Source organism: Lagenorhynchus albirostris, chromosome 12 (assembly GCF_949774975.1).
Source record: "Lagenorhynchus albirostris chromosome 12, mLagAlb1.1, whole genome shotgun sequence".
In the NCBI taxonomy this organism is placed as follows: domain Eukaryota; kingdom Metazoa; phylum Chordata; class Mammalia; order Artiodactyla; family Delphinidae; genus Lagenorhynchus; species Lagenorhynchus albirostris.
In genome coordinates this window covers 2,541,915-2,819,089 of record NC_083106.1, presented here as the reverse complement: position 1 = coordinate 2,819,089, position 277,175 = coordinate 2,541,915, and the positions used below count along the sequence as shown (strand labels likewise).

The 277,175-nt window shown below is 50.0% G+C and overlaps 2 protein-coding genes across 8 annotated transcripts; both read right to left on the bottom strand.

Moving 5' to 3' along the window:
• Positions 1 to 5,932: 5,932 nt before the first annotated feature.
• On the bottom strand, positions 5,933 to 17,519 carry MPC1 (mitochondrial pyruvate carrier 1). Of its 4 annotated transcripts, XM_060167763.1 has the most exons (5): positions 17,324 to 17,519; positions 16,070 to 16,073; positions 7,731 to 7,827; positions 6,793 to 6,925; positions 5,933 to 6,470 (listed from the first exon to the last, which is right to left on the bottom strand). In XM_060167763.1, the coding sequence occupies exons 1-5, from the start codon at positions 17,392 to 17,394 to the stop codon at positions 6,446 to 6,448; spliced, it is 330 nt and encodes a 109-aa protein (XP_060023746.1). In that variant the 5' UTR covers positions 17,395 to 17,519; the 3' UTR covers positions 5,933 to 6,445. The 4 variants fall into 4 exon arrangements, with proteins under 4 accessions (XP_060023746.1, XP_060023745.1, XP_060023743.1 ...); XM_060167762.1 differs by lacking the exons at positions 16,070 to 16,073; positions 17,324 to 17,519 and adding an exon at positions 10,744 to 11,036; XM_060167760.1 differs by lacking the exons at positions 16,070 to 16,073; positions 17,324 to 17,519 and adding an exon at positions 10,512 to 10,610.
• A 17,297-nt stretch (positions 17,520 to 34,816) lies between these two features.
• RPS6KA2 (ribosomal protein S6 kinase A2) lies at positions 34,817 to 256,256 on the bottom strand. Of its 4 annotated transcripts, none has more exons than XM_060168304.1 (21): positions 256,191 to 256,256; positions 120,942 to 121,058; positions 115,239 to 115,320; positions 100,938 to 101,018; positions 98,388 to 98,467; positions 95,633 to 95,739; positions 92,387 to 92,424; positions 90,691 to 90,833; positions 86,765 to 86,835; positions 85,007 to 85,095; positions 73,413 to 73,477; positions 65,583 to 65,685; positions 58,671 to 58,801; positions 57,543 to 57,668; positions 47,795 to 47,884; positions 45,917 to 46,075; positions 44,267 to 44,428; positions 41,666 to 41,742; positions 40,320 to 40,437; positions 36,614 to 36,751; positions 34,817 to 35,954 (listed from the first exon to the last, which is right to left on the bottom strand). In XM_060168304.1, exons 1-21 carry the CDS (start codon positions 256,239 to 256,241, stop codon positions 35,829 to 35,831), a joined length of 2,154 nt encoding a protein of 717 aa, XP_060024287.1. In that variant the 5' UTR covers positions 256,242 to 256,256; the 3' UTR covers positions 34,817 to 35,828. The 4 variants fall into 4 exon arrangements, with proteins under 4 accessions (XP_060024287.1, XP_060024286.1, XP_060024289.1 ...); XM_060168303.1 differs by lacking the exon at positions 256,191 to 256,256 and adding an exon at positions 193,554 to 193,840; XM_060168306.1 differs by lacking the exon at positions 256,191 to 256,256 and adding an exon at positions 124,933 to 125,135.
• Positions 256,257 to 277,175: the final 20,919 nt, after the last annotated feature.

Below are 277,175 nucleotides of genomic sequence, written 5' to 3'. Positions count from 1 at the left end.
GTAAAGCAAGTAAGTAATGAAACGTTTGTGTTAGAAATAATGCAATTCAGTATAAAAGATTCAATTACGAAAGTGAAAGAAATTAAGTAGAGGTACTATAGTAGAATTGACAGGGAAGTATCAGTATGAATGCATGATTTCTTTTTAAAGTCCTTTTGAGTACTGTGCGCTGAACTGGCCAAGAAGCCCTGTACCTCTAGCAGCAAGTGGGTACGGAGAGCCCGTGTGTAGGGCGCAAACCCCACTTCCCATATACATGGAGCCCGCGCTCCCCATACACGTAGAAATGTCTTCGTGGTGGGGAAGCGAACATTCAGAGTGGGCAGGAGGCATCGTGCCAGGAAACGTGGAGGCTTAACGGGATCAAAGCCCAAGAGACCTGGAGCGGGGTTCCCAGTGGCCAAAGTTACGACAATTGAGCCAAAAAATGATAATAAACACTGCTGATAAAAACACTTTCAATCTATGAAAATTCGTGAGTCTGTTATGCTCAAAAGGGAAAACGCCAGAAAAATTAATTCAAAATAATGTGTTACAACTGAAACAGCTATTGAACCAATTATACTTTAAAAATTGGGCAGAAAAGGAAAGAATTGAGTATTTATCCTGCCTTTTCAGTAGGGCCCATGTCCAGGTTAGGGTATAGTCTTAGTTAATGGAGTAAAGCCCTAGTTTATAAAAGGCCCTCTGATAACTGGACATAGAACACCACTGTCTAGTGGCCCTCATGAATGATTAGGTGAGAAATACTAGTTGGGGCTGAAATATTGTCTCGATGGCCTCAGCTGGACCTTCAGAGCAACTGAGAGGAATCAGAGCCGGGCTCCATCAGGAATATAGACCAACAGCCCGTTTTGTGCCCGCCGCCTAAGGAACGTTTGCCCGAGGTGCCTGCCAGCAAGCAGGTCTTGGCTTTGAGATCAGCTTTTGTAGTAAAGCTCTCAGGGAGGGTAGCTGATTCTCACGCAGCTTTTCTGTGGAGCTGGGAGCTCCATCACAATCCTGGGAGCCCCGTGGCCACCCCTTGGCCGGCACCTCCCCCCAGGCCATCCTCCGCCCTCCTCCCATCCCCCATGGCTCCAAGGCAACGGCCCTGCCTGGGGCTACCGCCCCCCAGTCACCAAGCTTTGCTCTTGTTGGCTCTCTCCTGGGCCTGAAAAAACAAATTATTTTGAGACAATGAAATTGATCTCAGAGACGCAGCAGTGCCTCGGGGCTTGAAGCGCAATCTTAGTTCCCTGACCAGGAACTGAACCTGGGTAGCCTGGATGGAAACCAGGAATCCTAGCTGCTAGACCAGCAAGCCACCAGACAAGCAAATTTTCCCTGGCTCTTTTCCCCACCGAAAAATGCATTTCTCCCATAATTCAAAAAGACACATGCACGCCAATGTTCACTGCAGCACTATTCACTATAGCCAGGACATGGAAGCAGCCTAAGTGTCCATCGTCAGACGAATGGATAAAGAAGATGTGGCACATATATACAATGGAATATTACTCAGCCATTAAAAGGAACTGGGTCATTTGTAGAGACGTGGATGGACCTAGAGAGTGTCATGAAGTAAGTCAGAAAGAGAAAAATAAATATTGTATATTGCATACATGTGGAATCTAGAAAAATGGTACAGATGATCTTATTCGCAAAGCAGAAGTAGAGACACAGACGTAGAGAACAAATGTACGGATACCAAGGGGGAAGGAGGGGTGGGAGGAATTGGGAGATTGGGATTGACATATATATTATTGATACTGTGTATGAAATAGATAACTGAGGAGAACATGCTGTATAGCACAGGAAGTCTACTTAATGCACTGTGGTGACCTAAATGGGAATGAAATCCAAAAAAAGGGGATATATTTATACGTATAGCTGATTCATTTTGCTGTACAGTAGAAACTAACACAACATTGTAAAGCAACTATACTCCAATAAAAATTAATTAAAAAAATAAACAATGCTGATGGGAAAAATAAAGAAAGAAAAATGCATTTCTCAAGGAGGCAAAAACTGTAAAAACAGGCACAAGTTTATTATTAGAGACACGGCACAACAACAAGTGGGAGAGCACACAGAGAAGCAGTTTGTTTAGTTAAGACAGAAGCAGGGCAGAGATGCACCCCTGGAGGGAAAGGGTGTGGGTGTCCCCCACCAACGAGGAGGAGCTCGGGAAAGAGGCTGTTAAGTCATTGACAGGACACTCCTTCCAGGTCTTTGTTTGCCTTAGGCCAATTATCTGGTATCTTGCTCCACACCTGACCTCCCCTAGGACCCTCCCCACCCTGCGTGTGCAACTTTTTTCCAAGATGGATTCCAGCCCAGAGGCCTATGGGGGGCCTTGGCGTCACATATTATGGGGTGGTGCCCCCTCCTTTTTGACCCCCAAGGAGCCTTTCTGCACATGCGCAATGTCTCCCTTGCCCCAAGGATGGGAGTTACCTGACCTGTGGATCTGTTACTCAAACAAGGGTTAGCTCCTCTCTGTTCCTGCCGAGACTGTTATCTTAAAGTGTCCTCAGGAGGCAAAATCCAACCATTTACCCTGGTCCTGTTGTTATTTCTATCTCAAAGTACAAACAGAGGGCTGGTTGTAAATATCTAGCCTGGAGCCCACTTGCCTCCTGCCTCAGGAAATGTAACCAGGAGGCTGGCTGTAAATGCCCAGCCTGGAGCCCATGTATCTCCAGCCTCAAAATGACTGGGAAGAACTCTGATGTAATGTGGGTGTCAGGACCTCAGATGTTGTAACAACTCTTGCTGCTTTCCCGCTACTGTCTGCAAACCTTCCCTACACATGCACCTGAGAAAACGACTAAGAAATCCTGGATGAAAATGTAGAAAGACAAAAGGAGTCACTGAGCTCTGCAGGGAGGCGTGTGGCAACTGTCACCACCGACGCTTATCACCCTTTGCTCCCGGGGAGGTACACGTCCCAGCCCAGGACCCACGCTGTGGGTGGGAAAGATGGGGCAGTGCAGGACGTACTTCACGATGGTCACCTCTGTCCCGTGACTTGTCAGAGAAAGGAAATGCTCCTTGGCTGAAGCCCTCGTGGCACTTTGGCCCTGACAGTCAGTGTCCCTTATCATGGAGGTGGCATAGTGCATTCGTAGCTTCAAATTCTCTCTGTATTTTATTATTTGAAATGAAAAATATTTTGAGATCTTGAGTATTTTTAGAGACAACGTTATATGTGGTAATTTAAAAATCCGGAAATGTATTTTTACCAACCCAAACTTGGGTCCACTCGCCAGAGCGGTAAAGCCAAGCCACTGGCCCCGGGCTGTGGGGAAGGAAAGTGCAGCGTTCACTGCAGGCGCCGAGCAAGGAGTCCAGACAGCTGGTGCTCAAAACACCCGAACTCCCCGATGCATTTCAGGAAAGCATTTTCAAAGGCCAGCTGAGGGAGCAGGGGGCTCCCAGGGTGTGTGATCCGCTCGCGCACAGTTCTGATTGGTTGATGGTGAGGTCACAGGGCGGGGTCACAGGGGTCCACATGATCAATCCTTACGTGCCCATGGTCGTCAAGTAGTTAATTTCTTCCATTTGGTGGCGGTTTTAGCATCTGTAAAACAACTCGGGAAAGGTGCATCAGGTACTATGATCTGGGTACTTCAGAGCAGAGCTGATGAAGAGGACCTGGGGGAGGGGCCTGTTCCAGGAAGGCCCCATCGGGTCCTGCTCGGTTACAGGATCATTGGGCCTTTAGAGTAATTACATTTTGCATCAACCCAGTCCTTGTGTTTTCATGTTTTAGCTGTGCAGCTGTTGTTACTGTAAATGTGAACTCCTGTTCATTGTTAACGTATTTACGTATTGACATTGCTGGCAGTGTTCTCTACTAATACACCCCCAATGCCCAGGTATGATGCCCTGAGGACACCCTGAAGGGAGCAGGCACTGCTCTCACAGTGTAGACCAAAGAGCCACATTTTTTCTTTTAACTTTATTGGATATAGTTGATGTACAGTGTTGACCACCATGCTGTGATGACACACTTCAGATGTCTCCACAAGACAGAGCTCTTTAAGTTCCCAGGAAGAGCACCGAGCTTGCCCAGGCCCTGGAGTCGGTGCTCCCAGGAGGGCTCCTGTCAAGTCCCCACGGCAACGAAGTTTTCATGTCGTTCGGTCAGTCTGCTTGAAGAGGGTTTCACTTATAAATGGAACGCCCACTTGTTTTAAGTGTCCTGTTTGCTAATGAGACACTGGTCACTTTAAAGGAACCAAGAACCTTTACAAAATCTTGTTCCAGAGCACAGTTTTTCCTGTTGGTGTCGACGCTGTAGGAAATTAGGGGTCAGATGCCAGCCGTGGAACACTGCACACCCTGCCCCACCTTTTCTCATTGTTCACTTGGAATCCTTGCCTCTGTCCTTGCCAGTACTCGGGACACTGTGCTCAGAGAAAGAGGACAGCTGGGGGCTTCCCGAGACCCCATCAGGGAGCTGCCAGGGTACGAGACCCGCGTCCTCTGTCTGGGCCCCTCAGGACCCTCTCTGATGTGGGCCGTCCACCTTGCAGCTCCCACGGGACCCCTTCCCCGCACACCTTCTGCCCGCGCACACGCCCTGCTCATCCGTGTTCATTCAGAGCACTAGTGACCTTGCTGGCCTCTGCCCCATTTCCTCACCAGGTGTGAGAGCAGCTCAGGGAAGCAGACCGTTGACTGACGTTATCGGGCCCTCCCCTGCTCCCATCTCTGCAGCATCTGTCCCGGGCCTGGGGTGGCATCTGTCCCGGGCCTGGGGCGGCATCTCGGTTTCCAGCCCGGCTGACCCCCGCGGGCTATCCCTGCTCCTCACTTAGCACTAGAGACAGGTAGGTAGGACGAGTTTCCCAAGGTGAAAAGGGAAGCGGAAGATCCAAAACCACAAAAGCTAACAGTGGTGACTCCGGACAGACGGGACAGGAAGAAAGGCACGAGCCTGCGGTGGCTCCTTTATATGCATCTGTATAGTTTGAATTTCTTACCAGTTATATTACTTGTATGTCAGATTAAGCAGGACGCACGGTTTTAACTGAATTAAACCCATCTGGGCTCTTATCGCCAGCTGCTTTCAACCACCCTCAACTCCAGTGAGCTGTGGAGGAATGAGCCTGAGGGCCCCCAGCCCCAGGTGGCGGGACAGACGCAGCCGCGTGTCAGGAGGCCCCGCCACGCACACCCCCTTGTACCCCGTGTGGAAGCGCACCAGTCCGGCTTCACAGGGCTGCGTGTGGCTCAAAGAACGCATCCGAAAGCGCTTTGAAAGCGGTGTAACGCCTCTGAAGGAAAGAAAAAGTGACAGAAATGATTCAGAGGGGACAGGCTAGCTGAGGAGGTGCTGGGACACAGACCCGCCGACGTCAGCCCTGCGCCTGCCGCTCTCGTCCACTATTGCCAGGAGATGGGAAACCGTGCTCACGTTCACGGTGAAGGTTGAAAAACTCCAACTAAGTGCGTGATGTGACCTGAGGCGTGAGGACTGTGCTCTCAGGACGCTCTCGGGCCGCGGGTCCACCCCTGCCCCGCAGAGCTGGCTCCCTGCCCAGAGGTCAGCCTCCACTCCCGGGGCCCAGCGCGGCGCTGGCCACCAGGCCGTCGACACGTGCTGTGGGCCTGCAAGCCCCACGGCTTCCCTGGAAACAGCACAGACGTTAGCTGACCTGCCTCGGGGGGAAACTCAAGCCCAGGATGCTTCCGGGCAGCCTGCAGTCAGCTAGTGCGGGGCAGTTTTAGGCGCAGTGCTTGGGTGCCTTTTCTAATATCTGCCCATTGCAAGAGCGCATTATGAATAGCTGGGAATGTGGACGCTTTCCCGAAACTGGCCCCCAGCTTGTCACTTCCCTAGCCATCTGAATCATTTTCAAGGAGTTCCACTTTTCACCTGTAATTGACCTTTTAGGGATATAGTTCTTCAGTTTCTTAATAAGGCATTTAATCATGCTCATTTGACAAATATTTAAATCATTTATTGCCATTAATTTACAGCATTTCAATATACACACGGCATGGAAATACAAATACCTTTTCAAACACTGGCAATGTGATTTTAGCTATGTGGCCAGCTGCCAGCTGTCTCATGGTCATTAAACGAAAGGTCAGGATTTCTGAGTACTTAAATGCTGATGGTTACAAATTTTGTTCTCTTCGGTTTTTCATAAGGTAACTTCTAACAGATAACATACATATTACTGCAGATAAAACCATCACTGGGAATCATTACATTGATCGCATATTTGAGCTACGTTTTCTGAAGAGAAGTAAAACATTCAGTACTTGTAAGGCAGCCGAGAGTGGGTTTGGGAACTCCCTGCTATTTCTAGAAGAATCGTCTGGTTAGTAAAAATAGCATTCTGCATATTTCTCTTAGCAAGACTATTCACTAGGGTGGAATGTGTGACTCAGCAGCAGCAGCTGGCAATGCCACCCCTTCAAGAAGCCGGTTCTTCATTTTCCATTGTTATGCTGAGGCATTTTTAGACATCCTGGGAAGGAGCACAAAGACAAACGCAATGAGAAACAAAACTTCACCGCCAGCCTCGAAGGCCTTGGAGGGCTTTAAGAAGACACCTTTACGTTAACACGTATTTCAACTCACGATGTCATAAGAACAGTAATACCCTATTTCATGCTAATTTTCATGTTTGATAAGTGAATTCTCATCGCACTGTCTCAACGGCGCAGTCGCTTCTCAGCGTATTTCTGCTCTGCATCGAGTCTCCCCAGCCGCACAGTCACAGCCCGCCCCACGACAGACACAGGCCTCCCCAGCTCCTCAGAACACAAAGCTCAGTGGGACCTACTTACTCGTGCCGGAGCAGCCGTCCGCCCTGGGTGAGCTGGGCTACCTCGTTGGTGGCGTGGCAGGCGAACAGCAGCCAGTTGCGAGGCTGCACCTTGTAGGCGAATCTCATGAACGCCAGCGAGTAACAGCAGAGGGCTGCGGGGACACGCAGGACAGTGACCTGCAGCCTCCAGCTGAGGGCTGCCGGGGACACGCAGGACAGTGACCTGCAGCCTCCAGCTGAGGGCTGCCGGGGACACGCAGGACAGTGACCTGCAGCCTCCAGCTGAGGGCTGCCGGGGACACGCAGGACAGTGACCTGCAGCCTCCAGCTGAGGGCTGCGGGGACACGCAGGACAGTGACCTACAGCCTCCAGCTGAGGGCTGACAGGGCTCAACTGCCTCAAAAAAAGAACCTTTTCTGCTAAAACCTTTACAGATGATAAAAGCTATTGCTTAGATGCTTCCATGAATGGGAAACTCATCAGATGGTTTGCTCCCGTTACGTATTGTTACTTATTACTTAAACAGTTAAAGAACATAATGTCAGTAAACTGACATCAGTTCTAGCCTCCTTTTCTGTCCCCTAGAGTGGTTTATAGTCCCTTATCTGAAAGAGCTGCTATTTAATCCCCTCAACGAGTTTTATGTTCAAATATCAGGACTTCAAGTAAACTTTAAGATCCTTTTTCCACATAAAGTTCAAGAGGACACACTCCTTAACTAGGGGGACTACATCTGAAAGGCAAACGGGACCTTAACAAATACTTCCAACTACAGTAACCCTTTTCCTTCCTTACCATGAGGAGTAACACCCATCAATGACGTCAGGCGCTTTACGTTACTTTCTAATAGTGACTGTAGTGTCTGGTGCTACGAACTTGAAATGTAAGCAGGAGCTGTATTATGCTATAATTTTATATGTAAAGAGCCTCCCAGTTATTCCAATCTGCATCCTTACCAAATGTCATCCGCCCACTGATAATCTCCGGAGACTTCTTCATGTCATTGATGGCGGCAATGGGAAGACCCCAGTTGGCTACTGGGCCCCAAAAGTGCTGTTAAAAAATGAGGGGAGAAAGAAGAGGAAAAGTGAAGACAGAGCGTGAACAGCTACAACTTCTCTTAAACAGTGACGTGAAGTGTGCGGTTAACTGGGGAAGGTTACCGTGCAGGCGTTCAGTGTGCAAGCATGTGCCTATGAATCAGCAGTTCTCACAAGGTGAGAGCCCCAAACCAGAAGGAATCGGGCACTTTACCAAGGTCCCTACCAGCTTCCAGATCACAACTAAGTAATCTCAGACTGTCCCGTTTAGAGAATTTTCAAATGAGATTAAATTCTTACACAAGTCACTCTTGCTACAACTTAAACCTGTTACAACCATTCTCGTAATGTAACGTTTAAATCTATCAAACTTTTTTCAAATTTTCATTAAGGTATTTATTTGTCAACATCTCTTAAAATGCAGACCCTAAGTTGGATACTTTTTCTGAAGAAAGTAACTTAATAAGGGAAGAAATTGCTTTTCAGCTCATACGAGCTATATGAAGATCAGAGAACCTAAAAATCTACACTCAGACCCCCAGATAATGAGAAATTAAACTGAAAATTAATTTTGAAGTAATAAGAACAGCCTATATTTAAGAAATGGATCAGGAGTTTCTCATGTACGACCATGGCCATCCCAGGGTACCGAAATGAAGTTGTCCACGTTGAACAGTAGCAACATGCAATTTAATTTAACTTCTGAGGTTGAAATAAGTCCAGGGGCTTTCCCCATTAAATTAAAAATTGTTTTATTTATGTACGATTTGCAAATAATGCTTTAAAATATGAAGGAGGGAGTTCCCTGGCGGTCCAACGGTTAGGACTTGGTGCTTTCACTGCCCTGGCCCGGGTTCCATCCCTGGATGGGGAACTAAGATCCCGAAAGCAGTGCAGCACGGCCCCAAAAAAGTGAAAAACAAAAAATAAAATAAAATATGAAGGAAACCACACACTGTTGGGTAAAGACAGTTATCAGAACATTAAGCAGTGCTTTATTTCTGCCTATCAGAGCATTTAAGATAAACGCAGACTGCAAAATACCTTTCTAGACCTGCATTTCTAATACTGACCAAGAGTCATTAAAATCCAAAAACTTCGTAAGAATGAGAAACAAGGAAATGCAAGAAAAATAAGTGAGAATTACCTTCGTCATGATTTAAGAATATTTTGAAACATTTACATAACGTGTTTAATGTAAGCACGAGGCCTCTGCCTTAAATAGCTATAAAACTGTCAGAGCTGTTCTACTGCCAGCATGGTGAGTACTGCACAATCTCACACCTGAGTTATGGACGCCGCACCTCAGGCACAGTTGGTATAAAGAATCTTTGAGGTTCTGGGGAAGGCTATTTAGTCCTCCTGCTTTCAGACTGGATTTTCTCTCAGCTACTCATTGCTGACACTTTAATGCTTCTTGTGCCTAGATGAAGCCTGGCCATTTTCCTCCTTCCTCGTCCTCCAGACCTCTGGTGATGGAGTATCTATCCCTCCTCACCTACCCGCCTGTTTCCCTTCCTGTCCTTCCCTTTGTGTCCCTTCACTTTTAACTCTCTGTTACTCCAGTGATGTTTCTCTCCTCCTTTTTTTGACGTCAGTCTATTCCCATCGCTTGCCTGTTTAATCACTTTCCACCGCTCTGCTCTACTCTGCACGGTGGCCCCCAGATCCCCGCATTATGCACACACTCAGGGCTGCCCTGAGGGGCTCAGCCAGGCCAGGCATCTGCGCTCACAGCTGCGGCCAGGTAGTAAGAGGCCACGGCATAAATCTGAAACCTGAGGCAGCCCGGGGGACTTCTGGTCACAAGACAGTATTCAAAGTTTTACTGTGGTGAGTGTAGGGTTATATGAAGCAGCGTTCTGCAAGTTAAGGGCTATATATACACTTGTGATTATAAGCATTGAGATATACTTGAGATATTTCATAAAAAGAACATAAAAGGTAAAGATAATTTCAACACTAGTTACTAAAATAGCTAACCACAGAAAGTTAATAATACATCTTTTCTATCGAGTACAAGACTCTAGTTCTCACTTCCCTTTCCTGGAATACATGTTTGGTCTGTGCTCTGTCAGATATTCATCAGTCAATGCACTGGTCCTGCAGAGAAGTTAGTGTCCAGAGTGGAACCGGAGGACCAAGGGGTCACTGGAGGTGCCCTTAGCCCGGGACCCACAAGGTCCCAGGATGTGGCATGATAGCTGTCTCCTGTCCATACTCTGTTAATGCAGAAAGTCTGCAGAAGCCTGATATGAAGTAGCGACAGGTTCTTACCGTACTATTTTGTGAGGAGTCACCGAGGTTCAGACAGGAGAGACATGAGGGGAAAAAAAAAAAAGATCAGATGCTTTGTAAGATTTCGGTTACTTTAACCTCATACATGTGTTCAAGTTTCAGTAACAGAACTACAACACTAGGAGCACATATTCTTTTTTTTTTCTTGAGAAGATCTAGTGATATTAGGTCAATAACTTTGACCTAATGAAAGTAAACCTTAATTTTATGAAACGTAAACTTAATCCTTAGAGTGGAGCTATCCAACAGGAATATAATGCAAGTCACGAACAGGAGTCACATGAAATTTAAAAATTTCTAGAAGTTATGTTAACAAAAGTGAAAAACAACAGGAGTTAATTTTATTATTTATTCCAACATTTCTAAATATTTTAATTTGAACACGTAATCAATAACAACCTATTGATGACGTATTTTACATTCTTTTTTGGCACTGAGCCTCCGAGATCCGGTGGGTGTCGACACAGCTCAGCTTGGACTGGCCACCCTCCACGAGCTCCCCTGCCACCTGGGGCTTGTGGCTCTCAGACTGGACAGCACGGGCTTATAGGGGGCATTTCTTTGAAAATGACAAGTTGGAGAGAAGCACAATGCTGCAGAATTCTACCAGCAACGGACTTTCCGTTTTTACTTACCAACAGCCTCTCACCAGAACATAAGCTCCTAAAAATAGGCGTGTAATTCCATATTCTGTTCACAGCTGAAACTCTGGCCCAAGTGTGCCCAGAATTCACAAGGCACTCAGAAAATGTTTGCTGAACGAATGAAGAGAAAGGTCTTCTAATGTTAAGTGAATTGTTTTCCTGAATGCTAAAATTAATACCATTCAGAAATACGTCGAATTACTTTTACTTCTGAGATGGCATTTCTTCTTTTCAGGATATAGCTTAATTGTTCTGACAAGGCAAACTCTTGAAAGTGTAGCTCCTGAAAGAATTACTGAAATAAAATGATAAAATCCTCTATACACACTGTCTCGTCCAAACAGCTCCGCTAGTTGTTTTGATGCAGAGGTCAAGGAGGTTCTAATCTCCAGCATGAGAGTAGTTGTTGACGATGCTAATAATATACTTCAAATAGCTTCTGTTATGAAATACGAACAGCCTAGAAAGAGTCCGTCTTTCAATGTTAAGTGCACTGTTTTAATAGATAATGTTTCAGCTGCGGTAACAAATTACGTTGCCAAGATTGTATTTCACAGCAAGTCCAAGCTGAGCACAGTGTTTGGACGGCAGAGAGGGTGAGTCCCTTATCAGGTCAGAGGGCAGGATCCAGTAGTTTATGGACTATAGTCACCTGTGGTGTCACTCTCCTTTGTTCAGGATCTGAACACAGGCCTTTTATTTATCTGTAAATTACCAACGGCACATTTTTTTCCTACAAAAATATTTTAAAAGATGTGTTTCTTAAAATCTAAATTGTCAGCTCGGAGATAATTGAGTTTTCAATTCAGGACTCTTTCCTTGAGTTGTGCAATAGTTCAAATTCTACCCTATTTTACAACAGGCAGGTTATAAAGGAGTGTGAAGGAGGAATAACTTCTGCCATCATACTCTGCTCAATCCCAAAGTCCTACGTGAAAGTGACCACAAAAATAAAGTTGATCACATCACTTTAATAGTGGTTTAATGACGATAAGCCAATCTGAGAATAAATTTATTCTAAACATCCCTGGGAAATACAAAAAGCCACAACTCAGCATCCCTTAATTCTATGTCAGAACTGTCCAAAACATGCATCAAGTACTCAGGCAAAAAATCTGAGAAGCATATTTGCGCAGAGCCAAACTGGACAAGAAAAGCTTCCTAGTATGTATTAGCTTCTGTTCCAAAGAAAGGTAAACTTATAAGCAACACAAACTGCAGTTGGCGGACAATAATGTTAAAACTGTGTGGAAAATACCCTTGACTTTCTCTTTATTCGGTATGTTGCCTGTATTTTGTTTCAGTGAAGGTTAAAACAACCTCAAAATGCATAAGGGTTTTCTTGGTTCACTTACGACCTTGAATTCTTGCGGAGGAAAAACCGATCTCCCCCGTTAAGAATGATGATGGAGGTGACAGAGGATGACTACCCTGCATAAACTTTATCCTCTGTTTCTCCTTAATTTGGAATACTGTTTGTTTGGCTCCAGGTTTCTTCTAAGCTCATTTTTATTTTCTTAATGTCTTCTCGGCATTGCCAATCTGTTTCTTCCTTTCCTAAAATTACTGACAGTAACTGTTAGCTTTCTCTGAAAGTATTGTGAGTAATTTATAACTTGCTTACACAGTACTAAAAGGATCTAGGTGGCAGCCTAGCATAGTCTGTTTATGTCATCACTGAGAGCGGGGTAAGGCTTGGAGACGTTCGAGCCTGCAGTTCTCCTACAGGCTGAAAACGCTCACTGCCATTTCAGTTATGCTCAGCAACTTGTACCTCATTTTCTAGTCCAAGTTAAAATGAGAGGGAGTTTTAACAATCAGAATGTGTGATATTCAACTGTATTTAGATGGTCAAAACTAAACTGGACGGCAGAAAAGAGATTCCTGTGGCCAGTTCTGCTTCAACACTTTCAGCCTCAGTAACTTTCTGAAGGTCATTTACATGGCAGGGAAGTAAGGCCAGGGGCGGGTATGCAAGCAGCATGGCAGAGAAGGGAGGCAGACACAGGAAAAGTAGGTGCAAAGAAAGTACCTGAAACCTTCTTTTCAAAACTGTTTTTGTGCATAACCATTTCCCTTTAAATCTTAATGTCATCTTAATGACATTCCTGTTTTGGTTTCACAGGTTTGGTGTCCAGAGGGTCTCAACTTTTCCGCCTGGTTTGGATCTGTTTTTCCATATGGCAGGTGAAGTGTTGGACTACCTGATGTCTGAAGTCCATTCCAGCTCTAATATCCTATAACTTGTGAAAGACTCCCTGTTTTCCACTGCAACTTCTCACTTGGGTAGTAAATATAAATTCTTAAAGCTCTCCTGGAAACTAAGAAGTTAAAATAACTTAGAATAGATAACCTCATTAACTGGAGAATATTCACTGCCAACAGCCAACTCACTTCAGATTTACAAGAGCATGCTGACTGATTAACTGATTTTCAAATACTCGTGATCTAGGTTCTACCTAAGAAAGCATTCTTTGCACATATATCCAAATACATATGTGCACGTATACCTCTGTTCACTTCTCTGAGGGAGGGGAGTAAATCTCTAGGATAAATATACACAGACCTTGACCGACTCAGTCACTAAAACACACATCCTACCTCAAAACTTAGTTGCTCATCTAATTTATTTTTCTTAACCAAAATTCAGGAGGGAGAATAAGAGCAAAAAAGAGACAGCTATCTTCTTTTACTCCACCAATAACGTATGTGAGGAAATAGTTTATTTAAAAAAACAAAACAAAACAATAATAGAGATCCAGGAAGTTCTTGATTCAAGATTTTCATTAAAGTAAGTAAGAAGAAATCAGTGAAAGGAAGGATGGAAGGCATCAGAAGGAGCACTGGGAGCCCAGGGATTAAACATGGAATACTGATAACAATAACAAGAGAACATTTACTTTTGTAATATACACAGCACTGTGCTGTGTTGTCAAACAGCTACCAAAGCCCCAACACCAAGCAATTTGTCCAAGACTACACAGCTGGAAAGCAAACGGGCTGGGTTGCAAACCCATCATCAAACCCATCACCTATAGGTGTAATACTACTGCCATCGCTTCCAACAAAAACTGTCAGGAATTACTTAACAGTTTAATACTAAGACCCAAGTTAAATGCCCCAGTTGTCCCAGTAATGCCGTTTATAGCTGTTTTTTCCCATATCAGATCCAATCAAAGTCCACACACTGCCTTTGGTTACAGCCTGTTCTAACTCCTGTTCCTCAATGAAAAAAAAAAAATCAACATTTTAAAATACACTTGGAAATTCACTTTAGTAAGAAAGACATTTCAGTCTTATCCATAAAATGTAATTGACAGGAGGTTATAATCTATGTAAAATATGACTTTAAATTTTTGCTAAAAACTTCAACTATGTTGTTAATAAAATGACTTTAAAAATTCTAGAGCAGCTTTAGTTTGGAAAACCTCTACACCCCTTCGGCAGGCCGTAAAAACAACGCTAGAGAGCTTGAGTTGTTCAGGAGTGCAAATGATTGACAAGGCAAGAAGGCACAGGGCCCCGTCTCTGATTGGAAGAGAATATGAAATTGTCTCCTTATGGCTTTATTTATTTGCCAAAGCAAAGCAGGGGCCGTAAGCAAGAAGACTAGAGGACAAACAGGGGAAACGTTCCTCTAATAAATGCTGGGGAGAAGTGACTCCTTTCTGGAGAAAAAGCTAATAAATGAGCTGCTGCTGAGCGTTTTGATATCAGCCCAATCACTGCTCTGCAGGCTGGCATGAAATCCTACTGCTGCCAGGAGCAGCAGGGAAGACAAGGCCAGTGGACATCTCACTTCACCTGTTCAGTCCACAGAAGGATTTCCAAGTCAAAATCGCAGAGCTTTACGCCTCATGAAACTGAGCAGGACCCTGCAGGGCCTTCCTGAGTGCAAATGCCCCTCTGTGTCCCCCGTTTCTTGTTGTAGAAAAAGGCTTTAGTCTTCCAGGCCTTCCCCAAGTTCCCAAGGGCGGACTCAAGCAGTTGCTAAGGAGGGAAGTGAGGGAATGCAGGAAGAAGGAAAAGCAGTTAAGCAAGAAAAGTAATGATAGCTTAAACAATAGTTCAGCGATAAAACAGAGCCCTAGTTCCTCCTGAAGGGATACACATATCAATCTAACACATATCTTTGAGTTGTTCTGCAGGAACTAAGGCTCCCACCCAGGTGGAGGATGGTCACTACATTCCCACCACAAGAGGTAGCCTTCAGACTAGTTGGAACTAGAAGGTTGACATAAAGATTCCCAAAATATCACCCTGTTACCTCACCACCTACCAGTCAGAAGAAAGTCCACAAACTGATCACGCACCCTGCAACCCTCACTCCTAATGTGTCTTTAAAAACCCCTCCCTGAAAGCCATCTGGGAGTTTGCGTCTCTTGAGCATGAGTTGCCCCTTCTCCTTGGTTGGCAGGCGCCCTGCAGTAAACGCTGCACTTCCCTTCCCCACAACCAGTGTCAGGAGACCGGCTTTGCTGTGCGTCGGGTGCACAGACTCAAGTTCTGTTCAGTAACACTCACACTTAAGATTTTAACTTTTCCCATATCAGTACACTTTTTAAAATGTTTCTGCTACAAAAATAGCAAGATATAATAGAAATACGTAGTGATTTGGGGTTTCCAAGTATTTTCACATCCCTCATCTGGTTTAATTTTCTCAACAACCCAACCAGATAGGGCACTGTCATTAAACCCATCTCACAGACAGGGTAACAAAAGTCCACTGGGATTGACTGCTGGGGATCCCTTGGCTAGAAGTCATTCTTCAGAATCCTAGCTGGATGTCCTACCAGGCAGCACTTTCCTGGACACTGCAATTCTCTTTTTTTCCTCATTTAGTCAGAGCTTGATACAATTAAAGCAATACTAGAAAAGGCATGTAAACATTAAAGCTACATGAACTTAATCTTTGAAAAAAGGTTAGACCATATATCAAAGTATTCAATTGAAATACCTGGCTCACAGACCCGTCTAGTAAAAAAAAAAACCATACATTTAGAAAAGCAGGGCTAACTCTCTTCATTGAAAATACATATATTTTACAAATTCTTCTTGTGTAATAGAATGTTAGGTAATCATCAGCATATTTCTAATATGGATAAGACTTTATTCTTAATTACATCATACAGTTTTACCCTTAGCTGTACTTAACTATTAGGAAGGCTCATACAAAGGAGAAACATTAGTGAAACCTAAGGTAATATTTGAAGTCACAGAGAAACCTGACTGCAGGGACTAATAACACAGCCTCCCATGACTACTTTCCTCCGATCTCCCCAGCACATTACTCTGATAAATACTCTGCTCCACAGTACTAAACATCTGTCCTAATTAATCATGGTCCTATGCAAGTACACAAAGTTCATTTTTGGAAAGTCAAGAGTGAAGCTTCTGTTTCCAAATTTACCACGTGGCAATTATTTTTCTTACCCTACTGCCCTTAAAATTACAAGCAAACAGTATTTGCAATAAAATTCAGAATTAAAAAAAAATAATCCTTTTTTTTTCTTTTACTGGTAAAATGAAGCTGCCTTCATACTGTACCCTATGGATACTTATTTCTCCTCAGCTGTCATCACTTCACCTCTTTACTACACTAACCTGTTGAAAAATACTGCAGCCCTACACTTACCTAGGTTTAAAAAAAAATCACAAAGAAAAACTAAAATGTATACACCTAAATAAACTATATCAAACGGTTTTAAAGTTATATTAAATAAATGAAATAAAAAGCAAGCATCTCAAGATTACAGGCGAAAATAAAATACAGAAAGTGGGACTTCCCTGGAGGTCCAGTGGTTAAGACTAGCGCTTCCAAAGCAGGAGGCGCAGGTGGCCCCTGTGGGGGGGCGGGATTAGGACCCCGCCTGACGAGCGGTGGAGCCAAAAAATAAAATAAAACATAGGAAGTAGGCTTTTCATCCCGCCACTGCCCTTTCTTTCTCATTGAAAATAAAGACTTAATGGAAAGCAGAATATTAAAAAGTATGCCCTTGGTTGGCAGAATATTCGTATGTTAGATTTGATTCCGTCCCACGCTTGACGTCCTGAAGCTGCGAAATCCGAAGGGCGAGGTCGACCGGGCAGGCTCAGTGCCCCTGTCGCGGAAAAGGAGCACCTGCGGCTCACCTTCCACCGAGCGATGCCGGGACGCGCCCTCCCAGCCCGCGCCCGGGGCAGGTCCGCCGCACACCTGGGCACACACCTGCCGAGCAGGTGCAGCGAGCCGGAGCCCCGGCCCCACTCGCCGGACCGGGCCCGCTCTCGGCGCCCGCCCGCGCCGGGGTGGGGGTCCCCCCGCCGGGGCTCCGGCCCGCCCCGCTGCCCCACTGTCCGGAGCCCCAGGCGCCACTACCCCGGGACCCTGCCCGGCTGCCTGAACTCCCGCCCCGCGGCCGGGAGCCCCAACCCCGCTGTCCGCAACCCACCGCCCCGCCGCCCCGGAATCCCCGCCCCGCTGCGCGGAGCCCACCCCGCTGCCCGCACCCTCGCGGCCCCTCGTCCCGGCGGCGTCGGTTCCGCACCCTGGACCCCTCGGTGGGTCCGGCCCCGGGGACTCGTCACCTCATGAGGTAGTCCCGGAAGTCCTTGCTCCGGACATAGTCCGCCGCCTTCCGCACCAGCGCGCCCGCCATGGCCGTGCCAGACACCAGGCCGCCCGCGGTGCCCTCGGCGCCGCTCCTCGGAGCCCAATGACACCCGGCGGAGCGGACAGCGCGGACACCGCAACCGCTCGCCGGCGTGCCTCACGACAGCTCGGCCCCACCGTACGGTCGCGGCCCGCCACCTGACTCTGGGCCAATGGGAGGGCGCAGGGCGGGAGGCGGCGGCACGGATTGGCTCGCGCTCACCGCACACCTCCTCCCCGCCCCTCGGCAGCGCGTGGGGGCGAGGCTTGCTGCCGTAAAACGGCCGGGGTCCGGCGGCGATTGGCTGGCGGTTGCCAGGCACCCGCGCTGGCGCGCTCCGGGCGGGCAGATGATTGTCCGAGGGCGCGCGGGACTACCCGCCGCCCGCACCTCGTGGGCCTTTGCAGCGTCCGCGAGCCCCCGCGGCCGCCCGGGCCTGCAGGCTCCAGACTGCAGGTGGGCGCCGGGAGGAGCGCAGCAGCGGCGCGCGGGCTGCGTCCGCAGTTGCCGCTACACGTGCCGGAGAGCAGGTCCGCTAGCTCTGGACCAGCGCGGGAACCGCAGCGCCACGTGTGGGGCGCACCGCGTGGAGAGGGAGACGTGGGAGGCTCCGGCTGTTAAGGGCTTTGTTTTGTTTTTGTTTATTGTAAATGTTTTACCCTGGCCAAAACTGTAGACGGCCGCGTCATCTAAAATGCCCCGGATGAGAGCATGGGGGCAGAGACCCTTGGGCATCTCTAGCAAGGACTTCATTTGGAATGTAAACACCATTATTTTTGATATGGAAGGATTGGAAATTAGTTACATATCCACCAAAGGGACAGAGTCAAATAAATCGTGGTGCATCCATTCCATCATCGAATACTATACGGTAGTTTAAAAGAATAAGGGAACTATGTGTGCTGATATGGAAAGATCTTTAAAATTTATAGGGAAAAAAATCAAGGTGCAGAATCCTGTGTGAAGTATGCCAGTCATTTGTACATAGGGACAAAGAAAGTATAAATTTGTCTCCAAAGATAGAGGAGAAATGTTAGTGTCTACCTGTAGGGAGGGCTAAGGGGGTGAGGGAGGGAGGGAAACTTCACTGTATACCCTTGTTCCTTTTGAAGCGTGTAAAATGAACATATGCTGTCTATTCAAAATAAAAAGCATTAAAGAAGAAACAAAATGCCTTTGAGAGTTAAAATAGCAATCGTTTCATTGAATCAGATTTATTTTCTGTTAGGCTGTCTATGGGTCACACCTAACCTTGATCTTCTGTGAAGGTATATCTTAATACACAATGTTGCAATCCCATAATAACACCAGGAAGGCTGTTAGATTCCACTGGTGCTTTATGATGGAGAGAGGAATGTACGACCTAGAAGGACCAAAGCGGTCTTTATTATTCATAATATTATTAATACCTCCCATTTGTTGACCAAGAGGCACTTTGTTTATTTATTTTTGGCTGTGTTGGGTCTTTGTTGCTGCGTGTGGGCTTTCTCTAGTTCTGTCAAGCGGGGGCTACTCTTCGTTGCGGTGCGCGGGCTTCTCATTGGGCTGGCTTCTCGTTGCGGAGCACAGGCTCTAGGCACGCGGGCTGCAGTAGTTGTGGCACGCGGGCTCAGTAGTTGTGGCGCACGGGCTTAATTGCTCTGCAGCATGTGGGATCTTCCCGGACCAGGGCTCGAACCCATGTCCCCTGCTTTGGCAGGCGGATTCTTAACCACTGCGCCACCAGGGAGGTCCCAAGAGGCACTTTTCAAATGTAATTTCTCCTCCTCACATCAACCCAGAAGGTGGGTGTAAGGAAACTGAAGGGCTTTTTAAATAAAACCAAACTGTGTCTGCCCCCTGCCATGTGAGAAGGGGCTCCTGGATCTCAGTGGTTCAGTCTTATCCCCTAATATTTTTCTTTCCCTCATGAGCAGTGGTTCTGAAACTTGAGCTGCCAGAAGACCCCCCCAACCTCAAAGCCTCAGGAGGTCCAGAGTGGAGCCCTGAGCCTCACTGTCAAGTGACAGCACTTGGAGAAAGGCTGCTGAGGTCATCTGTCCCAATTCCTGCTGTCCTCTCTCGGCCGGCCTCGAAGACTCAGCTTTCCCATTTGGGCCTCAGCTGGGCCTTTGAGCTTTCCATTGGTTTCCCATTGTGTGGAGGAATGTCAACTGGAGTATTTAAGTATAGGAATATACTGGATAAAGGAATATATAAATGTCCTACTAAGTAGCTAACCTGGGATCTGAACCCAGTTCTCTTACTCTGAGAGCCATACTTTCTCCACTATTTCAGATGTTGGGACAAAGAGGATTTCATGTAATAGTATCTTTGCTGCTTTAAATATGGAGCAGGCAGTGTGGGCTAATGTATAAGAAAACATAACAGTAGATAAGAAACCCAGCTACATTATTTCCTAAATCTTCAGAAAGGCCCAACCCTCCGTGGTCCCTGCACGGACAGAGTATGGGAGGTGAAGATGCAGACATCACTGGCTACTTTGAATCCCAGGTTTGCGAAAGTGACTGCAAAGGCCTAGCAGTGAGTGGGAACCCGCATGCCCATCCGAGTCCAGGAAAGGCAGTCACCGCCGAGGCTGCGCTCAGAGCTTCCCTGCTGGCTGAGGACAGACTGTGAGCTTTGACAGATTGCTGAAGCCAGAGGTTGGAGGGAGGCTGGCCCCGGGTTCAGAGCACTCTCATGGCCAGCTCTGTTAGTACGGACTGTGTTTACATACGGTGTGTGCAACGGCAGTGCTTGTGCTGTAGAAGGGCGGGGATGTCCAGTTCTCCTTCCCTGCGTCCCCCTTGGGAAGGGCTCCCGCCTGCCCTCCTGTCTTTTGCTACTGGGTTGTTTGTTTTTTTATTATTATTATTAGGGAGAGGTTGTACCTTGCACCACCCTTTAATCCTCTGAGCATTATCTACTGTCCTGAAGGACAAAGGTGGCGAGAGGTTATCTGTGTGGATTTCTGTCCTTGGAGGAAGGTCGGAGGGGTCAGAGCTCGCCTGTGGGGGTGGGGTGGAGGGTGGGGGGGTGGGGGGGTGCTCATCTCTGCTTCTCCTGCACGATCATTTGGTTCCGTATATGCGGAAAATCAGGTTAGGGGAAAACCAGGTCCACCCAAAGGGTAGCTCCCAGCTCCGACCCAGGCTTAGCTGGTGGTAGGAGCCTGCAGGGGGAGCTGGCCCTGAGCCCTGTGAGGGAGTCTGGGGTAGTGGTTACAGGGGCCTGGGAAGTCCTCTCTCATCTCCAGCTAACACTGACCTGAAATTCTACCTCTGTGAGGACGCTCTTGAAGACAGTCGGTGTTGTATTGACAGAACAGGAAGCCGTCCTTGGAGGGTCTCCCCCTGGCTAAACACAGACAGGCTGAGTATTGAAAAGAATGACTACAGACAATGGAAACATGCATGCGATTTTGTGAGTTCACGATTGTCAAGGAAAAACAAAAAGATAGATACACCACAGAATGGGAGATTTTTGTAAATCATACACCTGACAAGCGACTTGTATCTAAAATATTTAAAGAACTTTTAGAACTCAATAATACAAAGACAAAGAACCCCATTAAATAATAAGCAAAGGATCAGAATAGACATTTCTCTGAAGAAGATGGAAAAATGCTCAATAAACGCATGAAAAGATATTCAACATCATTAGCAATCACGGAAATGATAATCAAAACCATAATGAGATACCACTTCACACTCTCCAGTATAGCTACAATCAAAAAAATGGAAAATGGTAAGGATATAGAGAAATACCCTTGTGCACAGCTGGTGGGAAAGGAAAATGGTGCATCTGCTTTGAAAAACAGTCTAGCAGTTCTTCGAATGATTAAACACAGAGTTACCATGTGACCCAGCAATTCCACTCCTAGGTATACACCCAAGAGAAGTGAAGACATACATCCTCATAAAAACTTGTGTACGAATGCTCATAGCAGCCCTGTAAATAATAGCAAAAAAGTGAAAACGACTCAGATGTCTAATCAGCTGTGAGTAGGTAAATATGGAATATCCATAAGATGGAATATTGTCCAGCAATAAAAAGAAATGAAGTTCTGACAGGTGCTACAACATGGACAGATCTTGCAAACACTGCTAAAGTACAAGAAGCCAGACACAAAGGAACACATGTCCTGTGATTCCACTTACGTGAAGAGTAGGCAAATCTGTAGAGACAGTAAGTTGCCTGGTGGCTGCCTCCGGCTGGGAGGGTTGGGGAAACAGAGATGCTAATGGGTCTACGCTCTCCTCTTGGGGTGATGAAAATGGTCCAACATTGGTTGTAGTGATGGTTGCACATCTGTGACTATGCTAGAAACCATGGACTTGTACACTTTTAAGGGATGAATTGTAGGATATGTGAATTATATCCCAATAAAGTTATTTTTAAAAACTTAACAGAAAAAAAATCTTTCAAAAGATGCACAGAAAAGCAAACAGCAAAAATCCTGAAACCCCTTTGTCATAATCAGTACACCAACTCTTGGTAATTAAAGGGGAAGAAGCATTTATCTGTATGAACTATTTCAGACAGCCCTAGTCATGAAGGAAAGCTCTTCTTTTCAGAATGAGTCCAGCTAATAAATATGAAGGAATGGCAGAATTAAAAGAACATCAGTCTGTAATCCCACGTGAAATATTGATTCAGACAAAGATCATCAAGGACGCTAACCCTGTTCAGTAAAGGAACGGGAACTGGGGCTCGCAGGGCAGCAGTGTTATCCCAGGGATTATTTGCTGGTCTGAAAGGGGAAAATGCAAATTTGCAAGGAGGGATGCAGCTGGACCTACTCAGCATCACAGCTGACCCTTAAGTGCTTCCCGGCAGCACCTGGCCTACAGTACCCCCACCCCCCCACCCCGCATCTTGAACCTGAATCTGATTAGGCATGTGGGTCCATCTTCGAGTTCCCAGGAAATGAAGGTGCTAGAAGAACTAGTCAAGGGAAACTAGTGAGGGAGTGACCCAGCTTCTCCAGTAAGTGGAACATTTTAATAGGACAACAGGACAACGGAAGCCCTCTCTTCCCTGGCCTGAGGAAGGAGGACGGTCCAGATCAGCAGTGCCCCGTAGAAGTGTAACAGGAACCACAACCCAAGCTCTGAGTATTTCAGTAGGCACATTAAAAACGTAAAAAGAAACAGAGAAAGTTAGTTTTGATAATGCATCTATTTAGCCCAATATATCCAAAATATTATTTCAAAAATAATCAATAACATATATCACTGAAATATTTTATTTTCTTCTTTTGTACTGTCTTCAACATCTGGTGTGTATTTTACACTTATAATTAATCTTAATTCAGATGCTAAATTTTCATTGGCAATATTTGATCTGTATTTAAATTTCATAGCATTTACAGTTTAAAAAAGTATATTTACACACCCAAGTTGTTCCAAACATACTGAAAAAATTTCCAAAACTGAACCCAAAAAGAAAAGAAATCATTTTCCTTTAACATTTGCATTTGCATTGACAATTCAAAATTACATCAGTTCAATTTAAATTCACCTACTCTTGTTTCAGCTCAGTCGTGTTAACCTTAATGTCAAAGGTTAGTTATTGCCCGACTTCCCTGGTGGCGCAGTGGTTAAGAATCCGCCTGCCAATGCAGGGGGCACGGGTTCGAGCCCTGGTCCGCGAAGATCGCACATGCCATGGAGCAACTAAGCCCATGCGCCACAGCTACTGAGCCTGTGCTCAGGAGCCTGCGAGCCACAACTACTGAACCTATGTGCTGCAACTACTGAAGCCTGCGCCTATATCCCGTGCTCTGCAACAAGAGAAGCCACCACAATGAGAAGCCCGTGCACCACAACTAGAGAAAGCCTGCGTGCAGCAGCAAAGACCCAACACAGCCAAAAATAAAATGTAAATAAATTAATTTTTAAAAAAAAGGTTAGTTATTGCCTAAATGGAAAAGCATCTCTTTAGTTTGAGGGTAGTTTTTGCAGTTAATTTACATAATGCTGTTTATTACTATTAAAATGTTCTGCCTATGTATTCATGTTAGGAAAGCTTTGTAAAATCATTATTATTGATCTGTAGTCCAAAAATTTCAATTGCAAATAAATTCTCATACCTGTCTAGCTAGGACACAAATGTGAAAAAGTTCACTTTTTTTTTAAGAAATATTTTTTTATTTATTTGGTTGTGCTGGGTCTTCGTTGCAGCATGCAAACTCTTAGTTGCAGCATGCAAACTCTTAGTTGCACCATGCATGTGGGATCGAACCCGGGCCCCCTGCATTGGGAGCGCGGAGTCTTAACCACTGCACCACCAGGGAAGTCCCCCCTAAATTCACGTTTTAAGTGAAGTTTTTAAGCTTCAGGTTTAGCTCATTCATATGCAGTGTGATGCTGGGGAGAAAACCCAAATCACACAGCTGTTTGTTGCCTTTGATTACTGAATATTTGGCAAATAGTCCCTTTATTTCAAGAAATCCTTGAACTGGAGGTAAAGTAGGAGTAAAACTCTGCCAGTGAGCATTGGCACACATCATTACATTCCTCGTCCTTAATGGGTTCTTTCAACAAATCCATTAAACTGAGGATGAGTCATAGCATTGGCACACATTTAAGGAACAATTAAAAGAAAAACTATTTATGACACTCTTTGCAGTGTTTGCTTCAGAAAACCGGATGCAAATATTTTCAATACGCATCACGCAACGGAACAAAGCAATAAGAGAAACATCAGTGTCATGTTTTAAAATTCCAGGGCCTTCCCTGGGGGCACAGTGGTTGAGAATCCGCCTGCCAATTCAGGGGACACAGGTTCAAGCCCTGGTCTGGGAAGATCCCGCATGCTGTGGAGCAACTAAGCCCGTGTGCCACAACTACTGAGCCCACGTGCCACAACTACTGAAGCCCGTGGGCCTAGAGCCCGTGCTCCGCAACAAGAGAAGCCACTGCAATAAGAAGGCTACACATCGCAACGAAGAGTAGCCCCCGCTCGCTGCAACTAGAGAAAGTCCACACTCAGCAACGAAGACCCAGTGCAGCTGAAATAAATAAATAAACAATTCCCCAAAATTCCTGATTTCCGCTAACATAGTTGGAGCGCCATCCATTGTGTTAGAAATTACACCCGTTTTTTTCACCTGTAGCTGACGCTCTAAAAGACCCCAAAATGCCCGCCTTGGGCTCTATTTTCCAGGCCACGAATTGGCAATATTTCTTTCTACCTTTGCAAGTCAGCTGCTGGCCTGGTACGTGGCTTCAGCCTTGGACCAGCCCATGCCATCTTCCTTCATTTCATATCTCGTTCCATATTCGACATGTTTAGGTGCGTTTTAGATCCGTTTATTATTATTACCTTTTGAAAACCTAAATGATGTTTCGAGCAATTGAAAGATGGGTGTATTCTGAATACATAATATTGGCAACTTGTCACCAATTTTTCATGAATATGAATTTTCTTTATCATAACATGCAGCGCCCACCCTGCTGTGTCGGTTGCTAGTTTCTTCAAGACACATTACAGATCATTTCCTCTGATGCCCCATCCTGGTTTCTCCTTGTTTTACCTGCAGAACACCCCACAAACTTTGCCAGCTTTCCACAGCGGTGCCTCATCTCAGCCTGAAGCCAGTGGGCTGGGAGCTTGGATTCTAACGGCTCCAACTAGGCCTCAGTTAACACATCTTCAAAATGGGAAAAAGGACAGAGATGAAAGTAGCTGGTGGCCTTGGGGCATAGTTGAAGTGCACACCCTATCAGTGTAATGTGGTTACACAGACTAGTCACAAACACTGAAACCCAGGATAGGATCGATCAATTTCTTCAGAAATCTTTCACCCACAAAATGGGTTAAAGTTTGACTGGGTTAAGTCTATTGACTTGACCTCAAAGACACTTCCACATGGGCCATGCCCTGTGGTCTGGATTGCAGTTCTGAGTGGCGAATCTAAAAGCTAATATTTGCTCTGTCCTCGCCTGTTATCCTCGGCCTAGGTCTACACTTCAAAAGAGAAGATGCAGCCTTACAGGAGTCTATGCTATCAAGCAAGCGCCAGTGTCCTCGGGTCATTTAGCTGAAGGAGGCGTTGCCTGCAACAGCAATAAGAGTTACTCTGGACGTTTCCACCAAGAGAGAGAGAGGGAACCCGTGAGGCACCTCCCGTGGTCCCCACGTGTCACGCAGCTCCCCTCCTGGGGGGAGAAACAGGACGGCCCCAGCTTCACTCCACATTCCCTTCACCGAAGCCCCTGGGACAGGACAGGTCCTCGCGCAGCTCAGAATAGCCCAGGGTTTGAGCCTGTGGCTTCCAGGTACCAGAGGGAACGTGCTTTTCTGTTTTCACACACGGCTGGTACCGGCTGTGGACATGAAGCCTTCCAGTGACCTTGGGTGCGGTGGGGAGTGGAAGGGGGAGGTTTTCTCTATCTAGTGACCCCAGATCTTACATGGCGCCCCCCCCCCCGCCACCGTCTCTGCGCTGCTCCCATGCTGGTCTCCCTCCAGTCTCCATCCGTACCACGGGTGCTGCCTGACAGCCCGGGAGATGCCAGGTGGCGCACCTGAGGTTCAGGGAAACTCAGACAGATGAGGACTCTGCTCACATTCCAGCAGAGAGACAGACAGACAGACAGACACGGAGACAGAGAGAACGAGTTAATGCGCTTCTGCCAAGCGCCAGGAGGGGAGGCAGGGTGATGAGATAGAGCAGGCCGTGGACAGGGCGGGCTAGACGGCCACTGCTGCTTTGGGTGGGATCATGGGAGAAAGCCTCTCTGGGAAGCTGAGGCCTGAGTCCCCAGCAGGAGCCTCTGGGGAAGGGTGTCGGGGCAGAGGAGATGGCAGAGAGGACCAAAACTCCTTTTGTTAGAGAAACAGCTGGGAGTCGGGGTGAGGGACAGGGCGGGTCACCCAGCACAGGTGTGTCCTGTCAGCTGGTGTCTCCGCCCCCTGGCACCTTCCGCATGGCCTCCAGGGAGGCCCCCCGGACTGGCTGAGTGAGCCCAGCCCCTAGACAGCCCTGTGCGATCAGACGGCCCCCATCAGGCTTCTTCACACAACAGCCGTGGGCTCACCGAGCGCCCGTCACCATGGACCCACCCAGTGTCGTTTCTGCCCAAGGGGCTCAGAGCAAAGGGGGCGCGGGGAGCTGAATGCCGCATTCCCTCCCATCCATATGGTGAACCCTAACCCCCGTGTGATGGCCTGTGCAGGGGGGCCTCTGGAAGGGGCTTAGGGTTAGACGGGATCATGCGGGGAGGGGCTCTTACAAGATGAAGGGACCAGAGCCTTCTCTGAACCAGGAAGCGGGTCCCCACCAGACACCGAGGGGGCGGGCGCCCCGACCTTAGACCCCCGGCCCCCTGAACTGTCTGCTGCTTCAGCCCCCAGCCTGAGGAACTCTGCCTGAAGGCTGATGCCTCCGGGATTCAGGGTCCTGCCCAGCTTCCTTAAGGCCTGTGGCGGTGTCAGGGTAGGACAGCGCCGGGGCCGCCCGCGGAGAGGTCACCGTGCAGGGACTGGGGTGTGGTCCCGGCCCAGGCGGTGGGCACTGAGACACCGCAGTTCTGGGGCTTTTCTCTGTCGGGCCCCGGGGGCTGGAGAAGGAGGGGCGCAGGTGCTGGTGGGACCCAGTGGGCCATGAGCAACCGGTGTCTTGGCTTTGCCTGTGTCTTTGGGTGCTGCAAGTGGGGAGCGAGGGGAGAGTGTTTCCCCGGGGACACAAATGCGGCTCTATCAAGCCGGTCTGTCAGATGCCGCCAGGCTGCGTCGCAGGCCAAGAGCTGTCGCCGCGTGGTGACCTCTCCTGAGGAGGCAGCGGTGGACGAGGGCTCCTGCTACAGTGGGGAGGGAGGAGGCCCCCACGCACAGCTCGCGCAGTGGGGAATATTGATGGGGGACCGGGGACCACACAGTGAGAGCTGCCAGAGGCAGAGAACGCCAGACACAGGCCCGGACGAAAAGGAAGACAGAGTCCCAGCCAGTTCGGATGCTGGTGAGGGAGGGCGTTGGCCGCAGCAGGTGGCCAGGGAGCCACCAGGGCTCTGCCAGCAGCCTTGGGGCGAGGGGGTAGAGTGCGCTGTCTCTGGCCATGCGGCTTCCAGGCCTGCTCTCCGGAAAGTTCTGCAAGGCACTCACTCCTCTATAGTAATTCCCTTTCTGCTTAAACTTGCTAAAGTGGATCCTCTTGTTTGTAACTAAGACTCCTGACGAATGTACTAGAACAGTGCCATCCAGTGGAACCTTCTGCCTTCATGGAAATGTTCTAGAATCTGGGCTGTCCAACCCGGGAGCCCTGGCCTCCTGCGGCCGTGGAGCACCTGAAATGTGGCCGGTGAGGCCACAGAACCGAATTTTGACTTTTATTTAATTTTAAGCAATTTAAACTTAAATAGACAGCATGATGGGAGCGCACCCTGCTGGACGGCACGGAATTATCAACTTAAGGTAGGGTGCGCCTCGAGATTAGCTGAGAACACACTGGCCAAGGTCATGGGGGTCAAATATCAGATAAATAGGCTGGACTTTCTCCAGAAGAACCAGAGCTGCTGAAGCTTTTCCTTTAACACAGTGAAGGGTTACGGGCGCCACTGTCTGTTGATAGAATTTTAAGCCTCAGCGTGGACAATGGGCTTGGGGGGCAGTGCTGCAGCAGGGAGCCCAGTCAGTAGGTCAGTGCGGCTGCCCAGGTGAGCAGAGAGAAGCGGGGATAACGGGAATGAAAGGAAGCCCCGGCTCAGGAGACGAACCAGCGGGATCTGAAGGTTGATGCGGGAGGGGCTGGGGGAGAGGCTCTGGACCAAAGGATGGGTCCATCTCTGGATGGATCCTCTGGAAATGGTGTGAGTCAAAGTGTCTCCACTGAGTTCGGGGATCAGGAAGGAGCGGCAAGTGTTGGGAGGCTGGGGTGAAGACGCAGGTTCAGGATTGATGAACCAGGAGGAAGTGCTTGGCAAATGTCCGCGTGGCGACGAGCAGCCTGTAGTGGCCAGCAGCTTGGGTGTCCAGCCAGGGTAGGACCTGGTTGGTTTTGGAACTTAGAGCCACGCATGGTGTTCTGCTTCTCCAACAGGGCCGATCCGTGAAATCACAGGGTTGCTTTAAAGCTACAGGTGTGTCCAAATCCATTGTCTGAGCGTCTCTCCTTGGTGGTTACCAGAGTCACTGATTCACAGCCATTTTCACCATCAAAGACCTTTTTAGAAATTGTTTTTCCTATAGACCTGTTTTAAGAAAGACTGTCTAATAAAGATATATTTGTTAAGTAACTTTTCTGCTCCTCTCCAGGAGCATTTTAAAAGTGAAATTGTAAAATTTCCCCTATGTGTGAGATAATTAAAGTTAATGTAAAACCAACCAAGGCCCAGAGGAGCCTGACGTGTTGCCGTGTAGGTTCCTGGTGTGTAAACCTGTGCTTCTCACACAGCTTTTGGCAACGTTGACATAGATCTCAGACGCCCAGATCTGCCGAGAGCTCAGGCTGGCAGTCCCTGACCGGGTATAAGGAACCAGGGGCAGGACTGGGGACAGCTGCCATCCCCGCACCGCACCGTCCCAGGGAAGCTGCGATCTGGGAGGGGTGCCGGGGAGGGAGGGGACACTTTCAACACTGCGCTCTAGTGGCACATTGTGACAATTGCAAACTCACAGAAAGCCCTTGCTCTGTGCCCGAGGCCGAGGCCATAGTGAAGCTTTGGGGGGAGGAAATGAACTCATGTGACCCTCCCTGCCCTGCAGTACCTGCCCCCCACTGCCGCGTGCTGACCCACCGGTGACGCCTTCTCTGACCCTGTTTGAATTTGCCCAGCGCTGCCCACCTTGTCCTCTGTTTCTCCCACAATGCTCAGTACCGTTTGAGAGCCACATCCTCTGTGTGATTTGTTTCCTCTGTTTCCCCTCACTAGGAAAAAGGCTGATGGAGGGCAGAGAGATTTGTCTGCTTCCCTGGTGCCTGGCGAAGAGCTGGTGTCAGGAAATGTTTGTGTGAATGAACCAGTAGATCGAGAGCCGTCCGACGGAGAACCTCCCGGACAGTGGCTCAGGGCTCTGCCCTTCCTGGACAGCACTGGACACCCCGTGCAGTGGGCCCTCCCCTTTCAGCGCCTCCATCAGCCGTCAGGAGGCTGAGACCCCCGCCCAGGGGTCACTGCCTTCTCCCATTTCTGCAGGGGGTCCTGGAAGGTTTTGTTGGAGGAAACGGAAGTCTGGAGTCACTAGAACGTTCGGGGGATGTGGGAGCCTGAGTCCCAGCCTGTGAACTGTAGTCTGGGAGGCGTACTGACCTCTGGCTTCCTTTTGTCTAAAATGTCAGGGACAGTCGCTTGTCCGGTTCCTGTGAGGCCAATGTTTATTATTTTATCATTAATCTTCTCAAGGGCTTAGACATTAAACTTTCACTACTGTTCATACCAAAGGCTTTTAGATCGAGTTCTATGTGAGTCTGGGTTTCCTTGGACGCTTTCCAGGTTTCACTGGGGATATTTTGTAACTAGGCGAGAGTTTACGTTGTTAGCAAAACCTTAGGCTCTAAAAATGTGTTTTAAAGTTATGTGAAGAGCTTAACTCTGCTCTCAATTTCTCTTAAGAAAATCTTTTCTTTAGTCTGAACACTTACTTATTCAACTGTTATTTAGGACTAAAAACAAACCTGATCGATCCAGTTTCCAAGTCCATGAAGAAGCAGGGTTTGAAAGTCTGTGGGTTTTGACGTGTCTCCGCGTGATCAAAGTTTCCAATTTCACAATCTGTCCCTCAGCCCAAAGCAGAACCCAGGAGAGCTGAGGTCAGGGGCCAAACTGGCTTCCTATTCCCTCAGGAGAGAAAACCCCATGTGATACAATTGGGGGAAAACACCGAAATAAATGGAACTTGCTGCCAACAATGACGTCTCGGAGCTGAAACCACAGCTGCGGTTTGGAAATCGTGGCTCTCTCGCCCAAGCTCAGGTGTGATGAAAACAGCATAGTGAAGGTGGTTCCTCTGCCAAACATTTATTTGATGTCTCTCCTCACCACGGTAAAGGACACACACGTGCCCACACTGGACGTATGTCGTAAACGAGTGTTCTTGATTTTGGATCCTGAATTGTAGCCATTATCAGGGAATCAATTAAATAAAATTCAGAAGTCATGGGCTCAACATTGAAAGGTTGGTAACATCTGTTGCTGAGGAGAACCAGCAAATCTTAAGGATTAGTGCATGTTCTGAATTCCCTTCCTGAATAAAACGGCAAGTCCCCTTGGTCCGCTCTGCTTTTCCCTCAGAGCGCTCGCCACCTTGGCATCTACTGTTTACGTGCTGTTACTGGTTTGCTTTTCCTCCCCTGCTGGAAGCTTAGCGTCACCAGAGGAGGGCCCTGCCCTGTGGCTGAGGAACCTCTTAGGACAGCGATGGGAGTGTGGTCCAAGCTCAGGAAATGTGTTCTGATTGAGCGAATCTCTGCTGTGAGGGATCATCTGTTTAGTCTGAGTTTCCACATGCCAGGGATGAAATGACTGTCACTATGTGAAAGCACTGACAAGCTGAAACAGCTGGGGCGGTTGTCTTCCCGTCAGTGGAGGTGCCCCGACCCTTGTGCGGCCAAGGAATCCGAGCCCTGGGATGGGGACGTGTCCACACCACACTGGCAGCAGAGCCCGACCCCATGCCCAGCCTCTGACTCGGGATCCTGAGTCACAAGCTGCCCTGCCATCTGCCCTCGTACACGAGATTTACTCATTTTACCTAGGAGGTCACAGACCGGATAAAACACCAGGGATTTGGTGGGCGGCATAACTGGGTGACCCGGGGGCTGCCTTGGAAACCAGAAGCCCAGGCTCGAGGCTCCCTTACCCGCCCCATGTTTCCAGCATCTTGGGAAGCAAATACGGCCAATGGTCTGGGATGGCATTACCTAGGACAAGTGGCAAGCTGGATTTGCAAGTATAGATACAACTCTCTGCATGAAAGGCACCTGGAGGACTAGGTTACATCCTACAAAAGACGGATGTGTGCGCTTGCGGTTGAGTTAGCAGGACGTCCCTCGAGACACTGCACAGCCGGGGAGACAGGACTGCGTCCCCGTCCCGGGCAAAGGATGGCTGTTTGCCTGCAGCCCTTTATAAATGACTGGTGTTTCCCAAGTCGGGCCCCGGCTGTCACACAGCCCTCTGGGTAACCCTCGGCCTGGGCCACACTCCACCACCCCCGTGAGACCGGGGGGCCAGGGGACTGACACACACGGGGTCTCGCTGTTTGCTATGGGGGTGGCTGGGCTCTGACCTGGAGTCTCGTGTCTCGGTCCGGCATCCACGAGACTGTGGCAGGTAACTTGTCAGCTTCTGAGAAAGCAAAGCCCCAAAGTGACACAGTTCCTGAATCTCGTCCCCCTGTGAACCACACACAGGCTGAAACGTGTGGCCAGATCTTCGCTGGCCCGGCAGACAGAGTGACGGGCCCCGCAAAGATGTCACGTGCTGGTGCCGGGGCAAAGGGGAGCTGAGGTGGCAGGGGGAATTCAGGCTGCTAACCAGCTGGCCTTACAGAAGGGAGCGTGTCCTGGGTGCTCCAGGTGGGTGACAGATGTGAGGACCGTAGCTTCGGCCCCTGCGGCTGGCTCTGAGGCTGGAGGGACACTGGGAAAGGGCTGGAAAGGTCTCCCCTGGAGCCCCCAGAAGGAATGCAGCCCTGCCCACTCCCTGATTTCACCCCATGGGACCCATCTCGGACTTGTGACCTCCAGAACTACCACATAACGAATTGCTCAGCGCCACCAGGTTAAGGGAATTTATCACAGCGGCAACAGAGGACACACGTCGGATGCAAGGGATGCTTTCTCCAGTTCAGTCTCTTCCACTTGGCGTTTTCTGAGCACGCTCTGGGGCAGCAGGAGAAAGAATTCCTTGGGCGTTATCGTTGGCCCTGAAATTCAGCGCTCCACCTGCACCGTGAGGCTGTAGGATCTCGGGAAGATCCCTCACCTGCTGGGGAAGCAGCCCCAAAACGATGGCAGAGATGTGTGCGTGGGGGGGTCCCACCGGCTGACACACGCAGGTTAGGAACTGACCAAGAGGGAAGAAGAAATTAGGTTGCAGAGCTCACGACCGACAGCATAGCTTCGTTTTATTACTGTACGAAGAAAAGCTGGGCGTGAGGTGGCAGGTGGTACACCCGCGAGAGACCGCAGGGCTGGCGCCCAGCAGCCCACCCGGCCCACCTGCTTCGTTACCAACATGACCACCCCGTCTCCTGCCGAGTTGCACGGGGAGTGGACGCACACACACGTGCTCACATGTGCTCACACGTGCAAACGCACACACACGCGCATCGCACAATGCACTTGGGCACGCGCTTACACACCCACACGTGCACGCACGCGCGGCCCCGTGCACGCACAGCTCTCAGGGTGGGGGACGGCCGTGCCGCCTGCCCCCACGAAGAGGCCAGCTGATGGCAGCAGAGGCTGGGGCGGCCGGAAGGCGGTGCAAGGGGAGGGGGAGGGCCTGGTAAGCAGCTCACCTGCAGACTGTTATTCGGGACGGTATAGAAAGTCCAATATCACAGTTATGCTAGAAAAATAGTACACTTCATAAAACCCATGTTTATTAAAAAAATCTATTCAGAAAGTCTGGAAAGCGTAATAAATATCGTAGAGTGGCTGCCCATCTCCAACATAAAATATAAAGCGTGAACACGAGAGTCCCCTGTAAACGCGGACGCGGGCAGGGACACAAAGTGCTGGCGGCGTCCTCGGGGGAGCGCGGGCTCGGCTGCAGCTGGCGGGTCCCTTCCCGGGGACGCCCTGAGCCTGCGGGTGGCTTCTCCTCGTCACTCAGGGCCTGCGGCGTCCTTTCCATTCTAGAATCCCACGGCTCTCGGAGCGGTGAGGGCCACCAAACCACGTGGGAGAGGACGAGTGCGGATCAGATCCCTCCCGTGCTGGAAGCGCCCAGTGAAGCAAGGCCACCACCCCAGAGCGGCGCTGGGTCACGCCACTAGTGAGCAGGGCCGGCTCGCATCGGAGCCGTGGCCACTCGAGCCCTGACAGCCGTCCGCGCAGTAACACACACGCGGGTAGTCTGAAATCACGCCCCACGGCCCCTGGGGAACAAGTGAAACCTCACTCTTGCCCAGTGTGACGTGGGGGGCAGCACTGGGCGAAGCTCTCCCTCCGGGGGGCGTCAGGTGTTTCTCTTAAAGTGGGCAGGCGCCGCGGTGGATGGGACCACAGTGGGTACCACGGAGGGGGACCGGCAGGGCCAAAGGCCTGAGACCCCGGGCTCGGGTTTATCACAACCAAGTCTGGTTCTGGTGATCCAGAGGGGGTCTGACTCTACAGGAGGGCAGGGCAGCCAGTTAACCTGCTGGGCTGTCACACCACGTGTGCAAATCCCGCAAGGCCTTGCGTGAATGGTGGAGGTGCCCCGTTCAGGTGAATAACGCGGTGATCGCACCTTCATTCACATACCGACTGCCGGTTAGGAAGCCCAGCCACTGGCTACTTGAGACTTAAGCCAGTTCAATTAAACACAGGCTCTCAGCTTCTCTAGGCTGCCTCTCTGCAGAAGGGTTTCAAGTACCACTTTTTTTTGCAGAAGGGCGAGGGAGTGGAGGTATCTCAGGGCATTCGAGTTGGTTCAGGAGAGAGTGGGGAAGAGCCGGGGTGCCCCTGCCACGGGCGGGGTCCGGTGCGGGGTGAGTCCCGGGGTCCCCGCGGGGCTCTGAACGGTCAGAACTAAGGCTGCACACTTAAGGGGGCTGGTGTGACGCACAGAAAACACGCGCTAGCCGCTCTCCCAGCCGTGCTGCATCTCTGTCTCTCCTTTCTGTCCCCTTCCATCACAACACACGGACTTCAAGCAAACCAGCAACGTGCCGACGAGCCCAGGACAGAGGCCCAGGCGGCTGACGGACCGGCCGTTGCCTGTGCGGCAAACACAAGAGACAAGGACCACTGTCGATTTCTGGGAGGGCAAAATCTGTGAGCTGGGGCCCCCCAGGTGTTCCTAAGTTTCTAATAACAGACGAAATAGTTCTGACCTAAAACAAAACTCTTGTGGGTGGACGTCTTTTGAGCCTGGGGAAAAGAATTGAGAAATATGCCAAGTGCCCAAGAGGGCTTTGTGGGAAAACAGGTCCATGAACCTGTCCCCATCTTTTTATTCCTTGTGGTTCTGAGGAAAAGAAAAAAAAAAAAAGGCTCACGGGATAATTAAAGCTTCTGCGATACGTTTACATTTTCAGGTCTGAAAACCATTAGACCGAGCTAGGGAGCTAATTTTTAGAAGGCGGCATTGTTTTTGTTTTTGTCGGTCGAGTTGGGTACCAGAGTGAGTTAAAATGGAGGGACTTTCAGAAATTGTCTTCTTGGTGAAAACCCGGCTGAGACCAACAGGTGCCCCCCCTCCCCCCGAGGGCAGGGGGTGCCCAGTGATGCTGGCCAGTCACAGCACGGTGGGCAAGGGCCCTCCAGTCAGCCGGCTGGTGGCCCCCTGGTTTGGGGCCAGCTGGGAGGACACAGGCCTCTGTCCTCCAGGCCCCGGCGGTGGCTCGCCCTGCATCACACCCACTCCTGTGTTCACACGCCCCGGGGGAAACATTAAGTATCCCTGACATGTCAGGTGAGGACAGACCTGTGCAACAGAAACACAAAGCACGACACAAAAGCACAGCTTCCACAAAGGGCACCCCTGCTCTCAGCAACACATCCTCTGCTCCCCTCTGGCCCCGGGCGGGGGCAGGGGTCTCCAGGGGAACCGAGAAGGGACTGACGAGAGGCAACCCAACTGAGGGTTCCCACGGGCCACAGGGTTTCCATGAAAGGGGAAAGCCAGCACTCAGGGAAGCCCAGGCCCTCTCGGAAGCTCGGGGCGGCCGCGGCGACCCTTGAGCCGCTCCTGCAGACCCCGGTCCTCAGGAGAACGCGAAAACATGGGCACAGGTTGGGCTGGCTCCCTCCCGGGGACGCGAGCGATTCTTGGGAAGCGTGGCCACCGAGGCGAAGTTGCTGCTCCCGGGGCCGGGGTGGCCTCGCCCCATCAGATCTGCAACGGGAGAGAACACGGGGGCCTCAGTCCCAAGTGGGGGGCAATGAGACGAGGGCTCTTTGGATCATATGGAGGGACCAGGCATCTGCTCCTAGGTGCCCTGTGCCCGCCGGTCACTCAGCCGTGGGCAAGGGCAGAGGCACAGAAGCCAGGCCCCCAGGGCTCTGCCGTTAACTGTCACCTTCGCACCGTGACACCTGGGCTGTGTGTGCCGGAAATCAGACCAGGGCACTGACTTTATAACTGGGAAACACACGTCTCCACGGAAACACAGGCCACGACTGCGCAAGACCCACGGGCTGGGGGACCCTCCAGGCACTCGGCAGGTCCGCAGTGGAAGGGCCCCGGCTGGTCGGCTGGGGGCGGAGATGGCAAGGTCAGCACAGCCAGGCGTCGGGAGGTCCCGCCTGGATCCCCTCCGGCTGCCCGAGAAGGTGCAGGATGAGCGGGCGCCAGGCTCGGCTACAGCCGCGTAGACGTGAGTCTCTTCATGCCCCGGCGCTGCGCCAGGCTGGAGGACAACACGGGCTCCAGCCGCGGGGCCTGGGGGGCTCTGTTCAGAGCGAAGTAGGTGGCAGCCATCGCTCCCTGCAACACAAGGGAGCGGCGGTGACGCTGTGCCGGCCCCCGACCCGGCCTGGGCCTTGCCGAGCCTGGGCTACTGGAGGCCTTCCTTCAGGGCCACGGAGCACCGGCTCTCAAACATCAGGGTGTTGCTCGGATTGCCGTGTCCACCCGCCCCCCGGACCCCATCTGTGAACCGTGTGGTGACTGGGGGTAGACGCTCTGGGCTCCCGGGGAGCCCCGGGGTGAGGTTCTCCCGGCCCCCGATCCGCTCTGCGGCTGCGGGGTCCCTGGGGTGCCCTCCTGGCAACGGCACCCCAGCTCTGCCAATCTTGAGGATCCGGGACCAACCTGGGTGACTGGGCCCCTCCTGGAGCAGCTCTAAACCCTCGGGGGGTCTTGAACGGGCGGCTCCCAGCAGGAGAACCCCAGCCGTGCACCCCTCCCAGAAGAGGGGCCGCCCCTTCTGTGTTAACAGAAGTTTTCACTTGCTCAGAGTCCGGCATGTGACTGCACGCATGGGATGAACCAAGTAGCCGTAAATACATCCGGGATGCCTATCTGGGCTGTTGCAGGTTCCCTGCCGGCACCCCGTGACCCCTGGGGTTAGCCGTGCGGGTATCGGGGCAGCTCTCCGGAGTCCCCGCTCCCACCGTTCTGCCGTGGGGACCAGTGGTCGGTACCTTCACCAAGTGGACGTCCTGTCTGCGGAGCTGGTTTGGGGACAGGTACTCTCTATTCACGATCCACGGGTGTCTGAGGACCTGGACAGCTGTCAGGCGCTGCTGAGGGTCCACGTGGAGCATCTTGGACACGACATCCTGTGGGGGGAGGGCAGTGGGTGCCGCTGCTTCTCAGGGCTCCCAGCCACAGTCCTCCCCTGCTCACGGCGACACCCGGCCGCCGTGCTGACAGTGAGGCTCCGCGCCTGGGGCCGAACGTTTACCCCCAGGTTTATACACATGTGAATTTTTTTAAAAGTTTTAACCGTCGTCAACTTGGTGGATCACCCCAGGTTCATACAGTATTAAGGATTTTATGTCTGAAGAGAAATCAAATGTGGAAACGTTCAATAGCGGGTGTAAGTTACTGAAATATCATTTGAGTAAAAACGATAATCTTCCAAAGGGAGAAGCTGAAATAATGACTATCCCACAGATATAAACCAATCATAACAATGTCCTCAGTTACATTTTATCACATATAATAAATATTACTATCCTCAAATCCACAAGTGTTTGCTGCAAATAATCACCAACTGTGGAATTAGTAATCTGCTGCTGTTACTTGTGTCCAAAGGGGCTCATGTTCCATAGAGGTGATTTTCTTATTTGAGTTTGTTCGTTTTTTGTTTTTTTTTTTTTTTTTGCGGTATGCGGGCCTCTCACCACCGTGGCCTCTCCCGTTGCGGAGCACAGGCTCCGGACGTGCAGGCTCAGCGGCCATGGCTCACGGGCCCAGCGGCTCCGCGGCATGTGGGATCTTCCTGGACCGGGGCACGAACCCGTGTCCTCTGCATCGGCAGGCGGACTCCCAACCACTGCGCCACCAGGGAAGCCCTGATTTTCTTATTTGATTGTAATGTAATAGCAACAAAAACTCCTACAATGGGTTTAAAGACTGAGCTCCACTTCAGATTTACATGTGGCAATACATGCAAATGTGTGTACCTACGTCTACACACACGTACAATTAGAACTGTGAGCTGCATCTGCATGGAATTCATGAGACTGTCTGCACACGCTTGAGGCACCTGCTCTTGTGGTCATCAGGGCTGTCCTTGGGGGAAAGAGGGTGAATATTACATCCCTGTTTTGTAGGTGAAGACGTGATGTGTATAGTTCTTCACCAAGTGCCCAAGGAAGAGCCTCGGCGAGAATCCGTGCTTTTCTGCCAGCCTCCTCTCCTCCTTTCACTGTTCCCATCACATTCCAAAATGAAATGAAATCAGTTAGAGTATCTGTTTAATGTGAAGTTGCATCACTCGACAGAATTTGTGGTCATCAACCGCAACAAAGAAATATTATACACTAATAAAATATCCTTCTTCTACAGAGAAATACAATGCCTTTTGATATTTGATAACATTAATCTTGGTAACTTCTTGAAACAAATATCTCCTGGAAGGACGGTTCTCCCCATTTCTACGTGTGGAAAATGAAAGCAGGGAGACCTTTATTGACTTGATCAAGACCTCACAGTAGGGAATTCCCTGGCGGTCCAGTGGTTAGGACTCTGCACTGTCACTGCCGAGGGCAGGGGTTCAGTCTTTGTTTGGGGAACTAAGATCCTGCAAGCTGCGTGGCGAGGCCAAAAAAAAAAAATAATAACTCACAGTAAAGCAGTGTGTTTTTACACAGTGCATGCAGGAGGCAGATAAAGTATCATAACATACAAATCCGTAGGCTTTGCCTGTTTTCGGAGGATTGGAGGTTTTGTTGTGTGGCGAGCACAGAGGGGGGAAGGCACAGGGGAACGAGCGAGGGGAAGATATGGCAGGGAAGGAGCAGGGAGAAGCCGGCAAAAGGTCCTGGGAGGCAGCGAAGCCCTCTTCCCTGCAGCTGTGACCTTGGTAACGTGTCCTGTACCTGACGAACTCCTTTCCTGCCACCTTTTCCCTGCCCCTCACTCCTGCTTGAAATCACCTCTCAAAGAAACCACCAGCACCCAAGTCCTGGGCTGTGGCTCTACTGTGGGAACCGGAACTAAGACAATTCCCCATACTCATTCAAAACAGAGTGGATGGAAGGAGCAATGTGGGTGTCAGGGTGCGACACAGGGGAGGTGCTCACTAAATGCCAGCTGCCATTACCTCCACCATGACCTCCACCATCTCCTCCACCATGACCTCCACCATCTCCTCCACCATGACCTTCACATCACCTCCACCATGACCTTCACAACACCTCCACCACTTCTTCCATCATGACCTTCACCACTACATCCACCATCTCCTCCACCATGACCTTCACCACCAGCTCCACCACTTCCTCCACCATGACCTTCACCATTCCCATCATCTCCACCATGACCTTCACCACCACATCCACCATCTTCTCCACCATGACCTCCACCATCTCCTCCACCATGACCTTCACCATCACATCCACCATCACCTCCATCGTCTCCTCTGCCATCTCCACCATCCTCTTCACCACTTTCATCACCTCCATCATCTCCTCCACCATCACTGTATGAGGTCACAGAGAGACGGTAATGGCAGAGCTGGAATCAGAACCCCAGAATTTCTCCTCCTCTGGTCATTTTATAGAAACACAGGAAATAGACTGTTGATGCTGTTTCTTACTGTGGTTGGACTATAATTTACTATTTGATTAGAGAGGAATTCCAAGTCTGATGGACAGAGAAACAGGGCTGGTCACAAATGGTGCAGATGCAGAGAAGCCCCAATTCAAAGTATTTTTTAATAACAGAAATACACCCCTGTACCAGAGTTTTACTTGATCAGTCTGTGAACACTCAGGGCTATCATTTTGCAACATCCCTAAAAGTGTGACGGTTAATTTTCTGTGTCAACTTGGTTAGGCCATGGTACCCAGTGTTTGGTCAAACACCTGTCTGTTTTATAATAATTATAAATGGAGTACAATCTTTAAAACTCGTGAATCACTATGTTGTACACCTGCAACTTACATAATGAACCATACTTCAATGAAAAAAAAGAAAAACAAAACAAAAGACACTCGTCTAGAGAACTCCCTGGTGGTCCAGTGGTTAGGACTCTGCCCTTTCACTGCCGAGGGTGCAGGTTCAATTCCTGGTTGGGGAAGTAAGATCCCACAGGCCGTGTGGTGAGGCCAACCCCCCCCATCCAAAAAAAAAAGAACCAATAGTGATCTAGATGTTTCTGTGAAGGTGACGTTAACAATTAAATCTGTCAACTTCTCCATAATGTGCGTGGGCCTCATCCAATCAGTTGAAGGTCTTAAGTGAAAAAAGACTGAAGTCCCCGAGGAAAAGGGAATTCTGCCAGAAGACGGCCTTTGGACTAGAGCCACAGCATCTACTCTTTCCTGAGTCTCCAGGCTTCTGGCCTGACCTATAGATTTTGGACTTGCCTCCACAATTCCATAAAAATAAATAGCTCATCCTCTGTCTTAGTCTCTCTCTGCCTCTGTCTCTATACATACACATCCTATTGGTTCTGTATCTCTGGAGAACCCTAATACACCAAGGCTGTAGAAAATGTGAAAAGTGCGCTGAAATATTTTTGCAAAATTTCTTTTTTTTAGCTGTGTTTCTTAAAAAAATCTATGAGCATAAAATATCTATATGATTTACACGAAAAGTATCCTCTAGTATTCTCAAAGATAAAATGCTTACTGCAGAATCTCCATACCTGAGAAGAGCACTGGGCAATGTACTCACCTTTGCCGCATCAGATATGGAATCCCAGTTTCCCCCGGAAAGGGCGTACTTCCCGCTGCCAATCCTTGCCAAGATATCCTCAGGGGTATCATCTGGTCCGTTTGCAAAAGGGGTAAATCTGTGTGATGAGAGAATTTGTGGTAATGAGCTTCCATTTTATAATCTAAGATAAAGTTCATTTCGCCTCTTTGTTGTAAAAAGAATAATATTTTCTTTCCCATCATGCCCCAAATCCAGGATTCATGGTAAAGTGTAATTTATTTCTTACTGCTGTGTCTCTTTTCCTTACTCAGCCAGTGAAGAAAGTTCTGTGGACCCAAGGATGAGCCTTTCTGGACCGTTTCTGGCTTCCCTGGTGACAGTGTGGTACAGTGGTTTGCCCGGTGATGCGGTTTCCATGGTGACAGTGTGGTATATAGTGGATGGGAGACTGGGATTTGAAGTCTGAGAGACCCATGGTCGATCTATTACCAACTCTGGCTTCTCTGACAAATGAATTTTTTGAACCTCAATTGCAAAATGGGCAGAATAATACACTCGCAGGTACGCACAAACACACACAAAATGCAAACGGTTCTTGCCCTACTGTAAGTGTGTGATAGATGTTTACTGTCACCCCTTCACATAAACCAGGGTGGGTCAGTGTAGCCTCCCCAGAAAGAGAATTATATGTAATCCTAACGCACTTCCTTCAGTGGCAGGGTTTGTACTCCTAGTTTATGTATTGGCAAAGTAAGCACCAGAAGAATCACAAAGCGTGGCATTGGGAAGAAACTGCAGGGCCTCCTTTGCTATTGCAGCCCTCAGGGCACGGCCCCAGGCTCACCGGGGCTCCCCCCTCCACTGCGACACTAGTCACTGATTGACTAGGAAATACCTCACTGAGGCCACGCAAAAAGCAGGGCATCCTCAGTCACTCCTGTGATTCACCCGGGAGCAGAGCTAGTGAGGGTGAATCTATGACCCGGAGCCTGGGCTGCCTGCCTCTTCGAGACGTGGCTGCTTCCTGGCTCGAGAAGATGTCTGTAAGGAAAGATGCTGTGACCTCTGCGCAGAGGATGCGTGGTGCAGAGGCGAGAACGTGGACCCGCGGTCAGAGGCTTGGGTTTTTGTTGATGAGCTGGGCTGAGCTGTGGAGCCCCAGTTCCCTAATTCCAGAGACACACTTGAACGACAAGGCATGACTTTCTGCCCTTGCTCTCTGGTCGTCCTGCAGGGGCCTCAGGAGACTGAACTCAAGGTCTGTAGGTATGGGCCCACACCGTGCACAGGGACAGGCCCACAAGGGCCAGCAGCCCCGGCAGGGGCGCCCTGAGCGCCGACACCCACGTGAGGGTTTGCGTTACCCCGCCAGCATGGTGTACAGCAGGATCCCCAGACTCCAGATGTCACAAGCCGCGTCATAGCCTTGCCGCTTCAGGACCTGCCAGGGGAAAAGCAGACGACGGATAAGCACTTGGCAGGGAAAATTCAAGCTGTGATGGGTCATAACCCCGGCGGGGGTCGGGGGGATGGCTGGGGACGCGGGGTGACTTCAGTGGAACTGTCGCTTATCGCCGCAAAGCCAACCCTAATTCCTTGCAGTAGGATTCCCCAAAGACCCTCGCACACAGGGAGCCCTGGCTCTTGCCAGATACACGACAGACTGAAGAGGAAACAGTTAATTTTTAAGGCAGAAGAATTTTGGGAGTTCCCTGGTGGCCTAGTGGTTAGGATTCCAGGCTTTCACTGCAGTGGCCCAGGTTCAATCCTTGGTCGGGGAACTGAGATCCCGCAAGCCGTGCGGTGTGGCAAAAACCAAAACCAAACAAAAGCAAAACCAAAACAAAACAGAATTTTTTTACTCTGGTAAAATATACTTAGCATAACATTTCCCATCTTTGCCGTTTTTAGGCGTACGGTTGAGTGATACTAGGTACATTCATATTGCTGGGCAGCTGTCAGCATCACCCATCCCCACAACTCTTTTCCTTTTGCAAAACTGAAGCTCTGTCCCCATGAAACAACAACTCCCCCTCCTCTCGCCCCAGCCCCTGGGAACTACCATTTAACTTTCTGTCTCTATGAATTTGCCAACTGTAGGTCCCTCATGTAAGAGGAATCACAAAATTGTCCTTTTCTTCCTGGCGTATCACACTCAACACAGTGTCCTCAAGGTTCGTCCATGTTGTGGTGTAGGACAGGATTTCCCTCTTTCTTAAGGCTAATATTCCACTGTACCGTCCATCCGTCGATGGACACGTGGGTTGTTTCCACCTTTTCGCTGCTGTGAACACGGGTGGACAGATATCTGTTCTTGCCTCTGCTTTGAACTCTTCTGGGTTTGTACCCAGAGGTGGAGTTGCTTGGTCACCTGGTAGTTCTGTGTTTGAGTTTCTGAGGACTAGTTAACACGGGAGAGTGTTCGTGTCCCGGGGTTACACACTTCAGGGGAGGGCGATCCTCTGATACGTCTACAGTTGAATAACAATAAAGAAAAGCAGCGCGAGTACTCCGGGCGACTGCAGGTCACTGGACTGACATTGAACGTGAAGTCAGGAGAGCTGTGTTCAATTTCCTTAGACACGAGGGCCGGGATCTTTGCACCTCAGGCGTGGTGTCTGCAGCATGGCAGGTCACCGAGGCGTGTGAACACACCAAGCGTTCGGGGTTCAAGCCCTTGCCCATGTTCACTAGCTGAGTGATCTTCAGTCCCTTCAACACATGGGGTCTGTTTTTTTTTTAATCTGTGAGCTGTTTGTGGCTAACAGTATCTACCCTGCCCACTCCATGTGGCATAGGAGGATAAAAGCAAAAAATACAGGTAAAAGTACTCAGTAAATGGTAAAGTAATACACCAACGTAAGGTAGTCTCTAATCACTAAAACCAATACTATTAACATTAGTAGCGATCAAATAAGGCAATAATATTGCTCAAATAGAACCAGATTGTTCTTAAAGGGGCTACAGGTAGCATCTGGACAGCCTAATGATGGCCCCAGCTGCGTATCCATCCATATCCTGGCAGGCACGTGGACATCTTCCACGTGGACCACTGGCTGTGGTCACCTCGTGGACCCCACCTGGGTCACCTCTCAGCTCACAGACTGGCCACTAGGGGCCAGCATGCCTCTCTCTTAGGACTTTCTGTACTTGTCACTGCACCCACCAGGGCCACCCTGGAGCGGCTTCACCAACCACCAGAGGGATCCACGCAGAACCTAATGTCTGTTTTCATTCCTGACCTGCCCCCACCCCGCCCCCATCAGCAACGTCAGCCTCTTCTGTTTCCAGCTCTGCTCTCACCAGCATCTTGGGTTTGGTTGCTTTTCTAAAAAGCAAGAAACTGGATTCGTCTCCACAAACACATCAGTGACTTCAGGACCTACCGGAAATGATCCCCAGAGCCCGAAAAGGGCGCAGCACACACGAGATGTGCTGCCGAGGCCTCTGGTGCCCTGAGACGAGGGGGCGGGAGGGGGGCCGCAGGATTCACGTGCGTTCTCATCCGCAAGTCTCGGCGGAACCCCAGCGTTCGGTCCCACAGCACCTGACTCGCTCCTGGAGCTCTGGGAAACAACCCAGATCAAGAGCTCTGGTACCAAGCCCACGCACGCGCCCTCCCTCCTGGTGCAGCTGCTGGTAGAGTGCTGATCCCAGGTGACCCACTGGCTCCCTGCCCGGTTGTAGGACAGACCGACGCATTATTTCTCACCGCAACTCCTAACAGACAGGCAGGTTTGATCGAAATCGTGTAGAGCACAATGACAATTCCACATGCAAACCTCACCATTACAAATTTTACGAATAGGAAATAAAATGATAAAATAGCTGTGTTTGAGCAAAAAGAGACCAAAGCTCCTCACTTCTGCCCTCTAGAGTTACTGCCGACGCCAGTACACCGAACCGCGCAGTGACTCTGGAAGTCGGAAAGGGCCGTCGTCCCGCCGGCTCAGCGGCCCTCTCACCTCCGGGGCAACGAAGTTGGCTGTGTAGCAGGGGGTCATCAGCAGCCCGTTCTCGGCTCGCAGCTGCTTGGCGAACCCGAAGTCACAGATCCGGATGGACTCGGGGTTTCCAGACTCGTCCATGTACAGAATATTGCTCGGCTTCAGGTCTCGATGAACGACCTAGAGAGGCAGGAGGAAGTGCGCCTGAGCTGGGGCCCAGGCTGGAGCAGGGGACAGAAGCGGGGACGCACTCAGGAGATAAGGGCTTATTTGGAGTCGTTTATTCTGGGCGGGTCCTGAGGCAGGAAGCAATCGGCTGGGATGCTCCGATCTCTGTAGGTCCTCCCCCCTCCCCTTCTCTCACACTGACACTCAAAAATCGAGGACCCCACCTAAGCCCCTCGGATGGTGAGTATTTGGATGAAGAGATAAGTAAGCCTGTGCCCAAGATCAGGGAGGCCCGCGGGGGCCATCACACAGAGAGACACTGGTGGTGAGCTCCGTAACACGGGTGGAAGATTTCTAAAGATAAACATCTGCTGTGTGATGCCACGTTCCAGCGGGCAGGTGTCGGGCACCCAGCGGGTGATGCAGACAAGGAGCCTCTGTCATGTGCACGTGGCCAGTGGACAGAAATCCGAGAGCCGCATCTGTGCGGAGGGAGCCGCACGGCGCTCTGAGCACCGAGAACGGGGCCGGCGGCGCCTCAAAGCACAGCGGCCATGTAGCTATTTAGGGCACAAAGCGGCTTCTTCTGAAGGGGACAGAGGCCGATTGTAAGAACATGTGGTGTGTCTGCATGTGGCTTGGGGCCCACGTGTCTCATTGTCCTGCTAATACCCAGGGAGAGGACAGAGAAGGGAGATTAAAGGGCCACGGCCGGCAGCCGGCTTACAGGGGCTCCGATGGCCGGGAAACAAAAGACTTCGGTTCCAGGTCTGTTGCCCCCCCTCGTGTAACAGAAGCCAATCTGCAAAACCATCATCTGCAGGGCTGCTTCTACAGTCTGACCGTCCTGGGAGATGACCATCGTGTAGCCCTGGAGGAATGTCCTGGTCAGACGGGGCTGCATTTTAAAAGCTGACAGCCACACGTGCACGGCTGGCCAGGGAAGCACTGCTGCTTCCTGGGAGGTGCTGAGAAGGTGGGGGTCTGGGGCTGAGGGCAAGGGGTCTAGAAGCATGGTGCTGGGTTAGAACCCGGCTGCGTGTGCAGCTTTGGGCGCGATACTCAACCCTTCTGCGCTCTGGTCTCCTCATCTGTGAAATGGGTGTGATCCAGAGTCTAGAACTGCCCAGACGAAGAGCTCAGAGCAGCACCTGGAACCCTCAGCGGTCGCTGTCATTTTACCACCATATTCCTTGGCATTGGTGGAGGAATTCAATTCTAAATAGGGCAACTGATGAACATTCCAAATTTCCCTTTATCAAGCCCAAACTACTGTTTTGCTGGTCTCGGTGAATTTAATTTCTTGACCTAGCTCCTGGACACACAGCGTGTGTGTCTAAAATCATTTAGACCCAAGAGGGACGGTTGTGATTCACAAGGAAGACGAGGACACCTGAGTTCCCAGCTCTTGAGCCCGTGGCCTCTGAGCGCCCCCGGGTCCCGCTCTTCCTCTGTCCTCCCCGCGGGGCTGCCCAGGGTGGGGGTGGGGCGTGGCCTTACCCCCTGGGAGTGGAGGTAGTCCATGGTCTTGGTGATGGTGCACAGCACATCGCTGGCCTCCCGCTCCGAGAAGTACCTCTGCCGCAGGATACGGTCCAGCAGCTCCCCACCCCGCATCAGCTCCATCACCAGGTACACGAACTTCCCGTCGTCGTAGACCTGGGGGTGGGGCGGGAGAGCACACAGGCCTCAGGGACCTCGCGGTCACCCTCGCGGGCCTGCTGGCCACTGGGAAGGAGGGGCCACCCCGGCAGGGGTAGGGGGTGCGTCAGTGTACAGAGCCTGGAGTCCCAGTACTCCCCTGGGAGCAGACACAAGACTTCTGTAGAAAATGAGTGAGGATTTTCTAGTCATGCCAGACGAGGCTCTTCTTGGGAAAAAAACAGCTTTAATGATCTGCTGCTGGGCAGGGCATGGGTCAGCAGTGCTGAGAGCTGCATGGATGGATTTAGCTGCAGTGAACCCTGGTACTGCCCCGCCTCCGGGAGAGCGATGTTCGGAGACGGACAACGCGATGCTGGCCCAGCCCCAGGTGGCGGCGTTCTCCAGGGCCGCGCTTTTCAAACCTTACCGAGCAGGTGGTTGGTGGGGAGCCTGACCCCGGGGGCCCTCTACGCTGCCGTGCCCTGTGTGGGGGACAAGCCCTGGGAGTCCAGGAGGAGAGGAGATAGGAGGGCTGGTCAGCTTTTATTTCAGAAAAGCAGTAGAGGAAGAGAGCTTTAGTCGTACTAGCGTTAATCTCCTGAACGTAAAAGACAAACCAAACCAACAAGCTCTGGGTCTCTGTCAGGCCGATGGCCCAGCAGAGGGGCCGCCCAAGTACTGAGAAGAGCCAGAGAGAGACGGAGCAAAGCACCTGAATACGGTGACTTTCTAGCTCCCGAGCCAGTGATTTCAGAACAAATCACTAAAACAATCTGGCTGGCACGGAGCTCAGTAAAGGACGTAAAGTTCATCTTGCTGTATTTACTTCTGAGTTTATGAGCAAACGCTCTGCTTTCGCGAATGTGCCCAGGGTGACGTCACTCACCCCAAACACAGTCAGGGCTCTTCGGGACTTTTCAAACTCGCTGATTTCTGTTTGTGGATCTCCGCACACACACGACAAAGGCAAGAGCAAGGGGACTGATCTCGTGCAGGGGAGCTGACCGTGACCCGCAGGGACGCAGCTGGGCTGCACTTTAAGCTTTGCTCACACAAGGCCTGTTCCACGCTTTCCTCAGAACTGAATTGGCATTTGGAAGGCCTCTTACTCCAGGCATTCATGGGGCCCAAAGGAAACTGAGGTGGCCCCAGTATTTTGAGGTTTTGGGTTCGCGACGCTGGGATCGCTCTGGAGTTGGGGAGGAAGACAAGGCTCTCTCCCCTGCCTGACCCCAGAGGCCCAGCCCTAGGCCGCCAGGTGCACCCAACTGGCCCCAGTGTGACTGGGCCCTGCTCCCTTCCCCTCTTTCAGGGACAAGGGCCACAGATCGCTCAATCGGGAAAGCGAAGGGAGCTGGGAGGGGCTCCGGGTCTGGAGTCTCAGAGCTGGAGCCCATCTCATGGGCCCCACGCTCTCCATGACGGCGAAGTGAAACACACCTGGATTAGAATCCACACCAGCTCTCTCTCCTTTACGCACGTGCGCATTCTGTGATTTGGGAGGAGTGGGGTGCCGTCAATGGGGTGTGAATAAACGGCCCGGCAGGCCGGGCTACCCAGCTGCCGGGTGTCCCCGAGCTGTCCGGGCAGCAGCCCCTCCGGCTCCGAGCTCCTGGGCGCCAGGAACAGCTGGTGAGCCGAGCAGCCGGCTTGCACCAGATCAACGGTGGCTTCTGGCGCCGGCCGGAGGGACACAGAGCGCAAGCGACACCACTGTTGCACGAAGGCGCTTACGTCTTTGAGGGTGATGATGTTGGGGTGCTGGCCGTACCGCAGGAGGATCTCAATCTCTTCCGAGGGGTCCCTTTTACTCTTATCGATGATCTGAAACAAACAGAGGTGGACGTGAGGCTTCCAGCTGGCGCCTGCGGCTGCGACCCTTTCTGCCCCTCCTCCCCTCCGGCTCAAGCTCAACCAAGACAGCCCGCAACTGCCTAGGAATTCACGGCAATCCTTGCTTCCCACTGGGCAGAAGAGACTGACGTGAAAAAAAGAGAGCACCTGCCTGCACACGCTAATGTTAAGCTATGACAGGGCTGGATGGAGAAGGGCGGGTTCGGGGCGCTCACACAGGCACCACCGAAAACAGAAGGCGCTCTTCCACCACTCGCAGCGCAGGCTCTGGGTTGGCGGCCTGTGCCCCCTGCCCCATCCAAAGTGGGCCTCCGGCTGCCGTGCATCTCTCTCCCTGTTTGGTGGTCACACGCCGGCAACAAAGTGAGACCCAGTGTGGTTCTCACCAAGAGACGCCACGGCGGCGTGCGTGCCGAGGCTGCGCTGTGACTTACACATACGGACGCTCCTTCTGGCTCCTATCTCCTCCTCCTGGTCTTAGGATGGCAGATAAAATCCTCTTACCCCATGAAAACAGATGGCTTCCAATCACAGGGTGTCATGAAGGAAAGCCCAGCTGGAAACAAGGGGTCACCTGTTGGTGGACAGTCACTCAAACCTCTGGGGACAGCTTCCTGGGCCCCAGCTCCTGCTTCTTACGGGGATGCAGCTGGCTGGGGAGGGGACCCCACTCAGGCGAAGGCTACAGCCCGTGTGTGGGAAACGACACTCAGAAGAGGAGGATGGTTTTTGTGCATTAGCTTCACCCAAGTTCAAAACATTCGCCATGTGGACGACGTGCAGTCATTTCGCTGCTAGAGTGTGAGGGAAGTTCACTTCCACTCTCTATCACGTCCGAGGCTCTGAGCGGAGGCTTGCGTGAAACTCACTTTCTTCTTTAGATGAACTAAATGCTCAGGTGGCACAGGACCCAGCGTTGGAGCTCTGCCCGCCCGACGCCCTGCCGCCCCTTCACTGCAGTGGAAGACGGTCATGGTGCCCGCGCTTCTCTCAGTTTTAAACCCACTGCCAGGCTCTGACGACATTGGCGCCCAGGACCATGAGCCCCATGACACACGTTGTTCAACAAGGAAAAACCCAAGCTTCTTTTTTTAAAAAAAATAATAAATTTATTTACTTTTTGTTTATTTTTGGCTGCATTGGGTGTTCGTTGCTGCGCATGGGCTTTCTCTAGTTGCGGCGAGCGGGGCTACTCTTCACTGCGGTGCGCGGGTTTCTCATGGCAGTGGCTTCTCTTGATGCGGAGCACGGGCTCTAGGCGCACGGCTTCAGTAGTTGTGGCACGTGGGCTCAGTAGTTGTCGCTCGTGAGCTCAGTAGTTGCGGCACGCGGGCTCTAAAGCGCAGGCTCAGTAGCTGTGGCACACGGGCTTAGTTGCTCCGCAGGATGTGGGATCTTCCCGGACCAGGGCTCGAACCCGTGCCCCCTGCATCGGCAGGTGGACTCTCAACCGCTGTGCCACCAGGGAAGCCCAGCTTCCTTTCCTGACACAGCTTCCCTCCTTTTGTTCCTAAAGTTCTAGCTAGGACACTGGGATCACTTCTGTTATTGGCAGAAGCCAACACACAATGCATCCTTCTAGAGGAGATCTTTTTAAAGGCTCGTTCAGTGGGTGATGGAGGGGATGCCCTAACATGTGGGGGCCCAGGCAGCCACGGGGCAGACCCTTACACTGCCTGGATCACATGTTGACCAACAGGATTCTAGGAGCGTCTCTGCCCCAGCTGCCTGCCGGGCCATTCAATCCCTGGGCTGCGATCCCTTTGCAATTTGAGAAGGTTAAAATCACTAGTGGTTTTTTTAAAAAGTTAGTGGGAGATTCATAGTTTTTCAAATGAAATTTCATGATAAAGGAAATGTATTTTTAGCACAAATCACAATAGAATAGGATGCAAGATAAACAAGAAAGAGGAAGGCTTTTCTCTATGCCGATGGCCCAGAGCAGGGGGAGGAGGGAGCAGTTATGGGACCAGAGGGGCGGCTGCACGAACAGGGCACCCACAGGGGCTGGGGGCTCTACCCTCCTCCCTCCTGTGGCGTCCACCCCGGCAGAACCGACTGGAAGGCAGAGGGCAGGCAGGGTGGGGTGATGGGGTCCCCAGCGGGCACGGAGGAGAGGGTGGGTGCCTGCCTGGAAGGGAGGCCCCCGGGGAGTGGAGGCAAGCACGGGCTCCTGCACCTGCCCAGCCGGCTGCTGCCTCTCCTATAGTCTGGGCAACGTGGGACCGACACACGGCAGCAAGTTCTGTTCAGACCCAGCGCTGTCATCCTGATCGCTGTCAGCAAAGGCTGGCAGCTTCGTCCACAAATCTTTTTCCGGGATGTTTTTGGGAGAAAGGTCAGGAAGAAGAGACACAGAGCAGTGAGGTGTGATGACTGGTCCCTGAGCACAAAGCCCAGGTCTGTGGGGTACAGCGGAGCCTGGGGGAGGGGGGCGGTTTGAGCACATTGTTCAGACGCACCCAGGAAGGAATTTCTTCTCCGTGGGGTCCATTTCTCGGGATTGCTATTGTGGGACTGGCTTCTAGTTCAAGCGAGCCCTGGTTAATCGAGGCCTGTATCTTGAGAACAGTATTGTTTTATAATCTTGCTTATGCAGCAAAACCGAGGGAGGCGTTCTCAGCAAACATGTTCACCCGCAAGGCCTCCTCTCTCCATGCCGATGCTCAAATGATGCTGACGGACCACGAGCGGGGAGGAACGGTGGATCTGTCCTCACCCGCAGCAGGAGGCCACCCACAGGTCAGCACCCAACGGGCCTGGCAAACCAGACTCTCACGGGGCCGCTGTTTGACAAGCTGTATATTTCCACAGTCCGTGAAGCGAGGCTGGCCCCAACAAAGGATGGCAGACAACGTGATTCTCCTCAGCAGGTGGGTATCGGTACATCCTTATTCCTGGTGGCTGAAGGCGGGGGCAGGACTGGTCCAGGCTTCACTACCATCCACGCACTCTCCCCTCTGCCTTTTGGTCTCTGCGTTTCCCCATCTCCCTCTTGCCCATCTCTCTCCAGCACAGGCTCCCCTCCTGGACACTGAGTGGCGTGGGGCTTCGAGGTGGACAAGAGGCGGCCTGAGCTCACAGGCCGGCCGAACACCCTCCGGAGGTGGACGTTCCTGCTGACGTGTCGAGAGGATCCACACATTTGACGCGGGAGGAGTAGAGCACGGAACCCCTTGTAAAATTCAACAGATACCCTCTCCTGTTCAACTACTTTAAACAAATGACACAGAGAAAGGACTCCAAGTTTTCCTGCCGGAAAAAATTAAAATTTCCATGCCAATCAGTTTTCCTTCTAAAAATAAGCTCTATTCACGTCAGGCATCTGTCAATTCCATTGCTTTTTCTGGCTGACAAATTACATACACAGTAGGAAAATGAGCCCAGAAACGCGATGTAATTGTCAACGGTCTGCTGTGAATACCAATTGGGGCTCCTTCTGGAGAGAGGCAGCCCAGCTTCAGCCCTGAGTGTGTCAGCCACACTTCACTAGAATTAAGGACTGCATGACACAGGCTCCTGTACAATTTCAAGGATCGCACTTTATTTTTACCTGACTCTATTGCTACTTTAATAACAAAAATCTGCTCCTGAAAGGACATGCAGCTGTGCTTCCCTCCAGGAAAACGTGGCCATGGCTGGTGACATCCATCCATCCCTGAGTGAGCCTCTCAGACAAAGAAGGGGGCAAATGCGCAAGTGGAGCTTTGAATGAAGAGAAGCGTGTGTCTGCATGTTGGAAGATAAAACAGGCCAACAGGAAAGGCTACAGCGACAGAAAAGCTCCCTTAGCTTCTGATTCTTCAGTGACATTCCCCTTTTTGCTATGGCTTCTGGTTCTGTGATCAGTAAAATCCCTCCATGGCTTGATTGTGAATTCCCTGAGAACAGGTTTGTTTTTGCCTGGAACCTAGCACTGTGTCTGCCTTGGAAAAAGCGTTAATAAAAAATTTGTAAAAACGAATGAAAGGAACTGGTTACTGAACAGGGGAGTCCCTGCAGAGTGAAATGCGTTCTAGAGACAAGAAATGTTCTTTGGAGCAGTCGTACTGCCCACTCGACAATAAAAAAGCCAAAGAAGGGGATGAGGTGATTTCGAATTTGAAGAAAAGCTCCTGATTTATATTTCTCTCTCTCTCTCTCTCTCTTTTCTTTTTTCTTTTTGGCTGCACTACTCAACTTGTGGGATCTTAGCTCCTCGAGCAGGCACTGAACCCAGGTCCCGGCAGTGAAAGCGCGGGGTCCTAACCACCGGACCACCAGGGAACTTCCGGTATCTTTCTCTCTTAAATAACATTGGTCCTCGACACCACCAAGCACCATGACGGGGGTGTGGAGACAGGAAATGAGCTGCGAAGCATGTCAGGGGTTACAAAAGCCCTAAAGAAGGTACGGAAGGCGAGGACGATGGGGGAGGACCACATCAGGGTCAGAGGTCAGCACCCAGGCTGGGGAGGAAACCGCTGGGCTCAGGGAAGAGTGTGTCGCCCTTGCGGGAGAGGGCTGGGGACAGAGGAGGGGCCTGAGGAGCTCCAGGAACGGGGCTGTGAGGCCCTGCTGGCCACTGCAAGGATCTGGGCTCCATGTGAGTGAGACGGAAACCACTGGAGAGGGGGGTTTGTGCAAATGGCAGTGTGCAGATCCTGGGTCATGTCAAGCCACAAAGATCTAAAACCGAAGTAAAAATGAAACCTTGCGCAATTTTTGTAAAGTGAGTACAGAACCTTTCATGAAATAAGAATATTATCTTTTCCTTCCCAATACACCTCTCCCCTTTGAATCCTACCCTGTCACAGTTACTTTCTGCAGTTCATCGCTGATTCCATTTCAGTCTTATTTTAAATGACAGGTGCATTAATGTCTTGGCATCTATGCAGTATTATGTCATGCTTATTTCGAAGTCCTATACACTTTCACCTCCTAACACTAGCCTCTGGGGCTGGCTATGAAGACAAAGGTGGACCTGGGTTTCACATCAGACTCCTGAGCTATTTTGTCCCATGGAAATAGCTCCGAGAGCTTGTTTGGAGGTTCTAGCAGGGGAGCGCAGCTACTCGTATACCCTTGACCGAAGAACGGTCCTCCTCTATCGGGGGAGGTCGTCCTCTTCGACCGAGCGCACAGCTTCGGGAGGGACGCACGTGGAGTGGTGAGGGAGGAAGGGGACACCCGCCTAGCCAGCCAGGTCAGCTGAAACAACCCTGGCAATCAACGGGGTGACAGATGTCGCAGCCAGACGGACTTGAGGATATGGGGAGGGGGAAGGGTGAGCTGTGACAAAGCGAGAGAGAGGCATGGACATGTATACACTACCAAACGTAAGGTAGATAGCTAGTGGGAAGCAGCCGCACAGCACAGGGAGATCAGCTCGGTGCTCTGTGACCGCCTGGAGGGGTGGGATAGGGAGGGTGGGAGGGAGGGAGACGCAAGAGGGAAGCGATATGGGAACATATGTATAACTGATTCACTTTGTTATAAAGCAGAAACCGACACACCATTGTAAAGCAATTATACTCCAATAAAGATGTAAAAAAAAATTAAAAAAAAAAGAAATAGCTCCGAGATCTTAGAAAGTAGGGCACATCTGTTCACTGGGATGTGTCTGAGAGGACGTCACGGTTTTTCTCACTCAGCCATCCTAGCCCAAGGCAGGTGCACTGGGAGGACACCCCCAGCAGGTGGAGGGCGTCAGCACCCTGTCCTCTGAGGCCAGATTCTCCCGGTGGAGGATCCCGGGCAGCCTGATGGTGTTTGGCCACAGCAGAAGGGAGGGACCAAGCCTAGGGACCCAGACTCTGAGTGAACCCACTGAGTCGCTATTCCATGTAGGCACTGCCCTAAAGGTTTTGTTAAGTGGGAGCTAGAATTGGTCTCACTAATTTAGGGCCTGTGCACAAGTATGCAGCTGAGAGCAAATGCAAAACCAGCGATCTTGTTGCCTGGGGTACACTGGGGCAGGTTGCTTGTTGCCTGGGGTACACTGGGGCAGGTTGCTTGTTGCCTGGGGTACACTGGGGCAGGTTGCTTGTTGCCTGGGGTACACTGGGGCAGGTTGCTTGTTGCCTGGGGTACACTGGGGCAGGTTGCTTGTTGCCTGGGGTACACTGGGGCAGGTTGCTTTACGTGTATCGGTTAAGTTTAACTCAAATGCGGTTAATATGATGACAGAATAATTATTGTGCAAAATTAGGTACTTATAATACAGACATAAACTTAAAGCAAGACACAATGGTATTTCCAAGGATGTGAGACCCGCTGTATCCCACTCTTGAGTTTGGAGGCTGACCGTTCAGGGCTAGCACTGCCGTCCCCTCAGGACCGCACTTGGTTCCCGCCCCTGCAGAGGGTGGGAGCCGCTGTGCTCTTGGTCCATCACCTTCCTGCTGCCAGAACAGTGAGTGGAGGCTCAGCAGAGGGAAAACCCTCCCTCGTCTCCGGATACCAGCTGCTGGAACGTATCTACATAAGACACCCCTTTAACTCTATGCTTTCGGCTGGGGTTCCCAGCCTCGGCACCCAGACATTTTGGCTGGGTGAGTCTCTGGGGTATGTGGGCGGGTGTCCTAGGCAGGAGGCAGGGCAGCACCCTGGCCTCTGTACACCACATACCAGGAGCGACTCCCGCCCCAGGTGTGACAGTCAGAGGTATCCAGACACTGCCAGCGTCCCCGGGGTGGGGGGCAGAATCACCCCGATACGACGGCCTCAGGCAAAGCCCGTGTACTCGGGCCACAGGGCTATAGTCCCCTGGGGACCTGCTCTCTTCCCGGTGCTCTGTACTCAGTGGGGAAGTTCCCGAACCCTCCCCGTAGCTGGATGGAGGCCCCGACGGGATTGTCTCTCAAAATGAAACGGACACCGTTTTCCATCCAAGCATCTGCAGAGCTGGGTTTGCAAACTGTGGTGGCCCAGAGAGGTGACGCTAAACTCTAGCGGCTGAATCTCAACGGGGCTTTTGCGGGTCCAAGTCACTGAATGGCACCCCTGGTTCCATGTCATATTCGAGAACACGCTGAGCCGTGCGGTTTCTTAGTTCCTCCAGCAGTAAGTGGGGTACTGCTGCCCATCAAGATACAGAGAAGAAAAAAGCCCGAACACATTTCAGCTACGTTCTACCTGGAAAATGCTGGAAAGGGAACAGAATAGTGACCCTAGGTGGGTTACAGCAGTTTGGGTCGCAAACGGGCTCATTCTAAACACTCTTTGCCATGGCACTCCTGCCAGCTCTTCCATCTTTGAAGGAAATCTGCCCTCGGATGGAGGAACCGACCTGCAGCGCGCGGCTTAAAACGTGCCCCGAAACAGCCCTGGGTCCCGGGCACTCATCTCACTGGAAAGTCTCTGCTTCTTCCTGTGCTCGGGTAGTTCAAGCATCTTCCAGACAATGAATTATGACCCACCAGAGTCTCGGAGAGGATGAGGGAAAGTCTTGTAACGTCCACCTGCCCAGTTCACCCCGGGAACTTCAAGGCTTGTAAAACAGAAACAGGACGCCTGGCTCTTTCTTTCTCCATCAGTTGCAGCCTCAGCTCCTGGTTTTGCTGCCAGAGAGGCCGGGGCTGAAATTCCCCAGAAATTCCCATCGCGGGGTCTGATCTTCGGGGATCGAGCTATAAGCCACTTGTTGCCAAAGCTGATTCGGATGGTGTCTTTTTGTGAGAGCTGGGTATGGGGACATAAGACACTATTGCCTTTGTCTGGGGATTTATTTTCAGACACGTCCCAGCATCAGGCTGTTTTCTAGAAAGGCATCAGGGTCAGCGAGCTTGCCAAACACTAGACGGGTTTCTTTGCACTCAATGGAAGCCGCCATTGTTTCTAGGACTGCTGCTGGTCACCTGATAAACTGTCTAAAGAAATTCTGCGAGAAATGACACACGCAGAAAGAATTTTAAGATGCCTATGCACGCTTACGAAGTATGTGAAATATATTTAAAGTAAGAATGAAATTCTCTCATCTGAGGTAGGACTAGGGTCTCCTCTCCATCACTGGCTCGTCTGGATACGGGAACGGCATCACCCGAGCTCCCCTACAAACTCTCCCAAGGATGGGGAAAAATAAAATTCCTCAACGATCCAAATCCCGAAATACATGCCAGTGGCTCCCGTGCAGTCTCAAGCCCCCTCTCCCAGGAATTTTAAGTCGTGCGATGTTTCCTCCCGTCACCCACTCCTCAGCATGTTCAAGACACTGGGCAGGCTGATGACCATGGACCCAAAGGACCCACACACTGAGCCTTCCTCCAATGTAAACATTCTTTTTTGTTTGAGGAATTCAAGATAAACTTGCCAAAAAGCCACAAATTCCCAACCCCAAAGTAAACCAACGGGCCTGCGTTTTTTGGGGGCTGGTGACTTTTTGGACAGGGCAGAGCATTTCCTCTGGGCCAGAAGCACTGTGCAGACATCCCAGCAGATACGAGGGTGTATCTGCTTCCACAGAGCGGCCGTGAGCCATGGGTGAGGTGGAACGAGGCCATCGCTTCATCGTCACTGTTTTGAACAATTTTCTCAGAGCTTAGGAAAATCACAACGGACGGAATGACTCCTCTTACATGGCTGCCTGCTGGACAGGCTCCATCTGTCCCCAAATGTTCTTTGAAGAGCAGGGTAGTGTCACGTGCTCCAGATGAGTTTGGGATAAGCCAGGATGGTCTGGTCACCATGACACCGGCTGGACCTGGGTCCTCAAGTGCCTCCAGGTCAGCTGAGTGGGTGAGTGGTGGACAGACCAGCTCTTGCTCCCTTGGAGGGAGAATGTACAATTTATGCTTTTTACAAAAATTAGATTATGACTTTAGCAGAATGCTTCAGCTTTCACACACCAGGAAACGCAAGAAACTGGTAACTTGGATTTCCAGATCAAATATTTAATTTAGCAACGATTATAGAAGCCAAAGGCAGGATGGAGAGAGTGCCGAACTGGGCTGTAGTTGTTATTCTTTTCCTATGTATTTACTTATTTATTTAGGCTGCACTAGGTCTTAGTTGCGGCATGTGGGATCCTTTAGTTGTGGCATGTGGGATCCTTTAGTTGTGGCATGCGGGCTTCTTTGTTGCGGCACGCATGTGGGATCTAGTTCCCCGACCAGGGATCAAACTCCGGCCCCCTGCATTGGGAGCGCAGAGTCTTACCCACTGGACCACCAGAGAAGTTCCCTGTTACTGTTTTCTGTTCTTGATGATTCAGGGTAAAACTACCAGCTCTCTCCTTAAGGTTTTGCAAATATTACAAAAGATTTGATTCTATTTATTTCTTTAAGTTTTGGTGACTGTAGCTTCCTTTCCCTTCTCCTTTCCTCCTTCCCCCCCTCCCTCCTTCCCCAAATATTCTGCCTGGCCCCCAACTCTATATTTTCCAAAATGCTGAGTGCCCAGAGCTTTTGTTCCAGTGTTTTATGTAGAAAGTTACTAAAGGTGGTCAGTACCTACACGTCGGCTGGAGCAGAACATATTCATGATTTGCAAAATAGTTTTTTAACAGGTGACCTAATATCAAAGTCAACGGAACGGCCCCGCATCAGCGCTTAGAAGAGGCCGAGGGAGAGTGTCTGCGAGGCTGGGCAGGCCCGCCGGGGCCTGGGACCCGGGCAGCTGCAGACGCGGCCGCCGCGTGCCCCACTCTTACCTTCACGGCGTACTCGGCGTCTGTGGCCATGTGCACACAGCGCTTGCATACGGAGTAGGCGCCCACCCCGATGTCCTCCTTGACCTCATAGCCATCGGTGAAGCGGGTGTTGTTCCCGTGTAACTGCTGCAGAGAGAGCGGGCGGGCAGAGAGCGCGATCAGGGGCCTCTCGTGCAAGGGCACCGAATGTGGTGCAAAGGAGGCTTCAGCCCTTGCACGTGGGGACACGGAGGCCAGGAGGTGGTGGCGTCCTCGGACCACAGTCACGGAGCTAGCTGGCCGTGGTTCCAGATCTCAGCCCAGCTTCCCCATCTGTCGGGTCAGGACCCTGTTCTCAGACACCCAGCACCCTGTGTCGCTGACCTGCCTGCTTCCCCACAAAGGTCCGAGAGGGGTGAGAGGTCAGACGTCCCCGAGACCGGGTGCAGCTCTGACGCTGGTGTCCAGAGCGGTGTCCGGACGCTGACGTCTGATTGGGAATCTGACCCCCTGACGCCCCCTCGCCACCCTCACCCTACTGACTAAGGGCGCAGAGAGCGTCACCCATTACAGTGGACGCTGCCACAGCAAGTGTCCACTCTAGACACGCCGTGTCTCCCCAGAGGCCCTTGGGGAGAGAAGCATGGAAGCCCAACGCCATCTGCTGTGCCCTGCCTCGGCTCTTCAAGGAAACGTGGTCATGATCCCTTCTAAAATTCTCTACCTCTGCTCGTATTAATACGGTGGGAAACTCCTTATAAAAACAGCACCTTCACTGAGCCCCGAAGACTACATTTCGCGATGGGGATTGGTGCCCACAAACCACTCTCTCGCGGTGCTGGCTCGACTCTGCACAGCAGAGACCCCCAAGCGTGAGCCCTGCTGGGGCTCCAGCCACAGCCACACCACGATGACATCCTTCTCAGGACTCTTTCTGTCTTGAGGACGAACGTGAAGCACGGCTCAGATCACCATCTCAATGACCCCGGGGAGGCGGGGGGAGGAGTTCGTGAAGGAAGTGCACCCCAACTCGGCTGAGACAGCTCAGTCCACGGGTCGCCTCCGTGCGGCCACCTCCTTGCCCCAACCCGCTGGGGGCGAGCGGAGCCGGGCTGTACGGGGTGCCCTGCACCACGGGGGGCTGATTACCTGCACGATGGGGTGAACCGCGGCTTTGTGCAGATCCTGCTGCGAGGGCTCCTGCGCCAAGCTGGAGGCCACAAAACTGAATCCTCTAAACAGATGGTGAGCGTTGGCACTGGGGGGGACGCCAGGTGAGTCTGCAGGTAACAACCAGAGAGTCAACAGCCACGACGTGGTGAGGTAACCCTGTGGGTGTGTGGCGTGTGTGTGCATGTGTGCACACGCACATGTGCATCTCTGTGATGTGTGTGTGTCAGGTGTGTGAGGTGTGCAGGTGTGTTAGGTGTGTGCATGTGTGCGTGGTGTGTGTTCGGTGCGTGTGGTGTGTGTGCATGTGTCAGGTGTGAGGTATGTGCATGTGTGTGCATGTGTGTTAGGTGTGTGTGCATGTGTGTGTGTCGGATGTATGTGTCAGGTGTGAGGTGTGTATGTGTCAGGTTGTGCACGTGTGTGTTCGGTGTGTGTGTCAGGTGTGTGTGAGGTGTGTGTGTGTTAGGTGTGTGCATGTGTGCGTGGTGTGTTTGGTGTGTGTGCACATGTGCATCTGTGTGATGTGTGTGCATGTGTGTGTAAGGTGTGAGGTGTGTGTGTGCCAGGTGTGTGCGTGTGTGCATCTATGTGATGTGTGTGTGCATGTGTGTGTCAGGTGTGAGGTGTGTGTGCCAGGTGTGTGCACACATGTGCATCTGTGTGATGTGTGCGTGTGTGTGCATGTGTCAAGTGTATGTGTCAGGTGTGAGGTGTGTGTGTGTCAGGTTGTGCATGCGTGTGTTCGGTGTGTGTGTGTCGGGTGCATGCGCACGTGTTTGTCAGGTGTGAGGTGTGTGTGTGTCAGGTGTGAGGTGTGTGTCAGATGTGTGTCAGGTGTGAGGTGTGTGTCAGGTGTGAGGTGTATGTGTGTCAGATGTGTGTATGTGTCAGGTGTGTGTCAGGTTGTGCACGTGTGTGTTCGGTGTGTCAGGTGTGTACACACGTGTGTGTGTGTGTCAGGTGTGAGGTGTGTGTATGTGGTGAGTGTGTGTGTTGGAGAATGGGGTGAAACAGAGATCAGACAGGCTGAACCATATGAAACCACACTTTATTCTGGGCGGTGCCGGTGGTTTGATACCCGGCAAAAATACCCAGAGCAAAAACTCGAGGGTAATCGTTGATCATCACTTACTAGATATTCTTTCTCAGTGGCAACCCTCTGCCCTGCGCACTCCAGACCGAGCCCAGAGCCACCAGCAGCCTCGGGGTGAGCTGTCACTCCTGGGCCAGGGCAGAGGAGGCCACCCTCTGAGTTTCTCAGGTCAGCAGGAACCGGGCACAGGGACGCAGGCCCGGGCATTGGTGACTCTTCTGTCCCCCCTGCCCCAGGCCTGAGGAGCTCGAGGGCAGCACGCAGGGTGCTCTGCTCCCAGGGAGCCTCAGGGAGCCCTTCAATCGTGACCCTCTAAGCTCTGTCCATTTGTTTGAAGGCCTGACTGCTGTTGAGATGGGTCCCAGTTCAAGTTTGTCATTAAGGAAAACAAAAGGATAACAGATTGGTGGAGAGAAAATATTTGCATCATATACAACAGACAAGGGACCAAACTCTCTACTATGCAAAGAGCTCCCAGAGGTCAATGAGAAAAAAGGAACATGCCCAGAAGAAAAATGGGGGCAGGACTCAGATACCGACTGCTCTCCTACCTGAGAAGGTGCTCAGTCCCTCTAATGGGGGCACGTACACATTTAACCGGGGTAACACTTTGCCTAACAAATTAGCAAAATGTAAAGTAACCAGTTGCATGTAGGTTTGGCTGGGGCTGGACATTGCGGTGGTAGGTGGGAGCCTAAGCTGGCATAATCTTTGCAAGGTAGAAGTGGAGTTATCTACCAAAGTATAAAATACACCTGTCTTTTGAAGAGCAACTAGACTTTTATGAATTTATCTGACAGAATTACTTTCAAAAATGCTTAGAAATAAATGTAGAAAATGTTTGTCTTGGTGTAGATATATACTGATACAATGGCATATTACTCAGCCTTTAAAAAGAATAAAATAGTGCCATTTGCAGCTACATGGTGGACCTAGAGATTATTATACTAAGCGAAGTAAGTCAGAAAGAGAAAGACAAATACCATATGATATCACCTATATGTGGAATCTAAAATACGACACAAATGAACCTATCTACGCAACAGAAACAGACTCACAGACACAGAGAACAGACTTATGGTGGCCAAGGGGAAGGCGGGGTGGGGAACAGAATTACTGGGAGTTTGGGGTCGGCAGATGCAAACTATAGTACGTAGAATGGATAAACAACAAGGTCCTACTGTATAGCACAGGGAACTATATTCAATATCCTGTGATAAACCATGATGGAAAAGAACATGATAAATAATATATACATATGTATAGCTGAGTAACTTTGCTGTACAGCAGAAATTAACACAACACTGTAAATCAACTACATGTCAATAAAATTTAAAAACAAACAAAATGTGATCTTTAAAAACTCTAAAAAAAGAGAAAAAAAGAAAATGTTTGTCTTAGCAATATTTGTAATAGCAAAACAAACAAACAAACAAAAACTGGAGACAACCTAAATATTCACCACTGAGGAAACCATGCACAAGACCAACAACGTTCATGCGTGCAGGTAACACTAGTTAAGACTACGATACCCGGGATGAGACACGGCTGTGTGAACTGACACAATAGTCTGTCAAGTCAAAAAAGAGAAAACAAGCTGTAGAACGTACACACTGTAGGAAAAAATTTTTTTTTAATTTTCTAAAAACTTTTTTTTACATCTTCATTGGAGTATAATTGCTTTACAATGGTGTGTTAGTTTCTGCTGTATAACAAGGTGAAATCAGCTATATATGTACTAAAACACATTACAATAAACTCATAAGCAATATATAACAATATGATAACATAAATTCTATCACTTAGGCATTATATATATATATATATACAAATCTATAATAATACATAAAGCATATAATGTGGATTTAAACGTTTCTTACAATGTACATATGTAACATTTAAATCCATATTATATAGAAAACTCCAGCGAGTGCGACTAGAAAGGCCATAGGGGTGGGTGTTTGCTTTTCTACTACCTTTTTACTTGGTCTCGATACTTCACTTTGATGTGGAAACCGTACACTAAAGCTTCCATGGTGGGGCAGGTGGCTGGGGGCTTGGAGGGGTGAGCTGTTGCAGAGAATGTGGGTTTTATTCCTGAGCATTTTATTTTGAGGGAAAGGCGACTGGGGCGCTCCTTCCACACCTGGGAGCTACACCACGAGCTGCGTGATGTGGGATCTCTCCCTGCAGATAAGCGGCCGACCCGGTGGCCCACACGGCTCTTCCAGGAAGACCTTGCCAGGTGACAGGGGCCTTCTCGTGCCTGGCCCACCGCACCTTCAGCATCTTGGACCACGAGGGAGAGGACTCGGGTCTCAGCCCCGTACCTGTTACCTCAGCAAAGAGCTCCAGAGTCACCCCGGAGTTAATGAGATCAGAGCTGACTGTGTTTGGAAATAAGCTGCGCGGCTAGAGAAGCTTAATTAAAAAGCACAAGGCTCGGCTGACTCGTTTTTAGAATCTGGAAATGATGCACCGCAGGACAGCAGAGGCAGCAAGTGTCCTCCGAAGATGCTGGGCTTTGCTCCCGGACTGGCTTTGCGCTTTGCCTTGCTTCGCCCTGCAGAGAACCCTGGCTTTGAGGTCTGCCTGCTCTTAAAAATCCCCCAGACTACCGTGTCCTGCCCTAGGTCTGCATCAAGCACAGGGATATAGCATCGATTCAGCCACCGTCAAGCCCCGAGGCGCAGGTTTTAGATGCAAGAACTGGAGCCCGTCCCAGGAACTAGTGTGAGCTGTGCAAAGGTTGAGGGCCGAGGGCATGGAGGCTCAGTTACAGCACCTGGGAGTGTGCGCGTGGTGGGGAGGTACTGTCCGTTGAACTTGAACTGATACACCTTCCCTAGTGAATGGAAAGTCTTTAGATCAAATAAGGAAGGACTTTCAACCACCAAGGAGGCGTGAAGCCCAGGGCCATGCCTGCTGTGCCCGGGCTGCCTCTCCCTGCTCAGACCAAGAGATCAGCTGAGGTTCACACGTACTTCACGAGAGGTTGTCACAGCCAACACTGGGTCCGTGTAGCTAGATGGTGACCACGTGGCAGGTGGTATCAACGGCATTTAACACGCTTTATAAGTGGCTAGGGAACGCCGATTCTTAACTCGGTACTAAGAGAAGAGCAAAGATGTGAGTTGGATGAAAGGAAATTTAAAGCTGAGTACAGTCAACCTTCGTTGATCCTAGGAGTGAGTTCTGACTTGTGCAATACGTTTCTGGGTCTTTAAATCTTAGAGTGGCATCTCCCATCGGTCAGCAGGCTCTGATGGGCAGCTGGGGTGTCTTCAGGGAACATCCACCAGCTTCAGCATCGGTTGAAGTTAAAAAGGAAAGACTTTAAGGCCACTACAAAAACTTCCGACAGGCAGCATCCGAGTCTCACGCAGGATGTGGATTACCCGCTGTTTCAGAATCACGTCACCTCTGCTGCCCTTTAAGAGCCGTGCGCTCAGCTCATGTGCTTAGAAAATTCTACTCTCTTATAAATATAGAGAGAGAATGACTACCTCCTCAAAGGCAAACTGTGTCCTGCAATAAGTTGACTTTAAGTACAACTGATTGGAGAAATCCAAATAGTAAGGAGTAAAAAAGCCATTTCTGGACGTCATTAAAATGCATGGTGTCTAATTACGTTTTCCTTCGGCTAATAATAAAATAAATTTGAATTCTCTGTGCACAAAACGTTCATGAGGTGCTAAAAAAAAAGCCTGCTAATCTCACAGGCCGACTAGGTCGGAGTTTAAATTCTTCACGGATAACACAGAAAGCAGGTAAAGGCGAATAATTTCGAGTTGGCTGTATGAGCATTTTCTTGCTAGGCAGCACAAACATGGTCTTTATTTCAGTATTTTAAGCACAGAGTCCGAATGACGGAAACCCTCGGTGAAACAGTGCACGTTTCATTAAGGACCGGGAGGTCGTGTGGGTGGCGGTCACAGGCAGTGACCTTTGTCAGGGTTAATCGTTTGTGTTCCTTTACATTCAGGTAAACCACAGGAGGAGAAAGAAAGCGACCTGCTCAGGTGAGCTGCGGGCACACCCGGGATGGAGTCCCCAATCCTTCCCCATCTTTCCAAACTCTGAAGCTAAAAAGTAATCTGATTCTGTGAAGTGGTCAATTTTGTCAACAGGAAGGACTGACCCCAACACCCAAGAACCTTCTGAGGCCGTTGAGAACTGGAGAAACATTGGACCGTCTCTACTAGAGAGGACAGACCTAGATCTCCTCCACCTCCTAGGCAGCCACGGTACCTCTAGCAGCAGCGACTACCCCAGACTGTGACAGCAGGCATCACCCTAGCTCTGTCCCTGAGGACAGTCTTAGTTCTACCTGGGGGCTGCAGGAGGACCCGAAAGAAATGAGTGAGCGTCTGCGTCCTGACTCCCTCATTGATAGCCCCCAGAATTTGCTTCTTTCTCGGTCCTGGAGCCCCTGCTGCGTGGGTCAGGAGATGCCCTGGGACCACCAGCGGCCCCATGGATGCCCCCAACCCTCTGTGTTTGCACAGAGCTCACACCCCTAATGTGCCCGCCCCCGGCGTGTGGGACACAGGCTCTCACCAGCAGCTTAAACCAGAGGGGGCCCAGTGGATTCTCTGTTGCAACTTTATCTACTTGATGTTTTCTATCTGACCATCTATTTGTTTCATGATCCTTTTTTAATCACAGAAGATTTTAGATGCAATAACAGTGAGAAAAGCATGGGAACCCCCCATGGGCACATCACACAGCCCCAAGAGCTACCAACTGGCTGAACTTTTCCCACCCACATCTCCAGAAGGGGCATGTTGATTTGTTTTTTAGACAAAATCACCATACCTTCACTGGGATGAACTGAACCGTGCCCCACAAAATTCACGTGTTGAAGCCCAATGTGGCAGTATTTGGAGAAGGAGTCTTGCGGAGGGTAGTTAAGGTTAAATGAGGTGATGAGGGTGGGACTCTGATTCAGCAAGACTGATGTCTTTATAAGAAGAAGGGACACCAGGGACTTCTCTCTCCTTCTCCTCGAGCACAAAGTAAGGCCATGTGAAGACACAGAGAGGAGGCCGTCTGCAAGCCCAGAAGAGAGCTCTCACGGGAAACCAAGATAAATTTCTCTAGTTGAAGCCGTCCAGTCTGTGGTATTTTGTTATGGCCGCCTGGGTAGACTAGGACAATTACCGTATCTAAAAAAGGTTAGTATTAATTTATCCATATCACAAAATGACAAATTTTAAAGGGAGCTGACCTGTTCTGATTGAATTTGGTAGACCTTAGGAGTAATTTAAGACGTATCATAGAGGCTAAGTACACAAGTCCATCTGCCGTGCCGAGATACAGTAGCTGATGCAACTTTTCAAACAGGTGTTTGTTTTTGTACGAATAAGAACAATAGTCCACACATTAACAGACTTAACAGACAGGCTCCCTCCTCCCATAAAACCTCCCTAATTAAACAAGAGATTTTCATTGTCTTGAGGTTCTTTTCTGGAGCTTGCCCGGGTGTGTCCCTCTGACAGGTAGTCACTGGATTGACAACTTAGGTCAAGAGGCAGCATGAGGTGGGTGGGGGATACAGACACCTGGGAAATTTCCCAGCTGGGTGTTACCTGGGCGCTAACTGATAAGTGTTTCTGTCACGTAAGCCTTTACTACGAGCAGAGGAACAAGAGGACTGAGGACTGTATCCCATGGAAGCGCCCTTGAACATGGCGCTCTCTGGCTCCTGGATGCCTGTCCCTACCTGGCCAGGCTGGAGGACCCGCCATGGGAAAGACACACAGGCCCGCCCCCCTCTCCCTGCCTGCACGCACCTGTGGGCGTCCTCGCCGTGAACTCGGGGTCGAAGTGGAAGGTGTCCTCTGGCCTGCCCACCGCCGGCTTGAAGGGCGGCTTGATCTCCTTCCTGTACAGCTTCTGCGTGGACAGCAAGACAGGGCGCTGAGGGCCAGCAGGGAGAATGCGGGCGGGAAACCCATCTGTGCCACCTGCCAATCAGGTGCTAGCACACGGCAGCCCCTCCCAGAGCTCTGACACGTTCAGTAACGCACATAAAATACGATATCTATTGTATACGACACAGAATACAGTTACATAGTTTACAAAGAGGCATAAAAGCCACAGTTCGAGGGAAAAGGGTCTGGGGACATCTAAGTGTTCTTGATTTTAGGGCAATGGCTTTCAACCTCTTTCGGGCAGCAGAATCTTCTTCTTCAAGTAAAATCTGACAGGACAGCTACGCCCTGCCCCACCCCCAGGTAACAGCAGGAAGAGCCCTGCTCCTTGGCAAGTGCTTCCCGCCCCGGCGACCTCGGAGCCAGCACCCAGGACCCTGCTCTGCGGGGACACAGACCCCATCCAGGTCCTTCCTCACCCACACCCCAATGCCTGTGCACCTCCCTGGGGCACCTACTCCGGCTGCCACCAAATTTGGGCGTCCAGACCCCTCTGCTCAAGTCGAGGGGCTGCGTCGGGCTCTTGGGTTTAGTTACACATTTTTGTGCACTTTAAGGGCCTGACGGGCACCAGCCAGAGAACTGGCCACGTGTGGCGCTGCCTTCGGTGGGATGCGGAGGCCACACCCTCACGGGCACTGTTCCAAGCCTCGCAGGCCCAGCAAGGACCCCTTCTGCTGGAAGGGGTCCTGATCCAGGACTGTGTCCCGGCTGGAAACACCAGGCTCAGGCACTTTTCGGAGCTCCTGTTTCACCAGGTCTGGACTCAGGACCCCCCCGCCGCCCCCCGCGGGGGAGTCTGGAAATGGAGCCAGTGACTTGTGGAGATCCGCTCTCAACCTTTCAATAACACAGTAAAGCAGATTTTGTCACCCGAGTTTCCAGACGAGGAAATAGGCTAAGATTAGGTAAGACCCCCTCCAGGGTCAAGGGCGACGAAGGGGCAGACGGGAGGAGGGCCTGGGTCTCCGACTCTTCCCATCCCAGGGGAGACCCCACCCAGAGCACAGCCTTCCAGAAGGCGCCGTCAAACAGCTGCACTGACCGGTGGCCGCTGGGCTCCCTCCCAGGGCTCAGAGCAGCCGGGGCTGCAGGTGCGCATGTGGAGCTGGGGGGGGGGGGGGCGCCGTGCACTTGGGAGCCACCGGAGGAGAAAAAACGAGTTAATTCAGTGGAGCATTATTCGGTCGTTTCCTGCCCTGGGTGAAGAGATGTCATTACGAATTGAGTTACTCTATAAACCCTTTCCAGATAGAAAGAGGATGCCTTCCACGCGGACACACCAGTAGGGTGGGAATGCACCTCCCTGATGCATGCACTTGTCAGGGGAAGTCTAATAAGCAGGGGCGAGCTCGACACCCCGATTCAAACGCTGCCCAGCCTGGCCTGCGGGGCTCGGCTCTCCCCTCCCACCAGCGATATTTGAGCTGGGTTATTAAATAAATATTTGTCCTGATCCAGTAAAAATCACATCCTCTCCCTCTGCCTTCACGAGTCCTCCTGTAACTTCCCAGAGAAGGGGGAGGGACGGGAATCTCCACCGCAGCAGGACTCCCGCTTCTATGACGAGGGGTGTTTTCTTTACAGGAGAGATTTCCATTATAAAAACACACGTGTGGCTGCCAGAGGTGGGGTGGGGCTTGGGAGAGTTTGAGGAGGAGGGTTGGAGCAGTTGAAATGGGCCCAATGAAAGGAAGAGGATCGAAAGGTGCAAATTTTCGGTTATAAAATAAATAAGTCCTGGGGATGCACGGGACAGCCTGGTGGCTACGGTTCGTAAGACCATGCTGCAAGTTCACAGGAAAAAACCTCTCATAACTGTGTGGTGATAGATTTTAAGTAGACTTATTGGAGTGATCACTTCACAATGCAAAGATCAAATCATTACGTTGTACACCTGAACCTAACATGATGGTTTTTTAATTTTAATTTATTTTTTTACTTTTTATTTTTCTTTTTCAAACAGTTTATTTGTTGTTTAGCTTACAAATGACCAAGTTTTTTTGGGGGGGGGTTGTTTTTTGTTTTTTACAGCCCATGCTGTCTCTTTTTCTAAAATTTAATTAATTTATTTATACAGCAGGTTCTTATTAGTTATCTATTTTATACCTATTAGTGTATATATGTCAATCCCAATCTCCCAGTTCATCCCACCACCCGCTTTCCCCCCTTGATGTCCATATGTTTGTTCTCTACATCTGTGTCTCTATTTCTGCCTTGCAAACCGTGACCCTAACATAATGTTATATGTCAACTGTATCTCAATACACACACACACACACACACGCACACACACACACACACACACACACACAGAGAACTGGTTGTCATTTCATGCAAATGAGAGACATTTTGCATCTGAAGGCTGAAGCTCATACATTTCAGTTCCTCTCCCCACCCCAACTCCCAGGCCGATCCTTCTGCTTGCCTCCATTGACTGCAGCTCACTGGTCCTGGCTGGGAGGCTGACCCCTTGGGAGAAGACGCAGCCCCTGACTTCCAAGTCCTCAGCCATAAGGAGAAGAGTTCGTCGGAATCAGACTGTCCCCTGGCCGTGAGCTGCTGTGGACTTGGTTTGGGTGGAGAGCATCGCACCCTTCTAACTGAGGTATCTAGTGATGACTCGGGAAGCAAGAGAGGACGTGGTACCCGGGGTTCCCCGCCCAGGACGGTGCTCGGCTCACGCTTGCCCCCCCCTGCCCTGTGCAGAATCCCAACTCCAGACGCCCACCAAGCCAGTCCCAGAACCCGGTGTGCAGCGGGTACAACCTCTGGCTTCACGTGGCAACGTGTGCAAGCACATGTCTGTGTTTCCTTGCATTTTCCAAACCGCCTCTGTAAGCCTGTGCCTCAGCTACGGAGAGCCTGACTGGCCCGAGGCACAGCGTGGAAGAAAGCTTCCCAAGGCTTGCAGGAGGGCAGCAGGAAGTCCTCTCGAAGACCCCTCTTCACCCCGACACTGGTGCCTGCAGAGACAGAGCCTGTGAGCGTCACCTGCCCACCGGCCCCCAGACCTCCACCCTCTCTGTCTCCGGAGGTTGTTGCGGTTTCATCCTGGTTTGAAGTGGGCAGCAAAGAGCTGTGTAGGCCACCTGGGGTGTTTGGTCACCCTGCCCTTCGGATACACCCTTGTGTTTGCTGCAGTCTTAAAGGCCTGCCAATGTCTTCCTGTTACTGGATAAACATTTTGGAAAGTGCTAATATGTGTTATTCTTATACATGTTTTTTCTTTCTTTCCAGGTGTCCAAACCTAGGAGTGGGTTTGAGGATTTAGGGAAAAGGTGACCTTGCTTCTCATTCTGTAATGTCCGCTGCTGTGCACGGGGTCAAATGGAGAATGAACAGGCAGATGTATTCTGTGGACTTTGAGCTTGATGAGACGCAGGCATAGTTCTGACCTAGATTCCCCTTTCTGAGCCTCTGGAACAATTTACCCCACACTGATGGAAAGAAAGTGGGATCTCATGACCAAATGCACCAGGCAGCACTTTAAATCGTGGCATTTGTCCCAGGATCTCAGGATGATGATCTCAAGTTGCAAGTTGTAGCAACGCTGGAACGGATTTCACATCGCACGTGTACAGGCTGGGATGCTCTTTGCAGGTGCGTTCGAATTCTACTTATACCTAAAAGACCTTCAGGTGACTCGGGAAGGACAGGGGAAGCAAAATAAAAATAGCAACTGAAGAGATAATGAAGAGAAGACTGATTCTAGTTCAGGGTCACAGACCTAACGTCTGTTTTCTGCCGGCACTTTTGGCTCCGGGCATTTCAAAATCAACACGCTCCAATTAGGCAAAGGGCACCGTTAGAGATGATTCCTGAAATAGCAACGCAGAAATGATGCAGATCCAGATGCAGAGCGACGGCAGGACAGGAGGAGGAACAGGAAGAATTTCAATGACTGCAGCATGCCGTGGGCAGATCTGGGGCGTCTGGTCCACGAGGTGCAGAGCTCTGCTTCCACTGGTGACCCCACCGTGAGCTGCTCCAACCCCAGTATCTGGATTTACAAAACCCCCGAGCCAAAGGGCGATTAAGTCTTTGAACAGACACCTGTTGGCTCCTTGGAAGGGTGAGTTCTCCTGGTGTACTTAACATGGAAGTAGATCGACAGCAATCTTCCAGTGGGCCATGGAAGGGGCCCACGCACGGTGAGATGCCAAGCAGCAGCGGGTAGCTCCCGGGACCCAAACCGGAGGGGTCCCCCCTCTGCGGCCCGGAGCCCCACTCTCCTCCTGCCAGCCCACACGGCCGGCGATCTGGGGGCTCTGCACATGATGCCAGGTCGCCCAGGGACGGGGTGCACTCCTCTCACTGCCTTGGGTTCAGTTCCCCCCGGGGAATCCCTCCCATCTCACACCCACCAACCGGTGATGTGCTTGGAAGGGTTTCAGAAAGTAAAAAGAACAGTACAAGCACACTCCCAGCGTTAATAAAAGTGACTGGAAGAAAGAGTCATCATAGTTCCAGGGCGGGCCTTGGCTGTGGAAGCGTTATTCCCACTGTGAGGGGAGCCCGGCTCACGGGGCCCGGGGTGATTAACTTGGACGAAGCTTATTTGGGGTCTGTGCTCATTTTTGTGTTCTCGGCACCGCTCCAGCCACAGGGGAAAAGTAAACGCAGCTTCTGTGCCTGACTCTCCCATCACCGGCTGCAGAGGCTTTCAGTCTATAATTAACTTGTAATTTTTCATTTCTCTTATCACAGGGAGCGAGCTTTCAGGGAGGATGCCTCCTGGGCAGGTGCTAATTGCTAGGCTCTGAGGACAAGGTGATGGCAGAGCAGGACAAACGGGGCAGTGCCCCCCTCTGCCCCAGCAGGAAACCCGAACACCCCAGGGAGAAGCGCTGGACGACAGGTATTTACTTAAAAAAACCAGAAACTTCTGCTGGCAGTTCTGGGTCACAGAAGGAAGCAGAGGTGAAGTCACATCCTTATATGTCCCAGGCTGGATCCTGAGGCCGGCTCTGGGGTAGAGTCGGATAGTCAAGGAGATGCCTTGTCACTGTCCCTCTGAGCATCTGCCTGGCAGTGGGAAGGCCCGTTGGTACTAACGGTTTTTGCAAATGCGTCTCCCTCCCCTGTGGTTTCCAGTTATCTAAGCTGCCGAAAGCAGAACAAGCACATCTGGACAAATCTACCCCGTGCACGTCCTTCTAAAGCCGGGGCCGGTCACTGGCCAGGACCCAGCGGCCCCTACGGGGCTGACCAGCTCGTGTCGGGGCTGGAGAGGACGACAGCTCATCATCCCGGGAAGGGCCCGAGCGGCTGGAGCGAGGCTGCGGTCCCAGGAGATCTTTGCTGGGAGAACTCCCTCCCCCCCTTGACAATCCTCCTCAAATCTCTGCGGCGTCACCCCCTCCCAGACGGGACAGCCCCACCGCATGCGTCTTCCGCGGCTGGATGACGGCATGCCTGCACCCCCGGGACCTGAAGCAGCTTGAGGACAGCTGTGTCTTTGCATCGTTATGTCCCGGACACCTGCTCACCTTGACACGGGCGAGCCCCAAGTAGTCATTAAATACACCAACGCGCACAAAAGTGGTCTCAGTCCTCCCTATCTCTGGCTGCTTCATCCAGAGCGAGGGATGCAATGGGATCCTCGCACGCCTCTGGCCCTGCCTGGTCATCCTCGGGGAATGGAAATGACAGGAGGTAAGGCTGTCTTGAGTGCGTCAGAAGGGTCTCTCTCAAAAACCAAACCAAACCAACAAGAAATGAAACGAAACGCTAAAAGCAACGGAAGAAACTTCCCAACCTAACTCCAGCCTGATTGCTCTGACATGACGCAGAAGTACCACCTTCTTGGTACAGGAAGCCAGGGGCTTTGCGCCAACCACAGAGCCAGGCCCAGCCGTGCACCAGGGCTGCTCTAAATGGCCGGGCGCCTCAGCTCGTGCTCAGAGCTCACGCAGACCTGGGCTTTCTGGAACACACGGGAACCCGGCCTGCAGCGTTCCAGGGCCACTGCGCTGTGAAAATCCCACGCACCTCACGAAGCTAACTTGGATCCCCCCGTGACAAGCCCCTTCTTTGGCGCCGTCCTGGGGTGAGCATCTCCCCAGCACCTGCCCACGGCCCCCCTTCCAGCCAGGCTCTAGTGTTGAGCGGTGTGGCCGCCGGGACCCCCTCCTTCCCCTTCTGTGCTGGTCCCTTCCCACTGCAGCCCCTGCCCCAGCGATGCTGTCCCTATTTCCCAGGCGCCTCACATCACCAGGTTTCTCTCTACTCTTACCTCTGACACCGAGTCTAAGTGTGTGCACATATTCTACCACCGGCATCTAACAGTAGGTTAGCAAACTGCTGCCAGTCGGAGTGCTTCCTGGGCCGAGGTGGGGAGCGGAGGAGAGGCTGCAGGGGTGAGGCTGGGAAGCTCGGCGAGCAGCGGGTTTTACGTGCCGTTTGTGCGAAAATGTCCCCAGAGGTGAGACCTGGGGCGGGGCCTGCCCACCCACCGGAGCCGAGGCGCCACCCCTTCCCGAGGCCGCGGACACCCCACACTCCGCGGGGAGGGGGGCGGGCAGACACGGGCACTGCCCTCTGCAGCATAGAGAGACTTTCCCTTTGTAAACATTCTGGTCCAATCTTAGCTCAGGAAAAGAAAACCCCACAGCTAAGAGCTGTGCTTACCCAGTGGGAAAGGACCAAGGACCTGCTCCCAGAGGAGGCCTGCCGCCTCCAGACGGGGAGCCTGGCCCGGTGGTCGGCTGGCGCGCCGGGAGTCGCCCGCCCTGACCCTCCCCTGCAGAGCCAGCAGCCGGGCGCCGGGGAGGTGAGAGTCGGGAACTTCTGAGCCGGCGTCCAGCTCCACGCCGCGTCCAGTCGGGCGGCTGGGAGCGCTGGACCCGGGGTCCTCCTTGGTGGGGGCGGGGGGGCGCAGTCCACATCCATCCGGCAGTGCGGAGCCGGCGACGTCCCCTGGCTCTGACCCGACCTGCCCGGGCCCCTGAGCTCTCCCCAGCAGGCCTGACCCTGACCCGGCTCAGCAAGAATCCTGGTCGGCGGGTTTAGCCGGAGGCCCCTTACCCTGGTGCTTCCTCTCAGTCCCTTTCTGGCCCCTGACACGCCCCCTCCTTCCTTGTTGTATTCGGAGTTGAGCCCCATCTCTCTCCCGACGGCTGGACCCCCTACCCGCCTGCAGTGGTCCCCACGCCATCTCGACAGCCCCCCGAGCGAAGTCTTCTTTGTGTCTTTAACAAGCGTCCCGAACGGCTTTGTCTTTTCTGGTCGGGACAATGCTTTTCTGCAGCAGCATCTACGGGACTGCTGACTGCGGCGTGATCCCGTTAGAGGCAGGGAGCAGCACCGAATCTGGGCGCCCAGAGGCCCCAAACTGAAAGCTCTGTGCAGCCCGGGAGCGGCCGAGGGGCCCCTTCAGCCTTCTGCTGGGCCCAGGGTGGCCTCTGCTCTGCCCTCAGGGAGGTGGCCCGGCTGCAGGGCCCCTTAGGCCGGCCGGTCTCTGACAGGGAAAGTGTGGAAGGGGCTCCAGGCCTGGAGCCGCAGGGAAGGGGTGGCGGTCCCTGGTCTGCGCCGGGGAAATGCCTGCGCGTTCAGAACCCCCGAGGGAGCGTGCTCCCCCAGGTGACGGGTCTATACTGACCTCGGGTTTGCACCCAGCAGCTGTCGACTCCCCCGCCCCACCTCCCTGTGCTTTCTGTGCAGTCGGGACCCTGGCCTGCAACTTACGTTCCAGTCGATGGTGACAAAGAAAGGGTGGCGCTTGATCTCCTCCACGCCGTCCAGGCCAGCACCTGCCGTGACCACAGAGCAGAGATGAGCATCAGAGCAAACCCGTGACTGCAGTTCTGACGCAGCAGGGAGGGGGCTGGGGTCCTGACGCCCTCCAGGGGGAAGGAACCCCCAGCTGCGACCTCTCCTGCCAGCTGCCCCCTCACAGCCCATAGAGGCCACCACTCAGCCCTGCATAGCTGTGACCAGGTGAGGTGGCAGAGAGGGGGGCGGGCAGGCTAGAACCTCCTGCTGCAAGTGTGGGGACGCCCGGGCATCTGGGCAAGGAAGCGGAGGCCCATCCCAGCCTCCATCAGACCCAGCATCAGGCCGGGCCTTCCAGAGGATGAGAAAACGCCGGTGAGGGCAGGGTGGAGACTACAGTGCAGAGAGCCTTGTACGGCTGCTCTGGGGCTTACAGGGAAGGGGAAGGAAGCCAGGGCCTGGAGAGGCCGTTTCTAGCAGGACGGGAACCTGGAGAGAGACGGAGGTGGCCTGTGTCCACCTGGGCCTGCGCGAGACAGAGGTTTCTTGTCACCTGGACACTGTGTACAAACAGTGCTGCTTCGCCGGCTCCTTCTGCCTAATCTCTCCCTGGCTTGTTGCTTATGTGAAATCCTGAGCCCCAAGGGAGGAGGGATGGGTGAGGGCATGCAGAGGACTTCGGACACCTAATGGTAGACACATGTCGTCATGCACTTGCTGAAGCCCGCAGCTGCCCCTCCCAGAGTGAACCCTGATGTGAACCGCGGGTTTCAGGTAGTAACGACGTGCCGATACTGCTTCACCACTTCTAACAAGCGCATCAAATCAGCAAAAGCTGACGCCAGGGGACACTGCGTGCAGGGGGTGACGGAGCATGTGGGACTCGCTGTACCTTCTCTTCCATTTTTTCTGCAAACTTAAAATGGCTCTAAAAATAACTCTATTAATTAAAAAAAAAAACCCAAACCAAAAATCAAACAGCCAAGCCCTAAGGCCCCACGAGGTCTGCGTTTTCTCCAGGATGGGAAGGTGAGTCAGGGAGGGGCTGGGGAGCAGCGCAGATGCAGGAAGGGGTGGCAGGCAGCCTCGTGCCAGGCGACTCCTGCTCCGGCTTTGTCTGGGGAAACAGGTCCTGCGTCTCAATCGACCAGGTCGTGCGTGAGGCCCACACAGGCTTCCCGGTTCTGCACCCCGAGCGCTGGGGCCCAGCCCCGCCCCGTTCAGAGGCTCGGCCCGCGTCTGCCCCACTAGGCTGAGCCGCCCCCCTCATCCCCGGGAGGGAGGCAGGCAGCTGGGAGGCCGGAAGCAGGAAGGCGTGGAGGACAGTGCGAGGCCCCCCGAGCCGCCGTGGTCACCGCGGAGCCCCCTGCCCGGCCTCGCCGTCCAGCCTGAGAAGCGGGAGGACCCTCTCCCCGGACGCCAGGGGTCCCGGGAGACACAGCCCGCTGTGGGCTCATGGTTCCTGTTGTCATCTCCAGCCCTGTTTCCTGGTCAAAGCCGTGACATGGGCAGAAAAGGAGGCACGAAGCTGCCCGTGGCATCGGGGTCACCTCTAGGTGGACGAGGGCCCAGCTAGCTCCCACTCCCTGGGGAAGCCTGGCCAGGCCAGCACCCTGGGAAAGAGGAGCCCCTGGCCTTGTCACCACGCTGGACTCGGTGACCTGGTGATTGTCACTTTGGTACGCAAATGGACGAACAAGGGGAGGAAGCTGTCAGCCCCGGAATTTCCCCCTCTAGGGACACGGGGAAGTGCTGCGGGGCTGACACACCACAGGCGTTTCCCCCGCTAAATGCCGCCAACACCCAGTGCCCTGGGCACCATCCCTACTCTCTAGATAAGGAACCAGCCTGAAGGAGGCTGGGTAACGTGCCCAGGACCAAACCGGAGTTTAGGAGCAGAACCGGAAGACAGATTCCGCTCCCCGTCCCAGAACCCCACCCCGACGTGTGTATCCAATTTGGCCTTTCTCCTGAGACATTAGGATATAATAAGAAATACATATTTTGGTCTTTGTCTCGGGCTCCTGGCCAGAGCTCCTAAGACGCTCGTAATTTCCTGAGTGGTAAGAATGATGGAAGCATCTCCTGTTTTTTTTTTTTTTTGGCGGTACGCAGGCCACTCACTGCTGTGGCCTCTCCTGTTGCGGAGCACAGGCTCCGGATGCGCAGGCTCAGCGGCCATGGCTCACGGGCCCAGCCGCTCCGCGGCATGTGGGATCCTCCTGGACCGGGGCACGAACCCGCGTCCCCTGCGTCGGCAGGCGGACTCTCAACCACTGCGCCACCAGGGAAGCCCGCATCTCCTGTTTTGATGTCTGGCTTTGGTCACTGGCTCCTGGAATGGCTCCAGGCACGAAAGAGGCATCTCTTGTTATTCATAATAAGCCCCTCTCAAGCACACCTGAATTTGTCTTAATGCGGTGACTTGTGGAAAGACCCTACAGATGGAGCCAACCCCGTGACGAGGCCTGGAACTTTCATCCACGTCTGATGAACTCGCCCACACGCCCCAACCGCAGGGAGCAGAGAAGGGCCGAGACTGAGTCCAGTCGCCAACGGCCAGGGATTGAATCAATCACACCTACATAATGGAACCTCCAACAAAACCCGAACACCAGGGTTAGGGGAGTTTCTGGGCTGGTGAACAACCAGGAGGGTGGCTCCCCCCAAACCCCAAAGGGACAGAAGCGGCTGGGCTGGGGACCCTTCTGGACCTCGCCCTATGCACCTCTTCATCTGGCAGTTCATCTGATCTTGTAGAACATCCTCTGTAATACATTGGTAACAGTAACTCACTAAAGCACTTTCCTGAGTTCTGTGGTCTGTTCTCGTGAATTCTCACAGCTGAGGAGGGGGTCTTGGGAACCCTGGGTTTACAGCTGGTGGGCCGGAAGCACATGGACAACCTGGCACTTGGCACTGGCATCGGAGATGGGGTGTCTGGTGGGAGTGACCTTGACCCTGGGGTCCGAGATAACTCTGGGTGGTCAGTGCCGGAACTGAGCTGAACCGTAGGACACACAGTTGGTGTCTGCAGAGAAGTGGAGGATCAGTTGGTGTGGAAAACCCCACACGTCTGGTGTCAGGAGTGTTGTTATGAGTAGAGAGAAACAGTTTTATTGAGGACCTCACGCTGAGGACCCTCCAGATGTCCGTGTCCATCCCTTGCTGTGTAAACCCCTGACCTGAGTCCGGAGATCTGGTCTCAGCCTGGGCATCCCCAGCTAGAGGCCCTCCACAGGTGCCCAAGCAGCTGCTGGAACAAGATGTCGAGAATGAACAGTCTGGCTTCGCGCCCACCAGCGTGCAGCCCTCCTTTGATGGAGACCAGAGCTCGGGACTGAAAAAGCCTTCTGGCCACGACGATTAAAGAGAAACGAAAAACCGCCTCTGATTTGTACCTCTTCCCGCTCTTTTTGGTGAACGCGGGTTGCGTTGCCAGAAGCTCTGTGGGTTAGTCGAAGGTGGCAGGCTGGTGCTCACACGCTGAGCCCAGGGAGAGGCACCTGTACAGCGACTCACTGACTGTGTGACTTTGAAACATCTACTTTGCATTTTGTACCCACTGCATTTCATGCTCATTCGTCATTTGCAAGAATGCTCTGCAAGAATCAAAATGAAGTAAAACAGAAAGGAAATACGGGTGTTGGTGTAGCTACAGTTGTTTGCTGGTTCCAGCTGGGCTGTCTCGGGCGCCTACTCAAAACATTTTTGTCTGCATCTTCGTTCTTCCACTGCAGTGAGATTTTGCACCACGTTCGTGCTTCGAGGCCTCAACAAACACTCGAGAGCGAATTAACACTTTGGTTATTACTCAAAAATTCCAGGTGTTCCAAAGAGTGGAAAACGTAAAAGAGAAAGAATTTCTGCACAGAGTTCTCTAGAGCCTCTGTCAACCTTCCTAGGGCACATGGGGTCATTATTGGATTCTAGTTCTATTTATCCTCTCCTGAAACATGTTAAAAGAGTCTACTTTGTGCTGGACAATTCCTTTTTGTTTAATAGATTTGACAAACGGCAGCGAGCAGAGGTCCGAGTTGGGACAGTCCAGAGATTGTGTCTGTGTCTGTCTCTGAGTCTCGGCTGACTTGCTGTGGGATCATCACCAAATGCACTCAAGTCTCACTCTGTCCCCAAGAGGAGGGCTCACGAAGAATTGACAAGAACAGGTACTTATGGACAGAAACGTGGAGAACGAAGAGCAGCATTCTCTCCATGCAGTTTGGCAAGTCTCGATTAAGATCCCCGATGCCTGGCAAATACGCAGAAAGAGTTCACTGGGGCAGCAGATTCAAGAGTTCATGCTTATTCTCTGGTGTAGGAACATTTAATTACTTTTGTTCCAAACGCTTTTGGGCTGTCTTTCTGAACCTCTGTATCTGGACCCCCGTCTCGATTTCTCCGCGTTGGTCGAGGGGTAGCTTTGCATCCCACTGGAACTGTCTTCCACCGGCACGTGGCTGGAAAACGCAGCGCTGTGCCTGAGGCTGGGACCTGTTCTACGGCCCTGGGTACCTGCAGCCCTTCCACCTCACATTTTTAACGAGGCGACCCCGTTCCTTTCCTCCTGGGCTTAATCATCAACGGGCTTCCACTTTCACAGTAAATCATCCCCAAAAGGTTTGGGGATTGGTCAAAAATGTTTTCCTTGAATCTTCCTGTCCACAGATAGCTTTGGGAAATGTTTAATCCCTGGACCCTTTGTGACTCTGTTGAAATATTTGTTTTTGTCGTTTGAGAGTCACACAGAGTCCCTCTCTAATTCTTTTGGGCATGTTCAGAATAAACTCACGTCTGGCTCTTTTCCTTGCATACTTTGTGTGGGTCTGGTCTACCGGACCCGTACACTCCTAAAGGCCAGTCCATAACCACCCAGTATTTGAACACCAGGTCTGCTTTTCCACTTCTCAATCACTTATAGATCATCTACACATTTTTAGTCTTAAAGTATTGTCGGTCAGCTTGAAATTTCATTTACTGTTTAAAATCTTCGCTTGGCGTAGCTTGTGTCTTCTGGGACCTGCTGGCTGAGGCGGGGCCCCGGCAGCACCCTCAGGGCTGGCTTGGGACCAGCAGCTCCAAGCCAGGGGCTGGGGCGTTCGCTCAGCCTTGACCAAGCCGTCAAAGGCTGGCCCTTTACAAGAGGTCACAGCGATGCCCACGGGACTGGAATGAGATGGTTGGAGCCCAGAGCGGACTGTGTTTGAAGTCAGATCAGGAGAGCACACCCTCTGGAGATCGAGTCTGGAACGGAAAATGGAAACACGAGAAACAGAAGCCCTGGGCGGGTGGACGGGCCCTGCCCACACGTGTTCTCCAGTCACCAGCAGTAGTTTACCGGCTGTGCTGTTTTATGCTCACGGGCACGTCTAACGCCTTTCTAACCGCTGCCCCGTGTGCCCCCAGGAGTCCATCATGTCCAGGACTTAAGTTACAGATGCTCACAGGGGTGAGCTAGAGACGCCCCAAGAGGGTCTTTCTCTAATTCACGACTAGAACGATCGATCCTCTGAGAAACAAGACTGCCGCGCTCCGCCTGCCGTGTCCTTCCGAGGGTCCCGACCGGGGGACGTCGCAGCCCCGGCCTGGCCCAGGCCGCTCCGCCTGCCCTGCCCTCCCAGCCCCCCACCCAGGCCGCCTGGGGGGAACGCATGCTCTCACGTGCTAATCTTCTCCGCTTCTGCAACTGCGCCTGTGACGTTTCTCGGGCCCAGATCTCACGCCCCCCACTGCCCCCTCCCCAGCACACGCACAAGCCTGCCGATGCCGCCCAAGGGTCCCAGGCAGCCCTGCCGGGCGGGCATTTTGCACCTGCTTCCATCAAGTGCGAAACCCAAATAATCCAGTTTTCCAGCTGTCGGGTCCACACGCCACCGTGGTGGAAATAAACTCAAATTTGACTCCATTTTTGACAAGAGTAAAATCTCTCCACTCACGGCATGGAACACCACCCGTTCCCTCCCTGCCCTCCACTGACCGCCCGGCCCTGCCAGGCCCGGCCTGGGTGGGGGCCTGTCTGTCTTCCCCATCTGTCTGTCCCTCCAGCACCGCCCTGGCCCTGCCCCCGCCCCTCAGCCCCGGCGTCCTGCCCAGAGGAGGGGCCTCCCTCTGGCTGGCTCCTCAGGTGTCTCAGGTCTGCAGGGGAAAGGCGGGGGGATCTCTACCCGAGATTTCTGGACTTTTTGCCCACACGGCTGTGTTTCCCACGCGGCAGCATCCTCTACCTGTGTGTCACCAGCACCTGCCACAGGTGCGTGGGGCACCTCACTGAGCAGTGCACACTGCAGTCAGCGGTGGGCTGGAGACCTAGACTCGGACGCTTTGGGTGAGAGCAACGCATCTTAAGGGGACAACGGGGGGGAAAGGCCAGCTCTAGCCTCGGCAGCCATGCCGCCTTGGGCAGGTGATCTGGGGCGAGGACCTCGGTCTCGTCACCTGCCGAGCGTGTGACATCAAGCAGAAGAACCTCTGCCATTTCTTCCACTGCAGATGCTATGGACACCCTCTCGGAGGCACTGAACTGGGATCCTCCAAATTCAGACGGTGAAGTCCTAACCCCAGAACCTCAGCACGTGACCTTACTTGGAAATGAGGTCGTCGCAGATGTGATTAGTGAGAACCTCTGCCGTTTCTTCCACTGCAGATGCTGTGGACACCCTCTCGGAGGCGCTGAACTGTGATCCTCCAAATTCAGACAGTGAAGTCCTAACCCCAGAACCTCAGCACGTGACCTTACTTGGAAACGAGGTCGTCGCAGATGTGATTAGAGAGGATGAGGCCACACTGGGGCAGGGTGGCCCCGGATCCAGTATGACCGCTGTCCTGATCAAGAGGGGAAATCTGGACAGACAGGTCTCTTCCACAGTTCAAGTGTCAAGAGACAGAGATCTGGGCTGATTTGAAGGTAACGTGGTTAAACCACAGATCTACGTGAGGAACCGGGGTTTGGGTGAGGCCTTCTGATACTGACGAACTCCCCAAATGGCCTGTGGACTTTTCGGGGGGGAGTCAAGAACAAGGCTCAAGGCGATCAGAAGGGGAAGAGTCCCAGCCTCCCAGTCTAGCTCCCTGTGCAGACCAAGATTAATCTATTCGACATAATTTCCCCACCTTAAGGCTAAAGATTTTCAGGCAATTAAATTTAGTGGCTGACCCGGGTCAAGTTGGGTGAGCAATAATTCCGACTATAATTTCTTCTTATGTGAGTCTGGACATCTTGGATATGAAATACTGCTGCAGGATGGTCCATAACTCCTGGAAAGCTTTATGATAATTCACTTTAGAAATTATCTGAAGGGCAATCTTTGGTCGTGGATGGGCCATTTTCCATGCTTCTGTGGGCTCCACTGGGCTAGTATCTTTTTTTTTTTTTTTTTTTTGCGGTACGCGGGCCTCTCACTGTTGTGGCCTCTCCCGCTGCGGAGCACAGGCTCCGGACGCACAGGCTCAGCGGCCATGGCTCACGGGCCCAGCCGCTCCGCGGCATGTGGGATCTTCCCGGACCGGGGCACGAACCCGCGTCCCCTGCATCGGCAGGCGGACTCTCAACCACTGCACCACCAGGGAAGCCCTATCTCTGCTTTTTTATGCATTTATTTGTCAAACACACTAGAGTGTTTCCTACGTGTCAGGCACTGGTCCAGCTCTTTACGTCTTCCTAACAACCCTCTGAAGAGGTTCTGCTATCACCCTCAGTTCACAGGGCGGGAAAGCAGGCACAGAGAGGGGCAGCCATCTGCTCAAGGTCGCCCAGCAAGTACCTGCTGGGGGTGGATCCCCCCCCTCTGCTTGGTGCTGCCACTCAGGGCTGCTCGCTAGCTCCCACCCCCGCTCACATCTGTGCTCCCTCCACGTTCCAGCAGCCCCCCGGCTCCTGTCCCTTGAGGTCTTCCCCCGCTCTTTCTCATGGCCGCCGAGGGGTGTTTGTGTGCCCCATCTTTTACCATCCTAGAGGCCCCATGAGAACGAGGGCCACAGTTTTGCTCCACTGTTTCCCCAGCGCCAGAGCCTGGAAAGTATCAGGGAACCGGTGAAGGTGCGTGTGTTTCTGGGTCACATATACATCGTCCCTCTCCTTCCTAATTAAAGGGCCCTTAGTATCTGCCGACAGGAAGGCAGGCCAGGCCCCAAGTCCCCGACGAGTCCACACTCTTGCCATCTGCCCGTCTGGGCAGCTCCGAGGCCAAGGATGGGTTCCTGCACCACACAGGGGTCTCTGAATATCCCGTGTTTCTCTCAAAACCAAATTTTACAAAACTAGGCTTTTCATCATAAAACGAGTGTGTGTTATTGATTAAAGAATCAGACTATTGACGTGTCTGGGGTGAAAGGAAAAGCTCACCTCCCCACCCGGCCCTCCACACTCGCTGCTAACAGCTACTTGTGTGTTTCCAGAAATTTTCTTTGCTCACCTCCCTCCCTCTCTTCTAAAAATAGGATCATTCTGGACATTTGCTATTTTTCCTTAACTCTTCGTTTCTGGCTGAGACGCATCTCCGAGCCAGTGGTGCAGACCTGCCTCACCTCCCGGGCAGATGGACCCCGCTTCCCTGAACCGTCCGTCGGTGGTGGGAACGTGGGCTCCTTTCTTCCTCTCCTTCCTGCACTAACAACATCCCGTATGTCTCTGGGTACTTGTGCGACTACGTCCTAGGAAACATCCCAGAAGTGGAATTACTTGGATGAAGAGTATGTGCTTTGCTTTGACAGACATTTTCAACTGATGTATGGAAAGATCGGGGCAAAAGCACCTCCTGCCGAGGCTTCCTCTGTCCTCACACTTCACCACAGTGGATGGTTCCAGACATGGGCCGCCATGCCGGATCGAGAGGCTAAAATGGTCCAGAACGTTTCTACAGTTAGGAAGAGGGCACAGCCCCTGCGGAAGATGGTCAGGTGGATCCTCAATAAATTAAGAATAGAATTACCACAGGATCCAGGAACTCCCACTTCTGGAACTCCGGGTCTTGAAGAGCTATTTGCACACCCATGTTCGTAGCAGCGTTATTTACAACAGCCAAAATGTGGGTCAACCCAAATGTCCACGGGTGGAGGACGAATGAGCACAGTGCGGTACACCCGTTCCATGGGATATTATTCAACTTAAAAATTAGGGAAATTCTGACCTCTGCTACAATACGGATAAATCTTGTGGACATTATGCTAAGTGAAATAAGCCAGACACGAAAAACCAAATTCTGTACGCTTCCACCGACATGAGGCCCCAAGGGGAGTCAAAACACAGAGACAGAAAGCAGAAGGGTGGGGGCCAGGGGCTGGGGGAGTGCGAATGGGGGTTTCTTGTTTCATGGGGACAGAGCTTCAGTTCTGCAAGATGAAAAGAGTTCTGTGGCTGCATGGTGTTGACGCTGCCCAACACTGCAAATGTACTTGACTACTGACCTGTGCCCCTAAAAAATGGTTAAGATGATACACTTTTTGCCATGTGCATTTTACCACAATTGGAAAAGACAGGAGGGGGATAAGATATCACAAAGAGCTGTACAGGCACTCACTGGTTAAAAAGTACAGCAATTAGGAAAAGCAAGAAAAAGATTGCTCTGGCTATAGCCGCTTTACGACATAGGGAGGTCTTTAGGTAAAAACTGAAACCCTCACCTCATGCTTGGGTCTGATAAATACACCATTTTATTCCTCAAGACTGTGATTTTATGTATTATCTTACTTGTGTTTTTCTAAATCTTGATACTTTTTGTCCAATTTTTCCGCAGAAAGAAAATTCCATATAAAATGAAAACAAGTTGAGATTTTCACACAATTCATTAAATCCAATTACAGTGAAATTTCAGGGAGTTCGCTACAGGCGAAGGGAGAAGAATTATATCCTCAGCTCAAATTAAAGTAAAAAAGAATCAAGTTGTGAGCTAAAGATAGTTCGAGGGAGGGTGAGGGTTGAGACTTGGAGAGAAAAGGAGGGTGGAGGGCGAGAGACCCCCATATCCTATTTTACACGAAACATCGAGCCATTCTCCATCACTCCCACTCCCACTCAGTCAAACTGGGGGGGACTATCTTTAATTAGTTACCTCCCAAAGGTGGACGGTCAGCCTGAGACCATCAGTACGGAGCCCCAGTATTCCCCCAGTTGCCTAAAAAGCAGGCATTTCTGAAACACCAGAGGGACGTGGTGCCCCAGACCTGCACAGTCCGTCAACCACAGGGACCAGAAGATGAGTTATGATGGGGCCGGTTTCCTAGGATGCATGATGAGGTGAGGGGGGCCCCGGGATCCCGGGGGTATGGGGGGCACACGTGGGACCCTGTGCCCACAGAGCTGGGAGGCTCTGGTCAGGAGCCACCTCGTGCTCCCTTCAACATCAATGTGATGCCTGGAGCTGCAGCAGCTATTTTGTGATCGTAAGGCACCATGTGTGAGGATGAAAAGGCAATACACTAAGGATGGTAAACGAAGAAGACAGACCTATCCGGGCTTTTGAGAGCAATAGTTCAGCTGCCCAGCCAACGCTTACAACCCTCTACTGCAACACGGCTTGTAATGTGAGAAGAATAATTGCAGTTTGAAACATTAAATTAGCTGGGTTAAATAATTTTAAATTATTTAAGAGTTCTTTACTTTGCAGCTAAAAGCAATTCTTAGGGATATACCTCTTTTCATAAGTGAATCTAACATTTCTCCTTTTATCTACTTTGTAGTATTGTGAGGATCTGAATGAGATAATAATTTTATTAGTGCAGAATTCCATGTGTATCATTGTCATCCCGAGAGGAACCAGAGGCTCAGGAAGAGAAATGACTTATTTACCTGGTTTGTGAAAGAACCAATCGGCGGAGGAATGTGAGAGGCTGTGTGCCTGCCTTGCCCAGCACCCCGGCCTCTCAGTGCTGTATGGAGAGCCCGTGTCTACACTGGATGGGGCAGAGCACCAGGAAGGAGTCACAGAGTCAAAATAAAGGGGTAATTAACCCAAAGTTAATTGTTGGGATCAAACATTAAAAGACTGATGATCCCAGACTGGGGCGGGGCGCTAGACTGGGCAGGCTCAGGGGTTCAGACAGGAGCAGAAATGATGTGCAAAGATGTTTACGTGCACTTTGATGTTTCACAGCTCTGCAAACCGGATTCTGAGGCAGGTGTGTTCTAAATCGGGTTCAGATCTGCTGAGCTGAACGACAAGTTGGCCTTAGACTAGCAGAGATCATTTCAGTGTCTCTCTTGAACTGATGGAGACATTAACGAAAAGTAATCAATTAATTCATGATCCAAATCAGAAGTGGGCAAACCATTATGATCTCTCTGTAACATTCAAAGACAAATTAGATGGGGTGGCTTTTCCAGGGTTGTCTTTAGTTTACGGAGTTCTAAAGTACCACCATTCTGTGTAAAAACGGTGACTGTTAGCACAATACTTGGGCAGCGACCGTGTGTTTTTGAAATCCTCAGAGCTCGGACAACACGTGACAGAACTTCCCCCCCTGCGTCAGGGCCTTTTGCTGTCAGAGAACGTGGTGAAATGCGGGGCCAGACCAGAGCAGAGTGTGAGCATGTGGGCGGCCCGGGGCGGGCCCGGGGGCTCAGCGAGTCTTACCCAGCCGGTTACAGGGGTTCCGTTTGAAGAGGGCTCTCAGAAGACTCTGAGCCTCCACGCTGAGGAACTGCGGCATGCCCAGCTTGGCTCTGAAAAGCACAGTCGTATTTTCGGGTAAGAAGGATGAGCCCCAAAAGGAGAAGGGTTTTCTTCAGGGCTCTGCAGTTCTGCAGTCAGCGTTCACAGACAAACCCAATCACATCCACGTGACCCAGAGCAGCTGTTTACAACAGCCATATAATGATTCACTAAAAATAACAAGGCCACTAAAAATAAACAAGAATGATCCCACGAACATACAGAACATTTTAAATGGAAATTAACTATGGTTTCCAAGACAACAACAAAAAAGGCTTTGGAGAGATGCCAGCATGGTTGACATTTTAGGACCCTCCTCTTGGCTTGAGGAGACAGCTGGATTCTCTCCTCTGCCTCTGGTGTGGTCTGCGGCAACATCTGGGAAAGGAGGGCCTTGCAGGACCTCGCTTTGGGAACCACATGTCCACAGTTTGCTGCTGCCCCTTCAGAAATGCTGTCACTCCCAATGACAGGTTACAAGTTCACACCTGGGATTTGCTGGAGGGAATTATTCTTGCTTTAGAAAAAAAGGTCTTGTTCCCTCTTAAAATTAAAAGGAACAGAGGCCATCTAAAACAAAAAAAACCAGAGTAGACTGTAGTTACGCATGTCATCCACAGTGTAAGGTCATGTGATACAGGGAAACATCGTTTACATCCTCTCTACGGGGTGTCTTCCATGAACTGCTCTCCTATTTATATAATGATGTACCTACAAAACCGTAAGCTTTGCAGGTGCCTCCTGGTTCTACAAGCGTTGCGTGTCCACCTGCAAGCAGAGTTTGAGAGAGCTGGTCGTGAGGCCAGGCACCTTCGTGGATTCTCCTGCAGGTGCGGTGGGCCCAGCCTCTCACTGAGCAGGGAGACAGTAACTTGGAGCCTGCCTGATTCCAGGGCCACTTCCTCACCCCGTCCGCCCTCCGTCAGCTTCTCTCTCCCAGGGCTTGCCCTCCGACATCTCGCTCAGAGGAAGCCTGCTCTGATGAAGATGTTACAGCAAGGGACTTCCCTGGCGGTCCAGTGGTTAGGGCTCTGCGCTTCCACTGCAGGTGGCATGGGTTCGATCCCTGCTCAGGGAACTAAAATCCTGCCTACTGCGCAGCACGGCCAAAAAAATAAAATGATGTGGTTTTTTTGTTTTTTCTTTTGTTTGTTTTTTAAAAGCTATTACAGCAAGACTGGCTCTGGGTTTAGACTTCTTTCTAGGGTTCTAAGAGCAAAACCCATTTTTGTGTTAAAAGATTCTTCATGAGAATTAAGGAGAAAATTATGTTCGTACTCAGCGACTCGGGCCGTATGATTCCTGCTGATGTCAGGCAGGAGAGCTCAGGCACGTGCACGAACGGGTCAACAGGCAGAGAAGGGAAGGCTCTCTCAGGAGCCCCTGCAGCCCTCTGCCCCCTGAGCCTGCACTTTTGAAGGTCACCAACCATCATGTCTAAAGACCTTGCCGTTGGACAACTTAGATGATTTTTACTGATGGGAAACTTTATCTTTGGTAGGAGATTTCATCAGAATCACTGAGAGATGCCACTGGCTTCACCCACTGACATGAAAATGCCACGAATGCTCTTTACCGTTATTGCCCACTGAACAGTCCCACTTCTGAAGACCGAAGCTCTCGATATCAGAAGGTGCTAACGCGTACTGGGGTGGGTCCCAAGGTGGGTGTTGTACTCACTTGAGGATGAGGGCCATGGTCTCCTTCCTGTCCTTCCCCTGGAATGGCAGTGACCCCGTGAGCATCTCGAACTGCAGACCAACACAGAACAGAAGCAAGAGTTCAGAACCCACGAACTTCACAGTGGCGAGACCCAGACAGGCAAAATGCAGCCCAAGTGCACGTACCCACTCAAAATGTGGTCAGTTAAGTGCAGGCGCTGGCCTACATGCTTGGTGTACAGCAGCGAACAGAACTGCATTGTGGACCTTGGCATTCAGTGGGGAGACTGATGGATGATGGACACAGCAAACGCTCAGCTCTACGGCCGTGAGAAGGTGCTCAGCGCCATGGAGAGGGGGATGGGGACCTGCAGCCCATGGCCACACACCTTCCACGGGGTCGACTGAGGACCCGTCCTTCTCTGGAGGGTGCCGTGGAGGGGCTGAGCGAGGAGGGGAGGACAGGGGTGGGGAGGAGCGCTCCGGGTCCAGGTCGAATGGGAGGGTGCTCTGCGGACCCTGAGTGCCCTGCAGACTCATCACCGTGACGACCCTCCTCCTTCAGGCTGCTGTGACCCACCTCCCCAGCTGTTACGAGACACCGAAAGAGGAGGGGACGAGTCTGTCAAAGGAGTGAGCAATTCAGGGAGGAATGTCCTGTGCCCGAGAGCAAGGTGGCGGGACCATTCCTGGCATGTGGACCGTGGCAGACAGCAGAGGCTGGGCCTCTCCTGGAAGAGGCGAGGGGCCAACCTCTCTGGTCGCCTTCTCCGAAGTCCAGGGGCATTTCCCGTCTCATGGGGGCAGGAGGCGCAGGGGCCCGGGGAGCCCAGGCCCGCTCTGCTCTCACTGCCTGTGGACCCTCGGGGCACAGACCTTCCTGGGCACCGGCACCGCCACCTGAGCTAGGGATGCGGGAAGGTCATGCCCTGTGCCCGGGAGACCCTCACGGAGACGCGTGTTCACAACACAAGATGACAGGGCCCGTAAGAGCGTCACAGCAAAGCACCAGACATCGACAGCTGGGGAACCAGAGGAGGTTCCAGAAGTGAGTGTGGGGAGCCTGGGGAGACGTGGGGGAAACAAGTGGGGAGAAGCCTGACTGCGGGCATCAGCTCAGAGCAGGTCACTTTCCTCCTCCCTTTCTTGTCCCTCCTCCTTCGCTACCTTTTTTTGGTTTGTTTTTTGCGGTACGCGGGCCTCTCACTGCTGTGGTCTCTCTCGTTGGGGAGCACAGGCTCCAGACGCGCAGGCTCAGCGGCCATGGCTCACGGGCCCAGCCGCTCCGCGGCATGTGGGACCCTCCCGGACCGGGGCACGAACCCGTGTCCCCTGCATCGGCAGGCGGACTCTCAACCACTGCGCCACCAGGGAAGCCTCTCCTTCGCTTTGACTTCTCTTCTCTCTCAGTTGTTTTTCTTTCCATCTTTCTTTTTATGTCCTCACTGCCCCTTTTATTTCCTTTCAGCCTCTCCATTTATTTCTTTAATATGCAATGATTTTGACCAGAAAAAAGTATGAAAGGCATATTTTATATTATGGGACAGATTTTATTAATATATCTAGAAACAGACGAGGGGGATGGCATATTCCCACTCCCCTCTCCCCCAGAAACCTTACAAAACTAACTCCAGGTGGCTTTGATGTGTGTGTGGTTTTAGCTGCAGTTTTCTCTGCTGTGCTGGCCGGTAAGACAGTCCTCTCCAGGCTCGGGCCGGCCTCCTGCTCTTTTAAATATCATTTCCACAGAGACACACGTGGCGTTCTGTGACGTCAGAGCATCGGGCAAGGGCTCCCTGGAGAACCACTGTATGGTCACTCGTGAGCCCAGCCTACATCTTTTTTTTTTTTTTTTTTTTTGTGGTACGCAGGCCTCTCACCGCTGTGGCCTCTCCCGTTGCGGAGCACAGGCTCCAGACGCGCAGGCTCAGCGGCCATGACTCACGGGCCCAGCCCCTCCGTGACATGTGGGATCTCCCCGGACCGGGGCATGAACCCGTGTCCCCTGCATTGGCAGGCGGACTCCCAACCACTGCGCCACCAGGGAAGCCCCCAGCCTACATCTTTAAGGGCTTCGCGAGTATCCCTGGGATCCAGGGACAGGATGAAGCCTGTGGTCTCCCTCTGGGAGCCCACCCCACCCTCCAGAGGAACGTGCTTCTCAGGCGGATGCGGACTTAAGAATTGGAATCACTTCCGAAGACGCAGAGCTGTAACCTCGGACCTGGGAGCCGGTGTCGGGAAGACAACATCAAACTTCCAGTAAAATCCGCAGCGAGGGTGCCGAGGCCCCCGTGCCCGCCCCCCACTACACACCCTCCAGACAGGGTGACAGGGAAGCACCCACGTGGACAGGAGCAGAGCCGAGGATGCAAAGTTACCCTGCAGAGGAAGAGGCTACCCTGACGGTCTCACCAACATGTCTAAAGAGAGACGATCGGTGGGAAGGTAAGCAGAGCGGGACGTCCCCGTGGCTTCTGGCGTGGAGACGGACTGCACCCCAGCAGAGGCTATTCAAGGTCTGTATAACCACGAACACGGCAAGCGCCACCAGCGCCCTGGCAGCTGACGCTCACGGAGCCCTTGTCAGGCCGCGAGCTTGGGCCCATCACTTGCCTGTATTAATGTGCTTAATTTGTTGTGATTCTGTCTTGGGAGCAGTCTTCTCATTACAGCCTGACTTCCCTCGTAGGTGGCTGACGGGGGGAGAATGCTCTGACCCTGGAGACGGGGGCACCGCCCCGCGTGGTGTGACGTCACCTACTGTACGCCCGTGAGCTGGCATCCCGGCCGGAGCCGTGGGAACGGCCTCCCGAGCTGGTTTGACGTGTCTGCCCCCCACAGACGAGGGTCAGCCGTCCGTGCCGACAAACCCAACACAGCCAGCGCTTCCGAGCCCACGGGGCCGGGGACCAGAACCGAGAGACCGAGCGTGGCCTCCTGGGTACCAGCCTAGGGGCACCCAGCTGATGCCCTGCACCGTGAGCAGGACCCAGCCCAGAGGTCCCGGGGCGAGAGGCATGCGTGTGGGAAGGAGGCTTTGCCAGTGCTGGCCGAGCGACGCGCCTCAGTTTCCTCGTTTGTGGAATGCACAAGGAGGGGGCTGACAAGCCGGGAATGCCACGATGCTCCTCCCATCCAGTCAGTGTGAGACTCACAGCCTCGGAAGTCTGGCCCACGCCGAGGGCCCAGCGGGCCGGCTGCGGGGGATGGGTGGGGGGAGGGGGAAGGGAGGAGAGGAAGGACCGCGTGAGGCGGGGGGACGGCAGCCAAGCCCGCTTCTGTTGTGACTACAGACCGCCCTGGCGTTTGCTGCACGCTCTGTCTGCGAACACGTGACCCAAAGAAAATCCAGGTTTCTAGATGCAGATGTAAAAATGCTTCACTCTACGTGTATTTTGGTTCATGGTGATTTTGATGACTAAGTGGAGGGATTCTGTGTTTGAAATAAGAAAAATATGTTTAATCTGGAGATAGCTGCATCCCTTCAAATCCTCCTGCTAAACCCGTAAGAGCGTTAAGGATAAAGGTTTGACTCTTAACACATTGCATCCTAACTTGAATCCCAGCTCTGTTTCCTGATGGTGGGAGTCTGGAGGGGGGACAGAGAGGAGGCTGCCAGGAAATGCTAGGGTCAGGAATTGGTGGCCCCCCTTGTCCTGAGTCACACAATGGGCACTGTTTTCCTCGGGTCACTCCTGGACCTCTGAACCCCAGGAGTGGGCGGGTGCTCAGGGGACAGCCACGTGGGCACCTTGGGGACCGCAGATGCCACGCTGCAAGCACATCAAGCCACGAGCACATATTACCATGAGCACATCATATCCCAAGCATACCATACCACGAGCACACCATGACACGAGCATGCCATACATACCAGGAGCACACCATACCACGAGCACGCCGTACCACGAGCACGCCACACCATATCACGAGCCCCCATACCATGAGCACGCCAAAGGACCACCAGTCTGCGCTCTGCGTGTGGCCCCGCCGGTTCACCACCTCGGGCGCCATGTACTCGATCGTCCCGCAGAACGAATAGGCTCTCTTGTCGTGGTCGATGGCCTCCTTACTCAGCCCGAAGTCTAAAAGAGAAAGAGCACACAGTGCTCAGTCTCCGGGCGGCACCTGGAGCCCTGCTGCCCGTACACGTGAGATCTATATAATACACGTGCAGCTCCTCACTCAGCAGAGAAAACCGGTCAGGTACTCGCAGAACCTTCAGTCTCCACAAAGTGCCACGCGGGCACTTCTGAACCGCCTTAACCAGTTGTAGAAGTCAAGTCAGGTTTACTTTCTCAGCTTGTTAAGGGTTAACTTCTTCTGCTGTTCTACACGTGGGAAGGCACAGAAGGCCCCAGCAGGTCAAACTGGACTCATTGCGGGGGGCAGGTCCCACCAGCAGACACTGCGGACGCCCTTGGACCTGTGCAGCCCCTGGCAGGAGGTCGCCGTCTAAAGGGTCTGTCAGGTGAGTGCTGTGCTCTTGTGCGTAATTCATGAGAAATTTAAGAAGGCTCACTGTCTGACATTAATGAGCAGTAACTGTCAATCGCTCTGTGCACTCTGCTGGGACTGGGGGTCCATCAAGAACGGGGTGAACCAGCCCAGAGAAGGGAACAGGCAGCAGGGAGACCACATGGTGTGGGGCTGAGAAGCAGAGGACAGGAGGCTCTGAAGACAGAACAGGGGTAGAGCAGGTGTCCCGCCTAAGCAGAGACAGCTGCCACTGGAGGCGAGGGGGGAGCATTTGCGCAGGGACAGCCCACTGGTGGACACGGGGAGCGGGTGTGAGTGGAGACCAGGCCAGGACCCGGCCAGCGGAATGGCCCCCAGAGACGTCCACGCCCCAACCCTGGAACCTATGAATAGGTCACCTTACCTGGCAGAGGGGGCCCTGCTATATCTCCAGAAGGGAGGTTATCCTGGGGCGCCAGGATGACGCACAGTAAGTACAAGGTCCTTATGTGGACTTGGGGGCAGATGCCAGAGTCAGAGAGAGACTGGGGTGCTTCCCCCTGGCTCTGAAGGAGAAGGATGGGGCCGTGAGCCCAGGGAAGTGGGCAGCCGGAGAGGCGACAGGACCATCCTTCCCCGGAGCCTCCACAAAGGAGCGCACCCCTTTTGATCTTAGCCATGTGAGACCTGTTTTGGACTTGTGGCCGCCAGGGCTGTTAAGATGATGAGCTGATGCTGTTTTGAGCCACCGAGGTTGGTAATTGTGACACAGCAAGAGGAAACTAGCACAAGCGGGTGCCACGGAACAAGGCGGGGCGGTGCTCGTTCTGGCTGAACCGACGGCAGTGGGAGGGGTTTGAGGTTTCAGTGGGGAGATCGGCCCCGCAGACATGCTAAGATGAGATTCTCGAACGAAACATCCAGTGACGCTGAGAGTCAGCAGGAAGGCGCTAGAAGGCTCTTAAGTCAGAGGGAGAGAAGGAAGGAGGGCCGACCTGGGAAGCGTGAGCGTCCCCAGGAAGACACACACCAAAAGAACTAAGCCACGGCCACGGGGAAGGCAGCCCTGCGTGCACACGCTGGTGTGATGAGAGAGAGGGCCTGAGCTCTGGGTCGGCCCCCAGGTACCAGGGGCGCCGGGGTGACGTCACCGGTCGGTGGCGGGTGGAATTTTACAAACCTGTGATCTTAATATGTCCCTCTTCGTCCAGGAGGATGCTGAAAGAAAGGGGGGGAAACAGATGCTTTAAAAGAGACGAGACACACGGAAGGGCACGGAGACCCCAGGGGAGCCGCCCAGGCCCTTGGGCAGCACTCTCCACGCTGGCTGGGGGGCGGCAGGTCGCCTGCTGTTCGCAGACGTGGCCTTTAGACCACTGCTTCCTAGTCGGCAGCTTCTGCTGGGTCAGGAGCACAGGCACATCCGCGGTGTGTGGGGGGCAAAGGGCACCCCCATGTTCTTGTGCCTGGCTCAGCAGGCTCACACTGGGGACTGCAGGTGTGAGACCCTCTCAAGCCCAGGGGAAGGTCTGGGGACCCCCCAGGCTGTCTGTCCTGCATGAATGGGCCTGAGAGCATCCGCAAGTGCCCTGGCTTGTGCAGACGCAGAGCTGCTCAGAGGGGACTTCCTGAACCCAGGCGGGCCCTCGACGGCTAGAGCCTGCTCTTCTGGCCAGACCCCTCCACGAGCCCCGCCTGACCCTGGGAACCACCGCGACCTCCGGGGGAGTCTGTGACACCTCAGGCCTCAGCCCCCGGGAGCCATGTTGTGGGAGCCGGTCCCACGGGGTCCCTCCTGGTGCCCTGGACCAAGCTCTCAGCGTGCCGGCATCTGACGTCCAGATGCCCCACGGGGAGCGCTGTCCTGTTCCTCCCAGCTCTCTGCAGTACGGCGAGGCTGACGCCCACGGGAGGGCAGAGGGAACGTCTGAGGGGATGGACGCAGGCGAGCTTTCCACGAGGCCCTTCTCCAGCCCATCAGCCCACAGGCCCCCGGGGCTCCTGGCTTGCCCTGTTTCTTTCTTTGCTGTAATTAAACTCTGTTCCACCAGCTCCTGGGAGGCACCAGCCCAGATCTAAAGAGACCAGGACGTGGGCTGTGAGGATTAATATGTGGTACGTTAAACACATGTGGGAAAGGAAGTAAGTTCTGACACAGGCTACCACATGGATGGACCTCGAGGACACCACGTCGAGGGCAATAAGCCAGCCACAAAAGGACAAATACTGTGTGACCCCCCTTACGTGTGGTCCCCGGAGCAGTGAGATCCACAGAGACAGAAAACAGAAGGGAGGGTGCTGGGGCAGGGGAGGGCGGTGGGGTACCATGGGGACAGGGCGTCAGTTTTGCAGGATGAAAGAAGTCTGGAAGATGGATGGTGGAGACGATCGCACAGATGGTGTGAACGCTCTTAACACGACTGAACTGTGCACTTGAAAATAGTCAAGGTGGTAAATTTTATGTCATGTTTATCTTACCACAATTTTTAAAACGCTGCCATGGGAATAAAAATCATACCTACTGTTTTATGGAAATGGGAAGGGAAAAGTCACAGTGTATAATTAAGATGACAATTTATAATGAAAGAAGCGAATGTTCTTATCTTTGCTTTTCAGTTATACTTAATCTTTGCCCAGAAGTGAGCAACTTTCATGATTAACTCCCTACTAATTCTAATGGAAACAAAATCCTTTCTCTTCAATCCTGCAATTCCATATTACATTTTTAACTATAAAGATCCCTTTGACCTTTAACTAGAGGGAGAATCGGGGTGCTGCCTTCACGGGGCAGAGCTCACAGCGGAGGGGAGCAGGTCGGCAGAGCTGGCGGTGACAGCGGCCTCAGCGCCTGTTTTCCGAAGGCGAGGCTGAGTTTGCAGGACACGGCTCTTACGGGGATACTCAGGAGAGAGCCTTTCACGGTTATTTAAACATCATTTACACGTGCAGCCAGTGAGGCTGTACCCAGCTGGTGGTTAGGCTGATGCCGTGCGTGGGGAGCACTTCCCTCTGGTCACAGGCAAATACGCTTTGCATCAGGGACATACACAACGTTCCTGGTCTCTAGGCAAACCCAGGCGTTTCCCTTAAACGACTGCCACTTCTCAGAGCAGAGTTTGCATTTTTCTCAGTTCCCTGCAGGTGAGGAAGGGACCAGGAACAAGGGCTGGGATCTACTTCCTGTGCCCTCAGGGCCTGGGCTGCCTTGTGCTCCAAGCCTTGGGGTCCCACCAGGCCCCACATATCCAGGGACAGGCATGGACCTCAGTCTATAGGGGGACAGGGGGCCGTTATCAACCACGTCACAGGCCAGAGGGAGAAAATCATCAACTTCGCGGCAGGGACCACTGTCAGGTCAACCAAATGAACTTAAAACAGCATCCGCTAGATCCTTCCTTTTCAAGTGGATCCTCCTAGTCTGTGCAGCTCTACACAGAAAACAGCAGGAAAAGAACCTGAAGTAAGAACATTATTATCTGGAGGGACTTTAAAAAAAGATTTAGACTGGATTAGCAAAATACCCTAGAAATAGTATTACAGATGATCATTGCCAAAGATACACAAATCTTATTGGAATTTGGGCTGGGAAGCTGGTGCCACTGTCTTTTAGAAAAACTCAGAAAGGCTCATCTGACTCGTCACCTAGAAATGGGCCTGTCGAGACAGCTGAAAGGGCTTTCCAAGGTGGAGGTGGAGATGGGGAAGAGACCGGCACAGAAGACACACACTAGTGAGGGGGTGGCGTGTGAGACATTCCCAGTGCAGGATGGGTCCCACCTAAGGAGGGAGGGCAGGGGCTGTGGGAGGAGGAATGGTGGGCTGCCTACCTGCCCAGCCTCCTCTACCTGCCCAGCCTCTCCACCTGCCCAGCCTCCTCTACCTGCCCAGCCTCCTCTACCTGACCAGCCTCCACTACCTGCCCAGCCTCCTCTACCTGCCCAGCCTCTCCACCTGCCCAGCCTCTACTACCTGCCCAGCCTCCTCTACCTGCCCAGCCTCTCCACCTGCCCAGCCTCCTCCACCTGCCCAGCCTCCTCTACCTGCCCAGTCTCCTCTACCTGCCCAGCCTTCCCATCTGCCCAGCCTCCTCTACCTGCCCAGCCTCTCCACCTGCCCAGCCTCCTCTACCTGCCCAGCCTCCACTACCTGCCCAGCCTCCCCTGGACCACAGGGATGCAGGCCCGGCCCTGCCTCCCTTGGAGGGTGTTAGGAGGGTCAGGTGAGAATGGGCTGGGACCATCCCACACAAACCAGCACAAGCCACACCTATGTCTGGGCACCTTTCCAGGGGCGGGCAGGTGGAATCCCTGCCTGTGGGGCGCTAGCACCGGAATGTCCCCAGGCTATGCCCTCCCTGGGGAATTAAGTACAGGGACAAGGCGACGTGGGCAGCAAGAGGGCCCTGCCCTGCCTTGTCCTCACTCACTTTTCTGGCTTCAGGTCTCTGTAGATGATGCCCAGGCTGTGCAGGTGGTCTAGAGCCAAGGCCAGCTCAGCCAGGTAGAACTTGACATCCTCCTCCGTGAACATCACCTGGCAGGAGAGAGAACAAGACTTCAGCCTGCTCTGTGGCTGCTGGCTTTAAAGACAGAGGCACTCAGCCCCACGAAGACTCCGCTCCGCTCTGCAGACCGCGGCCCCCAGACAAGGCTCTTCGACTCCTACAGTGGAAACATGAGCTCTCAGCAAAGTTTTAGGACCAGTGACGGGGAGGGGGCACTCCTCACAACGCCGCTCGGCCTTGTGGGCAGAGCGCCGGGCAGAGTTTCCTCCCCCGACCTTTCCTGCCCCACAAACCATGCAGCTCCGGAGTGTATTTCTGGGTTTATGTTTTAATATGTGTGCTTCTAATGTAACACTTTAATACAAAAAACTAAACCACACTGTGAAGGTCTGATTACAAACAGGCCTGAAGGATTTACTGAAAATATGTCTCAAATTTCATCCCTCCTCCCTTCAAGTTCACCTCTTCCCCCCTTTTGGGTTTATGCAAACTAGGAACTGCCGTCTCCCCAAAGCGGGACGAGTCCCACCAAATACGACCCGCCCGTGGAGCATCGGTGGGCGCCCCTTGCCGGAGAGGCTGCTGGGAGGGGGACGCTGGTCTAGCTAAAACACACATGAGGCCATGGCGCCCAGCACACCTCAAGGTCATTGTCTCCTACTGTTTCCCTGTCCCTGCGGTTGTGAGAACCGCATGTAATTTGGTAGTCACCTTACCAGCAAGCCAGATGGTATCAGAAACCATTCTTTACCCGCACCATGAGAAATGAATGTCACAGAGACTAGAAACCCATGTCATGACTGAATTCTCTCTGAAGGCAGATGCGTGAAAAATCAATACATGATCAGAAGGTTGCTCAGGATAAGGGCAATTTGGGGAATTGAACAGTGACTACATCAGGCTAATGACGGCGGAGCACATCCATTTCACAAAAGGGATGCCTCCCAGTGGGGAGGACGTGCACCCCAAGTCCTGGATGACATTTGGGTACCACCAACCCTCGTTGCCCCTCTGGCCTCTGGAATCTCCTGTTCTGCCTTCCACGCTCGGCCGGCACCTTTCCTGGTTGGGTATTTCTTTTCTACATTGGTTAGCATACTCAGTGGGCTTCCCTGTGAGAAGGATTTCCCTGTGGGAGATCCTGCTGGCTGTCGAATCCTCTTCGGCCCGACTTTCTCCATCTCTGTCCATAACCACACAGGCCCGTCTGCAGCTCAGTGCTCAGGGGCGGCCGTATGACTCTCCTTGGCCACGCTTAGGGCACAGATCTGCGTGGCCTCCAAGTGCAAATGACAAAGGGTTTCTCTATGGGAATGAAACACCCCTGGATGTGAGTTCTTGAAGGCAGTCAGTACGGAGACCGACACACACAAGGATGTTGTCTAGTGGACTCGGTGAAGAGGATGGAAGGGAAGTACTTTTTTTCATAGGGTTAGGGTTAGGGTATCATTCATTTCCTGTGTTTCTGTGAACTGAGACCCTCTTGAGCCCAGGCTGGACAACTTCACTCCTACTCTGAAGGGTACCCTGGGTGTTGCCTTTTTGGTCAAGAAGCCCAACAACAGGGTGTGTCACCCTGGATGCTGGACAGACCAACCCGCAGTGGCCTGACTTCCTTCGGCCGGGCTGGGAAGGGAGCGAATCAATAGGCATCAGATGAGACGCTGGCCGAGGTCAGTGATTCGCCGTCTTTGGAAACGTGAGCTCAGCTGGGAGGCGGGTTAAGGGACCAGAGACCTGACCCAAAGGGCTTTGGAGAACTTGGATCTGAATCCTCCAGCCCGTGCTTTCAACCTGTATCGCCAAGCGTCCAATACATCAATTGTGCCATTGCCCGAGGGACCGTCAGGAAACAGAGGGAGAGAGCAGCCCGAGGTCTCGGGGAGCCCACTGCCGCTTCACCTTGACTGCCAGCACTTTGGATGGAGGGATCTCCTGCTGTAAAAGTGGGCAGTGAGGAAAGGGGGAGGCCAGCCCGAACCCCCTGTTACAGCCCAGTAAGAACCCCGGTGCCAGGTGAGGTTGCGTCAGAAGGGCCGGGAACCTGTTCTGTGCATTGTGTCAACACGCTGTCACCTTCATCATGCTCTTCTGTATAAAGGAAACTGCACAGAATCAACAGGATTAAAAGCCTGGCATTATCACTGCCTCGAGCAGGGTGCGCAGGGGGCAGAGAGCTTTCACGCTGCGCTGCAAGACATCCCGGAAAGCTCCTAAGTCAGGTAGTGGGGGTCAAGGACAAGCCCTGGGGGGCGCGGAGCGCTCACGGGTGGAAAGTGGAAAGTGGAAAGTGAAACGTTGTGAAATACAGTCTTCCCTACGTAACATAAATCAAGTTTCCATCTGCTCTACACAGGGAAGGTTCTAGAGCTCCACGGGGGTCTTGGGAAGAGTCCGTTTTCTTAAGATCTTTCGAGGACAACAGAGTTCTTCTCTGTGTGACTCGTGAGACATCTTTAAAACACGCGCACACACCACACGCCATATACCCTCACACCAAATACGTACACACACACACACACGCCACCCACCACACACACGTGTGCATGTACACGCACGTTCACACATTCCCTTGCACACACACCACACACACACGCACGTACACACACACACCCCGCCCCCTGCTCTCCTGTCCCTCGAATTCTAGGCAGAAACCCACAGCCTGCACTCCGTGTACCTCTTTGGAGAGCCTGGTGAAGAGGTCTCCTCCGCGCAGGAAGTCCAGAATCAGATAGAGTTTTCCCTCCGTCTGGAAGGCTGCGGAAGGAGAGAGTTGAGAGCATTTCGGCGTCACGGTCCCCTGCGGTGGACATCATTCCCCTGGGTCCAGGCTCTGAGTGCAAAAAGCCCGTCTCTCGTTGGCTCAAACAATACTGTGTAGCCTGTAACCCTGGGTCATTTCAGAAACAGGACTGCGGCCGGGCTGGAGACCGCACAGCGGAGAGGGCAGGACTTGGGGAAGGGAGTGGACGGTGATGAGCTCTGTCTCTCACTTTTACTCATGGTCTGGAGGTTATTTCTCCTCCTCTCCCCACCCCTTCCCCACCCCTTCCCCGCCTCCTTCCTTCCTTCCTTCCCTCCCTCTCTCCTTCTTCCTGCCTTTTTTTAAATCACAAAGGGACTGAAAGACACATGGAGAAGAGTATGTGTAGGTTCCACTTGCTCTCATCACCACTACTGACGCGGGGCTTTGGGCAAAACCGTGTCTTCTTAGAGACTTGGCTTTGCTGGCAGGTGTCTGGTAAGGAGCAGGGCGATCGTAGTGAGCGTCTGGGACGAGTCCCCTCCCCTTCCTATGGAGTTGTGTTCGGTACAACTCAGGGCTCAAGGATACCCACCATCTGCTCCTTCTTTTACGGCTGCGCTGGGGACGGGTCGGCCCAGCTACCTGTACCTGGTGGCAGCAGCGCTCGTGTGCTCTCAGTTTGGTCCCCGAGGGCCACAGTTATGGGCATGGAGTTCACGGTTCACGCCCGCCCGCCACTAGCAAGGGCACGCCTTGGTCAAAGGGGGGGACGGTGCATGCGCGAGAGGCTCAAGAGAAACTAACCACCGTGGCTACTGGATGGTCAGTTCAACGTTCCCGCTGGCCTGGCACGTGGCATCTGTTCTACACACAAAGGAAGCATGGCTGGAAGGGGTGCTGACATCCCCACACACTTGGGAACTTCTCATTTTCTAAAAGTCAATGCCAGAAGCATTATAAATGTTGGGGTTTTAGAAACATAAATCCTCTAACTAGAAACCCCTTTGTCAGAACTGTGTAAACTGCAGCGTGGATGAGTGCTCTGTCCTAGGGCTTGACGGGCAGATAGAGGACAGGTATCTTTTTTTTTTTTTTTTTCTGGTACGCGGGCCTCTCACTGTTGTGGCCTCTCCCGTTGCGGAGCACAGGCTCCGGACGCGCAGACTCAGCGGCCATGGCTCACGGGCCCAGCCGCTCCGCGGCATGTGGGATCTTCCCGGGCCGGGATACGAACCCGTGTCCCCTGCATCGGCAGGCAGACTCTCAACCACTACGCCACCAGGGAAGCCCGACAAGTATCTTTTGATCAATCACAGAGGTAACGTGGAGGATGCCTTTACAAATCTCTGCAAGATCCCAGTTCTCAACTTCTTCAGAAAAACACCTGGGAAACCAACCGAAACGACACCTGGATCGGATCCGACACCAGCGAATCAGCAGCGCTGAGGCAGCCATGTGATAAAGGGGGGTCAGCCTGCCGCCACCGTTGGGATCTAAGGGCACCTGCCCGTGGCCCGAGGGATCCGGTCACCACATGGCTGCCTGCAAGGTCACATCCATGTTGGCTCTTATTATTTGTGAAAGGAGAGGCCATGTGCTTTCCAAACAGGACTTTCTAAACTGTCTTCTTAGGAATCTCAGAAGTTCACAAGCAAAGAGCCCTGTCCTCCTGGCTTTGCGTGTGTTCATGCCTTCACTCCCGACGTCGGTAAAAGTCACGGACAGTCTCCTACAACTCTGCCCGCCCCCGAGCCCCTGTGCCAACAAGGTACGGGATTTGTCCTTGTTCTGCCCAGCGCTTCGCCCACACTAATTACTCGATTAGGGCACAAAGCTGTGATGCAGTCTGCCATGACTGGCGCCACCACCTCATTATTTTTAACTTGAAGGTTTCACTTACTGCTTCTCCGAGGAGATAAAAAGGCAGAAAGCAAATGAAGAAGCCTTGCGTGGCGTCGCAGATGCGTGGCCTCAGAAATCAGAATGATTCCGTCTGAGTCTCAGTTTTCTCTTCTGAAAACTGGAAACAATAGCCTACCTTGCAGGGCCGTTCTGAGGCTCAAAGCGCTACCGTCTCTCAAATGCCTAAAATATCGTCTTTACTTAAAGTGCAGGAGATGTTACCACTCTGGTTTAAAGAAACTATGGGGTCACAGGCACTCTACTCTGAAACAACACAAAAATATGTCATAGATTCACCCCACCTAGGTCAAGACCTCTTTTTAAAACCACTTTCTCCATGATGATGATTTAATTAAGGGTAACCTCTCGCTCCCTCAGGTTCGGATTTTCGAGATGAAAACAGGGCATCTTCCTCCCCCAGAGAAGGAGAATCTGAGGCTCAGGAACCCGGGGGGGAGAGAGCTGCACCCCAGACAGGGCCAGAGGCTGAGACAAGGAATCTACACCGATTTCCTCTGATTTGGGGGAGGGTTGGTCTAGGTGCTCCCAACAGTAGGGAATTGTTTTTCCTCCCTTTACCGTAATGAAGCTTTACGATGAAAGGGTGATTCACTTCTGCCAAAATGTCTCTCTCCATCTTCGATCTGACTCGGTCCCGAACTGCAAGACAGAAAAATCGAAGGCTTTCAAAGGCAGGATGTGAAACACAAGACATCAGATATAAATAATTTCCCCCGACTTTTGTTACAAACTTTTCAAACATATACAAAAGTTGAAAGAGTAGGTTGAATGACCACCCCTAAGTCCTCCACCTAGATTCAACAGCTGCTTACATTTCGATACATTTTCTCTCCCCCTCTCTCTATCTCCCGCACACATGCACACATTTTAGCCACAAATCTGACAATAACTTGTCGACACTGTGACATTCAATGCCAAGGTGCATTTACATGCAGCATTCCCTAAGAACAGGGTAATCTCTTACATAACCCTAACGCGACTGTCGCCCTGCAGAACATTCACCATCATTCCACAACATCATCTAATATCTGACCCATATTCCAATCCTGCCCGCCCTGCCACGTCACTTATAGCTGTTATTTTTTCCAACCTCGGATTCGGTCAAGGTTCCCATGTTAGATCTGGTTGTTACATTTCCTTATTCCTTTTGCTTCTAGAATACAATGGTCCGGTATCTTTTTTTTCCCCTGTGCTTTTTGTGGGCTTTTTGGTTAAGTCCAGGTCAGTTTTCTTGTAGATTGTTCCTACGTGTGTCTGATTGTTTCTTTACTGGTTGCTCTAACTCCTATATTTATTATAAACCGACGTTAGGTCTGGAGGCTTTATAAGGTTGAGGCTAAACATTTTTGGCCAAAATACCTCCCGGGTGATGCTGCAGGCCTCAAGGTGCAGCAGATGGGGGGAGGGGTGCCGCGTTACCCTTGCTCAGTGATGCTGAATTCCACTGGGTCAAGGTGGCAAGTCATCAGCCTCTCACTGCAAAGATGTGTACATCCCCTTGTAAGTAACAAGTAACGCGAGGGGTGATATTTTGGTATGGAATGACCTGTGGGCTCCCTTACAATCCTTCATCCGTTAGCTTACATATATGATCCTTGCTTATACGGATCAAGGATGCTTCAGTCATTTAGGGTTACAAAATGGCAATGTTCTCATTTCTGATGGGACTAGAAATCAAGAGGAAAATCCCTTCTCTTCCTCTTCCTGAGGATAACTATGGATTATGGAATTTTTAAAAAACTGAGTGTGTTATAACCAATTACAATATTATTCTTTTCAGTGCTGACACTGCCTAAAGTTTAGCCATCTGGGAATACAGATGGGATTCGTTTTGAGGAAAAAATAAACAAAAAAACAAACAAAATCACCACTTGAGAATAAGAACAACGCCAAGATTCCACAAGCAAATTGGTACACCCAGGGCAATGTCCAAGTGACGTCCTATGGCCCCGCGTGTGTGAAGGCAGAAGCTTTCCTCAAATATTTCTAAGCGTGACAAGCATGATGAATATCACCGTATGGACCAGGTGTTTAAGTTGTTCATACTTTGGTCTTATGTACTTTTAAAGTTTTATTTAAAAAGTCCTTCCCATGGGCTTCCCTGGTGGCGCAGTGGTTGAGAGTCTGCCTGCCGATGCAGGGGACACGGGTTCGTGCCCCAGTCCGGGAAGGTCCCACATGCCGCGGAGCGGCTGGGCCCGTGAGCCATGGTCGCTGAGCCTGTGCGTCTGGAGCCTGTGCTCCGCAACGGGAGAGGCCACAACAGTGAGAGACCCGTGTACCGCAAAAAAAAAAAAAAAAAAAAAAAAAGTCCTTCCCAAAGGATGGCTATAATAATAAGAAAAAAAAAACCCACAAAAAATGGAAAATAACAAGCGTGAGTGAGGATGTGAAGTTGGTGGGAATGTAAAATGGTGCAGCCACTGTAGAAAACACAGAAATACCATATGACCCAGCAATTCCATTCCCCAAAGAACTGAAAACAGGAATTCCAACAGATACTGGACACCCACATTTACAGCAGTATTATTCACAACAGCAAAAATACGGCAGCAACCCAAGGGTCCACTGATGGATGCCTGAGTAAGCAAAAGGGAGTTTGTCCATGCCATGAACTATCACTCAGCCCTAAAAATAAAATCCTGACATGCACTACCGCAGGGCTAAACCTTAGAAACACTACACCACGCACAGTAAGCCAGACAGAAAAGGACGAATACCATATAATTCTACTTATACGAGGTCCCTGGAGAAGTCAAATTCATAGAGACAGAAAGCAGAAGGGTAGGTGCCAGGGGCTGGAGGAGGGAAGTGGGGAATTGTTTAATGGGGACAGAGCTTCTGCTTGGGATGATGAGTACGTCTGGGGTAGAAACAGCGGTGATGGTTACACAATGCTGCAAATGTATTTACTAACACCACTTACAGACGCTTAAAATGATGGATATCCTATTATGCATATTTGACCACAATTAAAGAGAACAGAAGTCCTTCCTGTCCCTGGGCCCCAGGACAGTCTCCTGCGTTTTGCTCCACGACCGGTTTCCTCTCTCACACTCAGGAGCTCAGGATCCCTGGGGTCCACCTCTGCTTTGGCGCCCTGGCCGCTCGCCTTCCCGGGGGGCCCGCGGCCTGGAGCACACACAGCCGGGCCCCGTCTCTCCCAGCGCACGGGTGGCTCCGTTCAGCTTCCTCGTCTGTAACCTGGGGTGACGATGGTACCTGCCTCACGGGGTCACGGCGAGACCAACGGGTAGCGTGTGAGCACGACGGTGCTGGTCCCACAGCCCAGGCCACGCCTGCGCTGGGGTCACTTTGCTGCCTAGTACGTGGAGTCGGCTTCACTGCGTGATAAGAGGCAAGGGCTCGTCCCTCATCTTTCTCTCTGCTCTGATGCTTGGCTGTGCCCGGTCCGATACAGACCCCTATGACTGCAGTGGCCCCGAATCGCCCTGAGACGCTGGAAGGGCCGAGCGCCGGCACACAGGACGCAGAGCTGCCCCAGCAAGTGGGAGTCTGGGGGCCACAGTGTGAAGAGGGAAGCAGGGGAGCCTCCCGAGGGCTGTGTGCCCGGGGGAGCGGGGGACGGGGGCCCGGGGAAGTCTCCATGGGCGCCACCTTCAGGGGCCCCGGGAGGGCAGCAGCTCCTCCGCTGGGGACGCAGCCATGGCCGCGTCCACCCCTCTGGAGGGAGGCGAGACACCGGGTGTGTGACGGGGTCGCTGGGCAAGACCCGAGGAGAGGTCGGTGTCTCTGGGTGGCTTTTTTTGGTGTGGTTTTAAGAAGTTTTGATATGCTTCTTAATTAAAACACATTTCATCCATTCATTCTTTAAAGAAGTAGTTTCTGGTACAGGTAAAAATAAGACGGTCTGTTATTGAACACGACTGCAGCTACAGAGAGAAGGTTTTATGGCAGCATCCGTGCGGCTCCATCAGGACACGTTCCCAACACAAGCTCCTCCCTTGGTCGTTCTTGCCGTGGACACCCCAGCACGGCCGCCACTTAGGAGAATGCACAAAGGGGGCAGAAGCAGACAATTCCCAGGCAGACGGCACAAGGAATCTCTCCATTTCCTGTCTATCCCGAGTTACAGGTTCCAGTGGCTCTGCCAGGGAGACAGCAGAGAAAGGGTTTCAGGAGAGTCAACAGAAGCAAAAGCTGAAACCCATTCATTCAATAAAAGACGCAGAGGACGCCAGCTAAAGACCCTGAAGGGAGAAAGGGATCCCACGTAAGCGGTGGGATCCGAAAGACGTCTCTCCAAGCACGTGCGCAGGCTGAGAAGGAGACCTTGGGTGGGACAGGGTCACAGGAAGGAAGGGGGGATGCGTCAGTGACAGGGGGCCTGGGGCCGCCCCTCCCAACCCTGGCTGACAAGGCACCTCTCTGAGCAGCTGCTGTGCGGACCCATGGGCTCCTCACGGTGGGGACTTCATCCGACGCATCTCAGCCTCCTGCGTCCTTTGCCTCAGGGAGCGGAGCCGGTGGGAGACAGTCTTCTGTCACCCCCATGTACTGCCACCCCCAGGCACGTCCTCCTCTGGGGAGAAGCCCTGGCCCACTCCCACCCCCATGACGTGATCTGGTGAAGCAGGTGGCAGAGGACCGGAACACTGTGTTCCTACCCCCGTCTTGCCATCTCCTTGCAAAGCTCACTCTTTGACTTTGGTTAAGAAAATCTAAAAATCCTCTAAATGGGATTGATGTTATTATCATTGAGTTCAGACCTCTTTGGAATGAGGAACACTGCTTAGTGTTACTTACATACCTGAAGATAGTATTTGTAATGGAAAGCAAAGGCCATAATAAACCTGGTGACAAAATTAGAAAAAGACGCTTACATTCAAATTTCCAAGGGGCTGTCCGGTTATAGGGGTAAAATAAATATATATTTCTTCCCCACATTTTACACAACAATAAATCCAAGATCGATTAAAGAGGTAAGTGTTAAAGAAAACAAGCTGTAAAAATGGTAACAAAGATGAACACTCATCTGATGTCTGGGTGGGGATCTTTTTTTTAAATAAAAGCAATGGAAGAAATAACACAGGAGAGAGTGATAGACTGAGTTACCAAACAGATTTCCCACCCAAAAGGCCATAAAATTAAAAGGCGGACAAAAAATTCAGAGATTATCTGAAACAAACAGAAAAAGGGCCAGGAGCCTAGATGCACACACTATCTAAACACTCTTATTCTGTCTAAAGTAACAGAGGAGAAACCAAGACTCCAGCCCCAACAGTGAACCTAATGGAGCACAGATAAGACACATCGGTTTGGGGAAGATGCTTTCACAACCATGTTTGGTAAGACTGACCCCCGGCGCATAAACTGCTGAAACACAAGCATACTGGGTCCAAGGTGGCAGGAAAAGGGAAAGGCTGTGTTCATGCAGGGGCAGGATTTTATCACTGCAGATGGCCCACGGGGGAAGTGACCGGGGCCAAGCTAACACGGTGCGGAGGGTAGCTGTCACACAGGCAATGCCCTTCAGATGTGGAACAGCAGGCGTGAGGCCAGCTCTGCAAAGGTGACTGGGCATCTCCGGGCCTGCAAGTTCTCGCTTTGCCGGGCTGAACCGGCACCCGACCTCACCACCGCCCGCTCTGGGTGGTGGCAGTCACTCGGGCCACCAGGGATGGAGGGAAAGGCCCTGAACGGTGCCTCAGCCATCTGACGGGCAGCTGCAGAGCGGTCCCTCCACCAAGAAAGAAAACCGACGTGAGAGCAAGTGCTTCATTTCTGACGCTGAGCACTTCAAGCTGCCTCTGGAGGCTAAGGATTCCAAGGGATTTTGAGTCCCAAGACTCAGATGCATAAAAAAAAAAAAGCCCAGAGAGATGCTTCTTACATCCTTCCATTGCTACCGTGCCAACGAGTTACAGAAATGGTGAGACACGCCAGCCTGAGGCGAAACGTCCCCAGTAACCTGCCGCTGGGTGTTCTGGACCGGCGCAGGGTCTGGGGCCAGGCCACTGCCTCCCCGGGATCTTTACTCTCTAGCATGAGACACGTGAGTCTGGAATCGAGTGGGGCTTGACCGTATAGATGGAAAAACCCAGATGTCCTAGACTATTCTGAGATTCACTAATAAACCGTAGACATCGGTGATAAATTAACATCTGTTATACTTCACATCAACCCTGTACTTGTGGCTGACCCGCGACGCGAAGGATTAGAGTGACGTGCTTTCCATGGTTGCTTTGCTCTGTACGGAAACCTGCAGCTCCAGGTGCCGGCTGTGACCTTCCCGCGTCCTTCAGCCTTCCGGGCCCGGGGCTGCCCCTGGAGCTGACATGAAGGCGGGAGCGCCTGTAAATTCGTCCTACCTGAAGGGCACAGTTTCCTTCCCAGGAAAGTAGAGGATGAAGCCCACTGTGGGATTACCCTGCTGGACGTGACACACAACACAAAACCAGAGCTGCTTTCTGGAACCCCCCCCCCACATTTTTCGGATCAGGCCCACGTCCCCAAAGCTTCCACGCCCTCCTCTCCATCAGACAACTTCAGGGGCACCTGCTCCCAGGTGCTCCTGTGAAACTGAAGGTGCAGGACATGCTACCCTGTTGATTTTCTTTCCTCAACCACGTGGCCTGTTTTGGACTTGTGGAGTTAAAAAGTTGGCTAATGCCCCTTGTGCCCTAACTAAAGGTCTCAACATCTGCAGCCCTTTGTCTCTGGCAAGTGACAAACCACAATGCACGCAGGTGCCTTTTGCCAGCCAGCCGACGGCTTGGCGCCCTGAGCGGATTTGAGCCTTGAGGCCCCCTGGGAGTTCCTGCATCCCCACCCTCTGCGAGTCACCACAACTCTCAGAAAAATGGTCCATACGATCTCCTAGAGCCAGTTGGGAAATGCTCATGAAACTGATCTTGAAGTAGGTGGCAACTGCAAGCTGCATAAGAACCCCTGGTAAGAATAATTAACCTATTTCGGAGGATGGATTCACTTAGGAGAGCTCCACCTGCAGCGAGGCTGGGACCAAAATCCTCTCGTTAGAGTTGGACATCATTGCCTGTATTTGCCTGTTTTTAAATGACCTCCATCAATACACATTACTTTTACGCTACATTATATATCATGTCATATCATGTTACATTACGTTACATTATATTCTACTATATAGAGACTGTATTTGAAAAGAAAATGAAGCGTAAGATAAAAACAAGTCCTATCGGTCACGGTGAAGATGAGAGATGGCCAGGTAGGAGGTACACCTTAGAAAAGCCCGGGGTCGCTGTGGACGGGGCTGCGACATCCCTCAGGGACCGCGGGGCGCGGGACCGCACGCGCTGCACGCAGCCGTGCATCTGCAGGCGGCCGCGGTCACGGGGAGGCCTGAGCCTTTTAACTGGAGCCGGACACCAGGCTGGTGAAGAACTCAGGCTCTGCCCGGCTGAGTGACCATGCTTACTGCCTCCTGCCTCTGTCCACAAAAACCTGCCAGGTCTGCAGTTATATCCCAAGCGGTCTCCTGGATGCGGAATAAAAATCCACCTTCACACAATATCTTTGAACCTTCAAAGGTCTAATTCATAGCAAAGAGGGGCCTCCCGTGGGAAGCTGTGTTGCTAAACATTTGGTGACCAAAACTTTGTACTGCTCATCACTTCAGAGAAAAAAGGAAGAAAACCATGAATGATGAAAATTAAAACATTAGCCACATTGATGACCATATCAGGCACAATTCCCCAAGATTTGTTGCTACACTAGATTATTTAAACCAAGACTGGGGCTTCCCTGGTGGCGCAGTGGTTGAGAGTCCGCCTGCCGATGCAGGGGACCCGGGTTCATGCCCTGGTCCGGGAAGATCCCACATGCCGCGGAGCGGCTGGGCCCGTGAGCCATGGCCGCTGAGCCTGCGCGTCCGGAGCCTGTGCTCCGCAACGGGAGAGGCCACAGCAGTGAGAGGCCCGCGTACCGCAAAAAAAAAAAAACCCAAGACTGACATGGTTACTTAACTAACTTCTTTACCAGAGAATCCTTCTGTGGGTAAATCTTCAGCCCATTATGCTTTCATATTTACAGGCATTAAAGATGCAAGTAGTGAAAAAAAAATCTATTTCCTACTTTTTCTCTACAATGTAAGAAATGCAATTCTGGTAGAAATGAACATATAAAGGACGCCAAGGCACACAGCCGGTATTACAACAAACCGGAGAGCTATTACTTAATGATACTTAATGATTACTTAATGATGATGTTTACATGTTACTTTTTGTCTTAGATCATCTACTGGGAAAACAGCTCCCCTGAATAGTAAATATCCCAGGGACAGCTGGATGAGGCTTCCTGATGAGGAAATGATGCCCTGGGGGTGGGGGGCACGGCTGGTCCCAGGTGCCCCCCTCCTGGGAGGGGAGGAACACGGGATAGAGACCTCGCCACCTCCATGTGATTCTGAGTGTGCGGCTTCACTGCATTGTGACTCAGTTTCCTCATTTGTAAAATGAGGATAAGGGCACTTAAAACCTCCCCTCCAGGAATCTGTAATCATCCCAACGTGAATCAAATGACATAAATGCAGCAGCATGGAAATAACAGCTGTTCAAGCTAAGGCACCGACTGAAGCTTAGTTTCTAAGTCAGTGTTTTTCAAACGAAGCATCTTGGTGTAAGAGAAGAGGAAATAAATGGTGTTGGAAACCACATTCTGAGGTTTGAAACCAACCAGGCTAACTCTGACCAGGGGCTATTTCAAAATGTTGTAATCAGCGTGAACGTAATCCATGCACTCCTGTCCTGGTCACCCCGCACGCTCCCGCATTCCCTCCTGTATCTGCTGACATTCGAGTGATGGAATCAGAGCTCTACTTAAAGAAAGGACAGAGGAGCGACAGAAACCGGGCTCCAAAGGACAATCCGACAGGCTCGGAAAGCACCATTCGGGACCATCTGCGTCTTCTCTCCCAGCCAGGCTCTGGCAGTGACCCCCACACAGCTGGCCAGAAACACCCGTGAAGTGACCGTAACGGTCTATTAATTCCTTACTAAACAAAGAGATTTTGCCAGAATAATATTTTCTTCCTTTAGAATCAACAGGACACAACTTCCTCCCTTCAAAGAAAGGAGCAGGTATTACCTTTGGGCTTAGAAAGTCGACTTACAAGGAAAACGGCTGAAAAATTAGTTAGGCATGAGAACACAGATGAAGTCCTACCAGAAAGTTTTCATTGCGAAGACATATTTCACATAGAAGCTCTCTCCACGTCGTGGAGCGGTGTTTCAATCCTCACTGAAACGAGAATTCTACACAAGGAGCCATCCTGGGGTGAGGTTGGTGGTCCCCAGCAGGCGCCAGGCATCCTTGTAACTAACACGATCACCGGCTCTTCACGTAGTGGGAGGAACCAGGGCTGAACAGAGACGTAAGTCTTTCTAACCAGATGGCAATGAACGCTCAAGCCTCATCCTCGCCGCCCCCCTGCCCCCCACTTAATCAGACCTAAGGCAAACCTAGACCAGAAGAGCCCTAACACACCTCCAATGCCAGCTTTCATGGAGAAAAGGACCAGAAATGAGAACAGCCGGCGGTGAACCTTACGCCAGCAGCACCTCACGCGCGTCGGCGGATCTAGTCCTCGCGTCAACAGTGCTGCGAGGCAGACGCCATTACTGGCATCATCCCATGCAAGTAGGAGGAAACAGAGGCCAGCAGCGGTTCCCCAAGGTGACACAGCCAGTGGCGTCTAAGCCGGATGGGGTCCCAGGGCCCAGTGTGTGTGCTCCCAGCCACTGCATCGGGGTCCTCTTGCTGGCAATACCCTAGAGACACCCGGATACTCATGCCCAGACCACATCCAGACCAGGGGTTCGAGGAGTTGACCTGAAGTGACCCCAGCATTTTGTGAAAGTCCTGCAGGCCATTCCAGCTTGTGGCCCAGCTGGGAACCACCTTATTAACGTGGGTGACAGTCCCCACTTACCAGCTCAGTAAACAGGGGATGGAGATCAGGCTTGGTTTTTTTTTGTTTGTTTGTTTTTTTGTGGTACGCGGGCCTCTCACTGCTGTGGCCTCTCCCGTTGCGGAGCACAGGCTCCGGACGCGCAGGCTCAGCGGCCATGGCTCACGGGCCCAGCCGCTCCGCGGCATGTGGGATCTTCCCGGACCGGGGCACGAACCCGTGTCCCCTGCATCGGCAGGCGGACTCCCAACCACTGCGCCACCAGGGAAGGCCCACGCTGACAGTCTTTTAAACCAAATTCCTCTACAACACAAAGTGGGGCGTCACCCTTTGGAATTCATTGTTTGGAATTCCTTACGTAGAACTGTCACCTGCGATAATTCAGTGTTGAATTTTGTCAATCAGAGACATTGAACACTTTGAAAGGGTCCTTAAGCGACGGGGGCACAAGCAGCGCCGTCCATGCTCGCGAGGGGGGCTGCGGGTCAGGCTGGGGGTGGCTCACGCCTGCCTGCTCGTCACACTGTCAGCTGCTTCAGCCGTTGACACTTGCCTTAGAAGTGGCGTGCCACCTCTTTAAAGAAAGGCGGGGGCAGGCACCTGACCCCTCCAAACCCATTTAAAGGAGAAACAGAGCTGTCAGAGACTATTATCCGTTTGCCAAGTTATTTGGAATCCAAATGACGACGACGCTCCCTTATGTACACGGGACAGCCATCGCGTTTCTGAGAAACCATCCAGAGGTTTGCAGTCCTTGCCGTGGGTCCTCTGCCCCCCTCTCCGTTTTCCCCTTTTCAAAATAATTTCACTATTGAAGTTCCTGGTCTGCACTCCTGGAGGGCGCCGCTCTCACCCACATTTCTTTTCTAACCCGTTCTTCTGATTCACTAATGAGCCTGAAAAGTGGTGATGCTTTGAGGATGGAGAATGGCTTACGAATATTCGAATCTCTCAGGCTAACAGAATGCAGAGGTGTTGGAGACAAAACAAATCTAAACAACTGGCTTCTTTCACAAGGGAGGAGAAAAGAAGGTCTAGAAAGCTCCGAAGGCCCCCCGGTGGCTCAGAGACCTGGCCTCTGTGCTGGACGTCCTTGGTCCTCGTATCGTGGGTCCCAGCACCACCTCACACAAAGGACTGTTTTGTAAATCTTCTATATCTTCTCTTAGGGAAATAAGTTCTGACTGCACGTCTGGGGGAAAAAATCTGTTCTTTAGTGATGGACCGTTTTGAAAAGCTAAAATAGTAGATGATACAAAATAACGTTTGGTTCAAAAGCTGGCTTGTAAGGAGCGCTCGGAAGTGGGAAATTCTTCTGACTTCACGCTTCTAAGTTCTACGCTTATATGGCTCGTTCTCACAACGTAAACATGATTTTACACAGTCAAGCGTATTGTTCTGGAATACGACACAAAAAACTATATTATACAAAGTCAAACAGGTTCTATGTTTGTTAAAAAGTTGAAATATAGAACACAGAGAAGAAAATAAAAGCTCCCAATAATCCTGTGAGTGTTTTCGTTTTGGCCTATTTCCTACATGCATGACATATATTCAATATTCGTACACACACAGGCATCTACCTGTACACGTGGAGGCAGGCGTGCATTTAACAACATCACTATCGTTCTGTAACACAGTTTTATGTCCCGCCTAATCCATGTAACCTTGTATCAGGAGCACTTTCTCAAGGACACTGGGTTGGATCATAAACAACCGTTGAGACTTGCGTTCCCGTGGGAGCTGAGATCACCGAGATGAGTGTTTGCACACGCGCTAAGAGGTCAAGGCTGAGGCCGATGGACGGGCTGAACAAGGGCAGCGCCGGCCCAGCTCCTGGCTCTCTCTCACGCCTCCAGAGCAGGGTGAACACACAAGTTCCCCCACGGTTCCAATTTCTCTCCCACTTCTCCCTCTTCCTCCTTTGGGGGCAGGAGAGGGTGAGATGGTATTTGATGGGAAGGAAGGAACAGTTACAACTTGAGGAGAAAGGGGACAATTTAAGGGCACTGAGCACGTGCTGGTGAGGTTATCAGATGTGCTGATGGAAGGTGAGATGGGCGGGGGATCTCACCAGGAACAATATGGTCAGAGGATGAGCTGACATGGCTTCTGCTTCGACCTGCCTCATCTTCAACCACAGGGAGCTGCCCGCTCTGTGTCTGAGAGAGTAAACCTCCATGCTTTGAGGATGAAAGAGTGGGTTTTAGCAAATGGCCATGTTACGTACCAGCTGTTCATTTTAAAACTAACAGCTTTACCGCGATATAATTCATGTACCACTCAGTCCACCCAACGTGCACAATTCGACAGTTTCTGGAACATTCAGAGCTGTGCAACCATCACCACAGTCAGTTAGAAAACATCTTCATCACCCCCAAAAGAAACCTCATAGTCACTAAGCCACCCCATCTCCCTAACGCCCCAGGCCCCGGCAGCCACTCAGCTGCTTTCCGTCTCTGGATTCCCCTCTTCTGGATTTTCACATAAATGGAGTCCACAGTATGGGAGACTTTGGCTTCTTTGTACCCAGCATAATGTTTTCAAGGCTCCTCCAGGCTGTGGCATGCATCAATATTTCATTTCGTTTTATTGCCAAATAATATTCCGCTGCATGGACGTACCGTACTTTATCCATGAGTTCATGGATATTTGGGGCTTTTCCACTTTTTGGCTGCTGTGAATTAGCTAGTGCTGCTATGAACATTCATGCACACGTTTTTGTGTAGATGTATGCTTTTGCTTCTCTTGATTATACCTAGGCTAGAATAGTTGCGTCACGTGGTAGCTCTATTTAACTTCTGAGGCGGTACCAGAGAAGCTGTTCACTTTTTTAGACAGTCTGATGACCTTGAACTAACATACGTTTAATTTGATTTTCTATTGCTATGGAACTACTGTTTAGTGAAGAGATTATTTTATTCAAAGTTGGGGATAGAAAGTCAAAACCTGCTTTGTTTCCTATACATCTTTTAACGAACAATTCTTTAAAATTATATTATTATGAGGATCTTGGACTATTTGGCCACGATCAATCGACAAACAATTTTAGAAATATTATTATAGCTACAATAAAAAAAGTTCACTATAAATAGCACGGGTTAAATTATGTTGTTGAATTTAAAACTCCAGTGTCAACAATAAACTATAAAACCAAAACTGTATCATAAAACCCAAAACTTCTGTGTACAGAAGAATAACTGGGACAGTTTGTTAGAAAACTCAAATTCTAGGCTCTGCCCCAAGAGACTACAATCCAGTAGGCCCGAAGTGGGGCCTTGGGATCTATTTTTAACAACTTTCCCAAAACACACATAGGTGATTCTGATGTAGGCTCCAGTCTGGCCAAAGTGGGCAGTTTTTGTATTTTCTTTCATGGGTTGTGCTGACAGTGTGAACTTGATTGCTGTTTTCTATAGAAATATTTACCCATCCTTTAAGAATTGTCTTGCTCACCTTCTAAATCCTTTTTTTTTTTTTTTTTTGCGGTACGCGGGCCTCTCACTGTTGTGGCCTCTCCCGTCGCGGACGGAGCACAGGCTCCGGACGCGCAGGCTCAGCGGCCATGGTTCACGGGCCCAGCCGCTCCGCGGCATGTGGGATCTTCCCGGACCGGGGCACGAACCCGCATCCCCTGCATCGGCAGGCGGACCCTCAACCACTGCGCCACCAGGGAAGCCCTCTAAACCCTTTTTGAATGGCCTCATGTGGAAGAACTCTTTCTTCCTTTGTATCTAAAATGTTTAGGTCTCTATATATTTGGTCTATGCATTTACTGTTCTATATTATTGGTTCTATGTGGTTCAAAATAGATCTTATTTACCAGCTAGACAGTAAGTGACTTGAAGGCAGAGAATGACATATTTTTGTGCTGTCCCCTGCATGTAGGTGCTGAGCACACTGTGATATAAGGCCTAAAACTTCAACAGCTGCCTTGACATCTCTGAGTTTCATGGGCCCCAAAGGCTTAACCATGAGTTCCCCTGCCCTTGACAGATATGCCCCCCATCTAGCAGGAAAGGCTCCCCACCCTGCTGGTTCCCTGTAAGCCAGACCAGCTGTACCCCACCTGGTCTTTAACCTAACACGTTCAGTTCCCTGCCAGCCCACAGAACTCTTTGAACAAGCCCATCACATCTTCCCTGGAACCAGGGGCCACCCCTCCCTCTTGTTACTACAAAGCCTGAATCTCACAGTCCCTGCAACCCACTCTGCTCCTGTGCAGCCCCTCGTGGCCCAGCATGCTGTGCGGTGCCCTCCTCCCCCAGTGATGGGTATAGGTGACTGATAAACTCTGTCGTCTCACCTGCCCGGGCCAGGTATTGCGTGCCCAGCCTCTAGCACTATTTAGGACACGGGTCCCTCCCTCACCAATGGGTGAATAGGAGGTGGTCAGAGCTGACGTAGTTGGTGCTCACCGTACGTACTGCTGGCTAAATGACCCTGAGCTTAGAACAGAGATTTTAGATAATAGCTTACCTTGACCCGCGTTATGTGCGTATACTTTTCTGGAGGGGAGGAGTATAGAAGCAGGGAATCAGGTGTTGGACTGAATTTCTAAAACCCAGTCCGGGGGAAGAAAGGGAAATAATACAGCCGTGAATCACATTTTGTTTAAAACTGAGCAATCCAGTCTGAAGGATGAATTTAGGCTGATTTGTTGCCCAATACAGCCAAAACAACCTCTTTTGCTTTCCTCCTCAGTGCTCTTTTCCCCAAATGGTACGTTACAGCAGAGCATATGTGGAGGATGGTATTTACACAATATGGCCTTCCCTCTGAAGACCGTGGAAATCGTGCAGGGCTCTGTTAAATACTCAGGGGTATGCTTGTATTGTGTATTATCGATCAGAGAGTAACATGTCGACATACAGAAATCATGCAACACTAAACGGAATGTCTATTTCCTCCAATAACAACAGTTACGTGTCTCCCCCTCTGTGACCTCTCACCTTTCAAGGTGGCCTTCTTCAGAACCTTCATTGCGTAGAGCTGCCCAGCATCCGACCCCTTGACCTTCCTCACCAGGAACACCTGGTGAGAAAGAGAACACAGGACACCTGCAGTTGATATGACTGTAAATTCATTTTCCTTATTGGATTTGACACGGGGATACACAGGGAGTTTAGGAAACTCCAATAAAATAAATACACTGTAGGAAAAACCTAAATGTAAAATCTTCTCCAACATCTGGGATGTCAGGAAAAGTTCATCTAATTTATTACAACCCTGGGAGGAGCCGTGTTACGTGTTCGTCTGAAGAATCACATTTGTTTTCGGCACCACTCACTTTCTACGAAACACTTTATATCAGAGGGAATAGCACCCTCCTTTGAAAAAAAGACCAGTTGTTTAGAAAAACAAACACTATTCAGAAGTTTTCAGGGAGGTCATTTGGTTTCTTGTAAATACGCCCTGTAAACCCCCAAGGCGAAGGCCACCCTGAGAGTCACTGCCAACCACACAGGACACTCTGACTCTCAAGATGAGCCAGGCTCTCTTATTTTGAGCTTTCTTCACCCAAATTTCAGCTTTGAGTAGCTTAAGTTTACAGCTGGAGCTGGTTTCTAAATGGCTCTTACATAATCTCATGTGGACACAACATCTGCTGGGATACATTGTGACGTGTATCGTGGAGGAAAAGACAATTGTTTGAGAGGCTGAGCTTAAAAGACACGTTCCTAGTTGTTGAACAAAATTAGTAAAAAAAACCAACCAACCAACCTGGGGTATCCGTTACGAACAGAACACCTTCCACGCAGATGAAACAACAGTATTTGCTTTTCCTAACAGTATTTACCAATAGATGCAAAAATCTGCTCTCATGACAGAGACGCGGGTGCAGACGACATGTGTGTCCAGAGGCACAGGTGCTGCCGCGTGTGTGCTTGCAGCTTCACCGCGTGCAGTCGCCACGGATCGCGTACAAAGCCACAGGGGCTGCGGGACAGAGTGATCTACCCACCGTACTGCAGTGAAGACGACTCATTAGCCCCAAGACGAGGCACTCGTCATGGGAACGCTAGTGACAAGAGTAAAACCCCTCTTCCAAAACGAGGGGACAATGGAGAAAAATGAGGACAGGTATATGCAGGATGTGCGTTCAGAAGGTCGAGCCTTTGGAGTACCCGGAGTCGGTCTTCTCTGTCCCCCTTTTCATTCCTTTCTCCGCCTCTTCCCCACAATATAAGGGGGGTCCGTAGGAACTCACACATGAATATGTATATGAGGTACATGCGTGGATTCAGAAGTAGGGAAGACTGTCCACTCGAGTCCACACGGAAGGCCGTGCTCACATGGCATCTGACCATGATGGTTTAGTTTCAAGGATGCAAATCTTGCATGGATCGCTTCTCATGAACCTGTTTTCTTTTATTGCAACTCAGGTTTTATTAATAAAAATGAGATGATGGATAATAATGGCTATCTATATTCATCTGTTTTAAAAAGGAGTTCTACTTTGATTTTCAAAAGAACAGGAAAAAAACCTCCACACTACCAATATTTGTCAGGCTCCTGCCACACGCCAGGTCCTGCAAGAAATGCCCTACAGCAAGCAGAGCACCCAACAGGAGACAAACGCATTTCGAGAGAAACAACAAAAATACGGTAACAATTGACTTAAAAGTGGATTTAATACGAGTGAAGAGCTTGTCTCTGTCTGCCCGGGGAGAGCCCTCCCGTCCGAGGTATCCCGCACCTCTCGCCTCTTCATCCTTATGTGATTCAGGAACACATGCTAATGTAGTGAGATAAGTTCCCAAACGACCGGACCATTTCATCAAAGACAGCTGGCGAATCTCTGACACTTAACCCCGGGGACTTTTCACGTGCTCCCGCGTTTTATTTTTAGAGCTGCTTCTTCAGCAGCTCAGCCGGGACTCTGCAAAGCCCTTCCGTGAGCACACGTGGCGACAGATGCGTGTCACCCGAAGCTGCCCTAGTCTCCGTGTATTACCGCGATCAGCCCAATCACTACCTCATTCTCTGAGCGAGATTTTCAACTCTGTCTCAGAACTGGAACCTGGCAACTGGTCTGCAGCGTCCCCTCAACACACGAGCCTGGCAGCTGGTCTGCAGCGTCCCCTCAACACACGAGCCTGGCAGCTGGTCTGCAGCGTCCCCTCAACACACGAGCCTGGCAGCTGGTCTGCAGTGTCCTCCCAGCGCACGACCCAAGTGCATGGCGGCCATGCGCTTCCAGAGGACGCCAGGGTACCAACCTTCCCCCCAGAGGAAGACATTTACAGATAGTGACGGGAGAGCAAGGACGTTTCTCATCGGGGTTTGATCCCACCTCAGAACGCGGGATCACAATCCGGTCCTTATCTGCCTGGGGAGACCGAGGGGTGGGAGACGAGCCAGGGAGGGGGCAAAGGCTTTGTTTCCACCTTCCCTGAAGGTCTCGGGGAACATCTGGGCAGCGCCACGCATTTTAACACTCGGACACCCTCTGCCCCATTCCTCAGCGTGTTTCACTGCCTTCCCACCGCCTGCTTGACCGATAAGGATACTGTCTTCCTCTGCTCCCAAGCACTACCGACCCCCTGCTCTCCGGCCATCACTGAAATAATCATGGTCTGACCAAATTACTAATGGCCAGAAACCGTCCCCATTATTCCCAGCAAATTCCTTCAGCAAACGGGCTACTTGGCTCCCTGGGCTCTGCAGGGCGGAGCGTGGGGACGGCAGTGCACGCTGCCCCTTGTGTGGTCCCGTCTGGGGACAGTCCTGAGGCCGCCAGCCTCAAACATCCCTGTGACAGACCCTAACCCGAAGCCGGGGCCCCCCTTGGGGTTGAGCGCTGCTCCTTTCCAGCAACGATCTTCCGGCTGCAAAAGGGGAGAGTGGGGGCTGAGGAAGGGGGGTGAAGGGTGCGGGCGGAGGACAGTCACTTGGGGGATTCCCAGCAGCAGGCATGAGCGAGGAGGTCTTGGTGGCGTTTTATCCATTTCCGCGTCTCCAACGGCTGCAGTCACTGAAGGGGTGACAGAAAGAACACAGGGACCCGGTGGGGGGCGAATGTGAGCCCGGAGCCCAGGTTCACGCCAGCTCCCTACTCTCTGGAGTCTCTGCAAGAGACGTCTGTGTAACAGGAGCTTCCTGCAGGATGCAAACACGTAGTCGTGCCCTTCTTCTCTCTTACCGAGAGCAAAAGGAAGATACTCCCGCATAAGGACATGTGATTTCCATTTAGAGATGAAGAATAAAATAATATGGGCGGTAGGACATAGGGATTTCCCCCTCTTGTCGTTAGTTCGGCTTTTATAAAACATTCGTAACAAACACTGCTGTGTGGACACATAAGATTTGTCATCGTGGTTCTCTAGTGCCCACCGTTCCCAGGGGACCTCTGGGTGGAGCTTTCCAGAGCCCTGCTGGGTCGGCACAGCAGCCTCGTCCACCGGGAACCCTGAACCTCACCTCCAGTGTCCGCCACGGTCCTGATCCGGTGACCAGGCCCAACACACAGGCAGTGGTTGAGCTCGTGAGTCAGTAGTTAATGGAGGTTAAACATCTGTAGGCGTTGCCACTGCCTCTTCCTTTTATTTCTCTTCACTTACTTATTTTAATTTTAATCTCTTAATTTATCTCTTTATTTATTAATATCAGAAGATATTAATCTTTTAAACTTTACTTTTTTATGCCTCATACAATGATGGCTGGGAAGGAAAAGTGTGGAGTGTTACGAAGCTTATCATTCCAAGGGGATTCCGCCCAACACCAGGATTTCACTGGTTTCCCAAAGAATTTTTTTTTTTTTAATCAAAATTGAAATTCAAACTTTGCAGGGAATTGGAAAAATTCTTTTCTCCTTTCATTTTTAACGCCCAGATCTCTGAGCAGGGCATCGTCAACGTAGCTTTTGTTCAGTCGAGTTTTGCACGGACAGGCTCAGATCCATCTTCCTTGAGCTCAGAAGGCATTTTCCATCTCTGCTGCTTCCAGACACCCTGGCGGGAGGGCGCTCAGTGAAATCAGGGTCCTGAAATAGGCCAGGGCATCAGCCAGTGCCCACCCAGCAACCCTGGGCCCCGCCTGAGAGGTGGGTCCCCATCTCCATCACTGGGGACAGAGGTGATTCAGCTGCACTGGTCCTGTGTGTCCTCAAGAAACAACTCGTGGGCAGCGTCTCTGAAAGGGAGCAAGGGGCACCTTGCTCGTCCCTATTTCCACGTCATGGTTCTTAGAGAAAGACTTATGCCGCTTCTTCTTTTTCCAACATTTCTAATTAATGGGAAGACAGTCCATTACCACATAAATAGGTGTTACTATGTCACTATGTTTTAGTAACAGCTTTTTACCCTGAGAGCCTGAAATCTTCATTTCCCTACTTTCATAAATGCCTTATAAACCATATGAAATAGCCATTTTTGGAGGCCACAACATTTTGAACGCTGGTAATTTCATATGGTTCAAACGGACACGTCTGTAGATACATTAGTATAAACACATGTTCCATACCACATTGTGTGGAAAAGAAAAAATAAAATAAAAAAACATTCTACCTTTTAAGCATGGCAAAAGAGAGGTTTCACAAACAATCGAATTTTCGTGGTCTGTAAGAGATTATCTAGAACATCACTAACAAACTATTAATCCTACGTGAAATCGACATGCGCTGGATTTCGTCTTGGCCTATGAAGTCCTATGAAGACTGGGGAAATTTGGTGAATGTCCACATACCACATATACAAAAATAGTTACTTTAAAAAGCCAGGACTCTGTTCTGCTTAAACTCTAGGAAAGGTTGGCTTCATGGCTTGCCTCAGGCCCTCATGTTCTAGAAATCGTAAGTCTGTATAATTTCTAACAGTTACACCAAGGACGTGGAGATATTAGCACTGCCCTGGAATAACTCACTTATCCTCGTGAAAGATGTATTGACATCGTGCGTATGTGGATGTGGCCCTATATAAAGAGACAACTATTTCTCATTTCCTGAGAGAAATCAGTTTTCATTTTAATTTGAAGGTGAAAAAGAAAGGAAACGAAAAATTCTAGTGCACAGATTCATCGTAGACGATTGCTAGACATCTAGGAGTCATGTCTTATTTAATCCATAGAATAATTATAGAAAGTAGTTCACATGATGTCCCTTTCATAGATGGGGGAACTGAGGCTTGGACAGGCAAAGTATCTGCACAGTTTACACGGAGGGTGAGGGGAGCCAGCCTGCAGTCCCAGCCTCCTTGACTCCTTGGTGACGGTCATAGGAACCGGTCCCGAAGGGCGCCGCCTTCTCTGTTCCTTTCTTCCTTGTTCTCCTACTTTTTCCTTCATTTTGAGAAATACTTGTGGGGTATGCACTTCTAAGAAGATGCACGGCTCAAGTTCAAGGACCCTAGCCAGCACGGCGATACGCTAAAGGCCCACGGAAGCTACAGGAGAGGGAAGGTGTGTGGTGTCCCTAAGCTCAGCTCCATGGTCACGGGCTTCAGGCAAACCGAGGCCCCAGCTCCAGCCACCACGGGGCCCGCCATGTGGGCGCTGCCTGTACTTCTTATTCCCTCAGCTTGGGGCCGCCTCTCCCTTGGGCTCAGGAGGCACCTCTGCCGTCTCCTTCACCAGACATTCAAGTGCTTCGCCCTGACGTGCGGGACCAGCCCCAGTGGAATGCAACCCACTTGGAGGGAACCATGGTCCTAACTTACCTTTCCATAGGACCCTTGTCCCAAAACTTTTAACAGTTCAAACTGGGAAGGGTCGGCCTTTTCAAAGCCTGCTTTCACATGATGACTGATGTCAATCTCCTTCACGATGCCCTCTTCCTGCAAGAGAAAAATGACAACAATACAAATCAAGGGGTTCCTCTGGATTCATCCTCTGAAGGTACAACAAGTCGGGTATGTTACGGATTTTCAGGATAGGAGCTTAAAGCGGTGACACCACAGAGCTTTACAAAATCAACCTGCTTTTTATACCAAGGATTCCGCTCTTGAGCCTGTAACTGCTTCCTTTCCCCGTGGAGTTGTGTCACGTGGTCTTACCAATACCTCAGTGAAATCCATTCTGCTTCTTAACAGTTTGGGCAAAATTTTGGACAGGGAGGAATGCGGGAACCATGGAACAAAACGAACCTCTGAGAATCTGTCTTAACGTCTACACTGCTGTGGTCAAAAAGGTTATCAGGGGCTTCCCTGGTGGCACAGTGGTTGGGAGTCCGCCTGCCGATGCAGGGGACACGGGTTCGTGCCCCGGTCCGGGAAGATCCCACATGCCGCGGAGCGGCTGGGCCCGTGAGCCATGGCCGCTGAGCCTGTGCGTCTGGAGCCTGTGCTCCGCAACGGGAGAGGCCCCGGCAGTGAGAGGCCCGCCTACCGCAAAAAAAAAAAAAAAAAAAAAAAAAGGTCACCAATAGGGATCTACAGGCAGAAGTAATCTGTGAATGCAGTTCTTTTTCTCCTCCTTCTTATAATTCTACTCTCCCTTATATTTTTGCCAGAGCTAATGCGAAGCATGATTCATTGCCATCCCAGAGCGTATATTTCAGAGGAAGCAGTCAGATAGGATTTTCTGCCAGTCCAGAAGCCTTCCCAGTAGGAAAAAAAAGGCCTTGATCTTTAAATTAAAACACTGGCAGAAATCACTACAAATTCTCACCAGAGAACTACCTGTCCCCAGAGATGTACTACTTCACCTGTAAGAGGGTATGCCACCTATCCGCCACCAGCTATTTGACGTGGAAAAACTGTGAAGTAGGTGTTTTTCCGTGGGGAGGTGCATGAGGTCACTCGACCTGCTGTGACCCCCTCGGCAGGCAGGTGACCCAGCTCCTGCAGTGCAGCATCCCCAGAGGGGTCCGTGCCCCGGACCCCAGGATTCCCGCCCAGGGCCCCGCGTCACCCCTCCTGTGAACAAGCAGCCCAGCACCCAGGCCATCAGGTCTCCCCAGCCCAGCGCATCCCACCAACACGTCAGCATTCGCCTTCCTGAGTCACCACTGCCCGAACATTTCGACTCAAAGGCTTAGAAGCAGATCTCTCTTAACATTTCACTTTGTGTAGATTCTTGCTGTCCAAGTATTTACAGCAAACGCACTCAAAGCACATACCTAACCCCCTCCTCGGGACGGGCGTTAAAACCTCAGGCTGCTCCCTGATAACGCTGCAATGCAGTTAATGTCCCATTTAAAGTCAGTAAGGTCTTGAACAGCAAAGACTCTCAACTACCCACAGAAAAAGGAACCAAGAGTTTCACATTTTAGATTTTAGAGTTCTGCATTCACAGTGACATTTTGGCTTGAACTTGCTTGAGATATTTTGTTTGCCTCTTTCCCAAGAATTAAAAAAAAAAAAAAAGAAAGAAAGAAAAAAAAGAGAAAAGGTCTGGAATCCAATGCTGATTGCTGTGTGCACAGGAAACACCCAGATGGGAGCACGGGGAACGTGCCCGGGCTTGTCTGCTTCTAACTGTTTCCAGACTGGACAGTGATATCTTCTGAATCATTTTGTGACTATTGCCTTAAAGGGCAACCAGATATAAAACAGTGTCTGTGCTTCATTTTGAAATAAATGCTTTTCCCTTTTATGAGGCAGGTCATTTTTTCTAGAATTCTATGTGGATTTTAATGCCATTCCCTTAAGAAAATAAAGTCTGTTCCCTCTACATATAGCACTAAAAATTTGGTTTGTAGCATAACTCCTATGAAAGAGTATTTTTTTAAATAACTTGAGAAATCTGTGGGAGAACCTGGTGTCATGGTCAGGCCCTTGCTCTGTAAGCAAGGATTTCAAAAATGTTCTAATGCGAGAGAGAAAAACTAGAGAAATGACATCAACATAGGACAAAATAATTTACGACAGTGAATTTTAGACTCCCTGTTGAAATTCTGACAGATGGAGGAAATTCCTGTGCAGGTATTAGAGACACAGGGGCAGTGATGGAAACGGCCGGAGGGGACCCGTCGCGGTGCCCTCCGTGCTCTGCCCGCACCGAAGTCACCCTGGAAGGTAATGTCCTCTGTTCTGAATCATCTGCTTTTCATGTCATTAAAGGGAGAATATTTATGAAAAGTAAACGCAGATTAAAAGTTGTGAAATATTCAATGTTCATTGCAGCTCTATTTACAATAGCCAGGACATGGAAGCAACCTAAGTGTCCATCGACAGATGAATGGATAAAGAAGATGTGGCACATACATACAATGGAATATTACTCCGCCATAAAAAGAAACGAAATTGAGTTATTTGTAGTGAGGTGGACGGACCTAGAGTCTGTCATACCGAGTGAAGTAAGTCAGAAAGAGAAAAAAAAATACTGTATGCTAACACATATATATGGAATCTAAAAAAAAAAAGAGGTTCTAATGAACCTAGGGGCAGGACAGGAATAAAGATGCAGACGTAGAGAACGGACTTGAAGACACGGGGAGGGGGAAGGGTAAGCTGGGACGAAGCGAGAGAGTGGCATGGACATATATACACTACCAAACGTAAAATAGCTAGCTAGTGGGAAGCAGCCGCATAGCACAGGGAGATCAGCTCGGTGCTTTGTGACCACCTAGAGGGGTGGGATAGGGAGGGAGGGAGGGAGACACAAGAAGGAGGGGATATGGGGATATATGTATGTGTATAGCTGATTCACTTTGTTATACAGCAGAAACTAACACACCATTGTAAAGCAATTATACTCCCATAAAGAGGTTTAAAAAAACAAGTTGTGAAATATTAATGACAAAGACGTAGAAAATAAGAATCGGGCAAGTGTTAGCTTTGTCTCCAAAAAAGGGGGACAAGGTCATTATAGAAATCACTGATCTGCATGCAGAATATCACTTCTCAGAAAGAGCAAAGAATAAGTTATTGAACAGGTGACTCGTGAAAGTGCAGAAAAGAACAAGGAAATCACCGAAACTCTGACTCTCTTTGAGCAAGTCCTGCCAGGCTAACCCCGTCCCACTCCGGGCGCTGTTAACGCAGCGGTGGCCGGAGAACTGCAGCCTGGCTTTCCGGGGTCCCGCCGGGAGCTCAGGTCAGCAGAGGCCGACATCTCGAGGCATCTCCCATCAGGCTCCCTCTTCTAGACCCCAAAACAGGACGTCCTCGCCAGGGAATGACATCTTGTTCCAGAGGCTGTGGCCGTGGTGCCCCTGCATCAGAACCACCAGGGAACTCGTTAAAAATGCAGATTCCAGGCCCGGGGCGGGACTACGGAGCCTGGAATCTCTGCGAAGGACGGGGCTTCACCTCGAGCCCCACTCCCCGTCCTGCAGGGTGGTTCCCTGCAGCACACAAACAGGCTGTCCTGTCCGCATGCTTCTCAGGAAACACAGACTGCGTGGTCCCACCGCCGCCCACCAGCTCTTTGAAGGGATTTCCACACTCGCTGCCCCACCTCCCTCCTCTCCTCTCTCACACCCACTGCCACCCACTCTCTTCACCTCATCAAGTCATTAAAACCCTCCACGGGGCTCAACCCAGGGGTCAGACCTCAGAGTCCGCGCACTGGGCACCATCCATCACCCCATCTTCCTCGAAACGCTTCCCTCACTTGGATTCCGGGACATCACGCCCCCCGGGTCTCCCGACACCCCCTCTCTCCCGTCTCCTTATCTCCCTGTCTCCCAACATCCCCTGGACCCCGGCTCTTCTTCCCCGTCATCACCCCCTCGGGACCTAGTCCTGTCTCGAGGCTTTGTGTTACCGTCTGAACACCGACAGCTCTCAGGTCTGGACCTGCCCCCAGAACTCCAGACGTGAGGCTCATCCCCGGTGAGGTCCTGAGTGTGCGCGTGTAGTCGGGGAGACCTCGGGGGCCGGGAGCCTCCCGGGGCCTCCGCTCCACGCGGGCAGGGGAGAGGGCTACGGGGCAAACCTGGCATTTGTCGCTGGCCCTCTGCCCTGTCAGCTGCTGACTTGGGGCCTGGCCTCTGAGTACTTCCTACCACTTCCCAGCTCATCAATGCATTTAACTGTTTCAAAGAGATATTTTATCCATACTTTCAACTGTTTTTAGACGGAGAGCTCACCACACCTAGCCCACCGTACTGCTAGGAACAAAGTTCAGAAATGCTTTGAAAGTGGAGAGAAGTCACCAAGTGGCTCATCTGTCTCTTCCAGGGAGTGAAGACAGGGGACCCTTGAAAAGTCCCTCGGGGAGGCGCACCCCACCCCCAGTAAAGCGTCCAGAACCAACGACACAGGCCGTTCACTACAAAGACCCCCGAGGAGACGGCTGTGCACACGCTGTAACACAAGGTAGAAGGACCAGGCGTGAGCCTCAGACTCAGAGCCAGAAGGAACCTCCTCCTTCTAGGCAGGTCCGGTGGCTTCTCCAAGGGAACCCAGGGGCCGAGCCGCAAGCGGATCCGGACCTCCCGGGGCCCGGACGGGATGCAGGCTCCGGGCAGCGCGGCTTCCTCTCCCACCCGCCCGAGGAAGCTTCTGAGACGCAGTGGCTTATGCACTGCAGACTCTTCTCTGCTCTTTAAATTGCCCTTCACACGTCTCCGCCAATGTGTCTGCTCCCGCTGGCGTGAGCAAATGTGAGATGAAATTACAGGACCAGCTGCACTGGTCCAATCGGTTCCTCGGGAAACTATTTCTACTGAAAGTTTCCACTCCGTTTCCAAAGGGCTAAATATAAGCTAAGGCATTTAGGATGGCGACACTCCCCCAACGAGAGTGGGACTCCAGCTGGCTCTACGGGCACTTGCTGGCCTCTAGACAGAACAAGGACGGCCCACTGAAGAAAAACAAAACCCTGCGGGAAGGCACAGGAGCAAGGGAACGAGAAAGGAAAATGCTGGAGGAAACCAGAGGCCGGGGGCAGCGGCTCCGAGACGCAGGGGAAGGACGATGCGCGGAGCGGTGGCCCCTGCCTGGGGTCCACCGGGTGTGGTCCAGGGCCTGAACCGCAGACCCACCTGGTGCAATGCGCGCCTGGATGTTACAACTCCCCGAGGGACAGATCGTGCAGTGCACGCAGGGCACTCTTTTCTCATGCAGCTTGGAATGGCGCTTTCCCTTTTTTTACCAAAGAAAGTGACCCAGCCCCCAGGGCAGTCACGGCAGTAACTCACGCACAGGGACAACCAGCCGGGCGTGTCCGCCTTCAGAAAGAGACCTTGAGCTGCTTCTGAAGCCCCTCAGGGACTGAACTGGGCCGAACTTGGGACTCAGACATCACAGCAGGGGGAAGTGAAGAAACTCAGAGGAGAGGGGAGGAGAAACCACCAAGACACGTCTCATTTTTATTCTCTGCCTTTTCCTTCCCATCCAGACTTTTGCCCTCTACCTCCCTTTTACTAATTTTGTTATTAAAGGCAAGGTGGACTTTTCCCTCTGTTTTTAAATTAAAGTGCCACCCCTCACGGCTTCTGTCTTTCTTTGCCCTCGTTGCCTGTCTTTCCCTCGAATTATCTCCCCTTCCATCCTTCTGAAAGCCTCTCGGTCTGCGGGTATTTTTATAAATCACAGTCTATGCAAATTGGACGCCCTGGAAGCTGTGATTATAGCGGTGACGGGCAGACAGAGCCGCGTTCCTGCAGGGGCCTCCTTGCACAGAGAGAGGAGGACACAGGCGCCCACAACATACGCGCTGCAGGCTCCCAGGTTCTGACACCTCGACGCCCCTCAGGTGGGTTAGTTCTAGTAAGTTCCATCAATCCTTGAGCCCCCGGAGAAAGCAACGCTCTGTGGAACATGAGCTGTGAAGTGACAGAGGCCCTGGAACCTGGGTGTGGTGTTTCAGGCGCAGGTTCTAGATGTGGCCATGGACAATGTCCATCTCACCTGGAAAGCCACCTTCAAGGACGTGCTTTGTGAAGAGTCACTTTGCACACGGATGAGGAAGTTGTTATCTGCATTTGTCAACAGGCACTGAGGAATCGCCAAAGGGCCTCAAAACTGTGGATGGAAACGTATGTCGCTACAGGTCCCGAAGCAGAGAAGTTTCCTCACGGAACACACAGCTCTGTATGGGGACAGTGTCTGTCCTGGGGCACCAGGATGTGTGCTGACGGGGCTAAGTCTTTATTCTCTAGTACAACTTTAAAAATAGTGCCGAGTAAAGAGGGTGATAAAATGATACCAGGCTGCCTGCCTGCCGTGCACCGAACAGGCAATTATCACTGTTTCCCATCCGTCCACATACTCAGAACACTGTCACTTCGGATCTGAGATGTGTGGTGTGAAAGAGAGAGAGGCTGCGCTGAGAGTTGAGAAAAGCTGACAACGTGGGCTTGAAATTCCCAAACGAAAAACCTCCGCGACGATCACCCACTATCAGTGTAACTATAGTCTCATCCCAGTGAGATCGACTGGGACAGCTTCACGGTTTTTTCCAGAAAAGGGAAAATTTCACTTATCTGAATATCATCATCTCCAAGACTTAATTATTTACATATTTCTGACTTGATATCCAATTTTTTTTTTTCAAAATCAACATTTCGGTAAATATCTCTATCAGAACAAGTTGTTGATAACTGTGATGTTTCTGATAGAGGTAAGGACATGCTGAGTCAGCTGGTGTCAGGGACTCTGTGCCCGTGGGACGCGTCCCTCCTGCCAGGCTGTTTTCTGTTCCAAGTCTCTGTATCTATTGTCAACGGAAGGCCCAGCATTCCCCGCTCACAACTGTGCTCTCTCCACAACAGAAACGGGCTGAGTCACCTGTACAGACAGCTGGATGTCAATTCTCACTATCCCATGAGGCCAGCTCGTGCTCCTTCTCTAGTAAAAGGTGACAGACTCATAGGGACACGTAATTAGCGGAGAACATCTACCAGCATCATTACAAAGGTTTCACTTATTTTTCTCTTCAGGTATGAAACAAAAGGTCCTCCAGAACCATCCGTAAGAATTTCTTTGCATTCGAAGCTGGTCGTCAGATGGTAGGTTGCAATGTTCAAGAGGGCAAGAATATTCTCAAAGATAATGTGAACATTCAACGTCTAGTGGATTGTTTGTGTTTTTCTTGCTCTACTGGGAGGAGTATCACTGTACATTTGTGCATGGGAACATTTAAGCCAAAGGTACAAATTGTAACGAAAGTACAGATCCGCCAGCACCCACTGGAACACCAGACATAAACAGTGACTCAAGGGTAAACACCAAACTGTAGCAAAAGCTCTGGGCTGTATCCATCCAATCACCCCGACATCCTCTGAAGACACCTGACTCGGGTACCACAGACCAGTACACTGCACCCTCCTGTCCAGTGAGCAGGCACTGATTGGGCATCTCTAAGCAACACTTATGTGGAGAAGGGCCATTTGGTTTCTGCAAAGAAAACACTGCTAAAGTAACAGGCTTTTTTTAATGGTGCAAAAAACATACAGCAACAGTTACTAAAACTGATCGCTATGATTGGGAAAGTCTTATGCTGGAATGTCTATATTTATAGCCCTTCCTCAAAGTAGAGATCACTTCTTCAAAGAATCCGCCTGCCAATGCAGGGGACACGGGTTCGAGCCCTGGTCCAGGAAGATCCCACATGCCGCGGAGCATCTAAGCCCGTGTGCCACAACTACTGAGCCTGTGCTCTAGAGCCTGTGTGCCACAACTACTGGGCCCGTGTGCCACAACTACTGAAGCCTGTGCACCTAGAGCCCGTGCTCTGCAACAAGAGAAGCCACCACAATGAAAAGCCCACGCACCACAACCAAGAGTAGCCCCCACTCGCCGCAACTAGAGAAAGCCCGCATGCAGCAATGAAGACCCAACGCAGCCAAAAATAAAAATAAATGAATAAATTTATTTAAAAAAAAAAAGTGACGTTGGTGCCCCTCTCATTAGCAAGCATGTCTGTGATCCTCATGAGGGTGGACAAAGCAGAATCCGTGGGGTGTAGATAAGGATGAATTATTCAAACCGGTCACATCTTAGCAAACGGGAATAACTTGCAAAAGGATCGTAAGCTGCCACTTGGGTGAGTGGAATGACGGCAGCACAATTTAACATGCGGGCACGTGTGCAGGGTGAGGTCATGTGTTTGGGAAAGCGATGATTGTGCTCTACAAAGCATTTTATGTTTTGACAGAGAGTCATCAGTCACCAGGCAGGACAGGATCTAAAAACCACCGAGTCCACGGCTTGGAAAAGTATATGCCGCCATGAACAGAAAGCCATCGGTCTTACCGGACAGCTGGGCAGACTGGTGGGCACTGAGCGGGAAGCCTGCTTTCATTCACACACAAATTCCACGGTCACCAAGAGGCACACACGTTCACACCGCCTGACCCAGGGATCTCACTCCTCAGACTTTATCAACAATCTGAATATGGAAAGCCGTTTGTTACAATGTTTTTTTAAATAAGAGTGAAGAAATGAGAAACAATTTCAATGTCCAGCCAACAGTGGAAGAATTAAGTAAATGATGACATCCACCAAATGAAATTTTACAAAGGCATTAAAAGTGATTACACCATTTACAGTTGCTCCCAGAATAATGAAATACTTAGGAGAAAACTAACAAAACACGTACAGTATCTGTGTGCTGAAAATTCCCGAACGTGACTGAAAACAATCAGAGAAGAGGTAAAAAAATGAAGGGACATTCATGTCCACAGATTGGAAGACTCAGTAAAGAGTATAATTCTACAAACACTGATCTGTAGGCATAATGCAATTCCCATCAAAGTCTGAACAAGGCTTTTTGTAGATACAGATAAGCTGATTCTAAAATTTATATGGATTACATATATATGCATTTGCATACAGTATTTGTTTTTCTCTTTCTTACTTACTTCACTCTGTATGACAGTCTCTAGGTCCATCCACCTCACTACAAGTAACTCAATTTTGTTTCTTTCTATGGCTGAGTAGTATTCCATTGTATATATGTGCCACATCTTCTTTATCCGTTCATCTGTTGATGGACACTTAGGTTGCTTCCATGTCCTAGCTATTGTAAATAGTCCTGCAATGAACATTGGTACATGTGTCTTTCTGAATTATGGTTTTCTCAGGGTATATGCCCAGTAGTGGGATTGCTGGGTCATATGGTAGTTCTATTTTAGTTTTTTTAAGGAACCTCCATAGGATATATGTATGCATATGGCTGATGCACTTTGTTGTACAGCAGAAACTAACACAGCATTGTGAAACAATTATACTCCAATAGAGATGTATAAAAAATAAAATTTATATGGAGGGTCTTCCCTGGTGGCGCAGTGGTTGAGAATCTGCCTGCTAATGCAGGGGACACGGGTTCGAGCCCTGGTCTGGGAGTATCCCACATGCCGCCGAGCAACTAGGCCCGTGAGCCACAATTACTGAGCCTCCACGTCTGGAGCCTGTGCTCCGCAACAAGAGAGGCCGCGATAGTGAGAGGCCCGCGCACCGCGACGAAGAGTGGCCCCCGCCCGCAGCAACTAGAGACAGCCCTCGCACAGAAACGAAGACCCAACACAGCAAAAATAAATTAATAAATTAATAAACTCCTACCCCCAACATCTTCTTAAAAAAAAATTTATATGGAAATGCAAATGACCTAGAATCCCTAAAAACAATTTTCAGAAAGAATAATAAAGTGGGAGGAATCACTCTACTGATGTTAAGGCTTACAACGTAGCTACAGTAATCAAGACGGTGAGGTACTGGTGGAAGGACAGACACACAGACTAATGGAACAGAACAGAGAGCCTGGGCATGAACCCATCCCATTCAAATACACCCAACTGATTTTTGAGAGGGTTGAAGAAGAAATTCAGTGGAGGAAGGAGAGTCTTTTCAACAAACGGTGTTGGAGCACTGGACCTCCAAGGCGAAAAAAAAAAAAAAAAAAAAAAACAGACCTAAATCCCGTTTTATACAATGAACTGAAAATGGATCACAGACTTAAATGTAAAACATAAAACTATAAAACTTTTAGGAGAAAAGCTTCAGGACCTAGGAATAACGGGAAAATTCTTAGATATGACCTCCAAAGCATGAGCCATCAGTAAACTGAGCTTAATCAATGTTTAAAACTTTTGTTCTGCAAAGACTCTGCTAAGAAGACGAAAAGAGAAGCTATAGCCTGGAAGAAAACACCTGCAAACCACTTACGCAACAAAGGTCTTGTAGCTATAACAAATAAAAATTCTCAAAACTCAACAATAAAATAAAACAAATAATCCAATTAGAAAATGGGTAAAAGAGATAAACAGTCATTTCACCAAAGAAGATACACAAATGGCAAGCAAGCGCCTGAAAATACATTCAACATCATTAGCCACGAGAGAAAGGCAAATCCACCGTAAGATATCACTACACACCTATCAGTGGCTAAAATAGAAAATACAGCGATAACATCAAATGCCGGTGAGGATGCAGGGAAACTGGATCTCTAATCCATTGCTGGTGGGAATGGAAAATGGATCAGCTGCTGGAAAACAGTCAGGTAGCTTCTTACAAAATGAAACACGAACTTACCGTACAACCCAGTAATTGCATTCTCGCACATTCATCCCAGAGAAATGAAGAGTACGTTCACACAAAAACCTGAATGTGATAGTTCACAGCAGCCTTATACCCAAACAGGAAACAACCCAGACGTCCTCTAACTTAAATGCTTAAGCAAACTGGGACACATCATTGGCAACAATAAAAAGGGACACGCTACGGATACACACGACACGAGTGAGTCTCCGCAGAATGATGCTGAGTGAAAAAAGCCAATCTCAAAAGATTATATTTATCCTGATGAAATAAAACTTCCTACTTGGAGGCAAGACAAGAAAAATGTAAACATAAAGCGTCTTCTCTGCCTGTTTGGGCCTCCTCCCTCCCCTCTAGTTTGCTCTGTGTGTCTGCATTATACATTAACCAGGCTTTCCCAATGGCAGTAATACCAGCTCAGCCATGAAGATCAAATTTCTCCTTCTGTGTCAGCCACACAACTCCTTAGAAGACAGCATTCCCTCCTCAATCCTGTAAGGGGTCACGATCACCCACCACTAGCCTTGCAGACAAGCCTTACGTCCAAGGCCAATACATGGATTCCTTTAAAGATAGTGAGGTACTGAGCAGTCTGGTAAAACAACCTGGGGAGATACTGAGCCACACCTAAGGGAAGGTCTTAGCTTAAATACCTACTTATGACCTTATTAATGTTACCAGTTACATTACTTGTATTCTGCCTCTTTTACAAGATTATTGGTTCTTGCATTACCAGTTGTGTGACTGAACCGCAGATAAAAATAACAATGATTAGGTGACTTGAAAGGATTAATCAAACATATAGTCCTACAAGATGCATGACTGTAACAGTGTTAACTCGAGATTTGGGAAGAAGCCACAAGAGGGAACTGTTTCCTGGACCACAACAGACCAGTAAGACAGGTGGTCCACAGGCTTTTGGCTGCTGTTATCAGGGCTTAGTCCAGTAACAGCACTTGGAGTGACCTCTCGACAAAATCCTCCCCTGACCCGGGGATGAGCATTCCTAGCGCCTTGGGGCAAATGGGTCAGGAAACGCCTCCCAAACCTTGGTCAAAATTAAGCCTGAAAGGGAAGGGATTGCAAAATAAAGACTGTTGCCCACCATCCAGTTCTACAAGAATCATATCATTAGCCACTGCAGTTGCTGACCTACAACACACCCTGAATGGAATTCAGAACAAAGATAAGGATGAAGCCCTCTGTGCTCTGGGACAACGGGCAGAACCAGCCCTCAGAGAGTTAGATATTCTCAGGAGAAGTTTTTTATGAACCTGGATTCTTGCATCTTCCCATACTTACAAAAGCACTAAAACCATTAACTAAGATAGATGTCTGTTCCTTGCGCATAGCAGTAACCTTCCATCAAGATGTGTGCTTGATTGCCTGTACCCTCTTTGTCAAAATCACATATACACTGGCCTCCCCCTTACTCTTCAGTCCTCAGAGCTCTCTAAGAGACTGTCTCTAGGGTTATAATGCTCAGATTGGCTCAAATTAAAATTTCTATTTCTTTCTTAGATTGACTATTGATTAATTTTTCATCAACAATATGATTCCCATTTGTATAACATCTTTTTTTTTTTGGCCGCCTTGGGTCTTTGTTGCTGAGCATGCGCTCTTCTCTAGTTGCTGTGGGCTACTCTTCATTGTGGTGCGCGGGCTTCTCACTGCGGTGGCTTCTCTTGTTGCAGAGCACGGGCTCTAGGCGCACGGGCTTCAGTAGTTGTGGCGCACAGGCTTAACTGCTCCGCGGCATGTGGGATCTTCCCGGACCAGGGCTCGAACCCATGTCCCCTGCATTGGCAGGCGGATTCTTAACCACTGCGCCACCAGGGAAGCCCTTTATAACATCTTTTTTTTTTAATTAATTAATTTATTTATTTTTGGCTGTGTTGGGTCTTCGTTTCTGTGCGAGGGCTTTCTCCAGTTGCGGGGAGCGGGGGCCACTCTTCATCGCGGTGAGCGGGCCTCTCACTGTCGCAGCCTCTCCTGTTGCGGAGCACAGGCTCCAGACATGCGGGCTCAGTAGTTGTGGCTCACGGGCCCACTTGCTCCGCAGCATGTGGGATCTTCCCAGACCAAGGCTCGAACCTGTGTCCCCTGCATCGGCAGGCAGACTCTCAACCACTGCGCCACCAGGGAAGCCGTATAACATCTTGAAATGACAAAATCTTAGAGAAAAAGAAGAGATTAGTGGTTGCCAGAGGTAAGGGATTGTGTGCGCGTGTGCAGGTGTGCATGTGTGTGTGTTGCATAAAAGAGTAACAGGAGGGATCTTTGTGGAGATGGAAAAATTCTGCCTTGATTGTGGTGCAGGTTACATGAATCTACACGTGTGATGAAACTGCATAGAACCACACACACACACAAAAGAGCACATGTAAAACTGGTGAAATCTGCATAAGTTCTGTTGATTGCATCAAGTGTCAGACTCCTAGTTTTTATACTGTACTATGGTTATACAAGATACTACCAGTGGAGGAATTGGGGGAAGGGCAGATAGGACCTCTGTACTAGTTTCTAAAATTTTCTGCTATTTTATAATTATTTCAGAATAAAATATTTTTAAAAAGTGATTTTGAAGTCTACTTGCAATGTTGAAGGAGCCTTGTTATAAGATTTTAAATTAAAGAAGGCAGTAAATAAATTTTATGTACATGATGACTATACTGACATTTAAAAGAGCTGTCGGAGAAACATTAATGGGAAATACATCAAGAAGTTAACAGTGACAGTGTTAGAGAAGTATAAGTGGTTAATTTTCTTTCCTTTGTTTTCTGAATCTTTTATATAGAAATGTAAACGTAAGCAAGAAGACTCAGGCTTCCATATAAGGAAATTTAAATCAATAAAGTCACCTTGTTAACCACAGATGTGGGATTCCTATACTCACCCACTGCTATCACATCCAGCTAAACTGAAATACAATGGAAAGTTTATGCAAAATGAACTGTGAGTTTCGAAAAGTAGATAAGATCAAATAACTTGCTGCAAGAATACAAAAAGATGGAAGCCAACATGAAATAATTTGGATACCTTTTCTGGATGCAAAGAATAAACCTACCATTTGGTGAAAAAGAAAAGCTCGATATTTTTAAAGCTATTAAAATTTTAAACTCAACAGGCAAGGTTCATCTTGGACGAATACAGTATTTCCAATCAGGGCACAGATGGTAAACACAAGAATGTACAACGCAGAGACCAACACAAACTTCCCAGCCTGGCGGGCGGCCAGGGAGTTAATAGAATTTTTTCCTGGGAGGTGGGTGGTATGAATTTACTGGAAACTGAAAAATGAGGAAAAAAGGTTTAAAAGTGAAATTAGAGATGACTGTCTGCTATGGCGTATTAGACAAAATGACTTGTGTGATAAATTTATTTCTCTTAAATAGTTTCACAGATATAAATATGAAGGGTTTAAATTTTTTTTCTTCAACAGTCATGAGTAGCAATCTAAGCAAAATCAACTGTAGTCACTTTTGTAATGTGTGTGCGTGTCGGATCAATAATCCCTAAACCTTCGAGGGGAGTTCCCAAGTTAGTGGCATCCCCCATGTAAGGCCAATGCATGAGGGCAATGCTTAGGGCAACAGACTAGAACTACTGTCAATACTCTGGTCCCAGCCATTTTTTCCTGCTAAAAGTAGATCGTCCCAAATATCCTTAGAGAAGACTGCCAATTTGGCTATCAGAGTCTCAGAACACACATGACATGGAGCTAGCCCTGGCCGTATCCCCTTTCTTATCCCGAAGATTCTTACACACAGAATCCAGACAGAGAACAGTCATGACCTTCAGAATTAAACTTAAACAATTTCAGTGATAATGTGCTTTTATCAGGTTTCCAAACTTTTGAAAAGATGAAACTTTTGGCCAAAAACCTCAAAGAAGTTAGCTGAATAACCACCCCTCCTCTTCCTCTTTTTAAAACCAACTTAGCTGACATTTAAAAAAATTATAAAACATTCTGCTAAAAAAATCAGATACGTGTTAAAGTTTTCAAATGCCCCCATCAGCCCATCCACATCACACTGCCCTCCAACCCCGAGGGTGGAGCTGTCAGAGCTGTGAGAACTCGGCCCCAGGTGACCCCTCAAGTGGAAAGAAGCTAACTGGTGAACTCCACACATGTGTAAGCTTTTGCCGCTACAAGCCAAAGATGCAGATGTCCAAACAGGCACGAGCACAGATGAAGCACGTCAAGTGAGGTGACAAACTGATTTGGTTCAGAGGGTACAGTGGCCTTGTTGCCATGCAGCTCCCTGCGACCAGCATGGCCACGGTTCCCAAAGCACCAGAGACTGAGAATCCAAGGACCCCCTGCAGGGCCACCGAGGGATCTGGACAATTGAAATTTTACTCCACAGTAGACTCAAGCTGATTGTTACCCAACGACCTGTGAGGCTGTTTGAGAGAAGCAGCTGACCTGCAAACACTTCTTGGAGAAATCAGGGATTACACGCAGGGTAAATACAACATCACTGTCATTATCAGTTGAATCCCCCATCGGCCTGGCCCCTCTGTGCAAATACCTGTTTCGTTCTCGGGGGTACCCTCCTACCTCAAAGCGCCCAGCACACAGCATTTACTCGATACGTGTTTGTACAGGAATAAATGAAGACCTTGTGGGTGCTTTAAGCAAGGTGCACTGAACGCCCTCACGTCTGGTATCCCATGGGATGCTCGGTCCAGAGTACGTCTGCTGAACAAGGCCTGCAGCACGACCGAGCCAACCTGCTGAGGCGCAACCTGATTCATGGTGTAAGACACGGGCTTGGGAACGTCCCACATGCGTGGAGTCATGATCTGCATTATATATGATCTTGAAATTCAAAGAAACCATATTATAAAAGTTTGTAAAAGTCTATCCTAGCTTGGGTTTTGCCAAAATGCTTCAGCCCTTTCCGGCAATTCGAGATATCTTGCTGTACTTCAAGATCACACCCTTTGTCTACAACAGGCTTAAGTGATGGTGGAGAAAATCCTGAGACTTTTCTGAGACTCTGGTAGTAGTATGTCAAAAATTAACTATTTATACCAGAAAAAGTGATTTGAAAATGTGTTTAGAAAACCCTTTCTGCTGACGCTATTATTCCAAACTGCTGAGTAAAAGTTCTATCATTTCCTACAAAGACAACTAATTCTTTACCTGCTGCTACAGCAGTGATGAACCAACCATTACACCTACGCCCTGAACCTCAGATGCAGGCTGGGAGCCTGGCGACAGCTGCAGGTGCTCTGTCACTTCTGCGGTCAAGCTGTGACACGCCGTCTACCAGGCTAGGTCAACAGGGTTCACTCTGAATGGTTCCCTAATCATTAGCATATGAGCACACTCATATAATACTGCTGGATTTAAAATTCTCGCGGTAGGCTGAGCTCGTACGCTGTAGGTATCAAGTACCTTGGCCACTTACGCATGTTTTTTTCACACTATTTTTTTGGTTAAATTCCTTGATACAAGCAAGGCTTACAAGGACCAGGATTCATTTAAACAGACTGGCGACCACTGGTGATGTCGTGAGTAGCAAGCATCCCGGGCAGAGTAGCGAGGACCCTCCCTCCCAATGCCCTCTCCTCCCTCTCCCCGCTGTGTCCTGCCCCGACTCAGCTGTCCCAGTATCGCACGTGCGGCGCATCTCCCTGTCCATGACTTTGTTCCTGAGCCACACGTGGCTTTAATGGACTTGGCTGTTTTCTGTCAGCAGCTACACACTGAGAGGCTGAAGAAGGACAACCAGCCTGCTGTCATCTGTTTCTGAACGTTTCCAAGTTGCTCTTCTTTCCCAGAATGATGGCTTTGGAACTCCAGTGCAAATCCCACTGAGATTTCCAGCATCCTTTTGGATCTTACCCAGAACTGAGCCCCACCGGAAAAATCACAGGTTTAGGTCAGAGACTGTTCATGGGAAAAGAGCATCTGTGTCTAGGAAGGGGCTCTCGCCAGCAGGCTGCCCCAAAGTGGTGGCTGAAATTGCACCCAGCCCTCCGCGTGCGTGTGCATGTGCGTGTGCGTGTGCGTGTGTGTGTGTGTGTGCGCGCGCACAGGGGGACTCCAGGGAATGATCTCAAGCAGCTCTTGGAGCGAAGAGCTCTTGGAATGATTGGTGACGCAGCTGACACGGTTCATAAGTTCAGCTTTCAGCTACTTCTTCCCACAGAGTGACATAGTTTTCTCATTATCCTTCGAACTTTTCAAATAATGATTCCCTGGGAAATTACTCCTACCCCTTTCCTTAAGTGCGAGCTCTGCAAATTTTCACTAGTTTGTGCACATCTCAACTTCTGTCTCAAGCCTCGTGACTACAATATTCCCAGATCGCCGGGCCCGCTTTAGAAGGTGGATGTGAGACAAAGCTTAACCTGTCTCTTTTGTTGTGAAAACACTGGACTGCGAGCTGCTGACTGAATAAAAAGCCCAGGGGAGCTTCCGTGCCTGCCTCTCCCTGGATGCGCACGCTGTTTGGAGGGGGTGGACAGAAAGGCTCAGGAATAATGCCTGCGACTCGAGCCTTCACTGGACGAGAAGACAGAGGCAGAGGTGCTGGTGGCAGTGAGGACACGGTCCCCAAAGGACACACACTGGCCCATCAGACATGAGATCAAGCAAGCAAGTCAACGCGCTGTCGGAAAGAGTTGCGGGTTTCTTTTTTGGTTTTTTGAGAAAACAGTGTGACCTTCCACCCCGGGTAGAGCTGAGGAGACACTCTGGACGACACCACCAGCAACTCTCTCGAAAGTCTTAAAAATACTCAAATTGCACGTACACTCAGGGCCCAGCAAACGAAAGGCAGTCATGAGTTTTACAAAGATAAATTAATCGGTAATTTTAAAAACCTGATTTTGAAATGAGTTTAGGGATTTTTCATTCCTTGACCTTTTCCCTGTGTAGCTAGAACACTGTCCAAGTGATGAGAGAAAACATCCATTCAATAAACACCATGTAAAAATGACCCATTTCTTCAGCAGTTTGGACTCAGATGTACTGAAACAGCTTGAACCTGCAGCACTGCGCCTAAGCAAACAAACCTGCTTTCCTCGCAGGTACGTGACAGGATCTACACGACGGACAAGACGGGGTCTGTCTCCACATCATGGCTTTTCACACCTCTCTTTATGACACACTCCTATCAGCTTCAATATCTGAGATTTCGGGCTTCCCTGGTGGCGCAGTGGTTGAGAGTCCGCCTGTCTATGCAGGGGACACGGGTTCGTGCCCCGGTCCGGGAGGATCCCACATGCCGCGGAGCGGCTGGGCCCGTGAGCCATGGCCGCTGAGCCTGCGCGCCCGGAGTCTGTGCTCCGCAACGGGAGAGGCCACAACAGTGAGAGGCCCGCGTACCGCAAAAAAAAAAAAAAAAAAAAAAAAAAATCTGAGATTTCTTCATTCTGACAGAGGACACAGAGTCATCATCGATCAAGAGCGTCCTTTTTGAGGAAAGGAAAGGGATTGAGGAACGCTGGCCTCTAGACAAGGGACCACTAAGGGTGAAGGTGACAGGGATGTCCCAGGACACTGCTTTGAACTGAATGTGTCCCCCGAGATTCAAAGGCTGAAGCCCTAACCCCAATGTGATGGTAACAGGAGCTGGGCCTTTGGGAGGCGATTGGTCAGGAGGGTGGAGCCCTCAGGAATGGGATTACTGCCCTTACAGGAGACCCAGAGAGCTTCCTTGCCCCTCTGCCACGTGGGGACGCAGCGAGAAGACGGCATCCATGAACCAGGAAGCGGGTCCTCACCCGACACTGAATTGGACGTTCAGCCTCCAGGACCTCAATAAGTAAATTTCTGCTGTCCATCAGCCACTCAGTCTGTGGAACTGTGTAACAGGAGCCTGAATGCACGAAGACAAGCATGGAAGTACGTATGTGCGACTCTTGAGGGCGCAGAGCGTTGGAGACGGTGAGCGCCAAACGGAGGGGCCGTGTCTGGAAATCTGGGGGAAGAAGGTGATTTCTGATTCTCTGTCTCTGATGAGCCAGGAATGATCAGCACGTCCTTCATCCAGAGCTAATCTCTGGGGATTCAGCAAGCAGTCTGTTCCCGGGCCGTTCTTCGCTCCTTCTCCCAAGTTCTAGGTCATCAGGAAGCCTCCCTTCCACAGGAGACCCCACTCCAGCTCCTAAGCAGCTGTGTCGCCTGCCTGCCGCGATGTGACGGCCGTTTGAGGGACCTGGCCCTGCACAGTAGGTGCTCAATTCACCCGAATGGGTTCCTCTGTCATTATCATCGCATTTTCATTCTTCTTGACCTGTGAGCCCCTGAAGGCTTTCCTCTTAATACCTGACATTATGGGAAAGACTATTCCTACACCCATTGAAAAGCACCTAAATATGCTCATTTCCCCTCTGAATCAATGGGTCTTTTTCAGCAAACTGGTCCTTCATCTTAGAAGGAATGTGAACTTCCGTAAGAGCTGCGGTTGAAGATCACTTAGTACTTAGAGGGCAGGAGAATCCCACGCCCAGGAAGGAACACTGTTGGGAATGGCCTGGAACAGACACGTGTGGCCAGGTGGCACATGGTGAGGCCAGGTGAACCAGGAAACAACGCACACCTTCCTTTAAACAGAGGACCATTGTCAAGAGAGAGTCTGAAGTTGCTGTTCTCACGCAGAACGTAACGCTTTCGCATCCAGTTGTCTGAACTGAGCATCATTATTCCAGGTAAAGGATCTACAGTCTTCCAAAAAGTTCTACCAGACACCAAACCAAACCCAAAGGCTTGTCTGGGTACTCTTGGCAAGAGTACACTGCTCTAAGAAACGTGTTCCATCCTCTTACCAAGGCCACCTTAAGAGCCTGTTGGAGGCTTGGGGTGACGGGCATGAACTGGGTGTATCACTGGTGTCCGTTGTCCCAACAACTCCACACCTTCCCAGTTAGACCGGTGCCAAGAAGCCAAATGCCAACACCCAGATGCCAGGGGCACTAACCAGTGCCTACGAATCATACCCTGCTTTACCAAATATGCTGTCTTTTCCGGTCGTCCAACGGCGCTGACTGTGCATGGGGGAGAGCCCACGGTGAGTACGCCCTCAGCCTGTCTGCGCAGTGAGCTGGGCAGCAGCAGACACGACGGAGGCCTGAGTGCGCAGGGACACGCGCCTGGCTGCAGGGCGTCCTTCCCAGGCTCGCTGCGGAGATGAAGCCCTGAAGCCTCTCTGACCAACATAAATGGGGTCCTGGGAACCAAGCCCCTGTAGACTTTCGACAGCGGGCAGCTCGGGTCACCCCGGAACTGGACTATTCTCACGCTGAGTGGTGTCTCCTAGCGCCTGGCTGGGACTCAGTTCAAGTTAACTTGAAGTTCTGTTGTGGAGCTTGGGGAAAATGAACGGACTGAATTATGCCAATATCTCCTCTACCCAACATCCTAACGGAGAGAGTTTTTCTGTCACCCAAGCTGAAAGGAGAAAAATTGGTTTTGGGTTTGCATGGCTGTGTGTTAGCAAAAAAAAGTGTTAATGAAGATATAATGCCACGTACTAAAACAACTAGGGTTTTTTGTAACGTAAGGAAGTAATAGAGATAAATTACGAGACAGTCAAGTTACTCCCAGGCAAGTATCAAGAGATCAGAATAAAACTCGAAATCATTCTGGGCTCTAATTTATATACGGAATCCCCGTCTCCGAACCCTCACTTTCCCAATATTCCCTATAATGACCTGCAGGACGTTTTCCCCCCAGTTCACCCGCCATGCAGGAAGTCTGGGACAGCCTGGACCACACGTGTGCCCCAGCGACAGCCCTCAGGACCGATGAGAGGGTGGGAGAGGCCGCTCTCCTCCCACAGGATGGGGGCCGTGCCCAAGGTGTCACAGGTGTGGGGTGTCACTGTCGTCTGCCCCACCTGGGGAAAGGAAATGTCCTCTAAGATGATGGAAAACCCCATGAAGGAAGTGGGTGAGTCTAAGGGGCCTAGAAGCCTGCCCAGCAGGAGGAAGTTCAAAGTCAGGACGCGTGAGAGGTGAGCTTGTGCAGTTGGATGTCAGCCGTGGCTCGTCCGAGACGGACCCCACCGTGAACACGGAGACAGCCAGCCTGGGTTTCCTGTGCTTTGTGTCAGGCAGGAATCCTGGGGTGATGATCCTGTTGGAGTTTCAGAGAGTTTCAGCGATATTCGGGGAAAAGGATTATGCTTTTGAGTTGGTGGAGCTGGGGACACATTATAACATTTGCCATTTAGAATGAGGGAATATAGGATCCTGACGTTCAAAAATGAATATTGTGAGGATATCCAAGTCCTCACCAGAGGATTAGATCTGGGTGGAGCTGGAGGCCTTTGGGACTGGAGTGTGACCCTCCAGGCACTGCCATCTCCTGATGTGTGGAGTGCAGAGAGCAGGGGTTCAGGGGAGCTTGTGTTTTCTTTTTCAACACACAGAGAGCTCCAAGTATATAACTTAGGAGCAAATACTGGGGCAGGAGTAATGACGTATGAGTTTCACTGGTACCACCTCATTTCCCAAACATGTACCCATCAGCCAAACATGCAAGTCCTCAAACAGTTTCTGAACACGGAGACCTTCGGTCAGAATGCGTGGAAAAGCATCGTGCTAAGTGATGAACACTCTCCTTATTAAACACTAGTTAATAACTACACTGTAGTCAATATACACATCCTAGGCCTAAAATACCACTAGTAGGCTTTGCTGAGGTTCAGTAACATGTCTGAGTGAAAACGGGCATCGTGTTCTCTTAAATGCTACCAAAAAGAGGACATCTATGCTAGGACCAATGGCCCAATTTTCCAAGAACTATCAATCATTTCTTACGGTGTTCAGGAAGACACTGGAGAAGATGCGGGTGTGAGCTGACACGGAGTCACACCATGGGAAGCTTCCTGGTCACTAGTGCTGCAAGGTGCAGAGCAGAGCTGTTTACACAGACGTGTGCTCCGTTCAGACTGCACACCCCCTGCCACACCTGGACACAGGCCATGAGTCGCGACACCGACGCACACCGCGCCCCACACCTTCCTACCTTACGGGTCTGGATCTACTGTCCAATTCCTGGGACTGTAAGCACATATTTCAATGTGCTTCAATGAAATAGATTTTTATTTCAAAGAAAAACTAGTCTCAGCATCTCTTTAAAGGTCTTAACAAGCACCTTACAATAAACAGTAACCAAGCACAACGAAGGAAGATACAAAGTTAATACATTACCTGCTTTGTCTTCCTGAAGAAATGACTCTCCTAAGGCGTGTGTCACAAGGCAGCGTAAGGAGCAACGTCTTCCATGCCCGCCCCTTGAGATATGTGATCAGAGTTCAGATGGGGCTCAGGGTCCTGACATGCCCAGAGGGAATGTACCATTGGGTAGGGGCACAGAACCCACGTCCACAGGGACAGGTAAGTAGTAGCAGAAGAAGAGAACGGAGCTGTCACCAACATCCCGGGCGCTGGGCACAGGGGACCAAGCGCTGCAGGGGAGACGGGTTCGGGCGCACCTTCCCCCCCATCGCTCCCCCGCGAAGGGAAAGATCGGCTTCCTGGTCCGAGCCTGCGCCATCCTTAGAATTGTCTTATTTTTATCTCTTTTCTTCTTCCCTGACCCTTCCCTGAGCGTAGGTCCCAAGAAATGCCACCAGTGGTCACTCATTCCCATGCAGGTGGCCTGTCCTGTGGTCCTTTGGGAGCGCTTCTCAGCCCAACGTGGTGTTTTTTTCCCCGGGGCTCCTGGCCTCTCACCAGCGTGTGCATCTGGGGTGCAAGCCCTCGCTACCACCCTGAGGGAAGTGTGTTCGACCTACCGACCATTTCAAAAAGGAAAGAAACCCAGGGCTATTACTTGCAGCAGTAGTAACGATAATTTAAATGGACCTTCCTCCAGGTTGGGGTGTGCGTACACGCCCTCCTCGAGGTCACCTGATCCTGGCCACCACTGGAGTGTCCGTCCCCTGTGGCGGAGGACAGCCTTTCCTCGGTGGCCCCGAGGGGCCAGGCCTCGTCTCAGCAGACCCGGGTGTCCAGGAGGGGACGGAGGCCTTAGGATACGGGACGCCCCGTGTCAGAGCCGTCCACCTGGGGCCATGACCTGGCAGTGCTCACTGAGAGGCTTTGACTTAACTACCCCTAAGAGGTGCAGCAGAGAGCAGAGCAGGCGACCAGCGGCTGCCGGGTGAGGTGGGAAGGGTGCTTCCTGCTCCAAGTTCACGTGAGTGAGAAGAGCCCCCTCATCCAACGGGACTTCAACACCACGGGGCTTAAGAAATAGACACAGCTTGTCTCCTCTCAGAGGCTCATGAAGTAAATCCCTAACACTTAAAAGAGAAAAGGAAAACGGGTCTTCTACCAAAATCTCGCCCAAAGCCACACTTCGTGTTCTACGGTATAAAATTGTTTTATTTATTTATTTTTTTAACATCTTTATTGGAGTATAATTGCTTTACAATGGTATGTTAGTTTCAGCTTCACAACAAAATGAATCACTTATATATATACATATATTCCCATATCTCTTCCCGCTTGCGTCTCCCTCCCTCCCACCCTCCCTATCCCACCCCTCCAGGCGGTCACAAAGCACCGAGCTGATCTCCCTGTGCTATGCGGCTGCTTCCCACTAGCTAACTACCTTACGTTTTAAACGATGCAGATGTGCTTCAGAGAAGCCAGTTGTATTCTACAATCTAAGCAGTGAATCTAGGTCAACGGCTCGCACGGGGCTCTTATAAAAGCTCAACAATCCTACGACTGGTCCCGCGCATCCTGGCCTGTGACACGAGAGCAGGGTGAGAACGACTCCGCTAGGCCACCTGCTGAGGGGTTCTGGCTCCCCTGCACCTCCCCCTCCAAATAATTTAATTTACAACCAATTCCAAATCATTAAGCTCAGGGGACAGGCCCACTCCCTAAGCTGAAAGTCAGCCACGACGATGAGAAGGAATCTTAAAAATCAAAGTCCTGGATTCTCTCTTTCACATCCTACGCTTGTCTTTTCTCCAGCGCCCCCAGGAGGCTCTCGATGTGTGTTTTATTCTAGCTCACCAGGCCCTGGATCCAAATGTCAGAGCTGGCAGTGACCCTGGGCGACGTCGGTGACGGTCAGGGTCTCAGTGGTCCTGCCCCGCCGCCAGCCCAGAAGGGCTTCCCTGAGTGTGCTCGGCCCCTCAGCTGCACACGTGGCCCAGCAGCGGCTCCCCAAGTGGGCCTGGCTGGTCCCCAAGTGCTGTCAGCTCTCTGCTCCTCAGCTGTGCCGGGACCTGGCAGCAGAGCAGAGCCAGGCCCAGATGGTTTAGACCATAATCAGTAGTGGATGCCCTGCCCGTGAACTACCAGCTGGGGGAGCCCAGCGCCAGCCCGGACAGGTGGCCTGCAGCCTGTGGAGAGCCAGCATGGACCAGGGTGGACTCCCGCCCCAGACAGCATCCCTGAAGACGGCAAGCTCTGAGCCGCGTGCAGGTACACAGGATGCCAAGTGGGCCCAGAGTCACCTCGGGCCGTCTCAGGAGACGCTGTGCATGAATTCCGCAGCCAGGAGGCCAGGAGGAAGGCCACCTGTCTGGGTGTAAAGCTGCCACGTCGCTCTGATAACTACCTCTCGAGAGAGACACCTGGAAGCCGGGAAGCGATAAAGAATGAAAGGTTTTCACATCAACCCAGACTAGAATTTAGGGCTTCGCCTAGAAGTGACGCCTGAATACGTGACTACTTATAATCAGGTGGGCACGAGATTCTTCCACTCCCAAACCCGGTGTCCAAACCCAGCCTCTCACTGCCAGCATTGTAGGACGAGGCTACCTTCCTCTGTAGGAGGGGCCTACATCAGCGCCATTTCTGAATGTTCCCCCCGAAAGTGCCCACCGGCTGTTTCTCAGCATCTGCAAAGGGACCCTCACTCATGCCGGGTCGCAGCCTGACGAGTGTGCCCAGTCCCCGCTTCCCCCTGCTCCCCTGCCCAGCCTCCTGAGGGGGGAACCATGCTGCCTGTCCTCTGCCGCCTTGATTGACGACGTCCCTGTGGGTGTGGAGCTTCTGCCCCCAGGTACGGCCAGAGGTTCATCTCTGGACGACTCGGACGCATCGGCCCTGGGGGTCCCGTTGGGGTAGAACTCACCAGGTGGGGACAGCGGCGTTTGTGCAAACCCTGTCGTCTTCCCCAAGGCCTCCCCTGCGTCTGGTCTCCTCGGTTTCTGAGCATCGCCCAGCGCTGGCCTGGAGCCTCCCCAAGCCTTTCTGTTCACTTCTGGCCCTCAGGCCTCTGGGCGAGGGGCTCCACCTGCTGAGAGGCTGGAGGGAGAGCGCTCCCTCCTCACACCTGCACCCACCTGGGCCCAGAGAGGCTCAATGATGGCTCAAGGTCACACAGCGGCCGCCCAGAGGCCTAGGGCCAGAGGAGCACAGGCCATCATGTCACAGAGGGTGAGCTGAGCAAAAGGGATCTTCCCTCAGGTTCTACTGACTCACAAGAGAAAAGTCCTAGTTACACAGCAGACGGCAAATGTAAAGTGAAGGCCCAGAGAGTTGGGGGTATGCAGAAAACAGCTTCTAGAACAGGGTCAGATGAATTAATGGATAAAGAGATCCATGATGAGCTACTGAGGTAAATTAGGAAGACATTAAAACATCAGGGGTCCTCTTAATACTCTTCTGCAAATACCTTTCTTGCTAAAAACAGACTCTTAAATTGGGTTGACTACAGGTCAACCATGACTTGAGAAGTGGTGCTCCAAGGACCTGCTAGTGACGGCCCGGGTCCTTGGCTGCTGGCCTGCAAACCTGGACCTGATCTTGGTATATGTTTTCCATACATGGGGCTGGGCATGAGTGATTAACAGAAGCTGCAACCAGAAGATTCAGAGCAGTGACTCAAAAACCCGAATGAAAAATGGGTGGCCAAGTTAGAGAGACAGTAAGAGATTGGCAACACCCAGAGGGGAAATAAGAAGAAGAGAACTAATTTTGGTCCATTTCCCAGGGCTCCAATTTAATATAAGAGTGTAGACTTGGACAGATTAACTACACAGAAATGCTGACATGTTAACAGTACTAGGTATCCAAGAAAATAATTTTTGACCGGGAGGCTAGCTCCAAGCAGAGAGCGCCACACCAGCAGGTGATTATAACAGGATGTGCAATTCACTGCATCGCTGAAATGGAGCCGCGACTGAGACCCAGCCCGTCTGCACTGGAAAGTCTGCTCAGAGGAAACCCAGGGTGCTGCAATGCGACAGGGAGACCTGCTCAGACCAGCAGAACACAGGAGCGTACACCTCTCTCAGGTAATCCGGGATCAACTGAAATTCACCAAGCGTCTGCTAAAAAATGGCCCAGAGAAACCCATCTCCTTTGTCTTAATCTAAAAGCCAACTCGACTGCGGAAAGAGCAGCACGGAAGTGGAATTCCTGCAGCACCCACGCCGGGGCAGCCCTGCTCCCGGGAAACCCAAGGGCTGGGTCTCATCTCTGGTCTGGAGGATGAGGACAGACGCCCACTGCCCAGAGCGCCCTCACCTGCGGGTCCAGGAATCACCCCGTCCCCCATCTGCTGCTCCCCGCCCCCTGTAACCACCAAAGGGAACTTCGTTGCATGCAGCAGATCTCAACTTTCCTGGGGTGACAGAAATCCTTGAGAATGTGACAGAATCCTTGGCCTCTTCTTCCCAGAAAATCACACAAGGGCACACATGCAGGACACGTGTCACAGGATGTCCAGAATTCCCGAGAGCCATCCAAGGACACAAAGGGGTCACGCAATCTGGTCTCAGCTGCCTTCTGCCCACCGACCTGATAGGAAGTTACCTGGACAGCTATAACCAGTCCACAGTCAGAGATTAACGTCGCCAATGACAACGCTTTCATTTTTCTTTCTCGTATTTCATCTGCAAAAACAGAAACAACCCCCGCCCCCGCAAACTACAGGGCTTGCAAAACACACATAATTACCATCATTATTTAACAGTCCCTTGGAAATTCTAGAAAATGCAATAAGCACAGAAATAGAAATAAGAACTACAAATGTAAGTCAAAGGCAGTAGCGAGTATGTTTAGCATAAACCAAAAGAAATATATTAGATCTAATGATAGGAGGTTTGGATGCAAAACAAAATACAAAACTCAATTCCATCCTTATAACTCAAAATTATCAAGATAGCGAATGCAACAGGGAAACTAGATAACATTCAAAGGAGTAATAAAATATTAAAATTAACAACTAAATGGTATATAGAAAAGTAGACCAAAACATTACAGAGACACGAAAGTGGATTTGAATGAGTAGAAGGAAAAGCTGGGAAGATGATGCTGTTAATTCTTTCCAATGTCATGGATGTTTAGCTCAGTTTTTCTGTTATTTTAAATTTTCTAAAGTTTCAGCTTAATTGAGGTATAACTGACAAATAAAATTGTAAGATATTTTGAGAGTACATCGTGGTGGTTTGATCTGCGTGTACATCGTGAAAGGATTCCCCCCGTCAAGGTAATTAACATCCACCACTTCACATATTTATGACGCTGTTTAAATTCAAATTTTAAGGGGCTTCTTTAGAGATTTTTTAAAGACATGATTTCTCTAAATTTTACATGAAATAATAAAGAGTAGGATAGAAATCTGGGGGAAATGGAAAGCATTCCAGGGGAGTTTGCCCTGTCAAGCGCTGACCTATATTGTAAGTCTGGAACAGGTACCAAGTGTGGAGCAGGTGCAGGAGCTGCCAGCTTGGTGGGCAGACCCGCTGGACACAGAGGCTGACCTGGGGTGGAGAGCCGGCACTCGGTGACGGGGAGAACAGCCTGGTATCGGGGGAACCCAGCCCCTCTCCAGCCAACGTCAGCTACCAAAACACCTTCCGGCTGGTTTAAAGTCAAGGCACACACACCGTGGAAAACTAGGAAATGCAGACATGAAGGCCTCCTGCTTTCAGGATGGGAGGACAGGAGGGAGAGGCAGGGGCAAAGCAGAAAGAGATGGAACTACGGAAAAAGTTCTAGATGTTAAGAGCCCATAAACAACACTAAAAGGCCAGTGTCAAACAGGGAAAAATACCTGGAACCAAAGCAACAGTTAATGTGTGTGTGTGTGTGTGTGTGTGTGTGTGTGTGTGTGTGTGTCTGTGGCATGACTTGTGTGGTTTGTGTCTATGGTGTGATGTGTGTGTATGTCTGTGATGTGATGTGTGTGTGTGTCTGCGTGCAGGTGCCGGCACTACAAAATGAAAAAGTGGTCAATGGAAAGAGGAGAGGGTTTACATGTAAGGAAATTAAATCTCCAAGAAAATTATTTTTTAAAGTACCTCACCAGTTATCACAGATTCTAGGTTGGACTCCCTATACCATTAAATAGATGAGACTTTTTTGTCTACCTAACTAGCCAAGATGCTGAAAATAAAAATATCCAATGTTTGCCAAATTGTAGTGATCACCTGCTGGCAACTGTCAGGGCAAACTGAGATTAAACACTTGTTCCGGAAAGCAAGTCGGCACCTTTGTACCAAAAACCTTAATCTTGAAACAAGTGATTTCACTTTCAAAATTTTTGGAAATAATCAGAGGGAGGGACAAATACCTATATGTAAGGATGTAAAGATGCCATTTTAGCATTAATTACAGTGAAACACATGAGGGAAAAGAAAAGCACTTAATATTCTGTGTTGTTTAAATACATTAAAGACATACAACAGATCTTTACATATAAAATAAAATTCATTACGATAATATTTAGTGACATGGAAACATACTGTAATATTCAGTTATTTTAAGGGATACAAAGTTCTGTGTTCAGAATTACAGCAAAATGATGCACGCACGCACTTCAGAAAGAATGAAAACGTCCCCGAACGTCATCTGTTTAGGTCTGAGTGGTGGGATTTATAAGGATTCTAACCTTCTTGATCATTTGCTGCACGCTGGTGTAGTGTCTTCCACATAGTAGCTAATAAATACTGGTAAAAAGAAGGAAAGTGTTTCCAATTTCTGACATAAGCATACACAATTACTAATTTTATATTAGGAAAAGAACAAAAACCTCTTGTAAAGCTAAATTAATTAAAAACTGATCAGTGTAAGAGGACCGTCCTCCCGGTAGCAGCCGGTGGCCGTGGCCGTTGCCTGGCGCTCCTGAGCGCGGCGGGATGCTCACTCCTCAGGTTTCACGGGAAACCTGAGGAGCAGCTCTGCACTGGGAGCAGCTCCCTAGAGGACTGAGATGCTTTCTACGGGTCACGAATGAAACAAGTCCCTGATCGGCTCTCCCGGTGGCCGGTCCCCTCGTCAAAGGCTCCCGGCTGAGCCCCCGGAACCCCTGGGCAGAGTTTCGTACCTGGGACGCTGGGTGTGGAGCCGGACCTGCCAGCGCTCCTGTCCCTCCGGCTGCCCGGGTCCCAAGGGGCAGCAGGACCCACACCTGGACCGGTCGCTAAGGACACCATGGGTGCCCCCTACACGGAGGATGCGAGACCAGAGCTCCCAGGGCCCCAGGGTCCCTACAGTCTGGGAGAGGAGCCCACTCGGGGTCGGGCACAGAGGCCGTGGGGTGGGGAGACCCCTCCCCCACCAGGGGACGGCGGTGCCGGCGGGTGCCCGGGGCTGTCAGGAACCACTAGGAAGTGCCCCTCCCTCTCTGGCGGAGGCAGCCTCCGGCCTTATCCTCCATCTGTGACGCTGCACCAGACGCGGAAAGGCTGTTTCAGAGACCAGGCCAGCCCCGCGAAGCCCAGCCGCGCCTCACCAGCTCCGGGCCTTACACGCCCCGGAGAAGCCGCCCTGACGTCTGGTTAGCGCCCTTGAACCGCATGCTCTGTGCGCACGGACGCAGACATCACCCTGCGATCTGCTGCGGAGGAGAAGGGCGAGGCCTGCAGGGTGCATCCGTCCTTCTCGGGGTGGAGGACAGCGCGCCGTGCGCACATCCACCAGCGGGCTGCTGCTTCTCACCGGGAGGGTGGAGCGACAGACACCTGCCGGGGAGGTGGCCAGGTGTCTCCGTGCACCCCGCCCTGGGAGCATCCGGGGCAATCACTCTGTTTACAAACCGTAAAGGTCCCACGGGCTTATTGTATCGACTGTCCTGGGATAAGTTCTTCCTGAGATTCCCATGGTCATTAGAGCTGGAGAGGGAGGGAGTCCAACCTAGAATCGATAAGCTGGGGAGTGAAGTGGTCTGGGATTTTGCCAACTTTGAAATAAAGTTATAGATATCTCAAAAAATACCTTAAAGAGTTCAAAGGCAAAAGATTTTCAGTTCTAATAAACCCATTTCTATGCAGTCCGATCAAGATGCAGTTAGGCAACATCACAGGTAATTATACACCTCTCTATCCCACAGACAGGTAACACACGGACTCCACACGCTTTCCATCCATACGTCCTGACGCATGGACTCACGGCGGCCCACAAGAGTATGTCACATGTAACTGGACATCGATATGATGGTAAAACGGAAACAGGAACCATACAAATAACTGCAGGAAAACCCCGTTAATTCAGCAGGCGGCTTGAAAAGCAGGACTTTCGAAGGAGTAAGATATCTGAGTAATGGCCTTCATAAAAATAGAGCTTTTATTCCTTTAAAATATAATAGTCTTATTAAGACAATCAGGAAGAGTTCCGAGGGGGTCCTATTGTTACCAACAGACAAGAATGATTTTAAACTAACAAACCACGATGTAGCAAATACTTAAAACCCCACGGTTTCTACACTAACGTTGCTCATTTCCCAACAACCAGAGTTATTGCCGCGGCCAAAACTATAAACATACATCACCAAGCTCCTCGCGCACGGCTTCGCTTCTACAAGCTGCACGTTGGTAAAAGCTTTACAACGTCTCATACCACATTGGAGGGTAGATTTTTTAAAATATAAAATGGTGAAGTTAAACTGTGAAGAATTGTAATGGCTTCTGTGAATCTTTTTGTCTTTACATTAAAAAGTCAGAAGCGTGACCCCAGGTCACATGCCTGATCGGGGTTGGGGAAGCAGGTGGGGCTTCTCCCAAACGTCCTGAGAAGAGCCATTTCCAGCACTGGCTTCGGCGTGGAGTCCAGACTTACCAAATCCAGCAAGAGTGGGTACCTTACTTGCCAAGATGAAAAGCACTTCGTAGGAGCAAGAGCGTTCATTTCCCGTTTACTTTACGGGAGAAGCGGAGCTTTTCAGAGGAAAAAGGGAATTTCTGTTTTTATTGATGATACACTGATTTGCCAATGAGTTTGGTGTTACTTTTTGTTTATTCTCTCTACGTCTGGAAATATCTCACCACTTAACTTCTTTTGCAGGTTCTTTGTTACTAAACAGTTTATCTGAAGAGAGTTAAGAGCTCAGAACAACACCCACCCCCTAGATGAACCGAAAAACAAAGAGCAAAAAAAAAACCCTCATGGGTTGTTGTCTCTTTACCAGTAAAGATCACCATGTCTTTTTAAAACAGAAATCCCTCCTTGGATTGAGTTGGAAGAATAAAATTTTCAGGCAAAAGGGAACTCGTCAGGACATCCATCATTTCAGATGAAGAAATGATTCTTAAGTCGACAGTGAAATGACTTGGAGTCACTAACAGCACAAGGCAGGGCTGGAACCCGGGGTCCTGTGACCCCAACGCTCACCTTGTGCTCCTTCTATCGGGAAGCACCTGCCGTGGCCCTTCATCCCTGCCCCGAATACGTGGCTGCCACACACACAGATGTACAGACATTCCGTAAAATGAGTTTACACTCGGAAATCTTATGAAATAAAAGGCTTCTGAAACAGTGAGTCTGAAAGATACACCTTAGGAGAGCACGGTAGCCCACGAGCACAGAGCCTGGAGGATGCTGGTGTCGGGGGGCTGCCTGGGTCCATATCCTGGCACCAGTATCATGGGCCGCGTGACCCCGGCAAGTACCGTGGCCGTTCTGCACCTTACTCACTTCTCTCTTCTGCAAAGCAGAGACGGGGGCTTCACCAGTGAAGTCTAAGCACGTTACGTTATTCAGAGCAAAGCGAGCATGTGAGGAATCTTGGCTCCCACTGTAACCACTCCTTGCTTCTCTCCTGGCTTAAACACTCCCTCTTGGCTCAAATGTGGAGGTGAGGGTTTGCAAAACTGGTCCTCCGGGACAGACGGCACCTGAACCTGTAGGGATGCTAAAATGCAGGGTGCAGGCCCGCCTGCTGAATCAGACCTCTGGTTCAGCTACGTGAACTTCCACCAGGAGTCTCATGCCGTTTGGCTCAAATAAAACTCTTTTCTATTCCTTTTATAGATTGTTTATTGATTATTTCCGTGGACAATTCCCACCAAGGGTAGCACAGGTCAAGGTCACACTTGCCGGGGGAACTTCCCACCCGGGGTGAGAGTTCAGCCCAGCCCCCTCCCTCCTGGGGCTGCCTGCCCCTGGGGGAGACCAAAGCCGCGGGGGGAGGACTGGACGTTGGGTCTGAGGGAGGGAGAATGAGTGGGGATGTTAAACCTGTAACTGGAGAAAGACACAAAACACAGCAATTAAATCACCCCCACTGAATATCCATATTGCCTATAATTCTCTGTTTGAAAATTCAAATATGCAGTCCACCTTTGATATCGTCTACTTTTCCCACTACAAATACTTTCCCTGGGACACATGTGCCAGGAACATGGACACAGGAGGCCGAGCCTGCCTAGGTGCCCAGCCCGACGGCCCCTGGGCCTCTCTGACTGCCAGGCCTTCTCCACCAGCCCCGCCACAGGCCCACCCCCACCCGGGCGCCTGGGTCCACCTTGACCCCCGCCCAACCCCAGCGAGGGGGCTGATGTCCCCTCCTGGCAGCTTTCCGTCCCCCGAGAAGGGATTCAGTATTTCCCACGAGCCCAGGGAGAGCCCCGAGCAGAAGGTCAGGCTGTAGATGAGGGGTCAGCTTCTAGCTGGTTGGGTGGCTGGTGTCATTGAGAACCTCTCTCCCACTGTACCCTTCACGTTGCATTATGTGGACGTGGGCCCAGACACATGACTTGAAAGGCCCTTAGAAATCATCACTTGCATCTCACCTTGTCTGAGCAGGTAGGAGGGGTAGGAGGGCCGAGACAAAGGACCCGGGGGAATGCAGGCCAGGGCCCATCTCAACTACGGGTCATCAAGCATTATCTGGATCTGCTAGGCTGGCTTCCAGGGACACGAACTCTTTGAAATAAAGCCTTTGTGTTTGAACAGGGACACATCCAGTAAAACCAAACTTCTACGGAAAGTGAAAGATGTTTAAATGACCGTTACTGACCCATCGCATGGACCATTCCCAGCGGCCTGGCACCAGTGACCTCATTAACCGGTGTCCATGAACGTGCAGTAACCTTAGAAGCACAAATTATATTTCACAACTCAAATGTGTCACGGAACTGTGAGAGTTCTTTTTTTAATCACAAGTTTTATAGCATCAATTAATTTTTACCAAATTCATAGCATAACAGAAATGCATACAAAATTTAATAGGCATTTATTTTCTCTATGGAAAAAGTGCCAAAAAATAAACAGACAGTAATAAAATTTCCACTATTAAAAATGTTAGTTGTGATTTCCATCTTAACTGAAAAAGCCAGAATACTTTGAAAGAAACTTTTAGAGTTTTATGTAAGGAACATTATTATGCATCCAATTTACCAAGTAGAGAAAACAAAAAAACAAAAAACGTCGAACAGTAAAAGCTATAAATATTTTTTGTAATTTGATGTGGACAGTACTTTGAAGGAAAAACACCTCAGTATATTTTTATCCTCCATGCTTTCTCAGAACCTACTTTCAAATACATTCAATTTAATTTTGTTTATTCACAAAAAAATCATTTGCGGAAAACAGAATTAAAGCACATATAAATATTGAACTTGGAAAACAAAATAGTTATTCCAGCATCAATTCTAATTAAGATATAGCCATTTTAAAATCCATTTCTCCCATCCCCACCCTCTGCTGGCAACCACCTGTCTGTTCTCTGTGTCTGTGAGCTTGTCTTGCAATCCATGTGAACAGACTATCTTTCCATTTATTTGTGTCTTCAATTTCTTTCACTAATGTCTTACAGTTTTCAGCATATAGGTCTTTCACTTCCGTGGTTAAATTTATTTATGGGTATTTTATTCTTTCTGGTGCCACTGTAAGTGGGATGGTTTTCTTGATTTCTCTTTCAATTGATAAGTTTTACTCTAACTTTGGGTGTTTTTTTTTCAAAGTATCTTATTACACATAAATTAGTTCCTGGAAACTACCAAATTACTATTTATGAGCTAAAAGCAATGAATTTGTGCTTGTTGAGAAAGCACATGGCCAATCCAAAAACGGGCAGAAGATCTAAATAGACATTTCTCAAAAAAAGATATACAGATTGCCAACAAACACATGAAAGGATGCTCAACATCACTAATCATTAGAAAAATGCAAATCAAAACTACAATGAGGGTTTCCCTGGTGGCGCAGTGGTTGAGAGTCCGCCTGCCGATGTGGGGGACACGGGTTCGTGCCCCGGTCCGGGAAGATCCCACATGCCACGGAGCGGCTGGGCCCGTGAGCCATGGCCGCTGAGCCTGCGCGTCCGGAGCCTGTACTCCACAACGGGAAAGGCCACAACAGTGAGAGGCCCGCGTAGAGCAAAAAAAAAAAAAACTACAATGAGGTATCACCTCACACCGGTCAGAATGGCCATCATCAAAAAGTCTAGAAACAATAAATGCTGGAGAAGGTGTGGAGAAACGGGAACCCTCTTGCACTGTTGGTGGGAATGTAAATTGATACAGCCACTGTGGAGAACAGCATGGAGGTTCCTTAAAAAACTAAAAATAGAACTACCATATGATCCAGCAATCCCACTACTGGGCATATACCCTGAGAAAACCATAATTCAAAAAGACACATGGACCCCAATGTTCATTGCAGCACTATTTACAATAGCCAGGACATAGAAGCAACCTAAGTGTCCCTCAACAGATGAATGGATAAAGAAGATGTGGCACATATATACAATGGAATATTACTCAGCCATAAAAAGAAACAAAATTGAGGTATCTGTAGTGAGGTGGATGGACTTAGAGACTGTCATACAGAGTGAAGTAAGTCAGAAAGAGAAGAGCAAATACCATATGCTAACACATATATATGGAATCTAAAAAAAAAAAATGGTTCTGAAGAACCTAGGGGCAGGACAGGAATAAAGACACAGATGTAGAGAATGGACTTGAGGGCATGGGGAGGGGGAAGGGTAAGCTGGGACGAAGTGACAGAGTGGCATGGACATATATCCACTACCAAATGTAAAACAGATTGCTAGTGGGAAGCAGCCGCATAGCACAGGGAGATCAGCTCGGTGCTTTGTGACCACCTAGAGGGGTGGGATAGGGAGGGTGGGAGGGAGACACAAGGAGGAGTAGATATGGGGATATATGTATATGTATAGCTGATTCACTTTGTTATACAGCAGAAACTAACACACCATTGTAAAGCAATTATACTCCAATAAAGATGTTAAAAAAAAAAAAAAGAAAGAAAGCACATGGCCCTCATCTGTGGGATGTCCAGTGTCAGTGACCAGGGTCTAAATGACCGCGTCCTGGCAGGACCATCACACTGTCCCCTTTGTCCTGTGGGAATGACTCCCTTGATTCTGCTCGCCCCACACCTTTGTGACCATCCACCTCACACCCCTGCGGAAGGTTTGCATGTGACAGTATGACATAGGAAACTTAGGCCAAGCCCGTCAAACTCCTTTTGGATGTTTATTAAAAGCCCAAAGAAATGACAACTATCACCAGATTCCTGGCTCCCCACTCTAAGGGGCCTTGGATGTCTCTGTTTAGGTTCATCTCCACCGAGGAAGCACTGTACAAAGTGAGAAATGAATCTGTTCAAAAAGAAATGTGCACGTTTGCTGGTTCTCGTATTTCTCTACAGCACTTTATTTCCATAAACGTACCACAGGTTCTATTTAATGGTGACACAGCTAACAGCACAACAGTCAATCCATTTATTTAGAGCCATCTCATAAGCTCACCCAGCGGTGAGAGAGACACTCCAATTAAGGGCCAATAAAAATTTACATCTTAAAATCTATTTTACGGACAGGATATACCATGCAGTCATGCCATGAAATACTGTCAATAAATGAAAAATGCTTAGGCACTCTCTGCCTAGCACACAGCCCTACAGTATGCAACATACTGAGTCATACAGCGCACCCAATTGGCTCATTTTTATCTGTGATTGTGATCACATCTGTCACGTTTCCAACCTTAATTTACAGTGGGTCCAACTGAAAGTTTAATGAGACAAAGCAGTTAGGCTGCCGTGCCAAGTTTTCAGTCAATAAATTCAGGGAAGAGCTGTGGACACAAAGATCATTCCAAAAGGAATCATCTCCCATTGAGCAGATCGTGAATGATCTATTTGCAATGAGATACTGGTCCAGAAACTCAGGAACATTTGGCAGAACTCAGGGGGTTTAAATGAACAACAGCGACTAAAGATTCATCGGGGGATATTTTAACGTCATCGGAGGCGGTGGCACGTCAGAGTGTCTGAGAAACACACGGCAGATTTCTACTATGGCGACTGATGCGGGGACCTGCACGCTTCTCGGCGTCTTTGCCCCTCTGGAGGCCGCGTGCGTACAGACAAGTGCCTGCAAGGACGGGGGCTCTGGAAGCCTAGGTTCTCTCCATATTTTCCTTTCCCCCAGAATGTCCCAAAATAGATACAAGCAGATATGACACTGGCTACGTGTAGGTGGTAGTGAGTACAAGGACTGGGAAATCAAGACACCCCACTGGGGTTATCATTTCATTCTCACACATTCAACTACAGCTTCTGAATTATAAGTGTTTCCCTTTGGGAAGTGAGGAACTGAGGTGTGCTCACATATTTGTATTGATTAGTTAACAGTTCTCCATTATGTCTGGCTGTCAACCTAAGTACAGACCTAATTTTGAAATTTACTTATAACTGTGTGCAATTGCCCAGGATGATTTTATAACATTAAAGGGAAAAACTCAAACATGCTATCAAAAGATTTTTTAATAATGCTTAGGAACTACTCCATAGAATTACCAAGGTTTATTCTGAAGTAGTGACAGACAATGTAAATCAGTTACACGTGGAGTCCCATTTCCTGAATACCACCGCCAACAGCAATCCACCTTCTCCCCTCATAGGTGGGCTGCACGATGAGGGCCTCCCAGCCCAAACTACATTTCCCAGAGCCCCTTGCGGCCAGGTTTGGTCACGTGACAAGCCCTGGCCAATGGAAGGGGAGCAGGGGTGGACCTTTCAGAAGCAGCTGCCTTCTCCTTCAGTCTCCCCCCTCTGCTGGGAATGCAGAGCCTTCCAGGCCCTGGCAGGGGTGGAGCTGTAAGATGAAGGAGCCTGGAGCCCTAACTTGGTGCAGAAGAAAACTGCCCACCGACCAGGAACACTGACATTTGGCTGATACTTGAGCAAGACACGAATCTTGCTTTTGGTACCTCACTGCAGTATCACACAGGGCACGGCACCAAAACAGCAGTAAAGTCCAGAGCCCCCGGGTGACGCTGCAGCCCGAGAAACGCTGGCTTAGCGGACGTCTTCTAAGCTCACACACTGTGGGTCAGGACAAAAGGACTGCAGAATAAATGAGCACAAGCTGGGGCGCCGCCCACCCAAGCCAATCCCAGTCACTGTCGTTCTAGGCAGGCACCTTACTCTTTATTTCCGTCCCCTCCTCCGCCGAATGGGACAATCCTACCTTGCTTGGCTGAAGTGAGAAATAAATGAGGTAACGCATGCAAAACACTCGTCACAGTACCTGGCACATGGCAGGCCCTCAAAATACTACTTGTCATGAGACATTATGATGATGATTCCTGAATATCTGATACGGTGACACAACACCTTCCTTGAAAAAGTTCGTGCTTCTGTAGTAAAAGATCAAGAAAGCAAACCATCACAAAATAAACATGATATATAAACAAATTTGGAAGCATAAGACGGAAAGCCTGAATCTCTGAAGAAAATACATCTTGAGATGATAAAACCAAAGGTTTGGTCTTGCTGAAATTTTCAGCAGTGTGATTTCCTCCTGGCTCTCATGGTGGTGACAGTGGCACATATGGCACGATTTCACTAACACTTGCTTCCCTGTAGCGTTGGGAGGGCCTGGCCCCCTGCCCTGCATAGATGTGAGCTCCCCCTCACTTGTGACAGTTCAAGAATTTTAGGACCAGGAACTAAACCTGGACTTGTCCTAAAGAAACAGGGGGTTCCTCCATTTTGCTCCCCAATTTAAAAGCCTAAGTCGAGATCTGAAGTAACCCGGGTGCGCCCAAGGAGAAGGTGGGAACTCAGCCCCCCAACCCCCGCTCACCCTCCACCCTCGGCTGCCTTTGGCGTGAGGTTTGAAAAGAGGGTCAGAGACCTCCAAGGAGTCTGCTCCACATTCAGAGGGGATGCGGGCAGCATAATCAAATGTTTTCCCGGAAACAGTATGTGTGTGTGTGCATGCATGTGAGTGTATGTGCGTGTGTGCATGCATGTGAGTGTATGTGCATGCATGTGAGTGTGTGTGCATGCACGTGTGTGCGCCGGTCTTTGGATCAAATGAATCTGCGCTAAATTCCATCCCCTCCACCATTTAACAGCCGTGGACCTTTGTTACCCTCCATGAACCTACTTTCTTCCTCATCAGGACGACGTGGAAGATAATATTTACAGTAAGATCGTTCTGAGGATCAGATAAAAAATTTTAAGTTTTAAAGAAATATTCAAAGCACCATTTAACAGGCTTGCCACACGGAAGTTGCTCAAAAAAAATGAGTCACTATTTTCAGGCGGGGAAGGAGTAAGTCGCTGCTGGGTGGGTGAGCAGGGCACTCAGGCGCGCATGGACCCAGGGCACGGGGCTGCTGGGACTCCGGGGCTCAGGGGACGCCTCCCCGGTGCTGGCATAGACGCGCCTCACTGCCTTCTCTCCAGGGAGGGCCCCCAGCACAGGGCCGGGAAGTTCTGCAGCCTCCACGCCTCACCCAGGCCAGGCTGAGGGCACTTAGCCTGGGAGCGGTTTCCGGGGCTGATTTTAGCTCTGCACGAGCATGGTTCATATTCCCACAGGAAAACCATCAGAGGCAGCGTGGACCCTGACCTCAGTTCCCACAGCTGTCGACTTGGTGGCTGGGGTGACTGAGGAACACCTGCGGCCCAGGGTTTCTACTGTGGCCCTGATGATGGACCCAGGCGTTCCCGGAGGCCCGGGGACCCGAGAGCACAGGAGAGGTAGCAGCGCCCAGGAAAACGCTGCTGCACATTCAGCCCAGGGCCAGACACACGCCCTTGTTCCGTGTCCACAGGACCAGGAGACTCTGCACAGAATCGCGGGTGCCGCCCCTCCGGCTGTGGAAGGGGTGGGGTCGCTCCCGCAGGGCTTATTTGCGAATGGGCAAGGAGGAGTGAGTGGGTCAGGGAACCTAGGGGGTGGCTGGCCAGGGTCGGCCCGCTGCAGAACAGGAGGAAAAAGCTCTCAGCCTTTGATGAATCATGACTGAAATTAGTAACGTGCCTCCCAAGGACATCGGGGTGTCGCCCCTCTTTCAAAAATTAAGTGCTTTACAAAAGAGCCCAGATGTTCTGGAAACAGAAGGTCAGGTTGAAAATGAAAACACCGGCCAAGGGGCCGGTTGCCTCCTGCCACCCGCAGAAGCCGGAAGTCCTTGTGGGCACCTTTGCTCACTTTCACGGGAAGAAAGAAAAGGGACGGGAGGAATTCGTCTGCAGCACTACTGGACTAAGTGGGAGGTTTTGCAAACACATGTTCTAAATTACCACCCTTACTAGCCACCCTGGAACTGGAGGGTCAGCCAGCCTGACTCACTGGCCCAACGACCTTGCCCCCGTGATCAGAATCGATTCTCCTCCTGGCAGGAGGGGCTGTAACTTCCAACCGGAAATCAGTTGAAATGAGCCATGATTTGTAGAAAAACTGCACTCACGACGCCATTCTGCCCTTAGGTCTTCTGTTTTATCCTTATTTTATTTTTTTCCTTCCATTCCATTTTATTAATAAGAACTTCTAACCCAGCTCAAAAAGTGCATTAGGAGACCAGGACCTCCAGACTTGCAGCTTCGCTTCAACGCCGATTTCTAGAGGAAATGCAGTGCAGAGTAGGGCTGCGCTTTAGAGACGCAGCTTTTCGTTAAAACAGGGCGTGCAATGTCAGTCTCATAAAAAGACTCTCATGGACTATTCAGGCCCAACGTGGTAACTGTTAGAAACATTTTCAAAATGTCTAACTCCCTTACTTTGTATACAATACAAAGTGAACTCTGGTAAAATGAACAGAATGGAGAGAAACCTGTCATCTGACTGGAGAGGCAGATCATCTATCCCCAAACACAGATGTCCAAGATCATGGACGTGCAACGTGAGATGCACGAATGATGACAGCAGGAGAGGTCACAGGAGCGGGGACGGGCTGGTGTGGCTGGGGCCCGCTTCCGGGAGGGACCGAAGATTACGGTGGGGCAGGGCATTGCAGGAGAGACAAAGCAGCCCAAGTGAGAAACACAGGGGCTGGCACTGGCGCCATTCGAACAATAGAGACTACGTCTGCCATTGTTTTGTTCTGTTTTTTACTTTTTACATAAAACTTGGAAATAGTCGGAAATAAGATCAGAATAGCAAGTTACTAGTTTCCACGTCAACAGGCCAAGAGGAGCAAGGACGCCCCAAGATCTGGGAGGTGTGAGAGGCACCAGGGTCTGGCAGATAAAACATCAACTTAAAATTAATTTACAGATTATCGATGTGACCTCAGATCTCCCTCAGATTTGGGAGAGAGAAGATCCTATTTCAGGGCATGGAGCACATGAGACGGACTGCTTTAATTTTTAATAGATGCAGGGAATGGAAACAGAGCCGATCTGAAGGCCTCAGCAAAGATACCGACCAGGCCGTCTTCTTCCAGAAAGTACTGAAAGCGTATCTGAGTGACGTCAAGATACGGAACAAAGCTAAAAGCTGGCCGATGGAAAACTTCCATGTGGCATTAGCAGTATGGTTTTAGACAGGCAGTGGTGGGACTGCAGTGGTGGGTCAAAATGGTCACTGGCATGTGTTATGGGTTGAACTGTGTCTCCTCCAAAAATATACGTTGAAGTCTCAGCCCCCAGTCCCTGAGCATGTGCCCTCGTCTGGAAATGGGGTCACTGCAAAGGTACTCAGTTAGGACGAGGTCAGGCTGCAGTAGGGTGGCCTAATGCAGTCTGTCCTTGTAAGAAGGCCGCGTGAAGACAGACACACGGAGGAGAGCCAGGTGACGGCAGAGGTTAGAGTGACACATCTCCAAGCCACAAGCACCTGGGGCCACCAGAAGCTGGAGAAGGCAGGCAGGACCCCCCCCCCGCCCCCCGAGGGGCTTGAAGAGAGCACGGCCCTCCTCACACTTTGACTTCAGACTTCTGGGCTCCAGAGCTGTGAGAGCATGGATTTCTGCGGATGCGCCCACCGGTTTGTGGTGGTCTGTTCTGACAGCCACAGGAAACGAACCCAGCGTGTAGCCAGCACCGCGACTTTTCCTAAACCATCACCAGGACACCAACGGCCCGCAGTGACCCACCGTGACCCCTTCCGAGTTTGCCTACTACATCGTGCAAAATCAGTATCACAAATTTTATAATAACAGCGACCAAACTTGAACCAGCCCCAACCCAAAGGACTGATGAATCTTTCGTATCTTCAAGGAATAGAGGACATCTGTGACAGAGAGCTTGATCAGAGCTTAGAAAATGAGAAAATGATGGAAGATTTACTTAATAAAGAAAAATCACCCTACGACCTTGCTGGACAACCTGTCAGGATGCAGCAATGGATGGGAAAGTTTGCAGAAAGCCTGAAAGGTGGGAAAGAGGAAACTGATGTTACAAATCAGCAGAAAGAAAACTATTTCTCAAGGGAACTGCAGGGTCAAAAACTAAAAATCGTAGGTGGGAGTCACGAGGAAATCAATAGGGTAACTGAGGAGCTACTGCACCGGGAAGAGCTGGCCTCCAGCGCATCAGCTGGGTGTTGTCTCCAACTAAAACCAGAGGACTGCTCTCCAGGGAAAGAAGGGGCCTGGCGTGGGCACTGTGCACACTGACAGTGACCGCTGACCCTTAGTGGCTACCACGTGCCAGGCCCTGTCCTCAGAGCGCCACGTGCGCTAACGGATTAACACGACCTTACGAGTTAGGCCCTGCTTATTAATAAGCTCACTTTACACAAGGGAGACAAAGTAACTGACTAGTTCCTCACCTGACTAGCAAGTGGAGTCTGAGGCCGGGACCCAGAGTCAAGGTTTCCGACCACTCTACCTACTACAGCGCAAGATACATGGGAAGAAGCGAGTCGGAACTTGAGTTAATTAAGGCCTGTCCCACATCAGACCCCGGGGGATAAAAGAGAGAGGCACGGAGGGGCGGGGTCGGAGTGGGGAGAGCAGGCAGGCAGGCAGCCCGGGAGGAGAGGGCTGTCTGGAGCACTTCTTCCAGTGAAGCATCCTTACCTGGCAGCCTGCGGGATCCCAGCCCACCTGCTGCCTGACGGGAACACCGCCCTCGGACTCGTCCTCTCTTATTTACAGAAGAGGCTTGTGGAGGGAACAGACCATACCAGCAACCTCTCCTAATTACATTCATTTATTCATGAGTATGAATCAATAACAAGGGATCCTTAGACATCTGAGAACAGAATCATCAGCATGAATCCTGGAGGGGAAGGATCTTGAACCTCTAAGTCAACATCCATCCCAGTATTAATCACACGAGAGGGCAAAAGAAAGGTACTGTAGTTACTCCAGGCCTCGGAGCTGATCACCCCGCAGCCTCCGTGACAGAAGTGCTTGTTTGCAGGAGAGCAATCGGAGAGCTCCAATTACGTGCATCTGGGGATCCTGAAATCTCAATGTGGATGTTTGGATCCTGAAAAAAGAATTCTAAGTGTTTGGAAGAAAAATACCGTAAAGGTTATACCGTCATATAATTCCTAATGCAACTCTGTCCTCTGAAAGTCTACGATGCTGCGTCGTAACTCCAAAACCCGGGGCTCAACAATAGGAAAGCTCAGGGAGGTGGGCTGGGCCCCAGGTCCCCCCAGACGAGGCCCATCCACTGGGACTTCACTCCTCAGATAACTTTTTAATCGTAAGCCCCTCTTCCACTCTGAAAAATAGAAAAGTCACAGCTGGGGGACAGTCACAGCTGGTTCTATTTGCCAGTGAGGCGTAAGCACATCTTTTTACACATTAGTAACCTCTAGAAATCGTAATAACTTCACAAAAACCCTATGTAACAACACTGAGACCCACACTGCTAAGAAGCTGTCTTGTTAGGAAACCCAGCCCACACGTTTTAGAGACTCATCTAATGTGCGTTGACCTTCAGAGACATTCTGTGCCGACCTGATCTACCCTGACAAAGATGGGTAAAGGATAGAAAAGAACGACAGAAGAGCTTATAACGAATTCAACTGATTATTACTGAATCAACGAACTGGATCCCTTACTGGCCGGCCTGATGACCAATCCAAGCCAATCACAGATCAAGACCTCTAGACGTGGAATGCCTCTTAGAATTTATGGGAATGGTATTCAGTCAGCTTTAACAAGCTTAAAATAAGATAGCGTGGAAGTCTAGAGCCGGGTCTGGATATAGACATCTCTGAACACTTACTGGTATCTGACCTTGCGTTTCGATGGGTTTAAAGCGTTTCGATGGGTTTAAAATCTGTGAACTGCACTCGGATGCCAGGGACGCTGCTCTGCAGGTGACATGCAGGAAAAGTCTGGAAGGTGTGGTCACCAGTCACCGTGGGGAGGGGACAGGGTAAGGACGAGAGTGAAGGAAGGAAAAGGTGCCCTGGACATGGGAGGTGAGAGGTTGGAGGGTTTCCACCACTGAGATTTTCACTGTGACTAGGAGAGAGGTTACAAAACCAACACACAGAGATACGGAGAAGGGAGCTTTGGAGGGGCACGTGGTCTACCTCCGCAGCTGTGCAGCTAGAGACGGGGGACCGGGTGAGGGGTGTGCAGCTGGGGCAGGGAAAGGGCTGAGAACCGGACTCTAAGCACCTAACTGTGGAGTCCGCCGCATTTGCTGGGGAAAGGAGAAATCAACGAACACCTCACAGAGTGGGATCTCAGAGAGAAAGGAGGAGAAACAAGACAGGCTGCCACATGGCGGGAGGGAGGGAGGGAGGGAGGGAGGGGAGGTGGTACCAGATAAAGGCTGTGCAACCGTGGAGAAAAGTGGGGTCTTCAGAGGGGCTGGCTGGCACGAAGCTCTAGAAAGCGCAGCTCCAGGGCTGAAGCTGGAACGCGGCCGGTGAGGGGGAGAGAGGTGGGTGAGCAGGTGAGGTGGCCCTGGTCTGAGAAGAGGGCAGAGGAAGAAGACGGAAGACGGGCTGGCAGCCGGTATGGCCCAGGGACCTGCGCATCCTCCCAGCGCAGGAGCAGCTGTCGATTCAGGAGGTGAAGCGTTTCCAGGGAGGGAGGCCTGCAGCCAGAGGAGACAGGGGTCTGGAAGCTAAGGGAGAATTCGTCAGAAAAGAAGGAAGAATTTCTCTTCTTCCGGAACAAAAGATGGGGAGAGACTGGTGTGCAGATAAAGATATTCAGTAGATAAGGGAAAGTTCGACGAAAATATCAGGGATGTTAGAAAGGAAATGAAATGATTTTGATGATATACAAAACTGTTGATCTGATCGATAACACAGGCAAAAGCAAAACGTTCATGATTTTTTCTTTGGATTTAACAGTAACATCCACATGGACCTTTCAAATAATTAAACATAAAGAGACAAGCAGTACCCAAGGGGCACGACCCCGTGGAGGGCAGAGGAGAGGAGAAACAGGTCCAGAGCCTGAGATGGTGAGTGTGGTCCAGCTGCCCGGCTCTGCCCTCCACCCTGCCGGCCGCTGCACCTGGCCTGGGCTGGGCTTTTCTCCACCAGCATGTCCGGCTGCATCGGGAGTGCTTGCCCGCCTCCTAGAAGCACCGCAGTCATGCAGCAGAGCTTTTGTGCAAATGGCCTTCTCCTTCCTCTGTTAAAACGTGCCACTCTGGTCCCACCCAAACGGCTCAGGAGACACCTCCAGCCCCACTGGGACACGGTTTGCTCTTCCAGGGGCTCCCAACAGCCATCACTGTTGCTATGATTTCCCCTTACTGTCCACCTCTCAGGCAGAAAGCACACAGAACACTTCTCAGGAGGGAGGGGAGAGAAGGCGTGGGGGGCAGTGGGAGCACAGGAGCTGCCCCTGCTGACGGCTTCGGCTTCCTGGGGCCTCACCCCTCTGCCCTCCTCCCTAGCCTGGTGGGCAGGGGTCCCTGCCGGAGGCAGTGGGGCAGACATAGCTCGTTTTATTTTCTCGTGGGCATGTATGCTCTTACAGGAACGATTTAAAGAGGCTTATGGATGGATGAAATGGTTTGCAGAATTAACGCTGGACTCCACAGTGGAGACAGGCAGGGCAAACGAAGCAATTGAGAAGCCACCCACATTCAGGGCTGATGCAACTTCAGAGCGAGCTCTGGAGAGAGAAGTTGGAAAAAGATGACCCTTTGAACGTCAAGACTTTTGGTTAAACAACCTGGAATCTGCTCATCATGAACTAAATCCTGTGTGGTTTGTGTGGGTAAAAGCTCTAAACATTTTGGTTCTAAGTGCCTCTGTTTATACAACATTCTTTCCTCCTGTGTCAGGAAAAGGAAGCCTGTTTTCTTTGGGAGAATGGAGGCGGGGAAGAGAAATCGTGTCCCGATTCTGTCACGATCCAGGAAACAAAGAGGGTTTTCTTTGTCTAAGCACCCAGCATCTCTCTTTTCTGCCTCTCTTCTTTCTTCCCTCCATCTCTGTCCCCTTCCCAGTGGATTAGGACTCAGCCCCATCAGACACCTGGGCCACTCTCAGAGGATGGATGGATCGCCGGTCCCTCACGACCCAGGAGGGGAGGGATGGCTGGGAAGCAGGTCACCTGTACATCTAACATGTTGTAACTGCTCACCTGGGCTTATACCTGTGTCACAGCCCAGTGACTGCGACTTGAAGACCTACTCTTGGGGATTTTTGAAGAGGCTGAACTGATAGCAAGAACTGAAGACATGCAAAGGTTTTAGAAAGGTGCGTTCTGTAAACTACAGGCCAGGAGACTTGAGGGCAGTTGAGAACATGTGAGATAGAAAGCTGGGATCAACCATAATCAGAGGGTTATACTAAAGGTAGGCAGACTTCCTTTTCTACGTCGTTGAGGTTACCTGACAGGTAGGTGAGGGAGATGGTAAACATGGGAAGACGTTTTATGACGTTTCTCATTGGTACACTGAACAAAACGAAGAAATAATGACCGATGGAGTAATAGCTGCCTGACTGCCTTAACCAGAGCAGAGTAAGTAATCAACCCACGTCAACCAGGAAAGCTTCTGCCGGGCAGCCGTGCCTTCTTCTAGGCAGCGTTTGTCCGGGTGCCTGTGTGAAGCAGGACGCTTCCTGTCCTTTGCAAGAAGACAGAATACATGTCACCAAAAGTACCGATAAATTGCGAGGCTGAACTTACCAACAAGCTAAAGTAACAAAAATAAACGTAAGGTCTTACTCTTGTCAAACAAAAAACGAATAAGCCACAGACTAGAGGAGCCAGACTAGCGGCAGGTTTTAGCCCAACATGAGTTCACCATGTGATGGTAACACGGATGGGATGAGCTCTACACGCAACAGGGAGATGACAGCGTAAGTCTTCTTTGGGCGGGTCAGATCACGTCCAGTGGGGCCCTGCCACACTTGCTCCCAGACACACTCCTGGGCTTCGGCCTGTGCTGGTCTCTCTGTCCTCCCCTCCCAGACTAGACCCTTCAGTTACATGCACCACGGCACTCTCTACGACTCCACTCAGGACGCTAAAACTGCTGCTCCAACGTCTGTCTTCCCAAGCAGACCACGGGCTCCGAGGGCAGAGACGGTCTCTGTCTCATTCTTGGAGGTTTTCCCAAGGCGGCGCCTGGCATGTTGTCGAAATTCCATACGGACGCGTTCACAAAGAAATGAACGAGTCATTCCGTCAGATGTGGCTTTCCTATCCGAATTCATCTAACCTGTCCTCTCTGACATACTCCTAGGGAACTCAGGGACATCTCTTACTCTTGATGGATTTAAGATCCTGCAGTGCAAGGAGTGTGCCTAATTCATCTCTGAACAAGCACCTGTGAGAGTATCACGCCCAAAGGCTGCTTGAATAAATGACGGGAGAAGAAACGATAATTCTTTTAACATAAAAGTTGCTGACTAAATAATAAAGCCGCATGTAGAATTTTTTAAAGTGAAATGAAATTCTGAATGTGTAGAAATCAGTGAAAAAAGCTCTTTAGTTCACAAAGTGAATACAATGGCAAATGGTCTTATCAAAATCAGTGGGAAATTAAATTTTAAACTTGAAGCCATTTTTATTATAATATGCCTATTAAATTTGTTTTGCTTTTGCCTAGTAGACAAAGGGAGCAATTTATTAAAATACCTTGTGTATCTAGTACCTCTTAAAAGAAAAAAAAACCTCCTGCCCTCACCTCAAAAAGATGTGAATAATGGAAGGAAGAGTTAGAAATACTAAAAAGAAAAAAAAAAAAAACCCAACCAACCGAAGAGCTAACTCAGCGACCTTGAGCCTGACTGACTGATGATTCCATCCAGACAATATTTACTGAGCACCTAGAGGCTACATGACATTATAAAGAGAAAACAATGAAAATCAGGCCATATTTCTTTGCTTGTAAGCAAGTTACATACTAGCTGATCCATGGAATATGTAAAATTTTCTTAAATCCATAGAAATCACAACGCTTTCGTGATGTAAATACCCACAGCTTAAATCTGTGTAGCTCCCCACTGCTTATAAAACACTTCCACAGGAAACATCCTAGTTAACCTGGAAATAAGTTACTCCAGGTAGGTTCAAGATTCGTGTCGATGCTAAACTGCCACGAAAGCTAAGATAATACTGAAGAAAAACAATGCGGAGATAGGAAAGCCTTGCTGAATTTGATACCAAGCTTTATTTTAAATCAATAGGAAGTGAGGGTGGTTTCAGCACAGGTTAGACAAATGGGACAGAAACGGACCCAGTCCTTCTGGGAACCCCGCGATGTGGCAGAGTGGCCGTGCGGTGGAGAAAAGATGGACAATTCAACAAGTGGGGCTGAGAAAACGGTTACATTATTTACAAAGACAGGAAACAAAATTAGTTCCATATACAAAGGCTGTAAAAAGAATTCATGGCCAGTAGTTAAAGGCCAAAATAAACTTTATAACTTTTAGATGAAAACAGACTGTCTTTATGATTTCAGAGTGAGGACAGATTGAATGCAGAAAGCGCTAACCATAAAGAAAAAGACTGAGAGATTCAGCGTCATAAAAACTAAAGACTTCTGCATAAAAAGGGTAAAAGATGGGTCACGCACTAGAAGCTGTCTACTTTACATCTAACTGATGAAGAATTCTTATTCAGAATACATAAACAACTCCCAGAAAACAATTAAAGAGCCAGAGAAAAGGAGAATTAAAAACAGTTACACAAAGGGGCAGTGCAACTGGAAATGCAAATGACCAGTGACACGTGAAAGAGGGCCAACCGCACCCGTCGTGGGCAGAGTGAGTTAGAACCACGAGACATCACCCCACAGGCATCACAGGGCAGACACCTAACTTCCGACGCCCGCTGACAGTGAGAATGCGGAGACCGGGACCGCGTCTATTGCTCCTGGGGGTATGGGTTATACCACCCACTCTGGAGGGAAATTTGGTAACATTTCGTAAAGTTGAAGACCTTGTGCTCCACAGCCCAGCAACCTCACTCCCAGGAATATGTCCTAGAAAATACCCTCCCCCATGCGTACAAGCAGCACTGCTCACAGTAAAGACAGAAGGAGCCTGCAGGCGTCCACCCACAGGAGGACTGATGATGAATATTCATAGAGTAGATAGCAAACACCACACAGATGCAAACATAAGGAACCGAGCTATTGGATCAACATGAATGTATCCCAACAATATCACAGTGCATTAAAATATATGCAATGTGATTCCATTTATAAAGCATGTACATCATGAAAAACTATGATAGTGTCTGGGATATATACATAGGAAAAATCAGAAGAAATGAAGAGGGATGATGGCATGGAATCCGGGAACGGTAACTTCTGGATGAGAAGGAGAGGAATGAGGTCGGGGAGCTGTACTGATCATGTTTATTTCCTACGCTGAATTATGGGTATGTAGGAGTCTGTTACGGTCTTTTTTATTTGCATTTATGTCTGAAATATCTCATAATAAAAATGAGAAAGGAGTTAAGTCAATATTTCTGTTTATTGAATTGAGGCCCTTTTCTGCATAGCAATAGGCTACGTACGTAGTCGCGAAATGTGGGAAGACGTGGCTTTCACCCTCTGAATGAGTTTGTTCAGAGACTCAAAGTTCAGTGATTGTCAATGCGAACATTCACTTAAATCCGCATAGGCTGCTGACATTATGTTCTTCTGAAATGATGATATAAGCCCTCAGTGTAAAAGGGAGGTCAAGAACTGAATATTCTAGATCCAGAAAGACCTTTCCTTCTGCCAACTCCTGCCTCTCTGAGAGCCACGTGACCCACCACGGCTGCTGAGGGAGGGACGCTGTGCTGGAATCCACCAGGTGCATTCTTGCCTCGATGGGCGTGGCACTTACAAAAAGCACTGTGCTCCTTAGTTCACGTAGTCACTCAGGAACTGAATGCAGTCTCGGAGCACGGGGTGGGGCGGGGCGGCGGCACAGCTATGGGAGCGGGGTGACGCCCTCCTTCCAGTCCGTCATCCGCCAGGAACACGGGGCTGGGTCACACGTGGGCTCTGCGATGCTGCTTCTGGCTCGAAATGGGATCGGCGTTGGGGCGTCCCGAGGACGCCTGGGTAGAGAGCTCTGCTGTGAGACACTGGGGTTCCTGAGAGGTCGTGCGGAGGATTTGAACGGTGGTTTTCCCCACTCTCCCTGGCAGAGTGCCAGGAAAGATGGCAAGTTCAAGCTGACCCAGGTGCCAGGTGAGCAAAGTCACAGGCATCACAAAGGACCCTCAGTAGCGCAGGGCCTTGGAGCGGGCGGGCCCAGGTGCACCAAATGAGGCTCCCGGTCCTGAGCAGCAGGGCGGAAGGTCAGGGCTGGTGGAGGAGCCAAAGACCCCTCCCCCAACAGCCGCCAAGCCGGCAGCCGATGCTGCTGCCGGCAGAGACTAGGCGAGCGCCACGTGTCCACGCGGGAGGGGGTGCGGCCGTAGCTGAGAACTTCTCCAGCCGGGCCCACGCCTGCCCCTCCTAAAGGTCACTAAGGAAAAAGGCGAAAGCCTGCAGAGTAAGAGGAATGAGACGCCAAAATATTTAAAAACAAGTGATAATGAAAACATTTCTAAAAGCTCTGTTCTTACTAACCCTCCATGGAAACATTCCCAAGCAGGAGACTGTTCCAATTTAAAGTTTTCACTGTGAGCAACAGTGTTTCAGAAGACACGTGTACTAATACTTTCCCCTGCAGACACTCTGGCATCGACGTGAGATTCGGACAAATGGTCTAGGAGACAACGGCTTTAAAATCAGTGTTTCGAAGTTTCAGCGTTTACTTAAATGGGAACATCACAGTGCACTGATAAAAAGTAGAAAAATGTCTTACTTTCTTCTTAAAACTTTCCCCCAACAGAGGTTTGCTTATGTGACCTATCTGGGGGTTTTGGAATGAGCTTGTGGAAAACTCAAAAAAAAAAAAAAAAGGAAAAAGCCGGCAGCAAATAAAGGGACGAACCACATTTAATACTGTCCACAGGGGCCCATGGGGCTTCAGCCCGAGAGGGGCTGAACTCGTCCTGAGCAGCTCAACTGGCGAGCCCACAGCAGGCTTCTGTCACACAGGGTGGGAAGGCCTTCTGCACTGGCGCCAGCTGAGCTGCAGGTGAGGCTGGGACGCACACGTGGTCCCGCGGACCTTCAGCCAGTCACGGAATCATCTGATACCTTCACGGCCTCACCTGCAGGGCAAGTGAATAAAAGCACTTACATCGTGGGGCTGTCGTGAGGATCAAACATAAATATGAGTGGGAAGCAGCCACATGCACAGGGAGATCAGCTCGGTGCTCTGTGACCACCTGGAGGGGTGGGGTAGGGAGGGTGGAGGGAGGGAGACGCAAGAGGGAGGAGATGTGGGGACATATGTATATGGATAACTGATTCACTTTGTTATGAAGCAGAAACTAACACCATTGTGTTAGTTAAAGATGTAAGAAAACCCCATAAATGTGGAGCCTGCTTAGAGCACAGTGCATCTGGGGCCTGAGGAAGCCAACCACTAAGGAACGCGGAGATTTCTCCAGCAAAGCAATGGTTCACGTTACTCCAGACCACAAAGAGGCCCGCGCAAGCCCGCCCCACCTAACGGGCGCCGGCGGGGCTGAGCGCACAGGCTCCCCGCAGCTGCTCCCCTACCAGCTCCACCAGGGGCTTCACCGGCGTGGTGTCCTCACTCGGAGCACCCGTCCACGCTCACATTCGCCATCCTACCCCCTCTGTGCCTCTCCTAAAACCTCCCCCGATCAGACTTTCTCTAGAGATTCCGGCTGGGTGGAAGCTGCAACCTGCAACAAGTCATCTGCATTCGGGTCCTGGTGCCCAGGGTCAACGGACATGAGTTCATTACATCAATGAAGAGCTCCGCCCGCAGAGACTTCTCTTTCTTCGCAAACCCTACGGTCTTACGGTTGATCTACAATAGTAGATTTATGACAGGTAATTTATGCCATGCATGTGACAAAATCTTACAGCATCCATAATGACTGCAAGAATATTACTCTTGTCGCCTTAATTCGATTATATGCCCCTTAAAGGGCAACCCTTGGGTCATCACTTAGCCTTGAAAACGAGATGAAATACGGGGTCCTAAAGTTCTGGCTTGGAACTTAACTTGCTTGTTTAGGCTTAATCCAATTAAAATATCAGAATTTATCTTTGTAAGTTTCTAGTAGATTTTCCTATTTAAGTTTTAAAATATCATGCTTTCTCTCTAGGCACTTAAAATTTGATATGACATTATAGCAACAAATGAACATGCAGGCTATGATTCTAACTGTGAAAGGGCTGTGGGGTAGGCGTTTTAGATAGAAATGCAGGCAGAAACACCCATACACTCCCTGTTATGCATTCAGCTGAGATGTTCTAAAGGTGACATAAAATAAAAATAGCATACACATTTTACTGAAAAGAGCAAACCCAAAGATTGCTTTCTGTGGTAATAAGGCCTGAAATGAAAATATATGATCAATGGGTGAGATATAAAGGCTTTATCCTGCCAAAGACATGACAACCCAAATAGAAAGCTTTTTACTTTGCAGGCTGATACGAATTTAGCCTAAGGCGCAAAATCACCACCTGTTATCAGATCATTGGCCTCTGGGTCCTGATTCCCTACTGCAGGTTCAAAACCTTGATTAGCGTTTACATGAAAGCAAAGCCAGTGCAAGGCTACCCTTGCACTGGGATGGGACGGGAGCGAGGCAGACTCCACACATGAGATTCTTCAATCCTCTTTTGTTATAGCTACAGCCCTGGGTTGTGGTTTCAGCAATTCCTGCCCATTGGAAAACAAGATGGTGGACGCAGTACAAGAATAAATAGATCAGATTTCAGCCAACTGTACCCTATTTCTTTTGAGACCCATAGACCTGAGTACTTGTAGGAGTTAAAATGGATTCCTTTGAAATAGGCCTACCTGTTCACAGTGGGGAAACCAAGCTAAGGGTCTCCCTTGCCTTCCTTGCTTTATTACATGAGAAAATCAAGTGGCCCTGTGAATTCAATTCTTCAAAGATATGTCCCATAGGGGCGGGACGGGAATAGAGACGCAGACCTTCTAGAGAATGGACTTGAGGACACGGGGAGTGGGGAGGGTAAGGTGGGACAAAGTGAGAGAGTGACATGCACATATATACACTACCAAATGTAAAACCGATAGCTGGTGGGAAGCAGCCGCATAGCACAGGGAGATCAGCTCGGTGCTTTGTGACCGCCTAGAGGGGTGGAGTAGGGAGGGTGGGAGGGAGACGCAAGAGGGAAGAGATATGGGAACATATGTATATGTATAACTGATTCACTTAGTTATAAAGCAGAAACTAACACACCACTGTAAAGCAATTATACTTCGATAAAGATGTTAAAAAAAAAGATATATCCTGGACACAACCCCCATCTGGAAATCTGGATGTCCAAGCAGGGTTGGAAAGGGCCTTGAAAGTGACTGCAAATCATGGTGGGATGATGGGGTTAACACAGAAGTCATGGCACTTACGCCGCAAATGATACCATCAAGAAAATGAAAACACAACCCACAAAATGGGGGGAAATATTTGCAAATAATATAGCTGGTAAGGGACTTGTATCCAGAATATAAAAAACCAACTCTTACAACTTACAACTCAATAATTCAAAAATCACCTACTATTTAAAAAAGGTGATCTGAATAGATATTTCTCCAAGGAAGATGTGGCCAATAAACACATGAAAAGATGCCAATACCACTAGTCATCAGGCAACACAACCCAAAACCACAGTGAGACACCACTTCACACCCACTAGGATGGCTCTAATCAAAAAGGTGAGCAGTACCGAGTACTGGTGAGAAACTGGACCCCTCGATCACTGCTGCTGGGAACGTAAAGTGCTGCAACCACTCTGGAAAAGTCTGGAGGTTCCTCAAAGGCTTAAACATAGAGTTACCATGTGACCCGGCAATTCCAGTCCTAGGTATCTACCCAAGAGAAATGAAAACATATGTCCACACAAAAACCTGTTCACAAATGTTCACACCAGCTTTCGTCACAATAGCCAAATAGTGGAAACAAACTAAATGTCTATCAGCTGATTCCTGGATAATAATATGTGCTATGTCCACGCAATGGAGTATTTGGTGCTCAAGAGAAGTATCTGCTACAGCACGGATGAACCGTGGACACACTGTGATAAATGAATGAAGCCAGTCACAAAACACCACCTATTCTATGATTCCATTATATAAAATGTGCAGAATAGGCCAACCTATAGCGATGAAAAGCGATTAGCAGTTAGCTTGGGCTGTTGGAAGGAGGGGCAGTGGATGGAGAAATGGAGGGTCGTGGGCAATGGGTCGAGAGTTTATTTTGGGGTGATGAAAAAGTTCGAGCTTGTGCTGATGGTTGTACAGCTCTGTGAATATACCTTGGCACTGTACGCTTCAAAGGGGTGAATTGTGTGGTATGTGAACTAGATCTCATAAAGCTGTTTATAGAAACAAGAAAAAAGTCATAGTATTCAAGGGAACTTAGGACAGAACAACTACTGAGGTGATTCAAAGGAGAACTTTCTTGGTACCTTTCATGAAAGTGCACATGAAGAAACGAAGCAGTGTACACGCTTCTCATGTATCTGATTTTAATTCTGCGTCAGTTCTCAGGAAAATTTTTGGAATTTTTCACAAAGACAGCCCCCCACACACACCCAGGAGATACCGGCTGAATGTATAATGGGCTGTCTCCCAGGATATTTGCTTACTGACAGTGCAAGAGAATTTAGGATGGGCATTTAACACATTTTGGAAACAGAGTTTCCAGGGTATAGACAACACTCCCTTAACAATGGTATAAAGCAACCACTCACAGTTTAGAAGTTGGATAACTTTAATTGTATGTGGTAACAACAAGTATCTCTATATCCAAGAAAACTTAATCCCATTGGGTGCTACAAAAATACAAAAATGTTTGGCTCAAAATTCTCACATCTAATTTAACAGTCTATCAGTACACGGAAGAAAAAAATCCCCATCCAGAATTTCCAGCTACAGATGCGGAATTATTTCCGTCTGTGAGGGAGATGAAAGCGGGAGTAACTTTTGAGTCTTGGGGAAGACATAACATTTTGCCTACCGTTTAGATCTAAAAGGCATATATGAAAGCACTGTCCCTGGATCCCGCACAGATAGAGGCCACCCTGCAGAGCTTGGTAAAAGGGTCTGAGGACTTCTCCCCACGAGCCTGACAGAGGCTCCCTGACCCCTTTCCAGCCCTGCTCTGTGAGCAGAGACCTTCTCAGTTGTGGCCCCTCTCTCGGATGGGGGTGTTTATTCTGTGTCTTCCACAGCTGATACACAGTTAGACGTAAAGTCATGTTTATTCCCAGATCCAAACAACCAGGACGCTAAGGACATTTTTTAAAAACAGAACTTTTATGAAAGAGAAAAATGAACTAAACGTGAATAACTAAACAATTTAGGATGGGGGACTGACTCTGAAGCACAACTTCAGGAATATACAGTAGGGTCAGCCCAAAGCCAACCTGGCCTCTGCTGACATTTGGAGAGAAGAGAGCAGGCTGTTCTGTCAACTTCACTCTAGGACTAATGTGTAGAGACAATAAAGGGGACAAGGCTGCTATCTAGTTGCTTGTCTAGACTGGTTGCTTTTCAAACTGGGGTTCTCTGGGACCCTGGGGTCCTGTGATCTGGCCACAGATCGATGGGGGAGGGGGGAGGCCACAGGGAGGCCAAGACCCTCTCATCCCCTTGCAACCAAAGTGGCTCTTCTTCAAAATCTGTTTCATGTACTGCAGTTCCGCATGAGATGTTTGAAAACAGGGTTCCAGTGTAATAGACAAACGGAAAAACCTTGATTCAAATTTACTTTCAGGCTAATTACAGAAAGGGCCGCTGAGCTGCTGATCAAATGCTGATCAAATGCTGATGGATCAAATGATTCCATCGTTTTTCTATGATACTGCGGTATGGTTATAGCTACGGTGCTGGACCACACGTTGGATATTTATACTGATGACCTAGGAATATGGAGACATCATAAAGTACATTCTGAATTATCAAAAGCTTAATTTTATTCAGGGAAGTTTTAGTGCCAAGTATATTTTGTTAATTTGTACTTACTTGGAAATGGGGAATTCACAAACTAGAATACTCATGTAATCAGATAATATCCGTCTACACTCTTTCAAGATAAAGAGAATTTAGTAGCTTTAAATCACTTATTCTTGTTCTCTTTTTCTATCCTTCTTACTCTTTTTTTTTCTTGTTTTAATTTATTTCTCCACTCCCTTCTCCTTAGTATATCTCTTGCTATTTATTTCAACACAATATCTTCCACTACTAAGTAGCTTGCTAGAAACAGCAATATTTACTGGTAAATATCACGTAAAAAAAGGTCTTCTGAAATGGCTCTGTGAGCGTGAAGGCAGCTACTACAGGGTGTGGCTTATCATTTAATAAATGTATGAAAGCAAGTCATTATTCTCCAATCAAGCAGTATGACACCACCATGGAAGAAAATGAAAAGGCTCTCTCTTTTTCATCCCTGTGAATAAAAAGATAATCAAACCAACACAGACACTGGTGGCAGAGCGAGGCGCAGGAAATTAATGTGAATTTCCTGAATTCTGAAGGAATTAGCTGTCCATCATTTATAAGCAAAACTCAAGGACGCAATTCAAAGGAAAGAACTCATGACGGTTAAAAAAGATAAAATCCTATGCAATTAGGTTACACGTTCCATGATGCCAAACACTTAGAAATGCACTGAGTACAAAGTTTGTGGATACTTCCAGGGTAGAAAAGGCTGCTTGCTCACGAGTCTTTATCTTATATATCATAGTTTTGTACATTGTTTTATATAACAAATTCTTTCTAGCAATTTATCAAAATGTGACCACTACAGTTAAAAGGTAGTGTTGGCAAAAATGTGGATATAAAAGTATATGAAAAATAATGGCAAAGAAAACAATGTTACAGTGTTTTCACAAAAAGTATTCTATAAAATGAATATATGCATATCCATTTTTACATAGAGTTATATGGCTGAATAATTTTAAGAGCAGGAAATTAAGTATAATAAACAAAATACTCTTTCTAGAATCAATACCACTTCTATCTTGTTTTGAATCCTTATTTCTTTAAATTATTATTTACATAGTCTAGATTTTAGACTGGAGATAGTTATGACAAAGAAAAGTAGACAGAAAAGGAACAAAAGTATTCTTAGACCCACTAAACACACTGAAAGAATGATTGCAAACATAAAATAACACATTTCAGTTTTTAGCACAGAGAACTATATTCAATACCCTGTGATAAACCATAACGGAAAAGAATATGAAAAAGATTGTATATATACACAAATATATATACATATAATATATATAATATATATTATATATATTATAATGTATATATAATTACAAACATATATAATAATATTATAACTTAATCACTTTGCTGTACAGCAGAAATGAATACAACATTGTAAATCAACTATACTTCAATAAAATAAATTTTAAAAAACACATCAGTTTTTTAATGAATAAAAAAATTTAATTTTAATGTTCCCAATTTGCCATCTCAATTAAACTGGAAAATCTGAAAAAAAGTCTTTCTACTATGTTTTGAAACATAAATTTAAAGGTATTATTATATTTTCCAAATAATGTATGTTATTATCCTATGACGACACGTCCCTATTCTTCACTGACAGCCATCTGGCAGAGTTCTATCTACATTTGCAAAACTATTAAATATACCACATATGCCCCTTCATCCAAATGAACCAACAACACAAAGGCATCAGCAGAACCCAGCCCCCAGGCAGAGATGCCAACAGGCTGTAACGACCTCTGCGCACAAGTACAAGCCTCACCTGTACTTTCCTCATCCTGCCTCTCACTGGGACCTTTACCTCGGGACACAAAAGGTGAGCAAAAAGGAAGATGGGGACATGCCTCTTCTGCAATTATAAAGGTAACAACAGACCTGTGTTTTATGGAATCTGGAACCCTGGACCTGGAGGGGCCGGTCCCACTGAGCTCTCGGGTCCCCCGGGAGAGGGCCAGGAAGTATTCACACGCTCACTCCTTCACCACTTATTTTAACTGAGCACCTAGGTACACCAGGCACCTGCTACAAGGCAGCCCGAACCTTAAACACAATGTATAACTTGTAAGCAAATCCCCTTGTGATTTTTTTAGACAGAAAACATCTTCAGGAGAGCAGTTTCCTGGCCAGTGTGAATAGAACAGAATTATCTGGTCTAAACGTGTTATTTTAGGTCTAGTATATATCACAGTGGTTAAAGGCACAAGGTTTGGAGGCAAATAGAACCAAGTTTGATACTTGATTCCCCACTTACTATCAGGATGACCTCAGTCAAGTTATTTGATCTTTTAATATAGTTGCCTCATCTATGAAAAGAATATAATTGTACTCATCTTTAGGGTTCTAGTAAAGAGTTAATTAGATAGTAAGTGTATCGGGACGATTCTATTTGCATAAGAGAAAACCCAAATCAAACTGGCTTAAACAATAAGTGGAACTGGTTCGATCACGTAACCAAAATGTCCCAAGGTAATAAGGACTTCAGGCATGGGCTGATCAAGGCTCCAACCTCATTTCTCTACGGTTTTCTTGGCTCTGCTCTCCTCTCTGTGTTGGCTGCTCTGTAGGCTGGGTAACCTCCTGGTCTCAGAAAGCTCCCAGGCTCCACGCCTCCTTGTTCCTCCATAGCCGATGAGCAAAGGTCCCAAGTTACATCCCATTTTGACTGTCTTGGACCGCACGCTCAACTCTGAGCTAATCACCGTGGCCAGGAAAACGCCACATGCAGTGTGTGCACTCATACACACACACACACGCATATAGTTAAAAACATATGTACATAAAAACTTAAATATTTACAGAGAGCTGATCATTTTAATCTCCAGGTTGTCAAAGTGAATATTTCAAACTTGTCTTTGCTGAGAAAGAAAACTTGCATTATTTAGTTTTCAAATGGTTCAGACCCCTTCACCTTAAAACCTATAAAGTGCATGAAAGACCTGTTGGCTGGAAAAATAATAGTCATTTTAATCCTGATTTTGTCTCTACTTTTCTCCTCCCAGATGGAAGAGCCCTGGGAGTGAGAGTATCTCTCACTACTTCAGTGGCAGATGTGTGTCTTGGAAACATGAAATGCACCTGAGCGGTAATTACGGATAACCATGTCTTTTCAGACACAAAGGTAAGTTGCTGATGCTGACATAAGACTGTAAAAGAGTGACATTCATAGAATACGCTGGTTACGAAGAATTCGGGAAGCGCAACAAACACTTGTAAGTTGCCATTCTGGATTCTTTCATCACAGACATTGTAAAAACTCTTAAAATCAGTCCTGTGGGCTCCTAAGAAAAGTTTTCCACTGTTGTGTGGATGACAGTACAGTACCTTCCTACATTTCCATAAAGCTTTACATCGTTTTCAAAACTCATCTTGCCCCACCAGTGGGCCAGGGATGTCCCCACTGGGCTGGGGGGAAGGCACAAACATGGATCTCGAGAGGGGGTGGGGGGCTGCGCACGGGCAGCCAGTCACCTAGTACAAGCATCCGCTGAGCAGGGCCACCTTGCTCTCCCCACCTGCTGCATTTGCTAACTGCAGGAGAGACACTGTGAATTCACGAAGCATATGACTTTGTGCCCAAGGTCCCTTTCCAAATCCTGTTTGCTTTTTCCTCCAGTTTCTCTTTGCTGTTCCAGCCCTGGATGCCAGGCTCTGCCCAACTCGTCTCAGGGAGGGCTTGGGGCGGCAGGAGGGATGTCTTCGGCTGTCCCCCAAGAAGGGCCTGGAGATTCCCGGTCCTGTCCTGCCGTGTCCACCAGGTATGGCATAAGCAAGGAATCCGCGACTCCAGTATTTCTGGTACCTTGGCCATCTGCTCCCTACCAGCGCATTGGCGGAATCCCGAATCCTAGCTCCTCTCACATGCTTCTGGGTCCCCTACAGGAATGTAGCCTTCACCCCAGGTTCATGTTATGGAACTTTCCACGCCTTGTGCCTCAGCTACAAACAGGACAAGGGCACCAGAGTGAGGAGCTCTGTCTAGGATCCCTGCTGGCTGCTCGCTGACCCTTCCCTCTTGACTGTGTCTAACCCTATGACTCTAATTTAGCCAGAAACAACTTCGGGGAGGCCACAGGTGACACTCCGTCTATTACCGGGCTAGGCGTGTGCTGCTCTCACGCTCGGGGGGTGAGGGCGGCCAGACTCTACAGTTTGCATGTAACTGCTTCCCACATTCTGGTGTTTTGCCCTAAGCGGCTGCCTCAAATCTCCTCCATGCCAGTCCCGCTCCTCCTCAATGCATCTGCCTTTCTGTGTCTGTCCCGCCTGTCCCTGCTCCCTCATGGCCTCTGCTGCTGGCTTCTCCCTGTTTCTTTCACTCATCCTCCCCCTCCTATTCCCTTCCCTGTTCCCCCCCTTCTCTCTCCTCCAGTCCCACTCCTCTATTACCGTTCAAAACTAAGTAGCAGTTTGGTGTTATCAGGGCTCAGAGAGAAGGCTTAGCCACAGGAAACGGAGCCGTCCATTTGTATTAAATTTTCAGAACCCTTCCTTATATTTCAAGCCTTTAGTGAAAAGCATGCACCTGAATTTTCTAGGTTGGAAGGGAAGTTTGATTTAGTAGTCAGGAAAAAGTCCAGTCCTGAAATGTGAGTGCCTCTGCCTGGAACCCTTCACTTTAAGTGGCATTTGTAATTTTTTACTAATGCTTCTGATGTTGTATTTAATAACCCCCCTGATTGCAGCATGTCTGGCTGCCGCTGGTATGCAGGACCCGAGACTGGTGTGCGGGACCATGAGGCCAGCGTGCGGGACCCTGAGGCCGGCGTGCGGGTCCCTGAGGCTGGTGTACAGACTAGAAGCTGTGCTGCAGGAAGACAGGACTGAGTGTCGTAAACAGATTACAGTGTAATGGGAAACATGGAGTTGTTTTTTTTTTTTAACTAAGTGCCCGCTGGGGCCCGTGGACAGGCCATTCCATCTATTCCTGGCTAGATCCCTGCAGGCAGGTATTGTACCAATTTTCAGAGGAGGAAACTGAGCCTCAGACAGGGTTAGCTGGCCACCTGCCCAAGTTACACAAGCACTAAGTGGCTGAGCAGCGACAGAAACGTGGGGTCTCCTCTGACCCCACCGGCCGCTTGTGTCACAGGCAGGAACAACCTAGCTGGCTGTGGTGCAGGTCAGGGTGAGGGGTGAAGCCAAGGCAAGAGAAATAACCACACGGCACTGGCAAAGGCTAACCCCCTGCACAGCCAGCGACCAGCAAGGCACCCCTGTTTCCTGAGCGGGGTCGTCTCAGCCACACTCCCCACGGGGTGGGTGGAGCTCCTTCTCAGGGCTGGGGGCTGCTCAGGGCCGGAGACGCCAGGAAGACAAACTGGACCCTGGGCTTTTGGGCACCTGCTCCCGGGGCCCCCGGAGGCCGGCCGGCCTTGTCCTGCTCCTGCCTCGGCCTGGGCCACACGCCCAGGACGGCGGAGCGGAGCACAGCGATCGGCCCGCCAGGTACAGGGTTTGGGGGGCCGCAGGTGGGGCACGCCAGGGCCTTCCTACAGGGGCGCAGGCTCACGTGCTCCGTGGGCTGCGAGCCCAGGTGTGGCGCTGGGAGCAGAGGGCGCCCAGCCGGCCGCTGTGTCCCTAAGGAAGGGGTCCGAGGTCCCACGCACAGAGGGAATCCTTCAGAGAACCGGGCTCCTCCTGAAAGGAGGGCACTCCACTCCCTCTCCAGGGCACAGTCGTGGGCTGGTAGGCTTTAAAGTGAAATCACGCATCGCAAAACTCAACATTAGGAAGTCAAAAGCTTTTAAATTTGACTAGAAATTGCTTCAAGATGTCATAAAAGCCATCTTCCTGGAATTAACCCTATTCCTCTGTAAGCACCGGCTTTTAAAATAAAAGCCCCCTTGACTTTTAGCGTTTTTCAGTTTTTAAAAATTGCTAGTATTCAAACATTTTGAAATGTCTGAATTTGCTTTTAAAATGTTGACAGTTTTCACCCTTCGAAGATATTTTACTGAAAATTTTTTAAGTGAGGAAAATGATTTCTTTGGTTTTTCCATACTTTTTCCTGCAGGTGACACTCTCTCAGCTATACTGTGAATGTAGATGAGACATTCTTTCTACGGAAGCTTTTAAATGCCAAACAGCAGACTTGCCTTTTGTGAACTGCGTATGTGGGCCTACCTCAAGCGGGCGTGAGCTTTTGTAACGGCTTCTTAGTTACTTCACTTCTACAGATGTTTTAGTTCGCCACAACTAGTCTTAGGTCAAGGCCATTTCTTTCTACTTTTTAACCCTCTAAACGCAAGTCCTACAGATAATCGCCAGGCACACGGCGAATGTTGAGTTAATACCTAAGACGGAAGTTCCGAAAAGACCTCCACAGACTTCTCACGCGTTGACCCAGAAGGCGCGCACCACAGAGAACACACGCGCGGGACACAGCAGGGCAAGGGTCCCGACAGCCACCCACAGCTGTCCCTGGACACAGAGCCACCGGAGCCGAGCCTGACGTGTCCCACACCAGCCACAAGCTGGCTAAAGAAGGTTTCGTGCAAATTCACACACAGCAACGAGGCGAGGCTCGGAGCTCGCGCAGAGGTGCGGGCGGTGTCCACACGGAGGATGCCCTCAGAGAGGACAGGGGTATCTCCCCAACAGCGGAGGCAGCGCGCAGCTCCCGGACCCGGCCTGGCCCTGCGGGATGGTCTGTGATTCAGTGAACTTCCTTAAACCCAGAACTTGACGGAAATGGGTGACAGAGCCCAAGCCACCGGGAGGAACTCTTCTAGTGGCTTCTCTGCCCAGCACCCTCCTCTGGAGATGGGGTGTGATGAACACGAACCGCCCTGGCAGGCTCCGACTCTGGCAGCGGGCTCCACGCCACCCTGGGCCACACGGCAATGAATACTCCTCCCCAATTCCCACAGATCCCCCCTGTCCAAATTCAAGTGCCGCAGGCCAGAATCTTCGGAAGAAAGTGATGGCCCTGAACCTAAGCCACGGGTCAGCTCAGAGCCAAGGGGGAGGCTGGGAATGGAAGCAGGTGGATGGGTGTGGGCTGCCATGTGCCTGAGTGGCAGGCGTCACAGGAGGGAGGGCGTGGAGGGGCGGCCGCAGATGGAACGGGCTGGGTGGAGGGAAGGAGGGGTCTCACGGAGGGGGACAGGGGCTCTGCGAGCTCACTCAGCTGGGTGGGAAGGGGAGGCATTGGCAAATGTCCGTCCCCCCGCTGAGCATAAACCCCATCCTCGTGCACGTACACAACAACTACAGCTGGTTCATTCTGACAAATCAGCCTCACTTCCTCACACCCACTGCTGGAGTTCCACTGTGGCGAACCTCAACAACGAGTCAAGGAAGAAAGTGGGACACGCGGAGGGAGGCGTAAGACGGGCTCTAAGCACCCCAGCTGTCCTGCACGCCAGCCGTTCACAGACGGGCTTCAGCGTCTTCTGACCAGGTTCAACATGTTTATTCACATCTCTGTCGGGGTGGATTCTGCAAAGTCTTAATTGAGTCACACATCAAAATTCATGCCTTCAGGGGCTTCCCTGGTGGCGCAGTGGTTAAGAATCTGCCTGCCCAAGCAGGGGACACGGGTTCGAGCCCTGGTCCGGGGAGATCCCACATGCCGTGGAGCAACTAAGCCCGTGCACCACAACTACTGAGCCTGCGCTCTAGAGCCCATGAGCCACAACTACTGAAGCCCACGTGCCGCAACTACTGAGCCCATGTGCCACAACTACTGAGCCTGCACTCTAGAGCCCACGAGCCACAACTACTGAGCTCACGTGCCACAACTACTGAAGCCCACTTGCCTAGAGCCTGTGCTCCGCAGCAAGAGAAGCCACCGCAACAAGAAGCCTGCGCACCGCAACGAAGAGTAGCCCCCACTCAATGCAACTAGAGAAAGCCCGCGCGCAGCAACGAAGACAACACAGCCAAAAAGTAAATAAATATATAAATAAATTTATTTTTTAAAAAAAGAGAGAGAATGAAGAAGGGGAATCCTATTAAGAATATAAGTATATATAAAAAAAATTCACGCCTTCTCTTTTTTGCTGAGATCTAGAAATACAAAAGTCACGCCCAACCTCACGCTGCTTCTTGGGGTTTTCTGGGGTGAAGGCAGGGAGCAGTAATCGCTACCTTGCTCCAGCAGCCCGTCTGCCCTGTTCCCTAACCTGATTACAAACTAAGCAGGATGCAAGAAGCCAAAGGTGTTCTAAAAGGAAGTGCTCCTTTCTGGTTTTTCTGTTTTTTTTTTCTTTACTTTATCTTCAAAGTCAACCAAACAGTGTCACTGTAGCAAGTCAAAAGGCAAGAGTGTCTGTCCCCTGTGGCCCCCTTGCACGCTCAGCTTCGGGGTCTCGGGGCACACAGGGCCCGCCCAGCCGCCCAGCTCTTGCAGCTCCTCTCTGCCGCTGCCCTCCCCACCTGCACCCCCAGCCTCCCTCCCGCCAAGGCTCTCCAGAGCACCTTCTCCGATCTGCGTTCTACTCACTTTTCAGAATAAGAAGCTTTCTTAATTTTTTCATTCTTAGAAAGTCCACACTATATTTTGATTGTCCACACTATACTTTGCATGTTAAACATATATTTGGAGGTTAATATTATACCTAATATAATATTAGATTAGATAATATAACTAACTTTCCTTAGCCGTGGAAAGTTTGCAATTATCCTGGGCCAAAAGTGTTAAAATTGGGACCTGAATGAGCGATTTCCTAGGTAGTCACTAGAGCATTTCCACCGTAGGCATTCCAAAAGAGAGTCTTTCAAAGTAAATCCCTCCATCCCTTTTCCTTAAAGATCTGACCGCACGTTTTAAGGAGTAAAAGCCACCTCGGGCAGCCTGGTGTGGCCTGGGTGTCCTGACTCAAAGAATGTCATGGCCTACGTTGACTGCACAGACACGTCAGAGAGGTCCCGGACTCGAGGTCTGGCTAATATCCACCCGAAAACCCCAAGACTGATGATACGGCACACAAATCACCCCAGCGTGTGAGGCAGATTTTTCAGAGCTTTTCAGTCTTATTCAGAACCTTCTTTTCTTGGGCAACAGGAGGAAACGTGCAGGCCAACAAAGTAAACACTCCTCTGATTTGTGTTTTTGAATCTTATTAATTTAACGTAGGAGAGTAGACCAGCCAAAAGAAAAAGCAGTTCTTCTCCCTAAGAAGCCAGGTCATTTCTACCGGTTCCTCAGCCCCTGGCTACAGGGCTGACACGAGGAACAGCATGAACCTCTCTGCTTTACAAGAGCTGCTGTTTCCATGAATTATGTTTAAAGTGACAGCAACATGGATGAGAGCGTCACTCCCAGGAAGCTCAGCGTAGCTACAACCTAGGAAAGCTAGCTCCGTGGTGACAGTACTAACTTGAAACAGATGAGTCCTCAGAAGCGTGAGGGCGAGGAGGCTGGCAGAGGAGGAAAAGCCTTCTTCCCCCATAACGTAGTGCACACCCCCTTCCACACGGGGTCCAATCCAAGCCAGCTTATTTGTGTGACATCACAGAATGCCAAGGGCGAACTCTTCCCTGACCAGGCGCATTTCACCTTCTAAGCATTTAATAACCTGAGGACACAGCATTATCACGGGGCAATCCCTGTTTTGTAGCTGAGGAGACAGAAGCTCAAAAGCATGGAGTGGCCTGGTGGGGCTGACAGCAGAAGAGGGAAGTGCCCAGGGCCAGGAGAACGGCAGATCCGGGCACATCCAGTGGAGGGAGTGTAGGAGCCCTGGGCCGGGGAAGGGGGCCCAATGCAGGGCGAGGGGGAAAGCACCTCTGCCTGGCCCACGGGGACAGAATCTTGGGGCTCTTAGGGGGAGGGCGGCCTGCAGACCCTAGGGACCTTTGCAAACCAAAGCTCGTGGAGAAAGATAGGCTGCTGAGTGTTTGCTGGTCGGAGTCAAGTAGGGCTCTCTGATCAGTGGTGTTCCTGGGACCCCCGTTAAGAGATCTCAAGGAACACATGCAAATTACTACTAATAATAGGTACTGCTCGAGAAAAATTATTCTGGCGCTTGTTGAAGATGGTGAGGAAGGCTTTATTCAAGGGACCACTGCAGCGGGGCTTGCCGCAGGGGTAAGAGATGGAGCTCGGACCCCACACAAGAAGGACATGTGGGGATCTGCGGCAAGGGGCAGGTGCGGGGCGGTGGAGGAGGGCAGTTCCTTCTAAACTGAGCTGAAGGCAGGTCAGGGTCATCTCATCTCACCTGGGGATGTGGGGATGGGGAACTGGACCAGATAGAGGGTGATCAAAGGCCGAGGATGGATTGGGGTGCTCTCTAAATCAACTCAGCAGAATTCTTGCTAAACCGGGTTGTGCAGGCCCAGCAAGGATGACAGAGAAGCCCAAGGTCCGGCCGAGGTGAAACGAGGGGCCGGGGAGCCGGGCTAAAGTTTGAGGGAGGAGAGCTTTGTCAGTGCGCATCTCGGTGGTTCCAAACACTGGCTCTTGCCCACTCGGTGACCAACCACGGTGATGCGGCCACTGCAGTCACCCCCATAGCCCGGGGGGCAGGTTCCCAGGGTTAAGCATAGCTGCACCGCCATTCCGTCTCCTTAGCCAAGTCATCAGCAGGAAAGGCTTCCTACACAGCTGCAAATCAGATACGATGAACAGTATTTTATACTGAATACATTTGTGTCTGAGCCATTTGCTTGATTAAATCACACTGTAGCTTAACAGACTATTTGTTGATAATTCCTACTTGAGTTTAATTTAATAGTTTTTACCAGTGAAAATATATCAGCAAACATATGACGCTGGGGGAAAAATACAACACAACAGAACCCAGCGTCATCGGAAATAAAGGCAGAGCATTCTAGAGAATGCTTTTAGTGCTGCACCGGCTTCACTTACTTAACAAGCACAGAAGCTTGGACCAAAGATGAAGAGCATTTCTGGCTAAACTGCTGGTTACCAACTGGATTTCATACAGAACAAGCTCACCCCCAGTCTCCCTCCATTTGGAAGGAGCGCTCCCCACTGGAGCCCTGCACTGACTGATCCCTGGCTCACAGGCTCACTCTTCACCTCCTGCCCAAGCCCCTGCTCTCTCCCTGCCTCAGGGTTCCGACGCCTCCTACCCACTTATAAACTTGACACATCTAGGAAATCGCCCACCCAGCATGCAAGAAACAGAGCGAAATCCTGGGGAAGCAGCAAGTCAGATGATGTGGACATCAGATATTCCAGTTTTCACTCAGTGTGATTTCAGTTTATTCCTGTACTTCGGAATGCATGAAAAATATACATAAAGAGTCTTTGCTGCATCGGGGTGTGTGGTGGAAGACTCTCAGAATGAATAGGTCAAAGAGGTGGAGAGAAAAAAGGGTGAATCTATGAAACAGACTCACAGACAGAGAGAACAGACTTGTGGTTGCCAAGGGGGAAGGGGTGAGGGAGGGATGGATTGGGAGTTTGGGATTAGCAGATGCAAACGATTATATATAGAATGGATAAACAACGAAGTCCAACTGTAGAGCACAGGGAACTATATTCAATATCTTGGGATAAACCATAATGGAAAAGAACATGAAAAAGAATGTATATATGTGTATAACTGAATCACTTTGCTGTACAGCAGAAATTAACACAACAATGTAAATCAACTATACTTGAATAATTTTTTTTAAAAAGGGGTGAAGTATGGGCTTCCCTGGTGGCGCAGTTGTTGGGAGTCCGCCTGCCGATGCAAGGGACACGGGTTCGTGCCCCGGTCCAGGAGGATCCCACATGCCGCAGAGCGGCCGGGCCCGTGAGCCATGGCCGCTGAGCCTGCGCGTCCGGAGCCTGTGCGCCGTGACGGGAGAGCCCACAACAGTGAGAAGCCTGCGTACCTCATAAAAACAAGGGGGGGTGGAGTAATATTTTGGGTTGTCTTTTCACATATTTTTAAATAAGAAACAGTACTTTGGGGAGTTTTCTTGGATGTTAAGGAGAGAAAAGTATGTAATGAAATTGCAAAGATAAGGCAGACCACCAATAAGGAATTAAGTCTAGTGTCTTCAAAACAGAACAAAGCATAAATAGGCAAAACAATAAGCAAGTTAAGTATTCACTAAAATGGACTATTTCTCGTGGTCTTCTCTGACTTTTTGGTGTTGTTAGTGCTATCCAAAAGCCCAGCAAAATCAGGATTAACACAGAATTTCTTCGGGTGCATTTACTGAAATTACCTGTAAATTATTTTTAATTAGAAATGGTTTTCCTGGAAACCTCCCAATATCAAGAAGTTACCAGTGAAGGACCAAGAATAAGCTTGAATGTTTAACTTTCCAGGAAGTTTTCTTTCTTTTTCTTTTTTTCATGACCGGAGCCAACACGGCTCTATTTGCTAAGAGTCCCTTAACATTTAATTTATCAGGATACCATGCTTCCTTTAAAAAGGGGTAAGCAATTAAAATATACTCACGTGTGCACATGTGCACATAGATAATGCTTGATTATCTGTGAGCGTTGGAAATCGGAACAGATTGACAATTGATGTAATCAGACCACTGAACTCCAACGATGCCAATAATTTCACAGGACTTACACCCTACATAGCGGGCTTCCATTTACGTGTTTGCCTCTCTCTCTCACTAGATGTTAAGTTCACTGAGGGCAGGGATCAGACCTTTATATCTCAACTGCTTTGCACAATGCACATGGTATACACTAAAAAGTCTGAGTGTGTAGATAACTGAGCTAATAAATAGATGAAATTCTTCTCCACTCAACAGTTTACCACTATCAATACCCCAGAGAGAGGACTTGTCTTTTGTCCTTCTCACTCACCCGCAACTGTCTTTCAGTAAAAATGTCAAAACCAGATGAAATGATAGGTAAACAAAGAGAACCAACTTCCCGTCTTTGGTGATAACCTCAAGCAAAAGAAGCGTTCCCTAAATGAACCGACACTGAGTACTGATACGTTTAGCAGGTTGGTAGATAAATGAACCGACACTGAGTATTGATACGTTTAGCAGATTGGTAGATAAATCTTACCCCGAGTAAACAATATCACTTTTCACTAACTGAAACCCAATATTTCCTCCCAAGCCTTTCCTGGCCAACCTCTCTCAACCTTCCCCAGCCCCAAGGCTAGGCTCTGGAGTTGGCTCACACTTTGGAGGTTTTCCCGGGCTACTGAAGGATGAGTAGGCGGGCTTCCTTCCCAAAGCTCTGCGAAGTCAGGACATTGACGCTGGGGCAGGTCCTGACTCTAGAAGCAGCCTGAGCTCTGGGTGCCGCGGCTCCAGGACCTGCACTGTAATGCATTCTCGGATCCCAGGGTGACAGGCAAGATAAGGAAAAGGACTATCACCATCCCAGCCAGATGACGGACTGGGGCTGTCATCTTAGCAAATGGGGCCAGTCCTATCGAATGAAACAGGCTGGAATCCAGCCTGGGAGGATTGATCTCTGCCTATTCTTCCCCAAGGCACTCAGCAAGGGCGCCTCAACGATTAATTAATTACCAGGCTGGGAGACAGCACAAGCCATGGGCTCCGCAGGCCGTAGGGGCAACCTCAGCTTCAGACAGAACCAGCAGGCACTGAACAACATGAAAAATATCAGTGAACCCGGGAAATATTTTATCAATATCCATAGCTAACAATGACTGATTATTGATTTTATCACCCAGACTCCGCATTAAGCCTTTACATAAGGTGGCTCATACTAACCCCAAGAGGCAGGAACTACTACCATCCCCATTTCACAGTGGAGAAAACTGAGGCTTAGGGAGCTTAAGGAACTGCCCTGCTGTGAGAGGTAAAAGTGAGAATTCAATTTCAGTAAACCTGATGCAAAGCCCCAATTCACCTGGAACTTTCTAACTTCCAGAAAAGGTTTTCTAGAATAACTTTAGGTTACGAAGCACATTCCAAAATAGCCCCTAGAGTCGTTTTCTTTTAAAACTTGTAACAGCCTTCATTCAGGCATCATCTAATACTTGGTAAACTCCAATAACCACGCAACCTGAAATGGCTAAAATTAATAATCAACAGTACATGCTCTTATAGTAAAGAACTCCCTGTCAAACACTTTAGGAGCATAAGCAAGTCATTTTGCTTCCCTGGGCCCCATTTTCTCATCTATGAATGAAATGGACAGTTAGATGAGGCAATGGTTACGCCTTCTAGAGGTACTAGGGCTCTCAGGCAATGTTGTCAATGACCTGATATCAGAGCTTTCTCGGGGGTGAGGGTCTGGCAGACGCTGAGCCCTGAAATCATTCTAGGCCATGCGCATAGAAATCTGTGCAAGACATCCAAGTTGCCTTTAGAAACCCCCAAAATCATCCTTGTCAGAGTTCAAGATCTAGCCGTCTCAGCTGCTGCAATGCTGATACACTGTAAAAACATTTAAGCTGTAATTCATAAACTGATTCCAAATCTGATCAAACAACCTGGCTTCTCTGGTGGTTAGAGTTGACCAAATGCTGGGTTCTAGATCGGAGAGTCAAGTCAAATTTAAAAGCGAGTGTGAAACACTAGTCCTCTCCCTAAAAGCCTTTTTGACAAAGATTTCAACCTGTTTCAACCTTAAAGTAAGTACTGTTACTTTCCTGTTAATATCACTAGATTTTGAATGTAAAGAAAACAAAAATTTTCAAAGTCTCTGTGTATATTTTAAAATATAAATTTCACAGAAAGAGTTTAAAAATAACGATTCTTTTTACAAAATGAGTTATCTTTTTCATTAGTCCAAACAGAGGACTACATACATATCCCTGTTAAGTACTTTATATGTCCTACTTCTCAACCTCAAATTATTGACAAACCTGCCTCCTAATTTTCACAATGTTTGGTGAGTGCTTCTTGGTCTATAATCTGCTCTGACTATACAAACGAATAGACAGGCTTCTTTGGGAAATGATGGAAGGTAGCCGGGCAGGAACATGGAATTTACTGGACTGAAGCACTGGTCAGTCAGTCACTGATTCGATCCCCCACTAGGTGGGGGCACCATGAGGCCAGGGCTGCTCTGTCTTATATTTTTTGGACCTACAATGCCCAGAAAAGAGCTGCACACGTAGGAGGTTCTCAGTAAACACTTGCAGAGTGAATTAGTTGTTCGGTTTTCAGCATGATTCTCAGGTTTTGTTCTCAGGGCTTTTCCTCCCTAGCAGTAGAATGAGGAGAGTAACACATGTCTACCTGGATTTTCACAAGTATCAACTGCAAGCAGCTGCTGAGAGCATCTGCAGAGAACAGAGCACTGTTATCAGTGCTGGGCATCTTTATCAGACCTTCTGTGCAGCCCCCAGCACAAGCACCTGGGTCAGACAAGTGCTCACTGACCACATGCTGACAGACTACATTTCTTCCTCGTCGGCTTGACCTTCTGCATAGCTGATGGGTTATTTATAGTTTTATTTTGTATACAGAAATTTTATTTTCACATTGAAGCAACATCGTTTCTAAGCAACACTTGGTTCCTATTATATATTTTTTTGAGGCACTTCCACAACCCGGTTCTCCTTGCCGAACCAGAACACCAGAGGTGAGTATATCGTGCCGAGACGACTCCTGACTCCACGGCTTTGCCAGTGTTTATGCCCCTCTTCTTAAACGACTCCGGGACTTTACTGCCTCGCCTTGACAAGGACAATAAATGGAAGGAGACAAGGCGCTGAATAATAAACTTGGCATTCCGATGAATAAAGACATACTAGGTATAAAGGGGAATACTTCCTGAGTTTCTATTCTTGTCCACTTTTGTTTTTTGAGTGCCTGAGACCCAGGAAAATGACTTATCTCAATGAACTTATGCTTCATCTCTGTCAGCATGAGGTTTAAAGCAAGCCCTCCTCCACAATTTAATGAATAGTTGTATTTGTTTGAAAGATATGTTTTACCCTCAGAAACCTAACCTAGTTCTTAAAATTCTGATTTAGTGATATCATAACAGAAACTTTTTAAACAAGTAATTCCCTGTTGCTTTCATGTCTATTCCTGAGCTTTCCCTAAAGCCCTCTTAATTGTTGCAGAACCCATGCCTGTATCTAATATCATGGCAGCCAGGACAAAGAAGCTCAAGCTGAAAAATGTGACATTGTTCCAATTGATTTGACTTCGTTAGAAAAAAACACATCAAAACCTCCATAGGTGCCAGCCTTGTGGCACAGGCGAGAGCAATGTCAAAAGAAATCTCTAGGCTGTGTCATCACCTCCCACCCCCTCCCCCCAAACCCCACAATGTCTTTTTTTTTTTTTTTTTTTTTACTTAAACATGCTTCACAGTTAGGTCATCTATAGATTCAACCATGTACTCTGGACACTGGGATGAAGAGAATAAGATGTGATTGTTGAAATACAAAACACATTAGAGAACCGTCCACAGATGACTTGGAAACCTGAACATGACATGATGCAGGACCCGAGAAAAGGACACTATTTTCAGGGTCCTCTGGCTTTCGGGACGAATCTATATCAAACCCCGAGCTGCAGAGATATTGCATCAGGCACTTTACTACTGAGCACCGTTTCAGACTGGTCCAAGTAAATTGTGTTGCTGCCTTTTTTAAAAAAAAAAAAAATCCCTTTTTGTCAATTCTACACTGATTTCAAATACACGAACAACCTACACTACATGGTAGTATTTGTGTGGCTCTGGGTCAAGGCAAAATAAACCCGATCAACACCAGCCTAGGGTGGGGCTAGGCAGGTTCTGTACTTGGGACTTCTGAGGTGCCACAGCGAGCGACACGGGCTGAAAAGCCCTCCCCACCCGGAGCACCCCTGTGGGCACCCAGGGTGACTACCCCAAACCCTGCGCAGAGCTTGTAACAAAATTAGTTAGAAATTCAATGGGGGCAAAGTTTAGTCCCTGTTGAGGACCCGAGGACCGGTCCAGTTATCAGTAAGTCGCAACAATAACGTTCGGTTTTAGGAAAACCGGACCAGCTTTCAACTTTAACTCCCTGACATGGATCTCAGGGTGACCGTGCATGTGACAATAGGAAAGGGCTCGGGATGTATGGCCCCAAGACCCGCAGCATCCTCCAGGGCGCGGCGGGGACCTGGGTACCTGCGCGCTCAGAGGCTAGGGCATTTACCTCGAGTCGGCTAAGACTGGAGCTCTTGGAGCGCGACTTCTTGCGCAGGTACACGGAGAAGAACCTGCGCACGGTGAACTTCTTCATGCTCAGCTCCATCGCCCGGCGCCCAGCCGCGAGGAGCAGCAGGGCCGGAGGACGCGCATCCCCGGCGCATCCCAGGCGCGCGGGGTTAGGTCCGTCTGCGGGCGCGAGCGGTCGGGAAGCCCGGCGCAGCGGCCATCGGCACGGGGCGCGGGCTGCGGGCACAAAGGGCAGGCCGAGCCGGCCACGGCGGCCGGGGGCCCAGCGCTCCCTCCTCCTCCTCCTGCCTGCGAGGACCAGCCCCGGGCAGCCCCGCCCCGCCCCGCCCCCAGCCACTACTGCCAATCAGCACCTGCCGCCCCGCCCGGCCCTCCGCCACTACCGCCAATCAGAGTCCGCCGCCCCAGGCTCTCCCTCCCCCTCCCTCTCCCCCTCCTCCTCCTCCTCCTCCTCCTCAGGCCCAGGGAGGAGCCGGCCCCCGCCACTACCGCCAATCAGAGCCCGCCGGCGCGCCCAGCCACGCCCACCCCCTCCTTCTCAGCCACTACCACCAATCAGCGCCCACCGCCCTACAGCCCCAGGCTCTCACTTCTCCTCCCCACCCCACCCCCTCCACCCCCGCCTCCAAGTACTCGCTCTCTGCGGCTCTGCCCCGCCCACCGCCCCCTCCGCCAATCAGCGCCCTCGGAGGCGCATGCCTGATGAGCCCGAGGAGGACTGCTGCGCCGCGCGGGGAGGGCGGTGAGGCAGTTCAGCTGCGCCTGTCGCTTGCTCTCTGTTCTACTTCGTTGGCCTGTTGGGCTTTTTTCTAGCTTGGGGTGTCATGTTTTCTTTTCTTAAAGCACCCATATACAGACTTTGGAATCATGCTCTTCTGTGCCGTACAAAACTTTAATTGCTGATTAGCAAACACTTCTAGAACCTGGAACAAAAGGGTGGAGGGGTGCACCATGAGCCTGCACACGTGCGTTCTGCACCTCTCCTCGCCCCTTGGCCCCTGCGGCCCTCTTCTTGAGCCCGACCCCGCGGCCCAGGCGCCCGGCCTGGGGGTCCGCCAGTCCTTGCCCGGGTGATGAAAGGATCCCCACACAGCCCGGGACGCCGGCAGCCAGCTGGGGAAGCCTCTCAGGGCAGTGTTTGGAGAACAAAGACACATCCGTTCTCCATGACCTCCGACTCCATGTATAGAAAATTATCCAAACGGATGACTTATCAGGGCCTAAACACAGAGTGTCCTGAGTCAGGGCTCTCAGAAACCAGCTGCAGGGCTGCAGGGGATTTGCCTTAAAGGGGAACACCCTTTGTTTTTCTTTTTTTCCTAGAAATGCTCACCAGAGGGCTGTAGGCAGTTCCAGATTTGTGAGCTTAGGACTCTGTGCAGCCTTTTGTTTTCCTCTTGTGCACTGTCCACGTATTTTTATGTTTAAAACAGGGCCAAACAATCTCATTAGCATACTGCCACCAGCCCCTGAAAAGTCCAGAAGCATTCTTGCACCCGCTGCTGTGTGCCAAGTACCGCTTTGCTAGGCAGATTGTGAAAAATCTACATGTCATATCATCCCTCGGCTTAATCAAAGGTCGCATTAATACTTGTGTCAGGCTATCTTTGCTGAAGTGTGTAAAGGCAGCGGATGCTCCCAGATAAGAACCGGTCAGTTCGTGCTGCATCTGGGTCAAGAGGTGAGGTCAGATAGTCTCCCTGGGCTTCAGTGGTGGTAAGAGTGCAGTTTAGCAGCACGATGCTGGCACTGCCACTTCCTTAACTGATGAGCTTCAGCACACTTGCATGTTCTGTGTTCCCACCGTGCATCCCTAAGATGAAAATATGCCCCAAACCGGTTCCTGCTTCCCACAAGGATTCTTCTGCTGGAGGGCCACTATCCCCACGCTGGGAATGAGCTTCCTACCACCCTGGGTCTCCCGCCACCACCACTCAGGTATCCCAGCTCTAAGCAAACAAAGACACGCCAGGGCTGTGCCACGTTGCTTCTCTGGAAAAGACAGCAGCTGACGGACATCAGACATCGGGCTGGTCACCTGCTCCGAGAATGAGGAAGAAGCCGGCTGTGGGTAGATGGTACAACTAGTCAGAGACAGGAGTATGGTTTGTCAGTGATGCTAGCTCAGGGGCACCCTGCACAGAGCAATAGCCTTGGGGCAGGCTTGTGTATTACCAACAAGAGCATTTTGAGACTTCCCTGGTGGTCCAGTGGTTAAGACTCCACACTCCCAGTGCAGGGGGCCTGGGTTTGATCCCTGGTCAGGGAACTAGATCCCGCATGCTGCAACTAAGAGCCCATATGCTGCAACGAAGACCCGGTGCAGCCAAATAAGTAAATAAATAATTTTTTTTTTTTTTAAAGAGCATTTTGACCTGGTGTAACAGGACTGGGAAGGCAGGGTCTTATGGGACATCCACAATCCCTCACAGCTGAGTGCTACAAAATGGCTCTGCTGAACTTGGACATCTCAAAAGAAAAGAAAAAGCAGCTTCCATATTTCAACTAAGAAATTCATTTCATTGCTAGAACAAGTCTGTTTGCCCTTCTGCCAGTAAAACAGAGGTATATCAAAGTCTCTGGCGATCATTTACCACCAAACCCTCCAGACCACCAAATCTGGGGTAGGTATCAGGGCCCACTTTAACTTGGGTCCAAATGATCCCTAGCAAATTTTGGGAAAGAAAAAGTGAGCTTAATAAAGGCTGGGCTGGTGCCCAGATGATGGGGGGGAAGCTTGGAGAGAAGACCAAAAGCTCAGCAGACACCTGATCATCTTGGGTTTCTCCCCGACTTAAGCACGATCGGTCTGGGACTGAATTCCATGGCTAATGCTGCCTCCAAGAGAGGACCAGACTGGCTGGTGTGCTTTCGATTCAGCTGAACACACGATTATGAAGCTCCTCTGAGCACCTGGCCCAGTGCTTGGCCCAGGGGAAACGGACGTGATTATGACGCGGCTCCTGACCTCCAGAAGTTCACGGCCGTGTGTTAGAGAAGGAAAGTGAATAGGCAAATCGGATGCAGGTTTTACATAATGTGAAAGAAACATGTAAGAAAATGCTACAAGAACAGAGATAAATGAGGAGCGAATCCTAACTGGAGAAGCCGAGGAGGCGGCATTTGGGGTGAGCGCCGCGGACAAGGACGCGGGTCCTGGACAGACAGAGGGGACGCGGTCCCCAGCTGCGGAAGAACAGGATTATTGAGAACTTGGAACAAACAGAATTTCATGATTGATGAACGGAAAGTAAAGTTCCTACCAAGTCCCCGATACACAAGAGGTTAATGATTTCAGAATTCCAAGGATGATAACCGACAGCCTTCCAAAGCCCTGGAGCTGCCCCTTCCTGAGAACACAGGACACCCTGGCAGGAAGGGGAGGGAGGCTTTTGTCAGCAAGGTGACTGGCAAAATCTGTGCCGTTCCACCTTCCCTTCCCTCCACCCAAAGGACCTTCCGGGGTTGGGGGGATGCCCCTCCTTTATTTCAAGCCCCACCATGACAGCTGTGAGGTGCTGGGGCCTGGCTTCTAAAGGGGGGAGCAGGGCGGCCATGGCCCCGGGGAGGCACCAGGGGGGACTGCTCACGGAGTGGCCTGCGTTCCCAGGGCTTGTGGGGAAAAGGAAACACCAATGTCTCCGACAGATGAGACGTGGCCGTGCAGGAGACGGGCACGTTTGGAGGTCTCTGAGGCCCTGCCCGGCACCAGGCCCAAGGCTGAGGGAAGAATTCTAAGTAACCCCCAAAATGAAAGGCGCTGTCCTGTAAGTGGGCTGCAGCTGGGGAGGGAGGGCACGGGGGGAGGGTCTCCAGCCACAACAACCTCGGAAGAAGACGAGACAGCTGACCATGAGAGAAGGGGTCAGCTGGGCCAGGAGCAGTCTAAGTACGTCTTCATCTCTCCTCTCCTCCCGCTCTGACCCTGAAAAGGATGCTGCAGGCTTCCAGTGTGATGGAAATTCAAGCTGGGCAAAGAGAATGTCTGAGTTTGATCAGTCCTAGGACTGGAAGCACTAACTTCCTGATCAAGTTTAAAACCTAAAGTGAATGCAGTTGTCTCTTGTTCAAGAAAGGGAAGGAAAGCCGTCGAAATTGCCAGGGTCCTTTCACTGTCCACTCTTCCGACAAAGAGTGGAAGGTGTGTGGTGATCCAAGCACACGCCAGGTTTGTGCAACAAACCAGTTACGATGGAAGTGGTCAGTGCGGAGTCGAGAATGCCGTCCAGGGTTGCAACCTGGAGATTCAAATTTAACCCTCAAGGGCCACAGAGGTCAGATGCCCAGCCACGCAGGGTGGGGTGGCAGGGAAGGGAAAGAGCACAGCCAGCCCTGACACAGGCCTGTGGACCTAATTCACTTTCCATGTAACCAAAAACAACAACGACAACTCAAGTTGAGAACTTAAAGTGGTCTCAGCTGGTTCTGAGCCCAGGTGCCCAGCAGAAACACACAGAAATGCTCTCTAGAGAAATCCACATTAAACCCAGGATTCAAAGAATTCCTCGCACACAGTTACCAGGAGCACAAGCTCACAGCCACTGAACGCACAGTTCACAAGGACACGGGGTATCGGCAAAGCCAGCAAGACAACCGACTACAGAATCAGACGCGTGGACTTCAGCTGCTGGACTTAGCAGACGTCGAATGGAAAATTATCAAATCTAACATGTTTTAAGGAAATAAAAGGAAGAAATGAAAATGTGATGAACAAACAAGAGACTGTAAAAATGAATAAAATACTTCTGGAAATGAAACGATGTAGTCCTGGACACGGAACAGATGCAGCTGAACATAAATGTCCTCTTTGTTAAAGAGCAAATGCGATATAGCTGTGGCTCGGGGAGCGATATCTAAAAACGTACAGTGGTAAGAAGCATCGCATCGTGGAATGTACGTCAGAAAGTGAAACATCTTGAATCAAATTTCTACCCACTGTTCCGATTATGACTTCACCTTTGCCAAAATCCTCCGAGCCTTTAGAGCTGGGGGTGACTTTGTCAAGGGGACATTTGGCAATGTCTGGAGACGTTTTGGGTTGTCACAACTGGGGGTGACAGGAAGGAGGCTGCTGGCATCTAGTGGGCAGAGGCCAGGGACGCTGATGAATCTCCACAGTGCCCAGGACATCCCCACCAAGAACGATCCCATCCAAAACGCGTCAGCGCTGAGGTCCAGAAAGCCCACACTGTGTGACGAAGGGGGAGCGGGGGAGGGGAGGGGGGAGGGGAGAAACCTGTCTACTTTCCTCACAAGGTTGTCACCTACAAAACTGGCAACTCCGCACAGTAAACCAGTATGAGGAAGTGCTCTGTAAACTGTAAAGTGCTCAACAAAGATGCTACTTGTTAAAATCCTGGAGTTTCACACAGAAAAATCAATGACATGCCTGGGAAAGGAGTAGACCCCCCTTTTCTAGAATTTTAACCTGAACGCTCTCTCCATTAAACTCTATTGTCCTGTGCAGGGCACGGCCAGTCACCCCACCGCCTGAACCAGAAGATGAGGAATAGCCACTCTGTCACTCCTTCATTCCGTATGTGTAACGACCCAGACTTGTGATACTTTCTAAGTAGCGTTCCTGTCTCCCTTCCTTCCAGCCCCGCATCAGTAACCATTGGTGCAGGAATACAGTAACTCCTGGCTCAACGCTGCCCCCACCCCCGCCCCGCCCCGGCAACCCCTCTGCAATCCCACTACCAAAGCAATCTGTTTCGAAGCAAACAGCACGCCATAGCTCCAGCATCTGCAGGAATGAAGTGCGACCCCAGAGCCAGGAGGCCGTGTTCTCCTCCATCACGGCGCCCTCTCCTCCTGGGCCCACTGCGCGGACACCTGTGTCAACAGGAACGTCCAGCCTCCACTGCGCTGTGGCCACTGCCTGGACATCCTTCCCACCCGCTTTCCCACCTTCTTCAAGATTCACTATTGTTGCTGGGAAGCCTAATGGAATCCCCGCACCCACAGGCTGTGCTAGGGAGTCCTCCCCTGGGGTCCTTCTTTTACTTACTATGCTGGGTTACGACTCTTGGCTTCTGCGTGTCTCTTACCCACCTGGAAGCACTCGGGTTGGCCACTGTCTAGAGCAAGCACTCTGTGCGTGCTGGCTTAAAGGGATTCTGTGATGACTGTTATCAGGGATTTGCTGGTTATGAAGATCTGGGTCTACATTATTATTCCATCTCTGTAACACACTGGGAACTCTATGAAACAGACACAGTGAACCCCATCTTATGAGGTGGAGAAACTGAGGCCCAGGGAGGTGAACCAACCGTCTAAACTGACACACAAGAGAAGAATTCAGACAAGGTCTGCATATCCAGGACCTCACAGATTCACAGTGTATCAAGCAATAGTGGCTGGGCACCAAAAGAAAGCACTAGAAGGGGTGGCAACCAAGGGGTGACAGGCTGGGGTCCTCATTTCCCTAGACAACTGCACTTGCCCAGGAAATGCCACTGGGGCCAAGGGTCTGCCGTCAGAGCATCTCACAGACAGAAGTCCAGGTGGCAGCCGCCAGTGGCTCCATTATGGCCTTGGGGCCAGGCAGCGTGAGTGCCTCTGGCAGCAGAATGCTGTGCTCTGGGAGCCGAAAGCCTAGGTTTCCTTGTGAAAACTTAGTTTACTCAGGATGCAGCGGAGGGACGCCAAGGTGAGGCGTCTGACTACGCGTCCGTGCCGCGGTAGGACACTTGAAAACATTAATGCCGGTGCTCTCACTTGGTCTCTTCTAATGATCAGTGTTTTAAAGGGGGGAGGGGCAAAACCCCACAGTCTGTCGCGGGAGGCGACAGCATCTGTAGGACTTCTGGGTTTGAGCTTCACTATTGTTCACATGTTGTTACAGGTTGGGTTGTGTCCCCTCTAAAAGCACGTTAGAGCCCTGACCCCCAGGACCTCAGAATGTGGCCTTATTTGAAAATAGGGTCATTGCAGACACAGTAAGATGAGGTCACGCTGGAGTGGGGCGGGCATAATCCAGTGAGACTGGTGTCCTCGTACGAAGGCCACATGAAGGCAGACAGTGGAGGAGGCCACGTGCACAGAGGCAGAGAAGGGAGAGATGCAGCCGTGGCCGGAAGCTAGAAGAGGCAGGAAAGATTCCCTGCAGGTTTCAGAGGACCAGCGGCCCCCTGATGCCTTGATCTTGGACTTGTGGCCTTCAGAACGATGAGACGATACAGTTCTGTTGTTTTAAGACACCCTGTTGGTGGGGCTTTGTGTTGGCAGCCCTTTGTTGTGGACACGAACACACTTCTCACCCCACAAATGTGCAGGGAATCTTCATGACAAAGACGGTCAGTAGGAAGGCTCACGACTGAACGGAGAATCTGGAAAAACAGTATGTGAGGAAACTGACCTGTGAACGGAGAAATAAGGGCTTTTTCTTGTCAACCTGAGCCTATACATAAATTAGAGAGGAACTTTAAAAGGAAGGGAGTTAGCCGGAAAGAGGAAACAGGTTACAACTATAGCAGGAAGGATTTTTGCAACTTAAAAAGAAAAAAAAAAAAAAAGACCTCTTATAATAGAAAAGTCTCTCAAGACCTGGAATTGGGTACAAAGGAGAATGTGAAATCCTTGCCAAAATTTTTTTTAGCAGGAAATGTTCATCTTTTAAAAAATATTTCATAGACATCTACAGCCTTTCAGGCACTAGATATTTATTTTAGGGATGGGAACTAGATAAGCACATTAAAAAATACTCAGGGACACTAAAAACAAAACCACAGGGGTTTAGGCTCCATGGCGTGTAGTGTCCTGTGGTCCATCCCCCATCATCCTCATGAGAAGGCCACAGGACCAGGCTGGGGCAGGGTGAGGGCATTCTTGGCAATACAGCGGGTTACGTATGTAGAGGCAGATTTCCTGAGATACGTAAAACAAAGGGAAAATCCTCTCTTTTTTTTAAAGCACGGAGGAGCCAATAGTAAGTGGGGGAAAACAAACTCAGACAAAGGATGAGCATGAGAAGATGTTCTCCAAAGGTAAGCAGCATTCTGAGCAACATTTGTCCTGTAGCCAGTGTCAATCCCTGTGATCGAGACCCAGGTCTTATCAGGCTCTGGGGAATGGGCGAGTTGGGGGAGAACTGGAGAAAGTCTGGGGCCCATGCGCAGGGTAGGAGGGCAGGTCAGACCCACCCTGAAAGTCAGGACCCTGGTGGGGCAGAGCCTAAGGTAGGCTGGGAAATTCTCTCCCTGCAGGAGGAGAGTTGCTTATGCAGGTGTGAGCGCTGGAAAGAGAAGGAGATTCTCCTTTGATGTTTCTGTGGCTCCTCTTCATGCTAGTGGAGGCCAAAATTCACACCCTGAAAAACTCCAAGCCACATATTTACTTTTTTTTTTTTCCGTTTTCTTTTTTGTGGTACACGGGCCTCTCACTGCTGTGGCCTCTCCCGTTGCGGAGCACAGGCTCCGGACGCTCAGGCTCAGCGGCCATGGCTCACGGGCCCAGCCGCTCCGCGGCATGTGGGATCTTCCCGGACCGGGGCACGAACCCGTGTCCCCTGCATTGGCAGGCAGACTCTCAACCACTGCGCCACCAGGGAAGCCCAACTTTTTAAACATCCCAGCTTATAGCAGCCCGAGGGCCACATGGAAGCAAATGTCAGTACTCTGGAGGGGTCTCAAAGTTTAACCACAGAGAAAATTATCAGGAATACGGGCTCACGATCATGAATTGCTAAATACACGAGGAGGTAAGCCACCGGGAGCAAACAGTGAGTAGAAACAGCAAGTTGCAGAATCAGACGTGTGAAGACTGCATTTGCTTAATATGTTTAAAGACCAAAATGGGGGCCTGAAGACATTACAAGGAAATTAGAGGTTATAAAATGGTCCAGCAGATTTGTAAACAAAAGTAGAACTTTAAAACTAAAATCGTGGGCTTCCCTGGTGGCGCGGTAATGATGTAAATTTTAAAATAGGTAGATTAAATAGCACTTTAGACAAAGTCCAAGAAAGAGCTGATAAAGGAAAAGTTAGATCTGCTGAAAATTGACAGAATGCAAACCAGAAAGACACTTCCAGATCAAGAACCTGAGAAAGTTCACTACCAGTGAAAACATATGGGGAGAGCTAAACGCTCATGGACTGCATAAAAAGAAATAAAAATCAAGTTAGAAATGAAGCCTTGATTGAAAAAACAGCATATGCATAAGGAGGGTGATCAGAGTTACAATCTTCTAACATCCTTGTATTTTTTCTGGAAGTCAACAAAGATGCAGATTACTTTTAGACTAAGTTAAATATACATGCTAAAATTTCTAGAGCAACCAATGAAAAAGCAGAAATTCACTGTGTACAGCTGTCCATTGGTATCCATGGGGAACTGGTTCCAAGACCCCCTCGGACACCAAAATCTGCAGATGCTCAATCCCTTACATAAAATGCTGTCGCACCATCGGTGGGTCCAAGCTTGGCTGAATCCATAGATGCTGAATCTGCAGATATGGGAGAGCTGACTGGAATTCTGAAATTAATAGAGACAAAAGTATAGAGCAAGAAAATATTCCAGAAGTAGACAAGAAAGAAGGGAAAAAAGAAATTCAGAAAAAGGAGGATAAGTGGAAAACACAAGCTGTTGGGAGTGGCAACCACCAGGGGCAAGCGTGTCTCTGCATTCGCCATCCATTCATGCCGAGTGTGTGAGGAACATTGCACACTGAGCATTCTTAACCCATTTCTCAGGCTTGTGTTTGCAGCAAGCAACTCTGCAGGATGAGGTAACATTTTCCTCCAGGACAAAGAACAGGCTTGCTTACCCCTTGCTATAAACACAAGGTCCCCAAGCTCAGTGTTCCTCGACTGGGGTGCAGGTTCACTGTGAGCATAGCATCCATCTGCTTCCCCTTCACTGCGCCCTGAGTGGTGGGGGGCAAAGAAAACCAATGCAAATATGGTACTCATGCCACTAGACTGGTAAGGTCCCTTCTCTCTGATCCTGGAAGCTTATGTCTTCTTGCAACACCCATAAAACAGGAACATGCTAATTGTTAGTTTGAAAGTAAGGCAAAGTCAGATCCTAGACCTTACACAAACTAACAGCATAGGAACAAATAAAAATATATCAAAAATTACAATCAGTGTGAGTGGGCTAAACTCTCCAGTTCAAAGACAAACAGTGCCAAACTGGTTTAAAATGAATTTAGTTATAGAGACATTTCTAAAATAAGAGACACAGAAGATCTGAAATAAAAGAATGGAAAAGATATATCATGCAAATACTAATGAGAGGAGAGCTGATGAAGCAATATAAATGCAATACAAATTACACAACAAGCATTTGAAGATATCAAAAACTCACTACATATTGATGAAGTTTAAATTCACCAGGAAGATAACAATATTTCCAAACTCGTATGCCCCAGATAATAAAGTTTCAAAATATATTAATCAAAAATTGACAGAATCAAGAGGAGAAATTGACAAATCCATTATTGTTTGGAGAAATATCCAACACATCTCGCAATAAACGATAAATCAAGCAGAGGAACAAACATCAGTAAATAGTTGAATAATTAAACAATACATTTAAGAAAGTTGATGTAAAGAATATGTATATATATCCAACCACTTTAGATTGTGCATTCTTTCCAAGTTCATATGAAATATTCACAAAAAGTTGACCATGTTTTAATCTAGGCACAACTATCTAAACTATCTAAACAATAATCTCACAAGTAATTGTTGCCATGTAGACTGATTTTTCTTACCACACCACAAGGATCACTTTTATGTCGTTATTAATAACCCCATATGATTGGAAAAATTTTAAGTACAATTTTAATAGGATTCCCTCTATCAGAGGCTTTAAGAAACAGCCATAATGTTTTGACACAAATCTCAAGCTTATTTCCAGATCAGTGCCTTGGGCTGCCTTTCTTTCCCTACAAACCCAAGCAGGGCGGCCAGTCGCACCCAAACCTATGGAAACAGCCTAATGTCAAGAACTGAACTGACCTCAGCCCTTCCGACTCATCTCTCCGCACTCTTCTCCTGCTCCCGGGCTCCAGCTACACTGACCTGCTCTCAGCTCTCAGATATGCCCCCTCCTCATTCTCTCGGGGCCACTGCACATCCAGTTACCCCCAGCTGGACCATGCTGTGCTCCCACTCGCACTCACGAGGTTAGACTCCACCTCTAGCTCTCACCTCCAATACCAGTCCTTCAGAGATGCTTTCCAAGAACCCCCAGAATCAGCCAGTCCCCACCTGAGATGCTCTTAAGGCGACGGCAGCTATTTAGACCGGAATATACGCAGGTGTACATGTGTGACGATTCGGTTAATTCTTGTTCCCAACGGACTGTAGACTCTACAAGGGCAGGAATCGTGTCTGTTTTGCAAACCACTAACCACACTGCCTGTCATGATGCCTGAACATGCAAAGCAAAGATCTGCTGAGTGGACATGTGAGCGAATCAGGCAGTGGACTGCCAGGCCGAGAGCCACCAGTGCTTTCAACACAATGTGCTTTGTGACGCAGGACGGAGGGTAGAATGAGGACTGACTTGCAAAGGTCAGCTGCCCACCCTCTTCTTCTCTCCCTCCCTCTTCCTGTCTTTCAGCCAGTAATTAGCACATCACCTCCCATAACTGAGGGCCAAATCAGCTGTATGCTAAGGACATATGACATATAGTTTCCAAAAAAAAGAGAATTCTTTTGCAGGGAACAGATGTTAGACTCACAATGGTACATCCTGAAGTTCGACGCTGTGTACAGCCCACATTTCTGAGCCAACATGCCCCATCTCCTGTGTCTGCTTCTCCAGCCCGTGACGTCACTGCTTCCGGTTATTCTTGTGACTGTGCTTCCTTCCCGGGACAACTGGCTGGGGAGTCTGGTGACTCCAGGAAGTCAGAGACTCCAATCCTGACACCCTCTGCCAGGAGCAACTGCCTCAGCTAAATCTCCCAACCTTCTCAAGAAGGATTAGACTGAAGTTGCAAACATGAAAGCATATTGCAAAAGCATTTTAGCTTGGAAATATTTTAAACGACGGTCTAAAAATGTGAAAAACCTGGGAATTTGTCGTTTTCATGTAGCATTAACATGACTGGGGGTGTGGTTGGTGTCCCCCAAAACATAGTTTGAAGTCCCACAAAGCTGTGAGTGAGACCTTATTCGGAAATAGGGTCTTTGCAAATGCAATCAAGTGAAGGTGTGGTCACAACTGGATGAAGGCTGGCCCTAAATCTAATGTCTGGTGCCCTTGTAAGACACACATCACAGAGAGAATACCATGCAATACCGTGCAACCATGGAGACAGGGACTGGAGCGATGCGTCTACGTGCCAAGACTCGCCAGCACCAGAAGCTGGAGACAGATTCTCCAGCACCTTCTGAGAGCACAGCCCTGCCAATGCCTTGGCAAGGGGAGAGCATCATGAGAGCCGGGGGTAGGGCGGGGGCCTTGGGGGTCACTTCTTTGAGAAGTGCTGGTGCAAGAAGCCCCCCGTAGAAAGAATTAGGGTCCCCGACACTACATCCCAGAAGATGATCCCGCCTTCAGGGAGGGCCGGGTGAGCCAGGAGGACGTGTCCAGGATAGAGGCTGAGCCCCAGGACAGGCCACCCCGGCAGGGGCTCCCTCTGCACAGACACAGCCTCTGGAAAAAAGCGTAGACCCATGCTACTCGGGGTTTCCTCCTCTCCTAGGACTCATCCTTTCCATGTCAATGCCGCTGGCAGTCAATTCCACGGCTTAATTTTGTTCTTTGAATACTACAGCTCTTCTTTCGGTAGAAGATTTATTTTGTTTTGTTTCTCCTACGGCCTCTGGGAATGTACTGATTGTGGGCTGACCCAGCCCCGCTCAGGATGGGCATCCATGCTTCCCGTGTTCAATCTTCCCTTGTCTGAGCTGCTTTCCCTTCTGTCCAGAGCCCGGCTGTGCGGACTGACCTCTGCTGGTCGAGGTATTACACACTTGCACCGCTGTGTCCACAGCACGCCAGCCTCCGCGCTCAGAGCAGGAAACGGCTGTGGAGGGCGTGTGGGAAGCCACCTGCCTCCCGTGGCCCTAGGACCCTCTCAGGTATGCGGTGAGGGCTTCTGAGTTTGCGGGTCATTCCACAAGCCATTCGGATATGTTTTAAAAGTCTGGTCAAGCCCCCCTTTATCTATGACTTCTATGATTTCCCATACTTTTTAGGAAAAAGGTCAAGTCCCTTAGATGAACCCACAAGGTGCCCACATGCCTCTTCAACCTCTTTCCTTGCTTCTCAACAACAGGAACTCTTCACTACAGTGGTTCTGACTTAACTTGAAATTACCCAAACAGAGTGTTTCTGTTGTTTTTCAAAAAATAGAATCTTCATTTGTCCAATTTCCTCTGATCCTTCAAGAATTCATTTAGAACCACCTCTTTTGGGAAACTTGCCTACACACACACACAGGCGTGCACACACGTGTGCACACACTGATACACACCCCCCCCACACACACATGGCCCCACCCCTGATGTTCATGCTCTTTCCCTGTGCGCCTACGCTGTGATATACACACGTGCACCACACACTTTACAGCCACCATGAGAGCTCCTTCACCTTTGTATCCGTGACTGGACAGCCAAGAGAGTGGAAGCTGGGTCCCAGCTGCCAAGAAGGCACCTGGTACCAGAGGGACATTTAACAGATGCTCCTTGACTGCATGAATGAAAGAATTCAGGTATTCGTGAACCGATGATTCTCACTCAGGGGCTCACCATTTGAGCATTTTCATCTACCGCCTTTACACAGCTAATTTCTGACCCTATACTTCCAGCTCCGACAGCTCCCGATGGCTCTGATCTCGTATTTATAACTGTCTGCTGGACGGCTCCAACTGGACGCTCCGATCTGTATTTGTAAGATTTATTCCCACACCTGCATCTCCTCCAAGGCCCTTACCTTCAGAACGGCATCACCCGTCCGCTGCTCACTCAGCTCTCAGACTCGGAACGAGGGTGCCCGGCACTAGCGCGCGTTGACTCCTCCCTCGCGCTACCCCCTAGGCGTTCCATCAATTGCAAGGCCCCGTGGAATTCACCTGTGCGGCGTCTCAAAGGTTCACTTTCCCGTCGACCACCTCTGCCCCCGGGTCTAGGCTCTCCTCGCCGACCTCCTTCCTCAACTGCAGTCCAGTTCACACGTCACTAACAGACTCGTGCCTCTACACTGCGCAGCCCTCAACCTCCCCTGCTGAGAGTGATAAGTTTGCATTTTTCGATAAGTTAACAATACAGTAATTTTTTAAAATTTATTTATTTTTGCTGTGTTGGGTCTTCGTTTCTGTGCGTGGGCTTTCTCTAGTTATGGCAAGCGGGGGCCACTCTTCATCGCGGTGCGCGGGCCTCTCACTATCGCGGCCTCTCTTGTTGCGGAGCGCAGGCTCCAGATGCGCAGGCTCAGTAGCTGCGGCTCACGGGCCTAGTTGCTCCGCGGCATGTGGGATCCTCCCAGACCAGGGCTCGAACCCGTGTCCCCTGCATTGGCAGGCAGATTCTCAACCACTGCGCCACCAGGGAAGCCCAATACAGTATTTTTTAATTAAAAGTTGTACATCCTTATTTTTTTAGACATAGCGCTACTGCACACTTAATAGACTACAGGGTAGTGTAAACAGACTTTTATAAGCACTAGGAAACCAAAAAATTCATGTCACTGGCTTTATTGTGATACTCGCTTTATTGCGGTGTCTGGACCCGAACCCGCAGTGTCTCCGAGGCCTGCCTGTATTTGCTCTTGTGTGATCCTTCCTGTTAAATCATATGCTCCCTACGGGCAGGGATCTACATTACTCCATGCGGCCTCCACTTTGAGGACAGCATCTTGCATGTAGCAGGTGTTCAGTAAGAGATTAGGGTTTGGGACTGGACTGCAGACACTTGGGTGGGCTGATGCCGGAGGATACCCCGCACCTCGTCAGGCATGCGGGCTTGTGTGCAGGTGAAGCGGGGACCACGGCGATGTCTCCCATGATTGGTGCTACCGGAAGCACAGGGCTGTCTGGAGCCTTGTCTCTCTGCCACCTTTCACAACAACGGGCTCCTAGCACAGAATCTGGAATCGTGTGTCAGACCTAAGTTGACAGGTAGTGGTCACCGTGAGGGTAGAAAGATGGTGGTCTTTCTTTAAACTATTCTTATTTAAAAAGTCGTTGTTGGGCTTCCCTGGTGGCGCAGTGGTTGAGAGTCCACCTGCCGATGCAGGGGACACGGGTTCGTACCCCAGTCCGGGAAGATCCCACATGCCACGGAGCGGCTGGGCCCGTGAGCCATGGCCGCTGAGCCTGCGCGTCCGGAGCCTGTGCTCCGCAATGGGAGAGGCCACAGCAGTGAGAGGCCCGCGTACGGCAAAAAAAAAAAGTCGTTGTTGCCCTTAAAAGAACAAAGGCCTGAAGGCTGAACTGTTAGTCGGGGTAACACGATGGGCTCTTGTCCCTTAAAAGCACAGATTTATATTCAGAAGGAAGATTCCCTCAGCATCACGCTCATTTGTTTTGCTGGGAATTACCATCTCCCTACACCCGAAGCTGCAGAGCCAGATTCCCTTTCTCCCTCTGTGGGAGTGAGACTAGCCCTCCTGGGCTTTCTATTCTGGGGTCCTCGCGGGAAGCCCTTCATCACTGCATTCTTCCTCACAGACACTGAAACAATACGACATCCAAACTGCAGCCGGCACTAGGAGAGGCTGACAAGAGAGGAGAATCTCCTGCCACCCAGAGGCAGAGGGAGTGGGGGTCCCTTTTGATCGTCCTCTTTCCACTGTCATCACTTTAGCGTCAAGAAATGATGACCTTTTTTCACGCCCGTGTCCTGTATGCACTACAGCTTGCCTCAGGCGCAAAGCCCTAAAGCATCAATATTCCTGTAATGCTGGGCATAAAGGTAAGCTGATTCAGGCATGTAAGCAAAGGCGACATTCCATGGTGGGAAGAATTGAATTTGTGGGCTTCAAACTCCCCAGTTCCCTCTCTCTCTCTTTCCCTCCTTCTCGTTCTCTCTCCCTGATGTCTCAGCTGAAATTCTAAGTGCTGTCGACCCTCAGACCCATCTGTGAAAGGTTCCCCCCGGGACCTCGGACAGGACTGCAAGACTCATCCCCGTTGGGCAGCTTCTCGGGTTTGAGAAGGTGCGGAAGCTGTGGGTGCTCAGGTCGGCTTGGGTCTAGCCCCTGGACAGGCCATCCTGTTTGTTTCTGGCATCTGAAACTATGTCCCACGGACGGCTCCTGTCTGCAGGACCTGTACCCGAGGGGACCCCATTACAGAGCCTCACCCAGCACCTCCTCTGAGAGCTGGGGACACCTGCCCACGAGGAAACACCAGTGCTTTGCTCACGAGCACATTTTCGGTTGGAACCCAGAGCTCTCGACTTCACTGTGGTCCTTCCTCTACTCTATCTCATGGTTACATCTTAATATTATAATTTTTTTTGGTGAAAAGCAGAACATATCTTCTTGTAATCGACCATCTGCAACCATTTGTGCAGCTCAGCAAGTACAGAAAAGTGTTGTATCATGTGGGCAGCGATTCAAAGGTTTTTTTTTTAACCAGATTACGCAATTACCTCAATGCACAGCATTATGTAAGTGCACCTGAAAAACAGGCCGTTACAAGGAGTAAAACTAGAGATGTGCAGTTGATTCACTTCTGTTGTATTTCTCAACCTTGCAAAGGATTTGTGATACCCACTAGGCTATTTCCTTGCATAGCAAGAACATTTTATCAATAGGAAACAATCCTTCACAGGACGACAAAGGAAACCCAAGGAAAAGTATGACTGCTTTTATCTCAAGGAAGGGAGAAAAAATGTCCTTGAAGCACTTTATGCTGTCACTTTGAAGTACTGGTGACAGCGATCAAATATGCCACCAGTTACTAAGCTTGCTTAGAAGCCATAGAGACGCCAACAACCCTTATGCAGGATTCTTAAATAGTACGTCTAACTCACTGGCAAGGGATGACACGTGACATTCAGGTAGTGATGTGTGTATGCTTAAGAGGCGTGGATACAGGAACTTCCCTGGTGGTCCAGTGGTAAAGAATCCACCTTACAATGCAGGGGACGCCGGTTCGATCCCTGGTCAGGGAACTAAGATCCCACATGCCGCGGGGCAACTAAGCCCAGGCACCACGACTACTGAGCTCGCACGCTTCAACTAGAGAGCCCACGTGCTGCAAACTACAGAGGCCATGTGCCCTGGAGCCTGCGTGCCTCAACTAGAGAAGTGAAAACCTGCACGCCACAACTAGAGAGAAGCCCACAAGCCACAATGAAAGATCACGCATGCCTCAATGAAGATCCCGCATGCCGCAACTCAGACCTGACGCAGCCAAAAGTAAGTAAAATACATAAATAGTAAATAAATCTTAAAAAAAAAAAAAAAAGGGTTTCCCTGGTGGCGCAGTGGTTGACAGTCCGCCTGCCGATGCAGGGGACACGGGTTCGTGCCCCGGTCCGGGAAGATCCTACATGATGCGGAGCGGCTGGGCCCGTGAGCCATGGCCGCTGAGCCTGCGCGTCCGGAGCCTGTGCTCCGCAACGGGAGAGGCCACAACAGTGAGAGGCCTGCGTACTGCAAAAAAAAAAAAAAAAAAAAAAACTGAAGCATGGATACAGCACACTGTCAGCTGAATATTCAGTTGAATGCATCCTGAGAGCTTTTTCCCTGGGCCCATTTGCAAAGTGCTCTCTCCCGAGGAATCCACGTGTGAGCTGCTGCTCTGTATTATCTCAGGCGCCCACGTCACTGTGGGCCAGACCAGTCCCTCTCTGTTCTGCCCCAAATACTGACAGTGCACAGATTTGGGGGGCAGGAGGCCTTTTGAAAGCATGTTCTCATTACTGCTACACTTTCACTAGACCTTCGTCTATTTCTGTTATTGGGTTTTCAAAACCACTGATGCTAAAAGAATTTAAGAATGGTAGAGAAGGTTAAAATAGAGGCTATAGGAGAATATCGCCCTTTGAACATTTTCACTACACAGAAAGTAGAAGTCGGAGGGCTAGCGCTGCAGATTGCCTCAGAAAGAGGAAAAACCTGAAAATGACATGTGGCAAAGGTCATTTTGGGGTATTACACCCTCTCATCTCTCTTTGCTATTTAAAAAAAAAGTCTTGACAGAAACTTATTATTATGTGCATTTTACATTCCAATTCTCTTCCCAACTTCAAACAGTTTACATAGCTAAACTAACTTTTCTTGGGAAATTCACACCAACTGGGTTTACTCGAAGCATGGTTGAAAGTGCTTAGTCTTCAACATAAAAGAAATCCGTTTGCTTTCCTTTAAATGTTACCAGACGAAGTTTAACTCTTCATTTTGTGATCTTTGAGGAACTTAGCCAAAGACACAGGGAGATGGCTTTCAGGTGATGTGACCATGAACCCAGTCACCATTTCTTGACTGAACCAAATTATTTCCTCTTTGTTGCTCCTAAGGAGCTGCTTTACGTCCTTGATAAACAGCCCGCCCCCGTGGCAGAAGGTGACATCATCCGATGCTGCTCTAAGCACCTTGTTGGGGTCAGAGCATGTCCAGCGGCTTGGAAGGACTGCTGGTCCCTGGGAGCTGCTCCGGGGTTTTCAAGCCCCCTGTCTTGGTCAGTGTAGACTAAGAGACGCTCTCTTTAATTAAACAGGCAAGCCCCGTATTTAAATTCTCCCTGCCATCAACCACACCGAGCACACGTGGTATGCCATCGCCCCCCGCTGCACGTCGGGATGCGGGAGATCTGTTCCCCAGAGTAGCCCTGAACTCCGGAACCTGCCACAATGTGGTTCATTATGCCGCTCTTTTCTCCTAAGTCTTTTTTGAGGAGGTAAATCATTCTCATCCAACCACCAGGCTCAGTCTTGGTCTGAGCTCCAGTCAAGCTGGGCCCCCCTGTTCGTGAATCAGGCAAGAAGACAGAATCTACATTGTCATCAGCATTTAGAAAGGCTCGTAAGCCCTTGCACGAACCATCTTCTCTTCCTAGGAAAGCACAGATGTTTCCCTGGACTTCCTATTAATAACCAGGAGTGCAGAGTGCAGGGGAACCCAACCTGGCACAGATTCCCTATGACCTGATGAAAATACCTAGTGGCATTTTATTTGTGACCCTCGGTTCATTTTATCAACTAAACAGATGGAAAAGAGAAAGGAACGATAACTGGCATTAGGTCTAAGAAGTGCTGTGCAACTCTAAGTAGGGGCTTCCTCTTTATAATAAGAACAGAACTCAATGGAGCGGCACCGAATAGAAACACATTTTCAAACGCTTACTAGTGTGGATTGTAATGCTTTGCCAAAGTCATGCATAGTCTCAATCTGTGTCCCAAGGACATCCTTCCCACCACTCACTGTGGTGCCAAGCAGAACCCTCGTGTGAAAAATATCTATTGTGAGACGAGGAAGACGAATGAGATCTAGTAGCAGGTTGTATTTTTAGCTAAATTGAATTATTCTTCAACCATGTTGGCCAAGTTTTCAAAAACACTTCCCCATACTCCGGGGTAAAAGATTCTTAATGTCCTCTATTTAATAAGTGTTTGCCTCCAAACTATTAAAAGGAAAAAGAGTAAATGCTAGAAAATAAAGCAGCCACTGCTGCACATTACTCTTCTGAAAATTAGATATTTTTCTGCAGATAATATTACAGAACCACAATAAAGATAATCGAATGCCTTCCATCAAGTACTGAACATGGAACAAGCAACCTTACTGGCTGTACTGGGTATGAAAGGGCTTAGGTCCCGTCTGTGAGCTCCGTGAATTACAGCAGACCTTCGCACAGACACAGACCTTCGCACAGACACAGACCTTCTCGCAGACACAGACCTTCTCGCAGACACAGGAGGGGGGGAAGAGGTGTGGGCGGTGAGGCTGAGGCTACGGTGGGGTTTGCTGCGTTCTGCATTTATGATCTTAGGCAGCTGATCGCTCTCAGCCTTTAGTCCTCTGTAAAGTCAGCGTGTTTTACTGGATGATCTCACGGATAATTTCCAACACGTTATGATCAGAGAACCTCATTTTCTCAAGGAAGAGGAACTTACCGGGAATTTGTGAAATGCAGTCCATCAGGACGCCTCCCTGATGGAGCTTCTTTTTCCACATGGCATTTCCTTTCCACGTCACCCAGAGCCACGTGGCAGGGGTAGGGGTGGGTAATCAGCCTCCGAGAGGGTGAAGAGCTGCTGTGGACCCCGAGGCCACCGGGGCCTCAGAGGCCTAAGGGATGCTGCACGCCTTCTGCTCTGCATCTTGTCACCCTATGACTTGGTTATGTTGTCGAGACCCACTAGACCAAGGAACGCAATGGAGCCAACTCCCTCCATGGCCATCGGCCTGCAGCGGGAGCCAGCTTGGGACTGGAAAGGGGGTTCCCAGAACCTGAGAAATCCAGTGGTGACGTCACTTGTTTCCCCCCAGAGTTTTATTAGATGTCATTTCAAACGCTGCTTTGTTCTTCAAGGCCTGTTAGTCTGCCATTGCATGTTTTCTTTTTCTCTAACTTTTTATTTTTGAAAAACTGAAAACCTACAGAAAGAGTACAGTGATCCTGCACACCTTTCATCTAAATGCACCAATCTGTGAACATTCTGTCACATTTACTGTTTTTTTCTCATTCATACGCATATGCATATAACTATTTCTACACATGTTTTCACTAGGCGGATTTGAAAGCAAACTGTAGCTAGCATTCACCCCTAAAATGCTTCAGCATGCGTCTCCTAGCAAACTCGACACAATCACAGTCGTTAACACGGCCTAGAGAGTTAGCACATGTACAATGTTATTTATTTAATTGGCAGTCCATTTTCAATTTCTCCAATTTTCCCCCAAATACCCTTAAAACAGCTTATTTTGCTCCATCCAAGATCCAACCGAGGATCAAGTTTTACATTCAGTTGTCACGTCTGCGTAGTATTCTTTGATCTACGGAGTGTCCTCTATTTGTGTGTGGTTTTATGACATTTACATTCGTGAAAAAGCCCCAGGTAGTTGTCCTGGGGGAGGCTTCACAGCCTGGACTTGCTTCGTTGTTTCTTCTTGATTAGAGGTAAAGATAGAATATTTGCAGGAAGAGCGCAGGCAACCAGAGCACCTGGCATTGCATTGTCTCCGGGGGCCCGAGAAGCCAAGTGACCATCACTGAGTCACCACGTTCCGCCTGGTGAGATCCTCTTTGTAAAGATGACATTTCCCTTTGTGACGGATGAGCACGACAGGGATGACAGGTGTGACAGATAGTTCAGGTTATGTAACTTGTGTCCCAAGTTCAGATTATGTAACTTGTGCCCCAACCAACCTTCCCCTAACGGTCTTACCATCTTGAAGGAGAAATGTAAAGGAAATTGCCAGAAAAAAATAATGATCTTTTGCCCCTCTCTCTCCGTGTTATTTACTAAATCTCCCAAGAAAACTGGAAAAAGATACATTCTGTTTGTTGGGCAAAGTCTCAGCAGTTGGATTATAACGCGTGGTTTCTAATGGACGCTCTCAGGGTGCGTTCTAAACCTTCCCCCTCAATACAGTTACGCATTTACACGAATAACCAAACTCTGGTAAATGCACCCTCCTCCCGACCTTGTGGCCAAAGGTTCTAATAAGGAGGAAGGAGAAGACAGGAAGGTTACTAGGACGCCTGCACGTACAGCGTCCCGCTGGGCACCTCGGGAATATCCCACCTCATCCTCATCGTGATCAAGGAGAACGCACAGCCCCATCCTGCCGATGACGACACTGATAATCAGCAAAGTGAGCTCCTTGTGCAAGAACGCTCGGCTGGGGCTTCCCTGGTGGCGCAGTGGTTGAGAATCTGCCTGCTAACGCAGGGGACACGGGTTCAAGCCTTGGTCTGGGAGGATCCCACATGCCGCGGAGCACCTAGGCCCGTGAGCCACAACTACTGAGCCTGCGCCTCTGGAGCCTGTGCTCCACAACAAGAGAGGCTGCGATAGTGAGAGGCCCGCGCACCGCGATGAAGAGTGGCCCCCGCTTGCCACAACTAGAGAAAGCCCTCGCGCGGAAACGAAGACCCAAGACAGCCAAAAAAATAAATAAATAAACAAATGTGGGGTTAAAAAAAAGAAAAGAAAAGAAAAGAATTAAAAAAAAAAAAAGAACGCTTGGCTGGAGAGGCGTGAAGCGGGGATGCGGGGCACCTGCAGTGACAGCAGCGCCGTCTAGGTGTCTCCCTTACGTTCTTCATGTGACTTATCGGCCCCTGGCTTATTATACACCTCTGTCTACCGCTTCGTTTTCTGGTTCTCCCGATTAGAAGGCAAGCTCCCTGCTGATGGAGACTTTGCCTGTTCCTTCCGCTGGTCCTCCCAGCACTCAGAAGAGGGCCTGGAAGGGCAAAGACCAGCAGTACATACGTGCTGAGGCCATGAATGAATCAGGTGGTCCTGTCTCTAGGGCCCAACGCTCTCCCACCCGCAGACCCGGCACGGCTAAGAAAGAAGGTCTTTTCCTGTGTGATGTGAACCAAAACTGGTAACTAGCACCACGACTTCCCTCTGCTCCCAGAGGCCATGCTGGGTGGGGTGAGTCCAGAGACACGAGTATGGGGGGTGCGGGGCGCCTGCAGGCGGGGCGAGAGCTCGGCTTTCACTGGGAGGGAAACGGGGGAGGGGCAGCTCCAGCTAAAGTCGCCAAGGGGCCTCGGCTGTCACCCTGAAAACAGTCCACAGCCGAGCTGTCCAACCAGGAGCCACCTGCCGCATGAGGCTCCTTAACTTCAAATTAACTAAAATTAAATACAATTTGAAGCTGAGCTCCATTAAAGGAAAAACGGATAAAAATCCAAGTCAAGTCTGCAGTTTAGTTAATAATAATAACACACCGATGCTGGTTTCTCAGTTTTGACAATCGTACTGTGGCCATGCCGTTTAGATGTTAACGTAGGGAAACAGTGAGGAGCGCACAAGGACCCTCTATCTTAGCAACTTTTCTGTAAATCTACAAGTATTTCAAAACAAAAGCCGGAACAAAACAAAACAAAACGTAGTTTCTTAGTCACACTGGCCACATTTCCAGAACATTTCCATCATCACAGGAAGTCCTAGGGTTCAGTGTCTGTCTATAAGCAAGAAAGGGCGGGAATTCCCGCCATAGCCCAGGGACCAGGGCAGCAGGGGTTCTAAATGCTGTCACATCTCGAAGCACAAGACCATTCAGCCTACAGATTCTGTGTTCAGATATACAAGCGGGTGTGCTCGGCCTCCAAAAGCCAGCTTGAAAGGTATCCAGCTTCCGGGGGTCACAGGCAGCCTACACAGGCACCCTGGAGAGACCAGGCCCCCCGAGTCCACCCCCCCCCCCACGCCCCCTTACGCCTTTGTTTCCTCCCAGGACTCAGCAGAGACTGTCTCACCTGACCAGTCACTACCAGCAATGTATCAGGAAATTCGAAGTTCTGGTTAAAATAAAGGAAACTATGGAAAAAATGAGATCAACCCCCCAAACACTCTATTTTAACATAAAACACATGTATTTATTTGCCAAATGTTTTAGGTAGGCTTCTTTGAATGTGGGTCCATTTTCTTCTCTGGCTAAACCATACCCCCGCATACGGGGCTGTAGCAGGCTATTTTCAGTTGCAAGCCATTCGAACCGGCATAAGTAATAACAAATTCCTTGTTCCCCTATCTAGGGCTCCAGGGGTTAATGCCAGCTCAGGTCCCAGCTCCTTCCTACTCTCCCCTGCAATCCACAAGGTCGGCCCGATGCAAAGTGCGTCTCTCCTCAGAGTCATAAGGGAAGCAGGGCTCCATCCATTCAGCTGGGAAGTGAGAACTCGCCCCCATTACGGAATCCTGTACTTCATCTCTTCGGAGATGCTACCCGTTCTAAAATGCATTCCATTTTCAGTGGTATTAACATGTAAAACAAGGTACATCTCAGCACCAATGAGATATGAGGAAATTTTACCCTTGGTTTAATTGGCCAGTTTAGGTCACAGGCTCACCCCCAGACCAACAGCACCGTAAGAGGAAGTCAGGTGCCAGTTAGATGCTGCCTGCCACCGGGAGTAGGGCTTAGTGCGGCGGGCTGTGCACCCGCTCCTGGGCTGAGATGAATCTGTCCCGAAACACATGGCTGTAGAGATGAGGGGAGAACACCTGAGCAAACGCAGCACCCTGGGAAGAAGAGAGGGAGAAGCCGATGTGGGTGTCACCAGCGGTTTCCAGCACCCCACGATTTCCAGGTGTGAATTCTCAAGGCAGAAGAATAGGGGAGAATTTAAATTAACTTTGCAAAGCACCCCAAGGGCAGACTCCCTCGGAACAACTGTAACTCTCCTCCCCAAATGTTACGAGTATCTCACCCAACGCTTTTCAGTAGCAGTTCTCATTCGTGTTCACGTATGTTGATTGTTTCCAAAGTATTCAATTTACCTTCCATAGATATTGCTTTCTTTACTCCACACCCAAGGTTCATCTGTTTGTAGTAATTAATTATCATACCTCGTGAACCTCAGGGAACACTGATTGCAAGGGGCACTATTATTTACACCCCACCCAGGACGCAAACACACTGCCCACTCAGTGTGACACAGCACGATTGTAAGAAGCATCAGAGTTCAGTGACGGTGTTCACTCCTACAGTAAATGATGCCACGTGCACAGAGTGGTGTGGACAAGGTTAGGGAACCAGTACAGGTGGTTCTTGGAAAGCTTGTAACTTCACTGGTGGAGCTGAGCCACACCGACCTGCTGGAGGATTCCGCCCTGGCCATGGCCATGGCTGTGCAGCCCAGGGGTGTGGGCTGCATGCTCTGCACGTGGGACGGGGCTGAGAGCAGGTTAGGCTGGTGGGCGGGGGATGGGAGGTCGGACAAGAGAGATTCTATTTGTTACTAACTTCACAAAAGTTAGCAAATAAAAAATTAAAAGTACCCAAAAGATCCATTTTCCTTTCTTGTTGAAATTCGAAATAGCTGACGGCTGTGAAAACCCTGCTTGCTACTCAAGGTGGGCAAGAATGCAGAGCAGCTGGCTGGGAAGAGAGTAAACTGGTGTGACCAGTTTGGAAAGCAGCCATCTGGGAAGGCTGCAGGTCTTCACGCCCCGTGGCTCAGGACTGCAGACCTCAGCCGCCATACAGAACACCATACAGAATACAGCTGAGTGCTCAGAGACACGCCCAGGCAGCCGCCTCGCGCTGGAAATGGCCTGTCGTGGTGGAAGGAACACACACACCGAGGCAGAGCAGGCAGGAGAGCATCTCCACCGAGAACAGGGAGCCGCAACCACACGCAGTGACACGGAGACTCTTCGTGGGTTTAAGGATGAGCGAGAGAAGGGAGACGCAAGAGAAAGGGCGACGATGGCTTCTGTTTACAGGAACTTCAGAAACAGGGGAAACACACTGCTTGCCCAGGACACGCTGCAGGGGTAAACTCTAAGGAAACAGAGCCAGGGCGTCTGTGTCCTCTGGAAGGGGAGGAGGGCTGGCCGGCCTGAGTGGGGCGTCTTGTCATTTCTTCAGCTGTATGTTTGTCCTCCGGCACCCTTCGTGCATGTGAACTGTGTTTCAAACTAATGAGAGATGCTCTTTCTCCCAGCCCAGCTCAGATGGCCCCTCCGAGGTCTGAGGTGCCGTGAGCCCAGATGGAACTCTGTTGACCGTGTGGGTGCTCACGCCACATGCCTTACAAGGTGTGACTCAGACACCGTGTGTGTCCCCTAGTTCATTGTGTGCTTCCCGAATTAGAGACTGCAAGTTGCCTAAAATAGAGCCACTCGCAGGAGGCTGAAATCAGCAAGTGTATATTGATCAGCACGGAACGGAGCGGTTCGATCAGTGCTGACGTAATCCTCCGTGCTCAGACGCAGATTAGGAGGCAGCACGGTGCGGTACCTGATTTCAAGGAGCTCTCGATTTAGGCTGAGAGGAAGACAAGCGTTTGCACCGCAAGCTGAAGGCCATGGGCACCAGGATGCCCATGACAGGCCCACAGAGAGACGTCATCTCTGCCCATCGCTGGACTCAGTTCAGCATGGAGCGAGGCAGGATGTGCAGGGGGACGGCCCTGACCCAGAACACAGGCTCTGGCACGGGCTGGAACATTACAGAACCTCTCAACCCCCTTTGTCCAAGAAGATACAGCCCCTCCCAAGAGCTGTTGACCGATAGCCGATGGTTCGGGTAAATGTCCTGGTAACAGACGGTGCTCAACCAACAGAGCTACTCTTGTCAGCATCTGGGTTTGGTGAGACCTTGACCGAAAAAAGAGGACAGGACAGCTGCCCTGTTCTTAGGACCAGGATCTGAGTCACTAACTCCCTTCATGGCCTTGGGCAAGAGCCTTCAGCCTTCCGAGTTTCTGCTTTCTCACCTACAAAATGGGAATAACCACCTAGTTGGGAGAGGGGATGAGCCAATGAGACAAGAGATAGAAGGTGGGCTCGAGGCTAAAAAGCAGCGTCATTGGTCCCTGAGCCCCAGGAGCCACGTCATCACCAGTGGGCAGAAGACCTAAATGGACATTTCTCCAAAGAAGACATACAGATGGCCCATAGGCACATGAAAAGATGCTGATCGCCGTTAATTATTAGAGAATTGCAAATTGAAACTACGAGGTACCCCCTCACACCAGTCAGAATGGCCATCCTTAAAAAGTCTACAAATAACAAATGCTGGAGAGGGTGGGGCGAAAAGGGAACCCTCGTACATTATTGGTGGGAACGTAAATTGGTGCAGCCACTATGGAAAACAGCATGAAGTTTCCTCAAAAAACTAAAAATAGAGTGGCCATGTGATCCAGCAATCCCACTCCTGGGTGTATATCCAGACAAAACTATAATTTGAAAAGAGATATGCACCCCTATGTTCATAGCCGCGCTGCTCACAATAGCCAAAACGTGGAAGCGACCTAAGTGTCCATCAACAGCGGAACGGATAAAGAAGATGTGGTACCTATATACAACGGAATATTACTCAGCCATAAAAAAAGTGCAATCATGCCATTTGCAGCAACATGGACGGACCTAGAGATGATCATTCTAAGCAAACTAAGTCAGAAAGAGAAAGACAGATACCTTATGATACCGCTTATATGTGGAATCTAAAATACAACACAGATGAATGTATCTGTGAAACAAAACAGACTCACGGACCTGGAGGACAGACTTATGGTTGCCAAGGGGGAGAGAGGGTGGGGGAGGGATGCAGTGGGAGTTTGGGGTTAGCAGATGCAAACTAGTATATATAGAATGGATAAACAACAAGGTCCTACTGTATAGCACAGGGAACTATATTCAATATAGTGTGACAAACAATAAAGGAAAAGGATATAAACAAGAATGAATATATATGTGTGTGTGTGTGTGTGTGTGTGTGTGTGTAACTGAATCACTTTGCTGTGCAGCAGAAATTAAACACAACATTGTAAATCAACTATACTTCAATAGAATTTTTAAAAAGTCATCACGGGATGTGAAATCCGCCACCTGGGCGAGGGTGTCACTTCCAGTTTAAAGAAACAGAACAATGAGTAAGGCTGGGTGACAGGACAAGTGTCCTTGTGTTGGGTAAATGCTAGATGCTAAATAGTTTGTCCCACCGTTGCTGATTTTCTGAAAAAAGAAAACTTTAGGGAAGCTTTAAATAGACACTAGGAGAGACAAATACGTTTTAATGATAAAAAACGTAAGTTCACCAAATGATGGCATAGATGAGGCTCAAATATGCATAACCGTAATATTCCTCATTTCCTGTAACAAAAGACTAACCTCTGGGGAACTGCAGGAAGGCTGTGTGGAGCTTCCAGCAAAGGACCACACGACGGAAAGCACACGCAGAGCCGCATCCTTTCCGAGCCAGGATGTGCAGAAGGGTGTCGGGGGAGGAACTGGAGAGGGGCACAGCCTCACACTTAAGCAGGTTTCGTCCCTAAAGGACATGGGGAAAAGCAGGTTTTGAGGCAAGAAGCCATGCAAATACATATGAGACGTCTCATAACAGAGAACGGAAACTTAGGTGCAGCTCAGCCGAAGGTGAGCTGGGATGTTCTCAGCCAGGGCTGATTTCTGACTCGAGTATCATTGGTGACAGACGGGGAGCAATGAGGAAGGCTGCCCCGGGTTAACCACAGGTGTCAACACTGAGCGTCTACTCTGCGCCCATCACCCTGCTAAGAGCTCATGCAGATTCTCCCTAATTTTCCCGACAGCCCGTGGTACACAGGTGACCGAGGCCGCGGGAGTTTAAACTGAAGACTTGGGACCAGGCTGCATCCGAGCCCCGCCCGGGCAGCATCACACACCCTCTGCCGCTGCAGCTCGCGGACTCTTCACGTTATGCTGGCTTCAGACATGACACGCATCAGGCAGGTCAGCATCCTGGGTCAGAGGCTACTTTAAAATTATGTGCTGAAGGTCTTTTAGACAAAGAGGCCATCATCAACCTGAGGATGCACCTTGACACCTCAGTAGAATCATCCAGGGGCTCTGGGAGCAGAAGACACAGAAACAGCCACGAAACCCACCAAAGTGGGAGCCGCCGGGCTTCCCCACGGGGTTCGGCTGTGGCTTTCACGTGGGCGATCCTGACCTCCAGCATCTCCAGGGGGCTTGCTGAGCCACGTGAATCCCGGCAACGCAAGACCCTAGACTTCCCCGTCCCCGACAGCAGAGGACAAGACAAGAGAGTAGGAGCTGTGGCTGGAACTTGGCCTTGGGGGCTGGAGTGGACAGACTCCGGCCGTGAGTCCTTGGACGTGGACCAGCGGTGTGTTCTCGGAGCAGAGGCTGCGCCCGAGACGGGGAAGCAGCGAGGCGTCGACGCAGGGTAGCTCAGCCGACTCTGCCCCGTTTCCTGTCTGCCCTGTGCAACACGCGTGTCAGCGCGTGACACAGGAGCGCTCGGACAAAGAGGGGGGACGTGCTGGGAACATGCCTCGTAGCCCTGATGTAACATCCCTGGCATTTAACCGGATAATTAAATACCCTGGAACGAAGACCGCCAAATCTGCCCCCTGACAAGTACCAACCTCCAGCCCCTCCAGGATCATATCTGCCCCCCCCAGTGAACTCCCCCATTCATGTGACCATCTGTCCTTCCCTCCTCAGCCCCACCGCACGTGACCATAAAGCAACTTCACTGCCAGGGGCCTTCATGGCACTTACACGGGGACCACGGAGTCATCAGCTGAAGATACAAATTGGACAGATGTCTGAAAGGAAGTGCTAATGCAGCAGGAAGAAAAACAAGTTAAATATGGTAAATATATGAAGACAACGTCAGCCCTATTAATTAAAAATCAAATTTAAAATTATGTCGGATCACTCATTAAGTCGTTATTTTAAATACTGGTCGAGAAAACTAATTGCGCTAAAAATCTCCCCCAGCTGTTCCCTGCTGGCCCTGACAGTCCTAGGACATCTCCGGGTGATGCCAGCCGCAGAAAGCTCACCCGCTCTGCAGAAGGACAGAGCTGAGGTTATTCAGGGGTGATGGGTTTCCTTCTTTCTCTTCACTACCCTGCAAAGAAAGTGTTTGCTTCCGAGTTTTGTCTTCTTCTTCCTAAACGGGGACTAGGGCCATGAATGTGCATTTCACTTCCTGCAAGTGCAGTGGATTATTAATTCCAGGGACTTGGGTGGAAGGAGGAGGGTGGTTCAGTGCCGCTGGTCCCCGAGGCAGTGATGGGTCTGCACCGGGGTGAGTGTCCAGACTCAGCGGCCTCACTCTCCAGCCCCTGTCCTGCTGTCCTCTAGCTCCTACACCAACCATGTGACCAGGGATAGCACCTCCTGGACCCCATCTCCTTAGTGGGAACACGGGGGGATGTTTGCTCTTAGTGGGTGAATCAAAGGAATCAAGGGAAATTAAGAATATTCAAAAATTAGTTTTATAAACTGGAAAGCACTAGATAAGTGCAGTGCATTAGTATTTCCCACTAGGAGAACTAAGGCATTTCACTCTCTTAATTCCTTCACAGTACTTATAATGGGCAATTGTTTCATAAAGTGGATGGAAACATAATGGCATGTTTTTTAAAGTAAAGAATCTTACTTATATAACAGTACTATTATTTTGGTATATTCTCTTCCAATGTGTAGGTGTGAGTCTGCCTGCATCTCACTCTGTGTGTGCGTGTGCGTGTGTGTGTGTGTGTCTGCCAGAGAGAAAGAGAGAGATTATTGAACAAATATTTGAGTGCCTGCCTAACACACAACACAGCATGCTGGGAATATCCTTCCTGGGGGTACAACTACAATAAACACAGTTCCTACCTCAGGAGCATAAATTTTATCTGGAAAAGCACAAACAATTATTTTCACAATTAATGGTTTAATCACAAAAGGTCAAGTGTCGCAAAGAACAATTTGGGTGACATGAGAGTGTATAATAGGAGAACACCCACCAAACTAAGGCTTTACAGAATATTCAGTTTTCAAGCCTGACTGTGTAACAGGCATTTCCACAGGCTTTCTAATGGTTTCATCATAGTATCATGATATGGGGTAGTGCAGTTTGATCATTTCCCCATTGTTATATTTCTTAAGTTAAAAATAATACTGCAAGGAGTATTCTTGAACATAAATCCTTAATTAACGTCTTATTTTCTTAGAATATTTTCCTACAAGTTGGAATACTGAGTTAAAAATCACAAAAATTTTGAGGTTAATAATACATATCTCAAGTTGTTTTCCAAAAGCTGAATCAGTTCACGCTCCGCAGCAGTTACACCACATCACTCAGAGAACACCTACTAGTAGTAAGTATTGCCCTTAAAAAAGTGCCAATTTGCAAGGTCAAAAATCGTTTATTGGGACTTCCCTGGTGGTCCAGTGGTTAAGAATCCGCCTTCCAATGCAGGGGACGTGGGTTCAATCCCTGGTCAGGGAACTAAGATCCCACATGACGTGGGGCAACTAAGCCCACGCACCGCAATTACGGAGCCCGCGTGCTCTGGAGCCTGTGTGCCACAACTAGAGAAGCCCGCGTGCTGCAACGAAGATCCCATGTGCTGCAACTAAGACCTGACGCAGCCAAATAAATAAATAAATATTTTTAAAATTGTTTACTATTCTATTTTGCATTTTTTCAGTAATGTTTAAAAAATTTGGCGGCTGTATTTTTTTATTTTGTAAAGTATATGCATATCATTGGCCCATTTTTTCTATTGGCAAGTTAGTATTTCTCACTATTTCCCAAGAGTTCTTTATATATTAAGGAATTAGTATTTTCTCACTATTTTCCAAGAGTTCTTTATATATTAAGGAATTAGACCTTTATCAAAGTTTGGGTATATATATTTTCCTAGTCTATTGCTTTATCATCTTATTTATAAAATTTAACATATAATATCAAATTATTCAGTTCTCAATATTTTAGTTAAGTCAAATCAAATGATGTCTTTTTGTGAGATTTTTTTCCTCCCTTTCCATTATATGCTTTGAAAGCCCTTACCCATTCTGAGATCAGTTAAATACTCAACCATATTTTCATTTCTTTATGATTTAGTAATTTCTCTTTAACTATAGCCCATCTGGAGTTGGTTTTGGAGCACATAATAAAGTGAGGGTCTTCATGACTCATACTCAACTTTCCAACATGACTTATTGATCGTGTATATACCTCCCCCAATTTTGAGGATTCTTCCATTACACACTAAGTATTAAAGAACTACCTCAGGCTGTTACACTCCCGTGCAGCACCTCACCGACACGAATTCTTCGTGGGGTTTGTGGGAATCCTTGCCTTGTTCCTGACTTAATAGTGCTGTCTTATGTGAAGAAGACAGGTTTTCTTTACCATCTTACAAATATTTCTAACTATTTACTATCTTAAAATTACAAACACCTTAGATTTTACCAAATTACTCTTTTCTCTTTTAAGATTATCACTGCTGTACAATTCATTGCTTCACATGAATTTAATTCTTTGGTCCTCCTCTTTCTGGGATGTTGCCATTCTAATATGTGATGCAACGTTGGGGTGAAGGCTTTGGGGGGAGGTAATTTAGCTCTCAGTTGGCAGGCAGTGGCCACATCTGATGCAGGAGTGGTGAGAGATGGCTGGCTCCGGGGATACGGAGACTCGTCAGATGGCAGATGACAGGACTCCAGTGAGTTGCCTGCTTTCGGGGGTGGGGCTGTAGGAACAGCTCTGCCTGCAAGCCCAACCTCCCTGTTTCCATATTTGGAAAGCGTCACTTAGCATTATGAGGGGTTGTTTATGTATCAACACCAATCCATTAACACCAGGTCCGGGCATGCAGAAATATGGAAAGAGACCAAAAATGAAATACAAAAGAGAAGACTGATTTCTTAATGTAAGCACAACAGGTGAACAAATATTCCGTCTGGAACCAGCCCATCCTCATGCAGAACCATCTGTGCCTGCCTGGCTCGCTGCACTCAGTGTAAATGTGGAAGCAAACAGAAAATAAGCTTAACACAGCGACATCACTGAATGCATGTGAGTGTAACCAGACACAGTGTTGGGGGCACAGAGATGTGACTCGTGTAGCACATACCTGGGCTCTCTGATTTTGCGTATAAATCCAACATTTCATCAGAACCCATTAAACAAAAGTAACTGTTATGGGCTTAATTGTACCCATCTCTCAACTTCAGATGTTGAAGTTCTAACTCTCAGGACCTCAGAATGTGACTGTATTTGGAGATAGAGCCTTTAAAGAGGTGATTAAGTTAAAATGAGGCCCCTAGGGTGGGCCCTGACCCCATCTGACCGGTGTCCTTATAAGAAGAGGAAATCTGGGCCCAGACACCAGGGGTGCTGTTGCACAGAGGGACGGCCATGAGGAGGGGCAACAGGAAGGTGGCCGACGGCAAGCAGAGGAGAGAGGCCTCAGAAGAAACCAACCCTGCCGACATCTTGGTCTTGGACTTGCAGCCTCTGGAACTTCGAGAAATAAACGTCTGCTGTTTTATCCGCCCAGTCTGAGGCACTTTGCTATGGCAGCCGGAGGAGAATAATACATTAACAGAAAACTCGCATGTCCACTGCTTCCCCACCAGGGATCTGAACTGAAACACTGTCAAGAAACAAAAACCGATGGATAACCGTCCTCTCTGGACTTGCCCGTAAGAATGAAATCTTTCCTCTGACACGCTAGGCTTCACCGGGAGGTACTGATGCAGTCTGTAAAGACGGCTCTGGGGGAGTAGGAGGGCCTTGCAGTCTGCAGCTGTGATGCTCAGAGCCCCTGCTGCCCACCTCACCCCCAAAACCCAGAGTTCACCCCTGAAAATGCAGAGACCAGGTGGCTTCCCCACCATGTTGAGGGGTGCTCCAGGGATGCCCCAAAGGATGGGGGGCATGAAAGGGGCACCCCCCTTTGTTGCTCCAAAAGAAGTACCTTCTTTTCTGGATGGTTAGAATAATGATTCCCACTCTCCTTCAAGGAACCTGGATCACGTAGAACAGCACCTGGACGAGAAGCAGGTGCTGGAGGTCCTCACCTCCTCCTGAAAGGGCTTTGGAGGAGGGGGTGGCAGGGGGGAGGAGAGTCCCCGAAGACAGAATGGGAAGACGGCCATGGCGACTGGCTTGAGCGCCCAGGAAACCGGCATGTGGCGCTGTACCCATTCACTGCTGAAAGGGAGGAATTCAGTACCAGGGAACGGCAGAAGATTCCCTGTCCAGGCCGCCTTTAAGCTCTGAACTGGTGATCCGTCAGCTGGGGGTCTTTAAACAGACTACTCGGACGAGAGAGGTCTCAGTTTTATTACCCGTAAAACAGGACAAGCTCTACCCAACTCATAGGTTTTCTGGAAAGTTCAGTAATGGGTGAAAATGCTTTGTAAACTTTCTCTTTATAGAGGAAACTTGTTAGAACTCTTAGTATCTTACTTGTCCATCTGCACGTAGCAAATGGCGCAGGCCACTCTCTTTAGCATCACGCTTGGACTTGATTTAATTTCCCTTGTTCTGTTCAGCTTCCAAGGCCATAATGAACATCACCATGATGTTTCTGTTTTTGTCTCTACTGGCCGTCCCTCTGAGTAAACCTTGGCAACAAACAAGGCATTATGCCTCTTCCTACAAAGCCCAGTGCCGCCAGCAAATGGAAAATAAACACGGTTTAAGAGAGACAAGAGTCACGGCCAACGTCTGGGATATTCACTTACGAATAAAACGTTCTTAGAAACACTCATACAGGTACTCAGTATCAAATGTGAACTTTAAACGATGCTCTAAAGGGCCTGTCCTTGAGAGATTAATACACACACACACACACACACACACACACACACACACACACACACACAATACTTACGCACATACACCCCCTTTTGTTTTATTTTGTTTCATTGTGTTTTACTTGTTTAAGAACAGGAATTGCAAAGCCATCGGTAAAGAATCTTGAATGGTATAATAAACAAATTATTAGGCTGAGTCACTTTCAATTTCCAAAATTTTGTCTATTTCTAAATTAAAATTACAGTTTTGTATATTATATTTTAGAACCTACAGAAGAAGAAAATGGCCTGTTACGTGGTATTTGTGAGAGATTATTCCACGGTGGCTGGACTAGAAAAAGAGGAGACGTTACAACTGACAGCACCTCCTAGATCGGGGGTGCAAAGGGCAGGCCTCACTCTCCTTAAGTCACATAATCCTCATGACCACCCCAGGGGCAGAGGCTCCATTTCGCAGATTTGGAAGTTGAGAGTAAGAGCAAAGAAGTCACTTCGCAGTTAGCGAATACAAAATCAGAGTTCAAATCCTGATCTGATTTTAAAGCCAAATTTCAGCCAAAGATCGAAGACTTTGAGCTGGTGGGATTGAGCGGGTTGTCAGGAAAAGGGGAGTTGCCAGGATGTGGTCACGGAATCACCCTGCTAAGCAGGCGTCCCTTCGATGCTGTGTGGCGGTGTCTGTCCTGACAGACAGGGCACGGGCCACGGGCTTCACCGACCTTCACGGCCTCGTGAGCCAGCCTGCGGGGCTGGGAGCTGATGGCGCTGCTCCCGGGACACAGAGAGCCCTGGGCTCCAGCCACGACACTCCTTCCGACGGGTCACAGGGTAGGCATCTCACCACCCTTTCCTCCCTCTGCAAAGTGTGCCGCTTGGTGTTCTGAGTCCACGGTCCTGCCGACAGAAGCATCGGGAGCCTGAGAGCGACGCCGTGGCCTCTGTGAGCCCTTCAAGCGCAGCCCGAGGGCACAGAGCGGCCGCGGCCAGGCCTGGTCCCCGCCTGAGCTGGCGGCCTCACCAGCCTGGTCGGTGCCGCTGCTGCAGCCGCCCCCGCGGGCCCGCGCCTTCCGTACTTTATCCCGGGGTTTAAGGGAAAGTAACTCTGCAGGGAGGTCTCTGAGCCTCACGAAACACATACCCAGCTCTGGACACCCGCACTGACTGCAAACAGGCTGTCCCCGTCTGCTCTCCAGGCCCCCAGCCTCCCTGGCCCCGGCTCTTCTCCGCCCCCACCTGAACCCTGTACCGCGTTGCCATCTAGGAGGCGTCTCCCAAACCCGCATCCCACCTTCCTTCCCAGACTCAACTCCCCTCGCCACTCACGCCCTGCGGAGTCTGAGTTCTCGCAGGTCTCAAGTCGCCACGTTCCACCTGCACCTCCTGGGGCCCCGCCCACTCCCTGGAGGCCCTGCCACCAGCCTCGGCTCAGCACAGCTTCCTCTGGGAGGCTGCTCGCCTCGCCTCGTCCACGGCCGCCTTTCTCGACTCTTTCTCGCCCGGCGTCCCTCCCACCTCCACGGCTTCGCTCACTGGCATGTCTCCAGCTGGACGAGACCCACCCGTAGCAGCCTGGGCTTCCCCGCCCGCCCTGGCGTCCCGTCCCCTGCACGGAGCCCCTCCCGCCGCGGGCGCCGAGCGCACGGGTTAGGCAGAGAGATGCGATGAGGGGATGCGGTCCTCATTTGACCCCCTTACTTTCCAGAATAAGGACTTCATTCCCCAATTTCATAACGTTGGGCCTGAGACAGCGGTGCCTACACAAAAGTCAACTTTTCCTTTTCCATTTTGGCTTCATCCTTCCCCAAAGTATAACAGTAATGAGTTTATTATTTTTTAATTTTTTTAAATTTATTTATTTTATACAGCAGGTTCTTATTAGTCATCCATTTTATACACATCAGTGTATACGTGTCAATACCAATCTCCCAGTTCATCCCACCACCACCACCTCCCCCTGCCACTTTCCCCCCTTGGTGTCCATACGTTTGTTCTCTGCATCTGTGTCTCTACTTCTGCCCTGTAAACCAGTTCATCTGTACCATTTTTCTAGGTTCCACATATATGCGTTAATATATGATATTTTTCTCTTTCCGACATACTTCGCTCTGCGTGACAGCCTCTAGCTCCATCCACGTCTCTACAGATGACCCAACTGTGTTCCTCTCTATAGCTGAACAACATGCCACTGCACATACGTACGCACATTCGTCCATCGAGTTTATCTTTATACCTTGAAAATTTTACTAATTTTAATAGACTGCAACACCAAGAGTGAACCCCAATGGGCTATGGACTCTGGGTAACTGGTACGCTATGGACTTTGGTGAGTACAGTGTGTCGATGGAAGTCCATCAGCTTACACCGATGCGGATGCTACCAGTGGAGGAGGCTGTACATGACTGAAGGCAGCGGGCATATCGAAAACCTCTGCACCTTCCTCTCAGCCTTGCTGTGATCTAAAACCGCTCTAAAAAATAAGGCCTTTTGGGATTGACATATATACACTAATATGTATAAAATGGATAACTAACAAGAACCTGCTGTGTTAAAAATTTTTTTGAAAATAATAAGGTCTTTTGGGTTTTTTTGCACTGATCATAGAATTTTTTTTTTTTTTTTTTTTTTTTTTTTTTTTTTTTTGGCTGCTCTGCGTGGCATGTGGGATCTTAGTTCCCGGACCAGGGATCAAACCCGCACCCCCTACAGTGGAAGCGTGGAGTCTTAACCACCGGACCGCCACAGAAGTCCCTCAATCATAGAATTTTGACACCAGAAGAAGCTTTAGAAACCTGACAAAGAATGTTATTCTTGGGATCCCTGTGGGCCTTCTTAAACAGTAATCGTGTTCCCAGATTTTCCAAATTTGCAAAGTCTCTTATAAAACTTTTTCCCATGATAAAACTGACAAAAGAGATAAGTCCCCATGCTTTTGGCTACAGTTACAGCTGCTTGGCACGGTACCGCTGGTTGACTTATCCGGATCAGAATTTGTCAGTTGTGTGTTTGAATAATAAAAGTTCTCTGAAAATATATTTTGCTTATTAGTTTTGATACAAAAGTCTTAGAAAACATGGAAACATAAGGACAAAGATGATTAGAAGGCTGGGACCCACTGCTTTCGTCAAATGTCTTATTTTGCACGTGAGGAACCCGAGGCTTAAGGACCCTGGTACATTTAAGACCATCTGGGGACGGAGCCCAGGCTCTTGAACTTGGGTCCAACGCCATCCACACAACAGCACGTGCAGAAGAGCACCAGAAGCAAACCTCGAGCTGGGACCGATTTCCAGGTGTGTCCTCACAGCTCGCTACCAGTTTGCGTTCTGAGATCAAGAGCAAGCGTCTGAACCCCAAATCGCAGCCACACGATCACCAAAGATGCCCGGCTTGTCTTGTCTTACGCACTCTTCTCTGTCGCCTACGCAGCTGTGTAAGGAAAAACTGGACACACAGGCTTAGGAAGGATGTGGGAGCATGAGAGGACACTTCCTGTCCGTGGCGGAGCCCCTCTGGAAGCCCACCGTGCCAACAGGTGTATCAACGGGATTCCTACACCTGTCAACGGGCGTCCCATTCATTTCCCTCCACGGCTATCAGTTCAGGCTGGACGGTCCTGACTGTGTTACCACGTATGGATCAACAACACTGCAGGCATGCTGCTTTGATCTCCGCTCTGCTGTGCGCTCGCGACCCAGCACCAGAGTGGGAAAAGCACAGGAAGTCATCGAGGGACTGTCCCATGCGGACTGCAGGGCGAGGTCTCTGAACTCCCGGCTGGGCTGGCTAATGCAGAGAGACAGTAGCTGTGGCTCTCCAGAGTTCTGGGTGCTCCAGTGGTTGTGGTGGACGAGGGGGGCACCTGGGCTCATCTTGGCGTTTCTGCTTCCTCTGGGCTGCACAGTCATGCTGGCCGTGCTTGGCAGGGGAAGGTAGGGCGAAAGGGTCACTGCTTCACGGTCACCCCCGTGACTGAACAGTGGCAGCAACAATCCAAGCCATCAGCCTCAGGAAGATCTTTAAGGCGAGAGTGTTCGCTCTGGGTTTAGACCTGGGGAGAGCCAGACGGTCCGATACCAGCACTGGGTCAACATGACAACAAAATGGTAAAGACCAAATGGATGTTTAAAAATATCTTACTAGGGGCTTCCCTGGTGGCGCAGTGGTTGAGAGTCCACCTGCCGATGCAGGGGACACGGGTTCGTGCCCCGGTCCAGGAGGATCCCACGTGCCACAGAGCGGCTGGGCCCGTGAGCCCTGGCCGCTGAGCCTGCGCGTCCGGAGCCTGTGCGCCGCGACGGGAGAGGCCACAAAAGTGAGAGGCCCGCCACCGTATTTTCCCAATTCTTCACAATGCCCTCAGATCTCTGCCACCCAGCATCAATAATCAAGATGAGAGGCACCATGGGAAGTACACTGTTTCCAAAATATTTGGTGAGTGAAGCCATCAGGAACAGAGGTAAAAAAGAATAAAACAGAAATGAGAGATTTATTACATGCTGTAGCAAGTTAAAAATGAATGAGGGGCTTCCCTGGTGGCGCAGTGGTTGAGAGTCCGCCTGCCGATGCAGGGGACACAGGTTCGTGCCCCGGTCCAGGAGGATCCCACGTGCCACGGAGCGGCTGGGCCCGTGAGCCATGGCCGCTAAGCCTGCGCGTCCGGAGCCTGTGCTCCGCAACGGAAGAGGCCACAGCAGTGAGAGGTCCGCATATCGCAAAAAAAAAAAAAAAAAAATCTTACTAATCATTGGTTGATCACCAATTCAAGCAGGCCGTGTCAAACTTTGCAAATCAATCTTTTACTTAAGGCTACAGCATGGTTCCTTCTGGCCAAAGTGTATGTACCCAAAATTAGCTGCTGGAATTTCCAGCAGACCTCCCACAGGCCTGTGGATGTCTGGAGCGTGAACTCTCCCCTCTATCCCCACTATCCACATACAGAATTCAATACAGCCTAGCTTTTTGGCTTCTTCTATATCAAACAGCAGGCATACATACTAAAAAAAGATGGTAAATGAACAGAAATTATAACCAGTTACGAAGGTCCAGTCGTGGTTCAGCCACACAGCGGCGCGACCTTGGCAAAAGCTCTGGACGCCTCTGGACCCTCGCCTCCTCCCCGGTACAGCCGGGGTCATTTCTACCTCACAAGCCTGTAGCACGTTTCCACAAATGAGGCTATGGGATTCCACATCCAGTTGAGAATAATGGCCCTATTTTAATCCTTAGTTTAATAAACGTAAGCTAGAGGGCCCAATATTTTTATGCCAATAAGATAATGTTACTACCGTAAATGTCTTGAATTCTCATCCGCATTCCTCTGCAGCTCTCCAGCTCTTCCCTGAAAAGCACAGTGACCTCGTTAAACACCCTCCTCCCTCCAACCTGCCTGCATAAGTCTGAGCACGTCGCTCTCCCAGATTCCTGTCCCGTGGGCTCAGACATGCATGTCCCACGTGGCCCTTTGTGGGTATGATTTTAGCTGACATTCTAGCTTCTGTTTTCGGCACCACCTCCTCCAACGACTGGTGCGCGTCTCCAAGGCCCACTCTCCTCTGTGCCTCAGGGCCTTTGCTCACGCCATCACGTCCGCCTGTCCTGCTGTTCTCCCGACTCATCTACACAGGGTGGTTTGGTGCCCTGCCTCGCCGGCTGGCACAAAGTACTTCATTTGTTTCTTATCACGGCATTGAACGTGAAGCCACAGCAGTTAGCCCATGAACCGTCCACCCACGAGGCCTGCATGTCCCAGTTGTGCGCTACTGAGACCTGAGTCTATCGAAATACCTAGCTACCTGGCCCACAGCACATGATTAACAAATGTGAAGAATGCATGTAAGAACGATTTTATAGAACCACCTATTACCAAATTTTGGTATAGCCATCTAGCTGTATTTGAAATAGCTTTCAAAAATATTTCTTTTTTAATAAAGGAGAAGAGTTCTAGATCATTGGAAACATGGGGAGCGTGGAAGCTACCAGAGTGCTGAAAAGAGACATTTGTTTATGGGATTCTCCAGGAAGGAAAAGCAGCACACCTCTTAAGTGTACCCATTTATACTCAGAAGATCAACACTAAATAAAACCAGCCTGCAGTCTCACAGCTGCTGAGATGTTCAGGTGGGTTCTGCTTTGCAAACAGAACAAACTCTACAGGGCAGGTGCACAGAGAAACGGCCCCGGATGACGCTGAGGCAGGTGAAGGAGATCCCTGGGGATCTGTCGTGAGGCGCACACACCGTGGTTGAATTTCCAGGGCACTCAAGTCACAGCGTCCCTAAATTGGTGTTAACAATACAAAGTAAAGGCTTAAAGGAATCAAAGTATGTTATAAAACCTTTTGCAGGGCTTCCCTGGTGGCGCAGTGGTTGAGAGTCCGCCTGCCGATGCAGGGGACACGGGTTCGTGCCCCGGTCGGGGAAGATCCCACGTGCCATGGAGCGGCTGGGCTCGTGAGCCATGGCCGCGGAGCCTGTGCTCCGCAACGGGAGGGGCCCCAACAGTGAGAGGCCCACGTACTGCAAAAACAAACAAACAAACAAGAAAAAAAAACCAAAAACCTTTTGCAAATGGCACTGGGTTTTCTCCTGTGCGTCTACAGGCACTATTACCAAACCTAACGAAGGCTCTAGTGCAGCAGTGGTCAGACGAAACCTCCGGGAGCTCAGTCCCACCCTCTCCTCTGGGAAACCTCCAGGTGGCCGTCCCCATTCGTGCAGACAATCACAGTTCAGGAAAGAATCAAGTACAGAAGCCAAGCACAAGCACAGAAACACTCAGAGTCACGTTTACACTCTGGGAGACCCCAGAGCTGGGGCAACCCTCATTCAGAACAAGACCAGAGGCAGGAAGTTACTTTCTAAGATCACCCAGCGAGCTGGAAGCAGAGCCCCAACCAAAGCCCAGGGTGGAATGAAAAGCGCATCCCTCAGAACTCGTTCCGAGCTTCGCCTGGGGACTAATTTGGTTTTCTGTCCCCACGTCACCAAGAAGGAAGCTGAGGGAGGGGTAAATCAGGGACCTCTGCAGAAGCAGGAGCGGCTCAGAACAGAGCAGGTGACCCCGCTTGGCTGGCGCGGCCCGGCTGCCGCTGCGGGGAAATTCAGAGAAGAAATTCACAGTCCTGAGAATCTGCCTTGAGTCAGCGTGCTGAGCCAGATTACACGCGCACGGCTTACATCAAAGCGGGAAACATCAAGGGGGCTTATCGTCCACTTCATCCTCCCGGGGGCCTGTGAGCTGAGAAGAGCAGTGATTAGCGATCCCAAAATAGAAGAGGTACCGAAAGGCAATCTTCTTTCAGCTGAGGGATCCAGAAACGACAGAAGAAAAAGGCTGAACCCCTGTCAGAAGTTCGTGACCCTGGCAAAAGCTCTAAACTTGGAGACTCGCTCTATACGGCACGCCTGGGTCACCCGCGTCCACTAGGCTCTGCACGTTCTCCTGTATGTCAGAGAGCCAGCAGGTCATGTGGCAACCTCCCGGGGACACAGGCCACAGGGGCACTCTTTAAATGTTGTTGATGGTTTCTAAACCAATCCCTCTTCCTGCTGATGTCAATAACGTTGCATTTGGTTAAACGGTCAGTCAGGTATCTGAATCGGACATTTGTCTCACCTGTAGAAGTGCTATAAAGTACCATTTTAAAATGCCAATATATTTTGTTTTCATTTGTCAAACATGAGGATAAATTTTCCAAAGAAGATATACCAATGGCTAACAAGCACGTGAAAAGATGCTCAACACTGTTAATCATTAGGGAAATCCAAATCAAAGCCACTTTGAAAATACCACCTCACACCTACTAGAATGGCTATAATAAAGAAAAAAAACCACAGGAAATAACAAGTGTTGGTGAGGATGTAGAGAAATCAGAACTCTTGTGCACAGCTGGTGGGGATAGAAAATGGTACAGCTGCTCTGGAAACAGTATGGCAGGTACTCAAAAAGTTAAACATAGAATGATTATATGATCCAGAAATCCCACTTCTGGATATATTACCCCAAAGAATTGAAAGCAGAGTCCCAAAGAGACATCTGCACACCCACATTCATAGCAGCATTATTCACAATTGCCAAAAGGGGGAAGCAACTCACGTCCATTCACAGTTGAGTGGATAAACAAAATGTGGTCCATGCATACAGCAGAGTGTTATTCAGTCTTAAAAAGGAAATACATTCTGCCACCGGCTACAACATGGATGAACCCTGAAGACAGACCTTATGCTCAGTGAAGTCAGTCAGTCACAAAGGACAATTACTGACAGTCCCCAGCTTCAGAGACAGAAAGTATGGGTAGAAGGATGGGTGCCAGGGGCCAGGGGGAGGGAGATGGGAGTTACTGTTTAATAGGTGCAGAGTTTCAGGTCCGCATGAGAAAGAGATGCGTGAGGAGATGGGTGGTGATCATGCCTGTACAACAGTATGAACGCACTGAATCGCACTAAGCCGGACACTGAGAAGTGGTCAGGACGGTAAATTTTACGTTACGTGTCGTTTACCACAATTAAAAATGTTTTCATGTGAGGATGAAAAACTGCTGCAGATATAAACTCAATGAAAACAGCTTGTTGTCCTGCTCTTTTGTTTTAACATGATCGAAGCATAGTTGAATTTATAATTCATACTGAAACTTTTTGGTGTTGCATGTATCTGTGTAAAATCTGAACGGTCAGACCTCTTCACAGAACAGGCACACCGGCCAGATTTCATGTCATTTAGTCAACGAAATGTATCAGAAGAATGCACAGTTCTTTATAGACAGCAGCTTTCAAAATTTCCCACTCTGGACCACCTGGCTGGGTCAAAAAGAGCTCACTGCAATCCTGCCTGTTGTGAAGATGCAGAAACATATGCTGAAGACAGTGGCCGGGTAAACAGAACATCATAAACAACTCTTGGGGGAAACACACTTGTAACGCCATTGGTTACATACTTTGAATATGACGAAATTCGGAAGATCTGGATGCGGGATCCAGAGTACTTGGTATAAACAATACAGGATCTTTCGTGGGAGCCCAGGAGAAGTTCGGGAAGTGAGTAACCTCCCCACTGAACAAAATCTCCCTGACGGAAGCAGACAGCGCACGGGAGCATGGGGGCCCTGGAAGGCCAGAGGGGCCTTCAAATTTGGGGGACTGATCCTGGAATGTGAGACCATGGAGCAATGATGAAGGGTTACTGGTGCATTTGGACAAACTGCAGAAAACAGAGTGCGGAGGCCGCCTACAGCCCAGAACGGAAAAGCACGGTCACAAATCCCTCCGAATTTCCTCCGCGCTTAGGGGCCCTTTGAACTTCGCCCCTAAGTTCACAGGCTGACTCAGCACCGAGAACACAGGCTTCCAGCCTGACGGTGGCCGTTTTCATCCCCAAGTCACAGAGCATCCAAACACGAGCTTCCTTGCAGCCGGGCACAGTCTCGGCATGTGGACGACTCAGGGCTGATCAGGACACTAGAAACCACACCAGTTATTTTAACAAAAAGTGTTTAATATAAAGACCGAGATCTAAAGACACTCAAGAACATCCTCCTTGGGAGGGTGGCCCGGCAGTCACCAGGTCTGGGGGCTGCCCTCGCACATGCAGGTGCAGAACCTCAGCCCTTCCGGGTGGCTCACGCTGACCGAGCTCACAGACGTGCAAAGCACAGCACCACCACCTTAACTTAAAACAGAGAATATTCTTTCCCAGTCAGTGCCGTCACTCAAGTCCCGTCCTCAGGACGGCCGTCCCAGTGTCACTAACCAGGAGGGTAACTAGCACCAACGCCCCAGTTCTTCGCCCGCCCACGGAGCCTGCGCTCTGCCACGTCACCGGCAGCCACTCCACCCTGAGATGCTGAGTTCGGCCCATGACTTGCTCTGGTCGGTGGGCCGCTGGCTGACGTGACACTCGTGTGATGGGGCTTCCCTGTCGCACTCTCTGCCCTGGGGGAAGCGAGCTGCGCTTCTCCACCGGGTCTGACTGGAGACGAGAGTCCTCCCCACGTGTCCTCCTGCTTGTTTAAGAATGCCATGGAGTTTCCTGACGGGGCTTGGGACGGGAAAACGCAAAGAAGAAGAGAACAATGACAGGACTGAATTTCTGGGCCACCCTTGCTAGTTTGGGGGGAACAGACTCAGAGCAGACTAAATGGGTTTAAAGGGATTTTTTTTAATGGCATTTCTTATATCCATGCTATTACTGTAAAGGAAATTCATGCCGACTACAGAAAGATCTAGGCAACAGTGAATATTAACCCTCCGTAAGATCTGAACTTTGCTTATAGAATTTGTGATTCAGGAGCGATCCTTCTTTTCCACTCTCACGCCCTTGAGGATTTTCACAACGCTGACAAAATAATAGCAATAATCATCCTCTTCTCCAGCAAAAAGAACCAAAATAATACGGAAGGAAGAGGTTAGCTGTGATCTTGCTTTCTCTCCTCTTTCCCCATGAAATGAATAATTCCTGTCTTAAGCAGCAGTGTCCTGGGCAGCCTCCGAAATGTCCCAAATGATCCTTGCCCCCTGGCATTCACCCGCTTGTACAATCCCCTCCCCTTGAATTCCAGCTGGACCCAGTAACTTGCTTTCAACACGCAGAATACAGCGGAAGTGATGGGATGTAAGTTACAGAAAGACTGTGGCTTCCGTCCCGGTGCTTCCTCGTTACCCCTTGGACGGCTCGCCCTGGGGGAAGCCAGCTGCCATGCTGTAACTCAGACCTGCGGAATGGCCCATATGGCGAGGGACGGAGGCCAACAGCCTTGTGAGCGAGCGTGGAAGCAATTCCCCACCAGTCAGGCCTTCAGGTGAGACCACAGCCCTGGCCACAGGCATTAAAAAATGCTTGGTTTTTTTTTTTTTTTTTTTTTTTTTTTGCGGTACGCGGGCCTCTCACCGTCGCGGCCTCTCCCGTTGTGGAGCAAAGGCCTGGGACGCGCAGGCTCAGCGGCCATGGCTCACAGGCCCAGCCGCTCCGCGGCATGTGGGATCTTCCCGGACCGGGGCACGAACCTGTGTCCCCTGCATCGGCAGGCGGACTCTCAACCACTGTGCCACCAGGGAAGCCCATGCTTGTTTTTTTAATGCCGATAAGTTTGGGGGTACATTGCTAACCATTAAAAGGTACTTAATACAGGGAGTAAAAAGCTGAAACATACTACTTAACCCTGAGATAACGTGACTCGACTCCCAGACTTTGAGATGATTAGTTTTTAATGCTTATTCCTCTTTAAACATAAGCATAATCTTATGCACTAATTTATCAAGATTTGCCAAGGTAAACCAGGCAACTGTGTACCATGTCACAGTGTGATCCTCACCTCCGAGAGCCTTTTATCCAAAATTTTACTTGTCACCATTGAACTGTGACAACAGATGGTAGGAATGAAAGGCATTGCTCTACAGTTCCACTAAGTGTCCAAAGTGTTACTTACATGCAATTTTCCTAATTCCCTTTTTGCCAGCGCACCACAGAGTAAAAGGTCAGACAGGTTTAAGTGAAGTACAACTCGGGTAGAGGGAGCATATCTCATCCATCCCTCTAGTCCCACCTAAGCGGAGCGCGTTAGAGCAGGTGTGTCTGGTAACCACCTCGACGCAAAACTGGACACAACGCACCAATCCGCAGCTGCATCAGGTAGAAGGCATTTCTTATTAACAGCTGTGATTACCGGATGCGAATTCCCCAGGCAGGTGGTGTCACCCCCAGTGGTGTGTGGACGGTGGAGGGACAGCCGCCCCAGAGCATGACTCTCCTCAACATCAGAAGACAGACACTCACGCTCAGTGGTACCAGCCCAGCTAAGCTGTCATGCTGGGAAAAGGCATCGCACAGCCTCAGGATGCTACGTCAGCTTCACCAGCATCCGCCTTCACCTCTAGGCTCAGATCAACCGAGTGAAGGGAGAAATGCAAAGCCTGGGCGAAGACACAGGCTGAATGGGAGACGCTGCCCAGCCAGCCAGAGTCAGGGCTGGACCAGCCCATGCTGGGAATCTCAGGGGGAGCTGGATTTTCTAATTCCACATCTGTGAACCAGCAGCCTCCGAGGTCTGAATCGGGATGAGAGTTCTCCAAGGCTCAGATTTACAGGGAGACGGGGCAGAATCAGAAAGGTCGATGCTCGGTGGAGGGGGAGACGCTGAAGGTCTGCAATCAGCCTTCCTGCCAGACGCAGCCCCTGCCCACCTCATCCTGACTTACAAGCCACGTACACAGTCCCTGAGTCTCGGGAGGGTCCTACCAGCTGAGGGATTACAGGTTGTGTGTACATTCTGACGTCTGTCTGGAGAGAATACATAAAAACAAAGAAGAAAATGGTTTTGAGATATAATCAGTGGAGACTAAAGGCACACAGAGTTCCGCAGAAGGAGAACCTGCCACAGCGGGCGCGGGATGGAAGAGGGGACACACCGGCGAGAGCGCCGCAGGCCTCCGGAACCCAAGTGACGTTCCTCCAAAATTCAGGGCCGGTAAGAACAGTCAGCTGGCGACACTCATCTGTTAGTGTCACACACCAGACAACAAGCAATTAATTAACCCACAGGTACTAAATCCCAGTATTTCCTGAATTCCCCCTCTTTGAACACTCGGCTAGTAATAGGTGGAAAATTTTCAAATCTCTATCTTGGTTCTTTGAGTGCAGTGGAGACAGGGGGATATTTCACTTTCATCAGATCTCTCTGCATCTTTTCCATGATCCCAGACAAGAAAAATTCATAAACTGCTCAGTCCTCTAAACCGTCTGCTGCGATTCTCACGGTCGCGAGCATTTTACCAGGACACGGTCTCAGACGGGGTCAGTTCGTCAGACACCAGAGCATCTCGGGACACGCGGCCTCCCCTCCCGTCCCGGGAAGCCTTCGGACTCCGTGTGTAGAGACAGGAAGTTCTTGCCTCTCAAGAGGGAAGCCTTGTCGGATGAGGGACAAAGGCTCACCTTGTGCCAAAGCCTTCGCAGAAGCAGGCCTCACAGTCTCCTGTGCCCCCGGCTTTGGGAGCCACGGGAAAGGGGCCGGAGGGGGTCCAGCCCCGGACAGCCCTCCTCCCGCCCTCCCCACCTCCTTCCACCTCCCCGTCAGACACACGCTTACTATCAGGACAGTCCCGTGGGACCTGGGCCCCTCCGTGCCCCCCGTCCCGTGCTCAGCCTCCCTCCTCTGCACACACACACATCTAGGGCCCCAGGCAGTTGGCCTGAGAGCTGGGCTCTGCGCTGGGAAAGGCCTTGGGGAGCACTACTCCCCGGGGCCGGAGCCTCATCCCCCTTTGCCGACCCCGGCGGGCAGCGCACGGAGCCCACGGCCTGGTGTGCCCTGGCCGCCTGGTCACCCGCCAGGGACCCTCCTGGAGGGGCTCCTTGAGTCCCCGGCCAACCCCAGCTCTGCAGCACCTGCAGGTATGCTGGGCGGGGTGCGCGCTGGCCGAGGGCACACACGGGGTGAGCAGGCTGCAGCCAGGCTTCCGAGGCGGGCACCGTTTCCTCCCCATTTGCACTAAAAATAGCCTCGATTTGTCACTGGTCCTAATGTGCTTGTTCACAAAGGTTGCCATCTGATAAACAAAAAAGAGCCCGAGAACTCCCGCCCTTGGCGATGTGCACTGGGAACACTCAGAGAGTCCGCGGGCACCGAGGGGAAGTGCTGTCTTGGGGGAAAGAGTTCTTCTTTCTGATAAAGAACATGGGTACCAGTGCTCTCACATCCCTGCAGAGTCCAAAAACAGGACATGTCGAGAGCTCCTCACCAAGACACTCTTTTATAGTCATCCGTGGCAATAAACAGATTATTTTTAAAAGGAAAGCAATGTAATGCGTTCAGGAAGTTATCTCTGCGAAACAGGAAAGCTCTTATTTGAAGATTTGTTGCCTCTGATTAAGGACAACAGTGCTTTGAACACACAGGCGGGTGGGCCCTCAGCGGGAACCCTGCCGGGCCGGGCAGCGGGCAGCAGGTAGCGAGGGGAACACTGCGTTTCCGTCCAGTCCCGGGGAGGGAGGGAGATGGCCAGCTGTCAGCGCCTTGGGTCTGAGGGGACAGCCGGCTGCGAAGCCCGCCGGACACAGAACAACGGGCTGATGCCTCTGCAGGGGGGCGGCTGAGTTGAGCATCTGGGAATTAGGAAGCACAGAACAGGAAATCTAGGGAGGCGCTCACGACTTATTTGCAGACAGAGCTCCTACTTGAGAGAAGTGGGAAGTGAACCAGAAATAAACACCATGATCCCAAAGCAAACTGTTTCAACTCGTGTTTCTACAACATATTTCTGACACTAACACAGATACATGAACAGTATCTGCTGCAACAACGAAGTCAGGCCCTGAGGTTCCAGAGGTCCTCCTCCCGCTTCCAGGGCCCTCGGCCTGGGCTCTGCGCTGGCCCGCCCAGCTCGCAGACAGACAAGCGCCCGGTCGGTGTCAGCACCCACCTCCTCATTTGAAAAGGACTCAGGAGGAAGCAGAGAGCCCCGGGCAGGCCTGTGGAACCTTGCCCCTCACTTGTTCCCGGGGGAGGGGAGGGGACCCGCACCCCCCACCCCAACCCCGGCACCTTCAATCCCTCCAGCCCTGCTCCCAAGTCGCCCTGTGGTTCCCCTCAGTTCATAAGCCGCCTGTGTCACCCGGTCCTGGTTTCAGCCCTTCTGGGTGGTTCCCTCCGCGGGTGTGAACAATGACCGGGTCCCTTCCTCCCTGGTGAGTTAAGAACGTGACGGACTCACCGCCGTGACAGATGAAGATCTAAGGAACTTTCTTCTCTTTTCAATCATATTTTCTGTGTCTTTTTCCTTCGTACTAGAAGAATTCGTCAGCATTTCCCCACTATTTCTGGGTTTTTTTTTCAGCAAATATGTTTTTGTTTTTGTTTTTGTTTTGTGGTACGTGGGCCTCTCACTGTTGCGGCCTCTCCCGTTGCGGAGCACAGGCTCCGGACGCGCAGGCTCAGCGGCCATGGCTCACGGGCCCAGCCACTCCGCGGCATGTGGGATCCTCCCGGACCGGGTCACGAACCGGTGTCCCCTGCATCAGCAGGCGGACTCTCAACCACTGCGCCACCAGGGAAGCCCAGCAAATATGTTTTAAGTTTAAAAGAATGCTTTCTTCCCCCTCGATTACTCCTTCTTCATCCCATCCCGTTTAGTCATGGCTTTAGTGCCGTATGTTCTCAGATCTCTCGGGTTTTAAGGTCTCATCTGTTCCCCGAGCTCTCTTTGCTTCTCTGAGGTCACTGTCTCGTTTTCTCTCCAGGTAAGGACAGAAAGCCGAGCGCAAACTGGCTTTGCCTCGATACAGGAATTTACTGCTCACAGATGACAGCTCCAGGGTGGACCAGCTTCAGACCATCCTTATCCATCTCTTCTCTCCTGAAGTTCTGAAACAGCCCTTCCCTGGTCTCCCCTATAAAACGGGGCAGATTAGTCTCCTGAAGTGAATTCCATCCCTGCCCTTTTGCTCCTGAAATCCTCAGTGGCTCCGCATCTGCCTCACACTTCCTAATCCCTCGTTCTCATTTACACTCATGAAGGTAAGATCTCACCCACCCCGAGCAGGTAGAGGCCCCAGACGTTCCTGCTTTCTTCCGCGCAGCCCCTCCGGGGGCGCCCCCGTGCCACGCCCACCGGGAGCAGACTCTGTGGACCCCCGCCTGATAACACGTTTGAACTTCTGGTGTGAACACCACTGAGAGTCTACACGCTCACTCCCAGTCAGGTTCAAACTCCGGCAGTTCACACCTTTGCATGTTACCTGCACCACCGAGCACGGTCATGGCTGATCATCACGAATGAACTATTTTTCCCGTTGCCTCCACGCTTTGACCGATCACTTACTGTTGGGGGAAGACTCTCCTGTCGCAAATGGACTCAATGCTACCAAACGTAGGGGAATTTCCGTGTAGCTGTTTGCCTATTTTGAAAATGTATAAAGACAGAACTTCTGGAAATCTCAACAACTCCCCCAGGGAGCTGGGTCAGTGCTGGCTCCCCTCCCCGGAGACCCAACTCGGCTGGACTTTACACACAGGAGGTGGGACCTCCTGGTACTGAGAAATGGGGACCAGCAAGAGGCACACACAGGAGGAGGTACGAGATCTCACCGTAGAGAATTTAAAAATAATAATAAACCTGTCCACATCAAGTTCGTCTACCAACCTTAAGTAGATATTGGTGCTACTTAATTTTTGCCACTTAAAAAATTGAGGGAGGATATTGTCGGACTAAATTATATGATGACTACGATTTGTCTCAAAATAATCTGGAGTGGGGGCAGGCAGAGAGGGTAGATGCATAAATAAAATAAGACTGGCTTTTCCTTGATAATTTTTGAAATTATATAACTGTGGTGACACATCCATGGAGGTCTGTTCAACTCTTTTCTTCTATATGTGCTTGCAGGAAGGGATTTAACCTCTCAAGCAAATGACTGTGGTTGTACATTATTTGTAGAGGTTATGGCTTTTAAAAAGCTTCTAATACCAAAACCACTCCCAGAGCAGCATGGAATAAGCCACTTTTAAAGCCGGTGTGCTCAGACGTAGCTGGGACCCTGAGCAAATACAGAACTAACTTTCTACACTGAACCGCACTGGTGCGGTGTCCCCCTGGCCAGCCCAGCTCAGGGACACACGGCCGCCAGGCTCCGTAACGTCTCACCACAGTCTCCCACCGTGGGGGGCCACGTCCTCAGCCCCCTCCCCGTTTCACCTTACTTCCCTCCACTCAGCTGCTCTCAGGGCCTCAGATCCTCTCTGCTCCCTAGAAAGGCTGCTCCATTGTTCAGAGCATCTCCTCACCCCCCGAATGTGCCATCAGCCTCCACCTGTGGGATCAAATCCATCCACAGCTACAGTCTTCAAGATGCCCCGAGAGTCCACGGAACAAAGGAAGATGAATCCCACAACAAGTTAGCTCGAAGGCTTCTCCAAGTTTATTTTACTTAAAAGCAATTTCAATAAAGACACAAGTTTCTGCCTTCATTTCTTCTCTCCTTTGTTTCACATAAGACATGTTGGTTCTCCTAAGACTGAAGGTGAGGATGATGCAGTAACATCCTTCCCAACAGGTAAGATCGTTTCTGCAGATGTTCTCATACCTCACCCGATACGTGGGAATTACTGTGATTCATGACTCGTACCCAGGGGAGGGGTGGCTGTGAGGCAAGGTGAGAGACTGAGCTTCAAAGAGGCCAGGAGACCTGCATCAGACTCCAGCTGGGAAGCGGCCCAAAAGGCTCCAAGTGTAGTTTTTTCTTTTCTTTCCTTTTTCAATTGAAGTATAGTTCATTTACAATGTTGTGTTAGTTTCAGGTGTACAGTGAAGTGATTCGGTTACGTATACACACATCAATTCTTTTTCAGATTCTTTTCCCTTAAAGCTCATTGCAAAATATTGAGTATAGTTCGCTGTGCTATATAGTAGGTCCTTGCTGGTTATCCATCATCCCAATTTCTGCATCTTCTGCTGCAGCCCCTGCCCACCTTGCTCACCATATTTAACACACAAGTACATAGGAAATATTCGGTGACCGCAAATGAATTTCTAAAGTGTGGCGACAGGGTTGAAAACTCTAGGAGCTGTACAGATTTAGATGTGTATCCCAGAAGTGAATTTATTATTTACTAGAATAAATTTTGGATCACTTCCATTAGTACATAAAACCATAATTTTTTTAACCACAAATATTAATTCTATAGGATTTAGTTCACATCGCAAAACCTGGCTTGACCAACTAGCAGCACAAATACCTAAGAAAATAGTAAGTCTTGAGAATAAAACTGCAAACAAAAAAACAAGTAAGTGGGAGATGTTGCTTTTTGAGTCCCAACACAACAAAAAAGTAGTACAGTCTACCCTCCATATCCATGGATTCTGCATCCCTGGATTCAACCCACCGTGGATTAAAAATACTTGAAAAAAATTACAGAAAATTCCAAAAAACAAAACTTGAATTTGCAGAGTGTTGGCAGGTATTTACATAGCATTTACGTTGTACTTACGACTATTTACAGAGCACTCACACTGTATTAAGTACTATAGGCAATCTAGAGATGATTTACAGTATTATGGCAGAGGGTGCACGTAGGTTACTTGCAAATCCTACACCATTTCAGATAACGGGCTTGAGCATCCACCAATACTGGTATCCGCGAGGGCTGTGGAACAATCCCCGGCGGATACCGAGAGATGGCTATAAATATTTTCACTTAGATTTGCCATTAAAACAATGCAAGTTAAGAAAAGCTGAGAAAACATGCAGGACATAGTCAAAAACAGGACATAAATGTAAAAGGAGACATTCTGCAACCAGCAACACAGGTCAAGTCTCAGCCAGATGTTAAGTCAGAAGTGCTCCCGCCTCACGGCTGTTCTCGTCTTTTATTCTGGGAGGCCTGCCTGTGGGCCGCCTGAGCAGATCCAGAATCAGGAGTGTGCTCTCTTCCCCATCAGTCCCTTGTCTCCTCTGTCTCTTCTTCTCTGTTTCTGCTCTAAGTAAGTCTTTGTTGCGCAGTTAAGACCAAAGACAGGAGGGGAGTCAAAGAAAAGAGCCAGAAGGAAAACGGGAGTGAACGTGAGAGCAGGAGCAAAAGAATCCCTTCCACGAAATATCACCCAGATCCGGAAAAACTCGAAGGCGTATAAGCAAGACTCCACAGCTTAGAACACCGCACTCTGAAGAATCATCCGAGGACCAGAAATAGACACCACACTCCAATGCAGAAAGGATCAGTGGGCCGCGTGGTGGGCTTGACTTCTACCATCCCTAATACAAATGACCCTCATCACCCCAGCAAGATGAGGCAAACCCGACGGCCTGGGAGGCAACAGTATACACGGAATCCCTGCCCCGCTGGAAGCCAAGTCCCAGTTCCAAGCTCTGTCTGGACGCAGAGGACAAGTCCCCCATCAGCAGGCACCCTCACCCAGCAGGACCGCCCTCGGGTCTTCTCTCACGCCTGCCTCCTGGTGCTGGCCTGGACCCAGGAAGGCTGAGCCTTCTTTCTGCTGGCTGCACCTGGGATTCTGGGCATCGAAGGAGAGACCGTGCCTGGGTGGCTCCCAGCCTCAGTCCCCTCCTCACGAGATCCCAGGTCCCAGAACTGCGCTTCTGCTTAGTTTCTGCTCCAGATTTGCTCCTGGGGGCCTCTCTCTCAGAGACAAACGTCCCATCTGGACCCCCAGGAGCTGGGGCTGGGGCCCTGACACCCCCGACACATCCCCCAGGATGCTGATCCCGCCGACCCTCCAGGGCCCCTGGCTGGCGGTCCTGGGAGGGAGCCCTGTACGCAATTCCCTCTGCATGTCTCTCAGCCCCCACCAGGCCGTTCTCTCTCAGGATGGGGGCTGAGGGTTAAATCTTACGACGATAAGTAAGAATATAAAAGAAAAATGGCCTACACGATATACTGTTTATTGTGAAATTTTGCTCACCCTCAAGGAGAGTTCTAAGGGTTTTCAGAGGCTGCTTTTACATTTAACCTGCGGGCAATTTACCCGAGGAATACGCTTCAAAATAAACTTCCACTGAATAATTATAGGCAATAAAATGTACCAGCTTCTCCTTTTCCTTCATTAATGAATTGGGAAACATAAAAGCTCAATTAAAATTAAAGGCACAGGGACTTACCTGGTGGCTCAGTGGTTAAGAATGCCTGCCAGTGCAGGGGACACGGGTTCGAGCCCCGGTCCGGGAAGATCCCACGTGCCGCGGAGCAACTAAGCCCATGCACCACAACTACTGAGCCTGCACTCTAGAGCCTGCGAGCCACAACTACTGAGCCCGCGTGCCTCAACTACTGAAGCCTGTGTGCCTAGAGCCCGTGCTCTGCAACGAGAGAAGCCCGTGCACTGCAACGAAGAGAAGTTCCTGCTTGCCGCAACTACAGAAAGTCCACACGCAGCAATGAAGACCCAACACAGCCAAAAATAAATAAAATAAAATTATAAAAAAATATTTAAAATAATAAATAAAGGCACATGCACCACTTAGCTCTTCCTTCAGTCCCTTTAATTTAATAAAGCACTGGTGTTGAAAGGCCACTGTAAGACAATGAATATTAGTGCTCGGGGCTGACACCCAGCTCACACCGTCAAAGCAGGGCACGTCCGCTCACCTCGCTCCATCGGAGCCCAGAGCTCCCGCAGCCCGCAAGGTGCTGGCCCTGTACAGGCCAGGCTGGGAGAGTGGGGACGAGGCGCGGAGGGCGAGCTCCAGAGGGGGTGGAGGCTCTGAGGCTCCCCCAGAGTCTGCTGAGAAAAATACAGTGACACAAAGGAGACAGGGGTTGTTTCATACCTAGAACAAGATGATTCATCAGACACTCTGAAACGAAACTGGAAACCAAAAATAAGCCTCCAACCCCCACCCAGTGAAACCACTGCCTTGTCTGTCTGTCCTCAGAATGTGCTTTGACCTCCCACTTGAAGGAAAAACACAGCCGTGCTTCCATGGCGTCCTAAGACTTGCATTCCCTTCTGTAACTGACGTTCCTTGTAAGACCTTTAGTCATTCGAGTCCTAACTTTTATCATCATGTTCTCTATAGCCACATCACTCTATTTAAAAAGTGAAAAAATAAATGAGAAAATTAAATGAGGGATGATGGGAAGGAAGGTCAGGCAGCAGGTGGACATGTGGTCCAGTCGCTGGTCTGGTGAAGCCAGCCCTGAGGTCACTGAGCTGCATTCCCGTCGGAAGGGACTCCCGCCTCACCCCAAGGCCAGTGTCACCCACAGGGCAGGAGCTCCCAGGAGGGCCTCTGTCAGCACCTTGGCCACAGAGGCAAAGCTGAACACAGAAGCCAATGCATCCTCAATCGCAGTTGGCACAGGGTCTCTGTATAGGCACACTACTGCAGACCGCAGATGTCTAGAGCCTCAGAAGGTTTTAATTTAGAAATGATACGCACTTATGTTCTCTTAATTAGGAGAAAACATTGAAAAGGCAAGAAAGGACACAATATTCTCCAAATCCAGCAACAAGTAAATAGCAACAAAACGTCTGCCTCTCGGAGTCCATTACAATCTACAGGCCACATTCCCTCCGTCCCAGAGACCAGAAATATTTCAACTGGTCCCAGTGTGGACGATTAGTTTTGAAGTTTTAAAGTAATTACCTAATTACTTATGTGGTCACGTAATGTCGAGTTTCATTTGCAATAAATCAGTGATTCGTCGAAGGATGATCCAGGACTAAAACAGTTCCCTCCATTAATCAATAAAGGTCCCTTTTCCCGGCAGTGCGTCCCTGTCAGGAAAATCACTATATACACAGAAATGCCCCCAGAGCATCTCGGATTAAGAAGCACAGAGGGAGAATGTATCCAGAGCCTTGAACCCTGAGGGGTGGAAACCCACGGCTTAGACGGCGGAGCCGGTCCCCACACCAGCCACAGACTGTGAGCCAGAGAGGGGTCTGGGGAGCGTCGGCCGCCACCTGGCCTCTCGGGATCAGACCCAGACCGGCCGCAGGCATCCAGCGACACAATGCCCCCTCTGCTTCCCGCGAGCTTCTCCTGCATCGAGACCCAGAGCCCACTGGGGTTCACAGCAAAGGGTCCAGAGCCCGAGTTCCACCATCAGTCCCACACGTCCAGCAACAAACTAGGGGGACGAGTGAGTCTATTAGGAGGTCTTGTCATCCAGCTGTGTAGACACCGAGGGCCAGGTAACCCTCCCAGGCAGAGCTGGGGTCTCGCGGCTGCCTGCCCCAGAGGGCCCAGGGACCCCACAAGCCCTCATCAGCTTCACCTCTCAGCATGAACGTTTATCAAACACTTTCCCCCAAACAGCTCGATTTGTTTCCCAAAAAGGATACTGGGGGCGGGGAGATGTTGGTGCTGGGCAGCAGCCTCCGGCCCGCCAGGGCCTCCTGCTTAGCCCCTTGCAGCAGGCAGCAGTGTGAAGATGCTCACAGAGGCTTTAAGCACTCGCACAAATGCACGGGCGCGAGGACGGAGGGGCTCTGAGGGCTGCGGGGACGATGGTGCCCTGGTCACTTCCATCACTGTGCTCCCGCCCCTCCTGCCTCAGCTACTGGATCCAGAGTGGAAAGACCCTCAGCCTCTGCCCTCCTCTCTACCTTCGGGTCATTCAGGATAAACCCCGCCCAGCACACACCACGCCCTGCAGCCTGTCCTCTGCCTGCAGACTCAGGCGCACCCACAGCCCTTTGTGCCCCAGCCTGTGTGCCCTCCTTTCTGCCTCCCCTGGCCCAGCCTGTTCCTCCTGTGGAACTCGCCACTTCTTCCAGGAAGCCTGCCTTGACTGCCCTAGATTACACGTCTTTCATCTGTCTTTCCACAACACCTGTGGCAATGCTTTCAGTCCAGCTGAGGGCCCTGTGTTCATCTCTGTGTCTCTGCGGTGGGGGCTCATTTGTCTTTGTGGGGCTCCTTCATCAGTGGTGGCAGAGTCAGGCCCCAGGACAGGCCGGGAAGGACCGAGTCCAGTGTGAGATGTAGCCGCAGGTCACGGTTACAGGAGCCCTTCCCCGTGCTGTTGGAACAACCCACGTGGAAGAGAGGAAATGGGCAAGTCTCTGGCCACCTGCACTTCTGCCCACAACTGCTCGAGGCCAGAGAAACGGAAGCGCAGCTATGTGGTCCTCCCCTCCCCCCTCCTGCTTCCACCATCTCTGACAACGTGATAGCCCCTAATCACAACAGCTCTGCGTGCTTAGCGCCTACCGTATGCAGAGCAGAGGTGACCGCTGGCCCTGCCTGACCTCACCTGACCTTGACCTCGGGCTGAGAGGCAGGCACCCGCTTCAGGCCCAACGTTCAGACGGGGAACGTGAAGCTGTGAACTGCGCTGGACAGTTACATGCTCAAGTGCTTGACGGCACAAACCACTATTATGGAGGGTAAATTGGTGCTGTTGAAATACTCATTCCTGAAAGAGTGGCAGCAGCCCCTTCCCGTCCTGGGGCCTCCCTCCAGGGGCCTGGGAGTCAGGGCCAGACCCGCAGAGGCAGTGGAATTTCCTGCCACTAAAACTGAAGAAAAACAGGTGGTTTCGAGGAAGAAGAGTTTGCTCAGAAATTTTACAAAACTGCTGGTGTCCATCTGATGCCGTCGTATTTGTTTCTCCATGAAGACAGCTCACCGCATTATTTGGATTGCATGTCTCCAATCATCTATATTTGCCCAGATGGAGCTTGTTAGACTTTGATTTTCTGTGCTGAACGCAAACACAGAATGTTCAAACAAATTAAATTTGGGAATGTTTAAAGAAGGCCCAGCACCGTCTCTGAGCAAGCGGCAGTGGCTCGCGGACACCGCCCTGTGTGAGACGCTATCAGGGTTTGTCAGACAGTGAGCACAGCCGCAAGTAACCGTGTTCCGCAGAACTGCTCTCGCACTGCGTGTGTGCTCACGACCAAGGCTCCGGCCTGCACTGGGAGGGTTCCGTTGGCCGGAGGGGTTCATCACCAGTCCGGACCTCCCAGCTTGGGAAGAGCTGGGCAAGCAGAGTAGCTCTGCTTCCCGGTCGGGTGGGACCAGAATTTGACGGCAGGGAGATAGGGGAGAGGAGGGAGGGGGAAGGGGGGGAGGTGGGGGGGAATGCGAGCAGGGCCCGCTGGGCCTGGGCTTGGGTGGGAAGGCTGTGCGTTGGGGGCGGGAAGGCCCGGGCAGGGCGGGGGTGTCTGGAGGTAGAAGATGCAGCAGGATTTCTGGGTTTCCTGTGAGACGGTGGGTGTAGTCTTTCTCCTTCTCCACCTGCCCCCCAGAACCTTGGGCCTGTCTTCCCTGCTCCCCAAAAAAGCTGTGCATTGGGACATCCAGGGCGATCTGAAAAGGAGCTGAGTCTGCGTCCGCACCTGGTGGACCCACTGCGCCACAGGGGCCCGGGGCCAGAGGGGGGAGGCTCTGCTCTCTCACCCCCACGGTCCCCGCTAGGGTGTCATGTTCCCACACGCGAGCCACACCCCTGCGGAGGGCAGGACTCCCGGAGAGGCCAGCGATGAGGACCCCGCGGCCCAGGTCAGCACTTGGGTAGCCTCGCCACGTCCACTCATGCAAACTCAGGAAACGGCAGAAGCAATTCATCACCACTGATAAATTTCTAGGGAAGAAAGACAGCTAACCAAGGGCACACAGTGACGTGACACCTGGGCAGGGGAAGGTGTGGGTGAAGCTGGCCGAGTGGAGCCGGGGTGACAGAGGAGAACCACAGGTGTGTGCGGGGCTGAGCAAACGCCCAGGTCAGCTGCCCGACGCGATCCTGAATGCAAGGAGAGCTTGGGGACAGTTTTATACCCACCAACATACTCACATATAAGCACCTCAGTTTCCTCACCTGTAAAATGGGATAGTAACTGTGCAGGGGGGGCCCCCAAGAATTACGAAGAGTAAATGAATTATTAGGTGGGATGCACTTGGCAAACTTTTAATCGGGGAGTGAGAATTTTAGATCCCTAAGCAACGAGGACCTATTGCATAGCGCAGGGAATTATACCTGATATCTTTTAATAACCTATGCTGGAATATAATCTGCAAAAAACCCAAATCACTAATCTGTACCCCCAGATCTAACAGAATATTCTAAATCAACTATCCATCAATAAAAATAAGAACCTTGGATTCTACCCCAACTTCACTTTCCGGATTTAAAACCTAAGGTCCAAAGAGTTTGACTGGCTGTGTTAACATCACGGAGTCGGTGAATTAGGGAGAGACCCGGGGTGAGAACATATTTGTCATGGCAGCTATGGGAGCAAGGTCGGAGCTGAAAGGTGGAGAGGAAATGGACCAGCGCAGGGATCAGGGAGCGTGAGCCACAGGTCAGCCCCCATGCATACGTGCACACACCTGCACACCCACGCACCCCGGAGCCCCAGGAAGTCATGACCATCAGGAAAACCTCGGCGTAACCCCCAGTAAGCAGATAAGGGCTCATGGTGCAAAGGGAACCCCTTCAAGGTGGAGGCCAAAGACAAAGGAAGACCCCCAAATCCACGGGGTGTACAGACAGAGTGCAACTCCAGGGACACAGGAAGGAATGAACCCCAGGCCGTCCACCTGCCCCAGCACACGCTGTGCACTGACGGCAGCCGTCCCTCCAGCAGATCCCAACCGCTGCCCCCAAGACCCCGACTCATGGCGCGCCCGCCTCTCCTGGCCCAGAACCTTCCCTTCTCCTCATCTGCACCGTCCCCCCTGCTCAGAAAAGCTCACTCATCGGGGAGCAGAGTCCGGGCTCGGGAAACAAGGAGCGCGTTTGCCAGCACGTGGAGGGCAGACGCAGCCCAGAGGTGTGTGTACCTCCGTCCGCGACGCTACGGGGTGCTGTCCCTTCCCATCACCATCTCAGGCCGCCTTTCCCCAGTAGTCGCCGGGCTCAGCTCCTTCTGGGGAGAAAGGGTCCCTTTGCCCACGGGGCTCGGGCAGCATCTGTTTCTCCAAGACGCAGCTGCCTAACGGGCCTGCTTTTCACCTTGGCCGTTTCTGTCAAATGACCACATTTCCTGAGAAAGGGCCTCTGCCTGGCCGTCCTCTGAATGGAAGTGAAGCACTTCAGCTGAGTAGAGATACCTTTCCCTTTCTTCAGTCCAGACAACTGAAACCACTTAAACGGAACCAGCCTCCACCCAAAGGCGGCCCCTAAAGCCACCTTCCTCTCGGCTCCGTGTAAGACCAGCCGGGACCAGTGCCGGCCCCCAGACCTCACTCTGGGTACTCAAGGCTGCTGCCCTAAAAACCTCATGCCATAAAACCACTGGTTTCCCAACCCCAGGTCCCTCATGCTTCTGTATGAATTTACACTATTTCTTCTACTGTAGAAGGACTGGTTCCCCTTCTGCAAGCAGAATTCATGTCCGAATTCACAGGAAGAGACACTCAAACCTGGGCACCTGGGATTGAGAGCAGAGATGGTGACAATTTCAAGGAAACCTCTGACGCAGACCTCTGAGCGCCCCGCCACGGGTATGTGTGCCTGTGTCCCCTCAGTCTGACGAAAAGAGCAAAAATACAGGCACCATATGAAAAACAGTGACCATCTCCTTGGATGAGCGAGTAAAGGATGCCGAGGGGAGGAGGTCGGGTTTGAGCCGCGCCAGTCCCACCACTTAGGTCCCAGAGTGCTCCTCCCGGGTCAGAACCTTCCTGCTGCCGCCGCAGCCCTGGACCAGCTGGACGGACCCCACAGGACAGGCGTGGGCAGTAGATGCAACCATCTCAGCTGCTATAGCCGCCTCGTGCGTTTATTGTTTTCAGATCCTCGGATGCTAACAGGCATTAGACAATATCCCACAACCGTTTTTTTAAAGCTGAAGTATAGCTGATTTACAGTATCACATGAGTTTCAGATCTACAGCAAAGTGATTCATTTATACACACATATATCCATTCTTTTTCAGATTCTTTTCCTTTATAGGTATTACAAAATACTGAATAGAGTTCCCTGTGCTGTACAGTAGGTCCGTGTTCTTTATCTATTTTATATACGGTCATGTGTATATGTTAATCCCAGACTCCTAATTTATCCCTCCCCCCTTTCCCCTCTGGTAACCATAAATTTGTTTTCTACGTCTGTCTCTTTCTGTTTTGTAAATAAGTTCATTTAAATAAGCGCCCCCCACACAGTCCCTACGCAAATATTTGGCACCTCTGAACAAAACTGTCCACCTGTAACTCAGGAAGCCGGCACCTGCCGGGCCTTCACTGCCCGGGGCTGAGCCCAGATCCCAGGGCAGTTTGCTGGGAGGGCGCCCCACACTGCAGAAGGAGGCCGTGAATGGTGAAGCCACCCGCCAGGTTGGTATTCTGCCTCCAGTTGACTGACAGGAAGTTGGAGCGGGACCACCAGCATCTCCGAGGTCCCCGATCTTGCTGGCGGAGCCAGGGGTCCTGACCACATCCCTTCCCACGAGGGCCCCAGGAGGTGGCCTGTCCAGGGCACGTCCATGGTGGGAGTGGAGGGGGGAAGATAAAGGCAAGAAGCTGTACATCCCTGACCCCCAGATGCAACAGTGCCGGTCAGGACCCCCCTGCCCTTGGTCACCTCCCAGCTCCACACCCGTCGTTAGCTCCACTGTTGGAGCCGCAGAGGCCTCTGTCCGAGGCTCTCACACAAATGTGTACAATGTATCCAGAGCAACTAATCAAACCTGCTCTGGGACACAGAACGGTCCAGCGTGACACCTGCCCGGCCAACGTCCCCAGACACCTCTGCTCTGGGCCGGCCGCTCAGACGCCTCCCTCTCCCCGTGGCCCGCTGCACTCATCGCTCCCACGTTGCACCCCCCATCCCCAGTCCTCCAGGGCGCAGGGCTCTCAGCCAGTGTCCCCTCTGGACGCCTTCAACCCTGCAGGGCCCAGCGAGGCCCGACCCTCTCCGTGAGGCTTTCCTAACCACGGCACGCACCGGACTCCGGGTTCTGTCTGCACCCTCCATTCACACCACCATGTGCGTGACACACAAGGGATGGAACGGTTTCTAAGGACCCCTATCTAAACAGCTTATCCTCAAAAGGACCGAAGGCACATTCCAAAGAACAGTGCTCAGTGCATTTCAGGCATTTACTCAGGTACTTACTTACTTATCCACAGACTAGAGAAGAAGAGCAAGAAGCACAGTAGGCTGGAAGGAAGCTGCCCAGGCCACAGGCCACGGCAGCATTCTCGATGCTCAGTGAAGCACTGTCCATCGATTAAAATCATCCCCTTTATCCGGGATCAGTAACGGGACAGGGTATCCCGCGTTGGGGGAAAAGAACTACAAATTAGCAAAGATGCAATTAAATCGGACAACATTCTAGAGGGGTAACAGAGAGATGGGAGTGAGGGTCCTTGAGACAAAGTCCCACAGACCAGGCCCAGGACAAGGATCCCACCTCCCGGCTGACCGTCACCCTCCCAGCAGCACCTGCTGCCTTAGCGAAGGAAGTGTAGGGAGGAAAAGGAGGAACGTAGAATAAAATCAGGAGAAAAAGACAAAGGAAAGATGGAGAGAAGAAGTACGAGAGAAACAGAAAAGAAAACACCGCTCTCCCACTGGCTAGTACTGAGGCTTCAGATAAACTGAAATCATCCCTCACTGTAAAGAAACCACAGGGATGTCCCCCGTAAGCACACAGCCCTGTGAGCAGAACCTGTGCAGAGACACACGGGACAAGATGAACGTCAGCAAACTCAAGAACAAGATTAAGTAACAGGAGAAAGAGCGCCTGCTCTGCAGAACGGGGCGCTTCTGCAAGCCCAAACTGAAAGGCAAACAGAAATAAAAGAGAACGAGATGGGACCCAAATGAAGACAAAAATGAGAAAAGTGAATGTTTAAAAAATCATACTCGAAGTCTGACATTAACGAAAATAAGGAGAGAGGGGGGGGAAAAGGGTTACAAATGCATGCATGACTTTGAAAAAATCACTACCCAAGTGACTGGCCAGCTGACTTCCTAATAGGACTGGGGACCGTGTCGAAAAGAAAGCCCTGCACACTCCAAAGGGCTCTGTAGAAACGTAAGCCAAGGTACTTACTAACAGTGCCCCATAGAATCTGGAGAAGGCTTGGTGGAGGCAGGAGAGCATGACCCCTAATGAGAAATGACGTCAGCTATGGCCGGGGAACCAAGCAGCCTTCCTCTCCAGGCATCGAGGCTCTTACTCATCCATGTGTCAGAGAGCAAACCTCCAGAAGTTTGTAAACATTCGGGCAGGTTCGTCACCCGAAAAGGGGGCGAGGACACAGCCCCGCTTCCTTGGGGCGAGGGTAAGTCAGAACCACTGACTTAATCGAGCGCCTTGGGGTCATTTACTTAATATAGGGTCTGCTATTTCCGTGGGTGGCAAGCTTTCCAAGCTTGGCCACCTGTTCTGCTGCAAGCCTGCCTGTCTTGAGCCAGCCACTGTCGTGCAGCCAAAAGGCGACAGGGCGGCACAGAGCCGCGGGCATTGGCCTCACGGCCGCGTGCAGTGCTGCGGTCCCTCCGCTCACCTGGAAGGCTGCAAAGTGGTCTCCAAGAAAGGGATTCTTAACGGCATTGTTGATATTGTTTTTATGCATTTTCTTTCTTGGAGACTCTGTTGATGTCATTTTGAAACTCTGACCTCCTTGCACCCTGGGTAGGTCCTGTCCGGAAGAAATTTAACACGGGGAGAACTACGTCCGAGGCCACACGGCTTGACCACAAAGCCACAAAGAGGATTCTCTGTTCCTCGTGTCCAGGCTGTTCTCCTACGGTCCTAAATCAGAACCTCTCTCCCAATCTGTAGCCACGAGTAGCTGACGTAGACTCAGATTATTCACACGACGTTCCCAGCAGTTCTGTAATGATGTCGTTCAAAACGTCTACAGCGGCGAGGCGGCGTTGCTCTGTTTCCGCGTTAGTACAGCACGTCCGCCAACTTCAGATCCCTGCCACAGACGCTCGAGTTTTGTTCTGTGCTCTCCCAAGAGCGGCTGAATTGGGATTAGCAATTTTGGGGGAAAGTAGCAAAATAAAGGCAATTCGTACAATAAACTCCACCCATCATGCTCTGGCTGACACACCTCTTAGTCAAAGGTTACTGGCCTGGTTTGCTGAGCGATGGGGCCGGAACCTCAGTTCACATGACCTTAGTTACAAGTGTCTCTCCGTCCTCCCTGCAAGGACATTCTTCCCTCACTTAATTATGAGTCTCACCATTCTGCTGAATGACAAAATCAAGAAATGTCTCTATCGTGCGTTACCTGGATTTGCTGTTCCTCGGAAATTTCTTTAACAAGGATCATCTTTAACTAGAAGGTAGAGAGCACCCTTGTGCCCATAACTCTCCCAGGGAGGCCCGTCCAAATGCTCTCCACTGCCCACATGTCGTTTATCTACCACGTGGAGACTAAAGGCTTGGGAAAGAATTCTACTGGGCAGATCAGAGCTACACAGAAACCACGTGTTTGTTTCCTGGTGAAGAGATCACCTGGGTCTCAGAAGAGCGGGAGAATTTCGTCTGCTTTTTTTTCCCGTGTCGCTAGGAATCACCCCTCTGTCCACCCATCGTCTTCCAGTACAGTGAAGTCAGCATCGTGGTGACTAGACTCGGTAACTGTTGCACTGTGCAGAGATTTCCAGTAACGTGGAAGAGATGAGGATGGAGTTCCTGATCAAATGAAAAGATCTTTGAAACTGCCAGTGCCAAGGCTGGCGGCGTGGGCCTCCACCTCCCATTATCTGCGATGTGTGTGGCCAGGGTAAATGGCAGGGGACACTGTTGGCTGCTGTCGCTGAGGCTGTAATTCCAGGCCCCAGGAAGGTGGGGCTGGCTTCTACCCACGGCTCTAAACATCACGCACAGACTGCAAGATCCAAGCGAGGTCTCGAGCCGACACCTACTCCTGAGCTGCAGAACCCGGCACCTACCACCCGCTGAACAGGTCCTCTGGGCGTCCAGCGGGCAACGCAGTTCCGGACATCCACACGGAACTCCTTCCCCACCCCCTCCCTGCTTGCACAGGACATGGTCCCAGCGACGGCACGTCCTCCACCCAGTGACGCAGGACAGAAAAGGGGAAGTGGTTTCTGTTCCCCACACTGACCCGTCTCTCCGCCCTATCTTTCTATCGCCAGCCTCGGCCCCCCGGCGGGTTCCCTGGGTTCCTGCAGCATCACCACCCCCGGCCCCGCCCGGGCCCTCCAGGTCCAGTTCCGTCTCAACCCATTCTGCGTGGAGCATCTAGACCGACTCTAAAATGAGAACCTCAAATCCTCCAGGACCCTCGTCATCCTCAGGGAGGAGCCCAAACCCCTGAGATGGCGCCCGAGGCCCGACCTGCTCCCCCGCTCTGCCGGCCCGGCCTCACCCACCCCCTCCTCGGCTCGGCGCCGTCAGCCCGGACGCTGGCTCCGCCGTTCCGCTCTCAGGGGGCATCTCTGACCCACCCTCCGCGCTTCCAGAGCACTCTGGGCCACCCTGCCCGCACACAGCCGCGTCCTGCTCTGTCGCCCCCTGTCCGCAGGGCCCTGCGGGCCGGGGGGTACCTTACTTGCCCTCATGAGGACAGTCGCACCCCCAGACCCAGAGCCTGGGCCCGCGCTTCAGGGGTCCGCGCCTTCACAATCTCAGCACAACCCACGCCCCGAGGGGTCGGGGTCGTGACCAGCTCTGCTCAGGATCCAGGAACTGCTATTCCAAACTCCCAGCCGCAGAGTCAAACCCCACGAAGGTGGGTGAGGGTGAGTGAGGTGACCTGGGAGACAGGCAGACAGACAGACGGACACGGTCCGCGGTGCGGCTGTGGACGGGCCGCACCGAGCTAGAGAAGGTGAGTCAAGCCCGCTCTCTGTGGATGCCCTTCCCACTGGTGCCACGTGCACGTTTTCTCGCTTCTCTTCACGCGCCGACGCACGGTTTGGGAAGCACTGTGGGATCTGCAAAACTTGCGAGGGGCAGCTGAGGAAGATTTTACAACATTCAACAATTCACATCCTTCCTGAACGTGTACCTGTTCCCCTAAACATCCGTACACACGCATGAACGTGCTGCTGACTCTTTCACCTCCACTGTGTGGAACCAGAGGCTCCTCTAAGAAACGGTAAAAATAGCAATATGAGTGACATCAATTTATGTGATGAAATACAACGTTTTGTAAAATTTTTTCTGATAACAAAGTTATGAGACCTCATTACAAAGGTGGAGCAGGAGATACAAAATTCTCAGTTTATATCTAAAGCTAAATACGCCTTAAAGAATTTTATGGATGATTTCAGTTGCTTTTGGCAGAATTAAAGTTTTCTAAAATTAAATGAATAAAAAGTTAAGTACACTGACTCAAAAAAGGTTATGTAAGTTGACATTACTGCTCATAAAGCACAGTGTATGCGAAAAACCTGATTACAACAGCATAATTAGTTAATTTTGCCGAATTTAAGGGAAGAAAAATAAAATGTATGGAATAACATATTTTGTACATTATGTATGCTTTAATTTTATTACTCATCCAACTGTCATTAGCCTGTCACCAACCAGACATGAATATTTAAATTTAGTCATTATGGGTATTTTATTGATTTTCAATCATAGATAACGCATAGTTTTAAACTTATTTTTTGAAATTTTGGTGTTTGGCAACTCTATTTGTTGAGGTGGGAATAGATAACATGTCTTACTTACAACTTTTAAATGTTTTAAAATATGGGATAGGAGGGCCTCCACTTACACACTTCTGGGCCTGTTGTGAGAGTGGTCACTGATTGCACAGCCCACTAGTAGCCTGCCTGCTCAATAAATATTTCTGAAATGAAATGCATGTGTATATATGTCTACGGTTACACAGGCAAATTTAAGAGTTATGGGAATTGTTTAATACTGCAATAACATTTCTGAAAGGAATTAATGACTCTCTTTCTCTATCAAGATAGAAGATACCGTGAATTAACTCCCATTAACACATCAAGCGGCTCAGAAAATCCCAGCTTTGAGGTGTGTTTCCCGTCAACAGCTGAAACACATGGTCGTCAGGAGAGAATGTCTGGACTCTGGTTCCATCACCTCATGAATTCACCTTTCCTCCAGCTTGGTCTTAGCGACCAATGGGATCAGTGTGTTATGTGTTTACGCAATTCTGCTCGCAATATCCATTTATTCAGGAAATCAGTATTAATCCCTGAAGCTGTGAAATAACCTCTGGAGAAGCAGTGGTGAACAGGGAGAGGCCGGCTTCACGGAGCTGGCCTTCTGGTGGGGGAGCAGTCACGGAACAAACGATGACATAGTTAACTGTGCATGTACGGCTGTCATGGGAACAGGTAACAGGAGGGCCTCATCCCAGGCCAGAGAGACAGGGGAGCCCCAGGGAAAATGAAAAGCAAAGGGTGAGTTAAGTATTATCCTGGCAAAGAAAAAAGGGAAGAGAACCACCCACACAAAGAATACGGAGTCCTGATCAAAACACAGCCAACCCCACGTGAACAGCCCCCGAGCTTGAGACAGCTTGGTGTACTCAACGCCCGTGAGAAGGGGCCTCCAGGGAGGACAGGGACCCGCCTTCCTCTCCAGAACTCTAGGTTCTGTCCTGAGTGCAAGGGGCCACTAAGGGGCTTTAATTAGAATGTTTTTCTCCGGTTTTACACTCTGTGTGGTAACTGACTCTGATCCAGGAAGAGCTGGAAAAGAAGGGTAAGAGGTACCGGCACATCTGCAGGAAGCAGACGGGTGGGGCTGGGCCGGGGCGTGGTGAACAGCAGGCCCGTGGAGATCTCGTCGGCGGGAGCATCAGCTGGACTGGGGATGGACCAGATGACGGGCAGACAAAACCAAGAGGGCAAAGGTGACGGTCAGAAACCTGACAGGGTAGCTAGCTAGAGACACACCATTTATACTCACATGGTATCTCCATTCTTATCTCCGTCCCAGACTTATCTACCAAGCTTCAGACAAACGTATCCACTCGCTGCTGGAAACTGTAACTCCACGATCTCCCTGGAGACTCAAGTAACACGTCCAGACTGAACTCATCATTTTCCCCTGACTCAGCCAGGAACACAAACAGCTCCTCCATCTTTCCTTATCGTAGCAAGTGCCCTACCATTTGCTAATCACCTGGGATGGTTACTTTTATGTGTCAACTTGACTGGGTCAGAGGAAGCCCAGAATCTGGTCACACGTTATTCTAGGCACGTTTGTGGGGAAGTTTCTGCATGAGGTTAACATCTGAACCGGCAGACGGGGTGAAGCAGATGGCCCTCCCTAATGTGGGGAGGCCTCATCCCATCAGCTGAAGGCCTGAGTGCAACAAACATGAGAGACTTCCACCTGCCCGGCTGCCTTGGAGCCGGGATATCAGCCTTTTCCTGCCTTTGAACTCAAACTGGAACAATGGCTCTTCCTGGGTGTCAAGGCTGCCAGCTTTCAGACTGGAACGTATACCACTGGTTCTCCTGGGTCTCCAGCTCTGACTGCAGACATGGGACTTGTCAGCCTTCATAATCACATGAGCCAATTTCTTGTAGTAAATCCCCTTCTGTCTCTCTCTCTCTCTCTCTCTCTCTCTCTCGCTGTGTGTGTGTGTGTGTGTGTGTGTGTGTGTGTGTGTGTGTGTGTGTATATATATATAAGGCACGTGTGCATGAATGTGACACAGCAAAGACGAGGGCAGAGCTAAACAAAACTGGAACACATACAGTATGAGAAAGGAGGGAGACAAAAGAAGTGAGTATTGAACAGTCTTGTGAATTTCCTGATTACCCTTAGCCGGGGTAAGATACTTTCTTAACGTTGCTGGAAGGGAAGAAGGAGGGGCTGGGTATAGACAAGTATCAGCTGTAGGGTCAGAAGCAGGCGTTTGAGGATGTTTCTGAGTGTTGGCTTCTATTTTTTCCCTCTTTCTGTAGAGTAGGAAGCAGGGTGAACCACTGGAGAGAATGGTGCCCAGAATAGGGGCCCAGCTGACGCAAGCAGAGGAAGTTGAAAACAGTCATCGTGAAGAAACAGCAGAGTGAGCGCAGGACCACGCTGGGAAGAAAGGGGCATCCTGAAAGGCTCGCTGATGAGGCTGTTACAGTAGCGATCCACCCGGTATGTGTTTCCCTGGTAATCTACTGTCAGAGTTCAGACACAGACACGGAGGACGGAAAAGGACTGGCTTCTTCCAGGGTTGTGCTTTTCCCAGATGAACAGAATTAAACAGCTACAGGACAAGACGTTTTAGAGAATCACACTAGACTAACTGCTGGACCCTTGTTGGATGAAAGGGAAGTGGTAGCAGGAAGAGCTGGTGGGGCAGGTGGGTGGACTCATCGATGGCCTGGAAGGTCTTAACAGGAGGATGAGAACCTACAGTGTGGCCCCATACCTGGCCAGTTAGGACAGGAAACAGAGGCAGACAGAATGGTTTTGTAGATTAAGACTGATTAATTTCCAGCATGACAAAGTTGAGAGGAGGGGGCCGGTCTGGAGTAGAAGAAAAAGTCACTGGGGGTGAGGGGGCAAAGGAAGTAAGAGACCGTGTGTGCGAGATGAGTTCCCGGTGTGGATGTCCAGGGCCCCACGGGAGGGTGCTCTCAAAGAGGCCAGAGAAGGCGCCACGCCACACCAAGTGGGGCAGACAATAGCCAGGAGTGGAGGGGAAGGCGGTGAGGCCAGATCGTGCGAGATTTAAAGGAGCAAAAGCTTTCCAGCTAAGAGAAGAGCTGTGGTCGGAAGGCTACCCGAAGGGCAGGGAGACAGTGACCCAAGCTCCAGCGCTCGGGCGTGAGGGGCAACGGGCGGGCAAACGGCCTCCACTGGACAGGATCCCAAAGGATCAGGAACCAGCCAGGTCGCGGTTACAGAGCAGAAGGGATACGAGAGGAGCGTCTAGGAGTCGGGAAGGGTGGGTGGGGAGAGGCACGTCCCGAAGGCTGGGCTTGGGAGGCTGTGTGGAGAGACAGAGCATGAGTGTGGGAATGGTAACAACTGGCTGACGAGGCTGCACCTTGAGTGGTGACGGGACAAAGGGACACAGGCTCTGGTCAGCTTGCAGGGACCGCTGCGCACTCTCCTGGGGGTTGACAAACTCATCCGATGGCTCTAACTCCATCTTTCATCCTTGACAGAGACTCTGCCGTACCTTCCCGAACAATCTGTCTGTTGCTGTAAACGGGGTCGGCCTGAGATGGCCGGGCCTTTATCAATCAGTTGCTGTTTCTTTCGTCGATGCGTGTGGACTGTCCTTTGTAGACACCGTCCGTCCTGGACCTCATCTAGTCATCCACGGGCTTCGGACATCTTCAGTTTCACAAACTCATAGATTGATGTACACATGTAATCGGTGAGGAACCTTGTCCAGACCAGGAGACGGGGACCCACATTGAGCTTCAAAAGAGAGGTTTTATACTCCTTTCTCTATTACTATTAACCTTGTGTATCCCCAAAACAAGAGAGCTTGGGCCCTGAGAACAGGTCTTCTGAGCCCTGGCTCTGCCGCTCACAAGCCCTGCGACCTTGAGAAGCCCACGGGGAGCGTCCCACAAGCCAAGAACCGTAATCTCATCTTATAAAGGGAGATGAGCGCCCTACGGTGCCTGCCTCGTACGCCACTGTGGCCCTGAGCGGTAAGAGGTACATGCTCGCACGGTCACAGCAGGAGTGCAGCTGACCATTTACAGTTCCGGGCAAACATAAGACGGCGTGTAGGTTCAAAATGCCTGTTTCCTAAGCGGGGGCTGATTCCTTCTGATGCTGTGATGAGGGATGTGTCTTAATCCCCCTGGTGTGTCTGCTTCTGGCCTTTCCCAGCTGTGCTTTTCCAAGCTGCCTCTGGGAAGCTACCTGTGGGATCAGACTGGATTTTTGAAAATAATTTCTCCCTTTCCCCTTTCATTAGGATCACGTGAAGTTGCGTCGCCTAAATTGTGCACTGAGAATGTCTCTTGGGAGTTGTTTCCCTCTGGCTTTGTCAAAGTACCTGCTTCATAAGGCCTGCCTCCTTGGAGCCTGGGACACGTCTGACCACCCAGATCGTCCTCTATGACACAGCTGTCCCCTGAACCTCTGCTCGGACCTCCCCCGATGAACCGCTCCCATCTCCTTCCTTACTGGCTTCCCCTGACGACCCACGGATGTCCCTGCAGTCACAGGCCTTTTGCTGGGGGCTGAGCAAGTACAGCATCATTCGTTCTGACTCCCCCATCCATCCGTCTCTCTGAATCTGCTAAAACTTTCTTAGTCGCTCTCTAACCATGACTCATCTCACCAAGCAAAACGGGTGAAGCCATGTTACCAACTATGTTGTCATTTTAAGTTTACAACCCATGGAACACTTATTCACCGGCGGATGTCGATGGCTACGCACGTTGATTTAAACCCCCTTTTCCAATTATGTCATTATGGGAATAACTGGACACATTTTGAATCTTAATTATCTTTTTATGCTATACCGTAGGCCATAGGAGAGGGATGACAGCTTTCTTTGGACTGACACCCTAGCTTGTACACAGGGTTCAAGTCACATGAGCTGAGATCAGTTTTAAGTTCAAAGAATATATGTTTTAACTTCCTGAGGAAGCAGAGAACATGATTTTACCAAGTTGCCACGTTAATCAAACAGAGACACAGCCTTGAAGGGGAGCGAGTTCACAATCAGAGCTCAGGCAGGTCAACAGTGTGTCCCATGAGAACGGTGGCCATCAGGGGTGCGCCATTGCTTTCAGAACCTGCGTCATTAAAAATACATCTTCTCTTCTTCTCAAGTGTTCCCCTTGGTTGCTCAAAATTTCTTCACAGAAGAAATAGAAGAAAAAGTAATACATAGCACACGAAATCAAAGAACCAGGGTTTCGTTTAGAAGAATGCAAAACTGTATTTACTGTGATTACGATTCAGAAAAACGGGCAGCCTCCAATTTCTTTTCTGCAATTCAATTAACCTTATGCGTACCTTTCTGCTTTAAGGTGTTAATTTTTTCCACTCAAGAGCAAACAAAAGGAGAATGAAATAAATTACGAGAATATGAAATGTAACTGATTAAAAGAATGGACGAGACTGGCATCTCTTCCTCGGGGAACATTTGTTTTAGGGTCACCTTTCAATTCTTCTAACTGCTGTCTTCAGAAGGACTTACATTAATTCTGGATATTATTTTCATTTTTTTGAAGAAATTGGCTCACGTTTCTCACAATCAAGGAGGTGGAACTTGATTTTGCATAAGATATGAGTGTTGCATCTGGAAAAGAACTGCCCCATCTCCCACATAATTAGGATAAGTTCAAGTAGATCATAAGTAACAGACGCTTCAATACCCCTCACGCTTACAAGGAAATCTGCGGATAGAACAGTCGTACACAGTCTGCAGCCAAGGTGGTTCAAGGTCAGCTTCTCCTTCCAGATGCATCTGCAGATAGTCAACATCTCCCCACCACTGGACCCTCTACAAAAAGCACATCTAGAGATACGCAAGCTGTGGATGAAATGCAGCGGGTTTGCTAGGGGCACGTGTTTTATAACATGCACGTGTAACTGATGGAGTTGGGACCGATCAGGTGTGAATATAACGTAAAAGCCGCAGCGGGCGTGGACCAATGTCTCCGGCACACAAGGGTTCTAAGTCACGACACTGAACACAAAAGGCTAACACAAGTGAGCAGGGCAGGACGCAGAGGCGCGCTCTTCTATAAACGATGCCCTGTGACCCCACGCTGTCCCTCTTGGTCCCGTTTGGTCACATGTTCCGTCTTGAAAGTGTCTGTTGCATGCGTCTCCGGATCTTTGTCAAAAGAAACAAGCGCAGACAGTGGTCCAGAACAGCCGACGCTGGCATCGCTGCGTTTGCCTGTAACCATCCACCTCTGTCCTCGTCTCCAAGGCCAGGCACCCCCACCCGTCCTCCCCTGGTCTGTCATCAAGCCACCTTTGCCTTCCTCTTGATTAAAGTTCTGTGTGTACTGCAGCTTACTTTATCTATTAGGAATTTCATACGCCCTTTCTGTGCAAGGATCTTTAATTAGGATTTTTTTTTTTTTTTTTTGCTTAGTGTTCCGGTTACAAAATTTCCAAGGTTTTGAATATTCTATCCCAACCCTACATTGTCCCAAATCCTTGCTATTTTCAGTGGATGAGTTTGCATGATGCCTACTTCACAGTAACACACCTGCACCGCCAATCCATTCCTGAAAACTTCAAAGGTAAAACAGCTCACTGCATCCAGTGCCTCACTAACTTTTAATCCAGTTATGGTGGTGGATGTACGGAGTTATAATTCATGTACTTAAAATATATTAGTTTCTTCACAGTTCACAGTTGTTACTAAAACTTTGAGGAGTTTATAATTATTCACTTACCTAGACACTTAGGTACAATTGCTATAATCTGTGATGTAATGTTTAGCCCTTAGGAACTTTCTGCCTGAATGGGAGCCTCTTCAATTTCCCCTGCAACACCTCTTTAAACTGGGTATTCTGATCTTTTCCCAGATAGTTATTTTCAGCTGTGTCTCTGATTATTGTTTCTGTTTCTGCTGTTTCGTTCTGCCCCTCTGGAACATCTAAAATGCTGAAGTTCACACTGGTTTCCTAGCGGCCCATATCCATTAGCTTTCAATGAGGTTCGAGTCTAGACTGAACCAGATCCCTCTTCTGCGCTCCAGGCCCCTGGATCCTGTATCTACTCAGCATCCTGCTGTGACTACCTCGAAAACACGTCAATGTCACCTTGTGCAGTCAGCACCTCTTGCCGTGTTCCCTACCCCAACAGTGGTGTCCACCCAGCTGAGCAAGCCAAGAGCTGGCAGTCAGCTCTGACATGCCCTGTTCCTCCTTCCCCACATCCTGTCTATCACCAAGTCCCATTAATCTCCCTTTAAGCAGTTCTCAAATGACTCACTTCTCTTTGTCCCCACCGCCACCCACCCTCCTGACGCAGGCTGCAGTCTTGGACTTGGGCCACCGCAGCAGCCCCTCTCTGGACCCTCCACATGCAATGGCCAGAGTGACCCTGAAGAGACACCAGACTGAGCACATCACCAACCCCCGTCTAAACTCTTCCAGAAAACTGGGAGTGGAAGAAAATGTCTTCAGTGTGGTAAAGGCCACATTCCCACAACATTTAGCAAATATCACACTTAGTGGAGAAAACTTAAAATCAGAAGCAAGGATTCTTCCTTAACATCACAACTGTTAAACAAAGGTCCTTACCAATGCAGTGAGATAAAAGAAGGAGAGAGAGGAGGGGGAGGGGAGGGGAGGGAGGGGAGGGGAGGGAGGAGCGGGAGAAGGGGAGAAAAAGGGGGAGAGGAGGTAGGAAAGAAACGAGTGGCACACGGTTTGGAAGGGGGAAGGTGAAAGAATATCCTTATTGGCAGATGACACAATCCTAGCCATAGAAATCCCGACAGAACAGAGGGACTTAAAACTAATGAAAGTTCCAAAAGACTGAGGGATATAAAATCTGCTTAAAAATCAATAGTATTTCTCTATGACTACAATAAACAAAGTTTTTATCAAACTTCTGTGTTGAAATTTCATCAACTGCTTTTTCTGTATCAATAATCACATGGTTAATGTACTTATCAATGAGAAAAGACAGGAACCCAATCAAAACATAGGAAAATTTTGAAAGCAGTTTGGAGCAAGAGAAATCTACATGACTGGAAAGTATATGAAGACACTCTCAACTCATTAAACATGATGAGAAAAATAAAATAAAATGAGGAGATGTCACTTTACAACCATTATATAAAATTTTAAAAGAACGATAGCACCAAGAGCTGGCGAGCAAGTAACCCGCCATGCACGTGCCCCCGCATCACCAGGGCCTGTGAACAGGACTTTATTTGGAAATAGGGTCAAAATAAAACAAGTCCAAGATATCCATAATCAGTGATTGGGAAGAGGAAAATTATCCAGAAAAGTCTAGAATAAAGGATGCTTAGGGAAGAGAATTAGTAGGAAAAGAGAAAGAAACCTAGCATCTACTAGGTATCTACCTTGTGGTTAGGGCTTGACATCTATCATCTTATAAAATGTTCTCAGTAACACTGAAGTAGGCGGTGTCATCTCTTTACATAGATAGAGAGGTGACTTCCTTAAAACCAGACAGCAGGACTAGAACCCAGCTCCATCTCACCTGGATAGCTACAGCTCAGGAATAAGAGAATAATCAGTTTCCAAATGCAGCATTAGTCTTAATGAGGAAATACTGATGATTTACTAAGAAAAAGGTAAACAGTAGCCTTCTAGAAACAATTTCAGTGGCATGGTAAGGGACAAAGCTGGGTTAGCGGTAACAGAAGAATTCAAATTACCTTGACTTAGGTCTTCTCTGGTGGCGCAGTGGTTAAGAATCCACCTGCCAATGCAGGGGACACGGGTTCGATCCCTGGTCTGGGAAGATCCCACATACCGGGGAGCAACTAAGCCCGTGCACCACAACTACTGAGCCTGCGCTCTAGAGCCCGAGAACTACAACTACTGAGCCTGCGTACCACAACTACTGAAGCCCGCGCATCTAGAGCCTGTGCTCCACAATAAGAGAAGCCACTGCAATGAGAAGCCCGCGCACCGCAACGAAGAGTAGCCCCCGCTCGCCACAACTAGAGAAAGCCCGTGCGCAGCAATGAAGACCCAACGCAGCCAAAAATAAACACATAAAAATAAATAAATTTACAAATTATCTTGACTTATACTAAAGGGTAGTGAATGTCTGGGCACATTTAAAATGATGGAAGAAATATAGAATAAAGGTGTTAACAAGAAAAAGGGCAAGTATGAGAGAGTTATTCTAGAAAGGTGAAGAGGAATTAGATTGAGAAGTGGACTAAAGAATTATCTATTATTATTATTGCTCATTATATTTTATTTATTTATTTTGGCTGCCCTGTGTGGCATGTGGGATCTTAGTTCCCCAACCAGGGATCAAACCTGTGCTCCCTACATCGGGAGTGCAGAGTCTTACCCACTGGACTGCCAGGGAGTCCCTATTACTGCTCATTACCTTTAAAGCAGAGAATTCTTCTTGCTAATATTGCACAATCACAGAAAAAGGAAAATATTCCCTAGTGTAATTATATCTGTGTATTGACAGTTAAAAGTCATATTTAGTTCATTAAAATGTTTGTGTTCTTTATTGGATCCGGAAAAAACTAATTTAACTCAGTATATTTTTGTCATGACTAATTCTGTTGGAAACATACTGGGACTAAGCTTGATATCAAATAACAGAATTGAATCACTTGGATTCTACACAGAAAATTTCCGTCTCTCAAAAGCTGAGCTGTACCCAACAGCCTCCTTTATTAGGATGCTGTAAATAGGATGCTTGTTAGGATGGTAAAAAGTAACTGGTGTAAACAAAGGCTCTTCCCTGCGGCTCCCGTTTCTCCTGCCTTGTGATTCTGGCTCGGAGCCAGGAATACAGAAGATGCTGGATGAGGTCTCGTAGGCGAAGCGCCTGTGATCAGCAGTGTGCTCTGGGAACCAGGCAGAACTGTGCTGCCGCTTAAATCACTGGTCCCCAGCCCTTCTGGCACCAGGGACCGGTTTGGCGGAAGACAATCCTTCCAAGGACAGAGGCGGTGGGGTGGGGTGGCTCAGGTGGCAATGGGAGCGATGGGGAAGCAGGTGAAGCTTCCCTCACGTGCTCGCCGCTCACCTCCTGCCGTGCAGCCCGGTTCGCAACAGGCTGCGGACCGGTCGCAGTCTGCGGCCCGTGGGTCGGGGACCCCTAGCTTAACGATTAACAGCTGTTAATTTACTCTAGGTTTCACCACCATGGCTTACTTTCCCAAACAACTGAAATCTTTACACTTACATTTTCACTACGTGATCGGAATAGGTGACTTCTAAACTGAAGTCCCCACCACTGGTTTCCGTGAGCAAGAAATAATAGACATGATCAGTTGTACCACCAAATTAAAATGTATTGAGTTCTGTGGCTTAAGCTGAGCTAATTATGTACACAGCTAGGAGGAATAAGAGACAGTCATGAGCTGCACAGTGTGTAGCCGTCAGAGAAGCAAAGGAGGAGCAGGGTTACACACGTGCAAGCCGGGAGCCTGGACAGGGCTCATCCCCGACTCTGCCACCTGGGACATCACTTATCCCAATGGGGGCTCAGTTACCTCTTACTTAAATTGGGCATAATTCATATACGTACCTCCCCGGGTCCTCACAGGGATGATGCCTGTGGAGATGCCGTCAAGCTGGGCACAAATGTAACAAATCACTACTTTCATTGATGGAGGAATAAGAACAATGGCCCCAGAAGCCAGAAATAAAGATGGACATGGGGTTTCCCTAGTGGCGCAGTGGTTGAGAGTCCGCCTGCTGATGCAGGGGACACGGGTTCGTGCCCCAGTCCAGGAAGATCCCACGTGCCGCGGAGCAGCTGCGCCCGTGAGCCATGGCCGCTGAGCCTGCGCGTCCGGAGCCTGTGCTCCGCAACGGGAGAGGCCACAACAGTGAGAGGCCACAACAGTGAGAGGCCCGTGTATTGCAAAAAAAAAAAAAAAAAAAAAAAAGACGGACATGTACTTAAGGATAAATACATGCAGAGAAGAAGAAACTACTTAAGATAACTTTGTACGCTACCTTAATCTCAAATCACATTCCATTTCTTTTTTAAAAAATTATTTATTTATATTTTTGGCTGCATTGGGTCTTCGTTGCAGTGCGCGGGCTTCTCATTGCAGTGGTTTCTCTTGTTGCAGAGCACGGGCTTTTAGGCATGCGGGCTTCAGTAGTTGTGGCACCCGGGCTCAGTAGTTGTGGCTCGTGGGCTCAGTAGTTGTGGCTTGTGGGCTCTAGAGCACAGGCTCAGTAATTGTGGCGCATGGGCTTAGTTGCTCTGAGGCATGTGGGATCTTCCCGGACCAGGGCTCGAACCTGCGTCCCCTGCACTGGCATGTGGGTTCTTAACCACTGCACCACCAAAGAAGTCCCTCACATTCCATTTCTAATCATTCCTAATCTTTACACCACCTTGTTCTCAGGAAAGTCAGAATCTCCAATGAAATTGGTGAAGACCCTGAGGTAGAGGTGGGTTGAGAGGATTAGTAAATGTCAAATAACAAAAGAGAAGAAAGGATGAATCAAATCCTGGTCCATTCTTCAGTGAGCTGTATGCAATCTTTCTGGTCCCCACCATCTCTTGGATTTATAGATGTATAAACATAGCCTCTATTCTCCAGGATGGATTTAATTACCATCAAGAAGTATTTTTCAAGTAAACACTTCAGTTTCTGCGTCTGCCTCTGACTCAACACAGCTGAAAGCAAATTAGGGGTTAAAAAGGTTCATATCATTTACAGAACAACCATGATTTTCTAAATGGAAGGACATCTTTAAACATCTGAGAGGGCTTCAATTTTCATAGACGCCATATTCTATATTTAACTAGAATCGACAGTATAATGTTCAAAATACCCATGGAATACTAATGAAATCAATGCAACTTAAGTTTAATCATGTTTATGTCTAAAATCACCATGCAATGTCTTCTTCTCCTTTCCTTACCAATCTCTTGATTTATTGCTGTAATGATACTCCTTCAGTACCATCATGGCAAGTCAACTGAAAAATGTATAACTTGAATCTCTGAACATCTGCAAGGTTCAGTCCAATTTTGCTTATGTTAAGCCTTATTTCAAATCTGGAGCATTAAAGCTAAAACCTTAGCCTTAATCCCTGAAGCATGCCAGGACTTTAAATCAATAACAATGGACAGATATTCGCAAACACTGCCTTCAGTATTGTGATCATTTCCCCAGCAGAATGCACTTTGTTCTGAATTCTTCAGTATACTTTCTTGTAAAACAAGGTGCACATGCACACACCTGCACACGTGTGTGTGTGTGTGTGTGTGTGTGTGTGTGGTCCAACACCATCTCTTTTAATTTTTTCCTGGAAGTATATATTACGTCTTCTACTTCTAGGAAGATGGAACTCATGCTCCTTTCTCTATTCTTCTCATTATGAACAACTGAACACCCTGGACATTTCATATACAACAAACATAAGAAGACTCTGGAAGGGGGAGAGAAGAAGACCTCAGCTGAAGACTTCAGGCCCTGAGGAATGACACAGTGGTGATGAGTTCCCTGGGTTTGCTTTTTGCCTTGTGTATCTCAGACTTGCAGCTGAAGAAACCAGTAACCCAGAAATAGCAATGGGCACAGACCAAAAAAACCCAGGAAGCCCCAACAAAAGCCTGCTGTCTCATGTGAGAAGCCTATTGTCCTCCCTCACCAGGCTGGAACAAGATGCCCCAACACCACCACCAATGCCCAGTGGACACAAAGGCTCCAACCACTGCCCAGTGGTATTGACACCCTTCCCCTTGGTACCAGTGAAGGCTATGAAAGCCTAGAATTCTTGCACCCATCCCTGTGGTAATGAGGTAGACCCTCACTTCCTCTGCTGGAGTGGTGTTCGAGCATGCCTGTTAAACAAGAGCCTTAGATGAGATCCAGAGTTTCATAGCAAAATACCCCAAAAGTCCAGGTTTCAATAAAAAAATCACTCATCATACCAAGAACCAGAAAAATCTCAATCAGAGTGAAAAAGAGAACCGTGGGTGTCAAACCAAGATGACAAAAATGTTAAGAATTACCTGACAAACATTTCAAAGCAGACGTGAAAAAAAAATGCATCCACAAGCAATTTCAAACAGGCTGGAAACAAATGAAAACAAAAAATAGAAAACTTCAGCAAAGAGATGGAAAGTCTCAGCTAAGAAACAGGAGATATAAAGAAGAACTAAGTGGAAATTTGGAATCTGAAAGGCACAATAACCAAAAGAAAAATTCACAGGTTGAGCTCAAGTAGCTGAATGAAGGGAAAAGAGGAAGGAACGGGTGAGACAGAGAGTTAAGCAATAGAAAACGCTCATCTCAAAGACCTAAAGAAAGAAGAGCAACGTAAACCCAAAGCAAGCACAGGGAAGGACATAAATAAATACAAGAAAATGAATGAGTGAATCAATGAACAGAAAGAAAGAACAGAAATAAATGAAATTGGAAAGAGAAAATCAATGGAACAAAGAACTGTGTTTTTTAAAAGATCAATAAAACTGACAAATCTCTAACAACACTAACAGAAAATAAGAGAAGAAAGAGAAGACACAGATTACAGATATCAGGAATGAACGGGGGACATCACTACAGACCCTGCAGACACGGAAGGGTTAACAGGGGAATCCTAGGGACAACTCAGCACACGTATCTGACAACATGGATGGAATGGACATGGGGATGGACACACTGCTGGCGTGGTCCACCCCTGGGGTGGACGGACCTCCACAGCAGTCCCCCAGAGGCTCAAGAAGGAGGCCTGGCGGTCACGGGCGCAGGAAATTCTGGATCCCAGGCGCCTGGAGCATCGTCTAGATGGGAGGGGAACAGAAACTGGAGGACACACCTTTAGTGAGGGGCAAGGCCAGTGCAGGCCAGAGGGAGCTTCTAGTCCTCAGGGCCCAGGCCAGGGCTCCTCTTGTCCAGGTGTAAGGACTGTACTGATTAAAGGTTTTTTTCTTGCTACTGTGAGGGGATGACCGTGAGTCAGAAGATACAGAAGCCTACTAGGGATTTGGGGCCAGTTAACACCCATCCTGTAGGTTTATACGTGGCTTTATTTAATAAGCATTTATGGGTCTTTGCGATGAGCAGGAGCTGGGCTAAGCTTACAGTCTGGTGGTAAAAGGAGACCCCAGAGGGGCCATGAGAGCGTGGGGAGAGACGCGCCGCTTGCCTGCAGCATTGGCATGAGCCCCGCACGCCCTGGGGAGGCCACTACTCTCCCCGTGCTGTCTCCATGTGGGCCCACCAAGGTCCACAGCTGTGCTGTGTCCCTACGTGTCTAGAAAATTACTGAAGCCGGAGGGCTCTACCGTCTCAATTCCTCATCCTATATGTCGTCATGATTTCTGTGGATGGACAAACGTGATCTACATGTGGCCACTGAGACATAAAGTTTATCCCGAGTTTTCTTCTTTTACTGGCAAGGAAGTAAGCTACTCAGTATCTCAGGGAGGTGGGTTAATGAGAACATACCAGCACGCAGATTTGGGAGCTGACCATCTGAGACCTTCCACCTGGCAGTTATTCCTTTAACAGCTGTTTGTGTTTAATTACTTGCTCTGCTGCCCTCAGGTGGGAGTGAAGGTTCTGCTGGGAAGAGAGAGGGCTCTCCACGAACGAGGTCTGGCTTCCTGACAGCTTATTTAGAATTAAGCCAAAAACCACAGGAACAGATCATGAAAACACAGTCATAAAATCACTAGGAATGATCAGTCTTTCCTCCAAAGCTGCATCATTGCTCACGTTCTCCAGGGCTCGGTCCCAAATTTAGTTTTTGATGAGTTTCCATCCTTCCCCTGTAGCACCCTGGCTATCACCTCTCCCTGCACAGACGCTCTGCCTCACCACCTACACTCTCCCACCACTGACTTTTACTCACCACCCTAGTCTAAGAATACATTTTCCCCTTCAAAGTGTAGGAACCCTGTAGCCACAGACTGACCTTGTGGCCAGTTGGATTCCTATAAACTAGAAGAACACAACAAGAGAAAGTAAGTGTAAGACTTTTTTTTAAAAAACCATACTTGATTGAATAAAATGAGAAAAATAAATCTAAGGGATACTGAAGGGCATGACAGAGAAGATTTTTATGAAAAACTGGTGCAATCTGTGCAGATGAATTGTGCAAGAAAAATAAAGAAAACAGCTACTGCTTTTTGCTCTGTTCTTTTAAACAACAAATGTCTAGATATCTGGGTCACAGCCCTGAGCAGAAATATAAAAACATCCATGCATCATACAGAAGGAAAACAAAGAAGAGGAATATCTAGGAGTGGCTGAAAACACAAAAAGAACAGACAAGGAATGGATGACGAGTCCCAGAAGCGAGATTATTCCAGACCCAATGAGTCATTTGTTCAGATTCACTACATGAGCAAGTGAAAACCACGACACGCCGAGGTTCATGAAAGATTCAGAGTGAAACCAGAGGCAAAAAATAAATAAGACCTTTTTCCCCGAGGGTCAGTTTTGGCCATGTTACTTGCGTAGGTGATGGATGTCATGGTGACCAGCTCACCAGTGCACCCGTCACAGCCGACCAGTCCCCATATCCTGTTGATGTTTTCCACAAAGTCACTCTGCTGTCACCACATTAACCCCATCACTGTGGCCGCCACCCAGTCCCAGGCCTCACTGCTTCATGCCTCAACCCCCATGGTAGCTGGTCTGACCCCGCCTCTCCCTCCCAAGTATCTCAAGAGCGCTACTGGGCTAGTTTTCCTGACACCTGCCCCACCGTGTCCATTCCCTGCTCAATCGTCTATGGTGGACCCTTTCTTCCTGACCTGTCCAGTCGTTCCAGCCCCACACGGCTACACTGGTTATATCCCCAACATCCTGCAGGGGGTGAGCAGGGAGGCAAGGTACTCGAGTTTGGATGGTGTGCCACTGGATTGAAACATGGACACATCCTCACGTGGAAGCAACACTCTGGACCACGTTTGGTTCACAGAAAAGCCTGTGACTCAGAGCTGAGCCCCATAATGCAGGCTCAGGTCTCAAGAAGACGGAGCCATGAGATGGAGGACGGAGGAGGAGAAAGAAAGTATGGGTTGAATTGTGTCCCCCCAAAAGATATGTTGATATCCCAAACCCCAGAACCGGAGAATGTGACCTTACTTGGAAATAGGGTCTTTGCAGATGTAAGTAGCTAGAATGAGGCCATTGGGGGGGCCCTCATCTGATATGATGGGTGTCCTCATAAGACGAGAAGACAGAGACACACAGAGAAAAGAAGGTCCTGTGATGACAAGACAGAAACTGGGGTGATGTGGCTACAAGCCAAGGACTCCAAGGACTGCCCACAACTCTAGCAGCTAAGAGAAGAGCACGGCACAGAGTCTTCTTCAGAGCTCTGAGAGGGACCAACTCTGCTGACACGCTTCAGGTGTGTGGCCGCAGACTTGCGGGAGACCCGATTCCTGCAACGCCACCCGGTCTGCAGTCCCTCACGGTGGCACACCCAGGACACTATTACCTGTTCCTGGGCAACGTTTTGCCAGAAGGCACAATTTGGCTTCAGCACCATGTGTTGAACCCCGTGTTCTAGACTGTTCTCTGTGGTCTGAGGGCCCAGGCCTCATGCTGCCCTGGGCACGTGTGAGGCGGCCACCCTCACTTGGCCTCGTGTCCTGCCATGTGCTTCTCTGGCTTTGGATCCAGCCTAGGGACGTGGTGACATAAACACCGAACCACATCAACACAGTGGTTCATGAGAAGTCCTGGAAAGGCCTCTGCAAGGGGACAGTGAGAACGGGTAGGAGGGACCCTCGTGAGGGAGGCAGCTGTGAGCAGAGCCCCTGCCAACGCTCCTCAGTGCCCTGCTCCACACCTGGGCTCAGGTGAGCTGGCAGAACTCCACTTCAGGAGGAGGGGTTCGGGGCGTGAACTACCCTCCTGACCCGCAGCTCTCAGGTGGGCATGTGAGCCCTGCCGAGGGAGCCCTACCAGCCCCACCAGCTGCCTTTTATGAAGGAGTATGGGCGGGGTGAGTCAAGGGGGTCAAAGGGTACAAACTCCAGTTATACGGTAAATAGGACTTGGGGATGTAACACACATCTCACGACTATAGATCATAAGTTAATAACCTGACAGCTGCTAGGAGAGTTCTCGGAAGGTCTCACTGCTGCACACTTGAAACACTGTAAATCAACTAGACTTCAACAACAAACCATTCCAAAAAACAAAAAAACAAAAAACAGTCACATCACTACATTAAAATCACTTTAATATTCAACTTGTCTGCAACCATCAAAACAAATTCTTTAAAAAGCATAGCTTTCATGTGAAATACTCCATCATAAACTCAAGGACGTTCAATCTCCAATTTTATTTCTAGAGTGCAGGACACGGGAATAAAATGAGTCCTACAGATAATTTGACCTTTTTATAGTAGGTACCAACGACTGAATATCTGTGGGGGTAATTTTATGATCAAAATTTACTTATGCACTTCAGTATTTCACAAACTGGTTAATCAATGCACAGAGAAATGACTCACC

What these genes read in the sequence shown, in the direction of transcription:
- MPC1 (XM_060167763.1), bottom strand. Translation starts at nt 17,394, where the DNA reads ATGGCGGGCGCGCTGGTGCGGAAGGCGGCGGACTATGTCCGGAGCAAG. An exon ending in CAGTGGGCGGATGACATTTG is followed by an intron (nt 6,926 to 7,730) that starts GTAAGGATGCAG and finishes GTGTCCCCGCAG; the next exon opens with CCCTCTGCTGTTACTCGCTG. An exon ending in GGACGGCTGCTCCGGCACGA is followed by an intron (nt 6,471 to 6,792) that starts GTAAGTAGGTCC and finishes GCTCCTTCCCAG; the next exon opens with GATGTCTAAAAATGCCTCAG.
- RPS6KA2 (XM_060168303.1), bottom strand. Translation starts at nt 193,652, where the DNA reads ATGGAGCTGAGCATGAAGAAGTTCACCGTGCGCAGGTTCTTCTCCGTG. An exon ending in GACAAGGGTCCTATGGAAAG is followed by an intron (nt 115,321 to 120,941) that starts GTAAGTTAGGAC and finishes CTTTCTCACCAG; the next exon opens with GTGTTCCTGGTGAGGAAGGT. An exon ending in CTGTACACCATGCTGGCGGG is followed by an intron (nt 40,438 to 41,665) that starts GTAACGCAAACC and finishes CTCATCACACAG; the next exon opens with ATTTACCCCTTTTGCAAACG.